Source organism: Prionailurus bengalensis, chromosome E4 (genome assembly GCF_016509475.1).
Source record: "Prionailurus bengalensis isolate Pbe53 chromosome E4, Fcat_Pben_1.1_paternal_pri, whole genome shotgun sequence".
NCBI classification, from domain to species: Eukaryota; Metazoa; Chordata; class Mammalia; order Carnivora; family Felidae; genus Prionailurus; species Prionailurus bengalensis.
The window spans coordinates 20,420,539-20,686,032 of NC_057360.1; the positions used below are offsets into that span (position 1 = coordinate 20,420,539).

The 265,494-nt window shown below is 42.8% G+C and overlaps 3 protein-coding genes, 1 long non-coding RNA gene and 1 pseudogene across 17 annotated transcripts; 2 read left to right on the top strand and 3 right to left on the bottom strand.

Annotated features, from left to right (window-relative positions):
* Nucleotides 1–40,214: 40,214 nt before the first annotated feature.
* FAM20B (FAM20B glycosaminoglycan xylosylkinase) lies at nucleotides 40,215–82,533 on the top strand. Of its 7 annotated transcripts, XM_043567605.1 has the most exons (9): nucleotides 40,215–40,339; nucleotides 43,912–44,036; nucleotides 53,718–54,219; nucleotides 59,818–59,904; nucleotides 64,077–64,186; nucleotides 77,385–77,556; nucleotides 77,779–77,970; nucleotides 79,312–79,371; nucleotides 80,643–82,533. In XM_043567605.1, the coding sequence occupies exons 3-9, from the start codon at nucleotides 53,843–53,845 to the stop codon at nucleotides 80,872–80,874; spliced, it is 1,230 nt and encodes a 409-aa protein (XP_043423540.1). In that variant the 5' UTR covers nucleotides 40,215–40,339; nucleotides 43,912–44,036; nucleotides 53,718–53,842; the 3' UTR covers nucleotides 80,875–82,533. The 7 variants fall into 7 exon arrangements, with proteins under 7 accessions (XP_043423540.1, XP_043423537.1, XP_043423536.1 ...); XM_043567602.1 differs by lacking the exon at nucleotides 43,912–44,036; XM_043567601.1 differs by lacking the exons at nucleotides 40,215–40,339; nucleotides 43,912–44,036 and adding an exon at nucleotides 40,480–40,950.
* Nucleotides 80,940–100,586, top strand: TOR3A (torsin family 3 member A). Its single transcript, XM_043568047.1, has 10 exons — nucleotides 80,940–81,015; nucleotides 81,793–81,925; nucleotides 85,210–85,331; nucleotides 85,413–85,568; nucleotides 87,282–87,956; nucleotides 88,927–89,040; nucleotides 90,122–90,387; nucleotides 91,928–92,106; nucleotides 99,194–99,318; nucleotides 99,777–100,586. Exons 1-10 carry the CDS (start codon nucleotides 80,940–80,942, stop codon nucleotides 100,025–100,027), a joined length of 2,097 nt encoding a protein of 698 aa, XP_043423982.1. The 3' UTR covers nucleotides 100,028–100,586.
* A 2,015-nt stretch (nucleotides 100,587–102,601) lies between these two features.
* ABL2 (ABL proto-oncogene 2, non-receptor tyrosine kinase) lies at nucleotides 102,602–215,731 on the bottom strand. 8 transcript variants are annotated; one of them, XM_043567597.1, is made up of 13 exons: nucleotides 215,290–215,726; nucleotides 132,940–133,002; nucleotides 131,551–131,721; nucleotides 126,747–127,042; nucleotides 123,848–124,120; nucleotides 122,668–122,752; nucleotides 120,145–120,322; nucleotides 119,335–119,519; nucleotides 117,897–118,049; nucleotides 116,069–116,158; nucleotides 112,879–113,052; nucleotides 112,094–112,327; nucleotides 102,602–111,784 (listed from the first exon to the last, which is right to left on the bottom strand). In XM_043567597.1, the coding sequence occupies exons 1-13, from the start codon at nucleotides 215,444–215,446 to the stop codon at nucleotides 110,604–110,606; spliced, it is 3,240 nt and encodes a 1,079-aa protein (XP_043423532.1). In that variant the 5' UTR covers nucleotides 215,447–215,726; the 3' UTR covers nucleotides 102,602–110,603. The 8 variants fall into 8 exon arrangements, with proteins under 8 accessions (XP_043423532.1, XP_043423533.1, XP_043423534.1 ...); XM_043567598.1 differs by lacking the exon at nucleotides 215,290–215,726 and adding an exon at nucleotides 137,963–138,164; XM_043567599.1 differs by lacking the exon at nucleotides 132,940–133,002 and having other exon boundaries at nucleotides 215,290–215,731.
* On the bottom strand, nucleotides 174,350–175,439 carry LOC122475626 (annotated as a pseudogene).
* On the bottom strand, nucleotides 190,717–210,253 carry LOC122475628. The gene is made up of 4 exons (XR_006295257.1): nucleotides 209,910–210,253; nucleotides 209,038–209,042; nucleotides 197,664–197,674; nucleotides 190,717–190,728 (listed from the first exon to the last, which is right to left on the bottom strand). It is a non-coding gene; the product is annotated as an uncharacterized LOC122475628 (long non-coding RNA).
* Nucleotides 215,732–265,494: the final 49,763 nt, after the last annotated feature.

Genomic DNA, 265,494 nt, shown 5'->3' on the forward strand with positions numbered 1-265,494 from the left:
AAGACAATTTGAGATTGAAAGTCATTTCTCCCATTATTTTGGAGGCACGATTCCTTGTCTTCGAGTTGCCAGCGCTCCTGGTGAGAAACCTCATCCCCCTCTCGTTACTGATCCTTGTATGTGGCTTTCCTCCTCTGCTGCACACACTGATAAGATCATCTCCTTATTCTTGACATTTAGACAATTCAAGATTAAGTACCTTGGTGTGGGTCTATTTTCATTCTTCTGACACACTGTGGGTCCTTTCAAACCGGCAATTTACATCCTCAGTGCTGAAGGAGACACAGAATCTGAAGCAGGCTCTGGGATCTGAACGACAGAGCCTGTCAGCACAGAGCCCAATGCGGGGCTTGAACCCATGGACCGTGAGATCCGTGAGTTCTACTGAGACAAAGTTGGACACTAACCGACTGAGTCACCCAGGTGCCCCTGTCCCTGAAACTTCATGAGTATATTTACCTTATTTTCCATCTCTTTTTCTACTTTCTGAGAGATACTCGTGAGTTTTTGTTCTATCCTTCCTACTGAATTTTTTAATGACCATTATAAATTTTCAAGAGCTGTTTCTTCCTCTCTGAGTATTCTTTTATATATGTACCACCCTCCTTTTTTATGGATCTTTCTGAAAATCATTATAATTGTTTTTTTCTTCCATACACTGTCTTGGTTTCCTAAATTTTTTTTTTGGCTCAGTCTTTAATGTTGGGGGTTGTCTGGTATGGATGAAAACTACTTAAGAAAAAAAAAGCCTCCCTTTAGAAATATAATAAAAAACATATAAGCTCCCCTGTTAAGAAAAAATACCAGGTTTTTATTCAACAAAATGCTTTGCTAGGTAAAGTCACTAGTGTAAAATTTACAATCCCAAATTAGATTGCATTTTGCTATATACTATATTTTCTCTTCTTAAAAACTCCTGACATCCAAAGAATAAAAAATAAGAAAATGAATTTGCATTAAAACTTGTTTTTAATATAAGAAATGTACAGAAAACACTTCCTACTCTTGAATCAGTCACCAGATTTGTGAAACTTTAGATAATTATTACATTAATCATACATCTCAAGCTATGTCAATAATATTAATGATTCTGTAGACCTTAAACATAAACTGTCAGCTATTTTAATAGCAATAGTCAGGAATAGCAAAGAATTGCAATCCGGGACAAGCAAGCTACAGCTAAACCATAGGTAAGTTCAGAGAACAAAGAAGAGGAATGTGCTTTCATAGAGGAAAGAGGGAAGTTGGGAAGGGCTGTTGTAAACAAAAAGTTCATTGGTGTAAACGGGGAGTTTGAAGGATAGTGGCTTCTCATGGGCTGAGCTGTTGCTGGGGCAGAAGGAAAGCCTTCCTTTCCTACTGCTAAGGCAGTACAGTCATATCAACTTACCAGGCACCTCTCCTCCCATTGGGTCTGCAATGGATGACAAGTGGTAGGGTGTGAGAGCTCCCACTTCTGGCCTCCTGACTCCATTTTAAGTGAGGCTTCCTTTCATTCTTCAAAGATCTTGAACACAAGGGGGGGGGGGGGGAATATAGGTATGCCTGGGTGGCTCAGTCAGTTAAGCATCCAACTCTTGATTTCTGCTCAGGTCATGATCTCACAGTTCGTGAGTTCAAGCCCCCACATCAAGCTCTGCGCTGATGGTGCAGAGCCTGCTTGGGATTCTCTTCCTCTCTGCCTGTGCGCCACCCCCCCCCCTCCAAAATAAATAAATCGACTTTATTTTAAAAAGGGGAAATATATATTACCCCTTTTGATCAAGATCTGTCTTTGAAAACATCACTGATCAAGACTCAGGTTTTCCGTATTTAGTAGTTTTATTTCTCGGTGCGAGGAAGGACCTTTCCTGGTTGTCATGTCCTACGTAGGAGGCCAAGTACAAGGCAGTTGGGAATCACTTAAGGCCACATTTGAGTAACAGAGAAGGTTAGGAGAGGGAAAACTCTCAGGCACTTCCCACTTACACAAGATTGTAAGCACTGGCGATCATCTCCTTGCTGGGTACGTCATCTTTGCAAAAGTGTTTTGACAGGCAATAAAACGCAAACCTTAAAATGATTATACAAGACAGAAGAAATAACAAGACAATTGCAAAGTGAATGATGGTTCTAAACCAGGACCCTAGGTCTGAAAGCAGCCAACTGAAATGTTTACTGGCACTCATTCTACCTTCGGGGAGAAAAGTTGTCCTTGTGGAGGCAAACCCAGAGTCACATAGGCCTCCTGGAAGTCCCCACTTACAAAAGCAGAATAGTGACTACTATAGGAGCACACTGAAAGAGTTAATCAAGTGCATTTGGGAAGATACAGTGCAGGTATAAACATGAAGCGATACCTGATTAACTTCTTGTTAAACAGCAAAATTCAAAGCTTTTTGAAACAGCACTGCTCCTGGAGTGCTTGGATGGCTCAGTCAGTTGAGCATCCAACTCTTGATTTCAGCTCAGGTCATGATCCTCAGGTCCATCCCAGGGATGGAGCCCTGTGTCACTCTGCACTGAGTGTGGAGCCTGCTTGAGATTCTCTCCCTCAGGGTGCCTGGGGACCTTAGTCAAGCGACTGACTGTGACTCAGGCCATGATATCGCAGTTTGTGGGTTCAAGCCCTGCATCCGGCTCTGCGCTTGACAGCTCAGAGCCTGGTGCCTGCTTTGGATTCTGTGTCTCCCTCTCTTTCTTTCTGTCCCTCCCCGGCTTGAGCTTGCGCGCGTGCTCTCTCTCTCTCTCTCAAAAATAAATGAAACTTAAAAAAAAAATTCTCGCTCCCTCTGCCCCTCTTCCCTGCTCACACATTCTCTCCCTCTCTAAAATAAAATGAAACAGTACTGTTACCTCAAAAGAACCATTTAGAACCAAATGTTACCAACAATACTGCCTACCAGGTTGCAAATTCAGTGGCCATGATTTTGGATAAGGACCCAAAGTCAGTTAATAGTTCAGATGAAGGAAAGACTTTTTTGAATTCTGAACCTTCTAACCCTTCAAAAAGTTTACAAGATCATGAAGAAGACCGTAATTCCAAAAGTTATACGGGCCTGGTCCGGACATCTTGGGAAAGCTGTCTCCTCATATGTCATCTGCTTCAATTCCAGGAAATCTTTCCTTTCAGGTCACCAGATGGTGTGCAGGTCTGGTCTGGTTTTGATGCTTTCTTTGGAGGTGTCATGTGAACCCAAGAGTCTATTCCCTGGAATTTGGAGGCACAAGGGTCGGCTAACAGTACCTGATAAGGGCCTTTCTAGCGAGGTTGAAGGGAGTCTTTCTGGGGGTGTCTCTTCCAGTAGACAAACTCTCCAGGTTGCAAAGTGAGATGCATAGGGTCTTTGTCCCCCACGGACGCAGTGTGAAAAGATTGCTCTACGAAAGCATGGTTATTTCTGATAGAAGCAATTAGGCCTTCACAATATTAAATATGTCTCCTTTTATCAACTGTGGATCAAAGGAGACAGAGGCCAGTGCATTGGATGTCCTGTGACTGTCTCAAAGCCTGACAGCCTAGGAGTTCCAAAGGGGGTGGGTCTGAGATTTAGAAGGACTAAGAGTGATGATTTCAGCCAAGGTATTTGGTAGGTCTCTACAAATCTTGCCAATTAAGTCGCACAATATATTGCCGTTACTGCATGCAACTAGCCCTGAGGCCTGAGGATCGATCGTGTGCACGATGAAAATGTTGTAAAGCCCGCAAAACAGCACAGACTCACTGAAGCACCTGAGTGGCGAAATAGGTTCCCCAATCACTAAGGAAGTGCAAGAGGGACCCCCAGATAAAGATGCTGGTTCATGAACACTATCATTCTGTCAGCAGACCGATGGTTTAATGCACGTACAGCCATAAGTGGTGGGAATTTTAGAATTTCTGAGAAGGCCAGATTGTTATTTGATCTAAGCCAGAGTTCTCTCTTTTTATTAAACCAACAACGATTAGATTTCCCATATTGTTTTTCCTTTAATGGGGCCAATTGTTGGGTGTCTCTGTTCAGTTTTCCTAATTACCTCTTGGGAGAACATCCCTTTGGAACATGACAGAGGTTTGGCTATTGGGTCCCTTGAAAGCAGGATTTTTTTTTTTTTTTTTTTGGCAGAAATATGAGGAAGGTGGTTTCCTTTGGCCTCCAGCGAGTCAAGTCTGGAATGCCCAGAGACCTTAATAATAGCCAGAGCAGCCGGCAAAACTATGGCATCTACTAAATTTTGAACATAGGAGCCATTTTAAATTGTATCCCCATTGGAGGTAAAGACATCTCGTTGTTTCCATAATCTTCCAAAGTCATGAGCTATCCCAAAGGCATACTGACTATCAGTATAAATGCTTGTGGTTTTACCCTTGGCTAAGGTACGAGCTCACGTAAGGGCATATGCCGTCTCAGCCTGTTGAGCAGGAGTAGCCAGAGGTAAACCGCTATCTCAGTGACTTCAAAAGGAGTTGCAGTAGCATCCAGCACTTACTTACCACTTTTGTTCTTTAAATAAGAACAATCGGGAAACCACAAAAAATCTGCATTGGGTAGGGGAGCTTTCGGTAAAAAATTGAATTGCCTCAGGGTGATGTGTCAGCATTCAGCAGTAGGGAGGGATTTCATCTGCATCCTTGTAGCCCTTGTTCTCAGATCAGATGTCCTAAGTACTGAACACCCATTTGAGCAAACTGCAATCTTTCTTTGGAGACTTTAGGTCCCTTTAAGGCCAAAAGTGTTAACAGATGGATGCTGTCACCTGTGAAGAGGTTTGAGAAGGGATCAGAGAAGCAAATCATCTACATATTCTAACAAAGTAGAACCTACCGAAAAACTTCTTTCATATCAACCATTTCCGGTGGGTTTTTTTTTTTTTTGAGAGAGAGAGGGCGCAAGTGAGCAAGGGGCAGAGAGAGAGAAGTGGGGCTCACCCAGGGCTCATGTTCACCTGAAGCAGGGCTCGAGCTCACGAACTTTGAGATCATGACCTGAGCCAGAGTCAGATGCTTAACGACTAAGCCACGCAGGGGTCCCCATCCGTTTCAGCCTTTAAGGTTTGTGAAAAGAGAGGACTCTGTAATCCTGGGGCATTACTGTCCAGGTGTATTTCCATTCTTCCCAAGTGAAGGCAGGAAGATATCGACCATCCTTTTCAACTGGAATACTAAACAAGCAGTGCCTAGAGCCATTACAGTGAAAAATTTGCTACCAGGGAGAATGGGTGTCCCGTAGCACATGGGGGTTACAGGAGCAACAGGATACAGAGGGGTAACAGCATTATTTATTTGTCCTGGACAGACCTCCATCCTCAGCCATTGGGTTTTCTCATGGGTAAAAGAGAGGTATTACAGGAACTAGGGCAGGGGGTAACGAGGGCCTGAGCCTTGTAATCGTCTGTTATGGGCTTGATGCCTTGAAGGGCTTCTTTATTTGGAGGGTGTTGATTAGTTCTGGGGAGAGGTTTTGAGGGACCTATTTGAATCTTGATGGACGATGCCCTGTGGATTCTGCCAACATCAGCTGGAGATTCTGCTCATAAAGCGAACTGTAGCCGATCCAACAGGGACGAACAATCCGCGTCCCCAGGATCAGCTATAGTGCTGTCAGAGACGGAGCCAATAAGAGATGTCAGAGGGTCATTTAATTCACTTGCCTGGCTATTTTGATCACTGCTATTACTGCTAGTTTGATTTCTCTTTGGGGGAGAAAAATTCCAGCATGCCCCTTTCCTAAGATATCTCAGCCAATAAGTGAATAGGGGTGGAGGAGCTAAGAAGAGAGGGTGAGTGTCTCTCAAAGGGCCTAGACAACCGGGAAAAGGTTCAGAGACAGGAATCTGCTGAGGTTTATTAGAGACTCCCACCTCTTGAACTGGTTTAGCACTTCAAGGCAGAGGCTACTTTATGCAGTCGGGCTGAGCACCAAGAGCGTAGCTCTGGTTTCAATGAAGGGAGAGGGGTTCATTCCCAGTCTGGGGAGTGGTTTCTCTGAGCCGGTTAAGAGGGAAGATTGGGAGGAGCCCCTGTAGCTCCTCAGAGCCCCATCTCTTGCGACTAGGACACTGGAAAGGCTGGCCAGAGGGCTGGAGGTGCCTGAGTGCTTAAATTTGTATGATTTTTTTTTTTTTTTTTTTTTTTTGGCCACGTCCTGGCTCTTTGCAGTAATAGAAGAAACTTTTGGTTTTGCTTAGGGACCTTTATTTGCTGGAGTTGAAAGTTGAGAATTTTAGAAGTCTTTCTTTTAGGTGAGCCATCTAGGGTGCCAAAGAGCTTGCTGGCCAAGTTAACTACATCTGGAGTGGACATGGCTTCCCATTCCATCCTGGGGTTTTCTTGGGGTGTTTTTGTTTCTGTCGTTGTTGTTGTTTTAACAGAGACAGATCCTGGTTCAGTCATTTAATAAACAGAGTCAAATGCTACCCAGGTGAATTCAATATCTAAAGGAAGACCAGAATTTTCTTTGAAGACAATTTGGAGTAATATTAGTCACGAACAGGTTCATCAGGCTTTTGTATACAAGCCTCAATTTTGATCCAATCAACAGGCTTAAGAAAAAGCTACTACAGTTGCTTGGTGGAGATTTCCAGCAAGGGTCCTAGCATCTTGCCAAAAGTTAGGGAGTCTGTTTCTCTCTATCCCTTTCAGGATGTTCCCATCAGGATCTTTTCATGCGGTGTTTGACCTGCTCCTCACCAACCATCCCATGTGGGCTAATGGATATAAATCTGAGAAACCAGGTCGTTAAATTTGAATAAGTTAAATTCTTCAGCAAACCTATGGGGATCCTCCGTTTAGGAAACTGTGGCTCAAAATTCATCCTTAATCTACAGAACATAAGAAATTTGGGGTTTACTTGAATCCTCAGTAGACTTAACTTTAAAGAGGCAGGTTTTGCCGTGCCTCGGTGGCTCAGTTGGTTGAGCATCAGACGCTTGATTTTGGCTCTGGTCATGATCCCTGGGTCACGAGATGGAGCCCAGAGTCAGTGTGGAGGCCACTAAAGATTGTCTCTCCCAGTCCCTCTGCCCCTCTCCCCTGCTTATACTCTCTCAAAAAATCAATCAATCAATCAATCAATCAATAAATAAATAAAAATAAAAATAAAGAGGCAGGTTTTAATAGATTCAGGAGAAGAGGGAGTGGGGAGAGGTTCAGAGGAAAAGGGAAATTTGGTGAAAAGAGGAGAAATGAGAAGACGGGGGTGCAAAGGGGGCAGGGATGGTGAAGAGGGAAGAGAGGAATATGGTGCCTGGAGGTGGGGCCTGAATAGAAGGCAGCGGTGCACGAGCAGACAAAGAGGACAGGAGAGGGGAAAAGAGGTCTCAGAAGCCATTTTTATTTATTTCAATTGTTTGTTTGCCTCAGATAAGTCAGAAAGGGTATTTTTGCAAAGAGGGGCACCAGGATGTCTTAGTTGGTTAAGCATTTCACTTTTGGTTTTGGGCTTAGGTCATGATTTCACCATTCGTGGGTTCGAGTCCCGTGTTGGACTCTGTGCTGGCATTGCGGAGCCTGCTTGGGATTCTCTCTCTCTCTCTCTCTCTCTCTCTCTCTCTCTCTCTCTCTCTCAAGATAAATAAACTTAAAATAGTATTTTGCAAAGAAGCAAACTTAGAATCCTAAAAACGTTTGGAAGCCTCAAGATACCAATTAAAATAGGCATCCCATTCAGTTTTTTGTTTTTGCTTTTTTGGAGCTGCGGCTTTCTAATTTACTTTTGAGTAAAACAAACTTGGAGAGATCAAAAACGTCTCATAATGGACATGAACTATGAAACTCTGAACTGCTTTTGGTTAAGTTGGTCCATTTAGTTAGAAATGTGCTTAAGCTGGAATGCAAGCTGGTGCAGCCACTCTGGAAAACAGTATGGAGGTTCCTCAAAAAATTAAAAATACAACTACCCTACGACCCAGCAATTGCACTACTAGGCATTTATCCAAGGGATACAGGTGTGCTGTTTCGAAGGGACACATGCACCCCAATGTTTATAGCAGCACTATCAACAATAGCCAGAGTATGGAAAGAGCCCAAATGTCCATCGACGGATGAACGGATAAAGAAGATGTGGTATATATATACAATGGAGCATTACTCGGCAATCAAAAAGAATGAAATCTCACCATTTGCATCTATGTGGATGGAACTGGAGGGTATCATTCTAAGTGAAATTAGAGAAAGACAAAAATCATATGACTTCACTCATATGAGGACTTTAAGACACAGAACTAATAAACACAAGGGAAGGGAGGCAAAAATAACATAAAAACATGGAGGGGACAAAACATAAAAGACTCTTAAATAAAGAGAACAAACAGGGTTACTGGAGGGGTTACGGGAGAGGGGATGGGCAAAATGGGTTAGGGGCATTAAGGAATCTACCCCTGAAATCACTGTTGCACTATATGCTAACTTGGATGTAAATTTTAAAAAATTAAATTAAAAAAAAAGATGTAGCAAAAAGCAAAACATACTAAGAGAAGTTCTATAGACTGAAAAAAATGATACTGGAAAAGAAACCTGGATATCAGAAATTAAAGAGCATTCAAAATGGTAACTATCTGGGTAAATATAATACGTTAGTCTTCTTCTACTTAGTTATTTAAAACAAAACATGTTACTTTGTCTGAAAAAAAAATGTGCTTGAGTAAGGACCACAGTTTTTACTCATAAAACCAGCCTGGACCCCAGAAGAAGGGGTGAGGGAGGGGGTATACTCTCAAAGCATTTTGATGACTGGTATCCCATTTCTTTTTTTTTTTTTTTTTAATTTTTTTTTTAACGTTTTATTTATTTTTGAGACAGAGAGAGACAGAGCATGAACGGGGGAGGGGCAGAGAGAGAGGGAGACACAGAATCGGAAGCAGGCTCCAGGCTCTGAGCCATCAGCCCAGAGCCCGACGCGGGGCTCGAACTCACGGACCGCGAGATCGTGACCTGAGCTGAAGTCGGACGCTTAACCGACTGCGCCACCCAGGCGCCCCGACTGGTATCCCATTTCTTAGGCATTTTTCTCCAGGGTAAAAAGGAAAAATTCCTAAATAGTACAGTTTCAATAGGAACGGCCTGGTCTCAAAAGGAATCAGACCAAAGGTCAAACAAGTATTCTCGGGAAGGACAAGACCTGAGACAGATTCTGAATCAAGCCTAGAGGCTCAAAACACAAAGTAGGGCTTAAAATTGAGGAGAAAACTTAACTCTCAAACCCCAGTGTTGACAAGAAGCAGTGAGCTCAACTGGCCGTAGGGGTGCGAGCAACTGTTTGTTTACCAGCCTTGAAGTTGTTGGGGGTAGGGGGGTCTTCTCTGGATCCAACTTTAGCTCACCAAGTGCTGTTAATCCTGCAAATAAAACTGTCCTGGGGGCACATGGGTAGCTCGGTCAGTTCAGCATCCAACTTTTGATTTCGGTTCAGGTCGTGGCTCCCAGGGTCATGGGTTCAAGCCCCGCATTGGACCCTGAGCTGAGTGTGGAGCCTGCTTAAGACTCTCTCTCCCTCTGCCCTCTCCCCGACTCGCAGCGGGTGCAATCTCTCTTTCAAATAACCAAACCAAACTAAAACCTCATCCATTATTTTAACAGATAAAATGGGTCTATTCAGAAATAGCAGAGAATTGCAATTTGGGACAAGCAAGCTGCGGCCAAACCAGAGGCAAGTCTGGAGAACAAAGAGGAAATGTCTTTCATAGAGGAAAGAGGGAAGCTGGGAGGGCTGTTGTAAACAAAAAAATCCACTGGAGTCACTGGGGCTTCCAAGTACAGTGGCTTCTCATTGGCTGGGCTGTTGCCGGGGGAGGAGAAAAACCTTCCTCCCCCTGGGGTAGTATAGCAATAGCTTAAGAAGTATCAATTTACAAGGCACCTCTCTTCCTGTTGGGTTCACATGTGATGACAAATACTTGGGTGTGAGAGCTCCTCCTTCTGGCCTCCTGACTTCACTTCAAATGAGGTTCCCTTTTGTTTTCACAACTCAGAGTTGATGTAAGCCTTTTTTCATAAGAAACAAAGTTTTCCAAACTCAGCACAAACCCCTAGCAGATAAGAATAATTCTCTACTTGTTCTCTTTTGCAGTAGAGGGGTGGTTGTTTTTAAAGATAGTGTTTTCTCAGCATTTTCCCTAGAAGTTGAACACAAGGCAGAGTTTGTGTGTGTGTGGCTTACCAATGATTTTCTCCCAGTCTGAAGACCCTGGGCTGTCTGTGGGTAGTTGTTTGGGGCACCTCTGGGCATGGGGACTGTAGAGCTTCTCTACAGAGGGACCAGTTTGAGACTTGCATATTTTGATGGGAGGGCCCAAATTTCAGTAACTGTAGGTCATTTCTCTTGAGCTGGTCCGTTTTTCCAGCGAAGAATCCTCCAATTGCTCATCTGGGAGGTAGCCGCCAGGCTTGCTCAGATCAGGTGGAAAAGGGCCCCCCGGGGTCTCAGGGCACGGGCTGGGACTCCCAACTCCATTGCCTCGACTTCATTGTGTGCCTTTGTCCCCCATCTGCCGGGCTTGGTGACTTAGAATCTGAGTCTGTCTGGTCTGTTTCTGCAGAGAGTGAACTTCCTATCTCCTAGCAGGGTGAGGGGAAGGAAGATGGGTTCTTACTGTCCCTGTGTCCTCTGTGCCACCTCTCCCCTGACCTTCTGAGGAAGCTCGTGTTCACTATAGCCTCCTAGGCCCTGACAGGACAATTCCAATTATTCAGTCTTCTAAGGTTGTCTATCAGGGGTACTCTTATCTTTGTCCTTGGGAATGTACATGTTTTGTATTTTTTAACAAAGCTTCTTTTAAAAAAAATGTTGGGGAGCCTGGGTGGTTCAGTCGGTGAAGCATTTGACTTTGGCTCAGGTCATGATCTCACAGCTCATGAGTTCGAGCCCATGTCGGGCTCTGTGCTGACAACTCAGAGCCTGGAGCCTGCTTCGGAATCTGTGTCTCCCTCTCCGACCCTCCCTGACTCACGCTCTCTCTCTCTCTCTTCAAAAATAAACATTCAAAAAAATTTTTTAATAAAAAAATATTTATTTTGAGAGAGAGAGAGAGAGAGAGAGAGCGCTCGAGCAGGGGAGGGGCAGAGAGAGAGAGACAGAGAATCCCAAGGAAGACTCCACACAGAGCCCAACTCAGGCTTGAACTCACAAACCCGTGAGGTCATGACCTGAGCTGAAACCAAGAGTCAGCCACTTAACCGGCTGAGCCACCTAGGTGCCCCTCTTAATTAAACTTCTTAAAGCCCCTCTTAATTAAACTTCTTAAAGCCCCTCTTAATAAAACTTCTTAAATGCAGTTTGGAGAAGGAAGAGAGAGATACAAATGTTTTGAGTCCATCTGGTTTAACTGAAAGTTTTCACTGGTCTTTTGCAATCGTAAGATTGTGCCTATTCGGTGCCAGCCTCTTCCCAAAAGCCTTCTCAACATCCCATGCATTTACTTATCTATCTGTTTATTTAACTGTTGTCTGGTTTTGGTGCCCCACCCCAGCCACAGAGCCCGGTGGAATACTCATGTAAACAGACCAGTTAGAGGCCAACTTGATAAGGCTTGTCATCGATAGATGCAGGACTCGAATCTGGGTTTTTGAATCAGACCCAGAGCTCTTTCCACACAAGAGGCCAAGTTAAAGATTCATATACTGCCTTGCAAGCCTCTGACTTGGACAGGACAAGAGAAACTTTAACTCCCCCAGAGAAAAGATGAGCACTGCCCTCTGCAGGGTAGGCACAGTGGGGACTCTGGGGGGGTCACATAAAGGAGACAGTGGGTAAATGGTCATCTGTCATGGATGGTCTACCAGTGCGAGGTCACTGGAGAACCACTCAGATGCCTTCTGATTCTCAATTCTTTAATTCTGTGCAATCCACCAACCCAAACACATATCATGCACTCAGGGCTGAGATTTTTCCCCTGGAGTGATGCGGACCAAAGAGACATCGACGTAAACCTAACAATTCCCCCACCAGTATCCTAGCCCCCCAAACTTGACCCACTCAGTCCCCTGGATCCTCCCTGAGGCTGGAATCGTGTTTCCAGAGTTTTGAACAGATGTTCCATTTTAGAATTCAGGAATAAGAAATTGGAATCCCTGGGAATTCTTGGAAATTCCCCCAATCCTAAGTTATTCTTAAAACACTTCCAACTTTCTTCATATTCTGTACTCGTTATTACATACCTCTTAAAATTTTTGTTTAACAGATAAGAAATGCTAAGTTTGGTGGTGTTCACACAGCACCACAGCCCACGGTGAATACTCAAACACTGGAAAACGCCGGTGCGTGTTGTTGGGTAACATTTGGATATGTAACATTCAGATCTTTTAGCGAAGTGAATAGCGTGACACACAATCATGTGTGGAAATTGCCAATTTAGGGATTTATTTTTGCTTTCAAATCTTGTTTTTTCTTGGAACACCACTCATAAGATTTGTAAGAGGTATACTGACCTATTAATATTTATTTTGTTGGCAACACAGCTCAGCACCAGAACAGGGCCACACACACGCACACACACAACCTATTAAAACAACTACAAGCAAGAGGGGCTATATGATGAGCACACCCCTCCTCTGTCTTCCTGTTCCTGTTCTCCAAAACGTCAGCCTTAACTTCAGCTTGGTGTCGTCGGCACTTTCCGCTCCTGGTTTCGCTTGACATCAATGGAACCCTTCAAACCAGTCACGCCTCTATGTTGATTGTTAAACTTCGATTCTCACGGGAGAACGATAGCATTTTTCCTGTTTTCCCAATGGCTTTTCCTCAGGATTCATGATTTGGAAAAACCTGCTGATCTCCCAAGGAATGTCCAGAAGAAATCCCTGCATGCAAACACCAGGCTGCAGTTGGTCTTTGCCTGATTTCCAGAGGAAGAGCCTTGTTCAACAAAATAGCGTCATAAGTGAGAGCATGCATGGAAGGAGGGAACATGGAGAGTTTGGCCACTCATGCCTGATGCAGCCTTTGTCATTCCCTCAGGGCCACCGGGGAGCAGTCAGAGCCCCCAGCCCCATTCTGCTCTTCAAATTCGGCATTCATTGACCACCAACTGTGTACCAAGAACTATGCCAGGTGCAGGAGACACAGCCTCTGCCCTCGGGAGGCCTGCTGTCATCCAGGAGATAGCTCAGGGATGGGGTCTGGTGAAGCCAAGCAGGGGAGGTGGCCACCAGTTGCTGCAGCCTCTATCCCATTGGTCCATCCAGAGCTTCAGCCCTACCTCCAGGGATAAAAGCCCCCAGGAGATCCTAACTCTGTTTTCCTTGGAAATCTGAGTACTCACTTCAGCACTCTGGCCATAGCTGCAGGTGCACCAGCACACCTGTGTGGGGCTCTGTCTCTCTGGGGCAGCCAGTGGAGAGAAGGTAAAGGCAGGCTTGAAGAATTGGCTTTATTCCTCATGTCTGTCGTCCCTAGCTGTCAAGTCACTGGAAAGCTTAGAATGGCTGTGTGTGTACTGGAAGGAAGGGAAGGCCCCAGAGAGGCTCCAGAAAGGCCGGGGACTGAGACCTGTCCTGCCTTCCACCTGGAAGGGAAACTTTCCTCCACCAGAAGCGATACCAGTTGGGTGGGGAGAGCAAAGGAGGCAGGGAGGGAGGAAAGAGTGATGGGTTCCAGACAAGGGTGAGCTTAGCAGGAAACTGACAAAGCTTAAGCTTTAGGACCCCTCACTGGTGAGGACCTCATCCAAGTTCCTGGGAGAGGCCCGTAGCAATTGCTGAAAATTGGGAAAAGTGTGGCATAGATAAACCATAATTAAGACAACAGTGCTTTCCCACTCTGACGTTCTTTGGTCACACTTCCTTTCATGTTGGGTAGTGTTTGGAGTGGCTGTGGCATTATGAGTGTAGTCTGGCTGAGGGGAAACCGAGTTAAGAGTGCATATATATACGTGATCTTCAGTCACTTCCTAGTACAGTTAAATACTTTCTACAACCCTTCCTCCAGTGTAGGAATGGCTTTAGGATGTACCTACCAGGGTGCCTGGGTGGCTCCGTTGGTTAAGTGTCCAACTTTGGCTCAGGTCATCATCTCAAGGTTTGTGAATGTGAGCCCCTTGTCGGGCTCTCTGCTGTCAGCGTATAGCCAGCTTCGAATCCTCTGTACCTCCCCACTGCCCCTCCCCTGCTTGTGTGCTCTCTCTCTCTCTCTCAAAAATAAATAAGCATTAAAAAAAAAAAAAAAAGAAGATACTCCGGAGGCAAGGGAAACAAAAACAAAAATGAACTATTGGGATTGCCTCAAGATAAAAAGCTCTGCCCAGCAAAGGAAAACAATCAGCAAAACTAAAAGGCAACCGACAGAATGGGAGAAGATATTTGCAAATGACATATCAGATAAAGGGTTAGTATCCAAAATCTGTAAAGAACTTATCAAAATCAACACCCAAAAAACAAATAATCCAGCGAACAAATGAGCAAAAGACATGAATTGACAATTTTCCAAAGAAGACATCCAGATGGCTAACAGACGCATAAAAAAATGTTCAACATCACTCATCATCAGGGAAAATACAAATCAAAACCACAATGAGACACCACCTCACATCTGTCAGAATGGCTAAAGTTAACAATTCAGGCAACAGATGTTGGCAAGGATGCGGAGAAAGAGGATCTCTTTTGCATTGTTGGTGGGAATGCAAGCTGGTGCAGCCACTCTGGAAAACAGTATGGAGGTTCCTCAAAAAACTAAAAATACAACTACCCTACAACCCAGCAATTGCACTACTAGGCATCCAAGGGATACAGGTATGCTGTTTCGAAGGGGCACATGCACCCCGATGTTTACAGCAGCACTATCAATGATAGCCAAAGTATGGAAAGAGCCCAAATGTCCATCGATGGATGAGTGGATAAAGAAGATATATATATATATACACACACACACACACAATGGAGTATAACTCGCCAATCAAAAAGAATGAAATCTTGCCATTTGCAGCGAAGTGAATAGAACTAGAGTGTATTATGCTAAGCTAAATAGGTCAGTCAGAAAAAGACAAATATCATATGAGTTCACTCATATGTGGAATTTAAGATATAAAACAGATGAACATAAGGGAAGGGAAGCAAAAATAATATAAAAACAGGGGGACAAAACATAAGAGACTCTTAAATATAGAGAACAAACAGAGAGTTGCTGGAGGGGTTATGGGTGGGGGGATGGGCTCAATGGGTAAGGGGCATTAAGGAAGACACTTGTTGGGATGAGCCCTGGGAGTTACAGGTAGGGGATGAATCCCTGGAATCCCCTCCTGAAATCATTATTGCACTGTATGCTAACGAACTGGGATGGAAATTTAAAAAGAAAAAGCAAAAACAGAAAGCCATCCTTACCATCCCCTGCACTAACTCATGACCAGAGGTCACATGGCAGTACGAATGTGACCTGTGGCACCTGGCCCCCACAGTAGTTGGGAAGGGTAAGAGAAGAAAGGCTTAACAGGCCCAGAGTCAGAAGCTAGTTTGGGGAACTCCTTTCAATCACCGTAAATGTACAAGCAGGGGCCGTGCCCATTGACGTCCCAGTTTTCTTCTGCCGGGAGGTTCTCTCCTGTCAGGGGTAGACTTCATAACGCAGCGTGTACAGTTATAAGCATAGCATATTCTCTTCTCTTTGTTGGGATTGACAAAATAGAATGTAGCAAATTCCCGAGTCTGTAAGCACAGGCCTGTAGCAATAGTACACGAAATTTTGGATGCCCATACTAGAACAGCTGACTTATCTTTCTATTCTTCCTAGAGGAAATGGTGTCACCAAATCATTGGCAAATGGTCGTCAAAGACCCTGCAGCCCGGCACACCCGGAAAAATATTCTAGAGGTGTGTCGGGTGGTTAATGAAAATGTTATTTTTCCGGGTTTTGTGATATCTGTACTATTTGTCAGCTTTTAAACATTTATTATTTGATGTGACCTATTTTCTCATTCTTAGTAAATAGTTACTTTTGTTCCAAATTTTATACAGTAAAGCCTTGGCTTGCGAGCCTAATTTGTTCTGGAAACATGCTTGTAATCCAAAGCACTTGTATATCCAAGCAAATTTCCCTGTAAGAAATAATGGAAACTGAGATGATTCATTCCACAACCCAAAAATATTCATATAAAATGATTACAGGGGCGCCTGGGTGGCTCAGTCCACTAAGCGTCCAACTTCGGCCGAGGTCGTGATCTGACCGTTCCCGAGTCCGAGCCCTGTGTCGGGCTCTGTGCTGACAGCTCAGAGCCTGGAGCCTGTTTTACATTTTGTGTCTCCCCCTCTCTCTCTGCCCCTCCCCTGCTCATGCTCTGTCTCTCTCTCTCTCAAACATAAATAAACATTAAAAAAAAATTTTACCGGTTACGATATTAAGATATAATACAAAATAACGAAGAAAATACAAAATCTAAAGAAAAATCAATTAACCTGCACTTACCTTTGAAAACCTTTGTGGCTGGAGCGAGGGAGACCAGAGAGAGGGGGGCTATTGTGTAGGACGACTTGCACTATCACTAACGGACGTTGACTACAGTGCAGTATTAATAAACTCTTGTCATCTACTGTATTTAATGTAACCGGCAATAAGGCGGCAGAGGAAAGGGTCTCTATCTGCAGGCAGCCTGACCTACCATGAAGCAAAGAATTCCTAAACTTACTCTTGTACGGAAAAGCAAGGGACTGTCCATAGGTGCTTTGAAGTGACAAAAAAATACACGAGTAACCAGTTGTGGGCACCTTCCAACGTTCTGAAAAATCACTGATTTCTGCCAAACACCGCAGCCTGAGACCGAGCATCAAAGCATGGAGACGATCACCCACAATCCTACAATCCCTCAGTGAGAGAGAGAGAGAACGAACGAGCCATTGGCTCAGTTGTGATCATGTGACACTTGGTGCCAGGTACTACTCGTATTCCAAGACCTGGCTCGTTCACCAAGTTAAAATTCATTAGAAACGTTTGCTTGTCTTGCGGAACACTCACAGAACAAGTTACTCGCAGCAATACAAGGTTTTACTGTATTTGTAATTTTATATTATTTTTCTTGAAAAGATCTTCAAATGGTATAAGCTTCAGGCCACAAAAAACCTAGATCTGGGCCTGGGTCTAGGTTTGGGGCTCAGAGGTTTATACCGGCCAGTCCTGGCCCTCAGGCTTCCCTGGGGTCCCTGGCCCACTCCCGCCCTCAAAGTCTCCATCCTGCCATTCATCTCTTAGGCCCTGGGAGCCATCAACAAGCTGAGGCCAAGGAATCCCTTTGGGGAGTGGGAAGGTACATGAGCCAGTGACACATGCATTTGCCGGATTCGATCCCTGGGGGTTTGCCCCCAGCACAACCCTGCCCTGCACGGTAGTCAGCCACCCTCCTGGTGCAGGGTGAGAATCGTGGGCCCTGTGGCCTGGCCTGAGTGTCCTGTAGTTATTAAGGGCAGGACCAGCAGAGGTGGTCTGCAGTTGATTAGATCTCCCAGTGTTCCTGAGGGGCGTGATACCCTATCTTTCTAACCTCAGGTAATTCAGACTTCGTCCCTGTTCTCGCAGATCTTCCTGCCCTCACATCAGTCCAAATGAGCACTTAATGTTCATAAATGAACACCAAGCCAGCTTGGGCCGGAATCTGGGCAGCGCCCCACCCCCACCCCACCCCACCCCACCCCTCGTCGCCTCTCAGTGAAACAATGTGACTGTGGAAATAATCTGCGGCTCTTCCTCCTCACCCAGACCATGGGGTCCCTCTAGCCTAATGGGCCACGTTGCTCCCAGCCTCGGGGAAATGTTCTCAATTAGCCAGAAGTCTGCAGAAAGACTGCAGAGAGAAGAGCTATGGTGTCCAGCGATGTCCCAGACCAGCTGCGCCAACCCAAGCATGAAAGGACACTGACCCCGTGTGGCCATTTGTGGAGGTGCAGCACCAGAAGAGAAATGATGCGGAGATTTGGCACCAATGTGGTCCTGTGGCCCTTTGACCTCAGCAGGGACCCCTTGATGCCCTCCCTGTCTCTACTCGCAGCACAGGACCCTCGAGGAGGGATCTGGCCTTCTCAGGACCCCCTGACTCTTCTCCACTGGTGACATGTCCCCACGAGGCACTCTCTTTGTGCTATTTGGGGCTGTGTTCGTGGACCACCTGAGCTCAGCATGGGGCTGGGGGGTGCCATCGAGGGGGCAGGCATGAGCCCAAAGAACTGGGAGAATTTTGACAGAGGGAGGGGAGCAGAGAGTCCTGTATCTCACATCCTCAGGCCCCAAGGACCGAGCAATGTCCCAGACATCACGAGTGCTCGCTTAGTAATGTGGAATCCACAGACGCGTGCACACCTGCATTCTAGGTGCGGGAACTGACCTGAGCTGAGGCAGGCAGGCAGGTATGGGAATGTGCTTGGAAGCCTGGCCAGTGAACTGCATCTCTGCGAAGGGCTCTGGGGGGCAAAGGGCCTGAGTTCTGCGATCTGGGTTAGGCGGGCAGAGGAGTGTAGAACCCGGCAGTTGTAGCTTCTCCGATTCCATTCTGCATCCTAATATATCCAAGTGAGGTTCTAATTCTAGGCACTCATTCTTCACTGACACCACCATCAAGGGCCCATAAAAAGAAAGTGCCATGTGTGGGACAGCCGAGGAAGGAGAGGCTCAGAAAAGTTGAATAGCTGTTCCTAAAGTCAAAGCCACTCCGTTTGTAAGCAGTCACGCTGGGGTTTGCACAATACAATAAAAAGACAACACAGGCAAAGCTGTTGGGCTCCTGGGTCCATGCCCAGCCCCCCTGCACCTTGTAGCTTCTACGAGAACAAGAACCTCACTGGTGTCCACGGCTTCTGTCGCCCCCACTCAATCCACTCTCTCCAGCCATAAAAAAAGAATGAAATCTTGCCATTTGCAATGACATGGATGGGAGCTAGAGAGTATAATGCTAAGTGAAATAAGTCAGAGAAAGACATATACCATATGATTTCACTCATACGTGGAATTTAATAAACAAAACAAGGAAGGGGAGGGAGGCAAGGCAAGAAACAGACATTTAGCAATAGAGAACAAACCGATGGTGACCAGGGGGGTGGGGGTGGGGGGGGGATGGGTAAAACAAGTGATGGGGATAAAGACATGCGCTTGTGATGAGCCCTCAGCGACATATGGAAATGTTGACCCGCTATACTGGACACGAGGAACTACCTTAACACTGTTAACTAACTGGAAATAAAATTACAACTTCAAAAAAAAAAAAATCCACTCTCTCCATTGCAGCAGAGTTGCTGTGAAACTCTCACATCACTCATGTGATCATACCACTTCTGTTGAATGGTTGGCAACGCTTCCTTGGCGTCAGGGGAGAGCTTGAGCATTTGTCTTCGTTTCTTCCCATGTCCCCTGCTCTGGCCACATCACTCCATCCTTCTTCCCAGCGGCAAGAGCCCTCAGGCAGCCCTGTAACCCACCACCTCTCAGATCTGGATGTGCAAACAAATCACCTGGGGATTTTGATTAAAATGCAGATTCCGGGAGCGCCTGGGTAGCTCAGTTGGTTAAGTGTCTGACTCTTGATGTCGGCTCAGGTCATGATCTCCAATGCATCTGACTCCATGCTCTCCCTCTCCCTCTCTCTCTCCCTCTCCCCTGCTTTTCCTCCTGATTGTGTGTGTGTATGTGTGAGCACATGCACACTCTCAAAATAAACAATTAAAAAAATTTTTTTTAATGTTGTGTTTATTTTTGAGAGAGAGAGAGAGACAGAGCATGAGCAGGGGAGGGGCAGAGAGGGAGAGGGAGACACAGAATCCGAAGCAGGCTCCAGGCTCTGAGCTGTCAGCACAGAGCCCGACGTGGGGCTCAAACTTGTGAACTGTAAGGTCATGACCTGAGCCCAAGTTAGATACTTAACCAACTGAGCCACCCAGGTGTCCCGAAAAATAAGCATTTAATAAATAAATAAAACGCAGATTCTGATTCACTAGGCCTGGGGTGGGGCTCTGGCTTCTAAATTTCAAACAAACTCCCGGGTCACGTCAATTCTGCTGGTCGATACGCCACAGCTGAGTGACAAGGTGCTGAGCACAGCGTATTCCCCTTACCTTTGACCTCTTACCTTCAACCTCTACATAAACTTTTTTTTTGGGGGGGGTGGGGGTCTCAAACCTTTCCTCCCCACTATCACTTTTACCTGGCTGCTAATCCGCCTCCTTCTCCAGGCCTCAGTTTAGATGCCACCACCTCCAGGAAGCTCTCCAGCCTCCCTTTGAGACTGGGTGAGGCGTGCCTCATGCTCTTTCAAGCTACAAACAGAAATCTGAAATAAGTGAAATGATATGATATCTGGGATTGGTTTTAAAATACTCAAGAAAAAAAGTAGGGGCAGGAGATGAAATAAGGGCAGAGTACTGGGGCGCCTGGGTGGCTCGGTTGGTTGGGTGTCCAACTGCAGCTCAGGTCACGATCTCACAGTTTGTGAGTTCCAGCCCTGCCTGGGGCTCTGGCACCGACAGTGTGGAACCTGCTTGGGATTCTCTCTCTGCCCCTCCCCCACTCTCTCTCTCCCTCTCCCCCCCAAATAAATAAATAAAATGAGAGAATACTGATAATTGTTGAAGCTGGGTGATGGATACGTGAGGGCTCATTGTACTGTCCTCTCAGCACTTGTACCTGTTTGGAAGTTCCCAAAAAGAAAAGTTTTAAAAAACAAGGCCTGGGCTAGGGGGCTCTGTCCTCTGCCTCCCCACTCCTGCCCCTGCCTGGCCACGTTCCCCAGTCCACACCCGGCCGGCTGCATTGCATTGTCAGTTGCATACTTGTTTCAAGGGCTGAGATTGGGCTGGGTTTTGTTCGCTTTTGTGCATCAATTCTCCACATATTTTTGTCAGATGACCGGAAAATCCTGCCAGTTTGTGTTAGTTGGCAGAAAGGAAGCAAATTGTTAAAAAATATATGTTGAAACAAAACAATGCATATTGTTCTGCCTAATGTAGAGCCTGCCGTCTGCTCCGGGAGGCCTCTGTGAAGGCTGAGAACAACTTAACAGCACTCGAGAGAATCCATTTAAAGGGGGAAGAAGAAAGCAAATGTGAACACTGGAGCTCTTCAGTGTGAACATGGATCTCAAAGCTGTTGGAACATGAACAGTACAGGTTCATTTATTCAATCCCAAATACTAGTTCAGTGTCAGAGTGTCTGCATGTTGATGGCACTCTTCTCCGAAGAACCGACTCACATAAGTTTATATGAATGGAAGTGTTAAAAAAAAAAATCAACTGAGGGTGCCTGGGTGGCTCAGTGGGTTAAGCGTCCGACTTTGGTGCAGGTCATGATCTCACGGTTGGTGAGTTTGAGCCTCACGTCGAGCCCCACATCAGGCTCCAGGCTGGCAGTGTGGAGCCTGCTTGGGATTCTCTCCTCTCTCTCTCTGCCCCTCCCCACTCGTGCTCTGTCTCTGTCTCAAAAATGAATAAACATTAAAAAAAAAAAGATTCTATTTCTGGGAGAGGTGAAATTGTAGTTAAGTCTCAGTTTGGTGATGTCGGGCTTGGCATACGCAACTCCATTTTGAGCCTGTTGTTTTTAACAGAAGCTTGTGTTTTGGCCGAATGAAAAAGGCAGATGTGGAGGGGCGGAGGGTGTTGGAGGCAGGAGGGGTGATGTTTTGTGCAGGGGAACCTAAAAAGAAAGAAGAGAAAATGGCGGGGGCGGGGGTGGATGGTGGGATCTCTGGGCCCCATTCTAATCAGACTAAAGGAGTAAGTTAGGGCTGGAGGTTGAAGACTTGTCTTTGTAGGACGCTGAGTTCAACACAGCTGATGAGCCATTCTCCTCCATTCCATCTCCTGTAGTCATCTGCTCAGACCCAATGCTGCTCTAATACTCTGAGGTCTCGTGGCGGCCATTAGCAGCAGGGGTCAATAGGGGAGCATTACCTCAGTTTTCTGGCTTGAACAACGGGGTGAATTATGCCACTCATTCAAAAGCACAAGAAACACAGTGGGAAGAGCAAGCTTGAAGGAAACATGGCAAGTCCACACCTGGACGCTGGGGGCGGGGGACCTAGAGAGGAGTTTACCTGGTTCCCTAACAAGGAGCAAGCTTCCACGACTCATCACCCTAAGAGGCAGGGTCAGAGGCTGGGGCTACAAACAGAGTCACAAAAGGTGGGTGGATCCAAGAGTCAGGAGAGACAGAGCTTAGGGGAATTAGGATGCATTCAACACAAGTTTAAAACTTCGGAAGTGGACAGTAAGAAAGGCACTGGACAAGGGTCTGACTTCAGCTCAGGTCATGATCTCGCAGTTCGTGGGTTCGAGCCCCACATCGGGCTCTCTGCTGTCAGCACAGCTTCGGATCCTCTGTCCCTCTCTCCCCGCTCCTCCCCTGGCATGCTCGCTCTCTCTCTCTCTCTCTCTCTCTCTCTCTCTCACAAATGAACATTAAAAATTTAAAAAAAAAAAAAAAAAAAAAGATCTTGTGTTTGGAAGCTGGTTGGCTGCCCATGCGATTTTTGAGGCCAGTCCCAACGTCTTATCCATTTCTGTACAACAAGTCCCAGCACAATGTCTACCTCAAAGTAGGTGCTGAGTCAGTGTTTGAAAAATCAGTGATTGACAGGAATGCACTTGGAATGGTATTGACTTTAGCTCCACCTCCAAGCTTGAATGATTAATCGAGCTCACTCGTATTCCTTGTCATTATTGTCCCGGTTACCATGTATATATAGCATCCAATAACTCCCCTGTTCCCCCAAACTTCAGGGACATTGAAGCTTCGGGAATGAGGGAAACCTCCACTTGATGGCTTTCTGTGGGAAGTCAGCCTCAGCTCACATCTGGTGGTCTGTGCGGAGTCCTCACTGCCAGTGGGATTTTGTATTTCTCCTTCTGCCCGCTAGGTCCAGAACTTAAAGAAACGGAGCCTCCCCGTCTTCCCATTAAGAGGAACTTTAGTCCCCTCTGGACTCTGGTTAGGACTCTGGTTTAGGGAGGCAGTGAGAGACTCCTGCTATTTGGGTCAGGCTGTGTCAGGGTGAGGGGAGACCCTGGGGCTAGAAGGAGGAGTGGGAATCGGGTGTAAACTTCACCTCGGAGACCACACCTGTCTGGGGCCTTTCCGATGTGGGCTTGGGATCTGCCTGGCCGGCTGTTCCGTTCTCTCTTCGTGCTGCCTCCTGGGGTCTTTTGTCCCGATTTGCTCTCATTCCTCTCTGGGCTTTGCTGTTCGCTCATCTGACTCCCAGCCACGTGATTTCACTCCACATCCAGGTCTATGGACTTCACGTTTAGGGGCAGTGACAGACTGGTGCCCTTAGAAAGATGTTCACTCATTCAACAAATATTTATCAAGCACTGTTCTAGGCACTGGGAGTAGAGCAGTAAGCAAGATAGACGAAATCCCCAACCTCATACAGTTTATGTTCCAGTGGGGGGAATGCTGTATTATCGCTGAACAAATGAGCATGCCCCAAACTTTCTGCAGCAGCGTGCACCGAGAGGTGCATCCCTACAAGCAGAGCGTTTACTCCAGCACCCCCCTCACCAGCGACATTAAGCAGGTAAAGCCTGATCCATGTGATCCACTGCCACAGTAACCACCATAACCATGACTAGCATTTGGCAGATCTGAGATTTGAACCTGAGCAGTCTGGAGGCAGCACTCACGTATTTGCTTTTCTGCTCCGCTTCCCAGGCACAGAAAAGGAAACTTATCTCATCAAGAGATGCTGTGCAGTGCTGAAATGGTGAAAGAAATGCTCTAGGGGGGAGGGGGGAGAGAGGGGAGTACTGATGGCCTGATTTCTTCCCCTCCATCCTAAACCACTGGTGTGTGTGTGTGTGTGTGTGTGTGTGTGTGTGTGTGTACAGAAGCACAGATGCACACATGTTCCTGGAGCTTTATACACAGAACTCATGGCCAACACCATCTCCTTCTCCACGGCCTTTGCTAATCCTTCTTCCTAAAGCTGGGAAGAGAGAAAGGCACTCAGGTGACAGGCTGATGACCATGTTGGTGGGACTAGTCTGCTTAGTGACTGTAGGGCCAGTGTCAGTTACTTGCAGCAACTATCATATCCCTTCTAGAATAATTTAAGATGCTATTTTTGCTTATGGAAACCAATACTGACCATCTCCTATGTTCAAATCGCTGTGTTGGGTCCCTTTAAATATGAATTACATGTTGTCTTTGGGAAAGGCCAACCTGACTTTAAAGACAGCCTGCCAAGCTCTGAATCCAATGTTTTTAGCTATATTACTTATAGTTGTGCTGTGTTTATATGCTTTTTTTTTTAATTTTTTTTTTCAACGTTTATTTGTTTTTGGGACAGAGAGAGACAGAGCATGAACGGGGGAGGGGCAGAGAGAGAGGGAGACACAGAATCGGAAACAGGCTCCAGGCTCTGAGCCATCAGCCCAGAGCCTGACGCGGGGCTCAAACTCACGGACCGTGAGATCGTGACCTGGCTGAAGTCGGACGCTTAACCGACTGCGCCACCCAGGCGCCCCAGTTGTGCTGTGTTTATAAATTACAATTTCAAGGCCACTGCTCATTGGTAGCTGGAATAGCTAGATGATATTTAATACAAGTGAGCCTGAACATCCCACAACTTCTGCAGAGAGAAGAGAACCAAGGAGAGGAGTACCATGGGAGTGGCTTTTGAAATAGCTCCAACTATGGGGCGCCTGGGGGCTCAGTTGGTTAAGCCAACTCTTGGTTTTGGCTCTTGGTTTTGGCTCAGGCCATGATCTCACAGTTCATGAGTTCGACGCCTGCATCGGGCTCTGTGCTGACAGTGCAGAGCCTGCTTGGGACTCTTTGTCTCCCTCTCTCTCTGCCCCTTGCTCTCTCTCAGTCTCTCCAAATAAGTAAACATTTAAAAAAAGCTCCAGCTACCTTCCTCTGAGCCCCACCTTTGTCTTCAAGAACCCTCTGTAGATGGATCTGGGTTGGTCTTCTGACCCGCCTCCACTAGTTGTCACAATTGGAATGTTTAAAAACCACGATTCCCACCAGAATAGCTAAAGTTTGGAAATTAATCATGGCAAGATGAGCAAAAGAAGTGCTCGTGAACCGCCGCTGACCGGAGGGTAAATTGGGACATTCACGTTGATGACCCTTTGGCCGTATTCATGGGGGGTGAACACACGCACACCTCATGAGCCAGCAATCTCACACCTCGGTACACCGAGGACCTACAGATCCATATGAAGTGCGTGAATATGTGTGTGAAAAGACGCATGCAGGAAGGTTCACGGCAGCGCTTTCTGTAAGAACCCAACTGGAAATAGCCCACATGTCCAGCCGCAGTAGGATAACAACTCGGGGGTGTAGTCACTCGGAGGAGTGCTCTACAGCAAGAAGAATAAATGGTCTGCAACCACATGCAAACAGGTGGATGACTTAGTCAATACAGTGTTGAGTGAAAAGGTCAGACGGAGGAGAAAGACAACGGCATGGTTCCGCTTACATATCTGCATATAAAGTTCAAAAACAGGCAAAATTCATCTATGCTGGTCATTCCGCTCACCACAAAAAGCATCATTTGCACCCGGACCAATGTCAATTTTCTTTCTGAGGTAATCACGAGCTAAGTTTAGATACTTTATACAGCTTCCCTTCTCCTACAAAGAAAGGTCAACACAGATAACTTAATTTTTTAATGTTTATTTTTGAGACAGAGACAGAGACAGAGCACGAATGGGGGAGGAGTAGAGAGAGGGAGACCCAGAATCCGAAGCAGGCTCCGGGCTTTGAGCTGTCAGCCCAGAGCCCGATGTGAGGCTCGAACCCACGAACCGTGAGATGGTGACCTGAGCCGAAGTCGGACATTTAACCAACTGAGCCACCCAGGCGCCCTATAGATAACTTAATTTTCAAAATAGACAAAAGATTTAAACAGGCATCTCACAAAAGAGGAAATCCAAATGGCTGATAAACAGATCAAGATGCTCAGCATCCCTAGTCATCAGGGTAATGAGAATTAAACCCACAATGAGATCCCACCGTCCTTCTCCCAGGATGGCTGAAACGAAGACCCAACAACGCCAATTGTCAGGACACAAGCCACTCTTCCACACTGCTGCTGGGACTGTCAATAGGTCCACCCTTCGGACAACTGTTTGGCAGTTTCTACGAATACTACACATACCCAATCATTATACTGCTGGGTATATACCCAACGGAAATGAGTGGTTGTGTCCACCAGCAACATAGAAAGGTACAGACAAGAAAATTCAGAGCAGCTTTCTTCCTACCAGCCAAAAACTGGATCACACATAAATGTCTGTCTTGGAGAGTGAGTAAATGTTTGAAGCATATTCATACAATGCAACATCACGCAGCATTGTGGAAAAGACAGATGCTGCACCACGCCTGGACCTGAGCGAATTTCAGATAATGTTCAGTGAAGAGAAGGCAGTCACAGATCATATACTGTATGATCCCATGGAAATGCAGTTCTTTTTTAAAAATGTTCATTTATTTATTTTGAAAGAGAGAGCAAGCATGAGCAGGGGAGGGGAAGAGAGAGAGGGAGAGAATCCCAAGAAGGCTCTGCACTGTCCCCGCAGAACCTACACGGGGGCTCAGTCTCACAAACCATGAAATCATGATCCGAGCCAAAATCAGGAGTCAGACCCTTAACCGACTGAGCCACCCAGGTGCCCCGTAAGTGCCATTCTAAAACAAGCCGTGCTAATCTGTGATGACAGAAGTCAGGATAGCAATTTCTTTGTGGGATCGGCGGGTATTTACAGGGAGGAAGGCTGGAAATGTTCCATATCTTGATCTGGGTGGTAGTTACAGGAATGTTACTGTGTATCTACTTTTACACCAAAGACGGCATGTAAGTTATATTTCAGGAAAAATGTGAAAGAAAGAAAAAAACAAAGGAAGGAAAGTAGAAAAGAAGGGATGAATGAAGGAAGGATCATCTAAACGCTGCCCTGTCCAATGCAAAATGGTACAGCCATTCTGGAACACAGGCAACTTCTCAAGAAGTTGAATCTTCACCTATCATGTGACCTAACAATCCACTTTTAGGTGTTTATCCTAGAGAAATGAGAATTTATTTCACACCAAACTCTATATGTGAATGTTTATAGCTGCATTATTCACAATGCCCCAAAACTGGAGACAACGAAATACCTCTGAATGACGAACGGGCAAACTGTTACATCCACACAATGAAATACTTCTCGGCAATACAAAGGGATGGGCTACGGACATATGCGACAACATGGGTGAATCTCAAGTGCGTTATGCTGAGTGAAAACCCGGTCTCAAAGGTTACATACTACATGATTCCATTTACAGAACATTCTGGAAAAGACAAAAATGTAGGAGCAGAGAACAGATCAGTAGGGGCCAGAGTTGAGGGATAGGGGAAAAGGTCCGAATACAAAAGGGGCAACGTAGGAGACATCCTTAGGGTGTTGGAAGGGAGCTGTGTCCAGTCTGAAGCAGTGGCGATGAGAATCTATATGTATGCAAAAAAGCATAAACTGTACACCAAATAAAGGTGACTTTTATTACATGTAAATAAAAAATGTTAACAGGAGCAAAACCAAAAACCAAACAAGAAAAGCCCACGATAAGGGCACCTGGGTGGCTCAGGTAAGCGTCCGACTTTGGCTCAGATCTTGATCTCACGGTTTGTGGGTTTGAACCCTGCATCAGGCTCCACAGTGACAGTGTGGAGCCTGCTTGGGACTCCCTCTCCCTTTAAAAAAAAAAGGGGGGGGAGCACCTGGGTGACTGTCGTTTAAGTGTCCAACTCTTGGTTTCATCTCAGGTCATGATCTCACAGTTTGTGAGATCGGGCCCCACGTTGGGCTCTGAGCTGACAGTGCAGAGCCTGCTTGGGATTCTCTCTCTCCTTCTCTCTCTGCCCCTCCCACTCCCTCCCTCAAAATAAATAAACTTAAAAAAAGAAAAAAAGATGGGCGGAGGCCTTCAAAGACTAACACAGGGCCTGACTTAGAGCAGACATTCATGAGCTAATTTCCTATCCTACCATTCATGTGGTTTAGAATTATCACTGTCCTGTTTCAGATTCTGTGTCTCCCTCTCTCTCTGACCCTCCCCCGTTCATGCTCTGTCTTTCTCTGTCTCAAAAATAAATAAATGTTAAAAAAAAATTTTTTTTTAATTAAAAAAAGGGGCCCCTGGGTGGCTCAGTCGGTTAAGCATCCGACTTTGGCTCAGGTCACGATCTCACTGTCCGTGGGTTCGAGCCCCACGTCGGGCTCTGTGCTGACTGCTCAGAGCCTGGAGCCTGTTTCAGATTCTGTGTCTCCCTCTCTCTCTGACCCTCCCCCATTCATGCTCTGTCTCTCTCTGTCTCAAAAAATAAATAAATGTTAGGGCGCCTGGGTGGCACAGTCAGTTAAGTGTCCGACTTCAGCCAGGTCACGATCTCGCAGTCCGTGAGATCGAGCCCCACGTCAGGCTCTGGGCTGATGGCTCAGAGCCTGGAGCCTGTTTCCGATTCTGTGTCTCCCTCTCTCTCTGCCCCTCCCCCGTTCATGCTCTGTCTCTCTCCGTCCCAAAAGTAAATAAACGTTGAAAAAATAAATAAATAAATGTTAAAAAAAATTAAAAAAAAAGAATTATCACTGTCCTTTGAAATGCCATTAGCTTACTGTCCATCCTTATGTGTCTACTTTAAAAAAAATTTTTTTTAATGTTTATTTTTGAGAGAGAGAGAGAGAGAAAGAGTGCCAGTTGGGGAGGAGTAGAGAGAGAGGGAGACAGAGACTCGAAGGCAGGCTCCAGACTCCAAGCTGTCAGCACAGAGCCCCATGTGGGGCTCGAACTCACGAACCATGAGATCATGACCTGAGCCGAAGTCAGATGCTTAACTGACTAAGTCACCCAGGTGCCCCTCTATGTGTCTGCTCTTTAGTGCTTAGACCCTACCACTCAGAAACTGCTAGGCTGCCTCCATGCCTCCCTAAGGGAGAATTTATTCTCTGAGGTCATGGCCGACACAGAGTCCTTTTGGGGACTCAGAGGAAAACGTATCTGCAGCTGGATCCATCTTGCTCATGATGCAGGCCTCCTCCCAGCTGGTGGGGTGGGGCAAGCATGAGCTGTCACTCATCCCCACGGAGAGAACCACAGGGCAGAGCCCTCATGGTCAGTCTGCCTTGGTCATACAGCGCGCCACCCTTGCCCACAAGGTTGTAGCTTATCACCCACCCCCCGAGCATGCACTTCTGTAAAGCCCAACTCCAGTACCGCCTCCCCCATGAGGTGTCCCCAGACCACCATGCCCTCCTTCCATCTCCAGGGAACATTTCCTGGATTCAACAAGAAGTTGCTGCACACCGCTTACTGGGCATTAGGACTGAACAGGCCGGACAAGGACCCCGCCCTGGAGGAGCTTCCTGGGCAAGACCGATGAGCACTGCAGTCAGGCACACTGCGGTGTCAGAGGCACGAAGGTGCCGGGCGGGACGGTGCCGGGCTGGTCTCGGAGGCCTCACCGGGAGACGCCTCAGCCGCGGGGGCCCGAAGGAGTTCCTTCCCCCTCCGTGCTCCTGAGCACTTGGCGTTCTTTCTGGCCTCTCCCAGGAAGGGCTGCCAGACTTAGCAAATCAAATTACTGCATGGGACGTACTTACACTAAAAGCATGCGCTTTGTTGATCTGAAATTCAAATGGAATTGGCCACCTGTGTTTTAGCAGGCAACCCAGTTCCTAGGTTCTCGTATCCTCAGGACTCAGCACTGTAGCTGGCTCACAGCGAGTACTCCATAAACAATGAAAGAATGATCCAGTAAATGGATTTTTTTTAAATTTTTTTTTCAATGTTTATTTATTTTTGGGACAGAGAGAGACAGAGCATGAACGGGGGAGGGGCAGAGAGAGAGGGAGACACAGAATCGGAAACAGGCTCCAGGCTCCGAGCCATCAGCCCAGAGCCTGACGCGGGGCTCGAACTCACGGACCGCGAGATCGTGACCTGGCTGAAGTCGGACGCTTAACCGACTGCGCCACCCAGGCGCCCCCAGTAAATGGATTTATGAGCAGCACTCATTACCCTGCGTTGCATCTTTTTATTTGCATGGTGACTCCCCGCCACAGGTTAACCCGTTCAGCAGCGGCAGTGGGGACAGTGTCGGATGCCATTCTTCGTTTCTAACACAGGGCCTGGCTAGAAGCAGCCCGGGGTGGCTTCGGCGGGCTTTTACTGCCTCCTACACTTTCCACCAGTGCCTCCTCTACTTCCCTGTGGAATAACAAAATAAGAAAAACATTTTTAAAGGTGGGGACATATGTAATATGGAAAACAAACATTTTTTCCATCTCAGGCCCACGAAAGCATCCTTGGAAATCTTTGCTAAGTTTATTAGTGTGTAGCTTGGGCTCTAAAAAGACACTCTTCCTTCCTGTTCCCTGGCTACCCGCTTCCAACCAAACGGGCTCCCCCAAACCCCTCCTCTGTTGAGATTGGGCACAAACGGCTCCAGGGTCAGTGTTTGTTACAGGAGCGGGCAGCATGCACAGACCGTCTTGTGATTCTGGATGTACAGGTCTCTCTCCCCACCACACTGGTGCCCTCTGTCTTTCCCAGGCCCAGCATGTGGCAGCAACTCAGGAAATGTGGGCCGAAAGCCTAACTATCAAGAGCAACAGATCAGGGCGGCCGTTAAAGCTTCCACCGCGCACCACAGGAAGGTTACTCTAGAAGCAGACCCCATATTGCCCTCTGGAGGTCAGCAATACCATCGAGGCCCAGCTAAGGCACGGGTGCACACAGCAGCCCACAAGGGAGTGAGTGGTCTAACTGCCCAGCAAGTTCTATGAATGAGCCCAGTCTTCACTCCCAGTTCATGAAAGGAGCAGTGTCCCAGAGCAGCCCCAGCCCCTGCTGGTTTCAACCCAGAGGAAGAATGTTGTTGCTTGAGCCTCTTTTGAGTTTTAAAAAGGACAAGGAAAGGCACTGTATAAAGTGTTTTACTTCTGACTTTTTTTTTTCCTTCATTACTCCAAACTGTTGGATGTTGAAAACCTTGCATTTACTTGTGAATTGCTGGTCTGTGTTTGCGTACGGAGCAGGGTAAAAACTTGAAGGAACAAACTTATTTTCATTTTCCTTGCAAGTTTCTCCATAACTTCACTTTTCACTGAGCATCCTGTATTTATTTGTGTGCAATAGTGCCATTATTTGGTGCATTTTCCAACTGGAGATGCTGAAAGTTCTCTCCCCCACATTATGTGCTGAGGTCCGATGGGCCAAGATGGCGGCCCAGGGGCCACCAGAAGTTAGAAGGGCCTAATTTATCCGTGGAAGACCACCCCGGACACGCGCACTGATTTAGCTAGGAACATTGTATGTGTTAGCGTCAAACACTAATTCAAAGACATTAAATTAATTATTCACACACTGTTTCCTTAGATGCAAGGGAAGCCAGTAATACATTTATTTCATATATTGAAGGCAAAGTTAGGAGTTCAATGAGAAATAGAGGAGAAAGGGGAGAAGGAAAAACTGAAAACAAGTTGAAAATAATGAACTTTGCCCTTTCTCAGGTAAGCTGCTGAGTAGCAGGCAGCTAGCTAAGAAGGCGCACTGGGGTGTCCTGTCCTTGGGAGCTGGATGGCCATCAAAGAAACTGCTCGTTGTTTACAGATTCTCGAGAGCCCCAGGGAGCGTAACTGTGTTGCTTACGTGAAGGGATGCCTCTATGTTGTGTCTGTCAGGGTCCTGGGTGCGTACCTCCAATCTCTGTTAGGCTCCAGGAACCTTTTAAAAATTTCTTGGCCACAAATGCAAACAGCCTAAATATCCCACAACGGGGGAGTCTGCTAAATAAATTACAGTATATCCTCAGTGGGGAATACCAAAGATCTTTTAAAATATTGTAGTAACTTAAGGAAATGTTGTAGTAAAACAATATGTAATAATGTGGGAAGCTATTCATGATACATTGTGGAGTTCAAAATAAAAAACGGTCTTCAAAAGGATATCTGCAAGGAGTCTGGGGAAAGATGACAGAATAAACACGTGTGTGCTTGTTTGGTTTCCCCCCCAACCCTATTACAATAACAACTGAAAGGATTTTTTCCTGAATAAAATAAGCTCTTTATTAGAACCTTAGCAGTGATATTGACAAACATAAACTCTGTACAAAGGATAGCAAGTAAAGTGAAAATCTGCTTTAAAGCAAGACAAAAGAAACATAAACATGGGCCTGTAAGGAAAGCCTCAGTGGGTGTTTTGAAAGACATATACCTGCAAAGACAGAGAGGAAGAAACAGACAAAATGACAAAATTTGGAAGCATGTGGCTGAGTGATCCACACACAGGGTCCAGGGAGATGGGAGATTCCCAACATGATGTTGCAGACAGACCAGATAAAAAGGGCGAAAGGTGGTGTGGGAATGAGGAAGAGAATTCTAAGGAAAGATTTCTTAAAGAAGATGAAATTTAGAATAACCAACATGTTTGTGTTTACAACGAGGAGATTGAGTATACTGGCTGAGATATTTGGATTGAAATAATAATAGTAGATAAAACCAAAGAAAATGAAAAACTATATATCATTAACTCCAAAACAAACCAACCAACCCAGAAGTGCAATCAGAGAGGGGATATATCCATCAGGGTCCAATCAGGGGTAGAAACTAGACAGGGATTTGAGCAGAGAAAGTTTAACATGAAGAATTATGAACTGTGACAGTGGGTTGGAATGAGGAGGGATTGGCTAGGAAAATGTGAACAGAACTCTACAGAATACAAGAGTACAAGAGTAGCCACCACCCTGTCCAGCTGAGCCAGAGCACCAGGGAAGCCCCTCCTCCCCCAGGGCTAAGATCCAGACTCTACTGCTGGGGTGTTGCTGTGGCTCATGAGGTAGCAGCAAAGAAGTCGTGGTGGTGCTACAATGGAGGACTTGCTAGAAATCTCTTAACTTGCTCAAAACCCACCCTCTAGGATGCTGTCATTTATGCAGGGACCACCAGGAGCTGCGCTGGGTGAAGTGGCTGACCCCGCTGCTCTACGGGAGTCTGGCCACCTGAATGGGGCACACCAGCACCGGGAAGGAAAGCCCTGCCCCCTTGAGGTGCCTCGCCGGCGCTCTCTACTGACGAGGCTGGACAGCGTGCCACCAGCAAAAGAAAAATCTTTAAAAGGTCCAGTCTGTGTTTCCCAGAGCAGGCAATGAAGGGTGGCTTGGAGCTGAGAGGCCATCCATTGTAACTGGCACAAAGATCTTCTTGAGATCGTTGTGAGAATAAAATGAGATAACGTGTGGTGCTCTTAGCCCCAGGCTTGGCAAACAACAGGAGTTCTCAGTTAACGATAGTTGCTAGGCTGGGTGGTAAGTTGGCTGTTAGCAAAGAAGCCATTCGGTATATTCTTGGGCAGCCAAATGGGATATCGGAGAAAATAATTTCAGTTGTTTCCGGATTATCCAGAAGACCTCAGAAGTCTACTGCATGTGTAGGAAGGATGGACTGGAGTGGGAGAGACTCAGAGGAGAACACCCACTAGCAGAGTTTAGGACACAAATGAGGAAGGCCTAGACAAGTGGTGGAACCGGTAACGACAATGAGGGAACCTACGCGTTGCTCCCTATGGAGAGACAAAGGCTCCGCTCCAGTGGTGGTGGGAGACCCACACGCCAGAAAATGGTTGGCCTTTAAAGGAAAGATGCCTTTCAGAGCTTAGCACCCTGACTTGCCCTTGTAGAGTGCCTTCGGAAGCTCTGGGCTGCACGTAACAGAAACTCTGACCAGTCGTCACTTAAACACTTAAGTGGGAAGTAGACAGTTCCAGGTTTGGTTAATTCAGTGGCCCAGAAAGCACTCAGGGGGCAAGAATGTGGAGCTATGCCACCACTCATGCACTGCTGATATAGGTGTAAACTGGTTCCACGTTGTGGGAAACTGGCACTTTCTACTAATGCTGAACGCAAGCATCCCCCATGACCTAGCACCTCCACTCCTAGGTAAACCCAAACATCCGTCATGGCAGAGGAATGCAACGCTATCTGTGACAGCCCAGACCTGGAAACAACTCACACGACCATTGAGAGTAGAAATGGACAAATAAATCATGACGTGGTCTCCCAAAGGAATTCTATTCATCAATACGAATCAGTGATCTATATACAACATGGATGGCTGTGACGTGCTGGCTCCTTTCTCCCTGGGTTCCTAGTTCTACTGTGTCACATGTCTTGTCCTCCCCTGTTCTGAGCCACCTCTCTGTGCCACGAACATCTGTCTTCTAGGTCAGGGTCACAAGCTGCAGGCCTGAGCACCAGATTTTCTTTATCCAAGCCTTTCATTTGGCCCGCCCTGTATTTAAACTGTACATGTGCTTAACCGTAAATGCCTTTGAAGGAGGGACCAGATGCTCTCCTTGTCACGTTCCCTCAACACTTCTGCTTGTCTCACCCTTGGCCAGCCCTGCTCGTTTCCCTCCTTGCACGGCAGCCATGGGCCTCTGAATGCTTCAGCTGCACTGGAAGAAGAGATGCAGAGGGTCTAGTCCACCCAGATGCAGCACCTTGATCACAGAGGTCATTGGCTTCCCTGCCACACCTTTCTCACCCTCATGTGCTGCAGATCAGGGGTTTGTAGAGAAACGACTGGTCTCCTGTGGAATACCTTCCAAAAGACCAATCTTTCCTCCCACTCAAAAATAAAAACCAGTTGGAGCGCCTGGGTGGCTCAGTCAGTTAAGTGCCTGACTCTTGATTTCAGCTCAGGTCATGATCTCACAGTTTGTGGGTTCAAGCCCCACATCAGGCTCCTTCTTGACAGTGCAGAGCCTGCTTGGGATTCATTTTCTCTCTCTCTCTCTCTCTCTCTCTCTCTCTCTCTCTCTCTCTCTTTCTCTCTCTCTCTCTCCCCGTCCCTTGCATGCTCTCTCTCTCTCTCAAAATAAATAAATAAACTTAAAAAAATAAAAGTAAAAACGAATTACCTGAATATTATATCGAATCACATGAAATTGCCAATATTCAACACTTTTTGCCTTACTAAGATGGCAATTACACACGGTTCAACACGATCCTGGCTTAGTCACTAGGAGAGGAGTGGTTCTCAGCCTGGGTTGCAAATTAAAATCAGCCGGGAGCTTTGTTAAAAAAAACAAAAAACCTTGCTAAGGGCACCCGGGGGGCTCGGTTGGTTAAGCGCCCAACTCTTGATTTTGGCTCAGGTCATCGTCTCACGGCACAGGTCACCATCTCATGGTTCGTGGGTTCCAGCCCCGTGTCAGGATCTGCGCTGACAGCGTGGAGTCTTCTTGAGATTCTCTGACTCCCACTCTCTCTCTCTCTCTCTCTCTCTGCCCCTCCCCAGCTTGCACTATGTTTCTCGAAAATAAATAAATATTTTAAGAGCAAGGATATTTAAGAAAACATATCCTGGCGAGGCCTTCCCCGTTAGACAATTAAACTCAAGTCTTCGAGGAGGTGGGGCAGGCGTAGGGATATTTTGAAAGGCCCTGTGCAGTCAGAGCACACCCCTGCATCAGTCCTGAGAGAGGCTCAGAGAGCCTTCCGCTTAACTTCTTGCACATTACCTGTGGGGGAGGGGAGCCGAATTTAAGGACCCCAGAACTTCCAGGTGGCTGCAATTACCACATGCAGTAATCAATGCAATTACTTCATGCGTTAAATTGAGCTAATAAAAACTAAAGAGCTTCCATCACGGCAAAAAGAAAAAAAAAATGTGTATTAAATACCCATGTGCATGTGGTACCATCCTGAGCTTATTACACAATGACTGCCTTGTGGGAATTAGCAATCTGGAATTTGCAATATTGTCTCTGCCAGAACCGCTGGAGAGCCCACTGGCATCAGAGAAAGGCACAACAAACTGGAAAATGTCCAAAGACGTGGCCCTGGCCATTCACTCCGGAGGATATACCACAACAAAGTGTACATCTTGGAGTGGCTAATTAAACGACTACAGCCATCCGTGGAAGTTAAGTGAAATGCAGCTTTGAGAGCTATAACTCCTTTGCATTCTTAGTAATTCTAGGAGTTCACTGTCCCCTTGCGGTATTTTTCTTTTTGCCTGTAATAAGCAAATGAAAAAAAAAAAAAACCAAAATGAAACAAATAGACAAACATATTTTCAGAATAAGAGAGAAAATAGACCATATTACTTTTGGGGGTGATGAAAATGCTCTATAATTAGACTATGGTGATAATTGTTCAACTCTGTAAATATACTGAAAACCACTGAATTGTACAAAGTAAACAGGTGAGTTTTATGGTATGTAAGTTATATCTCCATAAAGCTGCTTTAAAAAAAAATGAGAATGGAAAGAAATAACTGAAAGATTTCCATCACTTTCAGATACATGCATCCCGGACAATTCCTTGGCAGAGAGGCTGAGTGGGTGCTGTGTGCGGTTTATAATGCTGTCCCTGGGACTTGCAAGTTTTGTTCAGATGGCATTGCCACATGTGCCACGAGGGGGGTGAAGTGGGCATTCCCAGTGCTGGGAGCAAGGGGTGTGAGCTACTAGGAGCAGCTGTGGAGAGCCAGTGGCTAAATGAGAGAAAGAAGTTTGCCCAGCCGGGAAAGAAATGCAGAAGCGGCAGGTCGGCAGAGAGCCCCATGCAAAGAACAATCCTGCCCGGAGACGGAGGCAGCGGAGGCAGAGCTCCTGCCCCTGCCCCTGCCCCTGCCCCTGCCCCTGGCAGGGACACCTATGCTCCTTCACTCAATAATCCTTTCATCTCCCTCTCCCTGGCTCCCAGCACCTTGGAACAGCAAGAGCTCTCCTCCAGCTCCCTTCAAGTTTCTTGATGTAGAAATAACTTAATTAGTTTCAGTAGGATCGATCCATCATTGTGGGTGTATTCTCTTAAAAGGAGAGAGAGTGAGCGAGCATGTGTGTTCTGCTGGAGCTGGTGTATACAGTCACCTTAAGACAATCCTCCCCTTATACCTTCGAATTGCTGGACTGTTATTTGAGTCCTGGGGCTTGGCAAATTGGCAAGCACCTGGAAATTCTGAAACAGGTAAAGGAAAACACAATGATGAGGAGGCCAAGAAAGAGATCTCTGATTTCTCATGCCTACAGGACCTGTTCTAAAACTTCTCTTTCAAGTGTTGAGTGTTCACCATGGGCCAGGCACAGTATTAGCACTAAGGAAGATACAGATGTGAATAGAACACTGTCCTTGACCATGAAGGGTTTACAAGCCAGGGGAAGGAGTCAGACATATCCCCAAAGAGATCACTGCAAACCATACTGCAAAGGAGGTAGAAAGTTCTGGGTCTTCGAGGCCCAGGAGTACATGCACAGCTGCAGAGGTCAGGAAAGGCTTCATGAGCAAATGGTATTTGGGAGATACACAACAGTTTCACAAGTAGAGAGGGGGATGGGGCGAGGTGGGAGTCCCAGAGGAAGAATCTGTATGATCACAACCAGGGGTGCAGAAAAGGGGATGTCCTCAGAGCAAGTGAATCATTTAGGGTAGAAGGTAAGACATTAGCAGAAAATGGGCCCAGTAAGGTGGACTGGGCCTGGAAATGCCAAGCAGAGGAGTTGCTATTGAATTCTGCAGGCCGTGGACAAGCCACTGGGGGATGCTGCACTGGGCTACTAAAGACTCCTCCACTGAGGACATATGGGCACTGTCCCTGGCTAAAGGGGACGGCCAAATTTGTTCTCTGATTTAACCTCGATGCACTTCAACACGTCAATGCAGAGAAAGTACTCTCCGGGAGGCTCTCCACAGATGGAAAGAAAGATGAAATAAAGTCAGTCTGTGTCTTTAAGGGCCTTGCAGTTTGGGGACAGGGAAGAGAGAGGCAAAGGGGGAGATTAGACAGGGATGCCTAGAACGACATCACATGAGTTCTGAAAGAAGCATCACAGAAGCTTTGGCAAAGGACTCAGACCTTCCTATGGGGGTTCTGCCTGACTTTCTGTTCTATTTCTCAATACTAGACCATCAGCTTCTCAAGCATGAGAACCAGGCTTTCTTTGGCCTTTGCATGAGCTGGGTCTAGCTCAGCGCGTGGCACTTGGTAGACATTCACCGAAGGACGGACGGAAGTCTCCCACCGCGTATCATTGGCTGAGGACGTCTGTCGTTGAGTGCACACGGCAGTACCTAACTTTGGTTCATATCGTCCGTCTCTTCTCCCACCCGTATTTTGCTCACTTTAATCCTCCTTCGCTGGCCATACCGGCCCACACTATCTTCCTGGACCCTGATTCTTTCAGTGATCACAGACTCTGTGCTGCATAATTTAAGTCCCCCGTATCTCTTGCAGCTGCTTCCTGTGTGCTAGTCATGTAAACTCTTTGAAGGCAGAATCCCCTTCTTAAATGACTGCATCCCCCACAGTACCTAGAATATATTGACTGTTGATTGGGTGGGAAGCAAGGCGCACTGCAGGAAGAAGAGGGCAGATACTAACATCGTGCTGTATCAGGACAGTGCTGGTGCTGTGCATACAGTCACAAAGAGCCTGAATAATGTGGTCTAGGGAGGGGAAGATGGGGCGGCCGGGGGTGGGGGGGTCCAATTTTGCTGTCTGAAAGCATGAAGGCCCTGAACCCCTGGCTTCTCATCTCTGAAGACAGAATTAGAGAAAGCGTGTCTGTCCTGCAGCATATGGGGTGGATGGAAGGATCTGATGGATGTGAAATTAAACACTGGAGTGGATTGCCTAGAGAGGCCATGAACCCCACCCCGCCTTGTGAATGTCCTTAATGACAGAAGGGATCAGCATGAAACTGAAGCTACAGGATGTGCGCTCCTGAGCAGTGACGGACAATCTACCCTCACTATCTTTGTCAGAGTTCTAGGCACGAAAGGAAAGTCCTTTGGGGTAAAGTATCTTAGAGGAACTGTTGCTTTGCCCTTTTGTTTAATGGTCTCCTGATGTAGTAAACAAAGCTCAAGATTAGCCAATTGCAGGCAGATGGATGTCAGAGAAATTAAGTAGACCCCTGTATCTATCCAGCTCATTTTCCTAAGAGTGATGTATCCCGTGGTCAGAAAAACGACCCCAAGCCCTTTCGACTACATCCAGTAAAAAGCTGACACAACTCCTTCTGTATTTGACAGTGTGTTCCTTCTTGCAGTGATTGTTTTCTGCCTCCCTCACTAGATTGTCTGGGGCTGGTGTCCGGCATCATTATTTCTTCAGGCTCTCCTGATGGCAAGTGCTCAGTAAATACACGAATAATCATTACCATTGTACAATAATGTGAAAGCACTTTCCCCACACTTTTACTAATTTGGTCCTCACAACAATCTTGTGAAATAAGGTACCTTGATTAACTCCCATTTTCCAGATAAGGACATTTTCTAGATATTGGCACGCCCAATGTCACACAGTCAGTAAGGAGTTCTTTCCACTGCATCCTACTGCTTGAATGAACTATACAGCCTGAACAAAGCATCGGCTCAGTCTTTCCCCATCTCACACATCTTATCCCGCAAATCAACGTGCCTTATATACACAACGTGCCTTGGACATACACTAAGTCCAAGCTCAGTCTATGCTGAATAAATGAAATGGTGCATTATACAACAGATGATCTGCACGCAATCCATGGAAAAGAAGCAACTTAAGGGGAGGGAGAATCTTTCATGCAAACCATTTTCAGGCAGTCTACTGGGTGTCGGGTATTGGAAAACAGGACGCCACTGTTCTGCCCTCATGGCGCCTACAGTCCACTGCAGGAGATGGACGTTAAACAACTAATACCACAGTAAACTAAGCACAGTTTTGCTAAATGCTACTAAATGTAGCAGGGGGGGGTTGCTCTGGTCCCAAGGAAGAGCGACTGGCGCTCGATGTAGGAAGGTTGGCCTCTTTTGGGCGAGGGGGATACACTTAAGATAGAAGCATCAGTCGAGGCAAATCAAATGGGCAAAAGGCGTAGGGAAATTGCTTCTCATAAGTAGAAGTGGACCTAAAAGACCCCAACTCTCCAGTCCCACTGCCTGGCCTCCTACCTGCTTGTGAAAATCAGGAAAGAAAAAAGAGAAGGCAAGAGAGAAGTTCGAGGTCAGTTTCTGCAAGTGGGGCGGGCGGTAGGGAGGCGGAGGACAGAGGGGAGGCGGCGCCGAGGGAGTTAAGCGGGGCCGACCCGGGAAGGGAAGGGTTAAGGGGGGGCCGTCCGGAGCGAGCCCGGTAGGCCCGCCCACCGGAGGGCGGGGGCGGGGCCTCTCAGAGTGAGCCCTTGGATTGGTCGCGGGGAAGGCGTTACGCTAGGACGGTACCAACAGTCGGGGGCCGCGGAGGCGGGGGGGGGGGGGTGGGTGTGGGACCGCCGGCTTAGCGCGGGGAGAGTGGCCAGGGAATGGCCGGGCCGGGGGTGGGCGGGAGCCGCAGTGGCGGCGGCGGCTGGGGGCGGTGAGCGCGGCGTGGGGCTGCCCCTCCCGGGAGGCGGCGGGGGTGGCCGGGCCGCACCGCACCGCACCGCGCGGGCGGCCATGGAGCGAGCCTAGGGCTCGGCAGGTGAGCGGCGTGGGGGCGGGGAGGGCGCGCGACCCCCGCCCCCGGCGCGGCGGGCGGGAAAGTGCGGGCTGGCTCGCGGGCGGGGCGCGGTGCGTGGCGCGCGCCGGGCGGGGGCCGCTTGGGGGCGGGGCGCCTCCCCGAGGGGCCGGGCGCCGGTACCCGGAGCGGTCCCCGAGCGGCCGCTGGCGGGTCCCGGATCTGGCCCCATTGCTGCCTTGGAGACCGACCCGGGCCGCGCGCCCCGCCTTGCTGGCCCCCCCGGCGGACTCCTGCGGGCGGGCGCGGCTGGAGGAGCGCCCGCTCGGCCCGCCTGAGGCGCGGCCTTACCTGGGGCCGCCGGGGGTCTTTCTAATGACCACCCCTCGCGCCCCGGCGCGGTCCCTAGAGGAGACTGGTCCCAGTGCCTCCCTCGCGTCCCGCCGAGCGCCCGTTGCGGCGGCCCGGGGAGGATCGCGCGCCCGCGGGCCCACCTCGTGGCCGAGAAGCGCAAGTGACCACCAGGCCCGAGGCGGGAGGCAGGGTAACCGTGCCCGGGCTCCGCGGTCTCTCGGGATCGTGCACCCCGCACTCGCACTCGGGCACAACTTAAGGAAATGATACGGTAGTCCAAAGTGGGTTGCGCTTGAGATTTCATTTCCGGGTGTGTGGGCCCCGCGATTAGAAGCGAACCGAAACGTTGCCTTGATGGATGTGAGCAGTTGTCAAGCTGCGCCCTTGATTGTGGGATCTGATAAAGAGTTTCGTTCTAAGCAGGCTTCTGTTGTCTGCAAGTCTTCCGGTAGGAAGAGAAGGGGTGGAAGGATGCTGGAGGGAAAGTGGAGACGACAGGGCGTGATTGGTCGTTATGGAATTTTAATCCTTTAAATGGCTATATTATCACTTGGATGGGTGAGGAGTATGTGATTTAGGAAAATTAGAGATGCTTGATACTGCGACTTTGAGGCTAGGTAGGGCCAGGTATCAGTATCCTCTCCACCCAGTTTCCCTGTGGAGATTTGATTTCTCACCTTGAAAGGGGAAGAGGAATGTGGGATCTTTTAGCTTTTAAATTGTAGGACTTTATACGTTTATACATGAATCGGGTGATTAAGATTGATATTTCCTATCGTGTTATAAATTAATGCATAAATTTCATTGGGGTTGCTTTTAAAAATTGAGTTAGAGACCTCAGTGTGCTTATAATCCTTGAGTTTATGCAGAACCTTTGAGCTAAGCCTTAGAGCACTTCCACATATATTATTTATCAGCAAGACATGTCTTTGGGAAACTGAGGTACAGGTGTTAAAAATGCTAAATTATTTGCCTAGACTCAGAGCCAGCCTAAGGTAGATTTGAAATTAATGTTCTGTGTTAAATTGATAACTTTTCTGAAGTTTGCGAAGTTGTTGGACTTTGATCCCTGGAACCATACAATGGAATCAGTCAACAGGAAGGGTTTCCAGATTTCAAAGTGCTTATCAGAGGAGAATAAAAAAGCACAAGCAAGTAATTCAGATTCTCAGCCTCGCTCACGATAAAGTGCGGTGATAGAATGGTCATGGCAAAAGATGATCAGGAAATCTCGGAGCTCACAGCTTCTCTTTCAGGGTGCCTTGTGAAAATGTGTCATTGATTTGTTCTGTTGTTTCTCTGAACCTAGAGGAAAATAGCTACTATTGGGTTAAAGAGTGAAAACTTGAAAACACATGTCCTGCTTTTCTTTCTGGGTACTCTGAATTAGGGAACAAACATCACTGTTTCTATCATCTAATCTTAGATGTCTTCTCATGATTTGATGTTGAGTTCCTAGTTCTTTGACTTTTAGTCCATTCTCTTGATTTCCATCTGTAGAATCCAGCTCTCTCACATGCCCTTAAAGCTTCTTCTGTTTATCTTTTTTGAATATTGAATTTCTAAATGAAATTGTTCGTTTGTTTGTTTGTTTGCAGGGCAGACTTGAACTTCCCACACTTGGTGTGACCATCATTTCCATGGTGTAAACCCTGAAGTCAGCTACTGCAGCTCTTGAACTGATAACTTTTAAAAATAGCAGCCACAGTGGTTGTCTCTTGATGATTGGTGCAGTCTCATAATAGAAGCAGAGGCTGCTCTTTGTATTCTGTGGCCACAGTTGCAAACAATAAAAAGGAGACAGCCTTCTGAAGCTGATGTCTGGTCACCCGGGGACTAAGTGCCATGTGGTTTTGTAGATTGAGGTAGGAAGTATAGTTACAATGAGGCACTACAGTTTGTCGTAATAGTGATGATAATTGGCATACTTTTCTCTCTGCACCTAACAGCGCCCAGTAGATGTGCAAGAAATATTTGGTGGTTGAACGAATGAATGGCAAACAGTATGAAGGAAGGGGAAATACTCTAGTGTATAAATTGCTGAGTTCCTGTTTTTGTTAAGGGAAAGACAAGAGAGCGTGTTTCAGATTACTGTTGAAAATTGCCGTGAAGATGGGTATCTGTACAGGGTGTTACTTGCTGGAGCGGCCTTGAGATTTGATTCTGTGATTGTATGCTGTTCTAGCCCCCTGCAGCCTCTGGGCAGCCGTTGGTGCCCGGTCAGGTTCAGCTTCGCAGACTTGCTCCTGCAGCCTTCTCTGGCTAGACTAACTGAGCAGTTGGATTGGTAGTCAGTATTTTTGCTTTAATTGAAGAACTGGAGCTCTTGGTGATGGCCTCACCATTATCATTGATCCTGATTGTCCCATCCTTCTCATCCCTTACAGAGGGTCACGGGAAAGGAGAGCTGTCCCTCCCGGAAGTGCTTCTCCAGCAGCTCCTTATTCCAAACCTGTATTATTTCTCCCTCTTTTCCTTCCTTGAGCTGCCTCTGTGACCCCTAAGGACTAATGAATTCATTAGCACAGACCTGGGGAATGGAAGACCTTACTTTGCAACTGAAGGCAGCTTCTGACCAGCTTCTGATGTCAGCCAGACTGCTAGAGGCCTCCAGGAGAGAATATAATGCAGAGATCTGACTTGTGATTTTGTCTTTCCTACGCAAAAGCAAAAGAGGAAAGAGAGGCCTAGCACCCGGCTTGATGAGTCTTGGGGGTGCAGGTGTCATCCCAGTATGAGATAAGAAGTGGAGCCTGATGCAGAAAAGAGATAGCTTTGGTGTGTGTCTAGAGGTCTGTCCTTTCTGGCAAGGTGACAGTCCAGTGGAGGGGAGGATACTCATTTGGGTACGTGATAAAAGGAGGCGAGGGCCTATGAAATTGGGAACGTGTAACAGATCCAAGTACAGGGGTGAGTCCGTCATACCATTCTCTCCAATGCTTTCTGCCGTATGTACATAGCAGTGCCTCCCTCATCTTATTTGTTTAGGGAATAAGTCTTATCTGTGAAGATTCTTGTTTTCTACTTACTGTGGGGAAATTTTTATAATGTGTTCTGTGCTTTGTTTGCTTTTTAAACAGTATAGTTTCGTGTTTCTTTTATTGACTTGAGGTTGTGGTACTGGCATCCGTTACTGACCGTGATGGAGCCGGGCTTCGAAGCGATTGAGATACGTATGTTTGCCGTCCTCTGCTTTTTGAATTCCTGACTCTGCCTTTAATAGCCTGCCTCTTCTTTCACAGGGGGGAAGTCGTGCTTTTGCTGTTGTTCGTGTCCCTGCCGCCCTCTTTTACATTAGCGGCTTCTGGTCTTCTGTGGAGTAGCAGCCCCGGTAACTCTGCTTCCCGATGGGACATGAAGCAGCCAGGTGGGCTTTGCGAGGGTCTGCCGCGCCTCTCCGTTAGCGGATGGACTTTGGAACCACGATTTGGCTGCCCAAACACCTTTTGTGGACGCCTCGTTTCTTACCCTTGGTTTAGATAACAGACGTGCACCCTGTTGAGGTGCATTTATGTTTGTGTAGTTCTTCGGCAGAAAAGAGAAAACGATAGGAAGGTACCAGCGGTGGTTCTCATTTCGGAAAGCATCGCCAGTGACACCTGAAGATCGGGCTCCAGCCCTGTCTGGTGTCATTCTCGGGCAGTGTCTTGGGCCATCTCCAGTCTTCCTCTTAGCATTTGCAGATCGCCTTTGCTCCCAGTCCCAGCCAATGGCAGAAACAGGCTTGGCAGTAGCAATGGCCTTGAAAGGTGGAAGTAGGGCACGGGCGGCAACAATTTAAAATTGGGTGCATAATATGTATACGTATACATATGTGATATTTCTGCATTGTTTTACTGTGCTATGTATCTGAATTCATCACAGGACCTAGTTTCTCTGTGTCTGTAAAAGAGGCCATCTTTAGACCAAGGAGCTGACGACATTTTTATAACCATGCAGGTTTCCCTCCCTTGGTCTTCACTCCTTTTGTTTGGTGGGCATCTATTGAGTGGCTCTCCCGCACCCTGCACTGTGCCAGCTTATGGGGAAGTACAAAGAGTAAAATACATCCCCTTTCCTTGAGGAGCTCACAGAATAGGAGAGGAGATAGGCATGCCCAAAAATGTGTGTGTGAGTTTATATTCATATTTTAACAAAGGGATCGTGCCTGGAGCCACTCAGCCTCAATTCAGCCCAGACCTGCTTGGGGTTCTGCTGTTTCTAGAGTGATCTGTGGCCCGTCAGCTTGACACACCCAGAGCGTAAGGTTAATAATGTGAGGTGTTATTGTTGCATAAAGCTAATATACCTTTCCAGAACTGTAGCGAATGGAGCAATATAGACGGAAAACAGGAAAATCTGAAGGATAATATTATATTCTTTGAAATTCCATATTTCCACACTATTCTGGGAATTACGTTCTATAATATAGCTTTCAATGGTGGTTATATACTGACAGTTGAGCAGTGAAATAAATACCTAGAACTTGGGAAGTTTCGTTTTACCTGGCCCACTTGAAACAGAATGCAAATTCTCAGGCATTTCCAGAGTTTCTGGATCAGGGAACACTGCCTGAGTTGGTTTTTTGGAACAAACCTCACTAGCAGTATGAGCTAAAGATTTTTTTCTTTTCCTTTTTCAAGGAATAGGGTTAAAGAGTTGCCCCAGATCAAGGTTTAAATGGCACAGGTTTGCAGGAATTGAATTTTTTTCCGGAGGGCACAAACACTCTCTATTGCCTATTTCATTTTTGCTCTTACAGCCCAGAAGAAAGGCTACCTTAACATTTCCTTAACGCCTAGTGATCATTTTAGTTACCTTCCTTCATGGGACACAATCATGTAAGGGATTGTGAGTTTACAGATCTGAACAAATGTTGAAGTGAGAACAGTGGGGGGGAAAGTAATACTCAGAGTAATTTGGACTATGTGGGAATTGGATTTTCTATACCTATAGCTTTTAAGTTACTCTTAAGGCCTATCTTAAGAGCTTTAGGACATGTAAAACTATCATCCTATTTTTTTTAAGTTCATTTATTTATTTTGAGAGAGAGAGAGAGCGCGTAAGTGGGGAAGGGGTAGAGAGAGAGGGAGAGAGAGAATTCCAAGCAGGCTTCATGCTGACACAGCAAAGGGCCCAACACGGGGCTTGAACTCATGAACTGTGAGATCATGACCTGAGCCAAAATCGAGTTGTACGCTTAACCAACTGAGCCACCTAGGCTCCCCTTAATTTTTAGAGAGAGGGCATGAGTTGGGGAGAAGGGGAGAAGGAGGAGAAAGAGAGAATCTTAAGCAGGCTCCATGCTCAGCATTGAGCCTGACGCAGGGCTCGATCCCATGGCCCTGGGATCACGACCTGAGCCAAAATTAAGAGTCACATGCTCAACCGGCTGAGCCACCCGGTGCCCCCAAAGCTATCGTCTTTAAAACAGAGAGCTAATTTTCCAAATTAAAAAGGATTGTGAAGGGGTGCCTGGGTGGCTCAGTCGGTTAAGCGGCCGACTTCGGCTCAGGTCATGATCTCGAGGTCCGTGAGTTCAAGCCCCGCATCGGGCTCTGTGCTGACAGCTCAGAGCCTGGAGCCTGTTTCAGATTCTGTGTCTCCCTCTCTCTGACCCTCCCCTGTTCATGCTCTGTCTCTCCCTCTCTCAAAAATAAATAAAACATTAAAAAAAATTTTTTTTTTAAAAAAAGGATTGTGAAGGCATTTTATTTCCACCTTTTTTGTAGAATAGAATCACTTAATTCCTCCCATTGTTGAACGTGGTAGATGTGAACTTTGTAGAGAAGAGAAATAGGTGGGTCCAGTTAGTGACATGGCCTCCCAGTCTTCTATTTCACACGGTACCCACTTTGAAGATACCTACTTGCTTATAGTCTTCGCTGCTCTTCAAACTTAGGAAAGGATTTGGCTCAGAAGACAATACAATCATTGAGGATTATTTTCTTTGTCATTCTTTCTCCTTTCAGGAGGTCATCTTTGGGTTTTTGATCTTATAGTAATGACTAACAAGTGATCACTGTGGGTTGCCCAGGCACTAACTTTAACACAGTGAATGTGGTAATGTTCATTTTTAGCAACTCTGTGAGTTAGGCAATAGTGTTCTTACTTCACTTTTCATATGAAAAAACTGAGGCCCAGGGAGGTTAGGCATTAAATCGCTTTCCCAAGAGCCACAGTAGGTGGTAAAGCAGGTAGTCGGAATCCGGAGGACAAACTCTTAACCATTCTGCCTCAAAAGAGTTACGTTTAGAATAAGCAGCTATTTCCTATTTTATTTTATTTTAATTCCAGTGTAGTTAACACAGTGTTATATTAGTTTCAGATATAAAATATAGTGATTTCAACAATTCTATACATTACTCAGTGCTCCTTAAGATAAGGACTCCTAATCCCCATCACCTGTGTCACCCACCCACCCCCACCCGCCTCCCCTCTGTTAACCACCAGTTTGTTCTTTATAGTTAAGAGTCTGGGTTTTTTTGTCCCCCCTCCCCATTCATTTGTTTTCTTTTGTTTTGTTTCTTAAATTCCACATCCAAGTGAAATCATAGGGTATTTGTCTTTAAGAAGCTATTTCTTAAGCAGAGAATTAGCAGGAAAAGGAAAACTAGATATAGATACTGGTTAATATTGTTTGATATTTTTGGTTTCGTGGAAGACTGCTATTTGAAGGTGAAAAAGAAGAGTATGCTCTCGTGGTAGGCAGTGCATGGCAATGCAAGAATGGGCTGGTTTCCTGGGGGATACTCAGGATTTAGCCGGGTAATAAACACGTGATGCTCTTTGGTATTGGTGGTTTTGACTTGCTGGAAAGAAGGAAGCACACAGTGCTAGGTGGGACGATTTCTGAATGCTCTTGATTTTCCTCAGAATTGCCAGTAACCAGCAGGAGAAACTGCATTTATTTCTAGGGGGCGGGTAATAATAATGTAGCCCAATGCTCTGATGCCGCTACCCATTAAAAAACAAAAGGACATTATATCAGACTTAGCTCAGGGTGAAAGTGTGTGCGTTTCTAATACTTTTTTTTTTTTTTTTTTTAAATATTTTTTCAACGTTTATTTATTTTTGGACAGAGAGAGACAGAGCATGAACGGGGGAGGGGCAGAGAGAGAGGGAGACACAGAATCGGAAACAGGCTCCAGGCTCCGAGCCATCAGCCCAGAGCCTGACGCGGGGCTCGAACTCACGGACCGCGAGATCGTGACCTGGCTGAAGTCGGACGCTTAACCGACTGCGCCACCCAGGCGCCCCTCTAATACTTTTTGTACTAAAAGGTTGTGATTTTTGCTATTATTTGGGCTTTGGCTGAAGTATGAATGGCAGGTTTTATAAACTGGGCATGTGTAGTTGTGTGAGGGTGTGAGGTTAGTCTCCATTGTTCTAAAGTATGTAAATGGATTTTAGTAAATGATCCAGTTCAGAGTCCGTTTTTTCTTGTGCTACCTTAAAGGGACCTTAATTCTCTATCTTCCTAAGTGTCTACCATGAAGACAGAAATGGTGTGTAACATTTCATTTCACAGTGAGTTTACTGCTCTGTGGAAGGCATTAGTAATTATTTACAAATATGACCTAACAATTGATTATTCCAGTGTTTATATTTAATGGTTAATTTAATGTTTCCCTTCTTCCTGAGAGAATTGTTTTTAGTCACATGATTTATTTCCGTGTCTTCTCCCTCAATATTTTTAATGTCTCCAGAATAGTTGATAAGGGCAGACTGTATGTGAAAATGTTGTATTTTACAAACCACCCCAAAATGTAGTGGTTTAAGATAGTGATTTGTTCTTTCTCACCATTGTGTAAGTCAGCTGGGCTCAGCTGGTTGGTTGTTCTGCCCAAATGGTTTCTAGACTGGGATCACACGTGTGACCCCATTTGACTGGGACCTCTAATAGAACTGGGGTGGCTTCACTTCTGTGTCGGGTACTTGAGCTGAGGTGGCCAGAATGGGTAGGTGCTGGCCAGGCCCCTCTCCATCTCAGTCCCTCCGCATTCAGTAGTCTAGCCCAAGCTTCTTTGCATGGTGGCTGGGTCCCAATAGGAAGCTGCCAGGTCTTTTAAGGGCTGGGCCCAGACCTGGCACACAGTCATTCCATTGCATTCTGTTGGCCAAAGCAAGTTACAGAGCCAGCCCAGGTTCCGGGAGGAGAAAAAATAGATTCTACTTCGTGATGGGAGGAATTGTTGGTGTCTGTCTTTGTAGACAATCAACCAAAAACTCCTAAGTAGATTCAGGTCTTACCTCTTCTTATCCCCACCAGACCTTCAGAGCTTTGCTGAAACCCGCAGTTACTAAAGAAGTTCGTAAAATGGTCCCTGTAAGTCCTACTCAGGATCAAGGGTGGGAGGTTATGTGAGTACATATGATTATAAGGTATATAATAAATTCTTCCTACTTTGCCTGAAATCTCCTTTGTTAATAGCCTTCTGTATGAAATGTTCATACTGAACATTGTGAGCACTTTATACTCACAGGCATGTTACATTCCATTTATGTGGAAAGAATGTTATTTGACCATTGAATTGAAAAGATAAGAAAAAGTTCTTACTGAAACTTTCACTTTTAGTTACTCCGCACAAAGGTTGGGATTTCTTCTCCATGACTTGAGGAGAAATAGTATAAGGATGTCAGTTGATCCGAGGGAGATTCTAGGGTGCACAGATGCCAGTGAGACTTGGAACGTCACTGGTGGCTTGTGGGAGTTCCTCCTAAAGTAGGAAGTGAGGGGCCGGGTGTTCACAGGTTCCTCAGCAGCTGCATAAATTGAATGTTATCACACCATGAGTTAGACCTGTGCACTGCCATGTTTTTCTGCATATGTCCCTCCAGACATCAGCTAGATTCTTGAGTGGAAGACTTCATACTAAGACCTCCCTTTTTTTCTGCATTTTCTGCAGAATCTATATCTCTTCTCCCCCAAGCAACTTAATAGTCCTGAGTTTGTCCTTATAAAACAGTTTGTTACATATGTAGGATGGTGTGTGTGTGTGTGTGTGTGTGTGTGAGAGAGAGAGAGAGAGAGAGAGAGAGAATGAAAGTAAATGAGCCTCCATAGCAAGCCTCATTTAGCTGATGGAGCTGCAGATGAAACCAGGGTTCAGGAGGAAAATTTCTTATAAAGGTCTACCTTCCAGAACTCCAATTTAAGAGCTTATGCCAGCTTTTAGTGTGAAGACGACCATTTACATTGCCTTTTTTACATTTAACGTTTTTTGAGTTATGTTATTGCCTTGAGTCTGTTTGTTCTGTGAGGTAGGCTCTGTTTCACATAACAGAACCATTAAAATAAATGACCATAATATAAACTGGACAGTGTTACACTGTTGGAAGCATTTCTGAGAGGAGGTGAAGGCATAAAATAGAGCAGGCAGACTCCTCTGGGAATGCAAGTGAAGTTTTCATGAATAATTTGGAATGTAGCCAGTGAGTTTGGTTTAATTTCCTTCGAAACGGGGTATCTTCTTAGAAACCCAGTTTGCGGAGAGTATGGTAAGTGTGCCGTTGTTTCCAGCAAGAGAAGAAGATAATACGGCACGGAAACCCTGTCTTGGGTATCCTACCCTCTCAAGCATGCAGGCGTAGAGGGGAGCATCGTAAAGAGTAAGAAGTATGCCATCACTAGAGGATGGTATGATACCGTATCCTGCATCTCATACATTTTTCTGGAATAGGAGAGACTCTTTTGTAGAAGTTCCACTATGATCTCTACATTGTCGATTTCTTAAATATCTTTGGCTTACCCTGTGCGCTGAAGGAACGGCAACTTTCCAGCTAAAGAAAACCTCTTTCTGAACTGTCCATGTTTCTTCAGAAAAAGAAACAATACCCCGAAACTACCAGCTAAACCGAGCAGAGTGTCGTGTCGTTAGAGAAGTAGATTGCCCAAAGAGGATAAGCAGATAAAGGAGAGCCAGCATTAAGTGCCGCACACTCATGTGATTCTGAACGTCAAAGGAGATTAACGCCACAGTCCCAAGATCTTTGTAGTGGTTTGTTCAGCGTAGGTGAATAAAGCATCCACCTTACTGTGCGAGGTACCGTAGGGATCGCAAAGACAGGTAAGATCACCAAGGAGCCAAGTTTCGGAGAGGGCAGTTGAGAACTACGTAGCAGAAGATACTGGATGAGGCAGAGTGTGGTGAAGGCGTGCTCTAGTGGACAAAGGTTTCTGTAGGGTGTGAAGAGGGGCCGGAAATGGCCTCGGAGATGGCCCTTGAAAGATAGATTAGGCTTTAAACAGGAGAAAATGGGGACAAAGGGTAAGAGCAAGAGGTCTTTTGAGGGAGTCCCCGTGTGAGGAATGACAGGGCGGAGGTCAGCCCCACACGTGGCAGGGAGGGCAGAGCCTGGTCATGGTCCGTCTGAGTTGAAACTGAGGAACGGTGCTGCCTGGCAGAGCAGACCGCGGAAGCCCGTGCAGAGGGCGGCTCTGATGCCTGGCTAAGGAACGTGGGGAAATCAGAAGCGGTGTGTGATGAGGCGGGCGACTGTGGCGCATCATCTGGTCTGCGCTGGAGAACCTGGAGGCCTGGAACGCAGTTCTTTCCGTGATTCAGCAGAAGGGGATGAGCACTGGGTTACGTTGGTGGCTGTGGGAACGAAGGGCACCTGTCTTTCCTGCTCTGCCAGGATGTGGCTGGCGATTGATCACAAACACGGAAACTTGTTTGGCCTCTTGCACCCCGTGCTCACTCCCGATCTGCAGAGGTAAATGGTGAAATAACTTAGCAGTTGAACTCTTCCTTCGTTCACTTCACGTAAACCCCTCTCGTAGTTGAGTGGGTGAATTGTTTGCGGCCCCGAATTGCTGAACGGGTGCTTCTGAGGCCTATTCAGAAGGTAATGAGATTTCCCATTTTATTTTTAAAAAAATTTTTTTTTCAACGTTTATTTATTTTTGGGACAGAGAGAGACAGAGCATGAACGGGGGAGGGGCAGAGAGAGAGGGAGACACAGAATCGGAAGCAGGCTCCAGGCTCTGAGCCATCAGCCCAGAGCCCGACGCGGGGCTCAAACTCACGGACCGCGAGATCGTGACCTGGCTGAAGTCGGACGCTCAACCGACTGCGCCACCCAGGCGCCCCGAGATTTCCCATTTTAAAAGCGCACAAAGACTGTGGAACGGGACCGTTTGGTCTGAATTTTGGAGCTGCTGGAACTTCCTGTTGCTTTAGTGATTAAAAACAAACACACCTCAATATCCGTGGCCTTTATGCCGAATGTTTAGATATGATAGGTTTATACAGCACGAGGGAGGAACTTAGCCCAAATGAAATGAGCAGCGGCCCTGGAAGTTTGGGGGTTAACCAGAGTCAGTCCTGGCGGACAGCCGCCCCACTTGCCCCTCTGCGCCTGCCCCTCGTGCCAGTGGTGCCAGGCCCGTGGGTGGTTGCGGCTGGAGGTACTGAGGAAGCGGACGCTGACACAGCCAGATTTCCACGTTCCCTTTTGTCACTGCAGCCGAGACGGGTGCCGTTGAACAGATCACTGGAGGAGCGGAGGATCACGGAAGGAGTTGTGTGGTGCGTGGGTCGTGCTGGAACCAGCGGTCTCTGGAATCTGCTCTCAGGCTAGCGCTCGCTCTTCACCGTAATCACAGAGAACCATCTTACTGAGTTTCACACCAAACTCCGTACCATCACAGTTACATTTTGGATGCACTTGAATTGCCTTTGCCTCAGCTGACAGTGTTACGTGCTCCCTGGGAGAAGGATGCTGAAACAAAACAGGTGGCTGGAGTGAATTAGAATTAGAATTTGACTCTCCCTTTCCTCTTCGTCACCAAAACGAACCGCAAAGGGGAGGTTAATCACCAAGCATGAACTGCCTGGCGGCAGGCTCACCGCAAGGTGATGCCCTCAGAACACGCCGTTGCCCTGGTCGACTGTGTTTGGAGGGGTTTCCAGCTGTTCCTAGGAGAGCAGTCTCCAGTTTCGGCGGGAGGGTCTCAGCCCGACGTTCGCCCTTTTGTATTGGCGTGATTTCTTCGATTGATGGTTTGAGTTGTTAGATGAATCGGAGGGTGAAGCCACACCCTGCTATCTTCTTGTCACATTTGTCTTAGCCAGCGCTGTGCTGTCAGTAGGCGTCCAGCTGGCAGGCTTGCGCGTGTTTTTAAATGGCCCCGTGGAGTGGAAAGCAACCTGTCCGCATGCAAATGAGACCGCACTGTATGTTCTTGCAGAAATCTTGTGTGTGGGATCTGTTCGCTGGGGATCGACCGGAGCGTGGTCAGCCCCATGCCGGAAGCAGTGCTTGCCCATATCTGTGGCGCCCATCTCTTTGTTACATGCCCGACCGGTCCAGACTTCATAATGTTGCCATAGTACCACGTTTCATTAGTTTTCTGGTCATGTTCTACTAATAGCCAGATGGCATAGGGATATGTTTTTCCTTTACTTAATTTGTCCAGATTTCATTATCCCTCTTTTACAGGGATTTTAATTTTGAAAAATAATTAGTGGGAGACTGATGAAGCAGAGATGCGTGCCTGGGCGTTGTGTTTAACTACGTGAGCAACAGATAATGACACATCCAGGCTTGCTGGGGGTTTGGATTCGGAGGAGTTACTGCTCTCCTCTGTATCCTCTTTGGCATTTTTAGGAGTTCCTGACTTACAACATGTCATAAAACTTACATTTAGAAAAGATGAGAACTGGAAAGTTACCAAATACTGGTGGTTTTGGATGTTCAGAAATCCTTGATGGATTTTGAAAGGTAAAAATGAAAGTTAAGGAGTTACACGTATCTTAGTGTTTTACTTTTGTTGTGCTCTTTCCCATTGTTTTGGTGTTTTGGCATTTGTAGCCATTCAAATGGCTCCTAGATGGGTCTGCACCCTCTTAAGACAGGAGTATTTGCTTTAAAATTTTCATTGTACCTGGTGTTTACTTGTGAGGTCCTTCCCCAGACCAGTCGATTTGAAATTACTGGGTCTTCTCAGGCTTTAGGAATAGCAAGGATAAAAGGGTGAGTTATATATCTGAGGCTTGCAAACCATTCAGGGCTGGAAGGACAGAATTTCTGACTTAATTTTGCTTTATACTTGGGCTTACAGGAATTGTGGGAGGCGCTCCTGTGAAGAAATGGACCAGTGTGCGTAATCATGGAATCTCCTTGCTAACCTGCTCTCCTTGAGAAGTGAGAGAGAGAGTGGGTCGGGGAGAAGGAAAAGAGGTCAACATGAAGCTAAAGCAGCGAGTCGTGCTGTTAGCAATTCTTCTTGTCATCTTTATCTTCACCAAAGTTTTCCTGATTGACAACTTAGACACATCAGCGGCAAACCGAGAGGACCAGAGGGCTTTTCACAGAATGATGGCTGGCTTGCGGGTAGAGCTGGTGCCCAAGCTGGACCACACCTTGCAGTCTCCCTGGGAGATTGCAGCCCAGTGGGTGGTTCCACGGGAAGTGTACCCAGAAGAGACCCCAGAGCTGGGGGCGATCATGCATGCCATGGCCACCAAGAAGATCATTAAAGCTGATGTGGGGTATAAAGGGACACAACTGAAAGCCTTACTGATACTTGAAGGAGGACAGAAAGTCGTCTTCAAACCTAAGCGGTAAGTCTTCTTCTCAGGAGGTAGTTATATTGTGCTAGTTGGTTGATTCAAGTAACTCGAAGTTTATGGAAGACTGTTCATCACCTTCTCTTAGTCTTCTCTCCAACAACATGAGCGGAATAGACTACAAGACCTCTGAAGTATTTTCCAGCTCTTAGTGTTCTGTGATTCTCTGGGACAGATTTGTAGGAACATATTTTGGCTCTGTATAAGACTGAACGTTTTACACTTAGAGCGCTCCTTGATTTCTAAATTTATCAAATATGTTCTGTGTGCCAAATGTTAGAGATACAAAATGAATTGGTTGGGAAATAAGCGACTTGTCACCAGAAGTGTGCAGTTAGAGGCCGGATAACCAAGCACACATCAGGGGTGTGGTGGAGTAGGAGTTACCCACAGCTTGAGTGGGTTTGGACAGGTGACTAAAGTCTAAGGACTGAAGCTGTGATTCTTTCACATGGGTTTTGCTTTGATTTCATTTTAATTAATAAACTTTATTTTTTGGAGCAGTTTTAGGTTCACAGAAAAGTCGAGGGTGTAAGTTCAGAGAGTTTGTCCCCCCGCCCCCCCCGCCTCAGTTTCCCTATAATTAAGGTCTTCCACTAGTGTAGTACATTTATTGCAGTTGATGAGCCAGTAGGAATTTATTAGCTAAAGGTCACTGTTCGCAGTAGGGTTCATGCTCTGTGTGGTACATTCTGTGGATTTTGATAAACCTCTAATGACAAGTATCCACCATTACATTATCACACAGAAGGGCTTTCCCATCCTAAAAATCCCGTGCTCCACATGTTCATCCTCCCCTTCCTCCCTCAGACTCCTAGCAACCACTGATCTTTTTACTGTCTCCATAGTTTTACCTTTTCCAGAATGCCATATAATTGGAATCCTACCTTTGTAGCCTTTCAGGGTGAATTCTCTCACTTAGCAAAATGCATTTCAGTTTCCTCCATGTCTTTTTGTGGTTCGATAGCTCGTTTCTTTTTATTACTGAGTAATATTCCATCGTCCGGTTGTACCACAGTTTGTTTCTCCATTTACCTACTGGAGGACATCTTAGTTGCTTCCACATTTTGGCAATTATAGATAAAGCTGCTACAAACGTTCATGTGCAGGTTTTGTGTAGAAGTAAGTTTTCAGCTCATTTGGGTAACTACCAAGGAGCACGTTTGCTGGATCATGTGGTAAGAGGATGTTTAATTTTGCAAGAAACTGCCAAACTGCCTTCCTAAGTAGCTGTGCTATTTATATTCCCACCAGCAGTGAATGAGCGGCATTGGGTGCCTCACCAGCATTTGGTGCTGTCAGTGTTGGGGGTTTTGGCCGTTCTGATATGTGTGTAGTGATGCCTCATTGTTTTGGGTTTCGGGGTGTGTGTGTGTGTGTGTGTGTGTGTGTGTGTGTGTGTGTTTACCTGTTTTAAGGAGAGAACTGGGCCATTCTAGTTACTTCAGTCCAAAATCTGAAAAAGTGGGCTGAATTATATGTCGTTAGATGATGATCCCTTGGAGACTTCTCCAAGGCTCTACAGAGATCATTTGTTTGGCAATTCTATAGTATAATTAATATTTTTTAAAGTTTCCTGTGAGTATATGAATTCGAAATAGGTTAACATGATGGTGATTCATATTCTTTTGCCAGGAGTTAGTTACCAGTGAATTTTCTCAAAGTTTATAATGTCTAAAATTTTCTATGTACTAAACATTTTTCTCATTCCTTAATAGGGCTTTTGAGAGAATTATAACCGATACCTTTGGGTCTCTTTCCGGTGGGAGAAATGTGGGGTAAAGATGTACAAAATTCAACTGTGATAAGAGTAGTTAGCCTAGCTGTCTTCATGACCCAACCATCAATAGATAGCATACAGCCAGAGAACAAATACATTGGGATCCCAGAAATGGAAGAAATCTGTATTTGCCTGGAACTGGGAAGTGTGATGTATGGAAGATGTGGAAATTAGGAAAGGAAACATACGGCATGCCTTTGGAGAATAGAAAAGTCTGACTGGCAGGTGATATGGAAAAAAGTACGATTCCGTGGGCCCTGCGACATAATTTCCATTGAATGCACACCATTCTCCAGGCTCTACACTAAGTACTTTTGTATCTGTCAATGCTTTTAGCTTTTACCACGACTGTGGGCGGTTACACTTAAGTTTATTTATTTTGAGAGAGAGAGTGCGAGCAGGGGTGGGGCAGAGAGGAAGAGACAGAGAGGATCCCAAGCAGGCTCCGTGCTGTCAGTACAGTGCCCAACGTAGAGCTCGAACCCACAAACCATGAGATCATAAACCTGAACTGCAACCAAGGGTTGGATGCCCAACCGACTGAGCCATCCAAATGTCCCTACACTTCTTACTTCTAGAATAAGAAACTGAGGCTAAGAGAGAGTAACTGACCTGACAAGGTCACCTCGCAGTAACTGGCGTTTGGATCTGAGTAAGAGTGGCTGGTGTTCTGCCACGCACGTGTGATTCTCTTCTGTTTGCCTGCCTTCCTGAGCTCCCGTCAGCAGAAATCACTAGTTTAGTTTTGAAATGTAGTCCTCGACCTCTTGGTTTGTGGCCTGGGTGATCAGCAGTGTGAGCAGAGTAATGGAAAAAAGGCAGACTAAAAACAAATGAAATTGGTGTACAGAGGTGAGTTGTGAGCATTTCACGTCTAAATAAGAGGATGTCCCCTCTGTACCCAGCCCTCCGTTCCCACACTGGGGAATTGGGGGTAAGATGCGCCAGCAGGAAGTGGGAGGAGGCAGGTATTCCTGGTAGTGGCGCTGTTAGCGTTGGTCCAGGCGCTGTGCAGGAAGGCCCGCGGTGCTCGGTCAAGGTAGAAGTGGAGGGAGGGGCCGCCCGGCTGGTGACTGGGGGAGGTGGCAGGCGATAACCGCGCCAACTCACCTAGTCACTGTGCTTCATCCCCTGTCTCTGCCGCCACTGCAGCCTTCCCCTCACCTTCCTGAAGGCCGCTGTCATTCCTCCTTCAGACGCCCATATTGGCATGGTGTTCCCAGCTTGAAAACATTCAGGAACGTCCCATTGTTCACCGGGCAAAGCGCAGCCTCCGCAGCCTAATGGTCAACCCCTGGCCGTCCGGCCCTCCTCTCTGCACCCTGCTCTTTATTCCTGCCAAACTAGTCCCCGCCCCCCAACTGCCCATGTCCACTCGCAGCCCCCGGGGACTCTCCTCCCCCACCTGCAAGGTGCCTGGGCCCCACCTGCCCTGGGGGATCCCGCTCTCAGTCACTGCACGCACCCAACCTGTGCTGGTGACACCTGGCGCTGTCGCAGGCTGCGGAAGGTGGGTGTACGTTCAAGTGCCTGTAGAAATTGACTCTGGTCTCGAGATACCTAGCAAATTGCTGTTCTGACCCTGGGGGCCTCAGAGGCTATTTAGTCCTGGTGTAAGCGCAAATTAATGTCCTTGGTCAGACTCCGATGTCCTTCCCCAGAAGGATAGGAGTGATTTATTGGCAGTTACTCTATGAATTTTGCTGCTCTGTCAGTGACTTAAGATGGATCACTCTCTGCTGAGAGGAGGCTCTGCGCCCCTGCTGCTAAGGCGACACACGCACCTTTCTTTAACAGCCACTTGTGGTTTCCGCACTTTCGGAGCCTGGTTGGCCATGTCCTTCTGTCAGAGATAGGACACGTGTGCGGTGGATGCAATTTATGGGAAGACAGTGATGCTTTTATTTGCACATTTTGCCTTACGTTAGAAACGTGATTTTTTTTTTTTTTTTTCAGTGTAGCTCTACCCATTCTGGAAGTAAATTGGCTTTCCCCGGGCGAAGGCTGCAGTTCTGGTGGGAAAGCAACAAGGTGGCAGGAGCCTAGGAGTGGGTAGAAGTGAGTGAGTGGTCCTAGGAAGTGCTGGCAGGGACCTCGGAGAACGCCCAGTCCAACTGCTCATTTGACGGGTGAGACGCGGAGTTCTGGCTTGCTGTGTTTCGCACAGCCGACACGTGAGCCAGGGATTCAGACCTCCTGACTCTGCGGGCAGCTCTGTGATTCTTACTCCTTTCCCTTTTCTTTCCCTCCCTTCCTCTCCAGGCCACCCCCGATGTTTCTGGATTCCTCTAGGGTTTTACATTTCACTTAGAGCAGCCTTTCCATGTATTGGAAAGCTCTCTAACGTTTCACTGGGAGGAGTGGACTGCACGTACCTCCCTGCGTGTGGAGGCCCCGCTGGGGCCCCAGCAAAGAAAGTATTCCAGGACTGTGCCCCGGCTGTACGGACGGCCTGCGGCTGTCGCGGGGAGAGAAGTGCTTGAGGAGTGTCAGCTTTTACTGCAGTTCTGTTTAAAAATGGAGACTCATTTGGGAGGTAGCCGTATAATCCTAAGTAGCCTGAATAATGCTTTGACACTAGAAACGTAAGAACTACACGTGAGTATTTTGACCAGGCCAAGAAGAAACTGGCCTCCGACCACGGGGTGACGCACGGCTGTCTTCTGACGTGTATGTTCCGTACTTTGCCTGGAGAATGTGTTTTGTGGATATGGTTTCCCTTTAGATTCCAAGGTCATTTTTGTTGAAGTTCACTGCTTTTTATCGCAGTGTTTCCCACTTCCCCGATGCAAGTGTCCTCGGTGGAACAGCTCCACTCTGCTTCAGTCTCCATTCATTTCTATCTTACTATTGCCTGTAAAGCCTAATAAATAGGCCTTTTGATTCAGGAAATGCATGCAAACAGTAGAGGTTATAGGTGAATTTAGTGTCCCTTTCTTCCTAGTTAACAGTTAAATGGTATCTTTTTTTATGATTAGTCGAAAGAAATATTCTAGCTTTTATTATCCTTTGTTTATGTCATGCATGTGATGTAAAATAATCAGAATGGAATTCGAGATGAATGATATCTTGGAAATTGCCTTCTGGTCCGGCCCCTCATACATTGTAGATGAAGAATCTAAGACCCAGAGAAGAGACTGGTTTTGTTGAAGGTTACCCAGAAGGTAGTGACAGAACTGTATATGTAGCTCTCGTGCCAGGCCAGTATTCCCTCCACACGTCATCACAAACCTAAAAAGAAAAAGAGGATGGTTGTTCCAACAACGCTTTTCATAGGCACCTTTGCCTACTCCTCAACAAAAGCTGAGGCACATCCAGACCGTTTTTTTCGCCCCCAAATTTAAACTTCTCTTACAAGCCTTCCCATAGTCCTTCCGGTAAAGAGACATTTTAGTTGTACGTTTCCCTTCGTTTCTTTAGTTCAGTCTAGTAAACATTTCAGTAAACGTTTATTAAGCACCAACTATAGGCTTAACATTGTGCTAGAGATACAGAGATGGTCCTTGCCTTCCAGAAAATGACCTTGTAGTGTTACTTAAACTACACTGAAAGTATTTCAGAGGGGTAGAAATAACCTCTTCCGTGTTTTATTCATAGAATGATTGCTGAGGCAGGGAGAGAAGTCCAGTTTCCTTCTCTACTTTATCTTTACCCTACCTACCGGAGATTTGTCCTAATCCACAGCTCTCCTCAGCTTGGACTGAGAACGTGTCTGCAGAGCAGAATCAGGCCTGCTGAAGTTTCTGTTGTGCTGTCTCCTCTGGTGCTGATGTAATTCACGTCTCCATGTGTGCCTCCCACTCACTCTGCAGGTATAACCGAGACTATGTGGTAGAAGGGGAGCCGTATGCTGGCTATGATAGACACAATGCAGAGGTAGCAGCCTTTCATTTGGACAGGTACGTGCCATCATGGAGGGCTACGTTTGTTGTGTTTCCTTTTAAAAATACCTTGGAGAGGGCTCGTGGCCTCCTTCTAAAGGGAGCAACGCTAATGGCTTTGACTTGGTACCTACTTTAGATAGCTGACCGACAGAGTCTGTTAAATTTGTACGAGTCCCTCATAATCTGGGTGGTTCTAGGAATACCAGGGTAAATATCTTCACTCTATGCTTGTTAAGATCATCTCATTCTGGTATGCCTCCTGTCGTCATGAGCGCAGGTGTTCTTGGTAAATAAGAGGGCAGGATGAAAACCAGAGTTGGAACTCAAGTCCCTAAATTGAATTGATTGTTAATTAGACCTGACAGTACTGGTTTTTTGTCTTATTTTTGTTTAAAGTAGGTAATACTGACTTATCCCCATATGCTAGAAGCACACAGCATGACATACATAATGAATTTTATGGTCCTTCATACAAAAAACGTATGGCTTCAATAACCAGAATAATTCTAAAAGAAAAATAGATGTAAATTCTAAATGTATAAGCTAACTAGGAAAATTAATTTTTTTTCAGCAGGTAGCTAGTTTAGGAGTATTGTAACTGAACTGCCTGTATCTCACTTGTTCTTCTGATCAGCTCTTTCCTCAGGGCTTTTTTTTTTTTTTTTTAATATTTATTTACTTTTGAGAGAGAGAGAGAGGGACAGAGCACAAGCAGGGGAGGAGCAGAGAGAGAGGGAGACACAGAATCCAAAGCAGGCTCCAGACTCTGAGCTGTCAGCACAGAGCCCGGCACGGGGCTCAAACCCACTAACCGCGAGATCATGACTTGAGCCAAAACTGAGAGCCGGATGCTTGACTGACTGAGCTACCCAGGCGCCCCTCTTCAGGGCATATTGACAGACTTTAAAAGAAATATTCACAGTATTTTTTAAACGAACGTGTAAAGGAAACCAGAAGAAAACAAAGATGGACTTTTGTCTTTTTCTGGATTACGAAGGATTTTCTAGGCACAAAAGCAATAATTGAAAAATTGCAAAGGAAAAGCTATTCGGTAGACTCAGCTAAATAAAGTTAACTCATATGTCAGGAAACATCAAACAAAATGTAAAATCAAACTAGGAGATAATACTTGAACCTAATGTAATCCAAGCATTAATAGCCTTAATATTATAAATGTTTATACAAATCCAAATATGTGCTAAAACCCTAATAGAAAATGGTCTAAGGACACAGTTGACTGAATGGAAATGATCGGTTGCTAATAAATATGGCAGGGAGTCATCCTCACCAGTAACAGCAAATCCAGTTGAAGGGCACTGAGTGGCTTAGTCGGTTAAGCGTCCGACTCAGTCTCAGCTCAGGTCATGGTCTCGTGGCTTCATGGGTTCGAGCCCTGCATTGAGCCCTGCACTGGCCATGCAAAGCCTGCTTGGGATTCTCTCTCTTTCCCTCTTTCTCTGCCCCTCCCCAACTTGTACTGTCTCTTTCTCTCTCAAAATAAATAAATAAACTTAAAAAAAAATCCAGTTGAAACCATGGGATACTACTTTCTTCTGCTGAAAATGGCCAGTATTTTTTTTAAGAGGGTAGTACTTTATTGGCAGGAATGGATTGAGATTCATATGCAGCTTGTGGCATTGTTAAATCGGTTCAGTTTTTCTTTTTAGGAACTCTGTCATGTGTCAGAAACCTTAATGTTCCTATTCTTTGGATGAGCAACATAACTACCTTTTCACGCAATTATCTAAGATATTTCTAGGAAGGTACTTCTAGGAAGTACCATGGAGAAGTAAGGAAATTCAAAGATATATACCCACGATCTTAGCTGGAGCATTTTCAGTAGTGAAAAACTGGTAGCGATCCAAACATCCAGTGATACGGAAAAGGTTAAATAAATGTTTGTTCACAACGCCATGAATTTTCACTGCCTCTTTTAAGACCTAGCAGTAGAGAGTTAGGTAAATCCTGCTTCTCACTAAATGACATTCTGGAATCAGTCTTTCCAAGACCTCATTTGTTTCCATTTTCTTCATTCCCAAACCCCTTCCTGTTTCCCTGCTGATGGACACCAGCCGTGCGTGAAGATCATTTTCCCATATCTATACCAGTACTTCATAGCATCCAACACACTAATTTGTGTTAATCCAGTCAAATAAAGTGGTACATCATTGTTACTTATTTTTGTTTTTCCCCAGTTATTAGCAAAATTGAACGTCTCCTTACCTTTTCACAGCACAACCGCCTGTATGTTAACTTCAAGTGAAGTTGTCTTTGTGCAGAAATCACTGCCTTTGGTGTTAATTAAATACACTAATGTTCCAATTCGTGACTTGTGCTTTGGGGGCCTTGTATTTAAAAGTCCTTCCCTACCTCAAAGCTTGCAAGTTATTCTCTAGCCAGTACCCCCACCCGTTCTGTTAACTGCCGCTGTGACGTGGCCCCTCCGCGCTAAACTGGCTGCTGTTCTTTGGCCTGGCACTGGTCAGTAGGGAGGAAAAGTACTTTCCAACTCTTCTTTCCCATCCATGGCTCCCGACACGTCTCTGCTCTGGGTTGCTATTTCTCCATTACGTTTAGGATTTGACCACCTTCTCTGGCCTTGGGAGGTCCTCTCGATGTTTGTTATTTTGACACCTCAGTTGATTAACTTGCTTTTGCGGCTTTTCTAAGATTAAGACAGAGTCAGTCAGCAACCCCGAACAGTGGATTCTTTATTTACGCAGCTATTTAAGAAAATTTTTTTCAGTATTTATTTTTGAGAGAGACAGAGACAGAGTGCGAGTGGGGGAGGGGCAAAGAGGGAGGGAGACGCAGAATCCGAAACAGGCTCCAGGCTCCGAGCTGTCAGCACAGAGCCTGATGCGGGGCTTGAACCCACAAACTGTGAGATCGTGACCTGAGCTGAAGTTGGACACTTAACCGACTGAGCCACCCCAGGCTCCCCTACACAGCTGTTTTTAAAAGTTTTATAATGACATGAGAAAAGGCTCATGATATAATGATGAATGCAAAGCAGGGTACAAAATTGGGTATAGTATAATCTCCATTGTGTATATACACAAGAGTGTGTATGTTTTTATATCTATGTGTAAAGGGAAAAATGCTCATATGCCAAAAGTCCAACAGTTATTTCTGGGCTGTGGAATTATGGGTGATCTTTATTTTCTTCATCATAACGATTCTGTGTATTCCAAGTCCTGCCCCTCCAACTTTCTTCAGTGAGTGTGTATTTTTTTGCCAGTAAATTTCATTTTTTAAAAAATGATTTTGCTCAACCATAAGGTTATACTTTAGACCATTAGAGAGAGGTTATCTTCGCGTGTATCTGTATTTAAGTAGTCCTATGGGTTAATCCTTCAGATTAATCTGATAGTTTCCTGCCAGTATGCTGTTTTACCCAAAGCTTTGAACCTATGTATGGATTTAAGCCCATTTTTTATTTTTTATTTTTATTTTTATTTTTTTTCAGTATATGAAATTTATTGTCAAATTGGTTTCCATACAACACCCAGTGCTCATCCCAACAGGTGCCCTCCTCAATACCCATCACCCACCCTCCCCTCCCTCCCACCCCCCATCAACCCTCAGTTTGTTCTCAGTTTTTAAGAGTCTCCTATGCTTTGGCTCTCTCCCACTCTAACCTCTTTTTTTTTTTTTTCCTTCCGCTCCCCCATGGGTTTCTGTTAAGTTTCTCAGGATCCACATAAGAGTGAAAACATATGGTATCTGTCTTTCTCTGTATTTAAGCCCATTTTTTAACGCTTTGTTAAAATTTATTTAAAATTTTTTATTATGAAAAATTTCTAACAAATTAGAACGGTATAATGAACCCGTGTATCTATTTCCCCGATTTAGCAACTGTCCACATTTGGCCAGATTTGCCTTATCCCTTTTGCTGAAGTACATATTAAAATAAATGACCTACATCTTGATATTAAGCTCATAAATATACGTACCTTTAAAATAGACTGACCCGCAGGGGCACTGGACTGGCCCAGTCAGTAGAGCGTGCGACCCTTGATCTTGGGGTCATGAGTTCGATCCCATGTTGGGGGTAGAGATTACTTACAAATAAAATCCTCAAAATATATACATTTACCTATGAAACAACAATATCTTTTTAAGACTACTTTGTCAAATACACCCCCACAGATTTTTCTCTTCTGTTCTTCAACCTCCCAAACCAGGATCCTGGGTTTCCGCCGAGCGCCCTTAGTGGTTGGCAGATTTGTTAATCTGCGGACAGAGATCAAGCCTGTTGCCACGGAGCAGCTGTTGAGCACCTTCCTAACCGTAGGTAAGAAGATTATAGAGGACATTTAAATAGAGGAGTAGTTAATAAGTTATTAACTATCATGGCGCAAGCTGGTTTGTGACTTTCAGGAACTGAAGAACTCAAGGGAGCACAAAACCAAATCAGGTAACTTGTTCTCAGGTCACTGGGGTAAATGGATCTGACGGCAGGTGGCCAGAAAGCGAAAGTTTTCCCTGATGTGTGCTTTGTTGTGTCTGTGAAGTAGGAAGTGACATAGTTTACTGATAGTGTAAGCAGGTGATAACTTCTTTTCCTTCTGCTTGATCTCAAAGTAAATCTCAAACTTAAATTTTAGCCTGAATGTGTATTATTGACTTGGAGGTGTTTTTCCTATACATGTCCTTTCTTGGAAACTATCTCCTTAGAATTGAGGAAACCCTAAGGCAAGCCTGTAAGAGGGTCAGAAATGCCCTTGTAGGGTTGCGTGTGGGCCTGAAAGATCACCGCTGCCTTCTGCTCTGAAAGGGTCAGCCTATGACTCACTGTGCATGGAACTGGCTGTGGTCCCTCTGGTCTCCGTTCTCCGTCTTCTCACTCCAGGGTGAGGACTCTGAGCTAAATTCTCACTCTAATTCTCCTTGTGGGCACAGTGAGAACGGGAAGGATTCAGAGGTGCTGGGGGCTCTTGTTTCAGCCTCATCGTGGTGACATTTTCAATGACACAGTGCTCTGCATTATGATATGACTATCAAAACAGCATTGCGAGATGAATTTCAGCTTGCTTGGCTAGAATGAATGGATTTATATTTCCAATGAGGTGAAATTGAGTACTTAAAGGGCTTATGACAGATTCATCATTCAGAATTTAAACATAGAAGGCCAAGCTACACTGTTCTTACAAATAAGCAAAAACACACAGTGTCATGATTTGTTTCATATATTTTCTAATCATCTTTGCCTGTCCAATTTTATGCTCAGGCAAACACAAGTTCCTGCTGGATGAGAGGAGGTCAAGAATAGGCCAGAGCCTCTGCTCTCTGGAGACTCACAGAAGGTTAACTCTCAGACACGGTGCGAGGGGTGGGAGAGGGAGAGGCCAGAAAACGGTTTGTAGAGGAGGTTATTGTCACTGAGACTGAGTATTGAAGCATCGGTAGGAGCCACCCAGGCAGCGTCTTCGCTGGACATCAGGCGAAGTAACAGAAAGGAAGAATGGAGCGAGGGCATAGAGACAGGCCAGTGCGTGGGGTTGGCACACTTGGGGAATGAGCTTCTGGACGCACCCTCAGCACAGAGCAGCGTCTCAGTGGGCGCTGCCGGAAGATCTCATGGACCACGTGGCTTAAACAGTGGAGATTTATTTCTCCCAGTCGTGGAGGCTGGAAGTCCGAGATGAGGGTGCCGGCACAGTTGGGTTCTGGTGAGGACACTCTTCCTGGTTTATAGTCAGCCACCGTCTTGCTGTGTCCTCACACGGCAGAGAGAATGAGAGAGGAATCATCTCTGCTGTCTCTTCTTACGAGGGCGTGAACCCCATCATGAGGGCTCCTCCTGGAAGTCCCACCTTCAAATGCCAGCACACTGGGGATTAGGGGTTCAACATATGAACTTGGGGGTACAGAAACATTCAATCCGTAGCGGCAGGTAGACGGATTTGGCTGGAGGTAGATTTTAAATAATGAGCTGACCTTAGCACAATTTTTAAAAATATGTTATGAGATAACTTCATATAATAACAACTAAGTTCTATGTGACCCTTGCAGCTCAACAAAGCACTTACACAGTTACCTTATTTTGATCGTGTTGACAAAAGAATGCAGTAAGTAAGGGAGATGTACCTATATTTCACACCTGAGAAAGAGGCTCGAAGGAATTAGAGGACTTCCCCAAAGTCACATAGCTACTACTTGTTAGCCAGGACTCAGACCCGGATTTTCAGACTCTCAAATATTTCATCCACTTATATTCTTTTACAGTCTTCCAGGGGTGCCTGGGTGGCTCAGTCGGTTAAGCTTCTGACTTTGGCTCAGGTCATGATCTCGCAGCTTGTGACACAAGCTGTGAGCCCCGCATCGGGCTGTGTGCTGACAGCTCAGAGCCTGGAGCCTGCTTTGGATTCTGGGTCCCCCACTCTCTCTCTGCCCCTCCCCGCTGTCTCTCTTTCTCTCAAAAATAAACATTTAAAAAATGACATTCTTTCAACAAAATTCTGTTTCACTTCTCTGTGGTAGGCTCTGAACCAGGTGCTGAATATACAAAAATGAATAACACCTTCCTGTCTTCCAGGAGTTTCGTCTAACAAGGAAACCAGACACGTACAGAGGGCCTGTGAGCGTGTGGAAGGGAAGGGCAGATGTGAGGGTCAAGGTGACAGTTCGATAGCAAAGGTGGTATTTCATTCAAGTCTTATAGGGAGAATAGCAATCCTCCAGGAAGGCAGAGTGGGAAGGCACATCCTGGGTGTCCGGACTCTAACCTTTTCTGTACTATAGACTCTTGGCGTGCTAGAGAGGAGCTTTTCTCAGAATAATGTTTTTAAATACATAAATTAGGATACATAGAATTCTAAATGAAACCAGTAATATTGAAATACAGTTTTGTTATCAAAAATTAGAAAAAGCAAGTTTGTGATATACTAGTATGTGCTTTGTTATTACTTAACACACGAAATAACAAGATCATAATCATAATCTCAGACTGTGTATGAATGATACTTTGGGCTGTCTGCAACAGTGCTAATATGATACAAAAAGTCTAATTTCTTCCGTGAAAAAGTCACAGGTGATGCTAATACCACCCTGGTTTGCTCCCTGCCATCATAACTGACGGAAATGCTAAGTTTCAGATAGAAGCTAATGAAAATAAAAATGTAATTTTGTTCCCATCCGGTGCACGGGCTCCCTGAGTTAACCGTGTTCCAAGTGGCGGGCGGTGCATGGACAAGGTGACGAGAAGTGAGAGAAGCCTGTGGCAAGCTCAGGAGACTGTGTCATTTAGCTAAAGTGAAGGGGGGTGTGGTGCCGGTGAGGGGGGAAGGCAGGTGATCCGAACGATGTCACTGAAGGGCCTTGCGCACCAGGCTTAGAAGTGGCGACGTTTTGCCTAGGCAGTGGGAGGCCGTTAAAAAAGCTGGAGCACGGGAAGATCAGAATGGAATTTTGGAAACCCAACTGCGGCGGCTTCGTGGAGGATGGGGATGAGGTTGGGAAGGGGATGAGATGAGCGATGAGAGCACATAGAGGCTGTGTGCGAACCGCGTGTGTGGTACGAGCCAGAACCGGAGTAAGGACGGCAGAGGGGAAGAGCTAAGAGACACTCGAGAATTAAAATGGAACGGATTTGTGAACATTTGGGCTGAGTGGGACAGTTGAGAGAGAAGGAAAAATTCAGAATGACTCCCAAGTTCCTGGATTGGATGACTCAGGGTATAACAAAGCTGTTAGCTGTCGTAGGAATGTATGCAAAGGAGCAGACCTGGGGAGGTGAAGAGGAGGAAGACAGTGAATCAAATTTTGGACATTTCGTTTCCTTGTGTGAAATAATAAGAAATAGGTATATTTGGCTCTGCCCCCAGTGCCTGCACAGAACTCCTAAAACCCTGGTGAATTCCTAAGCAATAACAGCACAGGGGTGTCTCTTGTTCTCTTGAGGTGACTCCACGTGGGCTTCCGGATGCCTCCTGGACGGGAGCTCGTCACCAAAGAGACAAGCCACAATTGGAAACTTGGAATTTTCACCACCACCCCACCGTCCACCTCCCCTTCTCCAGGGAGGAGAGGGGTGTCGAAAATAGAGTTAATAATTGACCGTTCCTCTCTGAGAAAGCCCTCCATGAAAATGCCAGCAGTATGGGATTTGGGAGTTTCCAGATTAGTGAACCAGAATGCTTCCATATGCCACTGGCCGGGCCCCATGAGGACGGAAGCTCCTTTGTTGGAAACCTTGCCCTGTTTATCTCCATCAGGTTTTTGCTTTGTATCCTTTGTAATAAACCAGTAGTCTAGTGAGTTAACTGCTTTCCTATGAGCCTCTCCAGGAATTTTTTTTTTTATTGAGCTATAATTGGCATACAACATTTATGTTAGTTTCAGGTATACATCGCAATGGCTTCACATTTTATCACCACAATGTCTGGTTAACATCCATCGCCGTACGTAGTTACAGAATTTTTTCTTGTGGTGAGGACTTTTAAGATCTATTCGCTTAGCAAGTTTCATTGTAGTATTATTAACTATAGTCGCCATGCTGTGCTTTACACCCCCAGGAACAACCTATTTCATAACTGGAAGTTTGTACCTTTCGACCCACTTTATTCCATTTTGCCCACTGTATACCCCACCGCCTCTGGCAACTACCAGTCTGTTCTCTGTATCTGAGAACTTAGTTTTGGATTGTTTTTTGGTTTTGTTTTTAGATTCTACACGTAAGTGAGATCAGATGGTATTTGTCTTTCTCTGTCTGGCTTCTTTCATTTAGCATAATGCCCTCAAAGTCCATCCATGTTGTTGCAAATGGCAAGATTTCATTCTTATTTTTTTATGGCCAAATAATATTTCATTTTGTGTGTGTGTGTGTGTGTATGTATATGTGTGTGTGTATACACATATACATATATGTATATGTACATATATACATACATATATACATATACACATATATACATATGTATGTGTGTACATATGTATACATATATATGTATATATACATATACATATATACATACACACACACACACACACACACACACATACATACACATACAGCAGTAGTCATTCATCGGTGGACACTTAGGTTGTTTCCGTATCTTGGCTATTGTAAATAATGCCACAGGGAACGTTGAGGCACCAACCCCTCAAGTTGGTGGGGTTTTTTTTTCCAGTAAACACTCAGAATTGTTAGATCATACGTTAGTTCCATTTTTTAATTTTTTGAGAAACCTCCATAGTGTTTACCGTGGTGGCTACATCAGTTCACATTCCCACCCAGTACACAAGGGTTCCCTTTGCTCCGTATCCTCACCAACACTTTGTCTTTTGATTATACCTATTCTAACAGGTGTGAGATGATATCTCATTGTGGTTTTGATTTGCATTTCTCTCGTGATTAATGATGTGAAACACCTTTTTTCTTTTTAAAAAATTCTTTTGAGAGAGGGAGAGAACATGAATGGTGGCGGGGGTGGGTGGTGCAGAGGGAGGAGAGAGGATTGTAAGCAGGCTTTACACCCAGCATGGAGCCCAACACCAGGCTCAGTCTCACAACCATGAGATCATGACTTGAGCTGAAGTCAAGAGTCAGATGCTCAACTGACTGAGCCACCCAGGCTCCCCTTTCCAGATTTTCATTTGGATTTTAGTTAGTTAACATACAGTGCGATATTGGTTTCAGGAGTACAATTTAGTGATTCGTCACTTAGATACAACACCCCGTGCTCATCACAGGTGCCCTCCTTAGTACGCATCACTCATCTAGCCCATTCCCCACCCACCTCCCTCCATCAACCCTCAGTTTGTTCTCTATCTTTAAGAATCTCTTATGGTTTGTTTCCTCTCTCTTTTTTTCGTCCTCCCATATGTTCGTGTGTTTTGTTTCTTAAATTCCACATATGAGTGAAGTCACATGGTATTTGTCTTTCTCTGGCTGACTTCACTCTAGCTCCATCCGCATCGTTGCAAATGGCAAGATTTCATTCTTTTTGATGGCTGACTAATATTCTGTTGTGTATGTATACCACATCTTCTTTATCCATTCATCAGTTGATGGGCACTCGGGCTCTTTCCATAGTTGGGCTATTGTTGATAGCACTGCTGTAAACAATGGGGTGGTGCATGTGCCCCTTCAAATCTGTATTTTTGAATCCTTTGGGTAAATACCTGGTAGTGCAGTTGCAGGATTGTTGGGTAGTTCTACTTTAACTTTTTGAGGAACCTCCATACTGTTTTCCAGCGGGGCTGCACCAGTGTGCATTCCCACCAGCAGTGCAAAAGTGTTCCCCTTTCTCCACATCCTCACCAACATGTTGTTTCCTGAGTTGTTCTTTTTAGCCACTCTGACAGGTGTGAGGTGGTGTCTCATTGTGGTTTTGATTTGTATTTTCCTTGATGATAAGTGATGTGGAGCATCTTTTCATGTGTCTGTTAGCCATCTGGATGTCTCCGTTGGAAAAATGTCTATTCATGTCTTTTGCCCATTTCTTCACTGGATTGTTTTTTGGGTGTTGAGTTTGTTAAGTTCTTTATCAATTTGGGGTATTAACCCTTTATCAGAGGTGTCATTAGCAAATGTCTTCTCCCATTCTCTTGGTTGCATTTTAGTTTTGTTGATTGGTGAAATACCTTTCGTGTACTGTTGGCCACTTGTATGTCTTCTTTGGAAAGCTGTTGATTCAGATCTTCTCACTTTTTAAAATCGGGTTGGTTTTTTGCTATTGAATTGTAAGAGTTCTTTATTTATTTTGGATATCAGCCCCTTTTCATTTTGTTGATGGTTTCTTTTGCTGTGCAGAAGCTTTTAGTTTGATGTAGTCCCATTTGTTCATTTTCGCTTTTGTTGCTTTTGCTTTTGGTGTCAGATCCAAAAAAAATCATCACCCAGACCGATGTCGGGGAGCTTACTGCCTATATGTTCTTCTCCTCCTGTTCTTCTAGGCATTTTATGGTTTCAGGTCTTAGGTTCAAGTCTTTAATCCATTTTGAGTTAATTTTGTGTATGGTAAAAGGAAGTGGTCCAGTTTCATTCTTCTGCATGTGGCTGTCTAGTTCTCCCAACAGCATTTACGGAAGAGACTGTCCTTTCCGCAGTGTATATTCTTCTGCCCTAGCAAATTAGTCAGACCCCAGGAAGGGCTTATAGAAACCTCTTGAGTTTTAAGCCCGTCCGTGAGAAGCCCAGGTGACCACCTAGACTTACAACTGGCATCTGAATTGGAGCACAGTCTTGTGGGACTAAGACTTTTTTCCCCTTAAGTTTTTAATCTTTCTAATTTTATTTTATTTATTTTACTTTTTTGAGATTATATTTTTAAGTAATCTCTATACCCAGTATGGGGCTTGAACTTACAACCCCAAGATCAAGATGTCACATGCTGTACAAACTGAGCCAGCCAGGCTCCCTTAATCTTTCTTATTTATTTTTTTATTTCTAATTTTATTTTTTAAATTTACATCCCAATTAGTTAGCATATAGTGTAACAATGATTTCAGGAGTAGATTCCTTAATCCCTTTACCCATTTAGCCCATTCCCTCTCCCACAACCCCTCCAGTAACCCTCTGTTCTCCATATTTAAGAGTCTCTTATGTTTTGTCCCCCCCCCCGTTTCTATATTATTTTTGTTTCCCTTCCCTTGTGTTCATCTGTCTGTGTCTTAAAGTCCTCATATGAGTGAAGTCATATGATATTTGTCTTTCTCTGACTAATTTGACTTAGCATAATACTCTCTAGTTCCATCCGCGTAGTTGCAAATGGCAAGATTTCATTCTTTTTTTTTTTAAGATTTCATTCTTGATTGCCGAGTAATACTCCATTTTGTGTGTGTGTGTGTGTGTGTGTGTGTGTGTGTGTGTGTGTGTGTATACATACATACACACCACATCTTCTTTATCCATTCATCCATCGATGGACATTTGGGCTCTTTCCATACTTTGGCTATTGTTGATAGTGCTGTTATCAACATGGGGGTGCATGTGTCCCTTTGAAACAGCACAGCTGTATCCCTTGGATAAATGCCTAGAAATGCAATTTCTGGGTCGTAGGGTAGTTCTATTTTTAGTTTTTTGAGGAACCTCCATACCGTTTTCCAGAGTGGCTGCACAAGTTTGCGTTCTTGTGGGACTGAGACTTTAACTTTTGGAGTCTGGTGCTGTCTCTGGGTAGATAGTGTCAGAACTGAGTTGAATTGTAGAATACCCAGCCGGTGTCCCAAGAATTACAGTTCTGCACAGTGGAATTTGGTACAAAATCTTACCTTGACAGGAACATCCAGGGGTAAATGTTGACCTGTCATTTAGGTGCTGAAGTTTACAGCCTAGGAGAGAAGTGTGGACCAGAAGTATAGATTTGATTATTACAGGTTCATTCAAGGAGAACATGGAGACGAAGGTGATCAGAAAACCAGTTGTAAAAGCTTGATGCATCCAGGAAATAGTAAAAGATTCAGAGCCTAGGTTCATGGCAGTGAACAGGGATATTGAAGTCTGGAAAGGTAGATTGGAGGGCAGATTATTAATAACAAGTAGATGGCATTGATTGGTCTCTGACATTGTGTCAGGCTCCGTGGTGAGCATGACTGTGGGTTATCCCGTTCGCTTTTCACAACCCAGTGGAAGAGGGCTGCTCTGTCCATTTTACAGAGGAAGTTCAGAGAGGTGAGATTACATGCCCAAAGTCTCACGTCTAATGACGTCTAAGTCTCACGTCTAATTGCGGTCCATATTTTAACCCCAGAAACCTGACCCTACTTTGCACTCAGCCAGTACACCATACTCCATTCAGTTACAAAGGGTCTTAGCAAACTCAGGAGTTTGGGTTTTGTCATAGAGGCAGGCAGGCTTTGCTGCAGTGTTCTGCTTGTTTTTAAAAAAGTTTTTGAATCAGTAAGACATTCACACAACTCAGAATTTTTAAAAAGTATTAGAAAGATTATAAGAAAAGTTTCCCCCTCATCTCTCCATTCCTTCTCCTTCCTCCCAGTGGTCATCTCTGTTAGTAATTTCTTTATGTCCTTTTTTGTATCAAATACGAATGTATATTTTTATTTAACTCTGCCACTTTATAATACATATGTCATACTGTACGTACTTTTGCATCTTCTTCTCTTACCTAATATGTCTTAGAAATCTATTATCATATAAAGAGCTTCTTCATTCTTTTGTTGTTTTGCCAGCTGTACAGTGCTCTGTTGTATGGATCTGCCATGACTCATTTAAGCAGACCTTTATTGGACATACAAGTTCCGGTATTTTTTTTACAACCAGTGTTGCCCAGAATTAATATGTACACATGTATAACTTCATACATGATCAAATCAATCCAGAAGCGAAAGCGCCCGATCAAAGGGCACATGTACTTTTACACGGATGTTAACCAGTTTACGTTCCCAGTAGTGATGCGTGAGAACCCCTCTTTTCCATTAGCATCAGCAACAGCATGTGACCGAGCTTTGGCTTTTGTGTCTTTCAGATGTATCATCTTTTCATTTATTTAAGAGCCGTTTGTATTTTCTTTTACCTGTCTTTGTGTATCCTTTGCTCATTTTCAGCTCTGCCACTGCTCTTAACAAATTATTGGAGCTCATACATAGGGAAGACAGCCCTTTGTGATACGAGATATAAATATTTTTCCCAGTTCTTTTTTTTGACTTTGCTTACGGTATCATTTTGCGTTATAGAAATTTTTTGTTTGTTTTGAATGTGATCGATCCATCTTTTCTTACAGATTTTCTGATTTTGAATCATTGTTAGCCTTGCTTGCTCGAAGATGATGGGAGAATTCTGCCTGTTTAATTTTAAGTACTTTTATAGTTTTATTTTTCACATTTAACTTTTTGACATAGTTAGAATTTACCCTGGTGTGTGGATGAAGTATGGCCCCAGCTGTTTGTGTCATTTTTCTGGGTGGCTGTCACTTGTCCCAGTAGTTATCCCAGCTTACTACAGCGGTGGTCTTTTTCCCCCTGAAATAAATTTTCGTTTGTATGTGTTTCAGTTTCTGGACTTCCTGTTCTGCTCCTGTCTGTTCATGAGTTGATCTATGGTTTAATTATTGAGGTGTCATGGTATGTTTTGAGAGGGTTAGTCCTGCTCTTTGAGATTTATTTTAAGAGTTTGCTAATAGTTTTTTTCTTTTTCCTTATTACCTTAAAAATCGTTTTATCCAGTTACCCTCTAAAAGATCTGTTGGTATTTCTTTGTTTTGTTTTGTTTTGTTTGGAGAGAGAAGAGCACACAAGTGAGCATGAGCGTGCAAATGGGGGAGGGGCAGGGAGAAGGAGGGAGAGAACCCCAAGCAGGCTCCAGGCTGCCAGCACAGAGCCCAACACGGGGCTTGATCTCATGAACCGTGAGATCATGGCCTGAGCCAAAATCAAGAGTCGGACACTTAACCAGCTGAGCCACCTAGGTGCCCTGATCTGCTCGTATTTCTGATGGGATCAAGTTAAATTTATAAGTTTATATTTTTATAATTATAAACATTATATATGTGGTATATTGTTCAATTAATTCAACTATTCTTTACCTAGAAATGTTTTTAAGGTACAAGAGTGATATAATCAGCTTTGTGGGTAGGCGTGGAGTGGTTTTATTTCTATGGAGTGTGTGCTGTGCTGGGGGCTGGAATTACCAGAACGTTTGATTGCTGCCCATCTCTTTAGGGATACGTGTGCGTGAGAACATGAACAGTCATTCAAGGAGTATGTGAAGGGGTTACATGGAGGAAATTAGCTCATTTGATGGCTATATTTAATAGCGATGGAGGGCCAAGAAAACATCACTTACCTTTTAGATTTGGTTTTTTAAACTTTTTAAAAATATTTTCTTTAATGTTTACTTATTTTTGAAAGAGAGAGGGAGAGAGAGAGCGCGTGCCAGCAGGGGAGCGGCAGAGAGAGAGGGAGACACAGAATCCGAAACAGGCTCCAGGCTCTGAGCTGTCAGCGCAGAGCCCGACGCGGGGCTCAAACTCACGGACCGCGAGATCATGACCTGAGCCGAAGTCGGACGCTCAACTGACTGAGCCACCCAAGTGCCCCTAAACTTTTTATTTATTTACTTTTTAATAATTTTGTTTTAAGTTTATTTATTTTGAGAGAGAGAAGGAGAGCAAGTGGGGCAGGGTCAGAGAGAGGGAGAGAGAGACAATCCCCAGCAGGCTCTGCACTCTTAGCACAGAGCCTGATGTGGGGCTCGAACTCACAAAGCATGAGATCATGACCCGAGCTGAAGTCAAGAGTCAGACGCCTAGCCAACTGAGCCACCCCGGTGCCCTTAAACTTCTTATTTTGAAATAATTTTAGATTTATACAAAGGTTGCAGAGATGGTCCAGAGTCCCCCAGATTCCTTAAACAGTTTTCAACCATTGGAGAATAGGGTGCAGACATGAATACGCTAGTGAATGAGGACTTCAGTATTTCCCAAGCACCAGAACACCCTCCTACACAGCTGCATTCAGTCGGCAACATCAGGAGATTATTTGCCGTTGATGCGGCATCAGCGTCTAACACACAGACGTTGTTCACATTTCGCCACTTTCCCTGTAATGTCCAGAACTCCGTCTAGGATCGTGTGTTGTGTTAGTTGTCATTTTAGCTTCACTCTCCTTGTTTTTTCATGACTTTGAACATTTGGTAACAGTGCAGGCCAGTTACTTTATAGAATCTCTCTCTTTTTTTAACGTTTGCTTATTTGTTTTGAGAGGGAGCACCCACGCACACGAGCTGGAGAGGGACAGAGAAAGAGAGAGAATCTCCAACGCAGAGCCCAATGCGGGGTTTGAAGTCACGAACCCGGAGATCATGACCTGAGCTAAGATCAAGAACCAGACATTTAACTGACTGAGCCACCTAGGTGTTCCTATAGAGTATCTCTTAATTTGAGTTTGTCTGATATTTCCTCATGATTTAAAAGTTTGGGTGGGAATACCAGAGAAGTGCTATTGTGCTCTCCTCGGTACATCATATCAGGAGGCACATGATGTAGATTTGTTGCTGTGCCCCATTACAGGTGAAGTTAACTTTTTTAATGTTTATTTTTGAGAGAGCAGAGAGAGAGAACATGTGTGAGTGGGGCAGAGAGAGGGGGATAGAGGATCCCAAGCAGGCTCTGCGCTGACAGCAGAGACCCAGAGGTAGGGTTTGAACTCACGAACCGTGAGATCATGACCTAACCCAAAGTTGGACACTTAACCGACTGAACCACCCAGGCGCCCCGGTGATGTTAACTTTTATCACTTGATGGTAGGCATCTGTAAGCTTCCTCCAGTGTAAAGTTAGTATTTTATACTTATTAGCAATTATTGAATACTTTATTGTGAGGTACTCTAGAACTGTAAATATTCTATCCTCATCGAACTTTTACCCACCATTTTTGTTTGATATTCATTGATAATTCTTGCCTGAATCAGTTACTACTGATTGAGTGATAGTTGTCAAATAGTTATTTGCTAATTTTATCATTCTTTCTAGACTTAATAGTCTCCATTCTGTTAAAGGGCAGAACTCTCCCCCGGTGACCAACATTGATTTAGTTATTTGTCGATATTACTATGAACTCTCAGACTCTTAATTTACTCAGAGTTATAATTTGTTGTTACTTCTTTGATGCTCCAACTGTCCCAGATTTGACCAGTGGGTTTTGGAATGTCCCCATCATTCTCTGAGTGCTTCCTTACACCTGGCATAGCAACAGGACCCAGATCCGTCTCGTACTTTCCCTGCCCCCACCCTAGAGTCACCTGTTTCTCCAAGGAGCCCTTGCTCCTTTTAAGATAGTAGTAAAATGGTATTTAGAAACTAGTATGGGAGTGCTAAGTGTGCTCATTACTGCTTGCTTATTATCGTTTCCAGGTTTTCTCTTGAGGGGCGGAGGTTGGAAAGCTGTGTACACACACACGTCTGTGTAAATATGCATGTATACACTCACAAACATCTGTGTGTTTTTCTATACCTGTGTGTTAAAGCTCTCAAACCAGGCGTTCCGATTCTAATTCAACACCACAAGATTTATTCTGGATTTCTCCCTTTCTGTGTGTTAATCTCCCTTCTCCATCTGAGAACCCTGGTTCCCATTATCCTCAGTGTATTTATTTGTGCTACACCCCACTCCCACCCCCATGTACCCAGACTCCCAGCCCATAGCCTGACCCCGTGCAGGCCCACTCCCCCTCCCCTGGGCGCTCCGGCCAGTGTCAGCCCTGACCGAAGAGAAGAGGGCATGACTTTTCTTTACTTAAAGGGAGTTCGGAAAGATCCTTGTGACACCACTTGACTCCTGGGAGAGGGACTGGCTAGCAGGGACACAGAGGGCAAGGAACCGTTTCAGATATGTCCTTTTGTGCCTTCCGACGTTGTTTTCTCACCGTGTGCCTTTATTACCTGTATAGAAAATAAATCGATGTTGAAATATCATTCAGGATCATTGTTCTCACAGTATTTGTTCACTTAGCTGCTCCCTTTGACATCGTCGGGGAGAACTTGGAGTCTTCTTTTCTTCCTTAAGTGAATTTGGCTCCTTTCTCCGCTTTAGGAAATAATACTTGTTTCTACGGGAAGTGTTACTACTGCCGAGAAACGGAGCCAGCTTGTGCCGATGGAGACACAATGGAGGGGTCTGTCACGCTGTGGCTTCCGGATGTGTGGCCTCTGCAGAAACACCGACACCCGTGGGGCAGGACTTACCGAGAGGGCAAACTGGCCAGGTGCGTGCTCCTGTGGCCGGGCCGCCACCTCGTTCTGGCCTGTGCCCGGCCGGCCGCCGCGCCGTGTAGGAGCCGGGGCTTCCGTCCAGGACCACACAGGGCTGGGAGGTGAGGGTTGGGGGCAGCCCGCCAGGCGGGGACGTCTCTTCTCTGTGTTTGAAACGGTGCCAGGTAGAGCACGGGCACCCGGTAAATACCCCCGGCGGTGCCCCTCGCCTCCAGGTGGGAGTACGACGAGAGTTACTGCGACGCCGTGAAGAAAACGTCCCCTTACGACTCCGGCCCGCGCCTCCTGGACATCATCGACACCGCAGTCTTCGATTACCTGATCGGCAACGCTGACCGCCATCACTATGAGAGTTTTCAAGACGACGAAGGCGCTAGCATGCTCATCCTTCTCGATAATGCCAAAAGGTAGGGCCACGCGGCTATCCTCGTCAGTTCGGGGGTTCTGCGCGTACAAGGGCGCGTTCGCGGGTGCCCTGGAAAACGTCCGGAACGCGGTCGCCAGAAGGCGTCCTTCCCGTTTTCGGTCAGGGTCTTCGCCCTTGGCGCCCATCCTTCCATCTGTACGCCCTCCACCCTCGGGTCTGAGGGCTTTAAAAAGTGGAGAAGTGGGGTTTTTCCCTAGGAGGCAAAGACTGTGATTCTCAACACAGACTGCGGGACAACAGGGTCTTTGATTTTTCGCTCGCTGCTTGTGTCACTCTCCCTTGACGAGGTTTCGAGTCTTGAGAAATACATATTTAATAGAACATGAAATTTAATTACTCTTAAGTTGATTCTGTCCAAAGGGTCATGCGGTTTAAAGAATTAATTTGTTCGATAGGATGTTTTGCTTCATTTATGGCAGTCTAGGCCCAGACTTTTTATGATCATGAGAAGAGCAGTTCCTTTTTTTTTTTTTTTCCTTTTTTAATGTTTATTTTGAGGGAGAGGGAGAGAGAGAGAGCAGGAGGGGGGCAGAGAGAGAATCCCAAGCAGGCTCTGCATTGTCAGCTTAGAGCCCGATGTGGGGCTCGATCTCATGAACCATGAGATCGTGGACCTGAGCCAAAATCAAGAGTCAGACACTTAACTGACTGAGCCCCCCAGGCACTCCGTCTTCACCATTTATTATTTGAGGGCCTGCGCTGTGCTCAGGGCCGCCAGACCTTCCAGGCTGTTAGGGTGAGCTTCTAGCACAGAGTGGGTTTTTCCAGAACCACTTCTCATTCATTCTGAATTACTGCTAAGATCATTTTTACATCTGCTTGGAATCACTGTCAGCCTTCCGAGCGGCTTCTCCTGTCTGAATCTGGCCATCTGCTTTCTTGTAGGAATAGATGAGCCAGCTCTGTTCTGATTGGTGATTTGAAGTAGAGCAAGTGGGAATCATGTGACTAGCGTTTATTTCTCTTCCCGCCCTTAAAGCCTTTCTAGGTTTCGGGGTCTTCAGGCCCTCCCTTTGGTTCCCCGGGCTCCACCCTGTGTTAATGTGGTTATGCCTCAGCACCTTGCCGTAGCTGGCTTCTAGAAGAGAGGAGCCTTGTAAATGAGCGCGTTTGTTGTTAGATACTGCGGTACAGGCTGTTAGGGATCCCATGTCTAATTGGTCATGCCCTGTTTATTTTTAATTTAAGTGATTTGAGCCGTGGGAGCATGAAATTATCTAGGATCACATTTGGGTTTTCTTAGAGAATTTGCTCTTGCCCTGATGCTAAGCGGGGAACTGGTGCCACTAACTAATTCACTAAGTTTTAATTTAATTTTCAGCTTTGGGAACCCATCACTGGATGAGAGAAGCATTCTTGCCCCCCTCTATCAGTGTTGCATGTAAGTTACGCACATCAAATACATCGGCCAGTGTTGTCTTCCTTTCCAGGCTCAGGGAACAGTACAGTAGGTTCCTTGGCCTTAAGACTTCTAATACCTGACCAAGTGCTTTTTATGCTTTTCCAACCCAGAACCCCTGGAATTCAAAAGTCACTGCAAATTTTATATGAATAGAAATTTTCAGTCTGTTCAATAGTACATATTCACATTTGTTTTACTATCAGAAAATAGTCCTCTGTCCAGCAAAAATCTAGTACAGTCTGCATCCCTGGCTGCTGTATTGTTTACCTTGGGGTTTGAGGTCCTCTCACTTCCTCACTACAGACCACCTGAAGTTTGCATATCTCGATTTGGTTTTTTTTTTTTTAATGTTTATTTATTTTTGAGACAGAGCATGAACGGGGGAGGGTCAGAGAGAGAGGGAGACACAGAATCTGAAGCAGGCTCCAGGCTCCGAGCCGTCAGCCCAGAGCCCGACGCGGGGCTCGAACTCACAGACCGTGAGATCATGACCTGAGCCGAAGTCGGACGCTTAACCGGCTGAGCCACCCAGGTGCCCCTGCATATCTTGATTTGAAGTTGTGTAAACCAGAAGTAACTTTTTCATAGTCACTTAGTAATTTGTTTTTTTTTAAAGTCTGTATTAGAAAACAAAGAAATTAAAAGGTAAATCAAAATGAGAGAAAGAATCAGGCTCTCAGAGCTCCATTTCAGGTTATTATTGCTGGTATTATTTTATTATTTTATTTTATTAAGTTTATTTATTTATTTTGAGAGACAGCACACAAGCAGGGGAGGCGCAGAGACAGGGGGAGAGAGAGAGAATCCCAAGCAGGCTCCATGCTGTCAGCGCAGAGCCTGATGCGGAGCTCAATCCTACCAACGATGAGATCACGACCTGAGCCAAAATCAAGAATCCAACGCTTAACTGACTGAGCCACCCAAGTGTCTCTACATAATTTTTTTTTTTTTAATTTTTATCTATTCACCTTGAGAGGGGCAGGGGCAGAGACAGCACGAGTCGGGGAGGAGCAGAGAGAGGGAGACAAAATCCCAAGCAGGCTCCGCGCTGCCAGTGCAGAATTTGGTGCGGGGCTCGATCTCACGAAACCTCGAGATCATGACCTGAGCTGAAACCGAGAGTCGGACTCTCAACCGACGGAGCCCCCCAGGCGCCCCAGTTATTTCTTGACTTTTGCCTACCAAGCCAGCTTTAAACTCCTTTTGATAGTAAGCGGTTTTATGTAATCTGCCTTAAAACTTTCTTGCAGCATTCGGGTTTCTACCTGGAACAGACTGAACTACCTAAAGAATGGTGTGCTGAAGTCTGCCTTAAAATCCGCCATGGCCCATGACCCCATCTCCCCCGTGCTGTCTGAGCCTCACCTGGACGCCATGGACCAGCGGCTCCTGAGCGTCCTGGCCACCGTGAAGCAGTGCACTGACCAGTTTGGGGCGGACGCTGTGCTGGTGGAAGACAGGATGCCTCTTTCCCACTTGTAATTCGCCACACAAAATAAGTGAAACTACTTTTTACAAAGCTAGAGAAACAGCACAATCACTTCCAAATGGTATGCGATGGATTGGAAACGGCCGGCGGCAAGCTCTGGGTGACAGGGGACGGGGTGGCCTTGGATTCCTTTGGTGATTTCTGTAGGAGAAACTAAAGCAGAGACGACAGGTTGCAGACCCCAGGAGCCTTCCTGCCAGACCACCCGACCCCCTCGGCATCTGCGCACCCCCGCGGTGGGCCTCCTGCTTGGTCCGTCCTAACTCACGTGCCAAAGGGTGGATCGAGGTGTGGCGCCTGGATGGGTTAATGCTGGGGTTGGTTCTGGAGCGTGTAGTTCGAGTTCATCTTCTAATCCTTTCTCCACACCTGTGGATTTTCTGAGAACACTTTGTAATCTCTTGAGTCCTTTTGTAACCAGGACTAGTCCAGTTGGGAGTTTTCCTGCCTCCTGAGGAGTAGCAGCCAGTAAGACCTGGCGTTCTGTTGAGCCCAAATAGCATGCTCTCCTGGGAGGGATATGTTTTTAGGCTAGAATTAGTGGGAAAGACAAAGGCGGGAAAGACGCTCGGGCTCCTTCCTAAGTGATTGGGTGGTAGTGTTCTTCGGGATAGTTCAGAGGAGGGAAGAAGGGGCAGAACCAGAATCGGAGAAGCCCCCCTGGCAGGTGCGTAAACGCAGACGTGACTCGAACCTCAGCGAGACCCGCATTCCCACGGTGGTGTCCCAGTTAACCCGGAAGTTGTCCAAGTGTGATTCTCTCACGGAGACTTTCTTTTTCCCTTTTGCCCCAAGCAGGCACATCTTTTCTAAATTAACAAAGCGAATTGAGGTGATACCTTGAATAAGAGTGAAGTTGCCTGTGATCTCTGCCATCCTGATTTCTTTTCGGAAATGAATTTCCACCTCAGCCTTTAAGGCATTTGGTCACCGAAGCCTCTGTTCCCGAGAGAATGGCAGTGCTGTTTGTGCCTTTCTCATGAGAACGACCAGCTTGCTCCCGGAGCGGACGGTGCTCGTCCTGCTGGCGGCTGGACCTGTCCTGTGACTTGGGCCTTGCAGAAGATTGGGAACAAAAATTTTAAGCATTCTGAGCCTTAAAATTCAGGAGGTCACCAGGAAGGGCCTTAAGATTTTGATTTATATCAAGCCCTGACGTCCTCATTTCATTTCATCGGGCGTTCTGAACCGGTGGTGTGGGATCGTTTTCCCGTGTCCTCTCACTGCCCACGACCCGGGCTCAGTGCGGTCTGTGTTCCTGCAGAGCGACTCGGACCCGTAAGCAGTTGCAGTAAAGCACAGGGCCCCAGGGGGACAGGCTCGGTGCGCCCGCCCACTGGGGGACCCATCTCTCCTGCCTCTTGTCCGGGTGCCGGTCCAGCTTCTCACTTCTGTCAAGCAGAGACTAGTACTTAAAGCGTGTGGGTGAGCCGATTTAATGCCATCCATCGGAGACCGGTGTCAGGCAGCCACCCTTTCGAAAACAGCCTAGAATGTATGCCCTGATTTTCTCGCATTGAAAGGCCGCTAAGTAACCTGTCACCACTTAACAATAGCATGAGGTCAGGATGCTTTTGTGCTTTGTATGTACGTTTCGAGACATACAAGAATGGGTTGGGCTCCTTGAAAAAGGAATTTAAGAAGACAGGTATTCGCACAAAACACTGAAGTCGGGTCAACAAAAGGAGGCCTTAGATTCCGATTTTTAAGGCCATTTACACTGTGTATCAAGTGAAATTCACAGTTGAGCCTGAGAACACCTTGGGTAGTGCTGACCCAGAGTATCAGGGAGCTGGCCGGAGGCAGATGGCGGGAGGAGGCCGGCGCAGCCCGCGTGGGTGAATGTTAGTCGGACTAAATGACGGATCGGTGCTCCTGCAGACAGACACGTGGCACCGGGAGTGTGTCCCAGTGGGATGGGCGAGAATTGGTCTCGAACTGGGAACTTCATTCATAATGTTGAGGGTAGAAGATACTGCTAAGGAAAAAAGCAGGAGGGAGAGCTGCTTTGAAAATGTCACATCCTTTTTTTCAAAACATTGCAGAAATGTTTAATTTCATTCTCTTTTCTACTGTTTTAAACTTCATGATCTTAAGAGGTGTTCAGATCTATCGTGGTTGAAGTCATATGCTAATAGGGTGGTCGTGACAAGACTCTTAGAACAGATTCATGTTCTAATCAGGATTGGATTAAGCTAGGAAAGCATGTTTAGGCACATCTTGGAAAAACCAAGCATAGGCTTATAGCCCTAAAATTCAGAAAAACTAAATTCTCTTTGAAAATGGAGGTAGATATCTTTTTAAGTTCTGTGACCCTGTCCTCTTTGTGGTTTATTTAGCGCTATTATACTCCGACAAGTTGCTGGAAGTGTTCTCGGACAGCCCGAGGTTGAGCGTGCCTGGGGGAACGTGTAAAGGTAGACATGGGTACGTTTTAATACTGTCAGACAAGGAGAATCAGGACTGCCTGCCATTTCCTTACCTCCTCCCACTTCCTAAATACGTTTCTTCCAGAGTTTGGGAAAATATGGGTATGGAAGTTGCATTCTAAATTATTCTTTAATATGAGGTTACGTTGTGGGTTCGGATGTAAATAATTGTGCAAAACAAATTAATAGGACCTGATTTGCTCAGTTTTGTTCAATAATATATTAATAAGGCATTTCTCCCTGTTGCACTGAGGACTGATGTGTCAAATGAAATTTAAGGAGGAAATGGAAGAATCCAGGTACATCCATTGCATATTATTTTAGAAAAGATGAATCCTGTGTACGTGGCAATTTTCCAGTGTCACCTGAACAACGAATTCTCCCAAGGAAATTCATCTTTTCTTTTTCTTAAAAGAAAGGAAAAAAAAAAAAAAAGACTTCCGGCTTTCCCTTCCCATCCACCATATCCTTCAGCTTCCATTCTCAATGGTCCCTGTATTCTTGTTTGACCAGTGACAGGAAAACAGCATCTGTCAGGGAGCTGTCTGGTAAGAGTTACCTTATGAGCTGGAGCTTCAGGAAACATGAGTAAAGGCGTACGTATGTATATAATCGTAGATGTATTGTAGCAAGAAAAAAATGTATTTATTTTGACACAGGGAAGCACTGACTTATGTTGCTGAAGAACTTGAAGCTAGTGAAAGGTTCTCTTCTCAGTCTCTGAGAGTGGACCCCAAGTGACAAAGACCATTCACTGAGCAGGCGCCCGCTGAGCCGCTCCGCTGAGCCAGCCGTGGCTAGGCACACGAGTGAGCCACACAGACCTGACTTCGTGAAACCTATTGTCCGGGGAAGGCCAGGTTTTCTCCCTTCGATTCCTCAAGTCTGGGTTGCAAAGGCAGGGGCCGGGGACTCTACTGCCACAGGTTTCTAAGGAACCAAGGTGTTACAAGTACACAATGATTGCGGTGGGGGGGCGGGGAACTGGGAATAACTTACTGGGAAGCTAATTTATTTGCTTAAGAGGAGGTGTGGGAACCAGTACCCTCCGTTTTGATCTGCCAAGGATTTCCTCTCAGAGCTGTTGCACAAATAGAGGTGGGGCTTGGGAAGACACCAAACAAGACAGATATGCACCTAAATTTCTAATGTGTTCTATGGGTTTCAATTCTGAAGAAAAAATAAATAAAGATTTTATTAAGTATTGATGTAGCATCTTTTCCTCTGATTCCTTTTTTCCCCTTGTTTCAGGATACTTTCAGTGTTTTTCTGTTCCAGTTTCCTGTTTTGTTAGGGGACAGAAAAAAATTACATCTTCTACACCCACGTAAACTTCCGCGGGGCTGTTGCACGACATCCGACGAGTGAGACCTGTGCACTTCCTTACCAGTCTTCAAAAGGCCCATAGCAGGTTGTGACTCTACCAGAAGGTCCCATTAGATAATTCGTAGGTGCTATTTGTATACTTAGTATTTCAGTCCACTCTTGCAGCTTCTTTAGAAGTAAAGAATCACAAACCCTGAAGACTTGTCAGTATGGTACCATAGAGGCACGGAGAAGAGCCAGGGCCCCTGATTATTATTCTTAGGACACCCAGGTTTTTAACTTGGGAGATAGAAATCCAGCATCATAAACCTCAACTAGCTGAGGAGACGCTTTAAGGGTTTTTTTGCTTGCTTTGCCACAGTTTTGTGCCAGTTTTTGTCATGTGCATTTGGATAGCAGTGGGAGGCCCGGTCACTGACACCACCCCCGCACGTGATTCTCTTCCTGGTGAGATTCAGGCTTCGTTCTCAAGCGTGTCAGAAAGACTGGTATTAAAGCTTGAAAAAGACGACTGGGAGTAGGGAGGGTTTATTTGGTCTCTGGTAGACATCTGGGCTGTGGGTGACCCCTCAGAACTCACAGTCCCAACAGAAGAGAACTGAAGCACTCGAGCGTGTCGGGAACGATTGGAAATGAATTACAGGAGGAACGGGAGCGGGAACGAATCCCAGAGGGTCGGGGGCGCGGGGCGGGGGGTGAGAGGTAGGCAGAACCTACACTGCGGAAGCGGAGACAGATCCAGGCTAGCCGTGTGTGTACAACCCTGACCTCCAAAGTGCACAGCCTCCTGGGCCTGCACTGTTTTATCCCTTTCGGGGTTTCCTGTGGTTTTCATCAGGTGCACTCCGTCTCTGGAGAGGACACTCTGAGTCTGCTGTGTTGTCACGTGCTCTTCAGTATAGCCCTTAAACGGAGGAGCCACCGGTGCACAGGTGAGCTCTGAAACGATTTTATGGTTTCAGTGTTTGCTTTTTACGTGCAAGTTTAATTGGAGAGTTTTACTCAAAGATTGTCTCGGGACAGATTGTGTTCTGTCTCCAGCAGGGTCGGGAAGATGTCTATTGCAAAGCTTGGTCCCATTTCAGTGACCTCAGTAGAGGTGTTGAGTGCCCATTTTCTCTTAGACTTTGTTGAAATGCAGATTTGGGTTGAGTAGGTTTGAGTCTGTGTTTCTAACAGGCTCCTGGACGACACCAGTGCTTCTGGTCCCTGGACCACACTTGAGTTGCACAAGTAGGAGTTTGCTTACTACTTGTCGTGGCTGCCTGTAGTTTTCACAACAGCCTCTAGATGTCACCGGCAACTATGAGATCCCGTGCTCCTAGGCTGGCCCCCAAACCGCCTCCAAGCCCTGAGAAAAATGTCAGCAATTTATTTAAACTGGAAGCTTGTCTAAAAACTGGTGTTGGGATCCGTTGTTTCTACGTGGAACTGACAAAGGCGGGGGAAAAATGTTTACTTTTTAGGAAAAAAATGTCTCCTTGAAATTAAGATCTTTGTCCAGGAACTTTCCAGCTACCTGCTTTATTTACCACTAAATGCTAAACTTAAAACACTGCAGAAATTAGCAGTTAGTCCTACATGAAAGTTACAAGCAGAGACAGTTATTTTGTTTTAAAACCTGGGTTTTTTAAAAGAAACCAGTGTTAATATTAGTAATTTTGTCACCATAAATCCACTTACAAACATCACTAGTATAAATAAAATCATTCAAGCCTTCCCTATAAACCATCCACAGCTTCATCCAGGCTGGGGCATATGTAATAACAGTTAACATGTAGCTGAATGAGCTCACGAATGCTCACAGCTTCCCTGTCAAGCGACTTCTATTATGCCATTCTGTAGGTGGGGAAACTGAGGCACAGGGCAGCTAATACCCAAGCTCATACATCGAAAATGGGAGGGGCCATTCAGTTAATCCCTATACTGGGTTGCCATTCATGCCCATTTACTGAACGAGTTCACGTTTTCAATTTCCAAATAGTAAAGGTGTGTTCCTTCCACCAAAGGTTGGCTGAGCTTGACTGCACGAGGGGCAGTGCCGGTGTCCTGGCCCCGCTCTGCGGGAGGTTTGGGTTCAGTGTTGACCTCATGAGGCTAAGACATACAATATGCATACGCATAACCACTTTCCAGCTTAACCGTGGTGGTGTCCTAACAAAGGTGCTTCCCTGGTTTCTGCAGCTGTTCGAAAGGGCACATTTGGCCAGCTGTCGAGGAAGGAGAAGTGGCACTGAGTGTGATCTAAGAGACTGCCGCATTGTGAGACCCGGTGCTAGGACTCCCCTTACTGTCTGCAGAGCCCACCCTCAAAGCCAGTGAGCCTGGGCCATTAGCCAAGTCCCCGGATCTCTAGACCACACTGTCTTCCAAGGACAAGATGTCTCCCATTAGGCCAGTGGCTTCAGTCACTCCAGTGATTTTGGAAAACGCATCAAGCTCTTCCGAAATCTAACAAGCTTGTTGCATTCTCACGTCGTGGAAAAGGGGTCCCAAAGGAAAGGGGCCCTCAAGTCTTGCCAGTGGTGTCCGAGAAGCCGCTCGGTGCCACAAGCACTTGAAAGTTGCAAACGTAGCCAAGAGAGAGCCCACAGTCCTCAGCCTAACTTCCTTGTAATGAGACTTGCTCTTCCCCCGACCGGGAGTTTCCAAAAGCCAAGCATCTCCAGACTGCAGCCCTCCGGCTTCCTCTTGTTGTGGGTGTGCTCCCAGCTGTGGAAATCCGCCGTTCCTCGCGCCGTTTCACTTCCCCGGCGTCCCGGGGCCTGTCCCCGCTCAGCGGACCCGGCCGCCTCCAGCTCCCGATGAGAAGACTGCCGGGGCCTCCGTGCAGCCGGGGGCAGCGCACACGCGGGCGCCCTTCCTTGCCAGGCCTCGGAGGGGCCCCAGAGCTGCCGCCGGTACCAGCGGCGCTCTGAGACCGCGGGCTCCCCGGAACAGCGCGCGGCCGGAAGCGAGCCCCACGGTGGGCGGCGCCTGCAGGCGGCCTCGGGGTGGCCTGCGGGCGCCCGGCCTGGGCTTCGGTTCCCGCGCCGGCGCCAGTGCCCCGGACCGACGAGAGCCGGGCGAGGCCGGCGGCGGGAGGGCCATGCCTCGCCTCCGCCTGCTGCTGCCGCTGCTGCCGCTGCTGCTGCTGCTGCCGCCGCGTCCGGGCGCGAGCCACGCGGGCCCGCCGGACGGGGCGCAGGAGCCCCTCCCGGGCCTGCGGGAGCGGCTGAGGGAGGCCGCCGCCCTGTCCCGGCGCTACTGGGCGCTCCTGCGCTGCCGCGTGTGGCCCGAGGACTGCGATGGCGACGAGGAGGCTCGCGCGGGGCCCCTGGGTAAGAGGGGCCGCCGGGGCTCCGCGGGGTCGGACGAGCGCCGGCCTGGGAAGCTGGGCGCCGCCGGGGACCGAGCGGCCCGTCCCCCTGTCCCCGGCGCGGCCCCCTGATGCCCCCGGGAGGGCCTGGCTGCCCTGCCCACGCCTCCCGTCCCTGACCCCTCCAGACGGCTCACACTTCCTGGAGTCTGCCAGCCCGCCCTGGCTCATCCCGGGAGCTGCTCTTTCCCACCTCCGTCTTGGCTTTACGGAAAGCCCCCGGTCGGCCACAACCCCAGCACCTTCTCTCCTCGGCTGCCGACGGGGGCGGAGCTGGGCCTGGAGTCCTGGACCTGTGTTCTCCGTCCGGCTCCGGCCCTGACAAGTCGTGGGGCAGGGCTGTCACTTCACTGCCCTGGACGAGATGGCTTCTGAGGCCCCTTGCAGTCTATGTAGATCCTTCTGGGTCCTGTAATACGATTGTAATGGCAATCCTGCAGTGTAGCCCTAAACAGCTTTCATTTAAATCAAAAGATTTCTAAATCCCAGTGAGTGGCTTTCAGTTTGTTTTTGCTCGTGCTGGGTGTATTCAAGTTGACATTTGGCAAAGGAATTGAGAGGCCCTTGGGGTTCACATGATTTCAGATCTTGAAGCAAACAGGAGGAATGATGATCAGCAGCTACTGCTTGACTCCTTCCGAGACTGCCAGCTCCTTGTGGGCAGGTCTGGCACCCAGTGCTTAAGGCATATCTGTTGAGTGAACTGAGCCTTTGCTGGAGCGGTGTCCCCGCTGGGTGGTAATTGGGTGGATGGGGTGCCCCCTCCGGCCCATGCCCTGAAAAGGGGCAAGGAAGGCCCATGGAGGAGTGAGGGGTAGCTCCGGAGCGGGGACAGAGGACCGGAAGGACTGCTCTGCTTGGTTGCAGGGAGGCAGTGTCCGCCTTCCCCAAGCCGTAGGCCCCGTGCCCGTCTCACAGGCCCCCCTTTCCAGGCTGGAGCCTTCCCCTGCTGGGCCGGCAGTACCTGGACATCCTGACCTCCTGGTACTGCAGCTTCCAGGACTGCTGCCGCAGCGGTGACTGCAGGATCTCCAACAACCTCACAGGTCGGACCTCGCGGGGGCCGAAGGGGCTCGGATCTGTGGGGAGGAGAGGCGATTGAGGGGGGAGTGGCTAGGGCACAGGGTACCTTTCGTCATCCTGCCTGTGGCGGACAGCACACCCTCCCTGTCTCCACCCTGACTCCCGGGAGCCCCTGTCCCCAAACCCTGTAACCTCATGGCTGGAAGGAACTAAGGCCTAGCAGAGGACTTTGAACACACTCCCTGCCCTCAACAGGTGTTTGCTGAATTGAATTTATTCATTTGAGGGTGTCTCCATAAAGTATTCAGGAGGGGAGGTCCTGAAATTTCTGGGCGGAAGCAGCCTCATGGGCCTAGGGGCTGGGTTCCCTCCTCCGGACAGGACTCTGCCAACCATTCTGGGGTGTCTTCAGGGCCTTCAGAAAGGGTGATTCCTTCTCTCCCTAAATTCAATCTTGATTTCTCCAGCTCTTCAGAAAATAGCCCTTGAGCTCGTTCTCCCACCTCCTGCAGAAAATCAGCAGTTAATGTTGGTGCTCTTGGCCAGAGTTCAGCACAAGTGGGGGGACGCAGGGGGGGGATTTATAAATTTAGTTAATTTCAGCTGCTCACAAACGTTAAATGCAATTCAACTAACAGTCTATAAATCAAACTAAAATTACAGGGACGCCTGGGTGGCTCACCTTCCACTTTCCTCACCCGAAGTACGTTGAGTGTCTGACTTTGGCTCAGGTCATGATCTGACCGTGAGTTCGAGCCCCGATTCGGGCTTGCCTTTGTCAGTGCAGAGTTCTCTTGGATCCGCCGCCCCCCTCTGTCTCTGCCCCTCCTCTGCTGGCGTGCGCATGCTCTCTCCCTACCTCTCTGAACATTAAACAAACAAAGGGATCCAAGATACACATCCATAAAATATCATGCTAGTAAAGTGTTTGTAACAGAAAATAGCCCTTGAATCCCTTCGGGTGCAAGATCTTCATGGTGGTTTCTTATTTTGAGGCCAAGAAGTCTGGATAGGTGATCCCCGCTTAGAGATGTTCAGAGGCTCAGCCTCCCAGGGACTGTGCCCACGTGCACCTGACCATGACTCCCTCTGTCCTGCCCCCAGGCCTGGCATCGGACCTGAGTGTACGACTGCACGGCCAGCATCTGGCCCGGGAGCTGGTCCTGACAGCCGTGAGGGGCTACTTAGAGCCGCCGCAGCCACACAAGGCCCTGGCTCTGTCGTTCCACGGCTGGTCTGGCACAGGCAAGAACTTCGTGGCGCGGCTGCTGGCGGAGAACCTCTACCGGGATGGGCTGAGGAGCGACTGTGTCAAGGTGTTCATCGCCACCTTCCACTTTCCTCACCCGAAGTACGTGGACCTGTACCAGGTGAGGCTGGGCAGTGCTAGGGCTAGCTTCGCCAGCCGGGCAGAGGCCGGAAAGAGGCTCAGACAGCCCGAGTGGCCGGCCTCCGTGGGGGGAGGGAGGCCCTGAAGCCAGCCATCCCCTGCCGGGAAGTGGGCCTCGGAGAAGCCCAGGTGTGGGAGCAGGTGGCCGCCGTGACAGAAGCTGTAAGCCACAAAGACATCCCCCCACACACAGGTGAAGTCCTGGACACGTGGAAGGAAGGCTTCTGTCCCAAACACCACCTGTCTCGAGCTGTCTCATCAGCCAGACGCTAAGCTTGAACAGAGAACCCATGTGTTAATTGTTCTAGAAATAGTGGCAATGTAGGAAACGTGCAGCAGAGAAAAAGCAAAAGCTTTATCATAATCTCCACACCCGGACGCAACCACGGCATTTTGGTGTACTTTCTTGTAGCCTTTCCTCTGTACTGTTTTATGTCATTGTGATTAATATTGGAAAGGAAGTTGCAGATACTGTTTTTTTTTTTTTAAAGAGGCACATCACATAAGATTTTCCACATCTTCTTCAAATCGCTCATCACACACCAATAAGCAGATGGACAAAAATTGTCCGTGCCGTTCTGCTGATTTGGGTTTCTTCATTCAGACACGTAGGATTTCAGATAAGCCAGACGATGACCCAAACCGCATTGCAGCACGACAGAGATTACTAATTACTACATCTCTTTCGGCTTTTAGTTGCTATATTTGCAGTGTGTTAACCTGGGAAGATGATGTAAGCCTCTGCAGACAGAAATTGCCTGAGTCACCTGGCAGCTTCAGCTCAGTCCTGGAGGGCAGAGGTGGCGTGACGTGTCCCAAGGGCTGGCGACTGGCGGCCAGGTCTTCCCAGAAAGAGCAGAACTGCTGTGGATCTGTTTTCCGCTGTGAAAACTGACATGTGCACGCTCGCTCTCACACCATGCACACCACACACACACACACACACACACACACACACAGTGACAGGGGCCTGAAGGCAGAATCCAGGGATGTTACAGGTGGACACTGAGTGTGGGCTCTGCTGACACTCACCCCGGGCAGGAGCCGGCCCTGCTCTCCTGGTGAGCCCTGCAGGGCGGCTCCTCTGAGAGGTCAGCCTCGCCTGAGGACCAGTGAGCACTTGCTCCTGGGAGTTCAAGACCGGCGGCTGTGGCCAACACTGGGCACTTGAGCCTGCTCTGCCCATCTCTCCTATGGTAGAGCCTGCCTCCCACCCCTAGGGAGGGTGCCTGGACGTGCTGGGACGGGACCTCGTCCTGGAGCACAAGGAGCAGGACTAGGGCTGGGGCCTGGTTCCTCTTCACAAACCGTGGGTGCATGAGAATCACCTGGGAAGCTCCTTAGAGGTGTAGGCCCTCGCCCCGCCCCCGGAGGTTTGGATTGGTAGGCCTGGGATGGAAGCCGGTGATGGTGATGCGTTGCAGATGGGCTCCCTGGGGCCCTGGGGCCCTGGCGGCTGCAGGGTGGGGATGTGCTTTCCCGGCTCCCCAGCTCCCAGCAGCTCCCCGTATTCCGTGCAGGAGCAGCTAACAAGTCAGATCAGGAAGACACAGGAGCGCTGCCCCCAGACCCTGTTCATTTTCGACGAGGCCGAGAAGCTGCATCCAGGACTGCTGGAGGCCCTCCGGTCACACCTGGAAGCCCAGGCCCCCGAGAACCACAGGGTCGAGTCCCCGAGAACCGTCTTTCTCTTTCTCAGGTGAGGTGTGAGCAACAAGGGCAGGAGGGCTGGGTAAGGGCAGGGAGAGCGCTCGGCCCCGGGCTGCGCCTGCCAGGCTCCTCGAGTGGCTGGCGGGAGCGGCTTCCACGCTCTCCGAGGCTGCAGACCCTTTTCCCGCAAAGGGAAACCACACACCCCAGTGGAGAAAACAGAAGCCCAGCCTCTTGGGTGGGGGCAGGGGTGGGGAGCCCTCCATCTCCAGGGTCCTGCCCTGATCCTACCGCTGAGGAGGGATTCTGCCTCCCACCCTGACCCCCACCGCCGGCGCCGGCCACCCTTCGCTCATCTGTCCTCTCCCATGGCCGTGTTAGGGTGGGGAGGCTCCCCTCCGACCCCCCGGTTAGTACATGGCCTCCTCAGGGAGGGACCACTCACAGGGGATCCCCTCTTAGAAGGGCATTTTGGGGATTTGGTTTTCTTGACGTATAATTGACACAGAGCATTAGTTTCAGGTGCTCAGTGGGATTCGCTATTTGTATATATCCGTATTGCAAAATGGTTGCAATTAGTTAACACCCGTCACCATGCGCAATTACACTTTTTCCTGATGAGAACTTTCAAGATCTAACGTCAACACCTATCAGATATGCAGTGCAGCATTGTTAACTAATTGCCCCTGACCTCTGGCAACCACCCATCTGTTCTTGGTATTTGTGAGCTTGGTTTGTTGTTGTTCTTGTTGTTTTAAGATTCCACACGTGAGTGGGATCATACGGTATTTGTCTTTCTGTGACTTATTTCATTTAGCATGATGCCCTCAAGGTCCATCCATGTTGTTGCAAACGGCAAGATTTCATTAGGAAATTTATGGAGTTTTATGAATAATACTCCATTGTGTGTGGGGCGGAGCACATTTTTGTCATCCATCCATTGATGGACACTTAAGTTGTTTCCATATTTTGGCTGTTGTAAATAATGCTGCAGTGAACGTGGGGGCATGTATATCTTTTTGAATATTTTAATTATCTTTGGATAAATACTCAGAAGTGTAATTGCTGGATCATATGGTAATTCTACCTGTAGCTTTTTGAAGAGTCTCGTGTTTACTGGTAGCGTCTGCATCAATTTACATTCCCACCAACAGTGCACAAGGCTTCCCTTTTCTCCACATCCTCAGTAACACTTGTTATTGCCTGTCTTTTTGGTTATAGCCATTCTAACAGATGTGAAGTGACATCTCATTGTGGTTTTGATTTGCATTCTCATGATGATGAGTGATCATTCACCTTTTCATGTACCTGTTGGCTGTCTGTATATCTTCTTTTGAAAGATGTCTTTTCAGATCTTCTGCCCATTTTTAATCAGATTATTTTTGCTGTTGTATGAGCTTTTTTTTTTAATTTTTTTAATGTTTTTGTTTTTGAGACAGAAAGCATGAGCAGGGGAAGGGCCAAGAGATGGAGAGACACAGAATCTGAAGCAGGCTTCATGCTCTGAGCTGTCAGCACAGAGCCCAACACGGGGCTTGAACTCACAAACCACGAGATCATGACCTGAGCCGAGGTCAGACATTTAACCGACTGAGCCACCCAGGCGCCCCTTTAATGTTTACTTTTTGAGAGAGAGGAAGAGAGAGAGAATCCCAACAAGGCTCTGTGATGATAGTGTAGAGCCTGATATGGGGCTTGATCTTAAGAACCATGAGATCTTAAGAACCATAACCTGAGCCAAAATCAAGAGTTGGACACTTAATTGACTGAGCCATCCAGGGACTCCTGTATGAGCTTTTTGTATTTTTTGGATATTAACCCTTATCAGATATATAACTTTACAATGCTTTATCCCATTCAGTAGGTTGCTGCTTCATTTTGTTGGTTTCCTTTGCTGTGCAGAATTTTTTAGTTTGATGTAGTCCCACTTATTTTTGCTTTTGGTGTCCTATCCAAAAAAATCATTGCCAAGACTGACGTTCGAGAGCTTTTCTAAGAGTTTGATGGTTTCAGGTCTCACGCTGCATCTAATCCATTCTGAGTTAATTTTTGGCTATGGTGCAAGACAGTTATCCATTCTTCATTCTTTTGTATGTTATGTTCAGTTTTCCCAATACCATTTATTGAAGAGACTGTTCTTTCCCCGTTGTATATTCTTGCCTCCTTTGTCATAAATTAATTAACCATATATGTATGGGCTTATTTCTGGGCTCTTTTGTTCCACTGATTTATGTGTCTGTTTTTATGCCAATACCATGCTGTTTTGATTATGGCCTTGTAATATAGCTTGGAATATAATTCACACACTGCGAGTCCCTTCTTAAAAGAGCATTATGTTTTCAAATCAGCACATTTGTTGACAATTAGGTACAAACTACCTTTGAAAATTCCCAAGGTAGACCCAGGTGGAGGGTGGTTTCCCACTAAGTCCAATATGGCTAGCTCTTTCTCCAGCCTTGGAAGCTCTGGTTCTTCTGTAATCACGAGGGGAAGTCGCTGGCTTGAAATTCAGGGTATGATGTGTTGAATGAAAAGCTCACACTTTCACACCTGGTTGAGATTTGCAGCGAGGCCATGCAGGACTCTTGACCATTATACTGCACTTCCTGTTTGGTTTGCCCGTATGCTCTGGAAATGGCTTTGTAAGAAAAATTGAGAAATCAGCTTGTTCAATCCTATCTTTTTATGGTGGCTCCAGCTGGGAAAGTCCTGCCCAAGGTCTGTTAGAAGTCAGGTTTGGGTCCCTGCTGGCCCAACCCGAAATGCTTCACAAGCAGCCAATACAAGGCACAAGGTACTTCTCACCCTCAGCAGGCCAGTACATGCTTGCTAGGGGATTTTCTTCAGTTTTGGGTGCACCCTGTGAAGGTGGAGAAATAGTCTGGTTTTTCATCCTGCTTGGAGCATGTCAGGGAGCAAGGCGTGGAAGGCAGCTCTTGTTTCATTGTGGACCCGCAAGGCAAGATGGAACCAGTTGCAACTGCCGCCAGGTTGGGATTTCGGTGGTTGATGGCAAGTCCTTCCTTCCTGGTCTATAATTCAGGCTTATGGGACACTGCAGTGCCCTGGGAAGAAACGCAGCCGGGGGTGGGTGCTCCCAAGGTGATTTTAAAAGAAAAGCAGAGAGAAAAGCGGACGTTTTTCTGACCTGAGCCGCAGTGCCAGGGCACTGACTTTCCCACTCAGTTCTCTGCCTGGACAACCCTCCCCAGTGCTAGGATTTCCTCATACGACCCAAGTGACCTTGCAGTCTCTAGGCAAACATTTGTCTTCATAGTATTTTGGTCATTGACCTACCAGCGGTGCCCCAGTCCCCTCTAGCCCTGCCCTTTCCCTAGTGACCTGACCTTTACGCACCATCTGAGGCCATGCGGTCACCAGTCAATGGATGTAATGCTGGGGTGGCAGCGGGGCCTGGGGAGAGAGCCACCGGGGGAAAAGCCCCATGTGGGCCCCCACTTGCTGGGGGATGGAGAGGCCATGCCGGCCATCAAGGAACCCTCTGGGGAGGAGGGCGCACACCTGGGACAAGGGTCTCCAGCTCTAGCGGTTCTGGTGCCGGCCTGTGTCCCACCTGGGAGAGTCATTGGTCCTTGACAGGCCTGGGCGTTCACCACCCGGAGCCCTCAGGTCAGCCAGGCTGGCAGCGCAGCTCAGTGCCGTCCCCACTCCTGCCCCTGGGGGTCCAGAAAGCAGCCCTTCTGCACCCTGAAGGCTTTCAGGCACAGATCTTCCTCAGCCTGCGATGGGACTATGTCCCAATAAGCTCGTGGTAAATTGAAAACACGTTTGACACACCTGACCCGCCGGACACGGTGGCTTAGCCCAGCCTACGCCAAATGTGCTCGCAACACGCGCATTAGCCTACAGTGGGGAAAACCGTCGAAGGTGAGGCCCATGTGGCAACGAATCGTTGACCAGCTCGTGTTGTTGATGCATACTGTACTGACAGAAACAGCGTGGTTGTGTGGGTGCAGAATGGCAGTGAGGGTATCGGTCGTTGGCCCTTGTGATCACGTGGCTGGCTGGGAGCTGTGGCTGCTGCCCAGCATCCCAGCTAAGGATCGTACCGTGTGTCGCTAGCCCAGGGAAAGAGCAAAACTCAAAGTAAGATTTCTGAATGCTTGCTGCATCCGCACCATTGTAAAGTCGAAAAGTTGGAAGTCAGGGACCCTCTGTGTTCCAGGGATGGGTCGGGACAGCATGGGAGTCTCTGGAGTTGACTTCTATAGTGGCCTCACCGGTGTGCTGAGGGCTCTTGGGTTTGGCAGAAAGGCACAGCTGATTCAAACTGCTGGTGGGGACTAGTTACACTGTTTGAGGCCAGCAGCTGAATCCTGAAAAAACTCCTCAGCCTGCTGTTTGAAGCAAGGCGCCAGTGGCTTTGCAGGCTGCCCTATGGTGGCATCGGACGGCAGCAGGGAGGCGGCGGGAGCGGTGGCGGGGTGTCCTGGGTGGTAGGCTGGAGTCGGGCTGATGATTCTCACTCGCTTCTACCAAGTGGAGCTCGTGCCTTGAGTGGGGTCATGGCGCTCTAATGGGAGCTCTTGGCCTCTTCTCGGTGATGCTGTGAGGTGAAAGGGGAGTGAACGTCTGTTCTGTTCTCTTTGGGCTGTTGTCAGGGAAAGAACAGAAAGGGCTTTTTGAAGAATTAAAAGAATGTGAATTTTTCACGGAATCAAGGGCCTTGTACCAACCCAGTGCACAGAAGATGCTTGTAGAAATGTGTATTTGTTGACTGTTGAATCTAGGGTGACCTAAGGAGGCAATCTTAAATTGGTCCAATTCTCTTATTTCACAAGTGAGGAAACTAAGGCTCTGAGAGATTAATAATTGTTTATATCTATTTTTTTAGTATAAAAATTTTTCTTTAATGTTTATTTTTGAGAGAGAGCGCAAGTAGGGGAAGGGCAGAGAGAGAGAAGGAGACACAAAATCTGAAGCAGGGTCCAGGCTTCGAGGTGTCAGCACAGAACCCAACGCAGGGCTTGAACCCATGAACCACAGGATCATGACCTGAGCTGAAGTCGGCCGCTCAACTGACTAAGCCACCCAGGTGCCCCTATCTCTCGTCTTTAAGAAAGACCTATTAGCAATTAGGTTTGGTGGAATGGTCTGGAGGGGCCTTAGAGCTGGTACGAGGGCCTGTTGTCCTGCCCCTGAGCCAGCTGAGAGGACTGGCCCACTGGTGGCCTGGGAGGAGGTGGAAGAGACCTGGAGCGAGCCAGGAAGGCAGCATCTCTCTAATGGTGCAATCCTGGTGCCAGAGTGGGTCCTGAGGAGCTGAAGCCTAGAGGAGAACATGGTGCATAGAGAAGGGGCCCATGTCACGTCTTGGTGGGTGACAGAAAAGCCTGTTACACAGAGGAAGACAACACTGGCTATGGGACAAGAGAAATTCAGAAGGTAGATGGGAACAGTGTAGACAGATGTGCACAGACGTCCATGTATTTAATACACCTTTATTGAGCACCTGGTATTTCCATGCTCCAGGGGCTCCATGAGTAAATCCCACTCCTGTCCCCAGTACCTGCCCTCCAGCCTGTGCACGTGTAAACCTGCCTTCGCCTCACATGGGGAGTGCAGGATGGGGCAATCCCTTGGCAGGGAACTTGCCTTGGCTGATGCAGTCGTGATCACTTGCCTGTGTAGACGACCTGCCTGGCAGGCCTTCCTCCAGCTGGAGGGTGTGGGGCGGCAGCTTCCCTACATGAAGGGGTCAGGGGAAGTCTGGCTGTGTCTGACCTTGAGCAAGGGGTGGGGACCACCCTTGTCCCTGCCGGACCCTCCACTGCTGGGAAAAGCTGGCTGTGGGGCACACTGAGCCCTCTGAGGAAGGAGGCACTGGGCTGTCCTGGCCTACCCATGGGTGGAGGCAGGCAGGGAGAGAAGCACGCAGCTCCTCCTCTGTCGCAGAGCCTCACATGGAGCCTGGCACAGGAGCCACACTCAAATGCAAAACAAAGGGGTTAATATGGCTGCGAGCGAGAGGGGTAGAGCCACTCCCTCCCTCTGCTAGGCCTGAGCAATAAGCAGGGGCAGAGCTTGGGTTAAGGAGCTGTTGGAAGGCCTGGGAAGCTGCGGCCTAGCAAAGGGAGAGTGTGTGGGGAGGGAAGTAGGCACGGGGCTGGGGGGATCGGAGAAAGTGCTCCCAGCTCCCCTGGCAGTGGTGCTCATATCCTCTCCTCTTCCTCCCTTCCTCATCTCTCTAACCCAGTCTGCTTCAGACCCATAATTCAGTTGCCTGGTGATATCCCAACCCCTGGAGAGATCAAGGGTGAATATAAAACACTCGTGGGTGTAGAACCAGGCTTTTGTCGCCACCCTTCTCCCACGTTCACTCCACTTGTCAGCAGCTGGGGGGGTTGCAGATAGCAAGCAGCTCTCGGCAAATGCTCGTGTTCTTCGATGGCCTCCTTTCCCTCACATCCGTCAGTCACAGGGTCTTGACAGCTGGGTCTCCTAAACTAATTCTTAAACCCTTCTACTGCAAACTGCTCCCTGACCTTTCTGCGACCATCCCGTGTGTCTTCAATCCGACCTCCGTGGCCCTAGAATGATCTTATTAGGAAGGAAAGCAAATCAGGTCACTGCACCACCCTACACTCCCAAGCGCAAACCCCTTAGTGGTTCTCCTCCGCCGATGAGCGCGGTTCCGTGTGTGTGGCAGACGCCTCCTCACGCGAGCCTCCACCTACCCTCATGCCTCTGCTTCTCTGGAACCTGAAGCCCGCAAGCCCTCTGGTCCACACCTGGACACACACCTTCCCGTCTGGTCTGCTTGGGCTCAGAAGCCTCATGCTCCCTCTTAAGTGTTAGGTGCACCTCCCTCAGCACTTGCGCCGCAGTCCCGGCATCATACACGCCTCTCCTGCCTCACAGAGGTCAAGGGAAGGACCACATCACACAATCGCTTTGCTCCCTGCGCCTAGCACAGCCTCAGGGAGCGTGTGTCAAAGGGAGCAAGACAGGGAGGGTCCTCTGTTTAGACTTTGGGTTGTGACAAGATCCCTTGGAGGGGGAGACACTCCTTGACCTCCAGTCACCAGTCCCGTAGGTTTCAGTGATCAAGTTCTCCATTTGGAAGATAAATATAAAAATATTAGTATTTGTTAACAAGTCCTTGTTTCTTCCAGTAACCTTGGAGGCAGTGTCATTAATGAGGCTGTCCTGAATCTGCTTATGGCCGGGTGGTCCCGGGAAGACATTAAGCTGGACCACTTGGTGCCCCAGCTCGAGGCCGAGATTGCCAAGTCCACAGGTAACGGGCCCCCAGCCTCACACAAGCTGTATGTGTGGGAATGTGGGCTTCTGAGGTTGACAAGGCACAGAGGACACACTGTAATCATCTCATTGTCAACTCCAAGTAGGCACGAGAGGGCCTAAGAAAGCCCAGCTCCTTTTCTGAAAATGCCGTGAGGGAGAGTAATTGCCCCCCAGCCCTGGGAATCCAGGCGGTGGTAGAAGCCTGTGGACCCTGAGCAAGAGTCTGTGAGCTCAGTGGTTCATGCTTCCAGCCACCTTCTGCTTTCTGCTGTCAGATGAAACTATAAACCTGCAGTCCTAGCCCCAGGGCCCCCCTTCACCTGGGACACACTTTCCCTAAAAGAAGACGCAGCTGTGTAGATCTGGACACAGGCTTTAGGGTTGGGGACACCTTAAAACTCCAGTTGGGGTCACCCCCAGGTAGACGCCATGTAACTCTGGTCTTGATTTCAGACAGTGGCTTTGGCCAGAGCCGTCTTGTCAAAGAAAACCTGATTGACTTCTTCGTCCCCTTCCTGCCGCTGGAGTATCGCCACGTGAGGCTGTGTGCACGCGACGCCTTCCTGAGCCAGGAGCTCCCGTACACAGAAGAGACACTGGACCAAATTGCCAAGATGATGGTGTACGTCCCCAAGGAGGAGCAACTCTTCTCTTCTCAGGGCTGCAAATCTATTTCCCAGAGAATTAACTATTTCCTGCCTTGACTGCAAGAGGAAGACTTCCTGAAGCCGCCTGCCCTCCTCTAACAGGGCCCATCGGGGCAGGCTGGCCTCCCGCGGTCACTCACCCACACAAGGTGTGGGAAGAAGGCGGGCCTCAAATCAGAAGCGGAGCCAGTTCTTTCAGTCACTTGGTGCCTTAAAAAGCCACATTCTGAAACGTGGGCCAGGTGGTCGGAGAAAGCCACATGGAAGATACATCTCAGCTCTTGCTTGCAGACGCCTGTGACTGTGGGACCCTTGGTGACAGGGAATGGAACAATGGAGCTGCTCAGGTTTATGGGACGGGTGGCTTAGTTTTCAAGTTGTTCCCCAAGGGAAGCTGGGTAGCTTCTGTGAGCAGATGAGCAAAAAGCCTCAGGCTAAAGGAAAAAGTACACAGAAGAATTATATACGTATATATAGATACATATATGTATATATAAATCATGTCAGCATAGGTTATGACTAATTCTCTTGTAAATCTAAAAGAAAAATTTAAGTTAGGGGCTTTGACATGCCTGTGTCATATATATAAAAATTAAAATTCTGTATTTTTCTAGAACCCTCAGCCTGCTTTCTTACTGAGACCTAGTAATCATGCTCACCCAGCAACATTCCCAAAGCCGGGTCCTACTGATAGAGACGTGCTGGTGCTCACGGAGCTGACAGGGCGACTGCCTGGTCAGCTGAACCGGGTTACTTCAGCCTCTTACTGAAGACGCTTTCACAGCGTCTTGCTCTTGTGTATGAAAACGTCACTCCCAGGCTCCCAGCTGTAAAAAGAAAAAGTCTTTTTTGAGGTTTGAATGGCCACGTATAAACGCATACACTGTGCCTCTAGACACCCAGGGGCTGTGAGTTATGGGTCTCTTCCCTTCTCTTGGTTCCTTTGCTTTTCTGGAATCGCACACGGGTCTTTGCTCTTACATTTGTCATCACCTCAAGTAGCCCCTTATTTAAAGCCCTCTGCAACCGTCTTACCTTCAGCCCTGGAAAAACAGAAGGCTTCTGTCTCTCTCCCCTTTAACACTTTACTGCACTCATTTGCTCAAGGCTCGGGAGTACCCAGCCTGAGCCACATCACAATCTCAGTACTCAAATACGCGACTAAAGCCACTTTTTTTCACCACCTATGGGCCCGCAGTGATCTGGACCTCACTGCACAATAAAATGGGGCGGGGGGGGGGGGTCAGTTTTCGCTCCTGGCTCACTGGCTCAGTCTGGAACCTCGGGAGGAAGATGCAGGCGACCTGATGACTTGGCAGCTCAGCTCTACACTTTACAAGCCATACTCTCCAGGTTCTGGAGCCACAGAACGGATCACACTAGCCACACGTGGTGTTGTAGATACAGGCTCTGACCCTCTTCTACCTCCGGGACCACGACAGGTGGCAGAACGCGGTGGTTCTGAGCACTTCTCTGGAGCCACTGGCCGGGCCAGAGTGCGGCAGCTCAGCCACTCACCACCTTGAGACCACACAAAGCTGAGAACTGCAGTCAGACTTTGGCTTCTACTTGTGTAAAAACGAGCATAACCGGACTTACCTCACAGGGTTGCTGTCAGGATAAAACGAGTTAATCTTTATAAAGTGCTCAGGACACAGTGCTTTGCTGTTTAAGAATGATAAAGTAAAATCTAATAAACCACCATCAGCCGGCATCACACTCCAAGCCACGGCGGGGCCTTTCCCTGGTCCTAGTCCTAGTTTTAGGAAACTAACGTCTGAGAAGAGCCCACGATGCCCTATGCTAAGCACTTCGGAGCTGTTCCCTCTCGTAATCTTTAATACCACGACTTAAGTGACCGCTGTCCTCGTTTACTAAACGGGGACCGCGGGCCCTGAGAGGGCACAGAGGTGCGCCGGAGGGGCTCGGCCCAGGCGGTCCCGCTCCAGCTCCTATGCTTTCGTGACTCATCCCTAAAGCGGCTTTCCTTGGCCAATGCCACATCTTCGGCTGTGCAAAATGTGACAACTTCCACAAGAGGGAAGAATCCCAATGGAAGGTTCTCCTTGGGATTCTCAAACAAGATTTCCCAACTTGACCAAAACCGGGCAGGAGAAAAGGACTGAAGACAGAGCGTGAGGGCACGTAAGTGGAGGCTCAGCAGCTGCGGTACCCGGACCCCACACGTGCACCCCTTGAACCGAGCCTGCTCCTACCTGATCCAAACAAGGACTCGCGTTTTTAAAAACCTGAAGACCTGTGACATTCCACACGACCTGTGAAAGACGTTTTCGAATTTATTTGGAGTTGTCCTCAAAATGGACTTTGACAGAATGAGGGCTCAACTCACTTTATGGTCACCTCATGTTAGATACACGCCCGCACGGACACACGTTACCCACCTTATGAACCTGCTGGGCTCCAGATGATGCCTCTGGCCATTTCCGAAGAGTGTAATCCATCAAAGAATGAGTATTCACTCCCAGAGAGGACATGCTGAAGAATGTGCCAGAGGGAGGTTACTAAAATCGGCTTCTTTACCTTACATCTATTTTATCGTAGAGAAGGATAAACTCTGCGCAGATCCGCTCAGGTAAAATTGTGGGAGAAACACTCCAATCACAAGCCTACTTTGCCAATAAAATATTGCAACCTTTATTTAAAATAAAACACAAGTTGGCAAGCCTTGTGAGACAACAGGCAGACAGCATTCCCCTTTCAAGGGCCTCATTTATTTACATCAAGTTTAACACTGTTAGCAGTTCACAGTCAGACAACAGGGTGAGATAATTAAATTAGAAAAACAAAACACCTGAAAATATATTACAAGAACAAATACCTGACAACACTGGTAGTGTGACCCATGATTGATGTGTTTTCAATTAAATCCCATATTGTCTCACTGTGTCCCCTCAGCAACGCACACAGCGCTAGGCCCTCTGGACCTCTCTGTGCACCCACCACGCATACACCTGTAGGGCGTGACCTTTGGTATAAATGTTAAACAAGTTTTAAAGACTCTGAATCATATTTTGTAGGACAAAGTTCTGTCAACCACCGTGAAAGGTTCAAACTTATCTTTGCCAAGCGAGCATAGCACTGGGTTCCTCCACTGATAGTCATTACAGAATCAGATTGCAAAAAGGAAGTGTGGGGTCCGCCCAGGAGATGGGGGTAGGGGGAGTTCTGAGTATGCATGAACAGTTCGGTTGGCCTGTTCACGGCAAACACACCAAACCAGGGCACTGCTTCTAGTCACCACAGGGAAAGATCTGAGTAACTCCTCTTTCACCTACTCCCCTCCTTTGTCAGCACGGCAACGGGGTCTGTACATAATGTGGGCGTAACACATACCCTCTATATAGATCCGAGATACGAGGGTTTTCAAACATAGGCCCTAATGAACTCTGAGATGAGTACCTCATTGTCCTTTCTAGTGTCTGAATCCTAATTTCTCTGAAAGAGAATCACCCTAATCAAGGTGATTTCTCCAGACCTCAGAAAACTTCTCATAACGGAATCCCAAGAACAGTGGCCACAGTGAAAAACGGCTTGTCAAAGTGGAGGAAGGCTGGCTTACCTGGCCTTCATTCAACCACCAGAAACATCTCAGTCTCTTGGCATCCTTGCCACTCTCAACGCATGGAATGGTACTTGTGAACTGTGCAGAGCAGTATCTGGGACTCACCAGGGACGGCACTAAAGCACCGCAGGATCCTACAGTATCTTCTTAATCGAGAATAAACTTATCTGGCACACCTGTGTTACTGCTGTTACAGCTGATGAAAACCATCCTTATAGGTGAAAATTTTATCAGTCAGAAGTCCCGTTCTCCAACTGAAGTTCATGGTTGAACTTAATGGCTTAATTTCACGTTTAAAACTTGTATCCGGAGGCTCAGAAACAAAGCTAATCAAGCTCCAACGACACCATCCATTTCCTTTCTTAAAACCTGCTAGCTTTGGACAGTCACCTCCACCATGTCCTGAAGAGTTAACTGGAATGCTCCCAAGACCTCAAGGCCTGTGTGTACAGCTCAGTAGCCTGGAGTAACGTGCAGGACCCAGAAATTTGATCCTATGAGTAACATGATGAACAGAGAATTTCACAAAACAAACACAGAAGGATATATGGGGTGTGGTCTGAGGACAAAGTGGAGCCTGAACTTGTGACTTAAAGCAGACACCCTCTTTCCCTTAAATGGTCTGCAGGTTAGATCTGTTCGCACACCATCTGTGACCTTGGGCTGTTAACCAGGGCCTTGCTACTGTAGATTACTCGGCAATGGGAAAATTAAAGGATGTAATTTTTCTGAGAGAGGTAAACGATTTCAAATTTATAATTGTACACAGGAGCAAAGAAGTGCGCTTGGGGGCAGGAAGGGTCCAGTTACAGCAACCTTCCCCCAGCTCACCAAGCGGAACAGAGAAAGTGCAGTCCGCCACATCAGCGCCCGGTACAGAGAGAACATCTCAGGCAGGGACTCTGGCTGCTGGTGGGGCTTTCAGCCACCGCCACCCACCTACCAGTTCTAGCTCACTAATCGTGCAACATCAACCCAGCTTATGAGTCTTTCCTCCGCAAAACACACAAAACCCATCTCTGAAAGCACAATCCTCAGAGTGACCTCTCCCACTCCAAGCCAGCCTAGAGTCAAGATGACCTGCCTGGGCCTCCTCACCCAGGGAGGAGCATGCAACCTTCCCACCCTGGTTATCCCAGGGTGGAGCCCTCCCTAACTTCCTCTCCTTTGGATCTAGGACACGGAGTCAGAAATGAAGGCAGTATCATCTTACGCGTGTCATCTCACCATGAAACACACACCTCAGGTATGGCATGAAAAACAGCAGCCCCAGAGCAGAAACTCCTCTTTTTGTACATTGCATAAACTTCACATAAACTGGAGCTAAGAGAGTCACCTGGGCAGATGCTCTGCACAGTGGCCGGGTCCACAGCCCTGAAATCCACCCACACCTCCCGGTACTACTCGGCAGGGAATGGCAGTGACCTTCTGGCTTCAACAGAGCAGGTGTAACAATGATGGTTACTCCAGGCACTCACCAAAAGCAAGCCTTGCATGTGTTTTTTTCAATTCTGGTAGTTGGAAAACTGGAACTCTAGCCAAAAGATTTAAATATCCTGACTGTTAAGAGCGGGACAGGTTTTAGAACCAGCCCACGGCCTCTCCCCTGTCTAGTGAGGCTATGGCAGGCAGCAATTTCCTGGGTGGTCATGCGGAAGGTACAGATGCCACCCCTGCCTGCCTTTGTCAGAAGGGTGTATCAGCTCCCTTGGAGGTGCCTTGCCCTATTTCTTTCCTGCTCCCACACATTCCAAACCGAAGCAGACATTTACAAAAGAACTGAGCTTCTGGCTTGACAGAAGCTGAGCCCGAGATACAGACAGCTGGGGTCTATTAATTCATAAGAAACTTACATCCAGAGACTCATCTACTTAAAACAAATGCTTAGGACACAGAGATGGACCCCAAATCCAGGTAGAACAAGTTAATGCCAAACAAGATGATGAAACCCCAAAATCATTATGAATAAAAATGCAGACAACCCTGTCAACCCAATGTGAACTCTCGTGGGGGCTTATCCTGATAGTAACAATGATGTCAGTAGCAAAAATTGGAAGGGAACAGGAGAGGTCAGAATGCAGTGTGCCTATAACTCAAAAGTGGCCACCAATGGAGTTTCCTCTTGGGTATTTTATGATTTAACAGGAGAGTAGTGTTTACTCATTTTAGACAAAAAAAAAAAAAAAAAAAAGAAAAAGAAAAAAAAGAAAACGAAAAACCACACACAGATGAATATCAAGCTCATTTCTAACTGGCAGGAAATCCTAGAAAACTAATTCCCAAAGTGCACTGGTTCTACGGCCATCTGATCCCCACCCTTCCCCCACCCACCCGACCCCCACCCAGCCCCCCAAAACAACAAAACCACACTGGACGTGGGTTAAAAAAGACACTGTCAACATCAACAGGTAACGAGTCTGCTCCCACCACACTTAGGATGCTAAATGGCTGAACATGTAGTGGAGAAATGTTCAAAGATAAGAGGGCCTCAATTCTTCCTGAGTCAAGGTCCCCGGAAGAGCTGCTTTGTTCTGGAGTATACATTACTACTTTTTAATGAATATAATTAAACCAGAAAGTTGGTCCGTAGTTTTCTGAAATTATTCGGCACTGAGCTACAATTTTAGCAAAACACTCACTATACCTGCACATAATTCATTTAGCAGTTTCATATTTACAAATGCGATAAGTTATAGGGGTGATTATTTATATATTTGCATTTTCAGGTCCCCCACAGGTAAAAGCCTATTAAGTCAATCAGCATCTAACCGACTGTTTGATCTTCTAAACAGACAATACAACCTTACAGTTAAATTACATTTGATACTTTTCTCAAAGTGCTTTCATATACATTATCTCATAGTCATTAAAATGATATGGAATAAAGTTGTTTTGTTTTGAAGAAAAAGGAATGTAGGACTAGGTTTTTTGAAACTTAAGTTGGTATTTATTACAAAGTGCAGACTACTGCTGTGTTGCTGAGGTCTGTCCAAAAGAACGACCCCATATAATTTTTTAAATTACTGAGCTCTACTGAATGCCTGCTTTGCTAGTGTTGCCATTACTAAACATTCAAGCCCCTTAAGGTCAGAGAGTGCCAGGAGCGTGTGCTTTAGAACGTGTGCAGCACTGTGCAAGCTGATTGTCTATCTGAGCCACTTTTTCTGCAGTGTCTCACAAGGCAGCAGGAATGGTGGAAAGACCCCACAACCAGAAAGTCAAGAGACCTGAACCCTAGCCTAGGCTCTGTCACTAATTAATTGAGAAAATGGGCAAAGAACTTAACCATCCTCTCTTCCAATTTCTTAAGCTATGAAGAAACGGGTTGGGGTACTGATCGTGTTCAGGCAATGCTGAGACACACGGAGGGATTCTTGGAAAGCACATTTGCTGAGACCTCGCCCCACTGGGAATTCTGATCTGGGGTGAGCCAATGCATCTTTTTTAAATCCCAGGGATTTTGCCACACATCCCTGGCTAAGACTCGACTGGACTAAATGTTTGTTAATAGTAGTAGCAGTTAGCATTTATGGAGTGCTCATTATGTGCCAGGCACTCAAGCTAAGTATCTTACACACATTATCTCATTTAATCCTTACAAACAACCCTGAGGTAGTTACTATTATTATCCCTGTTTTCCAATGTGGAAACTAAGGCTCAGGAAGGTTAAATGACTTGCCTTCTAGACTGGCTTAGAGTCTCAACTCTTAATCACTATCTATACTGTATCCTTTAAAACTCAAAAGCTCCATGACTTTAGTTAAATAAACACAGACTGTGCCTTAGCAGTCAGCATGTTTTATTAACTGGGCACTATTTACTAGCCAATTTTCAATTGAATTGTAAGAAAAAATCTAATTTAACCCCCATAATTAGAGCTGGGAAAGGGTCTTACTATAATGACGTCAACATATAGCAGTCATCTGGAAAAACACTGGATGAATTTCGTAGGGCCAATCTTTTTTAAGGCTAGATCTCTGAAATTCACAATGCAAGTCTGTAGGAAAATATACACACTTTAATATTACACAAAGCCTTTTAAGAAAATACTTCATGTAAAGCACAATCAAGATGTATTCTACACAAAACACTGCATTTTAATGTAAGAAATCTAAGCTGAAATCGTATCATCTGTACATGAAAGGATCCAAGCTGTGACAGCCCAAAAGTATGCATATATATAACCACTTTAGAAAGTTTTCAACACCTTGAAGAAGGGCTCTCGCTCCCCTGCTTTGCTTTTAAACTTGATAATGTTTTTTAGTTTCTAGAAGCAGTTTTCTCTGCTGTGAACTGAAACTTTTAAATTTATGTAAGGTTATTTTTAAAACCTGGTCCTTTTCAATTAGAAAGAGGAACAAAATCTAAATTATACTTTCATAGTAAGTTGACAGTGCCTCTTTAACCTGAGCCCTGAGCCCACAACTCCTGAAGTCACACAGTTCAAGCACCGTGTGGATGGGGTGTGCTACAATAGTTAATGCTACTCCTGACAGTGTTGGGAAAAAGCAATCCATTTCATGAACTTGTCGAGCACCGACCGTAGGCAAGACAGAGCCAGGTGCTGCCCCTGAGTAAGACACAGTCCCCACCCTCAAGACTGTTCTGCGGTGAGGAAACCGGGGAGCTTACATACACTCAGTAGTGTTCCTCCAAGGCTTATCTTCAGAGCTCTCAAGGAAAGACCCCCTGCTTTAAAAAAAAAAAAATAAAATAAAAATCCCCTGAAAAAACAACTACATAATTAATCCCTCAACTTGCATCCCACAATGACGGATAAACTTAAAAAGCAGCATAATATTCTAAAGTTTTAGCTTTCCCTGCCCCACCCTTAAAAGGCTAATTGCTAAAACAATTTCAAGTTTGTGGAAATGACCGATGAAGGGGAGTGGCGATGAAAAAGGTGGGGGGACCGTGGGCCTCCATCCCGGCCACAGGGAACCCTGTCTTCACATCCAGCCACTACAAGATGAGCCAGATCACCAGTTGCCTGCGCTGCACCTGCAGGTAACACACAGAAGGGGCTCACGCAAGCCAGCCAGGGAGGCCCAGGACTGTCTCCTCCCTCCTTACCCTTCTCGTGGCCTGGGCCTCCTTTGGAGCAGCCATAGTAAAAATCAAAGTTTTCTTTCTTTCTAATGAAAACTAAACTTCCTCCTCGGTCAAAGATGACAAACTCTGTCCAAAACATGGTTTTTCCTCCTTAGTATTCTAGCCCAGTTAGCATACTCTCAGCAGTTCTAAATTTCCATTATCTGCCACTGAGCAAAGAGAATCAAAGACCATTCACCGTAACGACCCTGCACTGAAGCGGCTCTCAGGGGATAGCTATATACTTATTTGCAAAACACCCTTGAGAAGATGTATCATTACCTTCACTTAGCAGATTAAGAGATGGGGCTGTGGCCTGACAGTGGACAGATCGCATAGCTAGGAAGAGAACTCACAGTTCATCAGTGTTCAATTCCTATCTTCCTAGGTTAATAACTCCTTTAGGAGGAAAAAAATTTATTCTCCGTGGGCGGGTGGGGGGGGGGGTGGTCATAAAGCTCTAAAACAAGAATGAAATGTTAATTAAAATTAGACCTGATATCAAGAATATTAACCTCTAATCAATTAGGTTCGGTACCATATGATCCTATTAGCTTCCATGATTATAACTGAATAGGGAAGGAACAGGCCTATTTTTCAAGGGCAAAACATATTGGAGGGTTAAGTCACTAGATTTTTAGGATTTGATCAGTGTTTCCTGGGAATGACCTGCCCCTTCAATTATGCATTCTTCAAATAGAGGTGAAATGACAAAATAAATATCAAAGAATAGTCCCAATATGATATTTATAAACAAGCACAACAATGAGGGGGAGGGGGCATGTGAAAGGAGAAAAGCACGTGAGAGCGATCTGGGGTAATTCACCAGAAATCCACAGAGAGTGAGAGACTGTTTCTTCCTGCTCTCTACCTAGCCTGGCTCTAAGGTGATAAGGAAGGAGAAAGGTACAGAGAAACGGCCACTGGGACCAAGCCAACCTCTCCGTTCAGTCACACACCTCTGGCCCTGGTGGTTGAATTCCAAGAAGAGACCTCTCTCCTGGCATTTTAGCCGGAGAAGGAATACACAGCTGCTCAATCCCGTGGCGGGGGTGTCGGTGTGCAGGGACACTGTATCAGAAAAGGGTTCCCAAGAGAACCTGGTGACCGCTGTTTTCAAAACCAACTCTGGTTAATGCCCTGAATGCTGCCAGAGATGAAGGAAGACGGCCCGCCCAGCAGAGAGCAGAGAAGAAACCACTGAGAAGCCCCCTATGCCTGCTGTTGGTAGACAGACGCCAACAAGCAGAAAGCCACTCGTGGTCCATGAGGAAGTGACATACTGGACTGGGAGAAGTGACTTCTCATTGGTGTGAAGCCACGAGGAGGAGGTCTCACTCTGACCACTTCCTAGCATCTGTTACTTCCTGCCCTGACTAATGCACCAATGGAAAACAGGACCGGAGCAGGCTCCAACACCCGGGTCTGCAGCTCTTACTCCAGCAGTGACCTTGTGGAAAGAGTGGCTTCCAACAGCCTCGGCGAAACTTCTCTTGGTACATTCCCAACTTTCTCTTCTGTCCCACCCGATTCATTAGGTGAGCTGGAGCAGAATCGCCATTAGTACCTCCAGAGGCCCCAAGTCCATTCCCCTCTGTGTGGTGCAGAGCAAGAGCCAGAGCCAATCCACCGTGTTGGCGCCGTCCCGCGGCCTTGCCGGGAACAGCCCGTCACTCGCTTCTTCGTGGTGGGACCTGCACGCGTCCCCTGACGCACCAGCGCAGCTTCCACTCCCGTCTGCCGCTGCTCCGCCCCCGCCCGACTTCCCTGTCCTATGTGTCTGCTTTTTGTTATTTTTGAGATGAACCTGTAAACGTGAGAACTCAGAGATCTGAGGTACTTCACATAAACACACTCAAGTATCAGTCTTTCATTCTCTGAAAACAAGAACACAGGAAAACAAGCCCCTCTCCCTCTCCCCTCAGAAATGTGAGCACCTTCCCACTAGGCTAACAGTGGCTACCTCTGCACCACATCACTGATCTCCTGTACACATGACAATAAGTTATTAAGGACAGGGTTTGCCCCGGGCACGCCAGCAGCTGCTGAAGACACCTGCAGCTCCTGCAGGCTGAGTTCCAGTTTGCTCACAGCCTCTCGGAAGGCGAATTTGTTGCGAGTCTGGGGGATGCAGTCCACATAGCCTGAGCAGTAGTCGAGCAGCTGGTGTCCGGTGTCCACCAGCTGGCTGTTGGGCACGGGTTCCGTGATTGCACTGGACAGTAGGTCGGCACATTCCAGCAGGGCCTCCTTGCTGATTTTGTCTGCTGAGATTTTCTCAGCCGCCTGTTTGGTTTTTCTCAGAGCCACTTTAGTACCTGCTGTGCCATTAGCCATTTTGGCCGGCGAGATGGAAGAGGTGGGCAGAGGCACTTGAGGCGGAGGCATCGCTGGCCTCCCAGCTTTCCCACTGACGGGCACTGCCCCTGGAGCTGCCTTCTTCCCTCCTTCCGGTGTCTCTGACGTGGGCTGTCCTGCAGCGGGGGCGGTCGGCTCTTCCGTGGGGTCTGAGCACACGGACGGATGCTGCAGTAGTCTCATCACGGGTGGTGGGGGTGGGGCACACTTTGGTTTTACCCGTCGGGGTCGGTCCTTGTCTCCAGAGGATGTGACCTGATGCTCAGATAAGAGTTTGAATTTATTGCCCTGAGAGTCTGTGCCAATGAGCTGCACGTCAGCTGGAGTGTGCTTCAGAGTGGGTGATATGAGGACTGGCACTTTGTGGTTGTGAGTGGTCGGGAGGGCTGCTGCAGCCTTGGCCGGGGAAGACCAGCCTGTCTGCTCGCCATCCTCTGGGACTCCAGCCATGCCAAGTCGTGCTCCGCCATTCCTCTCCTTGCTCTTTGGGGCAGCTGCCACTCCAGCCACCCCCACCCCCGGAGAGTCCTTCTCTGTAATGGCTGGATCCCCAGAGGGGGTTCTGAGAGGAAGAGCTGTGGCTCCTCTAGGCAAAAGTTTGGCTTTTGGTCTCTCCCTGCTTGGAGCAGCACCTTCCTCTGATTTTTTTGGAAGCATGTCATTGGCCCTGTCCACATTCTCTTCTGGCTGAGAAGAGGTGGACACTGTCCTTTCCAGCTGGAGTTTGGACCTCTGGCAGTTCCTGGGAAGGGTCATTGCCATCCTATCCTGCTCTGGAAGCCCTGAGGACATGGAAGATGTAGAGTTTGACCTTGGAAAAGGCTTGGAAGTGTCATCACTGGCTGTGGGTTTACCCGCTCGTAAGCCCAGTGTCTTTTTGATTAAGCGTGGTGTAAAGAAGCCTGTGATGCCAGACCACCCACCCCCAGCAGTGCCGCTGCCCCCGCCCCCACCGCCATCGTCATTACACAGGTTCCTCTGTGCAAAGCTCCCCCCATAGCACTTGGGTGGCACCAGATTCGCCTCTTGCTGGGCAGGAGTGAAAGAGAACCCATCAGCATGCTGTAGAGAAGCAACAGATGAGAAGTTACCCGTGAGTTCATATTTCTTGTGGGGTTGATTCTCCATTTCTCGGAAGGAGCTGCTGCGTTTAGGGGGTGTGGGAGCATTTCTCTTTTTCATGAAGGAGCTGAAGAAGCCTCCCTTCCTATCCCTGGTGAAGCATGTCTCTTTGGCATCTTCCAAGAGGCTGCTGGGTGACTTGTCTCTTTGTTTTCGAGGCAGTGCTGGGGACCCACTGGGGGCCTGTGCACCTCTAACGAACCCTGAAGAGAAATGGCCAATCACTAACGTGAAAGACAAAAAGTGACTCCATTACACTTGAAATACTAAGGTTTAATTTAATTGCAAGAGTTCTGTCGGCATCTATTAGAAATCAGGTATTAGCAGGACTCAGAGGAAACTAATAAATACGTTACCGTTTCACATTGCTGAGTGTTCCCAATACAACATGGGAAATAAATAGGAAGCAATAACCTACTTTCTACCTCGGCATTCGTCTTTTCTCTAAATGCTATAGCACACCCTGGCCTCAACTATCAGGCTCAGGGAAGCAGTTTTTGCCAGAACTACACAGATGGTAATGGTCCGGAATTTGAGAGCTGAGAAAACGGAGGGGGAGGCAGAGCTGTATGGCGGACGGAAAGATGAGGACTAACAACGCTGGCACTGCAGAGCCCCGGACCAGAGCAGGAGCTAAAGCAGACGCCAGCCATTCTCTCCTCAGGGAACATGGACAGGAAAACGGAAATAAGGCATCACACCCCAAGGTTCTTGAAACAAGGCAGTTTAATTCTACCTGCCTAGGGATCCATACCTGGTGCTGAACTAGAGGCAGAATTTTCTGTGGCATCCTGTGTCCCTTCGATATTCTCCTTGTTCTCCACCTGTTTCTTCAGCGTTCGGGTCTTAGAAGGAAGTATAGGCAGTCGGGGCAGGTATGGAACAACAGACGAGGAGGAGGCCGCCCTCCCAAGCTCCTCAGCTACCTCTGTGAGGAAGACAAGGGGACTGATCAAAAACAATTTCATGACACAGAAAAGGAGGTTTTTGTTTCAGAAAAGGTATACAACGGAGAAAGAAGCTGGAGAAAAGAGCACTAAAATATACAAATGGAATCACAGAGCATGTACTTTTACGTCTGCCTTCTTTTGCTCAACATTGTGACAGCCGATTCCTCCATGCTGTTGCATGTAGCAGAGGCTCCCTCTCCCAAGTGTGAGCATACCAAATTAACCCATCCTTCTTCTGGTGGATATCTAGGTTGTTTCCAGTCTGGGGCTGGAAACGAATATGCTGCTACCGACACCCTGCTACATGTCTTTTGCTTCAGAATTGTATGTACATCTGCTGGGTGTATACCTAAGAGCAGGACCGGTGGGTTACAGGGCGCACATCAATTCAGCTTTGCTGGGTCCTCTCAAACTCTCTCCCAAAATGGCTGTAGCAATCTATACTCCCACTAGCCTTGTATCAAAGTTCTTTTAAATTTTTTTTTTTTTTTTCAACGTTTATTTATTTTTGGGACAGAGAGAGACAGAGCATGAATGGGGGAGGGGCAGAGAGAGAGGGAAACACAGAATCGGAAACAGGCTCCAGGCTCCGAGCCATCAGCCCAGAGCCCGACGCGGGGCTCGAACTCATGGACCACGAGATCGTGACCTGGCTGAAGTCGGACGCTTAACCGACTGCGCCACCCAGGCGCCCCGCCTTGTATCAAAGTTCTGATTACTCTGCATGCTTGCCAAAGTTTGATATTATCAGGCTTTTTGTTTTTGATTTTAGCCATTCTGGTGTAGGTATGTAGTGGCATCTTACTGTTCTATTCTGGACTTCCCTGATGATGAGTAATGATGGTAAGCATGGATTCATATGCTTTCATATTTTGGATATCCTTGTTTACTGAGTGCTTGTTCAGAGGCTTAATAAAGCACATTTCTGCACTTAGTTTTTACATTGCACCTTGCACCAAGAAGGAGGGTGGACACATTTCATGTCATGCTGCATTTCATTCATAAAACAAATGAGGCTCCTGAAAAAGCATTCACTGTATCAGTAAGCCTCGGCTCATTCAACGTGGCTATGCGTTTTTGGGGCTTCTGCTGGGGCAAAGACATACTTTACTATTCACCCCTTAACAAAAATGAAGCAAGTAGGACTGATTAAACTGTGAAATATTGTGATTTTTTTTTTATAACATTTTGGTGTAACTATTTAAAAAATCAACTCCCCCACAAGAAGGGGCACATGGCATATAACCCAAGTCATGCCAGTGAGACTTTTCTTACGCTGCTGCCTACAGCTGGGAGACAGACGTTAGCTGTGAAGATATGACCTCGAGGAGGCTAGCAACTGTGTCCCATACCTATTGGAAGATTCTGAGGATGAGATCAACCTAGAAGCAAAAGTAAAGTGATACTGGGTGGGAGAGGCTGTGAGAAGGAGGAAGTCCTGAAGCTACTTGATTCTGTGGCTTCTACTGACTCTGAGTGCTACCTCCTTTCCCATGGTTTGAGCCAATAAATCCTCCCTTTACTGCTTAAGAAAGTTTGAGTTAGGTTTCCTCCACTCACAACTAACTAATGAATACAACTTTTTAAGGTAGGAACTGTGTCTTAGCTGTGTCTTCAGTATATGCTAGCCACAGATTAAATGCTATGATTAATAAAATGTGGATTAAAAGAATCTTAAATTTCTGGTTTAGCAACTCTCAACTGCAGTTAGCTTCAAAAATTGATAATGGTTGATTTTCCATAAGGATATAACATTTTCAAAGGAAACAGAACTATTTAACTAAGGATGCAACAGAAATTAGAAGGCGACACAAAAGCACCAAAGAAATAGAGCCTATGACTTCTACCACTTCAACTCCACACGAAGGAAAGCACACAGAGGAAGAAGAGAGCTGGCCAAGGAGCTGCTCAGTGTGGCCCAAAGGGCTGCCTGTATGCTCTGTGATGTATGTGCACAAGCTTCAGCTTACAAAGGAGTAGGATGAAAATACTTTGCTTTCAACCTCAGTATTTACTTTTCCCTTTGATTTTATCTGAAATGATAACTCACTAATGGAAGAAGACAAAATTCAACTTGCCTGATTTCCTCTTCTAATATTTTGAAACCTGAACTTCAGTAGTGAGCTCTATGTTCAATTATGAAGGAAAGGAAAAATCTGAAAAACGTACAAAATTCTGGAGCTATACTGAAAAAGCTAGTAAGAACACATAACTAAGAATTCTATGTTTTTAGCTCTCTAGGAATAGCTTCACTATATAACAAGTGTTTACTGTTTGACTTTTGCATGTAATTTTAGAAGCACTGTAATACCAAAGCAGGAAACTGCCTGTATGTATGTATGTATGTACCCATACACTTGTTTTTCAGATAAGAAAAGGGCTCTGTTCATAGCTTAACATGCTCATTTTAAAGTATTCTCCATGTCAACATATTTAAAAATGTCATTTTAAACATTCAATTATAAGCATATAGTAATTAACAGCCCACTGGATTTTTAAATTGTTCTTAATTTTTCAATATTATAAACTATACATCCTTGTAGCTAAATCTTTATTCATACTCTTATTTATTTCCTTAAGATCTACTCCCAGAAAATAACTTTCTGGATATTGGCAGGTTTTTTTTGTTTGTTTATTTATTTTGAGAGAGACAGAGAGAGAGGGAGAGCACAAGCAGAGACAGAGAGAGGCAGAGAGAGAGAATGTAGAGCTTGAACTCAAGAGCCACAAGACCATAACCTACCTGAGACGAAATCAAGACTCGGACACTTAACCAAGTGAGCTACCCAGATGCCCCCAAATTTCAATATTAAAAATGAGCTAGAGACATAAAGACACATTTAAAGAAAGCAAAACAAGAATAACAGAGGCCATGAATTAATTCAGTATCCTGAAATGGAGTCCCAAACTACAGGAGTCTATAATTTTTAATGTTATTACCACCCCTACCACCACCCATGACTGGCCACCAACAGTGAATCACCAGATTCTCACCTTCAGAAATGCTGGAGTCATGGAACATGGTTTCAAAAGCCTGATGTGTTTCAGCAAAAGACGGCCTGTCGGCAGGGCTCCACTTCCAGCCTATGTAACAAAAGAAGGCACTAGTGAAAGCTCTTTATAAATTAACCATCCAGTGGCACACCTGAGAGGGAGTGCTGTGCATCATGGAAACAGCAGAGGCATAGCATGTTCACAGGTGTAGTGAGCCGACATCCTAGGGCTGGTCCTTCCATGTAGCCTTAGCTTCTGTCCTTTCTACTACAGGGATAAAGAGGAGTGGGGAGATGGTTTCTAAAATGGTAAGTTTTCTTCTACTGGAAAAATGAAAAAAGTAAAACCTGTCTTCAAACTCATTCTAACCTTAAAATCAGCTATCCATATTCAGAAATATAACAGGCCATCAGAAAGGAGGAACTTAGAGTCCACTTTGACAAAAACAGGACAGTAAGGAAAATAACAAGACTTATGCTTAAACACAAATGCAATTTAATTCATTACTCACTTTCCAGCTCTCTCATCTGTAGGAAGTCAGAGGCTTCTGTTTACTCATCAGAGGTTACTTTCAGGTATTCTCCAGAGTCTTTAGGAATCGTTTTTATCTAGTTGAAAGCAGCCTTCCTCTATCTAATCTCCAAACCCAAGTGCTTATTATCCTATTAAATATGCAAGTGGGCCATGGAAAACTATTCTCAGGATTCCAATTAAGACACAATGATTGGTGGAAATGCAAACTGGTGCAGCCACTCTGGGAAAACAGTATGGAGCTCCTCAAAAAATTAAAAATAGAACTACCCTACGACTCAGCAATTGCACTACTAGGTGTTTATCCGAGGGATACAGGTGTGCTGTTTTGAAGGGGCACATGCACCCCAATGTTTATAGCAGCACTATCGACAATAGTCAAAGTATGGAAAGAGCCCAAAAGTCCAATGACGGATGAATGGATGTGGTATATATATACACAATGGAGTATTACTCGGCAATCAAAAAGAATGGAATCTTGCCATTTGCGACTATGCGGATGGAACTGGACGGTAGTATGCTAAGTGAAATTAGTCAGAGAAAGACAAAAATCATAGGACTTCACTCATATGAGGACTTTAAGAGACAAAACAGATGAACATAAGGGAAAGGAAACAAAAATAATGTAAAAACAGGGAGGGGACAAAAACCTAAGAGACTCTCAAATAGGGAGAACAAACAGGGTTACTGGAGGGGTTGTGGGAAGGGGGATGGGCTAAATGGGGAAGGGGCATTAAGGAATCTATTCCTGAAATCATTGTTGCACTATATACTAACTAACCTGGATGTTAATTTAAAAAATAAATTAAATAAAAATTAAAAAAAAAAAAGACACAATGGTTGGGCCTTCTGGGTGGCTGAGTTGGTTAAGCATCTGACTCTTGATTTCGGATCAGGTCACGATCTCAGGGTTGTGATATCGAGCCCCACATTGATTGGGCTCTGCACTGAGCACAGAACCTGCTTGGTATTCTATCTCTCTTCTCTGCCCCTCCTCCCACACTCCCTCCCTCCCTCCCTCCCTCCCTCCAAGATAGATAGATAGATAGATAGATAGATAGATAGATAGATAGATAAATTCTCTTAAAAAAAAACCACCTCAATGGTTTGTCATATATGCCAACTAGCTGATAAATGACCAACTCTTTATATGCCATGAGGTTGGTCACTTTAACAATACTGAGAGGAAAACTATTTCTTAGTATCACTAAGAATCACTGCCTTAACCTTTAAAATCACTGCCTTAACCTTTAAAAATTAAAAAAAAAAAGAAAAAAGAAAAAAGAAAACCACTCACATGCTCTCATAAGTTCATAAACCTTAGGGGGGCATCCTTCAGGTTGTTCCATTCGATATCCTTTTTCCAGTAGATCATAGACCTGAGACAGGTCAATACCTGGATATGGTGACATTCCATACGTAGCAATTTCCCACAGCAGTACCCCAAAAGCTGCATAAGGGATAAAAGAAATAAAAAGCTGCATGTTTCTTCTCTGATTTGTTATTTATTATGTACCATCAGGTAACTTCTCTTTCAAATTCTGCATGACATTCACACTGTTACATTAGTATACTCTTCTAATTCTTCTAGCATTCTGATTCTTACAGCTGAATTTGTCCTTCTAAGATATTTGCCACAAGAATGCTTCAGGTATAACCTCAAGACTTTTATTTAGATCTCCTTTACTGCAGTGAGGGAGAATAAATTATGATCATAAAAAGCCTAGGTCATAACTGGATTAGTCTTAGAACAATTTATGATCTATTTAATGAGTTTCAGTTTTTAGATCAGCTAATATTAGGGGAGTAAAATAAAAATGGATTCATTTACAATCAGAAAAAAAATAACGCTAGAAAAAAAAAAACTGCTGGACTTGGTCACAGGTTATTTCTGAGTTTGAGATTCCTGATAAAAAGTCACTTCGTCTCGGTTGCAGATAAAAAGTGACAACTATTTCTGCTGGCCTACAACCCAAATTTCTAGACTTGTTCAGTCCACTGAGCATCCACTAAATCAGAATTCTTTTCAGTGGAACAGAAACAAGATGAGTTACAAGAGCAAATTCTAGACGCAATTCCATCACGCTTCCTTGAAAAGAGAAGGCGACTCTGCGGCACGATACTCTGGAAATAAGCAATAAAATCTAATAAGGAAAACAGGAAACTTTACAGAGAAAGGATCAGTAAAATCCAATGCAGTCCAAGATCTAGACTGTGAGCTCTTTGAAAGAACTTTTTTTTTCACTTTCTTCTTTACACTTTTTAAAAATTTATTTAATTTAAGTAGGCTCCACACCCAATGTGGGGCTCGAACCCCTTTCTCTACACTTCTTTCTATGCTAAGTACCTAGCACAATGCCTGGCAGACAGTAGAGATTTAATAAATGCTTGCTGAATGACTGATAAAGGATGGGGGTAAGGCAGAGTTTACTGGTCACATAAAAGAGAAATTCTGAAGAATTAAAGAACATTTACAAAAAAATAAAATGACAGGGGAGCCTGGTAGGCTCAGTCGTTTAAGCTTCTGGCTCTTGATTTCGGCTGAGGTCATACATGATCTCCCGGTTTGGGAGTTCAAGTCCTGTGTCAGCCTCTGTGCTGTCAGTGTGGAGTCTGCTTAGTATTCTGTCTCTCCCTCTCTTTCCGCCCCACCCCTGCATGCAACGTCTCTCAAAATAAACCTTAAAAAAAAAAAAAAAAAAGAAGACACAGAAAAAGTCCCTTCCAAACCTTACCCCAAACGTCAGATTTAATTGAGAAGGTATTGTAGGCAAGACTCTCTGGTGCTGTCCATTTAATAGGAAATTTGGCTCCCGCATGAGCAGTATAGGTGTCTCCAGTCATCAGTCTACTCAAGCCAAAGTCAGCCACTTTTACCACATGGTTTTCTCCCACTAGGCAGTTACGGGCTGCAAGATCTCTGTGGGAAAGAGAACCCTAATGTGATTCCACTCAGACAGTGAGGAAAATGGTCACGAACACATGCTCTATTCGTAGTTCTTTGTGCTACAAGCAGAGTTGATAAGTCTGTGCTGACAGATATGGTAGTATTTTATGATAGCTGCTAACATGGTAGAAAGCCACTAATTATCCACCACTTGGAGAGTAGTCATCAAGAGGCAGTTATGTGATACTAGAAGAAAGCAGACTTCAGAAAATGGGTTCCTATTTGTAAGTACACTGGGCTAGGTTTCAGAGGTGAGCAAAGATGCTTTTCTACAAGGCTTTAAGTTCTTAACTGAGACGGAAAGCTTTTTTTAAAATTAAGCCATTAGATGGAGCAAAAGGCTCTCGGATATAATCCTGGGCAAAATAAAGATCATTCTGTTTTAAGAACGGCAAAGGCTCCTCATTAATACTTTAGCCAGAATACAGTAGGTTTATAAGATGGAAATGATATTATAGTGGGTGGGTCCTGTGAAAGAGAAAATTGCTTTCTTGGGTCATCTGGAAATTCCAGGAAGGTCCTCACATTCTTCTCTTCATTTGCACATCAAGCAAGGTAGCTTCACGGTTAGAAATAGCAATGATTGGGCTTTACACACCTATGGATGAAATTCTTCTTCTCTAAATACTCCATTGCAGAAGAGATCTGAGTGGCCATATAGAGCAGTACGACTGCAGTCACTTCGTCTCGGTTGCACTCTCGGAGATAATCAAGCAAGTTGCCGTAGGGCATGTACTCCGTCACGATGTAAAATGGTGGCTCCAAAGTACACACACCTGATAGTTCAAGAACAGAGCTTGTTTTATTAGTATAGATTCAAAAATTCCACACCACTTCGTCAAGAACAGTTGACAAATTTTAAAGTCTAGTTCGGCAGTAATCTTTTCCCTTCTTGCCATCACATTCTCTGAAAGTAACACAGCAAAGGTAAGTTGCTGGTTGAGAAGGGAGTCTCACCTTCCATTACATCATTCTCTGGAAATCCACATGCATTTGAGCATTTGCCTGTTTGGGCAAAAGCAGAATTACTTACATTAATTCCATAAGGGGTCTGGAAGACCAAAATTTCTGGAGTTCTGTATGTGCCCCAGATTCTGAGCCTCACCTGCACACTAACAATGTTTATCTGAAAGTAACAGCAATTGTGTATATGTTGAAAACTGTGTGAGCTCAGCCTGTATAAAGCTTTGTAAAAAGACTGCTTGGGGCGCCTGGGTGGCTCAGTCGGTTGGGCGGCCGACTTCAGCTCAGGTCATGATCTCGCGGTCCGTGAGTTCGAGCCCCACATCGGGCTCTGGGCTGACAGCTCAGAGCCTGGAGCCTGTTTCAGATTCTGTGTCTCCCTCTCTCTGACCCTCCACCATTCATGCTCTGTCTCTCTATCTCAAAAATAAATAAACATTAAAAAAAAAAAAAAAGACTGCTTCCATAGTCAAGGATTTCACTGACCCAGGGTAGATTCCTTACAAAGGATCAACAAGAAGCTGAGGCACCTGCATGGCTCAGTTGGTTAAGCATCTGACTGTCGGTTTTGGCTCAGGTCATGATCCCACAGTTTCATGAGTTCGAGTGTCACATCAGGCTCTGTGCTGACAGCACGGAGCCTGCCTGGGATTCTCTCTCTCTCCCCACTCTCCCTCTAAATAAATAAATAAATAAATAAATAAATAAATAAATAAATAAATAAATAATAAAATACATTAATAAATAGAAATAAATATAATAAAGTAAAATAAAATACATATATATATATTTTTTTATTTAAAAAAAATTTTTTAACGTTTATTTATTTTTGAGACAGAGAGAGACAGAGCATGAACGGGGGAGGGTCAGAGAGAGAGGGAGACACAGAATCGGAAACAGGCTCCAGGCTCTGAGCCATCAGCCCAGAGCCCGACGTGGGGCTCGAACTCACGGACCGCGAGATCGTGACCTGAGCTGAAGTTGGACGCCCGACCAACTGAGCCACCCAGGCGCCCCCATATATATATATTTAAGAAAAAAAAAAAAAGAATCAACAAGAAGCTATTTCCTTTGCGACGGTTTGTCTTAACGTCAACACCCAAAGAAACTGGCCCTCCTTCAAAATGGGCAAAGAGTTCAGGCAACAGTTTCTTTGTGACCTGAATAGCCATTCTATCACAGCATAGCACATTCTGCTTAGCAAGGTAAACTGATGAGTATGGTCACAATTTTTAATTTGCTTCTTTTCAACAGCTTTTCATTTAATGTCTCTACCTTGTAAAAATATTTTGTGACAATGTTTGGTTTGGCATCATTTTGAGTGGTTCTGAACTTGAATCTGGGGCAATTACCACAAGCTGGGCAGTTTTATATATTGTAATCAATCTAGGCCACTCTCTCCTGGGCAATTAAAAAAATTAAAAAAAAAATTTTTTTTTTCCAACGTTTATTTATTTTTGGGACAGAGAGAGACAGAGCATGAACAGGGGAGGGGCAGAGAGAGAGGGAGACACAGAATCGGAAACAGGCTCCAGGCTCTGAGCCATCAGCCCAGAGCCTGACGCGGGGCTCGAACTCACGGACCGCGAGATCGTGACCTGGCTGAAGTCGGACGCTCAACTGACTGCGCCACCCAGGCGCCCCTAAAAAAATTTTTTTAATTAATGTATGTATGTATGTATGTAATCTCTACACCAAACATGGACCTCAAACTCACAACCCAAGATCAAGAGTCAGATGCTCTACTGAGTTGGCCAGCACCCTGTTCCAGGGCAAATTTTTGTTTTTTTAATGTTTATTTTTGAGAGACAGAAGGACAGAGTGTGAGTGGGCAAGGGTCAGTGAGAGAGGGAGATACTGAATCCAAAGCAGGCTGCTCCAGGCTCTGAGCTGTCAGCACAGAGCCCGACATGGGGCTCAAACCCACGAACCGTGGGATCATGACCCAAGCCAAAGTTGTACGCTTAACCAACTGAGCCACCCAGGCGCCCTGCTGGGCAATTTTTATACACAGTCTGTTGAGTAAAATGACAACTATTTACTGAAGTAGATTTGCACTTGGAGCTTCTGCCATGGTGATTCAAAAGGAGTATGTGGAGACAATGGGGTTGGGAGACGAGCATCACTAAGGAAACCCATGGCTCAGAAGCTCCCTCACCTAATAGCTGTACCAGATTAGGGTGCTTGATCTCCTTCATCACTGCAGCTTCTTTCAGGAACTCTTCCACCTCCATGGTATCTTCCTGGAAAAGGGTGGGGGGGGGGGGGGGGAGAAGAAAACAAAACAAAAAAACAGAAGAGGGACAAACCCCCATTTTAATCATTTGAGTCAACTCACAATCCTAAACCTACAGCTTTAGAAAACTTCTTTCAAAAATACTTTTGAATATTTTAGCATATTAAAGAAATTTTACCAGAACCTAAGAATAGGCTCCAGACACATCCAATTAAGAAACAAAAATGCCCCTAAAATGTATCCAGTATTTGAAACAAAAGTGAAAATTAGCAGGGCAAGCAACAGAATATCATATCCCATATCCCATCACAAGGGAAACATGGCAGACCTGGATGGTAACTCAGTTCTCAGTTTACTTCCTTACACATCTCAGCCTTTGAAACAGGAGACAGAAGGGTTAGCTGTTTACACATTTGTCTTCCTGACACATTCCTTAAGGAGCAATGCACATGTGCAAAGCCATGCATATTGTCTCACACTCACAGTAGGCTTAATAAATGCTTGCTAACCAGAATGGATTACTACTCATGGCCAGAGCAGCCCTTATAAGTGATATGCCAGAGCTATGGAGGCAAACAGGAGAACCGTCAGAGAACAGAATGAGTGACGACTGTGCAACTGGTTACTAGGATGCTTAAAGAAGACAGCAGCATGAGGGAGATTTCTGGGACTATTAGGAACGAGAAAAAAGGATTTAATCTCATAGAGATGGGAGGAGCATGAGGCAGAAAGCTGGACAGACGAGAGAGCCCATGATTCTTGTACACTGCACCAACAATTCCGTCCAGCAGGGGTCCTTCTCAGGAAGCAAAACAGCTTGTCTTGCCTTTATAACTTATAATTTGCTCCTAACCTTTCACTAAGACTTACATCAACAGCCTCCAGAGACAAACCTTCCCCACATGTGGGTTTCACTGTGTTGCAGTGAATAATCTGCCCGTGCGTTGTCAGCAATGGCACTAAAGTTAATCATCAATTTGCTGATGTGCTTGGCATCAGTGGGTGGAAAGTGCTCCAAAGCTGAAGAAGGGCATGCTCATATTTCCAAGTGATTCAGCACAAATGTAAAAATGCCTGGAAACTGTAATTCTTAGCAACCCACCTTCAATGTTTTCACAGCAACCGTAAGGCTATATTTCTTCCAGACGCCGACATAAACTTCTCCATACTGCCCACCCCCAAGTTTGTGCTTCATGGTAATATCTGTTCGTTCCATTTCCCATTTGTCATGGATGGGGGACACACCATAGACTGTTGGCTTATTGCACTTGGGCGCTGGGTAATGTAATGTTGTCACCAGCCCATCCGCCACTGTGGAGTGATGATGAACCAGCTCCGCCAGGGTGCTAAAGCGACTCTCGGCAGTTACATACACCTGAGGAGAAAGGCAGGAGAAAAGCTCTATCAACTTGAAAAGGGTCAGAAAAATTGTTTTCAAAGCCCATTATTTCACTGGTCTGAAGATATAAAGACAGGAGGCTATCTTATTGAGGTAAATTAAATGATGATGGTAAGGAGAAACAGAACTTCAATTTAATCCTCCTTAAACCATTCTTCCTAGGCTTCCTAAATAAGCTCTAGTTTTGGGGGAAAAGCTTCCAACGTATCTTTCTGAATCATCAAGATCATTGGTCTTCAAGTAGTTTTAAGCAACAAGACTGTGAAACCCAAATATGTTAGCAGCAGAGATGCTCTGATTAAAGGAGGCAAGAGGAAACTTGGCCTCCTGTAAAAGGTTATGAAATACCACATCAGAATCTTGCACAGCACCTAACTTGAGAACCACAGAGTTCAATTTTTTTGGTAGGGAGAGAGTATTTAAGTATCTTATAATTTTTACTTAATAAGGATACGTTTTTGAGTATCCAGGCCACTAAAAAAGGGCCACAATAGGGGCAACTGCGTGGCTCAGTTGGTTAAGTGACCAACTTCAGCTCAGGTCATGATCTCACAGTTCCTGAGTTCGAGCCCCACGCTGGGCTCTGTGCTGACAGCTCAGAGCCTGGAGCCTGCTTCGGATTCTGTGTCTCCCTCTCTTTCTGCCCCTCCCCCACTTGCGCTCCGTGTCTGTCTCTCTCTCCCTCTCAAAAAAAAAATAAAAATTAAAAAAAATAAGTTAAAAAAAAAGGGCCACAATTTTATTTCAGAGTGGTTAACAAAACAGTAGTTAATTTGTAATAATAAAAGTATAAAAGATGAGTAGTCTTCAAGCCCTATCTTCCAAAGGAGGTTGTTTATAGTTTTTTTTTTTAATGAAACTTTTGGTGTATATAGAATAATACACAGTATACGCAGAATTGATGATTTTTACAAGGTGAACTCACCCATGTAAACCTCTCCCACACCAAGAATTGTAACACTACCAGCACCCTCCCAAATAAGCTATTCACCCCTTCGAAGATAACCATTCTGCTGACTTCTAGAACACCTTAGATTAGCTCTGTCTGCTTCTGAACTTACACAAATGGAATCATACAACAGGTATTATTGTGTCTGCTTTCTTTCACTCAACTTCTCTTTATTGTGATATAATTTGCATACCATAAAACCCACCGTTTTCAAGGATACAATTCAGTGGTTTTAATATATTCCCAAAGTTGTCCAACCATCACCACTATCTGACTCCATAACACTCCCAACCCCCTCACGCCCATCCCTGACAGTCACTAATCCCTTTCACTCAGTTTTCCATGTGTGGCACTCAGCTACGACATAGGTCAACAAACTTTTCTGCAGAGGGCCAGAGAGTAAATATTTCAGGCTTATGGCCATAATGCCTCTGTCACAACTATTAAAAGCTGCCATAACAAGGAGAAAGCAGCCACAGACAACATATAAACAAATGGGTGTGTCTGTATTTCAATACAATTTTATTTACAAAAATAGGCAACTGGTGGGCCCACAGATTTTCTTGACAGTGTGCACAGCAGTACATTTTTTTGTTGTATAAATTCTATTTTATGAATATGCCACAATTTACTAATTCATTCTGTTGTTAGACAATGAAGTGTTTCTAGCTTGGGGCTATTATAAATAATGCAACTGTGAACATTCTTGTACATGTCTATGTCTTCTGTGTCTCCTATGTCTACAACACATGCACTCATTTCTGTAAACCAGAAGCAAAGCTGCTAGGTCTCTCCCACATTACCACTCATCTGGTTCTATTTGGTTTCATCAAGAGACAGTAGGTCTGTGCGGTGATATAAAAGAGAATCATTATTTCCTACTTTGTAACAGCCATTATGTTTTAAGGAAATTATTTCATTTAATCCTCACGATGACCCAATAAAGTGCAGTGAGAAACAGGCTTACATAAGGTCACAAAGTCAGTAGTAAATAGACATGCTGGAGTTACGCACCAAACCAGGTCTGCCTGCTCCAAAGCCTGGGCTTTCCCCTACTCTGCATATCACACAGAGGGAAAGAGCAGAACAAATGACTCCATATAAATTTACTGTTCAGCAGAACTGACACAAAGGCAGGCCTCACAGTTTATGAAGTAAAACAGTTCCACTCCTAAGACAGCCACGCTGAAACGACTGGTCTTCCCAACGTGCACTCTGCTCAATGACTGACCTATTTCTATCAACACACATTCATACTCAGTCTCCGTCTCAGAAGCCCAGATTCTTACTTTGTGAACTTTGTGGTAGAGATTATTACAATTTTCAAAGACAGAAGGCTTAATCTAGCAATTCTGTACAACACACTGGACGTATATGTATATATCCGTACACTGGTGGTGATTAGAACAGCTAACTTAAATAGCAGTTTCTTCCATTCACCTTCAAATCTCTCATTAAACTATTGATACAATAGTGTTTTTCATTTCCATTACCATATTCTTATGTGTAAGCTCTAATGTGCCAAACAGCCCAAATTCACATCAGCGATTATTTTATTTCATACGAGTCATAAAAACTTATTTTTTAGTCATTCTGAGTGTTTTTTCTAAAGAACAGCCCATCCACGCCCAAGGTGGTACCGGCCAGTCTTACCTTGCCGTCTGTGGTGGTGTTGATCCTGTAGTGATACACACGGCCCTCGTACCTGAGCGAGATGGACAGCTGCCCAGGGCTGCTCTCACTCTCCCGCACCAGGAAGCTGCCATTGATCAGACTGCTGAGCAGGTACTCCGCAGCGCTGCGCGACACGGGCCCATGGTACCAGGAGTGTTTTTCCAAGCTGTTCACTGGGGTGATGTAGTTGCTTGGCACCCAACCTTGGCCATTCTTAGAGCGAACTTCACTCCACTCACCATTCTGGTTGTAACCAAGGACGCGTAGCTTTTCACCTGGCCATGACATCATCAGAGAAGAGAAGAGAGGAGAAGAGAAGAGAAGAGAAGAGAACTTAACTTCAAATATCAGCAGTCTATTATCAAACTCTGAACTCTGTGAAAAATCAATCAGGAAATTTTACGCCAACATTTAAAAAAAATAATGAAAACAAACTTGGCTGCTCATCATATCCTGATTGATCTCTTTAGCTTGTGGCTTAAAGACAAGCAGCACAGTTAGAAATAACCTTCTGGTATTTACTAAAGGTTTTTACACCAACTAAAAAAATGCCATTAGGAAACTCCACGTGTGGTATAGTATGGTGGCATACAAACACAGAAAGGTTCCCAATCCATAAACACAGAGAATACACCGCTGATTGCCAGAGGGGAGAGGGTGGGGCATTGTGCAAAATGGGTGAAGGGGAGTGGGAGATACAGGCTTCTCTACAGAGAATAAACAAGTCACAGGGATAGATGGTACAGCACAGAGAATACAGTCAGTGGCATCGTAATAGAGTTGTGTGGTGACAGATGGTAGCTACGCTTGTGGTGAGCACAGCACAACAAATAGAGCAAATCACAGTGTTGCACACCTGGAAGTAATGCAGTATCGTGTGTCAACTATACTTGAATTTAAAAAAGACAGGTTATTCTGGAAAATGACACAGTCTCACCCTTCAAAGAAAAGTTCATTTTTCTCAAAACAATTTGTCAAGGAATGTATCTTATATATGGTTCAATGTTAACAACAATCAAGGATTAGGGATGAGAAATGTGAAATACAAAGTCACTCTGAAATTTCAGTTGGCACCAAAGCAGCAAGACCATCTACGTAAGAAACAAAAAACAACAAAACAAAATAGAAGCACAAACCACAGAGCTTTCTGTTTTCAGAAAAAAAAACTGCTTGGGGGGCAGGCGGGCAGTTAGGACTCCCAAAGCACAATCTTTTCTAGGACTCAAGTTTTACCAGTTATAGTTTCCCAACTTCCCTCCCATTCCTTATGAAGATGAGTCAGTCCTACTCATTCCTCTAAAATTAGTGTGTGGGAAGGGAAGCCGCCACTGAAGCCAGAACCCCAGACAAGTTATTCAGAATGTCTTTGCTGTCAACGTCAATGTCCTTAATTTCTCTATTAAAGTTGTGAACCTCAGCTTTAAACTCCCTAATATACATTTTGCCCCTAAACTTACAGCTCAGACAAAACAGGAAAGGTGAAAGAGAGATCATGCACATGGCCCACTAGTTATCAGGCAAAGGCCACTGAGGAAACACTCAAAATCATTATTCTGGCAGTCACTGAACATTTTCAGCAGCCCACAGAAACGTCTACCACAGGATAACTTTATTAGCTCCTATGATCTCATCTTTGACCTGGATGTGACATTCAATGACAAAAACAGGAGTATGTACTCATAAAATATACATATGTACACATGAGTAGATAGGAGCATGTGGTGTGGTGGTGGGAATGCACAGATAAATACTCACCAACCATATCTGCAGGTAAAAAACCTCAGTGCTCCTAGAAAAGCTAAATAGAACTTGTTCCTCTATAGCTGTTCTCTATTGTACCACAAGAACTAGAAACGTAAAGAATTAGCATATTACTGTTGCTTCCTTACAAATAACTGCTAACGGTGGGTCATCATTAGCAGGATACAGTCAAAAACCCTGTTTTTGTCTATTTTCCTCTCTTTTAGAAGTTAGGAGGGGAATTTTCTACTCTGGAAGTTTTGAGCACCAGGGAAATTGACGATAGGACTAGTGGGGATGTAAACATGAGCTCTACTGACAGAGGAATGCTGGGAGAACTGTTTTTTTATTTGAAGCAAAAAACAATATTCAAAGGAGGAACTATAATAAATTGTCATTATTTTTTTTAAATGTATTTTCTTCTCCTTTAAAATGTAAAATAGCTTTAGCATGACATCATTTTATATTAATAAGAACCTGATAGAAAAATCTGGCTTCTCGTGGGTTTCATGAGAAATCCCTGTTTGCCATGAGATAACAAGAATCCCACCCCCTGAGCTGCACTCTAGCAATTGCCATAACTGGTAACTGAGGAGTCAACAGACTTTCTTTATCGATGTTTCCTTGGTGACTGAACTATCTTAGAAAAACCTCACATGAAAAGTCTATCTAGAAAGAATGTTCTGAGTCACTGCTTCACCAACTTCTCCACTGAAGTATCCATAAAGGTAAAAAAAAAAAGTGTGTTGTAGCCCGAAGAGACTACTGCACAGTATAAAATTCTTTGAAATCCTTTGTTTTATCCTAAAAGTTCATGTAAAAGTTTCCCCCCATGCATAAACCTCATACACACAGAAATATTATCACCATCCCTTCCCCAAAAACTACCTAAAGTCTTCAAGTAACTTGACACTAGATCACCCGCTTTACTTTTTCTATGCCTCTAAAGCCTCCTGGCACAGATAAATATGCCCTCACACCCACTCAGGGACACATCTATACCCCAGGTTTGAGTTAAGGGTTTCTTTTGCTTTTGGTTAATCTGGCTGGATTTAAAAAACTGATGCATGTAAAAGTTTTATAAAAGGGTAACATTCCCTGAGTGGAGGTCTGCCTTAATCTGGTTTATTCACTCCCATTTAAAATTTTATTATCAACCTTACAAATAAAAACTGTATGTCTGGCAAATTATCGTTTAAATTAGTTTCATTTAAGTTAAAAATTATCCTTGGGGCATCTGGGTAGCTCAATTAAGTGTCTGACTTTGGCTCTGGTCATGATCTCGTGGTTCGTGGGTTTGAGCCTGTGCTGACAGCTCAGAGCCTGGAGCCTGCTTCAGATTCTGTGTTTCCCTCTCTCTCTGCCCCTCCCTTGCTCATGCTCTCTCTCAATAATAAACATTAAAAAAAAATTATCCTGAAATATATTTTTTCCCAGTAGGAGGCTTTCACAAATTCAGAAGAACAAGCTTAGGTAGATTAGTAATCTAATTCATGTACACAATAAGAACGTCCCATGCTTCTTTTTTTTACTTTTTTGTAATTTTTTTGTATTTTTATTATTTTTTATTTTTTAAAGTAATCTCTACACCCAACGTGGGGCTCACTCACAACTCCAAAATTAAAAGTCACATGCTCTACCCACTGAGTCCCAGGCACCTCTCTTTCTCATAGAAGGTCCATATTTTCTGTCCTTATTCAAAAAACTAATAATGAATGATTTTACTTAGTCATGTTCTTAGCGCTCCCTTTTATAAACTTTCTACTAAAATAAATGACTATTCTCTTGAGAGTATTACTGTAATAGAAATCCTGCCTACTATTCCTTTCACTAGCCCATATAAACACAAATGAGAGATTTGTCTAGGCCAGTGCTACTCAAAGCAGGTCCACAATAAGATATGACACTTGTGCTGGAATGTGAATCACTGGACTACTTCCTTCTTGTTCAAAGTCTTGCTTTGCACCTAGGTGGCTCAGTAGGTTAAGCATCCGAATTCGGCTCAGGTCATGATCTCACAGTTCGTGGGTTCGATCTCAGGTCGGGCTCTGTGCTGACAGCTCGGAGCCTGGAGCCTGCTTCAGATTCTGTGTCTTCCTCTCTCTATGCCCCTCCCTTGCTTGCACTCTGTCTCTCTTTCAAAAATAAAATAAACATGGAAAGGAAAGGGGAAGGGGAAGGGGAAAGGAAGGAAAGTCTTGCTCCAAAACCAGAAAATGTCAGCTGAACTAAATACTACATATTATTTAGTTCACTAAATATTTTACTAAATATTACTAAATTACTAATTACTAAATATTTTAGTTCACTATGTCACTAGTGACATAGTTGGCTTACATATCGGGACCAAGTTCTTAATCTTAACAATGTGGACTGGTAATGAACTATTCTCAGGTAAGCAGTCAGCCCACGGACAACACTTTGAGTAGCACCAGGCTCTGGCAACATGACTCATCTTAGCCACAGTTCAAACAGAAGAGATGTATAGTAAACCTAGTGCCACCTAAGACGAATGCTGCATACTACATATAGAACTGAATTCTGAGAATGAGATAAGTTTATGTATATACCACATGGTGCTTTTTCTTTCTTTCTTTCTTTCTTTTTTAATGTTTATTTATTTTAGAGACAGAGAGACAGAGCACAAGTGGAGGAGGGGCAGAGAGAGCCAGAGACAAAATCTGAAGAAGGCTGCAGGCTCTGACCTGTCAGCACAGAGCCCGACGCGGGGCTCGAACCCACAAACCGTGAGATCATGACCTGAGCCGAAGTCGGATGCTTAACCGACTGAGCCACCCAGGCGCCCCTACATGGTGCTTTTTCTAAAGTACCTTATCTCCGCTTCTCCTTAATAAACCCTATAAAGTAGACAAAGTGACATTATCCCATATACAGGCTTAAACAAATAAACAAGCCAGTGAACCAAAAATATCTGGGCCTAAATCACCTAATTTTAGTCAGAGGCAGAATCTAGAACAGACCCCTTTATTTCTTAAGCACTAATGAAAACTGAAGAGTGAGGAGATGTTACACAGAAGCTCACCTTTAGTGATGCTGAGTGTATTATCACCACTCGCCACAAAATCATAAAGTGCAACAAAGAGATTAGGGTCACTCTCAGTGGCTCCAAGTAAGTTCTCCTTGGAGCTCCACCTGATGGCTTCATTCAGTGCCTGGGGTTCAACATCACAACCATAGGGGCGGTGCAAGGCTTCTGAAAGACATAAAAAGAGAAAGGAATTGACACTAAGTTCAACCATTAAAAATTCATTTGAATTCAGTACATACGTAGTATTTTAGCTGCTGGCATATATGTATACTGAAAGTTCCAAGGTGGAAAAGAACTGTATAATATGGAGTCATGAAGAATGAGCAAATGGCATGGTCTCCTAAGTATGAGAAAAGTCTATTTGTTGAAAATATAACAAGACAAAAGATCACAAAATGAGCATTTAGCTGTAATTTATACATATTCACCAAAATCAGAAATAGAAAGAAAAAGCGGTTTTCTCAAAATGGAAAAAGGAAATCTCAAAAAGAAACGGCAATTCATTTCATAAAACATATCAGATATTTGGTGGTGGTGGTGGTTTTAAGAAAGTACAGTTATGTTTTATAAGTCTTCCCAAACTACCCTCCTTCTTCCCTTGCTCTCTACACATAAAACAAATTCTGGAAAAGATAACAGAGACTTTAAGAAATATGTACATATGGCATAAACCCAGATCTCCATTTACATATAGAAAAATTATAGAAACAGTGCTTCCAGAAAGAAAAAATACTAACAATATCTGTTAAACAATAGAAAAATGTTTTGGTTTAATACAAAATACTCTTGGCATTCCAAAATACCTTTGTATTACTACGCACTGTCTATAATATAATAGCAAACAATTGTTCGTTGTTTTAATGAAAAAGTTTTTATCTTATTTTCTTTTCTTAGATGGTACATTTCTGTAAGTATCTTAATCGAGAACTTAATTGAAGGCTCTAGAAAATATCACCAACAAAGGACATTTGAGTTTCTACCACGTGTAATGGTTGAAGCCTTGTAAGACCTGGTTTCTTCCTCAGGCTTGATGGTTCCTAAATTTAGTCACACTACACAAACAGGTGATCCCTACAAAGATCACCTGCTTCTCACAACCCAGGTCATTTACACAAAAAATACACTATGCCTTCAAAGGTGATTTTCTCGATCACAGAAATTATTTTTAGTGGCTGTCTGCCACTATCCAACTACCTATTGTGACATAACAACACTTTTCTATTATGTCTCTCTCTCCTTCTACTCATTTTTCATTTAAAGTTGACTTTCTTATATTTGAAGAAGAAAAATCCTGAAATCTGTGGTTTTATTTCTTTTCAAATACATTCCCTCCTCTCCATCTCTACTGCCAATGCCTCAGATCAGATCCCCATCATCTCTCACCTGGACTACTGCCTCCAGTCTTGTCTCCCTCAAAGCCATCCTCCACACAGCTGGCAAAGTGATCTATTTAAAACAAAAATTTGACCATGTCACTCTTCTTAAGATTCTTTAATAGTTCACCATCAAGCTAAAATCTTCTCAATGGCCTCCGAGGTCTTTTATGATTAGGTCTCTACCTACTTCTCCAGCTTTACCTCTCCCCACTCCATACCTCAAATTCTAAACATGAACACACACACAGATGCTTCCTGCTTCTTTGTGCCTTTACTCACAGAGTCCTGGTTACCTGGACTGTGATCTCCTCCCACCCTTCCTTTGACTGCCTGCCTTCTACTCATTTTATAGCATTCAGTTGCAGTGTATAACCTCCCCTAGGAAGCCTCACGTGCTCCCCCTCCCCGTACTCCCAAAAGCATTACACTTGCTATATTTGTACCCTTTATCTTTATGATATTCTCAATTGATTTTTATATCCCAAACTTTACAATGTATTCCTTGATATTAAAACTCTTTTTCTAGCAAGAGTTACATAGGATGTGTTCAATAACTGTTAACTGAATGAATGACCAAATTATACAAAATTATAAGTGACGGGAAATAGTGAGATGTATTTTAATCTTAGAATAGCATTAACCAATGTTTAAAAAATGGCTTCATAACTGTCTACAGAAATTCCTGTAGTAGGTTGGATCTGTAATTTTCCTGATAGCTTTAGAGTTTACTTCACTTCTTCACATTCCTTCCTCCTAAGAGGAATGTATCCTTAAAATTTCAGAGCTAATTAAATTTTGTCCCACATTAAGATTATGACAAATCTGAAGTTATGTCCAGATGTCCTGAAAAGTTAACGTGAATCGGATGTATTATTGCTCCTTGTTTACATGCAGTTACAAGGAATGGAAACAGCTGTACTAAAGTAACCAATTAGGATTACCAAACAAATAAAACACCATATTCTATGAAACATCCTTCAAACTGATCACATGTACTAGGGTTTCCTTTATTCTAATAAGAAATCATCCACTCTAGCAGAATTTCCATTGGGCTACAAAATGCCAATCCTTTATTAAAATGAAAAGAACTGCCGAAAAGTATAGAGAATATTTGTAATATTTATTAGGTTCTATAGCGAGTACCACCATGATCCACACTGATAAACGTTTCTTGCCAGTAATGGTGGTAACAAGATTAGAATGCTTTGTGATTATTACTCTATTATTCTGTTTAATTATTATCAGACAGTTCAAGTTCATTTTCTTCTTGTTGTATAGAAGTCCCCTTGCTTGAGATAAAGGGTAGAGGAACAAAATCAAGGGTAACAAGAACTTGTGTACTCTCAATGACCAACTTAGAAATAATAATTAAGCAGATATTGAAGCCAACTCTTAAACCCTAGCGAGCCAAAACCAGCAAAAACCATACAATTATACCTTACTTTGTAAAACCCAATATATGAACACTTAAGGTTTACAAAATTAATCATTTCAGTGAACATCTACCATACACCATGCTGAGCTTCAGAATATCAAGATTATAAATCACTAATAACACCATTTGGACTTACTATAAAAGACTACTCTCCGTTCTTTCCCCCAAATCTGCCTCTCCCAAAGAATTCCCTGTCTCAGTCAACAGTAATTCCTTCTTTTCAGCTGCTCAGGCCAAAAGCCTTCAAGTTTGAGTACAAACTTCCAGCTATAACATGAATAAGTTCTGGGCATCTAACATATGATTATAGTTAATAATACTGTATTATATACTTGAAAGTTGCTAAGCCAGCAGACAGTAAATGTTCTCACCACAACATAAGAAATGATAATTACATGTGATGCAGGTACAGCTAATGCTATGGCGGTAATCACTATGCCATATGTAAGCGTATCAAATCAACACACTGTACACCTTAAACTTACACAATGTTAAATGTCAATTATATCAATAAAGCTGGGGGAAGAGAACCTTGGAATCCCCATGGACTCCTTTTTGCTCTCACATACTACAACCAAACCATAAGGAAATCCTATTGGCACTGCCTTCAAAAATATACCCAGAATCTATCCACTTCTCACCCCCTCCACTATTTCCTTGTTACCACCATCATCTCTCAGCTAGATTTCCCCACACTCCTGATTTCCATGCCTCTATCCTTATTCTCTCCTGTCTATTCTCAATACACCAGCCAGTGTTTAAAGCGTAAGTCAGATTATGTGACTCCTCTGCTCCAAACTCTGTGATAGCTCCCTACCTTCGAGTGAAATGTGAAAGTCCTTACATGAGCCTGCGAGGTCCCTTGCAACTTGTCTTGCCCAATTCATCTGCCTACACCCCTCCCTAGTTAACCTCGTTTTGCATACTGGCCTCCCTGCTATTACTCGAACAAGGCAGGCACACTCCTGCCTCTGGACTTTTGTCCTGGCTGTTTCTTCTGTCTAAAACATTCCTCCCCAGACATTCACATGACACGTAACTCAAATGTGACCCTCCTGGTACAGCATTCTCTGACTATTCTATTTTAAAATGCAGCTATTCCTGACAGCACTCCCACATACCCCCCTCCCCATGTCTCCTTCCCTATTTCTCTCCAGAGCTCCTCTTACTACAAACTATACACTTATTACATTCATATATATTACTTAACTGCCCCCAACTAGAGTATCAATTTTATGAGGACAAGGATTTTTGTATGCTTTGTCCACTGATAAATTCCAAGCACCCAGAACAGTGCAGGTATGTAAGAGTCTCTCAAAAAACATTTGTTGAATTAATGAATCACGGGTACTGTTATGCTCACATACTGTACCACTATGAGAGGACAGAACAGAAAACCAAACTCTGGATCAGAAAAGGTTTCAGAGAAGAGAAAGCACTTAAATTAGGTGAACAGGAACTGTGCACTCACAGTGCACAGGCTGTCAGTGTGCAAGGACAGGTCTATGACATGTGATTCATCTGAACTGAAGAGAAGCTCCATCAAGCTTGAAAGGTTTGTTAAAGGCATGAAGTTCAGTTTCTTCAAAACCACACTATTTGAAAAATGGCAAAGAGCACAATTTGATGCAAACTTAATAAGATGTATAGAGGCCAAACAATACTGTACCTTTCTCAAATATACAAAATAACAAACACAGGATAAAAGTTATTTTTGAGGCCAAAGTACTAAAAAGAACCATGACTTGGAAAACAATCCTTTTCACTCCCCACTCCGGTTCTTCCCATCTCTACTTTTATGACTTTTTTGGTCAAGTCAAAGATCTTATTTCCTTCCTTTCTTCTTTCTTCCCCCTCACTCTTTTGTTCTCATAGAACTAATAAGGGTCAATTTCCTGTACAATCCGTCTGCACAGGATATCCATTTAAACGCCATCCTATCCGCTAAGCATCAAACAAAAGGAAAAATGTTTCAAAGACAGAAAACATCCTAACATTTTCCTGAGGCCAAGAATGAACACGTATTAAATCATAAAGAACTAAATGCAGGAGAACAAGCTAAGGAATTGTGGGGGGGGGGGGGGGAAGCCTATAGGAAGAGCAAGTAAATAACAGTGTTATCCAGTGGGTCGTAGTCTATGTCACTTTCCTCGTCAGCTTAAAAAAGACACATCTGGATGATTCAGATGTACTGAGCCTATACAAATGCAAGTGTGAAGGCTGGAAATATTTTTGAAAAATGTGAAATCACTACTATATATTAGGTATGCATTATATTACATAACGGGTTAATTTTTTGTTAATCACGGTTTTTGAGGTAGATTATGGAGCTAAGATGAGAGAACGATATAGGACCCAGGGAGCAGAAATAGGGTTGTTAAGTAAAGGTTGATTTTATTACTTTTTTCTACTGACAGACTTGCAGAAGACAATAAAAATAAGGCAAAACATAGAAATGGCAGTTTTTAAAAAGTAAATTATCAGGATTAAACTAGTTAAAATCTAGAATAAAACTCAGACTCAAATTCAGAGAAAATTCCTAAATTTAATGTTTAATTTTATTAAAAAACACTTTTCACCAATCAGTCGTTCAATAACTTTTATCAGTTCAATTAGAAATTGTCAGATAGTGGGGCACCTGGGTGGCTCAGCTGGTTAAGCGTCCAACTTCAGCTCAGGTCATGATCTCACGGTTCATGCGTTCAAGCCCCATGTCTGGCTCTGTGCTGACAGCTGGGAGCTTGGAGCCTGCTTTGGATTCTGTGTTTCCCTCTCTCTCTGCCCCTCCCCTGCTCACACTCTGTCTCTCTCTCACTCAAAAATAAATAAAACGGTAAAAAAAAATTTTAAGAAACTTGTCAGATAGTAACTGGAGAAATAAATATACAAAATTTTCAGTTGAGGCATTTCTAAGCATTTTACAAACCCTTATCTTGCCAGAATTCTACTTTACCTGACTGCATATTCTCTGAGAAGCTAATACTTTTTTTTTTTTTTTTTTTGAGAGAGCATGCGACTAGGGGAGAGGGACAGAGGGGGAGAGGGAGAGAGACAGACAGACAGAGAGAATGAGAATCTTAAGGGATCCTGAGCCGAAATCAAGAGTTAGATGATCAACAAACTGAGCCACCCAGGTGCCCCCAAAGCTAACACTTTTTAATACTGTTTATGTAAGGTGGTTGGAAAAATCATTCAACAGTTCTCAAGGTAACTTAAGTACTTCATCTCAAGCCATATGTATCTTAACACCACAAAATACTACATATCACTCATTTATTCTTTCCTTCAGTAAGTACTTACTGAGATCCTACCATGAAATACCAGAAAAAAAGCAAATCATTCCTAAATGGATGATGAAGTATAAACCTGCAGAGAAAAGTTTCCTTGGAGAAAACCTGTTTACAATAAACCACCACATACGCTTTTAAAAGAGGGAAACACCCTAAGGAGACTCATCTTTTGCATCACTTAAATTAACTTCACTGGTCGAAACTGACGACAGTAACAGGAGTAGAGAAAATTTTTTGAAATCTCCATTCATGTTTGATTATTGTGAGTATCAACCCTCCCCCAAACTATCACCTTGGAACCATACCTGTCACGTTGGGTAGAGCAGTTTCTGAGGCCTCACTACTGCACAGGCAGCAAAGCGATGAGTCCTGATCTCTGCCATAACTATTGGGTGGAAGCAGGACTGTTCCAAGGACCATTCCTCTGCCCAGAAGCACAGAAGTTAAACTGTTCTATGTAGAGGAAGTCTTAGAATTCCACTCCCTGACAAGCAATACCACATGCATGTGACATTTACTCATATACTCAGTGGCCGGAGGAAGCCAATAGAAGGGTAAGCATTTACAAGTCCCAAAGTGGGCGGAGAGTAACCCAAAGGAAAGTGTCTAGTAATCAGCAAAGACTGAGTCAGATCAAAGTTACTTCAGAAGAACCTTTGGAAATGTTTTGAGAAAATAAGTAAAAACCAACATACACATGAGTAACAAATACAAAAATATGTAGGGATTAGTATATATAGATGGGATTTCTTTCCTAAATGGATGATGCAGTAAGCCTGTAGAGAAACGTTTCCTCGGAAGAAACCTGTTTACAGTAAAACACCACATACACTTTTAAAAGAGGAAACGCCCTAAGGAGACTCATCTTTTGCATCACTTAAATTAGCTCAAGTAACCACAAATCCAAAGTGAAAGAAATAGTTACAATCTGATTCATGAACAAAGAAACCAGGAAATGACTGCCTTCACTGACATTTCGGCTCTACAGCTTAATACGGTTAAAAATACAGCATGAAAAAAATGTATGGCATGATTGCAACACGGATGGACCTAGAGGGTATTGTGGTAAGTGAAAATAGACTGAGAAAGACAAATAAATACCATGACTTTATTTATATGTGGAATCTAAAAAACAAATGAGTACACAAAAAGCAGAAACAGACCCATAAATACAGAGAACCAATGGTTGTCAGGGAGAAGGGGGTGGACAGATGGGCATTTGGATGAAGGGGAGTAGGAGACACAGGCTTCCAGTGGTGGAAGAAATAAGTCATGGGGATGGAAGACACAGCATAAGGAGAGAACACTCAATGGTATTGTGACAGCACTGTGTCAGCTGGTGACTACATTTAATGGTGAGCACAGTCAAATCACTATGTCTGTACACCTGAAACTAATACAACATTGTGCTAAGTATACTTCAATTTAAAAATAACATTTTAGGGTACCTGGGGGGCTCAGTTTAAGCGTCTGACTTCGGCTCAGGTCATGATCTCACTGTTTGTGAGTTCGAGCCCCATACTGGGCTCTGTGCTGACAGCTCAGAGCCTGGAGCCTGCTTCAGATTCTGTGTGTCCCTCTCTCTCTGCCCCTCCCCAACTAGCGCTCTGTCTCTCAAAAAATAAAATAAAAATGTTAAAAATAAAAAAATAAAAATAACATTAAAAAATAAAAAACTGACACGATAATGTTGAAAACCTCTGAGTGTTAACACTTATAAGTTTTTTTTTTCCTTAATTGTTTTAAATGTTTACTTTTGAGAGTGAGCAGGGAAGGGTCAGAGAGAGAGGGAGACACAGAATATGAAGCAGGCTCCAAGCTGTCAGCACAGAGCCTGATGCAGGGCTCGAACTCGCAAACGACCTGAGCTGAGGTCAGACGCTCAACCGACTGAGCCACCCAGGCCCCCCCAAACTTTTAAAAGTTGTAAAAGTAAAAAGCTAGTCTTTATTAATATAAGGAACAAAGTTAAGTAAAATGTAAAAATCTGAAAATAAGGGTAACTTGTTGAGAATTAAGCTAGGAAAATCTGCAAATAATACACTAAATTATTTAGTGGTGTCATCTACAAAAATAACACAAGAATTTTTGTAACTATACAGTTAAGAACACTCATTGATCAACATTTACTAAGTACCTACTATGTACCAGCCACTGTGCTAGGTTTCAGGTCAACAAAAGAAACAGGGTAAAACTGTAAGATACCAGGACTGAAATAGCCTTCCATGAAGTTGAAACAAATTATAATGTCACCTCAGAGAAAGAATGTCTCTGACATAGGTAATTATTAATAGCTTAAAAAAACAAAGCTTATACTTTCAATAAAATGACCCTTTATAAAACCAGTATTGTTAACATCACAGAAAAAGCAAGAGTTAAATGACTAATGGTTACCTCAATTAAGGACTCAGTGTTTCAAACACCAGGTTGAATTTCTCCTTCCCTAGATTATAAAAAATATAAGAGAAAGGAGCTCCATAATCCATATTCTAAACATATCTATATTCCATACCACGTAATTGACTATTCAGTTAGTAAATCTGCTCTTCAATTTACCAATAATTAATAGTTACAACTTAGGAAACTAGAAAAATTAAGAAACTACAAAAGCATAATGTAAAGAAAACGAATATTTTTGTGCTGCTATGCTGCTTCCATCTAACCCACGTAATAGCTTTTAAACGTTTTAAAGAATAAAATGAAGACTGCATACAAAACTAATCACCAAAAAATGATACATGAAAGCCTAAGAAAATTAAACTCAACAAAAGTATTAGTAAGACACGTTTTTTTTTTTTAATTTTAATGTGTTTTTATTTTTGAGGGAGAGAGGGAGGGAGGGAAGGGCAGAAAGAGAAAGAGAGAGAGAGAGAGAGAGAGAGAGAGAGAACACGAGCAGGGGAGGGGTAGAGAGAGAGGGGGACCCAAAATCTGAAGCAGGCTCCTGGCTCTGAGCTATCAGCACAGAGTCCGATATGGGGCTCAAACTCACAAACTGTGAGATCATGACCTGAGCCAAAGTCGGATGCTTAACCAACTGAGTCACCCAGGCACCCCAAGACATGTTCTCATTTTAAAAATTCTTTTTCAGTTTATAACAGTGATATATGCTCATTATAGGAGATTTGAGAACTATATATAAATAGAAAGACAACAGCACATCACCCACTTCTACATCCTCATTTGTTGAATTATTAAAGTAACATTGATACCTTTGCATTTGGCTCTTTTAATCTGCATAGTGTTTCATTCATTCAGCCAATATTTACTGAGTGCCTACTAAGTGCAAAGCACTTTACTAGACAGGAAATATCTATTAGATGCTAAGCAAGAAATAAAGTCCATGAGAGATGAAGATAACAGGCTGGGAGGGGAGGAATTTCACTACTTTAAAGAAGGTGACATTTAAGTAAATGCCAAAAGCAGAAGAAGAATCTAAGCAGAGAGAATATAGCAAGTGCAAAAACCTAAAAGTAGGAAAGAACCTATAGGAAATGAAAAGTGTGGCCTGTAACTGAGAAAGTCAGAAAAGAAGCATGAAAAGAAGTTAGTAAGGTAGACTGGCTGGATGACCAGATCAAGCCCATAAGGGTGTAGGATTCTTTTCCAAATGCAATGGTAATTCACTGAATAGTTTTATGCCAGGAGGTCGTATGTTCTGACTTCCATTTTGTAAAAGACAAACACTCTGGCTACCGGGCGGGGAAAAAAATGGATTAGATAAGAAATAACATCAGAAATAGGTAAATATGCAACAGTTCGAGAATGGACTCACACTGGCTTGGAAAAGAACGGTGTCATGAAGACAAAAGTGGAAGAATTTAAAGATCCACTTTACAGATGGAACTGACAGGGCTCACAGATCACTTAGATATGAGGTAAGACGAGGGTGAAAATAAAGAAAAGCTGCCAAGTTGCAGGCTTGAATAAGTGGGCAGATGGCTATGTAATTTACTCGAAACGAAGAGCGCTGTAAATCAAAAGTTCCACTGTAGACAAGTAAATGTGAGGGATATAACTAAGCACCTTGATCTACAAATCCGAGGCTCCGAGAAGATCTTGGGTGTCAGACATCAGCATATAGATGGTGTCTAAAACCATGAATCTGGATGAGATCACTTAGGGAATCAAGAGTTAGGTGAAAGTACAGGATCATGCTTAGAGGGGGAACGACGACTTCAATACTGCAGATTTCTGATTTGAAACACGGAGGCTACAAAGAAGGGAAAAAACATGATCTTAAGTGCTTAGAGAAAAAACTGTCAACCCAAAATTCTCTGTCCACAGAAAACATCCTTCAGAAATGAAAGTGAAATAAAGACATCCTCAGCTAAAGGGAATAACTTGTTGTCAGTAGATACGCTCTCAAAAAATTCAATTCAGACATAATGGAAATAATACCAAAAGGAAATTTTTGAATATTAGGAATAAAAAAAGAGAAACAAAAATGGTAAACAGAACACTCTTCTGCTCTTGAATTCTTAATATTTGACAGTTGGAAGCAAACAGTGTAATGCAATCTGTAGGGACTTGTCAATGCATGTGGATATATGACAACTACAACACAGGGAAAAGAGAACTCTTATGATGGTAAGGTTTCATATTTCACGTGAGGTGGCCAAATACTGAATCTAAGGAGAATGTGAAAAGTTTGGTATGTATATTGAAATCCATAAAGCAACCACTGGAAAACCTATACAAAGAGATACAACCAAAAACAACAGATAAGCGAAACATGTTAATAATCCAAGAGAAAGCAGGAAAGGGGAAACAGAAGAACAGAAAAAAATTAAATGGTAGACCTAAATAAATCCAAACAAATCAGTGATTAACATTTAATAAAAATGGTCTAAATACAATTAGAAGGCAGTTTGTCAAAATAGATAATGTCTGACCCAACTACAGGCTATCTAAAAGAAACCCACTTCAACTGTAACCACAGAAGTAGGTTAAAAATGAAAGGATGAAAACATATGTTTACACAAAAACCTGTAAATGACCATTTATAGCAATATTCATAATAGCCAAAACTGAAAACTTTAACTGAAGTGTCCATCAATTAATGTATAAATAAAAATTGTTCAGCAATAAGAAAGAAGCACTAATACACAAATGAACCTTAAAAACATCCCAAGAGAAGGAAGTCAGTCAAAATGAATACATGTTATGTGATTCCATTTAGATGAAACATCTAGAATTGGTAAATCCATAGAGAAAGAAAGCAGATTAGTGGTAGCCTAGGGTCAGGATGTGGGGAGGAATATGGAATGACTGCTACTGGCTATGGGGTTTCTTTTTGAGGTGATGAAAATATTCTAAGATTAGGTTGTACTGATGATTGAAAAACTCTGAATATACTCAAACCACTGAATCATATACTTCAAATGGGTGAATTTTATATGTGGATTTATATCTCTATAAAAGCATTAAAAACATTATGCTATGTGAAAAAGGCCAGATTTAAAGTCTACATATTGCATGATTCCATTCATATCAAATACCCAAAAGAGCACATACACAGAGACAGAAAGCAATTTAGTGGTTACCTGGGACTCGCGTAGGAATGCTGACTGACTATAAAACAGCACAAGGAACCCTTTGGGTGATGAAAATGCTCTAAAACTGGATTGTGGTGAATGTTACACAACGATGTACATTTTTAAAAATCACTGAATTGTACATCTTTTAAAACTCAAATAAAAGCTCAATAAAGCTGTTTTTCTTAAAGCACAAAGGGTAATAAAACAAAAAGCAAAATCAGACTTTTGTCTGAAAGATACTGTTAAGGGAATCAAAAGACAAGTCATAAACAGGAGAAAACATCTACAAATTACATTTTTTTTAAGTTTATTTATTTTGAGAGAAAGTACACGCATGCACCTACATGTGTACAAGTAGGGGAGAGGCGGAGAGAGAGAAGGAGAAAGAGAATCCCAAGCAGGCACCATGCTGTTGGGGCAGAGCCTAATGTGGGGGTTGAACTCACAAACTGAGATCATGACCTGAACCACAATCAAGAGTCAGACACTTAACCGACTGAGCCACTGAGGTGCCCCTGCAAATTATATTTCTAACAAAGGATACACAGCCAGAATACATCAAGAACTTTCAAACTTACAAGTACGAAAACAAATCACTCAATTAAAAAAATGGATAAAAATTCTCTTCACCAAAGATAATACAGGAATAACAAATAAGATGTTCAACATCAGCAACCATTAAAGAAATGCAAATTAAAACCACAATAAGATACCACTAAACATGTACTAGGAGTGAGTAACCTAAAAATACTAAGAATATCAAATACTAACTATGGATGCAAACCAGCTGGAACTCTCATAAATTGCTGAGTAGAATGCAAAATGGTACAGCCATTCTAGAAAGCAATTTGGCAAAGTCTTGTAAAACATCACTTATCATATGATCCAGCAATACCACTCCTAAGGATTTGTCCTGGAGAAACGAAAACTTATATTCATATCAACACCTGTTATGTGAATGCTTATGGCAGCTCTATTCCTAACTTCCCCAAACTGGAAATTAATCTAAACGTCCTTCAATGGATGGGTGGATAAACAAACTCCAGCACATCCATACAAGGGAATACTACTCAGCAAATAAAAAAGGAATGAACTGGGGCGCCTGGGTGGCGCAGTTGGTTAAGCGTCCGACTTCAGCCAGGTCACGATCTCGCGGTCCGTGAGTTTGAGCCCCGCGTCGGGCTCTGGGCTGATGGCTCAGAGCCTGGAGCCTATTTCCGATTCTGTGTCTCCCTCTCTCTCTGCCCCTCCCCCGTTCATGCTCTGTCTCTCTCTGTGCAAACATAAATAAACGTTGAAAAAAAATTTAAAAAAAAAAAAAAAAAAGGAATGAACTACTGCAAAGGGAGAGGAAGCGTCTCAAGCAGACTTCACGCCCAGTGCAGAGCCTGACGAGATGCAGGGCTCAATCTCACAACCATGAGATCACGACCTGAGCTGAAATCAAGGGCTGGGCACTTCACCAACTGAGCCACTGACACACTCCCGGAGCTGTCATTTTTATAACGGCATGTATTTCTCAGAGTGGAGAGCCATACCTATCCCCAAACAGACCACTATCCCTTTTTCCTATCAGCATGAAACAGCATCACAGAGTCCTACACACAGAAGTATTTGAAAGGGGTCTTTCAATGACTATTTCAGGATCTAACGGTAGACCTTTAAACATGTTCAATTCCATTATTATTGAGCTGAAGAAACAAAGCTAGTGTCAGAACCAGATGACCTCTAGGATGGCAGCTGCCCCAGCCCTGCCTGTTATTATTAACCCTTGCCCCTCAACCTCCCAACACAGCAGCAGACTAGAATTCTAAGACAGGAGAACACCACTCCCACACTGTGCTACTTTACTCCTACATTCACCTCTTGACCTTTCCTTTTGTGAACTCAAGGCTTTAGGAACAAAAAGGTGGCCTCTCATTACAAAAATCAATCCCTAATATTGAGGTTTTTTTAGTGTTTTTTTTAATCCAAGAGCTCAGGCTCTATATTAAGTAGCGCTGGGCTCTGCCATTCAAAAAGTGAGGGGTCACTGGTTATTTAAATATTTGAGAGTACAATTTCCATTTGTACAACAGGGGGAAAATGGTAATAAGTACTTTTATGGAGTTCTTAAACGAGATTAAATTCATGTAGAGTGCTTGGGGGAGAATCTGACACCATAACTGAACACTTTAGTTCTTTCTGTCGTCTAAAAGGGGCACCTTCCTGCTTGGAAAATAAATCTATTAAAAGGTAAGAAAAATTTGTTGGGCTCGAGTTAAAAGATCTGTAGGGCTAACAAGATGTTAAAGGTACAGAAATAAAAGTAAGCAACTGAAGGGTCTCTAAACTTTTCCAAGAGTAACTCTCTTTAGGTCAGTTAGTAATAATAGGTATAGATTATCTTCTTGGCTCCCATATAGCTCACATTTGAATACATCACAAAAAGTCACAAAAATCAAAATGGTGTTTTAATCAGGACTATGCTCAAGCTCTTCCTTTGTCTCTTCAAATCCTGTATTATCTTTCAAATTGTAGTTCAAGTTCCTAGATTCTCCCTGGACCCAACCTCTGACCATTTCTAATTAAGTAATCTCTTTCTTTGCCTAAAACAGCAACTGTCATACTATCATGGGACATCTTCTATAGTGTACTTACTATAATTTATTCATTCCTTTTTTGTGTGTCTTTTTTCCTCCAATAAGATTAAGTTTTTACAGGTACAGAACCATTATGTTTCTCTCTCCAATGAAACCCAGCAAATAAATAATGATTGGTAAAAAGGATTAACACTAAAGCCTTGCGTTCACAAAAGGAAAGGTAAAGGGGTGAATACCAAGAGTAAAGTAGTACAACGTGGAAGTGGAGTTCTGCTGTCTTAGATTTCTAGTCAGCTGCTATGTTGGGAGGCTGAGGGGAAAGGGTTAATAACAGGGTGATTAATAACAAGGGTTAATAACTCAAAATTCAATATGAGACTTGTCACAAAAATAAAATCTATTATAACAGCATCTTTTCCCTTTCTCTACACCAGTGTTTCTCAAAATTTTTTTTCATTATCACCACTCCAAGGATTAAAATTAAATTTAACTTAAATTAACTAGTTTAATTTAATTTAATTTAATTCAATTTCTCCCTAACAAGAGAAATTAAAAACTGAAAGGATAAGATTTTGTAGGGTAGCATTGAGCTTTGGAGGATTACAAACCAATGTAAATACCTAAGTTATTATCACCCCTGCTGAGAACGCATGCTCTATACCTAGACAAATCTTCCAAACACTTGGAAGGTCCCAAGAGGATTCATTTGTTCCTGTTAGAGTAGGGGCTCGTTCTAATTACAAAATCATAGATGTCAACAGACTTGGATTCAAAATTTTCTACTACAGAGAAAGGAAGAGCACATTTTCTAAGCAGCGGGAAACACACACACACACACACACTAAACAAAGTCAGAGAAGAAAAAGGATTGAATACTGTGTTTTACAAGACCAATTAAGACATGGGGGAACCTGGGTAGGCTAACAACTAATACATCTTCAAAAAAACACTCCTTAAATATGTGTTCAACATTTATTCAGCAAGAAGCCTAAAGTTAGCCCTGAGGGAGAAGGGAAAGCAGAAAGGAAGAAGTGGTCCTGAATAATTCAAGTCCTGACTCCGCAAAAGGCCCTGCAGCGAATCAGAATTACCCACCTCAGCAGGCACTTTCCCATGCCCTTTGGTGGTCTCAGGCTCTAGCCCAGACATCTTATAAAAATATTCCCCAACACCACAGATAATACTCTTTATAAGAGGCTTTTTAGAAAACAATTTCTTCACCCTGTTACATTTCCAGTGAACCTTTAGAAAGTGACACTGGAGAGGAGCCTGGCTGGCCCATTCCTTAATCCAGTTCAGTGATTTTGCCGCATGAGAAATTTGGCCTGATTACAAGAGAAGAGAAGCCTGGAAATGTATGTGTGTCATAGTCGGGTAACGTGAGATATCTGTGGGTCCAACGACAGACAACCTTGACATCCAGACAAAAGAATTCAGACTGTATTGGGATACAATAGGTAATCATTCTACATTTGTGAGAAGTAGTAACACATTGATTGTGGTATTTAAAGAAGACTGGTCTCCAATGCTCCTGATGGACCCCCCTGAAGTTAAAGAGAATAACTAAAAGTCTGATAAGCAGGGATGATAAGGGCATGGTCATGGAATGGACAATGACCATTCAAGAGATCCTTTTTTTAAAGATTTTATTTTTAAGTAACCTGTACACCCGACATGGGGCTTGAACTCATAACCCCTGAGATCATAAGTTGCATGCTCTACCAACTGGAGCCAGCCAGGTTGCCCAAGAAATCTTTTTAAATTTTTTTTAATGTTTATTTTGAGAGAGAGAAAGAGACAGCGAGCGAGTGAGCACAGGGGAGGGGCAGAGATAGGGAGAAAGAGAGAATCCCAAGCAGGCTCTGCACATTCAGCACAGAGCCCAACACAGGGTTTGAGCTCACAAACCATGAGATCATGACCTGAGCCAAAATCAAGAGTCAGACACTTAACCGACTGAGCCACCCAGGCATCCCAAGAAATCTTTTAAAGAAAAAAGTTGATAATTATCTAGGAACCAAGTAGATATAGGAAAGGAAACTAATAAGCCTCTCTTTAGTTTGGGGTAAAATGAATATAAAGTAGTAACATCCAGATTTCAAAGACAGAATTATAAGACTAGAATATCAATGAGGTATACTCACTAAAGACATTACTTTAGGAGTTATCAACCTGGTTCAATCTTTTATACAAAGAACAAAGTTCTGAGTACTCCATCAAGACATTTTTTTATCAACTGAAAAAAGTGGCAATAATTACAGGGTTTTGTATTCAGTTTCCTAAATACTCTCTAATCCAAAATCACTTCTTTCTGGATGGTACCAGATAACAGAAACTTCTATTCTCATTCCTCTTTCCTTCTTCCATGCATCCTCCCTAGGTGAAATCATTCACATCTACCACTTTTAATTATAAACTCTAGGCTACTGGCGCCTGTATTAGTTTCCTGTGGTTGCTATTAACAAACTGTGACAAATTGGATGACTTAAAACACCAGATATACACCCTGGAGGCCAGAAGTCAGAAATTGGTATCACCGGGACAAAATCAAGGTGGTGACAAGGCCTCGGCTCTCTTCAGAGCTCTAAGGGAGGATCCATCCCTCGCCTCTTCTAGTCTCTGGTTGCTACCAGCGCTCTGGGCTTGTGGACACATCACTACAGTCTTCGAGACCAGCCTCTTCAGCTCTCTCTTCACATCATCTTCTCCTGTGTGTGTGAAACCTCCCCATCTCCCTTTTATAAGGAAACATGTGATTCTACTTAGGGCTTACTGAGATACTCCAAAATAATCTCCCCATCCATCTATAAAGATATCCCCCTTGCCTGCTTTTCTGCCATGAAACATTTACACTTTCCAGGGATTAGGGCATCGGTATCTTTTGAAGGGGCACTTTTCAGCCTACCACAAGCTCCCAAATCCCACCAACCCCTAACCACTCTCCTGATCAGTTGATATATAGCCTATAGCCTATGATAAATACATGAGACAGCCTATAGCCTATCGTATATACACTTCAACACCCTGAGAGAACTGAAAACCCGCTGTTTCGACTTCTGCTTTCATTTATTTTTCAGTTTAGTGTGCACATGCATGCATGTGTGTACTCTTATAGCTGTTTATGGCATACCCATTCACCCAGGCATCCAACCCAGAAACCTCATCAGCACTCTAGGAACCTCTTCCTTCCCTGATTCCCTCTATCACTATTATTCTACAGATTCCACCTCCCAAATCTCTCTCAAATCCATGTATTCCACTCCCTTACCACTGTCTTACTTTACACCCTCTTTATCTCCTTTCCTAAGCTGCTACAATATTCATCTATCTGATCTTCCCGACTTGAGTTTCTCTGCTCCAGTCTAATACCCACACTGCCTCTAAATTGGTATTTTGAAGGGGCAAGACCACCTCAAGTTATGTTCCTACTCAAAACTTCTAAGGGTCTGGGCTCTCTACTGCACAGTTAAATTCCAAATTCCTCAGCATGGTATGAGAAAGATCTGCCATGGTATGGCACTTGTCAGCCTCTCTAGCCTCTCTTCTCCCATCTTCCTTGTATCTTATGCTTCATCTATACCTCTCCCAGTAGTTCTCTGAACATTTCACTTTGTTCCATCTTTGTACATGCTAACTCTCTCCTACAATATTCTTCCCTTCGAGGTACCTAGTGAACTCATTTAACACAATTCATACCTCTTCTGTTCAATGTTCTCAAAAGTACTCTCTCTTACCTAAAATAAAGTTTATAACTCTACACTAAGTCATAATCACACAGATTTTTGTTATTAGTAGTTATTTGTGAGGGAGAAATACTGCATAACACAGAAACATACAAAGTACTATTATTTATAATGTGTGACTCCAGCCTCACCCCACTTAAGGGCAGGGATTATGTCTTATTCATATCTATTTGCCTAAAACATGTATTCAATAAATATTTGTTGACACATCATTTTTTCTTAATTATAGAAACAATACTTGATCAGCAGAAGTGATACGTTTTTAAGAAATTTCAAAGCAAACTTCATCCCTAGGTAATTAGTTTTTATACATTTATAAAACAATTTTAATTTTCAAGGATGAACAAAATTTAAAACACACATTGTGATCCATTCCTCAAGTATTTTACCCGCTTTATGGCCAAAATACCCAAGTGCCCAAAAATATAAACCGTCCCCACAGGTTGCCAAAATTAAATTGCAGAGTTTTCTAAGTGTTTCAGAAATTTATTCTAATGAGCTTATAATTTTATTTTTAAATGGCATGCTAAATCATGTGCTGGTCTTTATAAAACAGAAATTGAAATCTCCCCACTCCGTCTCAGAGCTTCATTTCCTCACAAAGTTGAATCAGAAGTTCGGCTTTCAACTCCACCCTCAAGGAAATGGAAGGCATGTTATAATTTATTATATTCAGAGACATGAGTGAGACACATTTTTCCCGTGTCTTTTGCATTTTCCTCCTGTTTCTTATTAGAAGGTATGGTCTTTTCACGCAACTAGAGGTAAGATCTATAATTTGGTCCTAGATAATTGTATTTCTTCAATGGGGTCTGAAGCCCAAACTCTTGCTAACAGAAAGTGTTATCCTGCCTTGCTTAGTTCCATGTGCAGGTGTCATTCTTGAAAGAGGATCTTGTATGAAGGGAGTGAGATGAACGGGGGACTCAGGAATTCTCGTGTTCTAAGAGCACCTCATTAATATCATCTCTCTAAAAGCACCCTCTTCTCAGAGCGCCTGGGTGGCTCAGTCGGTTGGGCATCCGACTTCAGCTCAGGTCATGATCTCACAGTCTGTGAGTTCGAGCCCCACATCGGGCTCTGTGCTGACAGCTGGAGCCTGCTTCAGATTCTGTGTCTCCCTCTCTACCCCTCTGTCTCATGCTCTGTCTCAAAAATAAATAAAAACATTAAAAAAAATTTTTTAAAAAGCACCCACTTCTCATTTACTACATGATAATAATAATAACCCTCTTTTTGAAGGTATAAGTTGTCCTTTCTTTAAAATTTATTTATTTACTTTGAGAGAGAAAAAAAGAGAGCACAAGCTAGGGAGGGGTAGAGAGAGAATCCCAAGAAGGCTCCACGCTGTCAGTAGAGAGCCCAGTGTGGGGCTCAATCCTATATACCGTGAGATCATGACCCAAGCTGACCCCAGGAGTCCGATGCTTAACTGACAAAGCCACCCAGGCATCCCTGAATGTATAGCTGTCTTGAGGTAACATTAAGATACATGCATTTGGGAAAGAGTCATCTGGCCATTGCAGATCAGACTCTTTAAACAGATAGCTGTTTGCATTCAACAATATGATCACTAATTTTGTCTGTATTAATCCCTGTATCTTGTACATAGTAGGCACTCAATTATTTTTAAATTAATGTGCACAAATCTCTACCAACATGCAGTTTCCAGGCAAACTAAAAATGACTCAAAGTTGGGGTGCCTGGGTGGCTCAGTCAGTTAAGGGTCTGATTTCAGCTTAGGTCATGATCTCACGGCTAGTGAGTTCAAGCCCCACATTAGACTCTGTGCTGACAGCTCGGAGCCTGGAGCCTGCTTTGGATTCTGTGTCTCCCTCTCTCTCTGCCCCTCCCCTGCTTGCTCTCTCTTTCTCTCTCTCTCTCAAAAATAAATAAAACATTAAAAAAAATGTTTTTGTAAATAAATAAATAATGACTCAAAACAATTCTAGCCCTCTCTACAGGACTGTAATGAAGTTACCATTTATGGAGCACATATGTACTAGGCACTTTACAGACTTTGATGTATTATAATTTGTAATATCATTTCCTACAGCTCTGGAAGACAGGCATTACTGTCACCAACAAATGCTCAGAAATGTCAGGTAACTTACCCAAGTTCCAGAGCTGATGAAGCCAGTTATACCAACCTCTAGCTCTCATCTAACTTCAAAGCCCATGCTCCTTTCACAATTTCAGGATGCCTCACTCATTCCATAAAAAGTGACACAAAAACTGGTCCTTCTAACCTTCTGGAAGAGAATTTCAAAACAGATGCCCCAAGTGCAATGACTTTGATTCTTCTGTCCATATATAAAATGACATTTAAGGGTCAAACCTGAGAGACTAATTAGAATGCAATATACATGTGCTTACCAACCTAGTCCATTCCATCACAGAAAACTTGAAATTTCTGCCATTTATTCCAAGCAGAATAATCACAGATTTTTCCAGAATGCACAATAACTCAGGGAGGAGTTCTAAATATTTGTATAGATCATGCCAGAATCTAGAATGCATGCAAAAATACAACCTCTGCTCTGACTGGACAATTTTCATCTCTTTTTTGAACAATTTTATTGAGACCAAAATGGAATGGATGGGGTCTTTTCTTTTGATATGTCCTCAAAGAAAGGAAGAGCTGAACAAAAAGTCTTCCCTTAATATATGGCTCATCTCACAAACATCACACACAAAAAGTAACGTACATATGGGTATTCATTAGGAAATGATTCTTACAGATCTTAAAGTTCTCTAACCTGACCCTTTAGAACACCTGTCACTGCGCTGTAGATAATTCAGCGATAATCCTTTCATGTAATGATAAAAAAAAAAAAAAATCAAAAGAGCTGTTTTTCCTGTTTCATATCCATGGAGTTAGTTTTCTAATATCTATGAGGAGGATATTTATGTGCAGACACAACATACACTCCCTATTCTTGGGTCCTGGCTGTAAGCTATTTCCTCCTGAACTCAGGTATTTCTAATTGCCTTAAATGAGGGAAATAAAACTTTATTCATTATCCTTATTTTGGCAGCTATTAGCTGTCCAAAGCAATAGAATCCTCCCTACGGGATGAGTGTTAAGAGGTAAAAAGATAAAGTCATAGTTCAAATTACAAAATTATTTTGGCTTAGTGCTCATATTAATATATATTTTTTGTTCAAATAATCTAGAAAATACATGCTCAGGATTTAACCTCTGTGATTTCACTGCAAAACTCTGTATCCCCAGCTTAAAACAAGACTATCACCAAAATTACAAAAGTACTGAAAAATTTTAACCAAATATCTTTGTTGATAAAGATCTCTATTAAAGTGGTTTTTTTTTGGACATCTGTCAGTATCAAACTGTGAATCCCTAGTACTATATGAACACATGCTATTCACATTATGTATATTATATATTTACATGACTGTGTACTATGATTCATAGTAAAGTTCACTATTATCACTGGCTTAATTTATGATGTGGGATAGAAACCATTAACACGACCACAACTACCAATAATGTTTTTCTAGACCACTAGTCCAAGTATCAGGTGAGACCGATAGAGGATTTTTAAAAAGAAAGAAAAAGAATACTTCAGAGGTATCTAACGATAAAAATACAGAATCTTTTCTAAGTTTATTTATTTTGAGACAGAGAGAGAGAGATCGATCATGAGTTGGGGAGGGGCAGAGAGAGAGAGGAAGAGAGAATCCCAAGCAGGCTCTGCGCTGACAGATGTGGGGTGGGGATCAATCTCACAAACCGTGAGATCATGACCTGAGCCAAAATCAAGAGCTGGATGCTTAACTGACTGAGCCACCCAGGTGCCCCCCAAAATACAAAATCCTTAAGAACAGGAGCCAGCAAAGTTTCTTTATCAAGATAGCTGGGTCCAGGTCAAGAAACAAGTGGCTTTGTGTATTTAAACTATCCCAAAAGTATGACTAATTTCAATTTTGTTTTCAGTTTTGCTAGATTTTCACTTATTCTATCGTTATGGCAGAAGGGCAAAATGTGTCCAGTAACAACATTTAGAGGACAGACTAAGAAAGAACATAAATCAGACATCAAAACTCTTCATGAATGGTGAATGAGATTGTGAGGTAAAGGAGTAAAGGACAGAAATGAATAAATAAGAGGCAGGTGGGGAATGTTATACTAACCCCATAGGAGCAAGACTAAAGTCTGGACTTTTGATTGAGCACCATACCATCTAGTAGAGAATAGAAGTCAGAGACAGAAAATTAACATCTAACAATTGTTGAATACCTGCTTCTCTATATGCCACGGAATTTACATAAATTATCACTAATTCTCATCTTAACACTGATAGAAACTATTTTTGGGGTGTTGGGTGGCTCAGTTAAGCGTCCAACTTTGGCTCAGGTCATGATCTCCTGGTTCATGGGTTCAAGCCCCACGTTGGGCTCTGTGCTGACAGCTCAGAGCTTGGAGGCTGCTTCAGATTTTGTGTCTCCCCCTCTCTCTGCCCTTTCCCCACTCATGCTCTCATGCTCTGTCTCTGTCTCTCTCTCAAATGTAAATAACTATTATCCCATTTCTCACATGAATAGCCATGTGCTATAATGCAGACAATTTTGGAGTAAGATTTGAGATTCTGTCTCTGGTACCTTTAAGCCTTGAAATTGTGGGTAATTATACCCCAAAACAAAGGCATCCTATTACCAGCAAGGGACAATGGAACCATAATAGTCTTGCAAAAGCAGATGTACCTTATTAAATACCCTCCTATGCTAGGGATCACTTGCCTTAGACCATCACAGCCACAATGTTTTAAGGGCCCCCATAACTGCCTGATGATGTGGCTTTCTGCACTTATGTCATGAAATTGACCTCTGACCTAAGGCTAGAAATAGGTGAGTAAAGTAAGGCCTCTTCTATGATGAGGGCACAGAGAGAGGGTGGAGAATGACTTTAAGAAATAAAGCCAGACAAAGATATCACAAGAAAAGAAAAATACAGACCAGTATCTCTTATAAACATTGATGCAAAAATCCCCAATACATTATTAGCAAACCAAATCCAGGAGTATATTCAAAGGACTATTCAGAGCACCTGGGTGGCTCAGTTGGGTTATTAAGCCCCTGACTTCAGCTCAGGTCACGATCTCAAGGTTTCTGAGTTTGAGCCCTGTGTCGGGCTCTGTGCTGAACTGCTTGGGAGCCTGGAGCTTCTGTGTTTCTGTGTCTCCTTCTCTCTCTACTCCTCCCCAACTGGCGCTCTCTCTCTCTCTCTCAAAAATAAAAAAAATAAATAAAAAGACTATTCACCATACCATGTATGATATATCCCAGGAATGCAAGGTTGGTTCAAAACACGAAAATCAATGTAATATACCAAGTTAAAAAAATGAAGGGGAAAAAAGCATATGATCCTCTCAATATAACTCCTTATTATGTGGAAAAAAATTTTTAACCATGCATTTCTGATTTAGATATGTAATTTTTTAAAAGAGATGTTTAAAAGTGATGCTTTGCAATACTCTTCCTAGTTGTGTTTAACAGAAGAATATATTAATATCATCTCTTAATTATTGAGTACCTAACACATGTGAAGTGTTCGGTACATGAAATCTGATTTAGTTATAACCACCCTGCCAGGTAGCTGTTCCAGGCGTATAAACTGGAAGGACATAGTAGGTAAGAGCACAGACTCTGGAGCCAGATTCCCTGGGTTTGAATCCTAGTTCTACCACTTACTAACTGTGTGACCTTGATCAACTTAACCTATCTGCACTTTAATTTCTTAATCCAAAAAGAGTAGGACAGTACCTACTCCTCTAGAAATGATGTAAGAATTGAATGTTGATTGTATGTAAAGACCTTAAAACAGTGTCTGATATAAAGAGCTATATAAAATATTGGTTATTTAGCTGATGAAGACAAAAAGGCTGAACAGAAGGAATGTACACCAAGCCCTACTTTCAAACCTTAACAATGAAGTTTCTGCCTTTTCTAACTAACATATCGCGTGGGATGCTTGGATGAAACCTTGTTCCAATTTAATGCAGATAATATGCACACTCTTAACAACCTGATGTCCAAGATCAATTGATTTTTCAATTCATAGAGAGGGTCTATACTAATCCTTTCCTGAATGGTAAAATAGTCACAGAGCACATGAAGATTATCACATCTTGCTGCTGAAGGAGTGCTTAGTCCTAGAAAGACAGCGGCTCAAATATACTGACAGATGTTTCATAAATTATTAGCAACAACTGTTTATAATAGAATTTCTGGTTCAGGTGATTATCTTGATTTTCTGACCATGAATTTAAGAGACTAATCTGTTTAAAAATTTTTTTTAATGTTTATTTATTCTTGAGACAGAGACAGAGCATGAACAGGGGAGGGGCAGAGAGAGAAGGAGACACAGAATCGGAAGCAGGCTCCAGGCTCTGAGCCATCAGCCCAGAGCCCGACGCAGGGCTTGAACTCACGGACCGTGAGATCGTGACCTGAGCTGAAGTCGGACGCTTAACCAACTGAGCCACCCAGGCGCCCCAAGAGACTAATCTGTTGTAGAAAGTGCTAGAAAATACAGCAGGAACGATGTCTATCCCTTCAAAATTTGCTGTTATTGGTTGTTTCTGTATAATTACCTTGCAGCCTTCCTGGAAATCTGATTGAAAGCCACAGGTAGTTACACTTTTTAATACTTAGCTAACATAGAGTAACACAGAATTATATTAATCTCTCAAATTATCTAAATTGAATTGATGTAATATGTTTAAATGCAGGCTTCTTTGAAGTTGCTTTTATTGATACAAAATCACTTCTTATACAAGTATTCTACCTTCTGCACCACTCCTATATAAACATTACTTAAATATGAAAATAAATTAAATTTAATTAAATTTAAAAATCAATTATGAGGCTTTTAAACAAGTATCAGTATATATCTAATTATCATATTAATGTGTATCTAATTGATACATATCTAATTGTCAAATTCTCATAATAATCCTATCAGGTAAAGAGCCAAGATTACACAGATTTGCTCCAATTTCCTCCATCTTCCCTACATGCTATATTTCATTATAAAAATTCATCTATGAAAGATAATACTGAGATACAGGTTTTTAAAAATACTTAAATGTATTCTTAATAAAAAGTACTAGGGGGCGCCTGGGTGGCTCAGTAGGTTGAGCATCCGACTTCGGCTCAGGTCATGATCTCACAGCTCCTGAGTTCGAGCCCTGCATCAGGCTCTATGCTGACAGCTCAGAGCCTGAAGCCTGCTTCAGATTCTGTGTCTTCCTCTCTCTCTATCCCACCCCACTCGCATTTTGTCTCTGTCTCTCTCAAAAATAAACAAACAATAAAATTTAAAAAAAAAAAAGTACTAGGTACCTTATATGACAATTCACAATTTTTTAAATGTAATCACTTAATCCAGCGTTTCTCAACCATGACACTACTGACATCTGGGTCAGCTAATTCTTTGTTTTGGAAAGCTGTCCTGTGCATTGTAGAATGTTTAGCAGCATCCCTGGCCTCTACTCACTGAACATCAGTTCTACTCTATCCTCAGTTGTGACAACCAAAAATGTCTCCAAAGGTTATCAAAAGTCTCATGGAGGGCAAGTTGAGAACCACTGATTTTACCTTTACACAAAACTTTGTATGATACACAAACCTTTGACAAAAGTAGTAACTGAGTCGTATACAAACCCAAGTTTTCAGACTCTGAAGCCAATGTACCCTTCTCTATACCACATCTGCTTCCCCTTCCACAGTAAAGAAAACCACCCACCCATAACCAACAGTAAATAAGTGATAGTGTGACCCTGCATACAAACATGTACAAGTGACAGAGTCATAAAACATTTTTACTACAGGTGATGCATTTTTATGTTCGGTCTCCCTTCCCTGTCTACCTTCTCAACTGCTGGTGGCTTCCCAGTGAATTGATTTCACAACCTACAATTGGAAAACTACTATCCAAGGCAATAAATGAGCCAATCTGTTGTATTAGTGTTCTACTGTGTTTTATAAAGTTTTTCAACATTAAGAGATAGTACAATAAGGCGCTCTAGTTAATCCAAGTCCCATCTAGATGATCTATCTGAATCTTTTCTCAGATTTTGTTGCTCTGCCAACAAAAACCCAAACTGAATGATTCCCTAGAATGGGTTCTACAATGGAAGCATACACAAAAATCACCTGAAGGACAAGCTGGAAAACACAGATTATAGGGCATAACTCTTGAGTTTCTGATTCAGCTGGCCAACGGTGGGTACCTGAGAATATGCATTTCCGATACCACCCAGAAGTAATATTGATACTAATGGTCTATGAATCAAACTTTCAAACCATTTCCCAGAACTTTCTCAGAACCGGGATAAGGAGAGGCACCTGGATGGCTCAGTCAGTTGAGCATCCAACTTCAGCTCAGGTCATGATCTCACAATTCACAGGTTTGAGCCCACATTGGGCTCCGTGCTGACAGCTCAGAGCCTGAAGCCTACTTCAGATTCTGTGTGTGTATGTCTCTCTCTCTCTCTCTGTCTGCCCCTCCCCTGCTTGTGCTCTGTCTCTCTCTCTCTCTCTAATAAATAAAAACATTAAAAAAAAAAAAAAAAAGAAACGGGGATAAGGAGATAGGTGAAATTGGTGAAGGCAAATAAGAGTACACCTTCATGGTGAGCACTGAATGTACAGAATTGTTGAATCACTGTTGTACACCTGAAACTAATTTAACACTGTGTATTAATTATGCTGGAATTAAAAAAAAGAAGTGGGTATAAGGAGTCATAAACAGAATATTTTAAAAAGAGGATATGATAATCTACATAACCCAGCCTAAGATTAATATATTTTTAAATACTTATTTCAAGACTTAAAACTAAATGAATTATGTGTAGGTATATGTGTGTGTGTGTGTGTGTGTGTGTGTGTGTGTGTGTGCGTAGTTGATAAATAATGAATATTTAATATGTGCCACACTCTTTGGGATAACATGCTAAGTCAGTATTTCCTGAACCATGCTCCATCAGAGTAGGTTAAGTAGATGTCATAGGACAAGTATTTCTATAGTTAAATAAGATTGGAAAATACTAAATAAAACTAGTTCTACAAGAAATGTCTAACTTATTAGAGCAAGTAATATACTCACGTTCATAGTAGCCCTCCAAAAAGCAGCGACATCACGTAGCAGATCTCAGATTTTTCACTGAGCATCTCAAAGACTAGTATTCCAGGGAATGCACGCAGAGATGTGAATTGAGGGGGGAAAGAAAGGCATGGACATAGCTACATGTTGAGCACTTCATGCACATCAACTGAATCTTCTAATTTTCATAATAATCCTGTCAGGTAAATAACGTGTCCAAGATCACAAGGAGACCTGCAGAGTAACCCACATTTAAAACCCAGGTGCTGGTCTGTCTCCAAAGTCCTGTGACATAGTCTTTTAATGAGAAAATAAGAAAAATGATGGGAAAACAAGAAACATTACTTATGAGGTTATAAAAAGGCCCAACAAAAATGGGAGGAGACGCAAAGAAAGCAACACACTTAAAACAAAACAAAAAAAAGGAAAAAAAAAGTAAAACTTGAATACCTCAAAGAGGTTATATGAATGGCAAACAGGCACATGAAAAGATGCTCAACGATAGCAAACATTAAGGAAATACAAATTACAACCACGAGATACCACTACATGCTTATCAGAATGGCTAACATAAAAAAACACTCACAAGGATGTTGACCAACTGGAACTCCCATACTTTGCTAGGCAGAACACAAAGTGATACAGTCACTCTGGTCAACGGTTCGGCAGTTTCTTATAAAATAAAACACACAATTACCATATGACCCAGCAATCCCACTAGTGGGTATCTACCCTGGAGAAATGAAAACTTATAGTCACAAAGACCTGTACAGAAATGTTTACGGCAGGTCTATTTATAACTGTCCCAAACTGCAAACAACCGAAATGTCCTTCAATAGACGAGCGGATAAACAAACTATGGTACATCCACACAATGGAACACAAGTAGCAATAAAAAAAGAATGAACTATTAATATACACAACAACTTGCATAAGTCTCAAACATATTATATTCTTAGTTACCAAGAGAAGCCAGTCTCAAGAAGTTACATGCTGCAGGGGCACCTGGGTGGTTCAGTTGGTTGAATGAGCCGATTTCAGCTCAGGTCATGATCCCAGGGTCATGGGATCGAGCCCCGTGTCAGGCTCTGTGCTGAGAGTGGAGCCTGCCTGGGATTCTCTCTCTTCCTCTCTGCCCCTCTCCTGCTTGCACATGCATGTGTGCATGCACATGCTTTCTCTCTCTCAAAATAAGTAATTTTTAAAAAGGTGGGGAGAAGATGAGAATACAGAGGGAACGCACAATAAAGTTTGTTGGGATAATGTAATTGCTCTGCTGATTGTGAGCTTACACAAAACTACAGAAGTTAAAATGCATACAACTGTACAAACAAAAAAAAACAATTTTACTGTATGGTAATTTTAAAAGTAAAGAGAAAAAGGCAAAACATAGGTTGATACACATTTCACACCAGTTAAATGAAAACAATCATAACCATGCCATATATACATTCCCACATGTACAGAACACTAAAATTTAGCAATACCTACAGATAAGAATTTGCAGCTTAAGAACTTAAAATTTCCACACTTATTTTTAGATAAAAATACCCTTTTGTTCAGAATCGTGACACAAGTTGAGAGGAAAGGGCCTTCCTAAACACATAAAATTTGTGGAATTTAGAATTCCAAGATCTTTGCATCTTAGCAGAAACACATCATTGCCTATGTTGTTAAGGCAAAAGATAATGAAATATCTCAGGGATGAAAGGAATGTGCCAATCCTCTTTCCCTCGTGGAATTCTCAAAGTCCATGTAGCTGGCACCTGGTACAATGACTTCAGTGCAAGCTCAGAGCTGACATTCCTAGGAAGGGACTCACAAATAAACCTACATCATTCCTAAAGATCTACAATACAATCCTCTGTAATCCAAGCAGTCAGCTGTTCGAGACTAGAAGTATGCAACAACTGCTCACGCACGCATGCACACAAACACACACACACTTTTCTGTGCACGGAATGTTTATGAATGTGTCTGTGTACCCATAAAGGAACAAAATAACGCAATCCACAAGAGATTCTGAAATGCCTAACTCCGAATAATTAATAGATTGATGAATTACTATTGAAATCTTTACTGAACATCCACTTTGTACCAAGTACTAGTAACAAGAACCAGGAATAGATCAGTAAAGTGGAAAGATGAAATCTGGCTCAGATTTATACACCTCAGAAATCTGGTGCTCACGATCACCTCCAGTTTAAAGACAAGTCATTTTTATATCAACCATCTGAAGCAGGTGAAGTGAATGAGATGAAGACATTCCAAGTAAAGTGTGATTAATGATAATAAGATGCATAGTACATTCTACAAACTGAAAAAAAAGGATTATGGCCCAAGGTTTGTTTTTTTGAATGGAGGGGACATGTGCATAAAATGAAGTGCTAAGAAAATTAAAGTAGGAGAGGTAAGCAAGGACCAGATCTTAAAGAAGTTTGAATGCCACGACAAAAAATTCAGATTTATCTTGCTGGCAATTAGAAACCATTGAAGAGTAACAATTTCCAGAGTTTTTCTCTCAGACAAATAGGTGTTTTGAGTTTTCCAGATTATGGGGGAGGGGGAAAATAGTTAAACCAAGGAAATTAAAAAAAACACTACACACACTAGGTCAGAGATAATAAATAGTGCTTCTCTAGCCTCAATAAAACAATATTATCAGAGCACCTAAGGGCTCAAGTCAGTTAAGGGTCCAACTCTTGGTTTCGGCTCAGGTCATGATCTCATGGTTCGTGGGTTCAAGCCCCATGTGGTGCTCCACGCTGTCCATGCAGAGCCTGCTTGGGATATTCTCTCTCCTTCTCTATCCCTCTACCCTTCCCCCCCGCCTTTAAAAAACCCAAAATACTGTTCTTATTCAAAGAACATCCTGCATAATATTAATAATTGGGATTTGTAACTTTACTGTTTACAAATCATTTTAAATTTTATTATTTTTTTGAGAGAGCGTGGGAGGGGCAGAGGAAAAAGGAGAGAGAGAATCTTAAGCAGGCTCCATGCCCAGGCTAAGCCCAACACCCAATGTGGAAGGAACAGGAAGACCAATATGGGACTCGATCTCACAACTGTGATGAGATCATTACCCGAGCAGAAATCACGAATCGGACGCTTAACTGAGCCACCAGATGCCCCTACACATTATTTTAAACAAAAATTGCTAACATTCACTGTTTCATAAACTAAAAAATGATGACATATGTTAATTGAAACATTGCCCTTGTTCTAACATCAAAATTATATATAGATGAGAGAATGTGACCAATGTACTCACTGGCTGAAAATACTGCAAATTAGTTCTTCTATGGGTTACCATCTCTTTCCAGCCCTAACTCCACTCCTTTTGTTTAGGCCATCTGCCATTTTTCATGTAGGTCTTTGCAATGGTTTCCTCACTGGTCTCTCCACCTCTGGACTTCTCTAACATCATTATAATATGCATAAACAACCAAGATGATTTTTTTTTTCTTGAGCACAAGAAAATCTGATCACAACATACTCTGTTTAAAACATTCCAATGATTTCTCCATTGCTCAAGTTAAAGCCTAATTTCCCTCACATGGCATAAAAGGCTCTTTCACAGTGACTGAGGCCTTACCTCTCCTGCCCATTCTCTTTTTTGATAAACACCTGGCCTCTCACACTATGCTTTGGACAGACTCAACTCTAGTTTCACAGATTGTCTCTTATTTTGGCAAATACTATTCCCTTGGCCCCAAATATTTTCTGCCCATGGTCCCCACTCCCACTTTGCCTGGCTAACTTCAACTGCTTCAGATCTCAATCCAGTGTCTCGTTCCAGTAAATAACATCCACAGACACAAGAAAAAACATCTCATTAAAAAATGCACAAAAGAAGTTGATTATTGTTCCAAAATTTTCAGTTCCTCACTATTATAGAATTACAATGCATATCCTTGGCTAAAGACTTTGCGGTTACCTACCACTGGAATAGGCAAAGTAGATTTCCCTTCCCCACTGATGCTGGGCTTGGTCATATAACCATCTCTGCCCAACAGTGTGGGCAGTACGCCAATTTGGAGCTAGGACTTTAATAGCCTTCATGTGTGTTTGTTTCTCACCCTTCTTGTGTTCCTGCTGTCTGCACTAGATGACTGTGGGACATGCAGAGCAGACCTGTGGGCACAGAGCCAAATCTCACTGAACCTAGGCAAGCTCAGCTGGGATCAACAAAATCCCAGCTGACCCAGACACTGATGAGAAGGAAAAAAAGGAAATGCCGTTTTTAAGCTACTGAGATCCAGATTATTTATTATATAGCATTTTTGCAGCAATGACTGATATAATGTATTTCCAACCAAATTTTACTTTTAATTATCAAAATATATACTTACTTGTTTTGTGGTTATGTGCCAGTAGGTTAAAATCCTAAATCAATCATAAAAAGTTTTAAACAGAGAAACTAAAAAGAAAATAATTTCAATTTATGTATCTGTCGTAGGTGAAGAGAACTAGGACATGGTATTTAGGTGGTCAAAATACATTAGGATAAACTTCCATGAGGAAAGTGGAATAGAAACACAAATTCAAAGAAAAACAGGAATAATTTCCAACTTTCAGCTGTTAAAAAAGAGCCTGTTTATATACTTCATAAAATAATGCTAATAATGGATAATGGTAATGATGAATCACTACAGTATTTAGATTCCTAGATACATTTTTTAAAATGATGTTTTGCTTTAGGGGCACCTAGGTGGCTCAGTTGGTTGATAACCTGACTCTTGATTTTGGCTCAGATTGTGATCCCAAGGTTGTGGGATCGAGCCCCCCATCAGACTCAGCACTGAGCATGGAGCCTGTTTGGGATTCTCTCACTCCCTCCCTTTACCCCTCTCCCATGCACATGCTCACTCGCATGCTCTCTCTCTCTCTCTCTCTCTCTCTCTCTCTCAAACATAACTAATAAGTAATAAATAATGATATTTTAAAATGTCACTATTTATAAAATACAAAAAATTATATAATTTGCAATTATTTAAACTTATGATGAAACTGGTTTCTGATATGACCCAAAACACGTGCAAGAGAGCAGCTACTTTCTTTCTTTTGGTGTATAGTTCTATGAATCTTAATACATGTACAAATTCATGTAATCAACACCTGTTTCTATAAGATACAGAACACACACACAAGATACAGAACAATCATCCCCCTCATGCTATCCCTTCATGGCCACATCCTCTTCTCACCTAGATCTTTCATAAGTCTTTTGAGGAAATATGTGAACACCAAAGTTTGAAGAAAACCACTATGACACTAACTAGCATGACTTACTACCCCAGTTATGGAGGCTTCAAATTTTTAGCCAAATTCAAGTTCATTTAGTAATACTAATAATGCCCAAAATATCCAATAAACAATAGTAAAATCTACTCTGTGGGCCAAATAATATATTCAAGTCGATCAATCTTGAGCTGGTTAATAAACTCCTTGACTCATAGTTTACTGCAATCAAGACTTAAGTTTCTCCACAACACTCATAGAGGATGATATAGACTAAGTTCATTTCACACTGTTAGGAAGTACAACACGTACTTAATTATGCTACACCTTACCTACAATGAAAGAGAAATAAAATTCGGGAAGGAACTCTGTGAAACTTCAAAGAATGAGTTTTTATGTTCATGTTTTCATGTGCCCAGACCAGTCCTGCATAATTTATTCTCTCATTTCTAAAAAAGGAACAATAAAATCATCAGCCTAAGTACCACTGGTCACAAATGCCCCTTATTGATTGCTATGTTATTTCCCCAAGAAAAAAAATCCCAACAGAGACCACAAATACTTTTCTCCTCACTAAAACTGATCACAGAGTTAAAACTCAAAAGATTTCATGGCGAAGTGAAAAACAAATTAATTCAACTTAAAAATAATAATAGGTAATCTGCATTTTCAAATAGATGAGAATTAAAAGCTGGTATATGCTACACTTCAAGACAAGATTAACTCCTTAACCAGGTCTTATCCTAGAGAAGATTGTGAAGCAGTCCTTGACAGGCAGGTACCCTCCTTTCCCGACCTGTCTTCCCAGCTGCCAAGGACTTTAACCCCTCACGATGTAACTACTCTGTGTGCACATATACATGAATGCACATACAGACTGTCCCAAATCAGTCTTTTTCTATCTAAAGAGCTGAAGTTATTTTATCTTCGATTGGAAGGTAGTAATAGGAGGAAGAGACTAGATTCCACTTATTTTAATAAATAAAGAGCTAAAGGTGTTTACTCCTCTAAGCAAGGTCTGCCAAACAATTGTGCTCTAGAGCCTTAGAATTTAAAGATAATCTATAAAATTTAAAGATAACCTGATAAATAACATTTACAAAGAATAATGGCACTGAATCCCACCCTGCCCAAAAGCTACATACTAATATTTATGTTTTAACAGGTTACACAGTTAAAAATAAAAGAAATTTCCCCAAAGAATTTTAAGCGTTAACAAGGAGGCAGAAAAACACTGCTGGTTTTCTTCCAATCATGTCATAAAGCGTATTCTTTTCCGATTAGACAGACATACAGGCTAGCTGTTTTATTTTCTTTTTATGTTTCTTTATTTTTGAGAAAGAGAGAGAGCACAAGTGGGGGAGTGGCAGAGACAGAGAGGGAGACACAAAATTCGAAGGAGGCTCCCGGTTCTGAGCTGTCAGGACAGAGTCTGAAACAGGGCTCAAACTCACGAACAACTGAGATCATGACCTGGGTTGAAGTCGGACGCTTAACCGATTGAGCCACCCAGGTGCCCTGCTAACTCTGTTTCAACTCTAGCCATATAGCAAACAAATCTCCATTGAAGATACTAAATTAACAGGGTAGACAAATGTCTACCCAGAATATCATGAGGAAATTTGTAGTGTAAAATATGCATATAGCAAGCCCCATTTGGACATTTAGAAACTATTAAAAATCATAAATTATAAAGAAAAGTTTAAGAAAAATTTCCATGTGCATCCTTCCAAAACCATTAGGAAATACTTTGAAAGCATGTTCTAGGAAACAGCTGATATAATTAGAGTAACAAATTTTTTTTTTTAATTTTTTTTTAACGTTTATTTATTTTTGAGACAGAGAGAGACAGAGCATGAACGGGGGAGGGTCAGAGAGAGGGAGACACAGAATCCGAAACAGGCTCCAGGCTCCGGGCTGTCAGCACAGAGCCCGACGCGGGGCTTGAACTCACGGACCGTGAGATCATGACCTGAGCCGAAGTCGGCCGCTCAACCGACTGAGCCACCCAGGCGCCCCTAGAGTAACAAATTTTAAAGCTACAAAAGGCTTTAATGGCTTTTTAGAAATAATGACACTTTCCTTTGCGCAAAACAAAGAATGAAGGTAAAGAACCTACAGATCAGAGATCTGAGTTACGTATTAGTTCTATTAGACAGTTTATCATTAAATAATTATATCGATTATTAAATATATCATTGTAACAAATAGGTCTTACCTGGATATCAATCCAAATTAACTGACAAAGAATGACATTTGAACACTAAGTGAATGTGACTACATAAAAGCAAAACAAATAAATGTTTTTTTTTTTAGGTATAAACTACAATGACACTCTCAAAAAAACCCCTGAAGCATACTGTTACCTGTGAGAAAAAAAAACATACTGGCAAACAAGCATTTTTATTACAGTTTCCCCTTACTGTGTTGTACGTATGTGCATCTCAAATTTTATGTGAAGAAAAAAAAAATTCACATTCTGTACAGAATGACCTATGTATATGCCGTAAAAACAGTCGCAGAGCCTCCCTTCACCCCTAACGGTTTCTCTTCCTTTCTTTCCCTCTGACTTTCCCTCTCCCTCCCTGCATGCCCTGGCAACATAGGATTCCCTCCCCTTCTCCTACCTCCTCACCTTGGATCAGGAAAAAGTTTACCCTATCACTATACTTACAGACAGATGAGATGCAAAGCCTTTCCAATACTATAGTTCCTCTTTGATATTGTCCCCGGAAATTTCCACATCCGTATGTACACTTGAAAACTGGTCTGAAATACTTTCATATATGAATATCATTTCATTCAGTCCACAGTGCAGTCTTAAAACCTTGTCTAACTTCATACCCTTCAACTTGTCTACCAGTTCTAAGCAAAAAGGAGAAAGAAGGCTTAGAACCTTCTTAGATTATCCCTGTCATTTTAGTGCCTGAACGTTTTGTTACTCCCTATGAAATTTCTAGAGCATTTTTTATCTCAGGAAGATGAAAAAAGATAGGAGATGGATTTGTATTGGTTTGTTTTGGGCACAGACTGGCAAAGTTGAAAGCCTACGTGGCCACAGCAGCAAGAAAATGAAGGATGTCAAAGCCAGAGAGAGAAAATAAAGAGGGACAGGATGTGAGTCCAGGCTGCAAGGTGTTCACCTAGCTTCTTGACCCTATTCCCTGGACCCCCCTGAATTGGCCTCCTGTGTCCTGTTGTACTCAGAAGAAGAAAAGCCATCAGCAGTCACTTGAAGCTGGTAGAAACCAGACTTCCACTGCTAAGACTGTTTCACAATAGCAGAAACTTAATAAATATTTGGTGGCGTATTTAGAATATTAACACAGACGAGTGTGAAGCTACCTAAAAGAAATGAATTAGCTATTTGAGGAGTGGGCTAGAATGGCAGGAACTATTCTCCTTAAATGGATGTCCTAAAGGAATAAACAACTAGCTCTTAATTTTAGTCTCCTAGCAGACAGATATGCTAGGAAGTTTTACTACTGTCTGGCATGCCACGGTCTTGTAAGTCCAGTAAGTGGGAATGTGAGCTCATGCCCCAGGCAGTAACAAATACACGCTGACGAAAGGGAATGATGAAGTAAATTAATAAAGGGGATCCCAGGCTACACAAACTCCTACCACAGTCTCTACAATCAAAAGAAGTTATAACAAATTAATCAAGATCAATAATCACTCCTTTTTAATTATATGCATAAGAGTTTTTTAAAATCCTGAGAGTATTCCACTTGGGAGATGAGGGCAAGTATCTGGGAGAGTGAAGCGCTATTCAAAAAAACACAAGTAATAAGGCTGTTATTAACAGCAGCCAATTTTAATTTTTACTGTTGTTACATGTTCTTGTCCTAAGAAAAATACAAGCAGGTGAGCATTTTTTAGAAGTAAAACTCTGATTTTGATAAGCCAAGCTTAGGAGTCAGCATGCCAATAGAAAAAATAAGCTTTAATTTCACACCCTAGCCTAGCCCAGGGGAAGAGAGAGACTAGTAAGGAGATTTCTGTTCCTGACAAGAAGAAAAGGATTAAAAAACACTGTAAGAGATTAAAAATCAATCAATCAATCATACAAACAAACAAAAACACTGTAAGAGAAATGAACTCTGGTTGCAAGCCGAGCTGCCACCCTAAGCATCTTGATTATTCCAAAGATGCCCTGAGATCCAACCCAACCCTTCTGGCTTCTGCCAGAGAAGCACAGTTAACAGCCAAATCAAGTTCCAAGAATAGTCATGACATACCATCCCCTTCCAACTACAGTTAACCTCAGGGAGAATGAAGTTCTGGGGCGCCTGGCTGGCTCAGTCAGAAGAGCATGCTGACTTCATCTTGGGGTCGTGAGTTCAAACCCCTTGTTGAGTGCAGAGATTACTTAAGTAAATAAAACTTTAAATTAAAAAAAAAAAAGGAACAAAGGTCTGATACATGCTATATAACACAGTGAACCTTGAAAACACTGTGCTAGTGGAATAAACTAAACACACTTATGTGAAATATCTAGAATAGGCAAATTCTTAAAGAAGGAAAGTAAATTAGAGGTAACCAGAGACTGAGGAGAGAGGAATGGGGACACATTTTCTGTTTGAGTTGTTTAAAAAGGTTCGCAAGTAGATAGTGGTGATAGCTGCATTACACTGTAAATGTACTTGATGCCACTGAATTGTACACTTAAAAATGATTAAAATGACAGATGTTACATAAATGTTCCAACAATACAAAAATGTTTTAAAAGAGTGATCCCATAAAAACTTATCTGCTGCAGGCAGGTAGGTCTGCCATGGAAAAGTCGGCCTACAACAGGAAAAAAAATTATTGTTAGAAAGGCCTTAGGGTGCCTGGGTGGCTAAGCTGGTTAAGCGTCTCACTTCAGCTCAGGTCATGATCTCACAGTTTGTAAGTTCGAGCCCCATGTCGGGCTCTGTACTGACAGCTCAGAGCCTGGAGCCTGCTTTGGATTCTATGTCTCCATCTCTCTCTGCCCCTCCCCTGCTCGCTCGTTCTCTCTCTCTCTCAAATAAATGTTAAAAAAAATTTTTTTAATTTAATACAACCAAATAAAATGGGTGACTCAGTTGGTTTTAATTTAATACAACTAAATAAAATGGGTGACTCAGTTGGTTAAGCGTCCAACTCCTGATCTCAGCTCAGGTCTTGATTTCAGGGTTGTGAGTTCAAGCCCCACGCTGGGCTCCACATAGGGTGTGGGGCCTACTTAAAAAAAAATTTTTTTTTTTTAATTTTTTTTTTTTTCAACGTTTATTTATTTTGGGGACAGAGAGAGACAGAGCATGAACGGGGGAGGGTCAGAGAGAGAGGGAGACACAGAATCGGAAACCGGCTCCAGGCTCTGAGCCATCAGCCCAGAGCCTGACGCGGGGCTCGAACTCCCGGACCGGGAGATCGTGACCTGGCTGAAGTCGGACGCCCAACCGACTGTGCCACCCAGGCGCCCCAAAAAAAAAAATTTTTTTTTTAATTAATTTGGGGTGTCACAGTGTTTATATAATATTTTTTTTAAGTTTATTTATTTATTTTGAGAGAGACAGAGAGAAAGAAAGAGAATCCCAAGCAGGCTCCATGCTGTCAGCACAGAACCCAACATGGGACTCGATCTCACAAACTGTAAGAGAACATGACCTGAACCAAAATCAAGACTTGGATGCTTAACTGACTGAGCCACCCAGTTGCCCCTATATGATAAATCTTTATTGTACTTAGGTTAATGCCCCCAAAAAATCCAACCCATGTTTATTTAGTATGCTTATAGTCTCTTTATCTACTGTTTCACCCAAATGAGAGAGAGTAAACCTTCTGGTAAAATGATTAAGATTCTGGACTCTAAAAAGGAAGAACATTTAAAATAAAGCCTTCTCCTATAAACAAATAATGTGTCACCAACTAAGTCATTAATTCTAAGGAATGACACAACTGTTGACATTAAGATTGAGAAAGAAAAGCAACACTGATAAAAGAGTGGAAATTAGGAAACACAAATGCACTAACAATAGTTACATCTTAAGTAACAACAATTTAGTAAGTCATCAATTTAAAACGTGCAAACTCAAATGTACTGATCTAGAAGGATAAGGCTTATATAATCTTAACTATTTAAAGCGCTCAGATAATTCCTCTGCAGGAAATGAAGTGTGCAATTCTAATTTTCCTACCCAACATCCCAATCCTATAATAAGCATTATGCTAATTATGATGTATGATATACACTTGTTAAAACATTGATTAAAAAAATAAATAAAATACTGATTATTTCACAAGTTAAGCGTCCATGTAATTTTCACTGGGGAAGGCTAAGAAATGAAATTAAAAGGTCAGGAATATTGAATACATAACATTATATAATGTAAACATCAGAAAACAAAAGCAACAGTTAACTTAAAGGCTTTTAGTAACAAAAAATGAAGAATATGAATATGAAACTCTATGAAGAATAGAAGAGTTACAGGGTACTAAGGTAAATAACATATGGTCCCTGGCCCTCAAGCATCTCACATGCTAACGAGAGAAACCAAGAAGTCAATCAGCTATCATATACAGTGATGTGGCCTGAATGTTTTGACATCACAGAGCAGGAGTGCTTACTAGTATAGACAAAAGCAGAGGCCTACTGATAGAGGATTCTTGGCCTGAGTCTTAAAGAGGTAGCTGTGGAATAAAAGTTAGCATGTAAAAGAGTACAACTTATATACACCGACACACACACACACACACACACACACACACGCACGCTCACTCGTGCGTGCTCTCTCTCTCCAGAAATATTTCTGGACTATCTACTATGTGCCAGGCACAAACCGTATTTAGGGAACTGCATGTGTTTTATTTAGTATGTCTGGAACCTAGAGAACATGTATGAGATTAGGCAGGCACCAGACCATGAAAGCCTTGAATGATGCTCTGCTAATGACTTTAGACCTCACCCTGAAGATGGTTAAGAAATGAATGAAAGCTCTTAAGGAAGTCACAAGATCAGAGCTGTTACCACTCAAGCCGAAGGCTTTCCTACACATTCTCCCTGAGGAGCTGGCATGAACGCTCTAGAGTGAAAGGAAGAAAGGAACAGATACGACCCACATTTCACAGATACTGTAGGAGGGAGCATCAGCTGCGAAGGTCTACCACTTCTCCACCTCCTGTTCTGTCATGAGACTCCATTCTACTGGGGTAAAAGGTTTCAGTAGAGTAGGAGATAGAAGAGTGGTAACAGATAGGAAAGGAAAGTTCTGCTGGCCGAAGGGTGTAAGGGTCATCCGCAGGAAACTACTCCTACTTTATTTTTTTTAATTTATTTTAATTAATTAATTTATTTTTTTTAGTTACTAAATCAGGTTTCTTTTTTTTATTTTAATTTTTTATAATTTAACTTTTTTTTTAAATTTACATCCAAATTAATTAGTATACGGTGAAGCAATGATTTCAGGAGTAAATTCCTTATTCCCCCTTACCCACTTAGCCCATCCCCCCTCCCACAACCCCTCCAGCAACCCTCAGTTTGTTCTCCATATTTATGAGTCTCTTTTGTTTTGTCCCCCTCCGTTTTTATATTATTTTTGTTTCCCTTCCCTTATGTTCATCTGTTTTGTCTCTTAAAGTCCTCATATGAGTAAGGTCATAGGATTTTTGTCTCTAATTTCACTTAGCATAATATCCTCCAGTTCCATCCACGTAGTTGCAAAAAACTACTCCTACTTTAAACAGAATATTATATGAACAAAATATACCTGAGTATATTAAAGCATTATCTGAGAAGACGAGGAGTTTGATGTTGTGTATATTTTGCCACAATTGAAAACAACTTTACAAAAAAAAAAAGAAAGAAAAATTAGGAACACAAAGCATGAAAACAACATTAATCTGGGAATGCAAACTGGTGTAGCCACTCTGGAAAACAGTATGGAGGTTCCTCAAAAAATTAAAAATAGAACTACCCTACAACCCAGCAATTGCACTACTAGGTGTTTACCCAAGGGATACAGGTGTGCTGTTTTGAAGGGGCACATGCGCCCCAATGATGTGGTATATATATATACAATGGAATGTTACTCGGCAATTAAAAAAAAAAAGATATCTTGCCATTTGCAACTACGTGGATGGAACTAGAGGGTATTATGCTAAGTGAAATTAGTCAGGAAGAGAAAAATATCGTATGACTTTATTCATATGAGAAATTTAAGACACAAAACAGATGAACATAACGGTAGCGAAGCAAAAATAATATAAAAACAGGGAGGAGGAGAAAACATAAGAGACTCTTAAATATAGAGAACAGAGTTGATGGAGGGGTTGTGGGTGGGGGGATGGGCTAAATTGGGAAGGGGTATTAAGGAAGACACTTGTTGGGATGAGCACTGGGCATTATACATAGGGGATGAATCACTGGAATCTACTCCTGAAATCATTGTTGCACTATATGCTAACTTGGATGTAAATTAAAAAATAAATACATAATCTGAAATTTAGACATCCTATTTTTGTACTCTGGCAAACATTCAAAATGGTAAATATAAGTTCATATTATATTTAATTATAATTTCTTCATTCTTCCTTCACATTTGAAGAACTCTTCAAAGTCTACCACAAACATAAAGCCAAATGTATAAGGACACAAAGAAAAAGCATAATTACTATCTTACTGGGGGAGAGGAGACAATCCTATCCCAAATGGACATTATCCAATAGCCAACTATGCTTTCCTAGAGACTTGCAATGGTGCAAATTGCCACCATAAAGAATGTACATGGATTTGAGCAGACACATTTGACAGCACAGCTGTCTGTCCAGGCATGCTGCTGAAAGAATAGTACATTCCTATTTGCCCTGTCCCCCACCCACCTTCAGTCTCCTTATATACAGGATTTTAAACAAAACTGTCATATTTAAGCCTCTAGTGTGTGTGTTTGTATGTGTGTTTAATAAGGTCAGTTAGATAATAACAGAAGCAATGAACTCCTCAACATCACCCCTATCCCAAAGTCTCCAAAGATTTCTGAAGAGCAAAACAGTTTTGTTCTTGTACATTTCTTAAAAGTCTTGATTTGAGGTTGCTCTTTAGTTTCAAAGAGAGGGTAACAGGTCACTAACTTTCAGAAAATTGATATAGTATGGTATAGGAGTGAATATTGAGAATTAGAGTAATAGAGTCTGAGTCCTAGCTTTGTGATCTTGGGGCAACTGTCCAACCTCTCTGAGTTTCAGTTTTTTTCATCCATGAAACATGAATAATGATGCTTACACTATTTACATCACACAGTTGCTGTATGATCAAAGAACTAAATGAACTTCGTGAAGATCAAAGAAATAAATGTAACCCTACCCCAGCCACACACTACAATGCCCCTTTCTCAATAATCTCAATTTTATGCAACCACTGTTGAATATATGTTCTATCCTACTAGCAGCTCCTTCCTTTTCATACATGAACTTCTGCCATCACAGTTGATCCCACCAGAACCTTAAATCTACTAACCTAACAATCTTTTCACTCTCCCTCACCCCTGGAAGTCCTCTCTTCTCTCCTTACCCAGTTTAAGTTCCATGATCCATCATTATGATCACTCGCTCCTCTCTCACTTGTAGATACTCACTTTGCAAAACCACAATCCTGCTTAAATTCAATTCTCTGTCCATTCCCCTACTACTAAAGGAGAGGGCACACAACCAAGCTGACTGCCCCCACTTTTAACTCATGACCTTTAACCTCAAATGAGTCCTGAATTCGGCCTGGTATTCTATTTCCCAAGCCCATTCACTCTCCCACTTCTCTTAACAATGACACGTTCTCTCCTCTCTTCTCAAACTTCTAATGCCTTCTTCCATGCCCCTTCTCACTCTCAGCTGACGACTTGCTAGAAAATTAAAGCCATCAGAAGAGGATTTCGAGGAATTATCACATCCACCAACAGTATCAGAATCTATCTGCACCTATGTGCTCTGCCTTCCTTCCTGTTATAATAAATGAACTATCTGTTCTTTTCACCATCTAATCCCTTCCCTCGTGCACGAGCTCCAATCCCTACCACCAACTCAATGATATGAGCTCGAGAAATTCTCCTCTTCTCTACCGTATCATCAGCTTCTTTCCTTCCCTTCTCCCCGTCTCCACTACATCACTTCCTGAGCATATGAAATACATATGAAAATACTAGAACTCCTATCACAAAAACTGTACTAGCAGAAATACTGCCAGGTTGAACTAAAAAGACAGATACAATGCAAAATGAAAACTGCCCTTTGGATCCCCACATCTCTGAGCAGGAAACGGGCTTAAAAAAAAAATGATTCCACTGCAAACATAAGCTTCCTGTATGGAAGACTCAAGAAGATGGCACAAAGGAAGCTAAGAAGGGCTACATAACTTTTACAAGGTCATACAATTAAGTAAATGGCAAAATTGGGATATTAACTCAGAAAGTCTACGTTCTTGTTTTGTTTTGTTTCTTTCCAGGCTTTAATTCACTGATTTTTCTTATATAAAACTATGTGGTGGCCACAGCTGGAGCCTGGGTCATCTGCACGGAGATGCTGGTGTGGGTCCTTACAAGACAATAAATCCCTAATAGGGAGACTTGGTGAACACAGTTTCTTTCCAGAGGTCTGGGGTGAGATAGCTGCAGGTCTTGGAAATGGCATCACAAGTGGCCTTGGCCAAAAAAGAAAAAAAAAAAAGCGGGCCTTGGCAAAGTTGCCTAGGGTGGCAGTGCAACCCCTGCCCGAGGTGCAGCAGTCATCCACACCGGCCATCAGCAGCAGCTTCTTGGGCAAAGAGGCTAAGACAATGCCCTTGCCTCTAGGGGCAGGAACGAGGCACACAAGCACAGAGCTACAGCAGCTAGTCACCCCACATGGGACAGTGTGGGCCTTGCCGATCTTGCTCTCCTGGGAGCCTCGCTGCACTGGTATGATGGAATGCTTAGCCAGGATCACGGCCCCATGGATGGCAGTGGCTACCCCCTTGGAGCACGTTAACATCTGGGCCAACACATTCATCGTAATCTCCAATGACAACAAATGCCTTGAAGCTGGCTCACTGGCCAGCAGGGATCTGCTTTTGCACAGGCATAATCTTCAAAACCTCATCCTGAGGATGTCCCCAGGAAAAAGTCAATGATCTCAGATTCCCTGATGGGCAGGGAGAAAAGATCTCCTCCAGGGACTTTATCTTCATGTCCTTGACTCCTTGTCATTGGCCTTGACTGCAGGAGCCCCATGTGCCAGCTTCTACCCCAGATACCCTGTCCCGACCTTCCAATGCAGAGACCTGGGCTTTAGGGCCCTCCTGCAGCACGAGTGTCATCCACCACTTGGTGTTTTCTTGAAGAGAAAATCTACATTCTTAACCAGTATCTACCATGTGCCAAGCACTTTACACATGGTATCTTATTTAATCTTTACAACGCTGTGACCTAAGTGCTAGTATTATTCCCAATTTACAAAAGGGGAAACTGATAGATTCAGTGATTTAAAACACATGCACACACACAAAAAATGTTTTTTTCTTTCTTTTGAGAGAGGGGGTGGCAGAGAGAGAGGGAGAGAATCCCAAGCAGGCTCCTCATTGTCAGCACAGAGCCCAACTCAGAGCTCGATCTCACAAACTGTGAGATCATGACCAGAGTCAAAATCAAGAGTGGGACACTTAACCGATTGAGCCTGCCAGGTGCCCCCCAAAATGTATTTTTAAACAACTACACTAAGTTCGGAATTGAGGTAAAACTTACAAAACAAAAAGATACACAGGATATATATTACATTTATAGTTTTTGGGGGTTTGTTTTTGAGAGAGAGCGCACACACACCAGGGGGGGGAAAAGGGCAGAGAGAATCTTAAGCAGGCTCTATGAGCAGCATGGAGCCCCACTTGGGGCTCGATTTCACAACCCTCAGATCATGACCTGGCTGAAATCAAGAGTCCCGCGCTCAACCAACTGAGCCACCCAGGGGCCACTACAGTCATCTTTTTCTTAAGTATGCTTTTACAAGAAAATTTACTGCATCAAAATTTAGCCATTTTTAACAGCCTCATAACCTCAAAACTTTGGAAACTAAGTAGCTTGTTATGAATTAATAAAATTTGTGTCTACACATCTGTAAAAATTTCACTTGCTAAATAATAATGTCAACAAGATTTTAGGGATAAAGTTATATAAAATTTAAAAGTTAGTTGTAAAGCCATTTTCTCTATTTAATTTAAACTCTTAAGCAAATTAAAATGGTACTAAAAACATCCTTAGCTATATGTTAAAACCACGTGTCCCAAAGATTTTTATCAGCAAAACCATGATCATCTACTTCCAGTTATTTGTACCTCAAAAAAATATCAATGGAAGTCGTAAAATATTCCATAAATCAGATAGCCTATATAACCAAACTGGAACTTCTTACAAAAATAAGCTTTATTATTTTTTTAATGTTTGTTTTTACTTATTTTGAGAGAGAGAGAAAGAGAGAGAGAGAGAAAACACGCACACGCATGCAGGGTTGGGGCAGAGAGAAAGGGAGAGAATCTCAAGCAAACTCCTTGCTGTCAGCACACAGTCCAATATCGGTCTTACCTACCTTGAGATCATGACCTGAGGTGAAATCAAGAGCCTGGGAGCTTAACTGTGCCACCCAGGCGACCGGGTTCTATAAGCTTTTAACAGATAAATTTCCACTTACACTTTGCATACTTCACTTCTAAATAAATTTAACTATGCAAAATATGAATTCAAAACAAAATAAATAAGGAAGCAATAAACACAACCACAAGGCTGGCAATTAAGTTTGAAAAGTTTAGATAACCGGGAAATACAAATCAAAACCACACTCAGATATCACCTCAAGCCAGTCAGAGTGGCTAAAATGAACAAAACAGGAGACTATAGATGCTGGAGAGGAGGTGGAGAAACTGGAAACCTCTTGCACGGTTGGTGGGAATGCAAACTGGTGCAGCCTCTCTGGAAAACAGTGTGGAGGTTCCTCCAAAAATTAAAAATAGACCTACCCTATAACCCAGCAATAGCACTGCTAGGAATTTACCCAAGGGATACGGGAGTACTGATGCATAGGGGCACTTGTACCCCAATGCTTATAGCAGCACTCTCAACAATAGCCAAAGTATGGAAAGAGCCTAAATGTCCATCAACTGATGAATGGATAAAGAAATTGTGGTTTAAATACACAATGGAGTACTACATGGCAATGAGAAAGAATGAAATCTGGCCCTTTGTAGCAACATGGGTGGAACTGGAGAATGTGATGCTAAGTGAAATAAGCCATACAGAGAAGGACAGATTCCATATGTTTTCACTCCTATGTGGATCCTGAAAAACTTAACAGAAGACCATGGGGGAGGGGAAGAAAAAAAAATGGTTAGAGAGGGAGGGAGCCAAAACATAAGAGACTCCTAAAAACTGAGAACAAACTGAGGGTTTATGGGGGGTAGGAGGGAGGGGTGGGTGGGTGATGAGTATTGAGGAGGGCACCTGTTGGGATGAGCACTGGGTATTGTATGGAAACCAATTTGACAATAAATTTCATAAAAAAACAAAAAAAAACAAAAAAAAAAAACCACACACACACACAAACTCTGTGGACCTGAATTTGAACTAAAATAATCAACAGGAACGAATAAACATATTATTTTACCTTAAAAAAAAAAAAGAAAAGTTCAGATAACAGGTCGACTTTCACTTAGATACAGATAATCACAAGGCTGTTACCTTCTCAATATAAGGAGAAAGCATCTTTATATGAATGTGTAAAGCACTCACTCAAGTTGATTAATCACAAAACAGGAATTCAACAACAAAAAAACTGCTGTCTTTGTAATATATAATTTAAATAATCAAAAAACTACAACAAAAAACAAACCTAAGGCAAAAACACTGTGGAAGAGTACTGAACTGGAAGTCAGAAGACCTAAGTTCTAATCTTTCCTCCACCATAACTGGATAGGAGAATTTACTACTGTGCTCCCACTTCTCCAACCTGTAAAATTAAGGGGCCAGGGAAGAGATGACTCTAAAGTTATTTTCAGCTCAAAAGTCTTATGATTCCATGAATCATAACTAAAGCATATCATATTTTGTTTTCATATTTTAGGAACCCTAGACAAGCAGATCAAATTAATAGAAATTAAGAGTAAATTATTGATGCCCTTCTAGTATACAACTACACAATGTGTAAAATTGCTTTAGAACTAATTTTCAGAGTTCTTTTCGAGTACGTTAGTCATTTTAATGCACTCCCTAAACTTGACTGGATCCAGCAATTCCTTATTTAAAAGTTTTCCTAAACTCTCGGTGTGCTAGGCTTTCCTTTTATCTTTCATTTTCTATTCCTCTTCTCCTTCCAACACTATTTATATTTTAGTATGCTTTCACAGTGATCATTTTGCCTATTTCCTACACCTTTACTACGTCTGGTTTTTATGCCTTCCCTATCCATGATTTCATTTTTGATTCGAAGTGCCTCTAATCCAAAAAAAAAAAAAAAAAAAAATGTGCCTCTATTCACCTAATTAGATATTAAGAGTTCTGAGGTCCTCAAATTTCAGATTTATTTCCTATGATGCAACTCATTTCCACACTATCAGAGACACAGGACATTTGCTAGCAAATTCACACATATTATTCAGTCATTCAAAACTTAAATTTTACATGTTGACATTTTTTATATTCCATGTGTTTTCACCACTAGCAACCTGCTTGCTTAAAGTCTAAGAATTTTGACTTTTAAATACTTTTTAGAATATTGATACATGCTGGAGAAACCAAACCAGTTTCAAATTCAAAATGTCACCTAGTAAAAGTGGAGAGGAAAAAATAGCACCCAATATTTAATTTGTCAAAACTCTGCCACTCAGTCTTTTTTGGTAGGCCTAAGAAAAAAATTCATTGCATACTATAACTATAAAAGGTATTGAAGTTTCTTTTGGGATCTTACCACATTTCTTTAAGATGCAAGTGATACTTAGGGGATCTATACAAACAAATTTAAATGATTACAGAATTTAACTCTAAGTCCTCAAGTTACCATTTTTTTCTTTTCTTTTTTTTAGTTTATTTATTTTGAGAGAGCAAGGGTGCACTCAGGGGAGGGACAGATGGGGGAGGGAGGGGAGGAGGGAGAGAGGGGGAGAGAGAGAATAAATATTAATCTCAAGCAGGCTTCTGTGCTGTCAGCACAGAGCCTGATGCAGGGCTTGAACCCACAAACCATGAGATCATGACCTGAACCCAAGTCAAGAGTGGGACAATTAACCAAATGAGCCACCCAAGTGTCCCCCTAAAGTTATCTTTTAAAAATATAAATACTTGAAGTGACTGGCTAAGTAGGAAGAACATGTGACTCAATATCGGGGTCATGAGTTTGAGCCCCAGGTTGGGTATAGAGATTAATTAAAAAAATAAAATCTTAAAAAATTGTAAATGTAAGTACTCATTATCAATTCACTTTTTTACTCCTTTCTTCAGTGGTAGAAGTCAAATCCCAGAGAGAAATGATTCTTAACTAGATTTGATAAAAACTCACTGTATCTAGTACAGTGCTACATAGTCTATGGCTATTTTAGACTCATAACTTGTCTCTCTGCTTTCATCCTTGTCCCCAAGAGTTTATTCTCCACAAAGTCAGACTGAACCTTTTAAATATAACCCCCACAGTCCAAGATTCCCATCCTGCTCAGAATAAAGTCCTAATTCCTTATGATGGTATGCAAGCCTTCCATAAACTGGCCCTCAGCAGTCTCCCTCATCCCCCATGCTACTTTTACCTTCTTTTACCTTCTATATATTATCTCCCAACATTCTCCCACCAGGTCAGTCCTCTCTAGCCAGTCTAACCTCTGCCACTCCAGAAGGATACTTCTGCCTTGAAAATATTCTCCGAAACTTTGTCCTTGATGATCCTGTTCCTAGAATGCTGCTCTGAAAGCCCTAAGTCTCATTTCTTCAGATCATTCAATTCTCTGCTGAAATGTTACCCTACCAGAGGATTTCTCTGACCATTCTATCTAAAACAGCACCTCCCCTATTGGTCTGTCCTAGAAGTCATCACCATTTACAACTACATGGATGGAACTAGAGGATATTATGCTAAGTGAAATTAGAGAAAAACAAATACCATATGATTTCACTCATATGAGGAATTTAAGATACAAAGCAGATGAACATAAGGGAAAGGAAGCAAAAATAATATAAAACCAGGGTGGGAGACAAAACATAAGAGACTCTTAAACACAGAGAGCAGAGGGTTGTTGGAGGCGTTGTAGGAGGGGGGATGGGCTAAATGGGTGAGGGGCATTAAAGAAGACAGTTGTTGGGATGAGGATTGGGTATATAGGGGATCAATCACTGGAATCTACTCCTGAAATCGTTGTTGCCCTATATGCTAACTTGGGTGTAAATTTAAAAATAAACTTATTGGGGCGCCTGGGTGGCGCAGTCGGTTAAGCGTCCGACTTCAGCCAGGTCACGATCTCACGGTCCGTGAGTTCGAGCCCCGCGTCAGGCTCTGGGCTGATGGCTCGGAGCCTGGAGCCTGTTTCCGATTCTGTGTCTCCCTCTCTCTCTGCCCCTCCCCCGTTCATGCTCTGTCTCTCTCTGTCCCAAAAATAAATAAACGTTAAAAATAAACTTATTAATTAAAAAAATAAGTCCTCCCCACATGATGTAGTAAATAAATAAACACTGAGTGCCTGTCTCCACCCACTACAATGTAATCTCCACGAAGGCAGGGAGTTTCATTTGTTCACTAGCACATTCCCAGTGCCAACAAAGTGTCTGGTTGGTGCTCATTAACTGCTAAGTAAATGAAAATTCGAAATGCACGACTCTAGAAGCCATGCTGTCAACCTTAATTATTCATAAATACTAAAGAAATCCTTTAAATAATATATGTTAAAAGTGTCATTTAAACCGGGAATATCGTTTGACTCTAAGGAGGAGAAGTGGGTGGCTGAAGGGAGAGAGGTGTAGGGCAATTTAATACATACCTCTTTTAAATCTTGAGCTATATTAATGCGTTAACACTATATTAATGTGCTAATAACTTCATTAACTGTATTAACGTGCTAACTTAAATCCTGAACTGTGCTAATGTGCTTTTTCTTAATTTTAATGAAATTTTAAAATTTAATAGTAATATCACTGCTGGATTTACAAAAATGTTCCAGTCCAATCCTGCATTTTCAAGATATAGAACACTAGTAGCAAAAATATGATATTCTTTATGTTGTTCTGGGATGTTTTAATAAGATTCTTCAGGAATTTCTCAGGGCAGAAGAAGTTATATGTTCCTTCTTTAATGTTCCCATAGTCTTCTATTAAATAGCAATCACCTTGTCACTAGGAAGTTGTTAACTACATTCACTAGTTAGTTCATTCACATAAGATAAAAGAGCCAAACAGTAAGTATGATAATGCCTTTAATTAATTACAGAGTTGTGTGCCAAGCACAAGGTTATCAGAAACTTTGTTACTAACAAATATTCCAGGAGAGGCTCCAGTACATCCAGAACTTAAGGTCCCAGCTCTGGTAATGGGAATGGGTGGGAAGAGCACTGGAAAAGGAAAAGTGGAAGTAGCTTTTCAGTCACTTTCCATTATCCCTTATCATCACAGCCAATCCCCTATTTAGCCAGGAAGTCACTCCCAGTTCTCTGGAAAACAGTGCTCCTCTCAACAGGGCATGAAGGACACATGAAGAAGGTCACTTTCAAAAGTGGAAACCCAGGGGCGCCTGGCTAGCTCAGTCCATATAGCATGTGACTCCTATAGATGTCAGGGTCATGAGTTCATGCCCTACGTTGGACATAGAGCTTACTTAAAAAAAGCAGGGAGGGGGGAGCCAGCATGATAATAATGAACTCCTTCATGAACCAATACTAGACTTAAAGCCCTTCCTATTTTATACTTGTATTGTACCACAAAGGATGAGAATTATAAAACCAACTTGAAAAACTAAGCACTGATTTCTGCCAGCTGTAAGGTAACAGACTACTGTACTTCTTAATTTTCAAGTTCAGATAATGCTGCATACTTTTCCAACTCCTATATATTAAAAATATGAGACAAGCTGAATCTGCTGTATGAAATCATTTTTTTTTAATTTTTTTTTTCAACGTTCATTTATTTTGGGGACAGAGAGAGACAGAGCATGAACGGGGGAGGGGCAGAGAGAGAGGGAGACACAGAATCGGAAACAGGCTCCAGGCTCTGAGCCATCAGCCCAGAGCCTGACGCGGGGCTCGAACTCACGGACCGCGAGATCGTGACCTGGCTGAAGTCGGACGCTTAACCGACTGTGCCACCCAGGCGCCCCTGTATGAAATCATTTTAACCATATACATATATTCCCCCATCATTTAAATAATCTCTACTAGTATTAAGATTAAAAAAAAAAACCACAGGGGTGCCTGGCTGGCTCAGTCAGTAGAGCATGCAACTCTTGATCTCAGGGTCATGAGTTCGAGCCCCACACTGGGCATGGAGCCAGTGAACGAACACACGAACACACACACACGAACACACACACACACACGTACACACACACACACACACACACACACATGACTTCTCCCCTGAAATTACAATTAATTACTCCCTAAACTGAAATTAGAAAAAAAAAAAATTGACAGTCAATTGGAATCCATCATATAAAAATTAAGCTCAACTATACTTTAAGTAAGTAAATAAAATTCAGTTTGGACCTACACAAAAGCACCATAAATGGTCTTCTTTCTTTAAAAGAAAAAAATAATTTATCGCAAACAAAAAAGGTATAAAAACAAAACAGCAACTGTGATAACTCTATGGACCAGAAATTCTGCCTTTCCTCTATAGTCAAAATATAATAAAACACAAACCAGTCATCGTTCATTTATTGATTTAGTCATTGTATTGTATACAGAAGGGAACTTAACCAGACTCAGTAGTCATAGAACTAGTTATGAAAAATGGCTGAGAGGACTATTCTGGCTCTCACTACACCACAGGTATGTACAGCTAGCAGCCTAGTCATGCCAGTCCATCAATCCAGATGCACAACCAAAAAGCTAATTATCACAACACACTCTCTACTCTTTCCCCATTTTGCTAGGGAGACCGAGATAAAACAAAAAAATGTATTATTAGAATGTCAAATGGAATCTTTCCACCCAACACGGTAATCTCTATAATATCCTGTAAAGTTATCACCTAAGCGCTAATTAAAACAAATTCTGAGTTAACTCTTATGCCACGTTTATTTTCAATGGACAATAAAATACTTATTCTTATCCCAGACTGCCTGACTTTCCTTTTTCCAAATTATGTTGTCGCAATGGTACAGGATTTCAGCCATTTGTTGTATGTATAAATAGCAGAAATCAGGTGAATTGAGGAGTTAAATCTGATAAGCCAATCTGTAAGTACCTATGTGCACAGAGATATTAAATATATGCTATGCAGAAAATTCGTACATTCATATAGTAGACAAAAACTTTTTAATGAGGAATTTATCTAGAATAAAGAATACATTTTTGGTCAACCGAAGTATTTTCTGAAACATTAAGTCTGATAACCTTTTCCTAATACAAAAGACTAAATTTTTTCCTAAGACTAAATTTCTTGAAACTTGGCTATTTTAAAAATAGAACTCGGGATGCCTGGGTGGCTCAGTTGGTTGAATGTCTGACTTTGGCTCAGGTCATGATCTCACGGTGAGTTCGAGCCCCGCGTTGGGCTCTGTGCTGACAGCTCGGAGCCTGGAGCTACTTCACATTCTGTGTCTTCCTCTCTGCCCCTCCCCTGCTCGCAGTGTGTCTCTCTCTCAAAAATAAATAAATATTAAAAAAAAATTTAAAAACAGAAGTCAATTTTTTAATATATTTTTCTTTAAAGCATTATTTAATGGCACTTTGTCTACTTAAATTACCAGGAAGAAATCAAGATAATATTAAACTCTTGACTACCTTTAGTAGCAGCATGAATGATCCTGTTATGTGTACCTAAGATCATGGTTCATATTTCTAAGTTAAAGGTCTAAAAGAACACACATGATACAATGGAGAAAATTTTAACAAACTCAAACCATATATCAGCCTCTCTGACTTTCCAAGGAAAAACACAACTGAGAAAATAAATGGGAATCCTTACTTTCCCATACTAAGAAACAAAAATAACCAGTTTTTCTAACACGCTCACATAAATAAGCTTAAGGCATTACCGTCAGAAAAACTGGCCAAAAAAAATCACACTGTGAATTTCCACACTTTAAAAATGCAGCAAATCCCATGACCTCCTTTATTTGTGGAGTCTAAAATAGTCAAACTCAGAGAGAGTGTAGAATGATGGTTGTGCTGGGGAGGGAGAGGAAATGAAGAGATGCTGGTCAAACAGTACAAAGTTTCACTCAGGCAAGATGAATTCTGGAGATCTAATGAACAGCATGGTGACTACAGTTAATAATAGTGTTGTGTACCTGAAATCTGCTGAGAGTAGATCTTAAGAGTTTTTCCCCATACCAAAAAAAGAAAATGTTGATTAGCCTGATTGTATTCACTTCACAACATATACATATATCAAAACATTATGTTGCATATGTATATCAAAACATCAGGTATCTGTCAGCATACATCAAAATATAAACATACAACCTGATGTTCTAATCAACTGTATACAATTCCAATTTGTCAACTATACCTTTAAAAAGCTGAAAAAAATGCTGCAAGTTCTTCCACACGTGACTATTATTGTCAAATTAATAGATCAAACCAGACCTAAAAGTCTTTTTTTCATGTAAGCAAGTGGGAGTAATAATTTTATTTAAGTGGGAGATAATTTTAAAACTACATATAGTGGCAAGTGGATTTTCTAAGTACTGGAGTATCCCCTAGTGGACTGGTAAGGAACAGGTTTTTGTGCTTATTATGTTGAACTTTGTTAAGTCTCGGATCTTAACAGATTCACTAACAATACTAACCCAAAAAGTATGTATTTTCCAATCTTCTTTAATAATATCCTGATGATATAATTTAAAATAAGGGAAGTCATTATGGAAATTACTCAAACTACCTCACTGATCTAAATGTCAACAATGAAATTATGAATATTAAGTAGAGTGCTTCCTAAAGAGCCAGGAGCTGCCAAAAATGAATTTGAGAAACTATGAAAAGGGCCTGAAAATTATTCTTTTACATATCATGTAATTTCTTTTCTTTTCTTTTTTTGTTTATTTTGAAAGAAAGCACATGCACACACAAGCAGAAGAGAGGCAGACGGAGAGGGAGGGAGAATCCCAAGCAGGTCCCACAATGTCAGCACAGCCCGAACCCACGAACTGTGCGATCATGACCTGAGCCGAAACCAGGAGTTGAACACTTAACTGAGCCACCCAGGTGCCCCAAAAATACCATATAATTTCTGACAACATGTGGAATATGAAGAATGACTAAAAAACAATTTTTAAGGCATCAACACCCTATACACAAATGAAAACAAAATGATGGCTATTTCATATTTTGCAATCAAGCAAAATCTACTGAAGAATACAAAGTATACAAAATCTTCTCAATCATACTTGAACACATTGAAAACAATGCTACCCTGTTTCTTCCAACCACACCATCTGAACAGAACACCTTCTGTTCCCCCTATCTAAAACACTCTTTGCACTCCTATCCACTGACCCATTTAATTTCTCCCCATCCTTCAAATCTCAACTAAATCAACACTAACTTCCCCAACTAGGTACAATTCTACTATTCTGCTTCTAATGGCATTATGTACCTCAATTTTTACTGATTTATTTAAGAAATGTTGGGGCGCCTGGGTGGCGCAGTCGGTTAGGCGTCCGACTTCAGCCAGGTCACGATCTCGCGGTCCGGGAGTTCGAGCCCCGCGTCGGGCTCTGAGCTGATGGCTCAGAGCCTGGAGCCTGTTTCCGATTCTGTGTCTCCCTCTCTCTCTGCCCCTCCCCCGTTCATGCTCTGTCTCTCTCTGTCCCAAAAATAAATAAACGTTGAAAAAAAAAATTAAAAAAAAAAAAAAAAAAGAAAAAAAGAAATGTCTGCTCATTTTATTACCGGGTTATTTACAGAGTTCTATGATCTTACCGGGTTGTTGTGACAAATAAGTGATACCTGTATAAACCACCTTTTAATAATACCAGCCACCATGTAAATGCTATTAGTGGCCCCATTAAACTGGTCCAAGATAGTGCTTCTGCCATCTAAGATTATTCTTCAGTTTTGTTTCATTGTTAAAAATCCCTTTATTATCAGCATTAACACAGTACTAGAGTAGTTCTACTTTATTGTCAAATTCTTTGATATCCCTCCCTTCAAGCGGTAGAGCTTAATTCCCTACCCTGTGAGTAGAATTAGCGACTTGCTTCTCACAAAAAGAATAAGGTGGAAGAAAACTTGTGTGACTTAGGGATTAGGTCCTAAAAGGTACTGTGGCATTCTGTTCACTCTCTCTCTAGAATTATTTGCTCTGGGGGAAGCCAGCTGCCATATTGTGAGGGTACTCAAACAGTGCTATCAGAGGGATCCATGTGACAAGGAACTGAGACCTCCCACTGGCAACCATCCTGAAAACAGATCTTCCATCCCCAGACAAGCCTTCAGATGACTGCAGCTCCAGTTGGCAGGTTCAGTGGAACCTCCCAAGCCACCCTGAGCCACAATCACTGAGATAAGAAACTTCCGGATTTCATTTTTTTTTCATGTTTATTTATTTTTGAGAGAGAGAGAGAGAGCACGTGCGCACAAACATGGAGGAGGGGCAGAGAGAGAAAGAGCGAGAGAATCTCAAGCAGACTCCGTACTGCCAGTGCAGAGCCCGAGATGGAGCTCAAACTCATGGACCATGAGATCATGACCTAGCTGAAATCAGTCAAAGGCTTAACTGACTGACCCACCCAGGCACCCTGAAACTTCCAGATTTCTTACACTGAGAAATCATGTGAGATTATGAATACCGGTTATTTTAAGCTGTTAAACTTCAGGGTAACTAGTTACTCACCAATAAATATATTGTATTTAATATGTTTAAAGAAAAAAGAGAGGGGCACCTGGGTGGCTCAGTGGGTTAGCACCTGACTCTTGATTTTGGCTCAGGTCGTGGTCTTACAGTCTGTGGCATCAAGCCCCTCTCACAGTACAGAGCCTGTCTGGGATTCCCTCTCTCTGCCCCTCCCCGTCATGCTCATTCTCATTCTCTCTCAAAATAAACTCTAAAAAAAAAGAAAAAAAAGGGAATGATAGTAAATGAAACAGATACTACTAAAAAAGACCACCAACAACAAAATAAATCCAATTCAAAAATGGGCAAGGGATTTGAATAGACATTTCTCCAAACTGGATGTACAAATGGCCAACAAGCATAAGAGATGCTCAATATCACTAGTCATCAGGGAAATGGAAATCAATCCCACAATCAGATACCACCTCCCACCCACCAAGCTACCATCAAAAAAACAAAAAATAAGTGTTAATGAGGATGTGGTAAAATTGGAATCCTTGTGCACTAATGGTAGGAATGTAAAATGGTGCAGCCACTATAGAAAAAAGTATGGCAGTTCCTCAAAAGATTTAAAAGAGAATTGCCATATGACCCAATAATTCCACTTCTGGATATATACCCCAAAGAAATTAAAGCAGGGCTCAAAGAGATATCTGTGTAACGTAAGTTCATAGCAACATTATTCACAATAGTCAAAATGTGGAAGTAACCCAAACGGTCCATTGACAGATGAGTAAATAAAATGTGGTACACACATACAATGAAATATCATTCAGCCTTAAAAAGGAAGGAGGGGCGCCTGGGTGGCGCAGTCGGTTAAGCGTCCGACTTCAGCCGGGTCACGATCTCGCGGTCCGTGAGTTCGAGCCCCGCGTCAGGTTCTGGGCTGATGGCTCGGAGCCTGGAGCCTGTTTCTGATTCTGTGTCTCCCTCTCTCTCTGCCCCTCCCCCATTCATGCTCTGTCTCTCTCTGTCCCAAAAAATAAGTAAAAAACGTTGGAAAAAAAATTTAAAAAAAAAAAAGGAAGGAAATTCTGTCATAAGCTACAACATAGATGAACCTTGAGGTCATCATGTTAAATGGAATAAGCCAATCATAAATAGACAAATACTCTAGAATTCCACTTATATGAGGTACTTAGTGTCGTCAAATTCGTAGAGACAGAAAGTAGAATGATGGTTGCCAGGGGAAGGGGAAATGGGGAACTAGTTTGTTTAATAGGTACAGGGTTTCAGTTTTACAAGACAAAAAGTTCTGGGGATGGATGGTGGTGATGGATATACAATGTGAATACACTAATGCCACTCAAGTATATATTTTTATTTATTTTTAATGTTTATTTTTGAGAGAGAGAGAGAGAGAGAGAGAGAGAAAGAGCATAGAAGCGGGGTAGGGGTAGAGAGAAAGAGAAACACACAGAATCCAAAGCAGGCTCCATTCTCCAAGCTGTCATCACAGAGCCTGATGCAGGGCTCAAACTCACAAACCAAGAGATCATGACCTGAGCCAAAGTCAGACACTTAACTGAGTCACCCGGGCACCCTCAACTGTCTATTTTTAAATGGTTAAAATGTTAAATTTTATATTCTGTGTATTTCACAATTTTTTTAAAAAAGACCAGACATTTTAAAGAGAATCAAATGGAACATGCAGAAATGAAAAATATAGCAACTGAAATTAGAAGTTAAATTGATAGATTAAACAGCAGATTAGACCAGCTAAAGACCACACTAAAGAAACACACAAAATGTAGCACAGTCATACAGCAAATGAAAACACGGGACAGCAGTTAAGCAACATGAGGACAGAACAAAAGGTCCAACATATGTCTAAACAATGTTCAAGAAAAGAGCAGAGAAAATGGGAAAGAGGCAATATTTGAAGATGTAATTGTTGAGACTTTTCCAGAACTGAAGTTTCAGGAAGCACAAATAATCACTACTGGCTAAACAGGAAGAAATCTACACCTAGATACTTTGTAGTGAAAATGCAGAGTACTAAAGACAAAAAGATTGGTAAAACCAGTACATAGAAATGACAGACCGTGTGCAAGAAGGATAATTACACTGACAACTAAGTTCTCAATAGCAATAATGAAACCCAGAGGATAATAAAATAATGTACTGAAAAGGCTGACCACTAAATCAGATAGACCTCACAGCTGTGCAATTGAGCCTACTATGACTCTAAGGGCCCCTATGCGCTCACGAAAAGAGAATAAACTCTCCTCATGTTATAATGAACTACACCTCTTCTCAACTGCAATGGGGTTACGTCCCAATAAACCCACTGTTAAGTAGAAATATTGTAAAATGAAAATGCACTTAATACACTTAACCTACTGAACATCATAGCCTAGCCTAGCCTACCTTAAAGGTGCTCAGAACACTTACTTTACTTTAGCTACAGTTAGAAAAAATCATCAAACACAAATCCTATTTTATAATAAAGTACTGAATAACTCATGTAATTCATTGAATAACATACTGAAAGTGAAAAACAGACTGGTTGTATGGGTACAGATGGCTGTGTATCAACTGCTTACCCTTGTGCCATATCGCTGATAGAACCCTGTGGCTCACTGCCACTGCCCAGCATCACAAAAGTATCATATTGCGTATCGAATTCAAAATTCACACTATGGTTTCTATTGAATGGTATCGCTTTTGCACCATGGTGAAGTTGAAAAATTCTAAGTCAAACCATCATAAGTCAGAGACCATCTGTAATTCTTCACCTGATGTGCATATCGAAATCCCAAGGGAGGATGTTTTTTTCTTCAGAATATACCTATTTGGTTCAGTAGCAACATTTTTTTTTTTTTAATGTTCTAGAGATGATTTTGATGCACACTCTGGTTAAGGAGAGAAGGAGAGGTGGAGGGAGAAAAGGAGAGGAAGGAAATATGATAAAACAAATGAGGCAAAATATTACCAATGGGGGAATCTGGGCAAAGAGCAAATGAGATTCTTTTTTTTTTTTTTTTTTAATTTTTTTTTTTTTAACGTTTATTTATTTTGGGGACAGAGAGAGACAGAGCATGAACAGGGGAGGGGCAGAGAGAGAGGGAGACACAGAATTGGAAGCAGGGTCCAGGCTCTGAGCCATCAGCCCAGAGCCTGACGCGGGGCTCGAACTCACGGACCGCGAGATCGTGACCTGAGCTGAAGTCGGATGCTTAACCGACTGAGCCACCCAGGCGCCCCAAGATTCTTAATGTTTTTCTTGCAACCGTTCTATAATCTTGAAACTTTCAAAATAAAAGACATTTTATTTTTAATTATTTTTTTTAGAGTTTATTTTGAGAGAGACAGAGACAGTGTGAGTAGGGGAGGGGCAGAGAGGGAGAGAGAGAGAATCCCAAGCTGGCTCTGTCCTGTCAGCACAGAGCCCGATGCAGGGTTCGAACTCACGAAATCATGAAAAAGACCTGAGCCAAAACCAAGAGTCAGACGCTTAACCGACTGAGCCACACAGGTGCCATTTTTAAATTATTTTTAAAGTAAACTCTACACCCACTAACATGGGGCTTGAGCTCACAACCCTGATATCAATAGTCACATGCTCTACTGAGCCAGCAAGGCACCTCTAAAAATTATTTTTAAACACACACACACACACACACACACACACACACACACACACACACACCAGAATTACACAATTCTGTTTTAAAATGCCATTATACTGGGCATGCGTGGGTGGCTCAGTCAGTTAGGTGCCCAACTCCTGATTTCGACTCAGATCATGATCTCAAAGTTCATGGGATTGAGCCCTGTGTTGGGTTCTGCACTGACAGTACAGAGCCTGCTTAGGAATCTCTCTTTCCCTCTTTCTCTCTGTCCTTCCTCTGCTCTTACGTGTGTGTATGCGTGTGTGTGTGTGTGCGTGTGTGTGTGTGTGAGACAGAGAGAGACATGCTCTCTCAAAATAAGTAAACATTAAAAATAAAAATAAAATCCACTATCTTTCTAAACACTGATTCTAAAAATTCTAATTAGATAAAATGCCCATAAATTAATTCAAGTTGTCCATTACCTGGAAGTATTCATGATAAAAGAATAGATGTTAGATGTGGTCAGTTACCAAAACACAAAACTGTCAGCTAATTCATGACAACCTCACCAGAAGGTATGGAAAACATTCATAAAGGTTCTATACCCCGCACCTCCTTCTTCATTTTGTTCTTTCAATATTCTTAGGGCTTTTTTTTAAGTTTTTATTTTAATTTCACTTAGTTAACATACAGTATTATATTAGTTTTATGTGTATAATACGGTAATTTCATAGTTTAATACATTACCTGGTGCTCATCACCCAGTATTCTTAGTTAAAATATTCATAGCTCTTAAAATAAATCAGCAAAAGTTCCGCTGGGCAATTTTAGAGATAAATTTAAAATTCCATTTTCCAAAACTTAATGCTCTAACCTTTAAACTTCTAAACGTCTAAAACTTCCTCTTCTTTCCTAACCTTCCTACACAATCTCACGTCAAACCAATAAAAAGAGAAACACAAACTTCACCTTCTTTTTCCCCTTTAAACTTCTCCAATCTCTTTATATCTTGAAGAGCAGAAAAAGAAATACTAATAATTTTTTAGTCATCAAGAGTAAGACATAATGGCAGAAACTTTATATATATTATCTTATTTAATTCTCAAATTACCCTATACAGCAGGTATTATCCTCATTTTATAATGAGGAAATAAGCTCAATCACAGTTAAACCAGAATTCTTTTTTTCTTAATGTTTATTATTTATTTTTGAGAGAGACAGAGAGACAAGAGTGCAAGTGGGGGAGGGGCAGACAGAGAGGGAGACACAGAATCTGAAGCAGGCTCCAGGCTCTGAGCTGTCAGCACAGAGACTGACTCAGGGCTTGAATTCATATACTGTGAGATCATGACCTGAGCTGAAGTTGGACACTTAACCGACTAAGCCACCCAGGTGCCCCAAAACCAGAATTCTAACCCAAATCTGCCTAAGTTCCAAAACCGTGTCCTTCCCCATCACAGTGCATTCTGGAGTCCCATCTGTACCATTTTCAGTTCTCCGCTCAGCATAATGTAGTTCCATACAGTACAGAACCTTAGCACACTGCCCGACACCAAGATCCAGTTTCACAAAAACAGAACCTTAGAGAGAAGTTTCTCAGTCACAAATTCAGAGTTTTTGTCCCTTTCCTACAGACCCCAAACTCACTTTTAGTTTCACTTGTTCAATCTACTATCCAATTTAGACACGACTTAAACTAAAAAATGTCATCTACTTATTGGGTACTTCTGCGTCTACCGGCTTTATAGGAGCATGGTGACTCCAGTTATAAATTTATCCAATCCACTGTTGTGTTGAGGAGGGGTGGTCCCATTCCACCCCCAGCTTCGATGATTCACTAGGCAGATTCGGAGGACTCTCTACATTGTCATACTCATTATTAAGGCAAAAGGATACAAAGCAAAAGCAGCAAAAAGAAAAGGCAGATGGGGCAAAGTCTAGAGGAAATCAGACATACGCTTCCAAAAAGTCTTTTCCCAGGGTAGTCACACAGGACACACTTAATTCCTCTAGCAATGAATTAAAACAACATGCGTAAAATGTTGTATACAAGTAAGCTCATTAGAGATTTGGCAAGGTTTTTCTCAGGAGCTGGTTAGGCCGGTACCCTCTGCCTACCATGTACCAAAATTCCAGATTGCTAGATGGAAAGCAGGTGTTTCACATAAACCACATTGTACAAACAGTTTAGGCACAGTGAGCCACTGTTGTGGGAATGGTGGGAACCCTCCTAAAACCCAAGTTCCTAAATATCAGCCAAGAGCCAACCCCATTGAGCAGGCCATTCTAAGGTAACAGTCTCAAGCCCACTAGGTAACTCTTTTCTGCACAACTGAGATGCTCCCTTTAGAAATAACATTTTGTTTTTAGCAATCTGTATTTGCTATACAAAATGGGTCCCCATTTCTCATCATTTTAATCAAGATTTCCTTTTCTGAGATTTTACGTTTTTTCTAACTTATCAGCTACTTATGCCCAAGTTTTAAAAGCCACATGCTATGGTATGCTTAAATTCTATCCTTTGGGAGAATACCTGTGGGGGGGGGGGGGGAATCCTTTTAATATTTAAAGACAACAAAAAATAATCTTAGCACAATGGCATATACATCATTTGATGCAATTTAATACATATTATTGATCATCTATACTGTAACAGAATCAGTAACTGTTAATATCTTTTAAAAAAGTTTTAAGTAGGCCTCAGTCCCCTAAGATTTCTACGTATTACCAGTTAATACGCACATTTACAAATTAGCTGTTAACATTGTGGGAAGATAGTCTTTTTTAAATCACCACCTAAAAACTAGCAGTAAACCCACTCTTCCTTCTTCTTAAAAGAAATTAAACAACTCATGACATTTAAAAGGAACGGAATATAACCTTGCTGTCCTCCTCCACATTTCATTTTCAAAAGAGTTAATGCTTCAGACTAAGTATGTTCTGTTCAAAGGGTCATGTAAAACACTGTAATCACAGGAATATTTTACTCCGGCTTAAAAAAAAAAAAGGAAAGGATTTTAAATATATGTAGACAAATTTGTACTTATTTGGTTATGTCAGCAAATTGAACAATGCTGGACTCTAAGTGAATTAGTGATTGATCTTTACCCCGCAATAATTGCTGAAATGTCTTCTACTTGTTTCCCTACAATCTCTTCTATTAATGTACGTCCTGTCCTTAAATAAAAATATGAGCTCAGCAGAATGAAGAATACAGAAGCCTCCAAGGAACTTAACTGAGGAAACAGGAAAAAACAATAAAAATTGTACGACAAAAGTGTGGATGTTAAATAGAGAAGTAAATACAAAAGTCCTAAAAAGAGGGCCCAAAAAACCCTTTCTCCTTTAAGATTTATAAGGTTCAAAATATATACAGTTGACCCTTGAACCACATGGGATTGAACTGCATAGATGCACTTATATGTGGATTCTTTCCAATAAATACAGAACAGTACTATAAATATATTTTCCTTAATTTTTTGAGTATAGTTGGAGCACAGTGTTAGTCTCAGGTGCACAACACAGTGATCTTACAAGTCTACACATTATGCTGCGCTCACAAGTGCAGCTACCACTTGTCACCATGTAATGCTATTACACTATCACTGACCATATTCTCTATGCTGTGCCTTCTATTCCAGCAATTATTCATTCCATAGCTGAGAGCAGTACCTCCCACTCCCCCTCACCCATTCTGACAATCCTCCCATCTCCCCTCCGCTCTGGCAACCATGAGATTGTTCTCTGTATTTATAGGTCTGATTCTGCTTCTTGTCTGTTCATTTCTTTTGGTTTTTAGATTCCACATGAGTCAAATAATATGATATTTATCTTTCTCAGTCTGACTTATTTCACTTAGCACAACACCCTCTAGGTCCATCAGTGTTATCTCAAATCAGTAAGGCTTCCGGTCAACAGTAGGCTATTAAAAGTTAAGTTTTGGGGAAGTCAAAAGTTATACATGGATTTTCAACTGTAGGGCGATTGGTACCCCTAACCCCCACATTGTTCAAGGGTCAAACGTAAAGTGAAGAAAGTAACAAAAAATTGCATGTAAGCTTTGTATACGTTTTGGTTAAGAATATAAACTATATGCATAAAAGAGGGTTTAAAAGGATATACACCAAAACTTTAATGATTCTCCAAAGAGGAAGGTGGCTTTTGGGGTTTGTTTGTTTTTTTACTTTTTTAATGTTCTTTTTTTACCTGTAATGAAATATATGCTTTGTAATAACAAAAAATTATTTTTCCTTTCCTTTTGAAGAAATAAAGGAAGGAGTACTAAATATACAGCTTTTTTTCCTTTTTTCTAGTTTAAAAGATGAAGGAAGGGATTTATTTTTAATAAACATGCTATACTTGGACAAATAATAATATAAAATACAAACATATTACACTTGGTCAGTCTCCTGTGGCTTTGTAAGCTGTCCCTTAAAAGTCAGTCAAAAATAAATAAAGCTAAATATTCCAGGAAAGATCTTCAAGTGAGAAACCAGTTTTGTCACACTATTATCCTATTAGTAGAGATCACACAGCTTCTCACTGAGGTCCTTAAGGTAACTTTTAGGTCATTCTTCATTTCTGTTATTTTCCCAAAGATCATCCTCTTCAAAGTAAAGTTTGTTTTTTTTTTAATGTTCATTGCAAATAACAAAAAACTACACTTACACTGTTTTTAGAAAGCTATACACAGAAACCCCTGCATTAAAAGAAGCATCTTGGTATACTAGAAAGCACAGTCTTAAGTTACATTCCAGGTCGGGCCATACCACTTAATATACATGATTTAATTATTATCAATTTGAAATAAGAGAATCCTTTTACGGTAGGTTGTGTTAACATCTCTCTACAAAATACATGCTCACTGTAAAAAAGAAATTCAAATAATATAGACAGTGTGTAGTGTTAAAAGCACAAGTTCCCTTTACATTTCCACTCATACCACCCACCAAGGAGCCTGAGAAAATATTAATAGGATGCTTTTAATAGGCCAGCTAATTGACCTGTTTCACTCACAGCTGTCTGGACCAAGATGAATCTCTTCTGAATTGAACAGACTCTGAACATCACTCAGAGATTCTAGAATTTGAACTCAACACAGTTACTAGAAAGAAATTTGGGCTAAGGGTGGGCACAGGGGATGGGGGGGATTAGTGTGTTACACAGAACACAGAATTAATATATAGCAAAACAGTAGAGCCAACCATTGTAGTCATTACTGCTCTCCATCAAATATTCCTAGCTGCCTTTCTAGGCGCATGGCAAAACTGCACCTTTCCCATCCCCTTGTCATGATTTGAGGCCATGCAACTTTCTTTGGCCAATAAAAAATAAGCAGAAGTGATGTATGTCTCTTCCAACTTTTAAAGTTTCCACTAGTACTTGATTTCTCATTCCCTTTCCCCCTGCAATGGCATCTGCCAACATTATATAGTCAAAGACTATCAGTTTTGGGTTCCTGATGACAAAAGATGGGCACAGCCCCTCTCGCACCTCCTGCCAAGCCCCTCCAACATACACACAAATGATCCACTCTGAACATGTAGTGTGAGTGACAAACCTTTAATGTGTTATTCCACTGAGATGGGGAGGGGGCTATTGTTACCAACCCATAACCTACTCTACCCTAACCAGACAGACCAACTGACCGTAAAGTTAATGTAAAAAAATAGGCAAGCAAGAATAGCCAGGAATATTCTGAAAATAAAGAATAATGAAGAACTAGCCCTACTGGATAGCAGCAACAATAAACTCATACAACAACTATAACATTAATTAAACATTAAACACTGTTCTAAACACTTTATATAAATAAACTCACTTAATCTTAACAACTTTATTTGATAGGTGTTATCATCATCTCCAATTTACAAATGAGGACACTAAATTACAGACATTTTAAGCAACTTGGCAAAGGTCATACGGCTGAGAAAGTGGTACAGAAAAGATTTCAAAGCAAGGCAGTTTAGCACAAGTCCATATTCTTAACCACCATGCTATCCTGCACATTATAAAAAGTACCAAAATTAAAACAGCATGATACCAGCGCATACTTAGGCAAATCAGCAGAAAAACTCAAATAGAATTAAACATACACAAGATTTTAGTATACAAACAGGTGAATAAAAGATATTTATTCAACAAATAGTTATTTGAAATCCCTATATCCTTTCTTGTCATCCAGTCCAATTTAGGGCATTTATCCTATACTACATATATGTTTGAATACGAATGAAACGTTTGAAATGAAACATAAGGTTTTTCACTGTTTGAAAACAACCTAATTATAGAATTCATCCCTACAATGAAATGCTATGCATTTAAAAAAAAAAAAATGGGGCGCCTGGGTCGCTCAGTCGGTTAAGCAAATGACTTCGGCTCAGGTCATGATCTCACGGTCTGAGAGTTTAAGCCCCGAGTCGGGCTCTGTGCTGACAGATCAGAGCCTGGAGCCTGCTTCGGATTCTGTATCTCCCTCTCTCTCTCTGCTTCTGCCCTGCTCATGCTCTGTCCCTCTCTGTCTCAAAAATAAATAAAATAAATAAAATAAAATAAAAAATAAATAAAATTTTTTAAAAGGCAAGTTCTTTATTTACTAACATGAGGAATTTCCAAGCTAAATTAAGTGAAAAAGGCAAGGTGAAAAAACAGTGCATATAATATGCTTCGATGGGTCTTAAAAAAAAAAAAAAAAAAACCAGGACTGGGGAGATATACAGCGCATGCGCATGCACACACACTCTATGTATCTCTTAAGTAGACACAAGAACCTGGTGAATGGATTGCCAAAATCTGAGTGGCCAGGGGAAAGGAAATGGCAGAAACACTTCTGTACCATATGAATTTTAAACTATGTAAAGTTACTGACCATTCAATAAATAGACAAATGATTTAAATTTTAAGAGAGAAAGACTGAGCCATTTAGCAACAAGGATATATACCAAAAGAATATACTGACTTTTCATGATAAAGAGGAGCTGAACAGCCATTATGTTCCATATACAAGCTAAAACTGAGAAAGCCAGCTGGAAGAAAGGAAAACCGAACAGATGTACACAGCAAAAAAAGATGCCAAAACCTTGCAGCCTCTGAAAGAGAAAGACGGAGCATGCAGTCTTAATTTCTAATTGCTTACCAGCTCCAGTTTCCCTAAGGCCCAGCTGTACGATGATTCCTATCTATGGAGTGTCATGATCACCAGCATACACACATACAACGCTCCTTTCCACCACCTTATGGAGTTAGCTCCATCGGTTCGCCATTTCTTTTTTTCTTACAGCACCTTCAGCTAGCTTTTCTATCTACATAGTAGATCAACAGGAAAGTAGTTTGATTTCCAAGTGCCTTTGTGAAAGAGGAAAGATTATGATTTACCTAAGTGTTAGAAATATCCAATCAGAAAAAAAAAAGTCCAGTCAGAATGTAAGTAATAATTGTATCAAAACAGAATAAAACTACACATTATGCTTATCTATATATCCAGAAGCAATGAAATCTGATAATTGAAGCTAGGCACAGAACAAGCATAAATATATTTAAATACTAAATATATTTAGAACTTTCAAAACTTAAATATATTAACCAAGAAAAATGTTCTCTATTTTTTTTAAGTTGCTTTTCTATCACTTTTTTCTATCGCTCTGTTACTTATCAATCACTTTTTGAACACTTTTATCATCCACTATACACTCTCTGGGAATTTTACATGTAATAATTAATTTTCACAACTCTTTAAGGTATGTACCGTTAGCATGACTATCTCACAGATGAAGAAACACACAGAAAAGAAGTAACTTGCCCAGAAATACTTAATTTCTAAGGTCTCTTACAGTTCTAAATTTTTCATACCTATGCCAAGATACTAAAATCACAAATTTAATCTAGGCTCTAAACCCACAGTGTTTAACACCAGAATCCTATGCTCTTAACTGCATACTTATAAATGGTTGCAGCTCTGACGGATGTTTAAAATTGAAAACACTCAACTAGAAAACCCAAATGCTTCAAGAATTCCAAGTATAAAAAAACTGTTTACATCAAGATGAGAGAGCAAACACAATCTCATTCTTGGTAGATCAATATCTCATATAACTTTAACATATTTATTTTAAGTAATCTCTACACCCAACGTGGGGCTCAAACTCATAACTCTGAGACCAAGAGTCACATGCTCTTCCAACTGAGCCAGCCAGGTACCCTTCTTAAATATAAACTTTTTAAAGAAATATTTTCCTGCTAATAGTAATTATCTAGCTTTCTTGTTATTTCTTTCAAATTCAATTCCAAAAAATACCTGAGAAATAAAAACAGTACATAAAGGTTAGTCACAAAATGAGCAAAATAATAATATTTATTAATATTTATTAAAGTGAATTATACTTATTATATTTTCTTTTTCTTTTTATTACATTATCATGAGGGCTTTAGGAAGACAGTGGAGCATGAGTATAGGATATCTCCTGCTAGGTGCAACAGAGAATTGGGAAAACCATAAAACTTAACCCAAGCTCTGCTTCCTACTAGCTCTGTGGTCTTAAAGGAGACTTAACGTCTCTAACTCAACTAAATATCTTCATCATAGCTAAAACTATTAAGTATGTATAGCTCTCAGGGTTTTTTTTCCATGCATTGCATACTTATTTTTTATTGTTTTTCAATTCCAGTATACATAATTCCAGCTAACATACAGTGTTAGTTATATTACTTCCAGATGTACAATATAGTGATTCCACAACTCTACACATTACTCAGGGCCCATCATGATAAGTGTACTCTTTAATCCCGATCACTCAATTCACCATCCCCCCTACCAATGCCCCTCTGGTAACCATCAGTTTGTTCTCTATAGTTAAGAGTCTGTTTCTTGATTTGTCTTTTTTTTTCCCCCCTCTGTTCATTTGTTAATCTTAAAGTCCACTTATGTGTGACATCATATGCTATTTGTCTTTGTCTGACTGACTTATTTCACTTAGCATAATACTCTCTAGCTCCATCTCTGTGGTTGCAAATGGCAAGACTTCGTTTCTTTTTTTATGGCTGAATAATATTCCATTCTGTGTGTGTGTGCAAACACAACCCACACCTTTTTTATCCATTCATCTATTGATGGACACTTGGGCTGCTTCCACAATTTGGCTATTGTAAATAATGCTTCAATAAGCATAGGAGTGTATATTCCTTTGAATTAGTGCTTTTGTATTCTTTGGGTAAATACCTGGTAATGCAATTACTGGATCATTGGGTAGTTCTAGTTTTACCTTTCTGAGGAACTTCCATGCAGTTTTCCACAGTAGCTGCACCAGTTTGTATTCCCACAATTAGTGCATGAGAATTTTTTTTTCTCCACATCTTCACCAACACTTGTTTCTTGTGTTTTTGATTTTAGCCACTCTGACAGTGTGAGGTGATATCTAATTGTGGTCTTGATTTGTATCTCCCTGATGAGTGATGTTGAGCATCTTTTCACATGTCTGTTGGCCATCTGGATGTCTTTGGAGAAATGTCTGTTCATGTCTTCTGCCCATTTTTAATTGGATTATTTTTTTTTTCCTCAGGGTTGTTTGAGGATTAAGTGAGACAGAATACAGTGTCTGGCACACAAGCACCTGATTCTCTCCCAATGCTACTATGCTAGTATTAAGGCAAAACGGTTAAGAGCATAACTTTTCGGGTTAGACATGCCTTATTTTGAGACCTGTTTTCATGATTTACTGGATTAAGATTAAATGAGATACTTACAGCAGAGTTTGGCATACAAATGCTAAATATTATATAAGTAATAATACCAAAAGCAAAAACTAAGTGCCAACAAAAGATAACTAGAAATTAAACCTAGAAAAATAAGTTAGACCTGAATCTTTCTGTGCTCTACTGCTAAGCTATGTGTCCACAATCAACTTGTTTCATCTCTCGAAGCATAGTTTACCCACCTGTAAACCAAGTGTATTAGAATACAGGATTTCTAAGGTCTCTCCCAGTTCTAAATTTTTTTTTTAAAGTTTATTTATTTTTGACAGAGAGAGAGAGAGAGAGACAGAGCTTGAGTGGGGGAGGGGCAGAGAGAGAGGGAGACACAGAATCCAAAGCAGGCTCCAGGCTCTGAGCTGTCAGCACAGAGCCCGACGCGGGGCCTGAACTCATGGACCATGACATCATGACCTGAGCCGAAGCCAGATGCTCAACCTACTGAGCCACCCAGGTGCCCAGGTCTCTCCCAGTTCTAAATTTTCATACCTATGTCTGTCTGGCTACCAAAATCATAAATTTTATCTTGTAACAACCAACACCCTCATACATATACACACACTCTCACGGAAAAGAAAAACATATCAGCAGGAGATTGAGAAATTGAGATTCAGAGAAATGGCCAAAAATGGCAAGTTCTACAACTCCAGTTGAAGATTTACTTTTTTATTATTTTGCGAGAGAGAAAGGGAAAGAAAGCGAGAGAGAGATCATGAGTGGGGTAGGGGCAGAAAGAGAGGGGGAGAGAGAGAATCCCAAACAGGCTCTGCATTGTCAGCACAGAGACTGCCTCAAGGCTCAAACTCACAAACTCACAGGATCGTGACCTGAGCCGAAGCCAAAAGTCAGAGAGACACTTAACCAACTGAGCCACCCAGGTGTCCCCCAATTGAAGATTTTTTTTTTTTAATTTTTTTTTCAACGTTTATTTATTTTGGGGACAGAGAGAGACAGAGCGTGAACGGGGGAGGGGCAGAGAGAGAGGGAGACACAGAATCGGAAACAGGCTCCAGGCTCTGAGCCATCAGCCCAGAGCCTGACGCGGGGCTCGAACTCACGGACCGCAAGATCGTGACCTGGCTGAAGTCGGACGCTTAACCGACTGAGCCACCCAGGTGCCCCCCCAATTGAAGATTTTAACAAGAAACATGTTCATGCCAAGTACTTTAAAAATATTTTTAAAAGGAATGCCTAACAATAATGGAAAATAGCACTTAATTTAAAATTACTACCAAAAAAAAACATAAAAATATTTATCAGGAGTCTTGAGTACCTATCTAGCTCACAATGCCTCTCCTAAAAAGTCCTTCTCACACAATGGTATGCCCCGAACAGCCAAACACATTCTAGGTCACTGGTTCTCAACCAGGGGTAATTCTACCCCCAAGAAGAAACTGGCACTATCTACAGACATTTTTTGGTTGTCACAACTAGTTAGTTTTTTGGTTGTCACCATTTAGTTAGTAGGAGCAAGAAATGCCCCTAAACATCCTACAAGGCACATACCAGCCCCACAACAAAAAAAAATCCAGCCTAAAATGTCAATATTATGGAGCCTGAGAAACCCTGTTATAGGTGATCTGAGCATCAATCACAATGACTGTCCTGAGAATTTGGAACTAAGAAATGAAAGTTTACTATAAACCATTCTCTTGATCAGAAAAGACATTAAAAAATGGGAAGTATGGGGCGCCTGGGTGGCGCAGTCGGTTAAGCGTCCGACTTCAGCCAGGTCACGATCTCGCGGTCTGTGAGTTCGAGCCCCGCATCAGGCTCTGGGCTGATGGCTCAGAGCCTGGAGCCTGTTTCCGATTCTGTGTCTCCCTCTCTCTCTGCCCCTCCCCCGTTCATGCTCTGTCTCTCTCTGTCCCAAAAATAAATAAACGTTCAAAAAAATATATATAAAAAAAAATGGGAAGTATGATATGAATTGAATGTCTAAGAGAGAAGAATCACGTGAGCAAACAGCCAAAACAAAAGACAAAAAATATTTCCTGAGTTTCTAGCAACCTTCCCTGTCTTTTGTCTAGGCCAGCCTAGCTGCATTCCTGTCCTTGAGCCTCCACTATCCCCATAAATATTTTCTATAGATTACATAATCTGGAGTCTCTAATTACTTTTAACCAAGAGTCCTACTCATACATATCACTAAAACTGCTAATGTAAAAGATTCAACTACAGTAATGTAATAGTTCAACACTATTAAATCTGAAATAAATTAGTAAATAAATCAGAAATTCAGTGAAATTTTATAATAAAAATGGTGAGGTAAAGAAAAAAGATCAATGAATGCTAATACGTAAATATAAGGACATCAGAGGAAATACAGAAGACAAATAATGGGAAAGCCAGGAAAATAGTCAAAACTTCCTAAACTAGCAAGAAAACCAAAATCCAAAGATATAAGTGGTACATTATGAAAAAATTCAGAAATAATCCTTTAAGACAGACTTCTTAAAGACCTATCAAGTTCTTTAGCTTTAAGAAGAATTTTATACAAACCAATAGTACAAAAAATTCTATTAAAAAATGGGCAGGGAGCACATGCGTGGCTGGGATGGTTAAGCATCCAACTCCTGATTTCAGCTTGGGTCATGATCTCGTGGTTAGGGAGTTTGAGCCCCACGTTGGGCTCTGCTTTGACAGCACAAAGCCTGCTTGGGATTCTGTCTCTCCCTCTCTCTGTACCCCCCCCATCAAAATTAAAAAAACTTTACGGGGCGCCCAGGTGGCTCAGTTGGTTAAGTGTCCGACCCTCGGTTTCGGCTGAGGTCATGATTTCACGGTTTTGGGAGATTGAGCCCTGCTTCCGGCTCTGTGCTGACGGTGCAGAGGCTGCTTGGGATTCTTTCTCTTTCTTTCCCTCTCTCGCTCGCTCTCTCTCTCTCTCTCTCTCCCTCCCCCCCACCTCTACCCTTCCCCTGCTCATGCTCTCTCTCAAAATAAATAAATAAACTTAAAAAAATTTTTAAATAAGCTTAAAAAAAATTTTTAAGAGAATAAAAATGTTGGTAGAAAGATACTAATGTAAAAATTATAACTGCCTACCTAGAAGAGAATTAAAGGAAAAATTACTGGGGCGCCTGAGTGGCTAAGTCAGTTGAGCATCCGACTCTTGATTTTGGCTCAGGTCATAATCCCAGGGTCGTGAGAACAAGCCTCACCTTGGGCTCCACAATGGAAAATTAAATTGGTTCCAACCATCAGTGAATGAATGAATGAATATTTCACATAGGTTCAATTTGGTAATAGGGAAAAAATACCAAAAGAAAAAAGGAAATCTTTGATAATCTTGTAAACAAATATTCCTCAATAAAAAAAATGGTTAATATCCAAATGAAATGCTTAATAGATATATCTGAAGCATGAAACACAATAGAGCTGTTGAAAAGAATGAGAAAGGGGTGCCTAGGTGGTTCAGTCGATTAAGTGCCCGACTCTTGATTTCAGCTCAGGCCACGATCTCACAGTTCGGGAGTTCGAGCCTCACCATCAGGTTCTGCACCAACAGCAAACACAGAGTCTGCTTGGGACTCTCTATCCCTCTTCTCTGTCTGCCCCTCCTCTGCTCACTCTCTCTCTCTGTCTCAAAATAAATAAATAAATAAATAAATAAACAAACAAACTTAAAAAAATTTTAAAAAGCATTTAAAAACAACAGAAAAGAATGAGAAATCTATACATTTGGTATAGAAGGGTCTTCCAGATACACTAAGTACAAAAAACAAATTTGGGAGAAAAAAATTCACAAAGTACAATGTTATTTATAATAACAAGAGAACTATTAATACATATACTCATATATATGTAAATATATACAAAGTTCTGGGAAAATACACATCAAACCATAAACATTAGTTACCTCCAACAAGGGAATATAGGATCATGGGCAGGAATATCAAAGGGGACTTTCACATCTTGTCTATATGCTTCTGTACTTTTTTTTTTTTTTTTTACATTGAGATATCTCTTCATAAATTTTTATACAATTAAAAAATACAAATTTCAAAATTAATAAAAGAAAGCTTGTGTGTTTTGTTATACACATACAAAAGCCTTCATGTATCCTTTCTTTCCTTTAAGAAACAGATGGGTGATACTAACTGTGCCTGTTAGTACTGCTAGTTTTAGGAAAATGTTGTCTCAGTAATTACCTAGAACCACAAAATGCTAAGTAGCAATCTTTAGTCCTGGCTCAATATTGTTATTTTAATTTGCTGGAATTAGCGTAGAGAGAGGAACATGTTAACAAATTGTATGTGTACATACTGCATAATATATTAAGCCACAGATCATTTTCTTTGACCTTGACCACATCAAGTGAAAGGTTTCTAAACCCTCCCTCTCCTTGGAAAGCAAACCAGGAAATATAAATCGCCTGGGCCTGCTGAGCTTTGTGTTCTGCTGGATCAAAAACCAATACTGGCAGAGTTCACTGTGGAGAAGCCAGCAGTCCCACCACCAGAGACTCAGCACATTCACAACATGAAGCAAAGGGGCGGGGGAGAGCTTAATATAGGTTCCTAGGTTTTTAGCAACCAATATTAAACTTGGCATAGTATTATATTTAATGTGTATCAACCTATGAATTTGAGTGGAAGTTCAAGCAAAACAATATGGAGAAACTGTTCTAATTAGTGTTATAACCATAAATTTATATACTGAAATCATGCACCCAATCCCAAAAGGCAGTGATTAGTAGCCAAGAGTTATTGTGCAAAATATCACACTTCCGTACATGCAGACACACAAAACTAGTTTCATAGTTTTTTTTTCATTAGGATGTTCATCAACATCTATTTAAGCAACATCATTCTTTTGGGCAGCAGTTCTAAATAATACCTAACAATTGAGTCATTAACATAGGCAATTACCATAGAATAATTGAGTAAAGAAACAGAAAGTACTCTGGAGGATTAAATTTTTTTTGTAATTCTGCCATATTACCTACAAAGGAAAAAAAAAGTCTCCTTATAAATTGCATATTCCAACTATAAACGAAATATATGACTTTAGGGGTGCCTAGGTGGCTCAGTCTGTTGAGCATCCGACTTTGGCTCAGGTCATGATCTCACAGTACATAACTTCAAGCCCTGCATTGGGCTCTGCGCTAACAAACTCGGAGTCTGGAGTTGCTTCAGATTCTGTGTGTCCCTCTCTCTCTCTGCCCCTTCCCTGCTCACACTCTGTATCTCTCTCAAAAATAATAAACATTAAAAAAAAATTTTAAATATATGACTTTAAGTGGCTATATATATTCCAATACCACAACACTGGAGTACTTCATTTTTAACATTAACATTTTGTAAGATAATACACCTCTAAAATTATTTGTTTACACTCTAACACCCTAGCGTATTAGCTCTTACATATGGATATTCTATATATCTAGGGGTATATCTGGATACAGAGAAAAAAATAGTTACCTACATAGTTTTATCAGTAAAATCATTACTAATTAGACATACTGTCATTTGAAATGTTTTTCATTGACAATGACTGTTATAAAAATATATAAAAGAATGTAGAATAAGAAAAATTATTCCACAATTACTCAAGGATATCTACTATGTGGCAGAAGAATTAATTCTTACAACCTAGTATCTTAGAACCTAAGAGTCATCTACACAAATATTTATGCAATTGGTATACAATATTGTCAGTTGGTAGTTTTTTTAAAGAACTTCTACCAGTATGGTTTAATTAAATCCACTATAAATATCAGAGTATATGTGACTAATATTTTATACTCTTTTCCACATTCATAGAGAAACAGGGCTTAATGCATTCATCCTTTAATAGGCTACCACTGATACCTGTTAAATCTTCTTCATTTCTAAGAAGCCAAGAGAAGAGAGCTGTAATCTATCAGAGGGTGAAAGTATAAAATTATACAAATATATAAGACATGTATTTATTAATATACTTATATGTTAAATTATATAAAATATAAATTTTAAGGACGAAATATTAATAACACTAAGTCTAGAAGTTAGGACAGTAGTTCAACATTGCCATGAGTTTCCAAATAGCATGAGTGCCTACTGCTCCCTTTGTTAAACAATATCCAAGTCTCAATCCAAAGCCACAGAGTATACAGATCAACTCTTGCCTACCATTCTGAAAACCACATCACTGGTCTCAAGAGAGATTTAAAAGCCTAAAAATCTCTGTATGCGCGCGTGCGCGCACACACACACACACACACACACACACAATTTCTTTGGTCTCTAATATTTTTCAATTGGGCAAGTAGGGTTTTATGGGTTTAAATGAAAAAACAGATATTAAGTGCCTAGAACATGCCTGGCACACCTCACTCAATAGATGGCAACTATTTCTTCACCACTTCTTCCAGTAACTGAGGCCTGCCCTATATCTGTCAGCAAAACCCTAGCCCTACCTCTCTTTTCCCTCACACACTAGGTTCTTTCAAAAGTGCATCTCTTAGCAGACCTCTAAACTATGAACTCTCAGAGATTAAAAAAAGTTAAGGCCAAAGCAAAAAGACTTCTCTTCCTGCCACCAAAAGATGGTAAAAGACAGTGGACACCTGCATGTGGACACTCGACTTGGAACAAATGGTCTTTTGAACCAGTTTTAAGTAAAACAGAGTCAATACATTATGTTTTCTGACTCAACTGACAATCTTTGAATAACGCTGATCCATTACTCTTCTTAATCTCACATTACCCAAAGTGTTCTCACAGTTCTTAAAGTGTGGCCCTCAACCAGCAGCGTCAGCAACAACTGGAAATTTGTCAGAAATGCAAATTCTTAAACCCCACCTCAGACCTGAATCAGAACCAGTGGGGATGGGACCCAGCAACCTGTGTTTTAACAAACTCTGCAAACTAAAGTTTGTGAACATCTGTTCTATATAATTTGGTGAAGAATCTACAGTGAAACTCCAAATTTACCTATTCCAGAAGAAACCTATTAATATTAATGAGGTTAACATTCTTAAGTATTTTGAAATTTCATGTATATGACAAAAAGCCCATATGACTCACAAAATCAATATAAAAGTCCTACTAAAACATGCTTTTAATAAGAAACTTTATAACCAGAGGTAAAAATAATACAGAGAGGCACAAAAAAGTCTCAAAGGATATCAGATGAAGGAGGCTGCATTATGATAAGTCATTAAATATTAACCAGCAAACAACTGTGCCAGCTTAGGAGAGGTCTACCTAAACGTTACATTTGCATTGGCCTGTGTTTCTGGTTCAATTTCTCTGAAGAAAAAACGTCAACCCTATGAAAAGAGTGAGTGAAAAAGAACCATGGACTGTGGGTCCTCTGAGAACCAGCCTCTAAGACAAATCATTCTAAGAGGGTAACATTTAAAACACTAATTCAAAAATATATATGCACCCCTATGTTTACTGCAGCATTATTTACAATAGCCAAGAAATAGAAGCAATATAAGTGTCCATCAATAAACTAATGGATAAATATGTGGGGTGTATACAGATGTACACATATATACATTACACACACATACACAAACAACAGAATATTATTCGGCCATAAAAAAAAAGAGGAGATCTTGTCATTTGCGACAACAAGGACAGACCTAGCAGGTATTATGCTAAGTGAAAGAAGTCAAACAAATACCATATGATTTCACTTATATGTGGAATCTAAAAAACAAAAAAATGAACAAAAAGTAGAATCACACCTATAAACAGAGAACTGATATTGCCAGAACAGAGGGAAGTAGGAGGAGGGATGAGCAAAATGAGTGAGGGACAGTGGGAGAGCCAGACTTCCAGTTTGCAGTGAGTAAGTCACAGGAATAAAAAACACAGCATAGGGAATATATTCACTGGTATCACAATAGTACTGCATGGTGACAGATGGTAGCTAGACTTGTGGTGAGCAGAGCATAATGTTTAAAATTGTTGAATCACTATGTTGTACACCTGAAACTAATTCAAAGTTGTGTGTGAACTACATTCAAATGGGGGGGGGGGGCGGTGTGGAGGGGAAGAGGATAACATTTATTTTCAGAAAAAGGAAGGCCTAATGTGACTTCAGGTCCCCAAAATTTCCCTTTTTGATGCTTTCTGAAAGTTCTTTAATAATCAAAAAACATTGGGGGGGTGGGGAAGGAACTTACAGAGAGAACACAGAGACTTAAGATATAAATGGTAAGACAATTCTATACTTTAGCATACCCTCAAGATGACAAGAGCAAAAAAAAAAAAAAAAAAAAAAGACAAGAGCAGTGTTTTACATGGGTTACAAAAGAAACATTTTCACACACAACTCATATAATCTCTACAACCATCTCCAGGTAAATAACCCCACTGCTACTTAGTGAGTACTTAGTATATAATTTTATAGGTTGGGAGCTGTAAACACTTTACTAATGTCAGACATAAAACTAATCCAATTCTAATTCTAAAACACATGTTCTCTAAATCTCCACACTAGAACAAAGATTTGGAGGCAAAAGCTTGAGTTTCAATCCCATAACTTCACTGCTACTTGACCTTAGGAAGTCATTTAATTCTTTTAACTCTTCATCATCTGTAAAATGGGAAGATCAATACCTGCTCCCACCTATTTCAGAGTAGCTGTAAAGTTCAAATGAGAGAAAGGACATAAAATGTCTTCATAAACTCTAAAACTATGCAAAGATAATTATCATCATTCCCGATTAAAGAATGAACATGAGGAAAAAAAAAAAAAACACTGAAAGGAGGTTAGAGGGGGCAAGACGCTGGTTTTTCTGTTGTTTGGCTTTTGCCTTCTTTTTAAGCATGCTGAAGACGTTTAAGAAGGAACTTCAGACTGGGGAGCCTGGTGGCTCACTCGGTTAGGCGTCTGACTTCAGCTCAGGTCATGATCCCGCAGTTTGTGAGTTTGAGCCCCAGGTCGGGATCTGTACTGACAACTCAGAGCCTGGAGCCTGCTTCAGGTTCTGTCTCTGTCTCTCTCTCTCTACCAGCCCTGCTTGTATCCTTTTTCTTTCAAAAATAAACTTAAAAAATAAATAAATAAAATAAGGAACTTCAGACTTCATAATTTACCTGGGACCTTACTGTCAATTGGGCTGTGAGAAGAGAATCTGTACCACAACTTATTTTGTCATTTTGCTATAAGAGTCACAGTTATGCATCTGTAACTTCTGCAGATTTGGAGATTAACAAAAATGTAACAGTTTATTTCTTTTGAAAAGTTTAGTTCCCTTAAGAATCAGTGGCCACAACAGTGGGCACCTGGCTGGCTCAGTCAGAAGAGCATGCAACTCTTTTTTCAAAATGTTTATTTATTTTGAGAGAGAGAGGGCAAGTCAGGGTGAGGCAGAAAAAGAGTCAGATGCTTGCTTAACCAACTGAGCCACCCAGGCACCTGAAGCATGCAACTCTTAATCTGAGGGTCATGACTTTGAGCCTCAGGAAGAGTATAGGCCCCCCCCCGCCCACCACCACCACACACATACACAAGCAATCAGTGACTAGGCCACTATAATTAAAATTCCCTTTTAACAGCCCTCCTATTCTTTCTACAGTATCATTTTCAACCTGGGGTGCCTAATCTTTCATTCTGCAAACATTAAAACATGAAGTACAGATCCAAAATAAATAAGCAAATCAGCTCACTTAAACTGATGAGTTTAAGGGAAAATTTTTATTATTCAAAATGTCACAATTTAAGGTTAATTTTTGACATGCTCCGTTCCCGACCTGGGCCGGTTCACCCCTCCTTAGGCAACCTGGTGGTCCCCCGCTCCCGGGAGGTCACCATATTGATGCCGAACTTAGTGCGGACACCCGATCGGCATAGCGCACTATAGCCCAGAACTCCTGGGCTCAAGCGATCCTCCTGCCTCAGCCTCCTGAGTAGCTGGGACTACAGGCGCGCGCCACCGCGCCCGGCTTAAGGTTAATTTTTAATAGTATTTTCAGCAAATGAGAAAAGTAAAGCTAAAGTGAAATCCTCAACTATTGCAAGGTCTGTCAGATATTAAAAAGACAATAAGTGGCACAAAAACAGACACTCAGATCAATGGAACAGAATAGAGAACCCAGAAATGGACCCACAAACATATGGCCAACTAATCTATGACAAAGCAGGAAAGAAAGAATATCCAATGGAGAAAAGACAGTCTCTTCAGCAAGTGGTGCTGGGAAAACTGGACAGCGACATGCAGAAAAATGAACTTGGACCACTTTCTTACACCATACACAAAAATAAACTCAAAATGGATGAAAGACCTAAATGTAATAAGATAGGAAGCCATCAAAATCCTCAAGGAGAAAAGCAGGCAAAAACCTTTGACCTTGGCCGCGGCAACTTCTTACTCAACATGTCTCCGGAGGCAAGGGAAACCAAAGCAAAAATGAACTATTGGGACCTCATCAAAATAAAAAGCTTCCGCACAGCAAAAGAAACAAGTGTTGCCTTGTAGCAACACTACAAGGCAACCGACAGAATGGGAGAAGATATTTGCAAACAACCTATCAGATAAAGGGTTAGTAACCAAAATCTACAAAGAACTTTTCAAACTCAACATCCAAAAAACAAATAATCCAGCGAAGAAATGGGCAAAAGACATGAATAGACACTTCTTCAAAGAAGACATCCAGATGGCCAACCAACGTATGAAAAATTGCTCCACATCACTCATCATCAGGGAAATACAAATCAAAACCACAGTGAGCTACCACCTCACCCCCGTCAGAATGGCTAACACTAACAACTCAGGCAACAACAGATATTGGTGAGGACGCAGAGAAAGAGGATCTCTTTTGCACTGTTGGTGGGAATGAGAGCTGGTGCGGCCACTCTGGAAAACAGTATGGAGGTTCCTCAAAAAATTAAAAACAGAACTACCCTATGACCCAGCAATTGCACTACTAGGTATTTATCCAAGGGTACAGGGATGCTGTTTCGAAGGGACACATGCACCCAATGTTTATAGCAGCACTATCAACAATAGCCAAAATGTGGAAAGAGCCCAAATGTCCATCAACAGATGAATGGATAAAGAAGATGTGGTATATATATACAACGGAGTATTACTCGGCAATCAAAAACAATGAGATCTTGCCATTTTCAACTACATGGGTGGAATTATGCTAAGTGAAATTAGTCAGAGAAAGACAAATATGACTTCACTCATATGAGGACTTTAGGAGACAAAACAGATGAACATAAGGGAAGGGAAACAAAAATAATATAAAAACAGGGAGGGGGACAAAACATAAGAGACTCTTAAATATGGAGAACAAAGAGAGGATTACTGGAGGGGTTGTGGGCTAAATGGGTAAGGGGCATTAAGGAATCTACTCCTGAAATCATTGTTGCACTATATGCTACCTTGGATGTAAATTTAAAAAATAAATGGAGAATATACCAAAAAAAAAAAAAAAAAAAGGACAAGTATCCAACCCCATATCGCTAGTCACAAAACATCAGCTCACCAAAAAGGTCCGATAGCAGAGTTCAGGAAAGTCATATATAACTCACCCCTTTCACACCAAAAACAGCCCTATTATTTTTATTCCTTCTAAATTATTTTCATAAAAATCACTTTTGACAAGTTATAACAACTTACCAATACATTAATAAAAAAAGAAAAAACAATAAAAATACCATTCTCATTTTAAACGAGAAAATATTTCTTCCTACAGAAGAAAAATCATGGACTCCGATTAAGCCATTTCTATAACGTCTGTACATTTTTACTGATTAACTACAAAACATTTGATCTACCTTTAAACCTACATGTAAACTCAATAGCCTGCCAGACTTCAACTCCATAGATGAAGTGATGTGCTAATATCTCGTGAAACTATTTGTATACTCGTTCCAGGATCCAAATTTTTTGTGTAAATGTCAAATGATAGATTGAGGAGCTTTTGAATCTGATTCATTCATTCATTCAATTCAGAATGTGTCATGTATTTCTAAGCAGTTCTTAACTAGGAGCAATTTTACCCCTTGCCCCAGGGGCCATTTAGTAATGTCTGTAAACCTTTCTGGTTGTCCCAACTGGAAGCCAGGGTTGCTACTGGCATCTAGTGAGTAGAGGCCAGTGTGCTGCCAAATGTCTTCAAAGCACATGACAGCCCCCTACAACAAAGAACCATCCACCCCAAAATGTTGACAGTGCCAAGGCTGAGAAACTCTGATCTACAGAAAAGTTTATAAACATTGATCTGTCTAGAAACAGTACTCACTTCACCTTTGTTTCCTGTATTATTTGCTAATGACATTCTTTTCATACTAGACTTTGGCAACAAACTTACCCTATTCCCATCCTTTCAATTAGCTTCTCACTTCCAAACTTGTCAATAATCATCATCTCAGCCAATTTCAAAACCTTACAGTCTTTGACTCACCCCTATTTTTATAATAGTAGTAATGGCAGCAGCTGACACAAATTTAGCTCTTATCATGCACTACATATATTAACTAATTTAATCTACATACTATTATTATTAGGTGCTCTTATCATTTTTACAAAAGGAGAATCCAAGGCACAAAAACGTTAAATAACTTGCCCAGGGGTCACACATATAATAAGCATCTGAGCCAGGTTTCAAATCCAGGTAGAATGGCCCCAGAGTTAATGCCCTCTATAAATATTCCAAAGTGATCTCTTGTTCATCCTCCATATTGAATCATGAAGTCCTCTAAGTTTTACAAGGGCAGAGACTCTTGTTATGCTCACAGCAAGATCCCCAGAGCCCAGTTACATAATAGGTACTCAAAAAAATTTTTGTTTATTCAATGAATGAAATATCCCTCAAACTTACCCACCCTCACCGCCCCCCCCCCCCATTTCCATTGCCTCCACTTAAGGCCAACTGTTCAGCATTTCACACTTGGGCTTGATGATATATTCTATGAATTAGCCAATCAGGTAAACTGATATCAACTCCTCTGCCACATTTTCCATTACCCAGGCCCAATCAAATATATTCAAAGCTTTCTTCCCACTGCTTCCATTAGAATCATAAAATCTTAGAGTCAGAAGGTACCTTAGCAATCATCCAATCCAACATCTTGCAGATAGAGAACCCCAAAGATGATAAGTGACTAAATCACACAGCCAGGTGGAGCCAGGGCCAGAATTTGATTCTTGCCATTTTTGCTCTAAGATTTACTCCTGGAGGACTTGCTTCACTCCAAACAGGTGTCTCCTCACTATCCCATCAGCAAATTATGTTAATTCCCATTGTTCATGCTCAAGTCTTTTCTCCTGCCCAGCCTGTCCTCTTTTTCTTGATCCATAGATCCAAGTCCTATCCATCCTTCAAAATCTTTTCCCATTCCATTCTTCATGACATTCCTCCTTCTCTGAAAAGTTTCTGTCCTCAGTAAGATGCTAGAGGAAGAGAATCACTGCTGCTCTACTGGGCCAAGTTTAATGCCTACTAACACTTCCCACAAAGTGAGGCTACTTGAATGATCTTCCTTGAAAACTATTCATCCATCATTCTTTCCTCCTGTGTTTTAGAAAGTGATTTCAATAAAAACTAACTCATATATAGCACTTTCATAAAAATGTTCATATACCTGGAAGAGAAGCCGACTCACATCTTTAATAGTAGACATGTAACACTTGAATGGCCCAAAATAATTTATATCTCCTCCACTGAGAAACAACTCGGCATGCTCACAAAGTCCAAACCCAGAGCTCTGTGATACAACTCAGCTAGCAGCCACAGCTCCCCAGGTTCATCTCTTTTCTTTGCATAATGCTATGCATACAATCATTATTTCCTCCAAAACTCCATTTCTAACAGTCATACTTCCTTTCCTTCCTTCTCCTCCCTATATTGTTCAATTTAGACACCCTGTATCTTTTATCCTTTATTATTTTCTATATGCCTCCTTAGTGAAATTCCAACCTCTCATCCAACCTCAACTATGCAGTCCTCGTCACATCTATCCATGTGACATCTATCTCTTCAGCCTAAGGTCTTGTGATATCTCATGATAACCCATGAAGCTCAATTGTTTTTCCCCCTTCGCCACTTTTCCTTCCTCTAGAAAAGTGGTCTCAAAAGTGGTGTGGGTGTAGCTCAGAGGAAGTGCAAATGGATCCAGTGGGCTGCAGGGTAGAAAAATATCAGAATTCTCATTATACTTGTTTTTTCATCTCATCCTTTCTTAAATTCTATTTCTGTGTGCATTTACAAGTTACATAACATATCGGTACAGCAGAACAAGTACATATATAATTAACAGATACATAAGTTCCTGGAGTATATGCTCTTTTACTGATAAGAGGGTATGATCAAAAGAGTTGGGAGACAACCATTCTAAAAATACCTGGATAATGAGGCCAAAGCAATAGGTTCCAGACGAGCGCAGGATACATGTTACACATGTGCATATGAACAAGGAAGAAAACTCTTGTTCACATCCAAAGTCCTAACCATGACCACCAACCTCTAACCCCTACCAGCTTCTCAGAAGTGTATCCGACTCAAAAAAAAAAAAGCAGAACATAGGACGGTCTAGCAAAGCCCTTCATGTGCAGTTTGGGGCGGGGGTGGGGAGGGTGGGGACGTCAAAAGTACGGAGACACTACCCTTATCTTTGCCACGGAATAGTATTTCAGGTCACAGCTCACTATTCTGACACTGCTCTTAGTCTGACTTATACGTACATATACACTTTATACGCCACTATCTCCTGAGATTCAGTTCCTATTTCCAAACCCCTTGAGGCACAACCCGTTCCCTTCGCTAACGACCGATTTACACTAACACCTACTGGATCGAGCCCACACCTCCCAGCATCCTTCCCTCCCCTGGGGATACTATCCACCGTCTTCACCGAGCTACACAGTGTCCCAAGATACAGCACAGTCCATCCACGGTCCCTAAGACCACTTCTCTTTCCTTCTCCGCCCCCAGGAGCTGCCAGCCAGGCTGGAGACGGGAGGGGGGGAGGGGTGTGACTCGCCTCCCGTGACTGGCCCAGATGGCAGCGGATTCCGCCCCCAGTCTCAGGCACCCCGCCACCCCTCGACCCCCTAGAGCTGCCTGTCTGCCTCCCACCCCGCCCCAACCCCACCCCCAGCCTCCCCCACGCCCTCACGCCGGCTCCCGGATACTCACCATGCTGGGTGAAGATATTGAAGCCGGCCTCTGTGGTGCGCCCCGCCAGGTCCCGCCTGCGGCCGGAGGGCCTGGCTGCACTGCTGCCCCGGATCCCGCGAGGCTGCGGCTGCTGAAGCCCCGGAGCCTCCCCGACGCGGCCCACCTGCTGCCCCATCCCTGCGCTCGCGTACTCCCGCGCCCCCGCCGACCCCAGGTCACATTCCTCCTCGGCTCCGGCCTCAGGCTCCCGGCGCTGCTCCGGCCTCTCCTTCCCAGACCAGTCCCCGGCCCCGAGCGGTCGGGCCGCCGGCGGCTCCGCACGCGGACTCCTCACAGCAGCCGCTGCGCTGCCTCTGGGCGACTCACAGATTCTCCTCCCTCCTCCTCCCGCGGCTCCGCGCCCCCAACGCCGCCGTCGCCGCCGCCGCCATCTTTAAACCACCGAGCACTGGGCGAGCGTGGGACAGAGCGTCTCCCGCCCCCAGCCCGACCAGTCACCTCCGCTACTCGGAGGGAGGGCTTCCCGGCGGCCCCGCCCCGCCCGCCCCGCCCCCGCCTCCTCAAGGGGTGGGTCCCCCCAGAGCCCACCTCGTTGGCACGCCTACAGCTCCTTCGGGTCTTTTGGTGGGCCTCCGCGCCACCTGGGCCTCCCAGGTCTGAATCCGCCTTAGCGATCCCTCCCACGTTCGTCTCTACATGCTACCTCCTTCGGAGGATGGACGGTCTAAAGCCATCCCTGTCCCACCTCCACCTGTCAAATCAATCAGTTGCGGTGAGCGCCCCAGGTGCATGGCTCTTTCGCAGGCACAGTTGGGACAGAAACGCACGAGGCTTTTGCTGCTTGCCATCCAGGTGAGGCTCCCTAAAACGCCCAGGAGATTCCCTTTCAACACCATTGTCCGCAGCAGGCCTAGAGTCTAAGATTATACAAAATTTACGTGAAGATACTAAAAAAGGTACATTATTATTTTATTGTAGTGTTTTGAAATTATTTCATGATGTTAAGTTGCACTCGCCTCGGTTGTCTGCACTTTGAAGTCTCACTGGAGAAGCAGTTGTGGCCCCACTCCTCATATTACCATGAATTCCTCTTGAGCTCCTTTACCGTCTAACCACATGTGTGTTCCTGTTACCCTTACAATGCTTGACAGTAAAGCTAATCTTCCCACCGGTATGCTTTATATACCGTGCACGTGGTCAGGTCTCCTTTTGATGACAAAGGGAGGAAAAAATGTTTCTCTTTGACCCTGTTTCTGAGTCAGAACTTACTCATCATTAGCTTATATTGTCTAAAGAGGGTGACGCAAGACAGCAGTGTTTTTTATCCATGCACACACATACATATGTATAAATATCCACTAATCATTCTGCCCCTGCACATTCTTGCGTCTTAATATTGATCCAGTTTTTTAAATTCTCTAACTATCCTCTTACCATTCCCTTCACCTCCTTATTTCCTTGATAAAAAGTATCAGTGATAGCAGGTAACACCCTGAAATTTTTCTTAAAATTAAAACAGACAGGATGGGAGGCATTGCAAAGAAGCAACAGAACAACCACTGGGAAGATAGGTTTGGAGGGAAAGGTGGATGCAGCTTTCCTTATTGCATCTTTCGGAGAACCAGGATGACCTCAGATGAACCATCCCCTGATACTGATACCACTATAAAAGCAGTATGGAATTATCCCATTGCCATCCAGGGTGTAACCAGAAATAACTGAAATTGCTCCCCTAAATGGGAACAGAAGCACTGTGCTTTAGCACTGGATAGAATGTGAATTTTCCATTTGTATCAAAGTTTTCCTGTGTTTAAAATACTTTTTTTTCTTTTAATTCCCAAAGTGTTTGTAACTACAGGGGGAAAAAATCATTGACACAGGATAAAGGTTATCATAGAGTAGAATTTGGTTTGTTTGGATTTTGCTTTCTGAGAGAATTTTAATTTGATAATGGTATGGCCTCTCTGCTAATTCATGCATGTTCCATAATAGATGAGTACAGTATAGTACAGTGGTTAAGGGCAGGGACTCTGAAGCCAGACTGAGTTCAAAACTGGACTCTGATACTTATTAATTATTTAATCTTGGGCAAATACTTCACCTTTTGTGCACCAGTTCCTCATCGGTGAAGTGATGATAATAATACCTATCTTACAGGGATGTGGTTAGAATTAAATTGGTTGACATAAAACACTTAAAACAGTATTTGACATTTATTGTCATATAAGCGTTTACTATTTGTACAAAAAAAAAAGAATATTTTCAGAAGTCCATAAGATTTTCCCAAACCTAATTTTTTCAAGTTGTATAACTTAGGTTATGAAACAAATTCTACAGTATTCAGATGAGACCCCCACACCCCCACTTGCCACCAGCCACAAAAACACACACAAACCCCTCCCCAAAAAGCATGTAGAATCATATCACTGTATTAGTCATTCCTACGTGGTTTTGCACATGTGCACTGTTATGTAATACCTTTGTTTTGCATATGAAGATTCCTCTACCATTGATTCTTAAGATCCTATCTAAAGTATCCTGTAAGTAGAGACTTAGGATATGTGCATTTATTTTGTGGATAGTTGCCTTTCTTTAATTTTCAAAGTGAAATGGGAATTTTAAGAATGCGGGATGGTGATAAGACTAGGGAGAACCCTAAGTTCATCAGGTGTGGGAAATTATTTCATCTCAATATAACAAAAGCCAAGTGACTTGACTGACAATTACATTTAAACATTTAAAACATTTGTGGACTGCCTGGGTAGCTCAGTCGGTTGAGCCATGACTTCCGCTCGGGTCATGATCTCACTGTTTGTGGGTTTGAGCCCTGCGTCGGGCTCTGTGCTGACCGCTCAGAGCCTGGAGCCTGCTTTGGAGTCTGGCTCTCCCTCTGTCTCTACGCCTCTCCTGCTCACTCTCTGTCTCTCTCAAAAATAAATAAACATTAAAAACAATCCCAAGTAGTACTGTAATACCGTCTCAAACCGAACTGAGGGCAGATGGGAGCTCCAGGTGGGGGCAATAACCAGGTGAAAAAAAGGAGCAGGGCTGGTACATAGTAGCACAGGGCCAGCCTCAACCAGCCGATAGCCAGGGGCTGGCACGAAAGATCAGACAGACATATCACCAAGGCACACCGAAGACAGATGCTTATCATCTTTACCTTCCCTGTAATAGGAGCAATACCACTATTTCCAGAAGCTAGGGACTCGGGAGCAACGCTTCACTGATCCCGGTCTTTACCAGTCTGCATTTCCAGGCCATTGCTACATTCTCACATTGTCTTTCATATCTACTTCTTTCTCTACATCTGTATGAACCCGGTGTTCCTTTCGACTCAGGTCATGTCTGCTGGATTCTCCTGCTGCTAGCCTTTCTTGCCTAGCTTCCTCACGTTCAGCACCAAGCAACTCACTAAAACAAAAACGTTTCTTCCTCTCATCACTTTGCCAACTGTGCTTCGCCCTCCCCTTCATTGTGTACAATGTTAACGTTTTTCACCTAATGTTTCAAAATTATTTTTCCAGGACACCCTGGATTATAATTGCTTAATGGGCATCATCTCTTGTTCCTCAAACCCCCACCGCTCCTATCATAGGCATGTATGTTTTATCCAATTAGCCTAATTCGCGGTGTATTCTTTCTTAGCTATGACTTTTGCAATAATCATATTCTCCCCAATATGGCTCCCAAGTGACGCCTCTTACAGTACTCAGGACTACTCAGATCCTGCCTCCTTCATAAGAAAATCTCACACTCATCCACAGAGATTTAGCAGTTTCCCTGGACCCTTCGCAGTCCCTACCCAAAACAACCACAGCTGGTAACAATTCTGTGCCTATAACATTCAATTGCCTTCCTCTAAGGTAATCAGAAGGGGCGGGGGGCGGGTGTTGCAATGCTCCACTGATCCCTGTGTTTACCAGTGTGCATTTCCAGGCTGATAAATGTGTTTAATTTTGACATGTGGCTCAGCATCACAGGGTTTGGGAAAGAACCTTAGAAGTCACCTAGGTTAATCTGGCATTCCCTCTACAATAACTCCAGTGAGGGAACTCATTTATTTTGAGGAGTTCTAATTGTTGAAAAGTTCATCCGAAAGTTAAACTGACACATGCCTCCTTGAACTTCTACCTGTTTCACCCCGGTCCTAATTCTACGCAGTAGCTGAACAGAATAAATCTTTCTTCTTCTCCATAACCGCCCTTCAAATATTTGAGAGCTGTCACGTTTCCCCCAATTTTTCTTTTACCACTTGTATACATGTATATGCTTGTATAGTTATGTTTATCTCTATTGGTTTTATCTACGTGGGCGGAAAATGTTTATGTAGGTAAAGTGGAAGAAAAAAAATGTCATTTTATATGTAGCATTTTTTTTCCTTTTTTCCCCAGCTTTATTGAGATGTAATTGACATACAACATACTTTAAGTTGTACAAGGTGTTGATTTGAGACACGTATATTGCAGAATGATGACCAACATAGATTTAGTTAACACTTCCATCAAGTCACACGATAACCATTTCTTTTTTGTGTTGAGAACATTTAAGATCTACTCTTTCAGCAACTTTGAAGTATATAGTACAGTATTATTAGGTATAATCACCATGCTATGTATTAGATCCCAGAGCTTATCCCCAAACTAGATATGTACCTTTGGTCAAACATCTCCCCATTTTCCCCACCCCTGCCCCTGCTGACCACCATTCTAGACTATTTCTTTTTTTTCTTTTTAAGTTTATTTATTTATTTTGAGAGAGACAGAGAGCAAGCAGGGAAGGGGCAGAGAGAGGGGAGAGAGAGAGAGAGAGAGAGAGAGAGAGAGAGAGAGAGAGAGAATCCCAAGCAGGCTCTGCACTGTCAGCACAGAGCCTGATGTGGGACTTGAGCTCACAAACCGTGAGATCATGATCTGAGCCGAAACCAAGTGTAGGACACTTAACCGACTGAGCCACCCAGGTGCACCTCTCATCTCTGTTTCTGTGAGTTTGGCTTTTTTAGATTTCACATTTAAGTGACATACAGTATTTGTCTTTCTCTGTCTGACTTATTTCACTTTAACAATGCCCTCAAGAAAAAAATAATAATAATAATTCCCTCAGGTCAATTTATGTTGTTGCAAATGGCAGGATTTTATTCTTTCTCATGGCTGAATAATATTCGTGTGTGTGTGTATGTGTGTGTCATATCTTTACCCATTATTTTTAAGCTGTATGTGCACACAGTACTTAGGATTTGTTTATGTGTCGTTTGTCTCTGCCTCATTCTTGTATTAAATTTTTAAAGGGCTATAGAGTGCCAAATACAGTTCCATTTATAGATCCACACTTTAAGAGTTTTTTTGGATGATGATGAAGAGGAGGAGTATTCTTATCTAGATGGGATAAAGTCATTCTCTTTGAAGGTAAGGAGTTGGATTAAATGACCTCTTGGGTTTTTTTAGCCCCAAGGGTCTATGATTCAATGTTTCTTTGATTAAAAAACTTTATAAATTATTAAGAAACTATTTCAAACAATTAGCAAAGTGCTATATAAATGTTATGAGAAGCAATAATAACATCCATTCGTTGTAAATTAATATATTAGTATTTACTCCTTTTCTGTGGTAATAATGAAATCACTGACTAAGCAATCCACTTAACATGTAGCCTATCAGTAACTATAGTGTAGAGAAATTGAGCCTGGTTTAGAATTCACGTGTACTGGGGTTGTTTCCATTGCATAATATACCACCCCCAAACCTACTCCTTAAAACAATAGTCATTTACTACTTCTTGCAATTCTATGGCTTGCTGGACGGTTCTGCTCCTGATGGCACCTAGGCTCACTCATGTGACAGAGGGAGGGGCAGCTGAGCTGGAAGGTTCACAATGGCCTCATTCACATATCTGGCAGTTGGTGCTGTCGTCCGTTAGTGTCTCTGTTCTCCTCCGTGCAGCCTCTTGTGGGCTGAACTATGTCCTCCCCCAACTTCATATGTTGAAGCTCATGGCTGTATTCAAAGGTATGATCTTTAAAGAGGTGATTAGGTTAAAATGAGGTTATTAGCATCAACCCTATTCTGACACGACCTTATAAGGTGTCCTTATAAGAAGAGAAAGTTTGGACAAAAACCACACAGAGGAAGATCATGTGAAGACATAGGGAGAAGACAGCCATCTACAAACCAAGGACCCAACCTTGCTGATACCTTGATCTCATATTTCCAGCCTTCCATACCTTAGGGAAATTAACATCTGTTGTTTACTCACCCAGTCTTCTGTACTTTGTTATGGCAACACTAGCAAACTAATACAATCTAATCTATTGGAGAATAAGAGATGTATTCAACACGCCACAGCCAGGTGACTTACACAACAGAAATTCATTTGCTCACAGTTCTTGAGGCTAGAACTCCAAGGTCACAGTGTCAGCAGGGTTGAATCTTTCTGAAGGCTGTGAGGAAGAATCTGTTCTCTGCCTCTCTCCTAGCTTCTGGCGGTTTGCTGGTAATCTTTGGTGTTTCAACATCCCAGTTCTGCCTGCAACTTCGCGAGGTGTTCTTTCTGTGTGTGTCTACATCTACATTTCCCCCCTTTTTAAGGATGTGAGTCATATTGGGCTAGGGCCTACCCTAATGACCTAATTTTAACCTGATTACCTCCCTAAAAACCCTGTTTCCAAATAAGTTCACATTCTGAGGTACTGGGAATTAAGACTTCAACATAAGGACCGTGGGAAACATTCAACCCATAATGTTGAACTTCCTCATGGCACGGTGGTCTCAAGATTTTAAGACAGCAAGAGTAGAAGGGGCAAGATCTCTTGAGGCTGAGGCTCCAAGACTCACAGCATCATTTCCACCGCATTTCATATGAGGTTAATAATAACATCTGTGGGGCGCCTGGGTGGCTCAGTCGGTTAAGTGTCCAACTTCGGCTCAGGTCATGATCTCACGGTCCGTGAGTTCAAGCCCCGCGTCGGGCTCTGTGCTGACAGCTCAGAGCCTGGAGCCTGTTTCAGATTCTGTGTCTCCCTCTCTCTCTGACCCTCCCCCATTCATGCTGTCTCTCCCTGTCTCAAAAATAAATAAACGTTAAAAAAAATTTTTTTAAAAATAATATCTACTCTCAAGGGTTGTATGAGGAGTTAGTTAATACATGTGAAGCTCTTAGAACAGCCATAAGAGATTGGTCTAGGGGTGGCCAGATGACCCAAGTTTGACAAATTACAGTCCTTCCCTCCCTAAACATTTTGGCATTGATATTGAGAGGGGCCAGCCCCTCTTCAAGAACTCAGACCATGAGATGTAGAGAAGAAAATCTTTCGGCAGCCATGTTTCCCCTCCTTTGGAGTAGAGAAAAAGGGGGAACTGGTATGCAGGGAGAAAACCAAGTATTTATATTTGCGATCTATTTTTTGCTTCAGCTAGCTGGAGCTGACTTTCATAATCCTTACTGATACAATCGATACAATCAATGTAAATGCTCTGCTATAACCATGTTTACTTAATGCAAATTACTCATGCATGACCGGTAACTTGGAGAAGGTTATCAGTAGAGCAAATAAGCTGTGCAACCTCATTCGGACCTTTCCCAGCATGTTAAATGTTTTGAAGTGATCAGAATAACCTTCCTCACAGTTAAAGAGAAAGCTTTACCAATAAATGAAGACTTAAAAAAAAAAAACAAAAAACCTGATAATCCCGCAGTCTTTTATTGTAACTCTAAGTACCTTTCTTTGTAAATGCTTTCCTTTAGTGAGCAAGTGACTAGTGGCTTTAAGAACTGGTATATTTCCCACCGAGCTACCTAGAAAAGCTTCAAGAGCTGATGAAGGGACAGCAAAGACATTTTCCTAGGTTTTCCTTAAGAGGATTTGCCAGACCTTCCTCAGCTTCCTTGCTTCTTCTCTCACTTCATCACTATGTCTCTTGAGACTCTGCTCTCTCCAAAAGAAGCAAGCTGAATTTATTTCTCAATGTTCCTTCCCTCTGCTTAAAATGCCTTTCCCTTTTCAGGTTGCCTGGCTAATTCCTACTTAGCTTTTAGCCTTAGTCCTTGGGAGGACTTTCCAACCCCTAGCCTAGGTTAGATTGCCTCATCTTCACAGAGCTCTGTGCTTCCATAGCAACCCATTATCCCCTACCAATGTCCCACATTCCTGTAATTCCTTGTTGAGTATCTGTCTTCCTCACTAGATTCTAAGCTCTATGAGGGCAGGGCGAGGGTCTGTCTCATTCACCAGTGTAACGCCAGCAATGAGTACAATGTCTAGCATGCGCGAAGTGCTCATTAAATATTTATTAAATAATATAGAACATTAGGAATCTCTACTTTCTACCTTTCCTACAAATAATTTTTCAAATATATTTCTTTTGCAAATTTAAGTGGAAAGCGATCACAGTAATACATTCTCATTTTAGGAGATTTCAAAAATGCAGAAAATTACCCAGAAGAATGATAATGTTGTCTATAATCTCACCATTCAGCCATAAATATTTCTGGTGGTTTGCCTCTCAGTTTTTTTCTTTTATGCATATATACGCATGCATTTATTTGAGTTTTTGTTATTAAAAAAAATATTACACAACTTACTCTGTCTTAAGAATTAAAGTAACATAAGACATAATCAGAAAGTGAAAGTTGTCCTTTAACTCTCCTCCCAATTGTTAAAAGTGATGATTTGATGATATATGTATATATTGTGAAATGATTGGGACAGTAAGTTAACACATCTGTCACCTCACATAGGTCCGTTGGGGGGGAGGGGTGTGGGTGTGTGTTCCTTTCTTAAAAGCAACATTGGGGCGCCTGGGTGGCTCAGTCAGTTGGGCATCCGACTTCAGCTCAGGTCACGATCTTGCAGTTTGTGAGTTCAAGCCTGGAACCTGCTTCGGATTCTGTGTCTCTCTCTCTCTCTCTCTCTCTCTCTCTCTCTCTCTCTCTCTTTGCCCCTCCCCTGCTCACACTCTGTCCCTCTCTCTCAAAAGTAATAATGATAATAATAATTTTACAAATTAAAAAAAAAAATTCAAGATGGTTGGGGCGCCTGGTTGTCTCAGTCAGTTAAGTATCCAACTTCGGCTCAGGTCATGATCTCATGGTTCGTGGGTTCAAGCCCTGCGTTGGGCTCTGTGCTGACAGCCCAGAGCCTGGAGCCTGCTTCAGATGCGGTGTTTCTCCCCCTCTTTCTGCCCTTCCCTCGCTAGTGCTCTGTCTCTCTCTGTCTCTCAAAAATGAATAAAAACATTAAAAAAATAAAAAAGAATTTCAAGATGGTCATCCTTAGCAACATAATTGTGGATATGTCTCCTCAGGCAAAGGAAACAAAAGTAAGCATAAACTATTGGGACTACATCAACTACACCAAAATAAAAAGCTTTTCCACAGTGAAAGAAATCATCCACAAAACTAAAAGGTAACCTACTGAATGACAGAAGATATTTGCAAATGATATATCTTATATGGGGTTAATATCCAAAATGTATAAGGAACTTCTACAACTCAACTCCAAAATAAGAATCACCATCATCATCATCATCTGATTTAAAATGGGCAAAGGACATAAATAGATATTTTTCCAAAGAAGACATACAGATGGCCAGCAGACACATGAAAAAATGCTCAACATCACTCATCATCAGGGAAATGCAAATCAAAACCACCCAATGAGTTATCACCTCACACCTGTCGGAATCAAAATGATAAGAAATGACAAGTGTTGGCGAGGATGTGGAGAAAAGGGAACCCTTGCGCCTGTTGATGGGAATGTAAATGGGTGTAGCACTGTGAAAAACAGTGTGGAATTACCTCAAAAAAAAAAAAAATAGAGGGATGCCCGGTGGCTCAGTCAATTAATGGTCTGACTCTTGTTTTTGGCTCAGGTCGTGATCCCAGGGTCATGGGATTGAGCCCCATGTCAGGCTCTGTGCTGAGCATGGAGACTGCTTGGGATTCTCTCTTTCCCTCTGCCCCTCTCCTCCTCTTGTGCTCTCTCCCTCTTAAAAAAAATTTTTTTTTAAATAGAAATACCATACAATCCAGTAATTCCACTGCTGGGTATTTACCCACAGAAGATGAAAACACTAATTCAAAGAGACACATGCACATTAGCATTATTTACAATAGCCAAGATATGGAAGCAACCTAAGTGTCCATTGATAGATGAATGGATAAAAAAGTGGCAACATGTATGTGTGTGTACACACACAACAGAGAAAGACAAATACTGTATGATTTCACTTATCTGTGGAATCTAAAAAACAAATCAATTGAGCAAACAAGCAAGCAGAAACAGACCCTTATATACAGAGAACAAACTTATGGTTGCCGGAGGGGAAGGGGGTGAGGGAATGGACACAATGGGTGAAGGGGAGTGGGAGGTACAGGCTTCCAGTTATTGAATGAATGAGTCACAGGGATGAAAGGTACAACACAGGGAATAAGTCAGTGCTATTGCAATAACATTGTATGGTGACTTGTGGTGAGCACGGCATAATGTAGAGTTGTTGAATCAGTATGTTATACACCTGGAACTAATGTAACATTGTCAGTTTAAAAAGTCTAGGGGCGCCCGGGGGTGTCTCAGTTGGTTGAACGTCCGACTCTTAGAAAGCAGGAGTTGGAGACTCACCGATGAAGAGGGTCGCTCAATGGATTGCCTTGTTCCTTTGTGACTGCCAAAAAGATGTTGCTAAGTGAACCAGGAAGATCCCGGGCCCTGGAGCCTCTTCCCAGACAGACCCAAAGGAGTCACTGAAGGTTCTTGTTTTTGTCACGAGAAGAAATTCAAGGAAAGACAGGCAGCACAATAGAAGAGTAACAAGTGGGAAAGTTTATTAAAGCAAAAAATACACCCTCAAGATCTGAGAATGGGTGAGCTCAAGAAGAGAGAGAGCTGTACACCCTGGGGGGTGGGTTTCTATCTTTCATTGACAGTTGTTAACTAAGAGGCAGAATATTTATTATTTGGGTTGGAGGTGAACTTTAGTGCTTTTTCTTTAAATTACAAAATTTTTTTCAATGTTTATTTTTGAGAGACAGAGACAGCGCGAGCAGGGGAGGAACAGAGAGAGAGAGAGAGGGAGACACAGAATCCAAAGCAGGCTCCAGGCTCCAGGCTCCGAGGCTTGAACTCATGAACCATGAGATCATGACCTGAGCCAAAGTCGGACACTTAACTGACTGAGCCACTCAGGCACCCCTGGTGCTTTTTCTCTAAATCCAAATTGAATCCAGTATATTAGAAGATAGCCCAAGAGGGAATCCTCTGGGATTGATGAAACTGATCCCATAGTTAATGCCTACAAAATGAGGAGAGTACATTAACTAACTGGGAGTCCGTTACCAAAATCCCCTTCAGCTTCTGAATGGTGTCCCATCAGGAATATTGCCCGAGCTTCCTGGGGCTCAGAGGGAGGCGTCCCTCTTCTCAACTGCTCCGACACCTTTGTACTACCTGGGAAGGGACGCGACCTCCCTCAGCTTCCCTCATGCATTCCAGATTACCATAGGAGCTGGTGAATGGACTGAATCATGGCAGAGATTGGGGCTGTCTCTTTACACTTTGAGGGAGTTGATGTATTTGACGACCCATAACAAAACCCTTTGTAAGCCTCTGTACCTCATAGTAATGGATGGGGCCGAGGTCCTGGCCTTTGTTAAGAAGGGGCAGCTCTTTTATATCGTATTAAGTGTCATATATCTAAACCAGAAGTGCTTTCAATCTGAGAGCAAGACCAGGAATGCCAAAAATAGCCCACATGGGTAAGGACAAATGAGAGACATGGAAAATGAAGTATGGAGCTCCTATCCAATCCGGGCAAGTTTCTCCTGAGCTTTGTCCATGATCCAGTCCCAAGGGAGCAGTCCCCCGTTGGGTGAGTGCCCCGACGGGGTAATAGTCCCCCCCCCCCCCACCTCCTCAGTCCCTTTCAGGAAGCACGTTGTCAGACCTATCTTGGATTCTATGTTCATTGAAGGATCACACTGGGTTATTTAGAAGGAAACCTTACATAGGAGTCTTAAGATCAGTGGCTGTCCTAAAGACATATGGACATATGTGGCCATCCTGTGCCTGACAAGAATATACACCTTTAAAGAACAGTAAAATTAAGGAAAGTCTGATTTCTGAGCCTAATGCTGCTTGGGCCAAGGTAACAGTGGTGTAACCATGTGGCAGGAATCAATCCCTCCCATAGTGTACCCACGGAAAAGAAGTTCTCTCCTGAGCACTCAGGCAAGATATGTCTGAAGGATCATACTATTCAGGACATCTCCAGAAAAGAACAAGTAAGAAATAGAGGCTGAGGAAATAAAAGAGACTTACCAAGTCACACCAAGGCTCTTGGATTCACTCTGTAATCCCCCTGTGGGGTCACCAAAAATGTCTTCAGGTTGTTGAATGCAATGGTCAAGAAAGAATAGAGGTTACAGACTTAGTACCTCTATTTAAGTAGCAAAGAGCCAGGACCCATGGGTAGAAAGCGCTGCACTTTTGCTCTATGAAGCTGGTGGGTTATATGCTTAGTGCTCACGGGGGAGATGTGCATTTATGATGTGGTCATAAATGTTCCTTCAAATTTCTACTCATAAAACTACTTTTGCAGGGTGCCTGGCTGGCTCAGTAGAGCATGTAGCTCTTGGTCTTGGGGTAATGAGTTCTAGTCCCACATGGGGGGCAGAGATTCCTTTAAATAAACAAACAAACAAATAAATAACTGTGTCCACTGTGGGGGGGGTGCCTGGGTGACTCAGTAAGTTGAGCAACAGACTCAATTTTGTCTCAGCTTGTGATCCCAGGGGCGAGAGATCGAGGCCTCGTCAAGCCCTGTGTTGAGCCCCGCTTCCAACCCCCACATTGAGCCATGCATAGGGCTCTGTGCTGAGTGTGGAGCCTGCTTAGGATTCTCTGTCCCTCTGCCCCTCTCCTCTGCTGGTGGACTCTCTCTCTCTCTCTCTCTCTCTCTCTCTCTATATATATATATATATATAAACTACTTTTGCAAGATTTCTCTGGTGCTTATCATTCAGCTTGATATTAACTACGGGTGACACATACAGGCAGTCATGAGACCCTTTAAGAATGTAGCAACCAGCATGTATTTGATCCTTATCGAAACTGCTCAGGCTATAGTTTAGCCTTCTGGGCTAAAGGTGAACATTTTTTTGCTTCCATCCCTCATCATGATTTTCGTGGCTACTAAAGACTGTATATATACTGTATATATAAACACACATATGTATATTGACAGTTTATTAATTAGCTTTTGGTCGGGGATTGAGATATCAGTCTCCAAGGGACATATTTCTAAAAATTTATCATTGCCAGTCCCTGCTTATGTCTCTGATATTTTAGAGATTGCTGCCGGTGCTACAGAGATCAACCTTCCCGGTTTGCTGGGGAATGTCCTGATTCTAGCACTGAAAGTCCCACTTTATGAGAAACCCCTCACGGACACATGAAAAGTCCGGTTGTTCCCCACTCTTGCAGTAGGTTTGGGGAGAGGTGCAAAAGCCATGAGGCAGCCCACAAACGTAGAGGCTGAAAGCAACAGTGTTTTTAGTGTCTAAGGGCTCGGACACAAGTTATCCACTTTCTGGAGCGCTGGTTGCTGTTTTTTCCCTGAGGCTGGTGTTGGCAACCTTGATTAGCTATTCACAGTAACAGATCATCCATTGTTGCCTTATTCCTAGTAATTCAATTTAAATGGAAAATTTAAATGCCTTGTAACAATCTGGTTTTGGTTTTGCTATGGATTAACTATTGTGCTTTGTATCAATATAGCGCTAGTTTGATTTTCAACATTGTGAATACTGTGACTATATTTTCTAAGAATTCAGATAGTGAAAAAGAACAGTTATAGTACCTACACCAGCAAGACCTACACATCGCTGAAAAAGAAAGCTCACCACCTGTACTATTTTAAGGAGAAGCAGATAGGAAAACCCATTACAATAGGATTAAGGAGGTGAAGAACCAAATCAGGGCTACTGCACAATTTGCAGAAAAGAATTTGGGATTGAACCTGGAGAAGAGCAAGTGAAAGTAATGGCTCGGAGAATCTCACAGACCCAGGATAAGAAAGGCAAGTATTTCTAAATCTAACAGTTTTTCATCTCCTCAAAAGACACCATTATTCAGTGTAAAATAGTTGATGTTTAATTAGCCTTGGTACCCCAAACCAACTTGGATTAGCATGCATTACTCTATCTTTCTTTGATTGTTTCATGAAACTGAATAAATACATATTTCCTATTTAGAGGTTACAACTAAAATGTCTTGTTGGCAAACCAAGGGGAAATTTTGATGACAAATATGTTGGAACCTTTCAGTGTACAGCTAATTCTGACAGGTCCTACCAACAGTCATGCTTTCTCCAGGGTTATCAAGTGATGCCTCAAATCAGAGCAACAACAAAAATGTTCTCTCTAGCTCTTAGGCATCTTGAGTTTTTAAAATACTTATTTGCTTAAGTCATCTCTACCCCCCATGTGGGACTTGAACCAATGACCCTGAGATCAAGAGTCGCATGCTCTTCCGACTAAGCCAGCCAGGCACCGCTAGGCATTTTGGTTGGTAGCAAGGAGTTTCAAAAGATCATCCCGATTTGGATGAAGATTTTAATGAAGCAGTGTAATACATAAAATCAAAGATTGTTTATATCTTGTCTAAATGCAAACTACACTTTGGTCATGTATCTGCATCTTCAGCAGACAGTGTAAATGCAAATGTTGGCAAATACCATTTCGTTTATATATATATATATATATATATATATATATATATATATATTTTTTTTTTTTTTTTTTTTTTTTGAGAGAGAGAGGACATAAGTGAATCAGGGGCAGAGAGAGAGAGAAGTGGGGCTCTCCCAGGGCTCATTGTTTACCCGAAGTGGGGCTCACACTCACCTGAAGCAGGGCTTGTGCTCACCAGATGTGAGACTCAAATTCACAAACTGTGAGATCATGACCAGAGCTGAAGTCAGGTACTTAATGACTGAATCACCCAGGCACCCCAGTTTATAAACTTCTTACCAAAGAAAATGAAGAGAAGTTCACCTGCTAAATGTCCTCATTGCATACTTTGTACCCAACACACACACACAAAAAAGGTGATTTGTTTTCATGTGTTGTTGAGGCTTTTGTTGTAAAAGTGGTGACTTTTCAGTTTCTTTAAAACATGCAGAAGCACTTAATGAGATATATGAGATGTTTGCTTCACAGAAATGTAAAGAGATAGTGTCCTTGAACAAATGCCTTCAAGATGACTATCATTGTGGGACACCTGGGTGGCTCAGTTGGTTAAGCATCAGACTCAGGTCATGATCTTGTGGTTCGTGAGCTTGAGCCCCACTTTGAGGGAGCCCTGGTTCTCTCTCTCTCTCTCTCTCTCTCTCTGCCCCTCGTGGGATTCTCTCTCTGCCCCTTGCTGACTTGCATTCTCTCTCTCAAAAAAAATTTTTTTAAAAAGAAGATGACTATCATTGTTGCTTGCCATTGAAAAGATTGTGGCCTGTTACCATGTTTTCAAAGTGTGGGACAAGAGGAATGTCCTCCTGTAATTTGCAAATATATTAAGGATGAGAATGGAGAAAGGGATTATAATAAAACAGATTTATATGCTGTTTCTCCAAAACTGATGATTTTTTTTTTTTGAGAGAGATCGAGAGAGGGAAACAGAATTTTAAGCAGGTTCCACGTTCAGCACAGACCGCCATGCAGGGTTCCACCTCACAACCATGAGATAATGACCTGAACCGAAATTAAGTCACCCAGGCACCTCTGTTTGATGATTTTTAAAGAGGCCATAGGAGCCTTAAAAAAAAAAAAAAAGATAATAAATGGACTATTCTGAGTTGTTCACTGTTACGTGTTAAGTTGCAATGACAACAAGAATGAAAAAACTCATTTTTGGAAATAAGACTGCTTCAGAACAACAACAACAAAAGCCACCAGAAAAGGATAGCCAAGTTAAACAAGACTGTCAATTTCACTACTAAAACTGTAACCCATTTGAAATCCAACTTTGATTTGACATGTTCAAAGTACCTCTGTACTTGGGGCTCCTGGGTGGCTCAGTCAGTTATGCGTCTGACTTGGGCTCAGGTCATGATTTCATGGTTTGTGAGTTCAAGCCCCACATCAGGCTCTGCGCTGACAGTTCAGAGCCTGCTTCAGATTCTCTGTCTCCCTCTCCCTCTGCCCCTCCCCTGCTCATGCTCTGTCTCTCTCTGTCTCAAAAATAGATAAAAAACATTAAAAAATTTTTTTAAAAACCAGACAAGGTCAATTGTAAAACTTAGGAAGGGAAAATTGGACATCAGTTTCACAATTATTTCCTTAAGTAATTACTACGATTAGCATAATAACCTACATTAAAATATGGAAATCTCATATCGAAATATAAGATAGAATGAAGACAATGATAAGGAAATAAATGCCATATCCTAAAAAGTTAGGTAAGTTAGACAGCAAAGAAAAAGGTATTACTGAATGCTAATCATTTTATTTTCTTGATTCCAATTACAGATTTAAAGCTAGAATCATTTAGTTTTTCTGACATGTCAATTAACTTGACTGTGGGAACTATTTTGTAATGCAAACATATGTCAAAACATCATGTTGTACACCTTAAATATATATAATTTTTATTTGTTAATTATAGCTCAGTAAAGCTGGAAAAAATTATGCATACATTCTTCCACCAAATAAAAGGAAGGTGATGTGAAATTGTATGACCTGTTAGATGTCAGCCTCGCTGGGACTCAGTTTCTTGCACTATAGATGAGATGGGTTAGACAGCTAGAATATATATACGATTGGAACATTTAACTACAATCCTGATTATCAATACCAAAAAGTACCTTTCCAAGTATGGGAACAGGAAATACAAGATCATCAGCTTTAGGGAAAAGAACGACATAAGCTGAGGATTTAGAGACTGATAAAGCTGCCCGGCCTGTATGCCACGGGCAAAGTCTTTGCCTATGCCCAAGGTTTGTGTATGTCACTTTAAAAGACCATTCTTCTGGATAATGTAATAGGAAAATGGAATGGCGTAAATATTGGGAAACTGATTATTTGCACCTATAATTATAACCTTAGAAAACCTAAGGTGTTCCATGAAAGAGTTTTAGAATTGATGCAGTAAGTTAAAATGGCTACGTATAAGTAGGGGTTTACAGACTTAGCAACTTGCCTTAACAGGAGTGACAACAAGTTCAAAATAGAATTGCAGACAAATAGAGAAATATATACATTCACATATATATGTGTATGAAATACGTTGATTAAAAATGTGTGAAGTGGGAAATAAGTGGAGAACTATAATTAAGAATATAATTTTGTAGCAATGTGGATGGAACTGGAGAGTGTTATGCTAAGTGAAATAAGTCATGCAGAGAAAGACAGATACCATATGTCTTCACTCTTATGTGGATCCTGAGAAACTTAACAGAAGACCATGGGGGAGGGGAAGGAAAAAGAAAAGAGATTAGAGAGGGAGGGAGCCAAAACATAAGAGACTCTTAAAAACTGAGAATAAACTGAGGGTTGATGGGGGGTGGGAGGGAGGGGACGGTGGGTGATGGGCATTAAGGAGGGCACCTGTTGGGATGAGCACTGGGTGTTGTATGGAAACCAATTTGACAATAAATTTCATATTAAAAAACAAAAAGAATATAAAGGGGTGGCTGGTGTTTCAGTCAGTAAAGCATGTGACTCCTGATCTTAGAGTCATGAGTTCAAGACCCGCATTGGGCATAGAGTTACTTAAAAATTTTTTTCTTTAAAAATGAAAAGGATATAAATATTATAAACAATAAAGGATTCTCTATAATGGATTAATATAAAAAGATTAATTATAAAAAAGATTAATACATAGATTAATATGTAGAGAGTTCTTCCTGGGGAGAAAGAATATTACAAAATTATAACTTCTAAGAAATTGGTTTACCACAATCCTAACAAAAATCCTTTGATATAAAATAAACACCTATTTTTCATATTTTATATCTAACAGCATGTGTATATATATATAATTTTTAAGTATGTATTATATATATACATATATCTGGGGACAGGGGGAGTCTGGTATGGCCATATTCCAGTTTGGCTCTCTAAAAATTCGGTCACCCTTGGGGCACCTGGGTGGCTCAGTCGGTTAAGTGTCTGACTTCACCTCAGGTCATGATCTCATGGTTCGTGAGTTCAAGCCCTGTGTCAGGCTCTGTGCTGACAGGTAGGAGCCTGGAGCCTGCTTCAGATTCTGTGTCTCCCTCTCTCTCTGCCCCCCCCCCAACTTGTGCTCTGTCTCTCTTTCTCTCTCAAAAATAAATAAACGTTAAAAAAAAAGTTGGTCACCCCAGTACTGGGCATTCATTCACTAAATATTTGTTAAGTTCTTATCTGTGCCAGAGACTATATCAAGGACTAAGTTTACAGCTATAAAAAGGAGAAGAAAACTCCCTTCTCAAGAAAACTCTATAGTCTCATGGGGTATTCAGTTGAGATAACAGATATTACAATACACTGTGTGGTAAGTGTTAAGGCAGGGGAAATGATCTAAGAGCACAGAGGCAGGTCAAGGAAGGCCTCTCCTAGGATGGGAAGCTGGAAGATGAATATGAGTCAGCCAGGGGAAGCTGGGGGTTGGGGAAAGGGCTCAAGGAAACATCCTTCAGGCCCTGAGTAAGGCCAGTGAGATCACGGCACAACCAGGGAGCTACAAAGCTTGCTATCATTTTTTTTTTTTTAACCTAGCATCAGCAAATATTTGTGTTCACTGTGTGCCCCATGAGAAATGCAAAGAGGAGAAAATACTCATGGGAGGGATTACAACATGGCGGGAATGTAAGGTACAAAAAGTTACATTTTGGGGCGACTGCGTGGCTCAGTCAGTTGAGCGTCCGACTTCAGCTCAGGTCATGATCTCATGGTCCGTGGATTCAAGCCCGCGACGGGCTCTGTGCTGACAGCTTGGAGCCTGGGGCCTGCTTTCAATTCTGTATCTCCCTGTCCCTCTCTGCCCCTTCCCAGCTCACTCTCTGTCTCTGTCTGTCTGTCTGTCTCTCTCAAACATAAATAAAATCACTTATATATAAAAAAAAGTTACATTTCAGCTAACAACATCACAGCACAAGAGACATCACAACGGTTGAGATACAAATTCAGTTAAGGTTATGCATGACTTGGTTTAATGCTTTCACGTTCTAACTTGTTTATTTAAAAAAAATTTATATTCCTCCCCACCTAGATGCACCCACTGTTAACATCTTACTTGTCTCTCTCCATATGTATACACACTTTCCTTTTGCCAGAACATCGTCCTATATATATATCACCCTTATATGTTAGCCTGAATCTCCTACACAAGCACAATGCCTTAACACCTAAGAAAATCAACACAAACTCAGTCACATCAAACAACATTTGATCAACACTCAAATGTCCCCAACTGTCCCCAAAATGTCCTTTGTGAATGTTCCACCCACCTATCACATTTAAAATTTCTCCTGTACTGGGGCGCCTGGGTGGCTTATTCGGTTGAGTGTCCGACCTTGGCTCAGGTCATGATCTTGTGGTTCGCGAGTTTGAGGCCCACATCAGGCTCTGTGCTGACAGCTCAGAGCCTGGAGCCTTCTTCAGATTCTGTGTCTCCCTGTCTCTCTGCCCCTTCCCTGCTCATGCTCTCTCTCTCTCTCTCAAAAATGAGTAAACATTAAAGAAAATCTTTTAAAGTTCTCCTGTATTCATGATGTACTTCTGTGCCTAGAAAATGAACATAACCTCTGTAGGTCTGTTTCCTCTCCTTAGTGATTAGCCATACATTAACATTTATTCTACTTGAACTTCGGGATCTGTAATTTATGATAGGATCTGTGAAGAAAACAATTTGGAAAGTATGTCAGGGTAGGCTACCACATCGCAGGTAGCCTCTAGGTGTCCTCGTTGGACAGAGGAAAACTGTAGCTAGTTTCTACAGAAGACTTTTCCGGAGCAGCCACTATTTGAAAAGATACCTTGGTCTCTAGTCAATGTAGATCAGCGAGTCTCATAAATGTGTCAGAATTCTAAACAGCACATAAATAAACTCACTTCATCTGGTTCTCACGACATTGGCACACCTGAACTGGGTAGCAAACTGGGAGAGTGAGGTTAATAAAGTGACAGAGTAAAAATAAACCAGGTTAAGTAGTGACAGACATGTTTTCCCTACTTCCATGTCTTTTCAATTTTTTTTGTTTATTTTTGAGAGAGAGAGAGACAGAGAGACAGAGTTTGAGCAGGGGAGGGGCAGAGAGAGAAGGAGACCCAGAACCCAAAGCAGGCTCCAGGCTCTGAGCTGTCAGCACAGAGCCGGAAACAGGGCTCGAACTCATGAACGGCAAGATCATGACTTGAGCTGAAGTCAGAGGCCCAACGGACTGAGCCACTCAGGCGCCCCCATGCCTTTTTTTAAAAGGACCTTTTTATTGCTCAGTATTGTGCCTTTGTTATACTCCTCAGTTAGATGGGTAGAGAAATAGAACAGAATGGGTCTAAATAAGAAGCCATAGGAGAGGGGCACCTGGCTGGCTCAGTGAGAAGAGCTCGCAACTCTTGATCCCTGGGTCATGAGTTCAAGGCTCACGTTGGGTGTAGAGATTACTTAAAAATAAAAATCTTAAAAAAAACAACCAAACAAAAAAGAGCCATAGGGGAGATGACCGTCAGGAGTGATTAAGGAGGAGAAGAGAAAGGACCAAGAAAAGGTGGGAGTTTCTGAAGAGATAGAAAGAGTAACTTGAGGGGTAGCTGCTATGATGAGTAAGACTTTGGGGAGAACTTTGTATGGTATTGTAATGTGTTTTGTTATGTGCCAGATGGTGTAATTCCACTTTCACATCTTGCTCAGATTTATTGCATTTATTATAATAAGAGTTACTTATTATAATATTACTTAGTTAATGAAAACCAAATACTGTGTGTCGGGCACATGCCAAACATTTGGGACACATTATCTCACATAATCCTAGTAACAAACTTGTGAACTATTATTACCCCAATTTACAGATAAGAGCACTGACGCTTAAGGAAGTTAAGCAAATCATCCAAGTTCCTGTAGTTAGTCAACGGCAGAGTGAACAGAGCCAGGATTCTGGGCTTTTCTAACTGCAGAACCCGTGTTCTTCTGTGTTCTGCTACAACATGGATCGTTTGTCACTGCTGTGTGCATATGCACGCGCGAAAGCATGAAGTAGCCATGCAGCCCGCTTCTAGCATCTGGGTCCCTGCTTGCCAAAATTCTATTTGTCTCAGGAGCTGCCACTGTGACTTCCATGCCATCAAGTCCATAACATTTGCAGGATTTTAGGAAGTCCTTACATGTTCTTAGAAGATGGCCATTCCTGTCACCCCTTCCTCATTCATATAAGACAGACAGTATACTCCCCGCCCCCCCCCCCCCCCAGCAATCTCTCTTCCTCCCTTTCCTTCCCTCTCCCTCCCTCTCCTCTCCACCCTCTCTCAAAAGCAAGGCACTTTAGATTGCCCACTGTTTTTTTCTGGGAAAAAGCATCAGTGTGAAAATGGCCTACATCTCCATGTATGATTCAGAGAAATGTGCTCACCACAAAAGGAATAAATTCCTTGCTCAGCATGGTAAGCAAATAATCCCTACCCCTCTCCAAAGATGGCCATGTCATAGTCCCTGGAACCTGTGAATATGTTACCTCACACAGCAAAAAGGATTTTGCAGATGTGATTAAATTAAGGGTACTGAGGTGGGCAATTTTCCTAGATTATCCAAAAGGGCCCCAAATAATCACAAAGGTCTTCTAAGGGAGCAGCAGGAGAGTCAGAGATGTGATGATGGAAGCAGAGGTTGGAAAATGCAGAGCTACAAGCAAAGAATTTGGGTAGCCTCTAGAAGATGGAAAAGACCAGAACAGATTCTCCCCCATGGCCTCTAAAATTTGTTTCGACAGTGAAGGGAAACTAACAGGCCCAGTGTAGGGATGCATGAAATCCATGAGCGAAATCCATGAAATCAGAGTGAAGTTGACTCTTTGGTCATCACAAACCCAGGTCAAGCCCAAGTCTGCCTGACTGAGGGCAGAGTCCTCAAGTAGGCCAGCCCCTCTACAAGAACAGAAACAAGAGCCTCCCAGATCTTTAATAATGATAAAAATGCACACTGTTCCTGCCCCGTGCCAGGCACTGTTCTAGGAGGTTGTGCTTATTACATCCTGTAATTCCCACAACAGATTAGCAAATTGAAGCCCAGAGAGATCAAGCTGTCTGTATCCCCGCACCCCTGCTTTATTTTTCTCTGTGGCCCTGATTTTACCCTGGGATCCCTGGAAAGCAGTCAAAGGGAAGGAATAAGCGCCCATGCTCTCCCTGGGAAAAGGAAAGCCGGGGCAGCCAAGGACAGAAGAAGAGAAAGTGAAAATGTGAGGAAATGTGAGATAATGCATTACATGCTGGCTACCAGATGTAGGAGGCCACTTGGCCCAAGATGAGACAACTGGGCAGTGCTGGAGCTGAGATGTGAGCTGAGGTCTGGCTCTGGAGACCTTACAGATGATTATTTTGTGCTACCCCATCTCTCTTGAAAAAGCATCCTTTATCACTTTTTCTTTTTTGGTTGCTCTCAGCATCCTTGAATTCTCGTGTTCTATCTGCTCTGTTACCTCTCTATTCGAGGCTCCCTGGTCCTTGGGGAAAGGAAGAGACTTTGGACAAGGAGAGGAGTACCCGTCACCCAGTGTTACTACCTGTTTCCCTCATTTCTATTGGCTGAAGAAGCACACATTTTTCTTTTCTGTTAATTATATGCCAATAATCAGTCATTGGAAGTATTATAAATTTCTTTTAAAAGTTTCATTTATTTATTTTGAGAGAGATAGAGAGCAAGTAGGAGGGCCAGAGAGAAAGGGAGAGAGAAAATCCCAAGCAGGTTCCACGTTGGGAGCGTGGAGCCCAATTGGAGGCTTGATCTCACAAACCATGAGATCATGACCCGAGATGAAATCTAGAGTCAGACACTTAACTGACTGAGCCACCCACATGCCCAGAAGTATTATACATTTTTAAGAATGATTTTTATTGACAATCTCCCTCTACCTAATGGTTATGCGTAAAAAATGTTTTGAGTTCTTTTTCTCTTAAGATTTTACTTATTGATTTATTTTGATTTATTTTGAGAGAGACAGAGACAGAGACAGAGAATCCCAAGCAGGCTCCACACTGGAAGTGCAGAGCCCTAGCAGGGCTCAAATTCGTGAACGATGAGATCATGACCTGAACCAAAATCAAGAGTCAGATGCTCAACGACTGATCCCCCCAGGGGACCCAACAAAGTTTTGAGTTCTTTAGCTATAGATGCCTTTACAAGTGTGGGATGGTCATGGAACAGAACCACAAGTTGTAAGAGAACTCCTGAGGTGATAGAGTGACTCCTGACCTTCCTGTACCCATCCCCTCCTCCATGATCTCTCTCATCTAAATTATTAGGAACTTAAGGTTTTCTATCCTGCTTCTAAAAATACTCACAAAAGGGTATTTAATCCACTTTAGTGATTTTAATTTTTAGCTTTGTCATTTAATAAGAATTTATATAGGGCTTACTAGCTGCCAGGCAGTGTTCAGTCTTTTACAAATATTAATTTATTTAATCTTTGTCATAAACCTGCAAGGTAGTACTATTATTATCCCTATTTTACAGATAAGGAAATGGAGGCACAGAGAGATTAAATTACTTGCTCAAAGGTCATACACCTAGTAAGTAGCAGAGCTGAGATTTGAACACACTACTTTGGCTCTAGAGTCCATGGACTTGACCAGTTTGTAATGATGCTTACCAGGCCATTACAAACTGAGGAACTCACCTTCAAATGGCATCATTTTTTTTTTTTTTTCTGTAAAGGTATGCTTAGAATAACAGAGTCATAATACAGGAATAGAATGGTGTGGGAGGTCACTAAATCTTTAAGTGGTGGATAAATCCAATCCATTTGAGTGCCTCTTTTTTTTTTTTTTTTTAAGTAGACTTCATGCCCAGTGCATAGCCCAACATGGAACTTGAACTCACAATCCTGAGATTAAGACCTGAGCCAGGATCAAGAGTCGGACACTTAACCAACTGACCCACCCAGGCACCTTTCAGAATTTCCTTTCTTAAATTGGTAAAATGTCATGTCACTATATGTAAACTTGGACATTAAGATTCTTCTTTGAAGTATAGGTGATCCCCAAATCTGAAGCTCATTTGGAAACCAGCCCCAGCTTTTTAATGAGTTTGAAGAAGATAGGATCTAAGACCCAGTCAGTGCTCTGTACTAGCTCACTAAGGGGGAGGACTCCAGAGAAGTAGGAAGGAAGGGGCTTGCAATGAGACAGAGTTGGTTGAACTGTCATTTACCTGCCTGAATTCTTTCCCTTGCTGATGAAACTATTCTAAAGTCCCAAAGTAAAAGTTACATTTATTTTCCTTAAAATCACAGTAAAACAAATTACTTTGATCTCTATTTGTGTTTTAGAGAAAAAGAGGATAGGTACCCTCCAGGATTGGATCAGTTCTAATAGATGATGGTCCTTTTGGTTTGTTTCTAGAACATCTGAACATGACACAAAATCATCTTTTTCTTGGAGAAAGAATGTCTGTGTCCATTATTTACAGGGAAGTATGTAGTCATATGGACATTTTTATCCCACACCTAACACTACCAATGCTTTCATTCAGTCATTCTGAATGAACAAATATTTATTGTTTGGTTACTACATGCCAGGCAGTGTTCAAGGTAACTGGGATATGACAGTAAACAAAACAAAGATCCCTGCCTTCCCAGAATCTATATGTTGTTTCATGGGCTCTAGTTACATTCTTGAGTCTCTAACATTCAATTTTTCTCTGGTTGTTTATTTAGAATGCAGATGGAAAATACGTCTTTCTTTCTTTTTTTAAAGTTTATTTATTGGGGCACCTGGGTGGCTCAGTCAGTTAAGTGTCTGACTTTGGCTCAGGTCATGATCTTGCAGGTTTTGAGTTCAAGTCCTGCGTCGGGCTCACTGCTGTCAACACAGAGCCCACTTGAGATCCTCTGTCTCCTTCTCTCTCTGCCCCTCCTCTGCTCATGTGTGTATGCACTCTATTTCTCTCTTTCTCTCAAAAATAAACATAAAAAAATAAAGTTTATTTTTGAGACAGAGAGAGAGAGAGAACGCACAAAAAGGGGAGAGGCAGAGAAAAAGAGAGAGAGAGAGAGAGAGAGAGAGAGAGAGAATGAATCCCAAGCAGGCTCCACGCTGTCAGTGCAGAGGCCAAGATGGGGCTCGATCCCATGAACCATGAAACCATGACCTGAGCCAAAATCAAGAGTTTGATGCTGAACCGACTGTGCCACCCGGGTGCCCCAAGGGAAATGTGTCTTTCTTAAAGCCTGTGTCTAAAATGTGTCTCTGGTGAGGTGATATTAAATTGTACTTGGTTTCATTTTTACGTGTGGCTTTCATAACCATTTCCAGCCTTGTTCCAATGTAGTGCTCCTTTGCTAGGACAAATACGGTCTTCCAGGTAGGGTTGCCAGATTTAGCAATAGGAATACAGGCTGTCCAGTTCATTTTGATTTCAGGCAAATCAAGATTTTCTTTAGTAGAAGTACGCCCCGCACCCTGCATGCGTCCTACATGTTGTAGTTTTTCTGGCAACCTTACCTCCACATTTTATAATGCCTGGAGACATTTTTGGCTGTCATCACTTTGGGGGGGAGGGGTGTGCTCTTGGCATCCGGTGGGTAGAGGCCAGGGATGCTGCTAAACATCCTACAACACACCGATTAGCCCCCCAAACACAGAATTATTGGGCCTGAAATGTCAACAGTGCTGAGGTTGAGAAACCCTGCTCTGAAATGATGGTTTCCGAAAGAAAAGGCTCAAAATCACCTGAGAGGTTTTTTTCAAAATATACATCATCACCCCTCCCCCACCCAGGATATATCAATGGGAGATTTATACCTCAAAAAACAAATAGTCTGCCCACTTTAGATAGGCACCCCAGGCCCACCTTTGAAAATCTCTCTGAAGGAGTCCTAAGGAAATTAAGGAAAGAAGAAATCCTTCTCTTTCCTTTTCCTGAACTTTTACTGTGTATTATTCATACCAAGGGTAACATTTTATTTAGCCTTAAATACGTAAATGTTTAACTAGAAAATGTGGGCCTCTGGCCCTTTTCCCTTCCTTTACTGAAGTAAGTGCTAGAAAATTACCTCGGTCACCTTTATCCATTGATCCTGAAAGTGACCTCCCTCACCCTCCATCCTATGTCCATAAAAGGGAAGACACCAGGAGGCAATCAGGGCATCTGGCTTCAAAGGTGAGTAGGTCAATTATCTGGAATAGATATTGTAATCAGGACTTTTGTGTTTGGGAGTTGGGAATAAAAAGTTGCCTAACCCGTTGAGCTGTGGATTACCCTTGTGAGAGAAAAGGTCACAAGTGATGAACATTTCAACCCACACTAAGTTGACCAAATGTCTCAGACTGGCCTGGGACTAGGAAGAGGGACTTTCAGTGCTAAAACTAGGAAAGTCCCGGACAGACTGAGACAAGTAGATTATCTCAACTGACACAGTGCTCCCGTGGTGTCTGGTGACATGATGGATCTGATAAAACCAGGCACCAACAAAACCCCTTGGAAAAGCAACCTCATATGAGCTTATCACTAAGTGAAAAGGGTTATCCACCCTCAAGGTTCTAACATGGCCTGTGTGGAGATCAGGGTCAGGAGTCTGTTGGTATCTTCTGTTGGTAGAATTAGACCAGAGGTCAACAGCATCACCTTTTATCAGTAAAAAACAATAGGAACGGTAAACTGGTCAACTTTAGGGGCTCCCCCACTCAATTGTTTTATTAGTTCCGTTAACACCAGCTGTTTCCTTAGATCAGTGGTTCTCAAACTTTACTATGTGTCTGGATCACCCAGAGGGCTTGCTGGGCCCCACTCTCAGAGTTCTGATCTGGGGTAGAGACTGAAAATTTGGATTTCTAACAAGTTGCCGGGTGATACTGATGCTGCTGCTCTGGGGCCACACTTTGAGAACCACTGTCTTATATGAACCCTCAAAACCTCTGTGGTTTGACGTAATCAGCATTCACCCAACGTCCAAAGCGTATGTTTGTGGTTAGTGCTTCTCTTAGGCAGCTCTTCTCTGAGTGGTGATTCACGTACCCAGCTTCCATCATGTTGGTTCTGCCATCTTCAATAAGTGTCCCCAAGGTGGCTATGGGAATCATCATCATCTAGTCATTCAAAAGGGGGAGAAGTATAAAGGGTCACTCCTGGGAAGTTTTTATGGACCAGGTCTAGAAGTCACTATATCACTCAGACACGTGGCCAGACCTAACGACAAAGGAGGCTAGAAAATGCCGTTCGGCCATGTGCCCAGGAAAAAGAGAACATGGGCTTGTTCTCTGCCATAGCCCACTCTCCTGGTCATCAGATACACATCTCATCCTTTTTACCACACATAGAACACAATACTCTTTCTCCACCAAAAGAAACACCCTGCAATCTTTTTCAGTCGTCACATCAAGCTCAAAACCTAGGATCTCTGGGCGGCATAGTCTTCTTCATTAGGTCTGGAGATAGCCCCTCGTGGTCTGATCACTTTGGAGTTAGGAAAAAATGTTTTCTGTAAATTGTCCATCTCCCCTCTTGCACATACAATGGTAGAGCTAGGATGCACTATCGACAACGAAACAAACAAAACTCCCTGTTAGGAAAAGGGAGAACAAGAGAAATACACAGTTGCTAGTCCGTAGCAATTGTGAAAAACAGCTGGGCAGGCATTGTGATGACCTCTGTCTTGAGATGGGAGAATCTCCTTTATTAGACCCTGTCCCACCCTTTGGGAAGAATTCCTGTTACCGTTGTCTCTGGAGACCCTGGCTCCAACTTCTCGGACGCTCTTCCTTTTTCATTATCCTTCATGGCCTCATCTGAAGTTGGCATTGTAGAGCATGTCTTCTTTGGTGACTTTCCGTAGTGTGCTTCCTGCCCACGCAAATTTGGAGGATTGAGGTTTGTTTTGTTTTGTTTTTAATGTTTATTTATTTTTGAGAGAGACAGAGACAGAATGCGAGTGGTTTAGGGGCAGAGAGAGAGCGAGACACAGAATGGGAAGCAGGCTCCAGGCTCCGGGCTGTCAGCACAGAGCCTGATGTGGGGCTCGAACCCACAAACCGTGAGATCGTGACCTGAGCCGAAGTCGGACGCTTAACTGACTGAGCCACCCAGGCGCCCCATATTTTTTGTGTTTTTGTTTTGTTTTGTTTTGGTTTGGTTTGGGTTTTTTTTTTGTTTTGTTTTGTTTTGTTTGTTTGTTTTGTTTTTAAGTTTTCATTTAATGGGCACCTGGGTGGCTCAGTCGGTTAAGTGTCCAACTTCGGCTCAGGTCATGATCTCACAGCGAGTGAGTTTGAGCCCCATGTCAGGCTCTCTGCTGCCAGCACAGAGCCTGCTTCATATCCTCTGTCCTTCTCTTTCTATGTCCCTCCCCCGCTTGCACTCTCTCTCTCAAAAATAAACATTAAAAAAATAAATAAAATATAATAAAGTTTTTATTTAAATTCCAGTTGTTAACATACAGTGTAACATTAGCTTCAGGTGTGTAATATAGTGATTCAACACTTCTATACAACACCCAGTGCTCATCACAGCTTCACAGCTTGACGGTTGTTTTTTTGTTCCCTGGACACGCAAAAGTTTGTACAAACTAGGCTCGTGGCTTCTTTGTCAATGCCATTCCCTTGAAAAAACTCAGATGCTTCTCACCTATTTGTTTTCTTTCAACAGATTCAAGTGCCAGGAATTACTGCCAAAAATATATGCATTTTTACATTTATTTTGAGAGAGAGAAAAAGAGAGAGAGAGAGAAAGAGAATGGATGCAATCATGGGAGGGGCAGAGAGAGAGGGAGGGAGAGAATCCCAAGCAAGCTCTGTGTTGTTAGCAGAGTCCCACTAGGGGCTCCAACTCATGAACCATGAGATCATGACCTGAGCTGAGATCAAGAGTCAAAATGCTTAACCTACTTAAGCTACCCAAGCGCCCCCCCACCCCAAAATATTTTCACCTAAAATTACCAGATAAAATATTGAGTGTTCCATATTTTTATTTGCTAAACTTGATAATCATGTCTAGTTCTGGTTCTCAAGACTGTCTTACTTCTTTGCTTCTTGACCCCATGATTTACTCTTTCACCTAAAAGATGGTTACTTTAAGGCTTGGCAGAGAAGGGAATATCCTTAATCTAATTGCCACATAGCTATGATTTTGTTTACTTAGTAGTCTTAATGAGCCTTTGTCACTCAAGGCCTTTTCTGTCTAATGGTTTAATTTGGAATCTAGAAGCAGTAGGATTTTCCAGCCCTATAAAGCTCATGATCTCTGGGTTTTCTTCATCCCTTCTAATCTCTGCTTCAATTGAGTCCAGCTCAACTGTAGCCTACATTTATCTTTCTCTTAATAATAACTTGCTAAAAGCAGAAATTTAAACCTCAAGCACACTAGCACTGAAACTCTTTCCAACTACTTCCCCTAGAACAGGGATTCTTTCTGTTTTTTATTTTAGAGAGAGACGGAATCCTAAGCGTGTTCCATGCTTAGTACAGAGCCTAACGTGGGTCTCAATCCCATGACCTGAGCCAAAATCAAGAGTCAGATACTCAACCAACTAAGCTACCAGGGTGCCCCTAGCACGGGGAGTTTTGATGAAAGGGTTCTATAACTTGCAGCATGGATTAAGTCAAGTTTTCTGGAAAAAGACTCTGAAATGCGGACTCCTGTGCAAGTGATTTATCAAGGAGTAACCAGGAATAAGGGATAAGCAGAATAACGATAGGACGCAATTTTAGGCGAATTCCTAAGCTCGGCCTCATTCCAAGGCAAAGAAGCTGGGTTTTCATACATGCTCACCAGTCAGTCGTTGGCTATGGGCTGCCCTCTGAGGACCTAAACACCCATGCTTTTCAAACTTTCTTATCAGTAGACAAAGAGCTACAGTAGCCCAGGGGCAGGCCTCTGAAGTAAGTCTCAGGTGAGAGCTGGTAAAGAAATGGTAATAGAAGCCATACGATTGGCACATGAACCCCTAGAAAGGATCAGACAGGATCAGGCAGACTACCAACAGTGAGGATGAATTACATCTTTATTTTTACTAACCCCCAGCTGAAACTTAGCATTTACTTCATTCAGTTTTGAGTGTAGGCAGCAAATCATAGTAGTACCAGCAGTTCCTGTGAATTACAAGTCACAGATATTTTTGCATACTATAAAATGATTCCACTCAATTTTGCATATTATAGTTGCACACATATTGCAACATATCTCAAGATATCATTTATGCTCATACCCACATCACTACTTTGGGATTATGATAATCCCAAGGTCTGTAATCAGCAAACTGGAGAGCCAGGAGAGCTGATGGTTTAGTTCTAGTCTCAGTTTGATGGCCTGAGACCCAGAAGAGCCAGTGACCTAAAGTTCCAGTCTTGGTCTGAGTCCCAGATCAGAAGATCCAATGTTCCAGCTTGAAGACAGGTAGAAATTTTCATCATTAAAACAAAAAAAATTTAACGTTTATTTTTGAGAGAGAGAGAGAGAGTATGAGCAAGGGAGGGGCAGAGAGAGAAGGAGACACAGGATTGGAAGCAGGCTCCAGGCTCCGAGCTGACAGCACAGAGCCTGACGTGGGGCTCACACCCATGAACTGCGAGATCATGACCTGAGCTGAAGTCAGATGCTTATCCAACTGAGCCACCCAGGTGCCCTTATTTATTTATTTTTTTAATGTTTATTTTTGAGAGAGAGAGAGAGAGAGAGAGACGGAGCATGAGTAGGAAAGGGGTAGAGACAGAGGGAGACACAGAATCTGAAGCAGGCTCCAGGCTTCAAGCTGTCAGCACAGGGCCTGACGTGGGGCTCAAACTCATGAACTGAGAGATCATGACCCCAGCTGAAGTCGGATGCTTAACCGACTGAGCCACCCAGGCGCCCCTCATGTGTTTGCTTTTTAAAAGTATATTGCTAAGTATTTGTTGATACAGTTGTTTCCCTTGTAGTCTTATATATTTTATTTTATACATTTAAGCACATTACTCTGAAATGGGGTCCATACACTTCATCAAACTGCCAAAGGGGTACATGGCACCAAAAAGAAAGAAAAGAAAGGAAGAAAGAAAAGTTTAACCTGTCTGCCCTAGAACTATAAATTCATTTAGGCACATTATCATCCTTCTAAGTTATTTCAGGTGACATCTTATCAAGTGTTTTGCATACTACGTGTCTCCATTTCTCTAGGTTTGGAGATCTGTTTCCTTACCTCCCCCTGCTGATCCACTAAGCTGATGTCACAAATTTTAGGTTTTTGTCAGGTAGCTGCTATCCACTGAATATTTGTGTCCCTCCCACAATTCATATGTTGAAATCTAATCTCCAATGTGATGGTATTTGGAGATCAGACCCTCGAGAGGTGATTAAGTCATGAGAGTGGAGCCTTCATGGAAGAGATTTGTCCCCCTACCAAGAGTCCCCAGAGAAATCCCTTGTCCCTTCTGCTCTTTGAAGACACAGCAAAAAAGATGGCCATCTATGCACCTGGAAGCAGCCCCTCACCATTGTATCTGCTAGAGGCTTGACCTTGGACTTCCCAGCCTCCGGAATTGTGAGAAATAAATTTTTGTTGTTTGTCATCCACCCAGGCCCTGGTACTCTGTTATAGCAGCCCAAATGGACTAAGGCACTCTATTTCAAGATATTAATGTTCTGTATTGGTTAAGGCAAAGCTACCTGCCAGAACAAATAAACCCCTAACCTAGTGACTTGCCACAATGAAATCTTATTTCTTATTCAAATAAGTTTATGCAGGGTTCATGGTACATGGCTCTCACGGGTTATCTCCTGGGCAGTCCCACTCAGGTGGTAATCTAGGTATCCAGGTTCCTTCCATCTTGTGACTCCATCATCCTTAGCACACAGATTCCCTAGCTGGCTAGCAAGAAAAAGTACAAGGAAGAATGTGTTTGAGAGATTTTTATGGCTAGAACTCAGTCACGTGATTCCACTCAATTGTAAGAGGAGCTGGGAAGTATAGTACAGCTGTATGCCCAGAGAGAAGAAATGAGTTTGATGTGGGAGCTGCCAGACAAAATATAAGACACCAGTTAAATTTAAGTCTCAGACAAACAACAACGCATCTTGCAGTATAAGTATGTCCCATATAATATTTGGATATCCTGTGTTTTCATATGCTAACTCTAGCAATCCTACTTTGCTGATCAGCTAAGAGTCTCTGTCACTGACTGACCCTTTGGAGTTGTTTAAGGCCTTCAGTTGATTGCAAATTCAGGGGGAGAAGGAAGCCTGTAGGGGGATATTCTAGATTTCCTGATGAGGGGGATTGGGACTAGAGCAATTTATTCAGGAAGATAAAGAGATGGGACAATATCTGTATCATGCATTCATGGAGGTGATACGTTACATGACCAGGGGTCTTATTTATGATATGCATAAATTTCCATTTAACACATCCTTGTATTATGGACCAGTCAAACTGCCCAGATGGGAAGTATTTGATATTTTTTAGACAAAGGCTATGATGCTGTAGACAGGCTAGAACACACGGGTGGTTGTAGATACTCAAAAGTCTCTGCTAATGCAGGGGCTAGACACTAGCGGTCTCTGGTGAGCTTGAGTTTGAAGGATTCTACGCTATGCTTTAAAACCAGGTAGATAGAGAGTTGTTGGAAGAAGATGCAGGAGAGAAGACATGACAATATTAACTTCTTTTTTGTAAGCCCTATCCCTGGAGAATTTTGTATAAGGTAGATCTAGAGAAGATAGTTTCCAAAATTACTAACTCAGACTCTAGAAGTTTCTAAAAACACCAGCACTCTTCTTAAAACATGGACTGCAGCAAGTCTTGGTGCACAAGGAAATCCTAATTATCTCAATCCTGGACAAGCCCATCAGAGAGAGACATGCCCAACATGTAATATTGCAATAGTCTGTGGGAAAGGCCATTCAGCCTCTGATGGAAATAATGTTTTCCTGAACCTGAGGGTATTATCTGGAATGACCTTCTCATCCCCAGGAAAGAAACAAATAACATTTTAATTGGGACGTATTGTTGAAGTCCTATAAAAGAGGCAGATAATAGAAGATAATAGAAGTTCAGACAAATTGTGGAAGTCCTGCAAAAGAGGCAGATATCGACATAGTGCTCTAGTGGTGGTGACCTAAAGGTTATCAATGACTCTTTGATAGAAAATACCTTTATGAAGTGTTTGTAGGTCCTTAAAAGGGTTGGGGCAAAATAGTTTTTTCCAATTTTTTTTTTAAGTAGGTGTCACGCCCAGCATGGAGCCCAGCATGGGGCTTGAGGTCAAGACTTGAGCTGAGATCAAGAGTCGGGCATTTAACCGACTGAGCCACTGAGGTGCCCCATATTTTCCATTTTTTAAAAACTATGATTACATATAGTCCCCCTTTACTAAAAGTCCCCCTTTACTAAAATTATACGTTAAATATAGTTCTTTGAGTTTTGAGTCATTTAAAAATCAAAATCAAGACATGAAACAGTTCCATCTCCCCGAAAAACTACCCTGTCCCTTTGTAATCACCCCCTCCCCCCAAACCAAGTCTCTGGCATCCACTGATATGTTTTCAGTCCCTCTGGCGTTGCCTTTTTCAGAATGTCACATTGATGGAATCATATAGTATGGAATGTTGTGAGTGTGACTTGTTCCACTTAGAGAATGTTTTTGAGATTCTTTCATGTTGTTGCATGTATTAGGACTTGGGGCCTTAACTTAAATTTTTTTCTCAGAGTACAGAGAATCATCAGACCTCTAGTCAAAAATGTTAAGGGGTGCCTGCATGGCTCAGTCGGTTAAGCGGCCGACTTCGGCTCAGGGCATGATTTCACCGTTCATAACTTCAAGCCCCGCATCGGGCTCTGTGCTGATGGCTCAGAGCCTGGAGCCTGCTTCAGATTCTGTGTCCCCCTCTCTGTCTGCCCCTCTCCTGTTCATGCTCTGTCTCTCTCTCTCTCTCTCTCTCAAAATAAATTAACTTTTTTTTTTTAATTTAAGACTAGACTCCAGAGAAAGGAGAATTCCCAAATTAAAGCATATTAAGACAATACTCACATTTAGAGGTTTGCTCCCAAAGCTTATCCTCAATGGATGTCATAGAAAAATCGTCATTATAGACACTGCTCTCAATGAAGGACAAAGATGAAGGTTAAAGCTATAAAAACTGCCTCTAAGATTTCTGGAATTAAGGAGTCTAATTCTAAAAGAGGAAAAGAAGAGCTAATCCTTTTGAAAGAGCCTTCAAGGCCCACCCTAGGGTCTTAGCAGCTAATTAGGAACAGTTAAATACAACTCAGAACTTTGAGAGTAAGCATCAAAGACTCTTAAGGCCAGAAGGAACTTTCCAGCTATGTCCATGTGTTTATTCACTCTGGATAAGATGGGTCTTTATAGGGGGCTGCACAAAGAAGAACATGGAAGCGAAGGGTATGTTATGGAGTTTTCAGAAAACAAGGGTAAACCCAGAGAAAAGAGGATTGCAAGGCTGATACCAGCTCTCCCTCCCTTCATGGGTAGCAAAGGATCCAAGACAGAGAAGACAGAGGCTGGAATGTTCACAAAACAATAGAAAATATGGGGACTGGCCATATCCAAGCTAGACCCCCTCCCATTTGGCTGCCTGAGAGGTAGTTATTGTCCATTTTTTGAATCCCATGGCAGGAACCAAGGAAATTATGGGAAGGAGGGCCCATAAGTATAAATAAGGAGCTGTTTCTTTCCTTCTGTGGAGCTCAGAGACTTAGGGGATGATCATAACTGAGGATGAAGAAGACTTGGCTGGATATTGAGGCTAGAAAATCATCGTGTCTTTTTGTTTAGAGCTGAATTTGAAAGTAATGTGCCAGGTCCCCAAAGAGGAAAAGAGAAAAATTAACCAGAGCTTTGGGTCCATGAGGTGGCAAATACCTAAACACATCCTGATTCTGGGTCCAGGGCCAGGTTATGGTCCATAAGGCAGCAGTGCATATGGTTGGAGGAGATTTTTAATAACAGGCATCCTACCAGTGCCTTGGCAGAAGCCGGAACAAAGCCCAGCACTCTGTAAAGGCCAGCTGCCTTTGTCTGTCTGTGTGTGTGTGTGTGTGTGTGTGTGTGTGTGTGTGTGTCTTAAGTTTATTTATTTTGAGAGAGAGAGCGAGAGAGAGAGCGAGAGAGAGAGAGAGAGAGAGAGAAAATGAGAGGGGGAGGGGCAGAGAGAGAGAGGGAGGGAGAGAGAGAATCCCAAGCAGGGTCCACAATAAATTCTGTGTACTGAGTGCCCTGGATTCTCCAAGAGTCCTAGACTACAGGGATCCAGTGTGTATACTCTGAGGAAAGAGTAGGGCATGAGTCAACCCCAATCTTGGGGACTAGGGGAGTGGAGCCTCTGGTTACATCTATCTTTATAAAAGTTTGTCATATATAGCTCTGTATCCCTCACAATGCTTTTAAAATTTTTTCATTTAATTAAATCGTTACTGAATGCCTATTATGTACAAAGCACTGTTGGGGGAGGTCAAGTTCACACATTAATCCCTTTTATCCTAGTAACTCCGAACACCGATACTATTGGTAGATCCACTCATTGAAGTACTAATCACAATGATCTGTCCAAATAATCATTCCATAATTTCTTTAAGAATTATTCAAAACAGATGGGACACCTGGCCGGCTCAGTCAGAAGAGCACAGGGCTCTTGGTTTCAGGGTCATGAGTTCGAGCCCCATGTTAGGTGTACAGATTACTTAAATTAACACAACTTAAAAAAATTACTCAAAAAAGATTTAACAAGATTCTATGTACTAAATGCCAGGCATTGGAGCAGTTCAGAGACTCAGAGGGTAGAAAAGTGAACAGGTAGTTTTTTCCTCAAGGCGTACAGTCTAATGGATATATATCATACAACCATTTTATCTATATTTACATACATGAAATTTAGAGTTTTGATTATGAATCCTGTAAACACTGGATTGGCTTCATAAGAAGGAGAAATGGGTACAGTAAGAATAAGGAAATATGCTCATACACATTTGAAACTACATAGTACAGTATTGGACACATAGTAAGTACTCAGTTAATATCCATGCATTTACCAAATGATTGTATTTGAAGATATTCTGGTAAAAATATATGTGGCTTATTTTAAAAAAGGAAAACTCAACAGATTTCAACATGCTATGGTCCAGCTCTCACACTGAAGGGATTTGTTTTATGCTATTTCATTCTTGACCTATAAAAAGGTCTTATGTTATGAGAAAGGGGAATTCTCACTTACCTCTATTATTACGGGGAAATTTTTCATAGGGGCAATTAAGTGTCTGTGTGGTAAGAGTTCTTTGAGAACCGTCGTGTCTAAAATACCCCGATCCCAGATCTGCCAATGTCCTTGGAGTCACTTCTAGGAGAATCTTGACTCCGGATAAGGTAATGTTTCAAAAAGTTCCCAGAGCGAAATTCTACTAGGGAACATTTTGATAAATCCAGACGTGTTAAAACATTAGCAATGATTGGTTTATCAGGTCAATTTGCAAGCCAGCTAAATATCTCTGAAGTGCTGGGTTAGGAGAATGAGGGACTCTTGGGGAAGCTTTTGCTTCTTAGGAGGAGGAACCCAGACAGGTGAGAGGAGATTCTAAAGACAAATCAATCACATCTACTTCACGGTTTGGTTTGGGGATGTTCCATTACAGAAGAGGCAAAGGCGCTCTGTAAACCTTACAAAGAATTAGTTCCTTAAATGGTCTTTTTTTGCAATGAAGCAGTATTTTAAACTTGGGTTGATTTTTCCCCCCCTGGTCTGTAAGGGCTTTGAGTGAATGGAAAAATACATCTTTTGCCCTTACTTCTCTTTTCTAAATAACTCTAGCCAAAAGATATTTTAAGCCCTGAATGAACGGATGGGTTAAAATGTGGTTTAAGTGAATTATTGACATTAAGAAGATTACTTTTTCTTTTGTACTTGACTGCCCGCGAGTTTGAAGTCAAATTTGATTTTCAGGGATGGTAACTACACTGGCTACTACAATGTATACGTGTTCGTTGTTTTGATCTTGACTTTCTACTTCCATTTGTATATATTATTACTGTTAATTAATATGTTTTTGGTATAAATTACCATAAATTCTTCACTTAATAGCATGAATGAATGAATAAGAATAAATGTATAAAACAAACAAAGCATTTGCTGGGACAACTGGACGGGCACAAGCAAAAAAATGAAGTTGGACCTTTTACCTCATGCCACAGGAAAAAAAAAATGAACTCAGAATGGATCAAAGACCTAAATATACCAGCTAAAACTATAAACTCTTAGAAAAAACATAGAAGTACATCTTCGTGACCATGCATTTGGCAATGGCTTCTTAGATTTGACACCACATGCGGCAAAAGAAAAGAAATAGATAAATTGGATTTCGTCAAAATTAGAAACATTTGTGTATCAAAGGATACTATCGAAAAGAGTGAAAAGACAATCCAGAAAAGGGTAGAAAATATTTTCTTTTTTCTTTTAATGTGTATTTACTTATTTTTTGAGAGAGAGAGAGAGTAGGCACAGAGAAAGAGATGAGAGAGAATGCCAAGTAGGATCTGTGCTGTCAGCATGGAGCCCAAATATAAGATCATGACCTGAGCTGGAATCAGGAGTTAGATGCTTGACCAATTGAGCCACCCAGGTGCCCTCTTTTTTGTTGTGGTTGTTTTAAAAGATTTTATTTATTTTTTTATTAAAAATCTTTAATGTTTATTTATTTTTGAAGGAGAGAGAGAGAGACAGAGCATGAGTGGGGGAGGGGCAGAGAAAAAGGGAGACACAGAATCTGAAGTGGGCTCCAGGCTCTAAGCTATCAGCACGGACCCCGACATAGGGCTTGAACCCACAAACTGTGGGATCATGACTGAGCCACCCAGTCTCCCTTAAAGATTTTATTTTCAAGTAATCTCCACACCCAATGTGGGACTCAAACTCACAGCCCTGAGATCAAGAGTTGCATGCTCTATCCACTGAGCCAGCCAGGTACCCCAAGGAAAGCGTTTCGAATCACACACCTTGTAAAGAATTTGTTTGTATTCAGGATACGTAAAGAACACTCACAACTCCAAAACAAAGAGAAACAGCTCAGCTTAAAGCTGAGCGAGACTTGAATAGATATTTTCCTAAAGAAGATACACAAATGGCTAATAAGCACGCGGAAAGATTCTCAATGTCCTCGATGTCATTAGGAAAACACAAACCACGACCACATTGACATACTACTTTAGACCACTAGGATCACTTGAAGACAACGATGACAACACCAAAACAAGGGAAAATAAGAAGTGTTGGTGAGGATGTGGAGAAATCTTCACACATTCCTGGTGGGAAGGTAAAATGGTGCAACTTCTGTGGAAAACAGTTTGGCAATTCCTCAATAAGCCGAACACTGAATTACACATGATACGCCCATCCCATCCCAGTAATTTATTGAAAAGAATTGAAACCAGGTGTTCCAACAAAAGCCGACATAAGAACATTCATCGTAGCACCATTCACAGTAGTCAAAAGGGGGAAATAATCAAGGGTCTGTCACCTGATGAATAGATAAACTAAATAAGATATCTCCATATAACGGAATATTATTTAGCCATAAAAAAGGAATGAAGTAATGACACATGCTACAACATAGACCTTGAAAATTATACCAAGTGAAATAACCCACACACAAGAAGCCACATAATGTATGATTTCGTTTATGTAAAATATCAAAAACAGGCAAATTCATGGAAACACTAGGCAGATTAGTGATTATGAGGGGCTAAGTAGAGCAAGGAATGGGGAGTGATTGCTTAATGATAGAGGGTTTCCTTCTGCGGTGATGAAAATACTCTGGAAATAGAGAGTAGTGATTGTTGCACGGCATTGTGAATGTGTTAAGTGGCACTGAATGCACACTTATTTTTTTTTAATTTTTATTTTCGAGAGACAGAGAGACCACACGCAAGGGAGGGGCAGAGAGAGAGGGGGACAGAGGATCTGAAGCAGGTTCTGTGCTGACCACAGAAAGCCTGATGCGGGGCTCAAGCTCACAAACTGCTGCTAGATCGTGACCTGAACCAAAGTCAGACGTGTAACTGACTGAGCCACCCAGGGCCCTTGAATGGTACACTTTAAAATGGTTAAGGGGCACCTGGGTGGCTCAGTTGGTTACGTGTCTGACTTCGGCTCGGGTCACGATCTCACGGTTCATGAGTTCAAGCCCCATGTAGGGCTCTGTGCTGACAGTTCGGAGTCTGGAGTCTGCTTCAGATTCTGTGTCTCCCTCTCTCTCTGCCCCTCCCCTGCTCACACTCTGTCTCTCTCTCAAAAATAAATAAACATTAAGAAAAGGTTAAATATGTAAATAAATAAAATGGTTAAAGGGGTGCCTGGGTGGATCAGTCAATTAAGCATCCAACTCTTGATTTTGGCTTAGGTCATGATCTCACAGTTCATGGGTTTGAGCATTGGGCTCAGTGCTGACATCGCGGAATCTGCTTGGGAGTCTCACCTCATCCCCTGCTCGCGTTCTTGCCCGTGCATGCTCTCTCTTTCTCTCAAAATAAATAAACATTAAAAAAAATAAAATGGTCAAAATTTCATGTTACGTATATTTACCACAATAAAAAAAAAAAAAGAGTAATCTATCAACCTGTAAATGGTTAAACTGGGACATATTTGCACAAAAAAATACATACTGGGCAATAAAATGGAATGAACTGATGTATGAAACAATATAGGTTAATCTCAAGAGTATTTTATAATGTTAAAAAAAAAAAAGCCATGTCATTTATAAGGCATTCTAGAGAAAGGGAAACTATAGATAAAGACATCAGACCAGCAACGGCCAGGGCTTGGGGCAGGAGATTGACTGCAAAAGAGAACGAGGGACCTTTTTGAAGTCGTAGGGCTGTTTTCAATTTTTTTTTTAAGTTTTATTTTATTTTCGAGGGAGAGAGCACGAGCAGGGAAGGGGCTGAAAGAGAGGGAGAGAGAGAGAACCCCAAGTAGGCTCTGTGCTGCCAACCCAGAGCCTGATGCAAGGCTCCATCTCACGCACGGTGAGATCATGACCTGAGCTGAAATCAAGAATCAAACACTTAAGCGACCGAGCCACCCAGGTGCCCCTGTTGAACTCTTTTGTATTTCTATTGTCGTGGTGATTATCCTTTGTATTTATTGTGGCTCATCAAGCTGTATACCCCAAAAGGGTCAGTTTTGCTGTATATAAATTAAATCTCAATAAAACTGACTTAAAATTTCAATATAGAGAAATGATACCCAAACTTTCGCAGAGATTCGGAAAGTTATAAAATATGTTTTCTTGAGCTAGGAAGAGAAAAAGCAAGCTTAAAAAAAAAAAAACAACAAAAAGAACATTACTCTGGGTTTACTGAATGCCCTTCCTCTGAAAAAATGAATGTACCTGGGGCGCCTGGGTGGCTCAGTTGGTTGAGTGAACGACTTCGGCTCAGGTCATGATCTCACAGTTTGTGAGTTCGAGCCCCGCGTCAGGCTCCATGCTGACAGCTTAGAGCCTGGACCCTGCTTCAAATTCTGTGTCTCCCCCTCTCTCTGCCCCTTCCCTGCTCATGCTCTGTGTGTCTCTCTCTCAATAATAAGTAAACGTTAAAAAAATTTTTACAAAAATGAATTACGTATTTCTATTATTCCAACTCATCAGCCTCTAAGGTAATCTATCTAAAAATATGCAATTCAAACATAAATCCTAAAGACATTATAAATTACCATCTGGAAGTATCCCAAATAAAATTCCATTGAATAAGGTACTGAAAAGAAAGTCCTGTTGGTATAGCATAAACCTCACTATTATATTTGAGTAACTCCTGTAAAAAGGTACATTGTCTTCAGAAAAGAACACCTAATATTTCACGTTCACCTTATAGGTGAACTGTAGTGAACTCTGTGCTTGATTACCCAAGAACTAACCTTCAGGTACAGGTACTTGGTTTATATCCAAACCTTGCAAGAAATAGGTACATGAGAATGTCACCAACATCAAGTGGCTGTATTCTTTAATTTTTACTTTGGCATGGCTTTATCCATATGATCTGATTTCCCAATATTTTATTCCCATGAACATTGATATCACAAACAAAATAGTTAAATATATCCAGAAAACAAATACCATAACTTAAGAAAGACTGATTTTCTCTTTTCTCTTTACTGGGACTCTTCAGTTTAGATGTTATTTAGAAACTAGCTTCTTACATCACTTACATGCACAATCATAACCCCTGCTCTCTAACTGGCTTTTCTGGTCTCTTTTTGGAGTTGTCAAAAGTCAGTAGTTCTTTAATGCCTGGCTATACCATATCTGTATTAAATTAACCAGGTTTTTTTTAAATGTTTATTTATTTTTGAGAGAGAGACAGACAGAGAGACAGAGAGGCAGAGCGCTAGTGGGGGGAGGGGCAGAGAGAGAGGGAGACACAGAATCCCAAGCAGGCTCCAGACTCTGAGCTGTCAGCACAGAGCCCAATGCAGGACTCGAATCCATGAACCACAAGATCATAACCTGAACCAAAGTCGGACACCTAACCGACTGAGCCACCTAGGCGCCCCTAAATTAACCAGTTTTAAGTGATGGTGTTACAATATTGACCTTTACTCTCTGGTCATTTTACAGTAAAACTTCCGGGCTTATTAACATACTATGGATATTCTCTAGAAGAGAATGGGAAAAAAATCTATTCTCTATTTACATATGTATTCTACAATATATTTGTTTCACATTTAGCAAGAAATGTAACATAAAGATCATGCATGATCATGGCTCATTATAGGATTTGTTCCTTGACCTTGAGGGGGTAGCAGGAAGGCTGGAACATTTCTCTTCCAGTCGTTTCTCATTATTCAGTAGCCAGCTTAAGCTTCTTTCCATGGCAGTCTTGATCCAGGAGAATGAAGGCAGAAGCAGCAAGCATCTAAAGGCAGAGGCTTCAGAATGCACAAGTCACTTCCAGCATGTTCTGTTGGTCAGAGCAAGTCACAAGACGTATTCCAATTCTAGAGGGTAGAATGATCGACTCTGTGTTTTGATGGAAGGAGAGGTAACAATGCATTGCAAAAGACTGTGAAAACAGGGACTCGTGACACTCTTGGTTGTCGTTCTTATAATGCTCTACACGGTTGGGAGCACAAATTATTTTGCTACATAGAGATTTGATTAAATAAAGAGAAAGTAATCTTTAGAAATTAGCAACTCTTTTTTTTTCCTTTTCAACCATTCAGGAAAATTTTATAATAAATCCCTTTTCTTCAGTCTGCACAAAATATATTCCTGAGCCAACCTGAACTGTTTTTCAATGTACCTGGAAAGCAAAACTGAATGTGCATCCAGAAATTGCCAAAAACCCTGCATTTTTCTTTTCCATCTGAACTCTGTCTGAAGTATAGGATTCCTGGGGATTTAACTCTCTGAACTATAAACACTGTTTAAACACTAATTAAGGGGTGCCTGGGTGGCTCAGTTGGTTGAGTGTCCCACTTCGGCTCAGGTCATGATCTCGTGGTTTGTGAGTTTGAGCCCCGCGCCGGGCTCTGTGCTGACAGCTCAGAGCCTGGAGCCTGCTTCCGATTCTGTGTCTCCCTCTCTCTCTGCCCCTCCCCTGCTCATGCTCTGTCTCTCTCTGTCTCAAAAATAAATAAAACACTAAAAAAAATTTTTTAACACTAATTACAGGGATCCCTTATCATAATAAATAAATACCATTTATTTCATTAATGGTAGGACATTAAGTACACAAGAACATAAGGGTTAACTTTATCATCTATAAAAAAGTTTATACTAGGTAATCTCTATGATTCTATGATTTTGCCATCATGGAAACATTTCTGACTCATTTAGGCTGGCTTTGATTCTAATATTGACACCAAAGGATGTTTTGTGAGCAGATTTCTTTCCTAGCTTCAACTACAAGAAGGTAATGAGATTCTAATTGTGAGATTCTAATTATCTTAACAAGTCTTTAAAGTATCACGAAGTAAATTTTCTTTTAAGTTAGTCAAGAAAATTCTTTATAATAGATCCAATTTCTTTAATCAACATAAAATATCTCCCTGAGCCAACTTGAACCGTTTTCATCATACCTAGAAAGCAAAACTGAAAGTTTACCTGGAAATTGGCAAGAATTCTGCATTTTTCTTTTCCATTTGAACCCTGTGTCTGAAGTAGAGGATTCCTGGGGGTTGGACTCTCTGAACTATAAGCACTATTTGAAAGCTAATTAAAGGGAGAAAGCTAATCAAAGAGAGAAAAGAAGTGACAGATTTTCCTAAGGACACGAAGTGACAAATCTGTGAAATGATAAATCTTCCTAAGATTTCTATAACTGTAATGCCAGCATAGTCTGTCTCCACCCAATGTGATTTCAGGGGTTCCGGAAAGCTTTTCTGTTAAAACAATGCTTTCTTGCCCTAAACCAATGGCAGCAACGGGTAAGACTGAAGACCTCACCTTTTGCTCACTCTTACTCAGAGCAGCACCGAGGTGTAAGATCCCAATTGTTTTAGAAAATGCAGTAAGTTGGGGTAAACTTCATGTGGGAGTGTAAAAGTCTGATTATCGTAATGTCTTTTTGATAAGAGGGAATATGGAAGGTAACATATTAGTTTGTGTCCTTTCTGGGAGTAAATTTCACTGTTTGACAACCTTCGTGGTGAAGTGGTATTACCTTTCATTTGTTTAGTGTTTACCTTCCAAATGTTTCCAGGTGTGAACATTTCTGGTCAAGTAGGCCAAACGGGTAGGTGGAGTGATGTCAGAGGTCAGGACTCGCAGGTTATCTCGTTTGGCTCTAACTTCTGTTTCACGTCTACCTTTGGCTGTTCAAATCCAGATATGGAGTATGTGTATAGCAGGTGGGGAATCTTCAGCAGAAAACTGGGCTTATTTTCAGGACAGGAAAGTAGGTTTTATGGTTTTCTCAAAAGGAGGGCTCTTGGCACCATGGAATATGTTCAGAAAATAAACAGATTTATCTCAGTTGGGATACATTGAATAAATAGAATAAATAGAAATTGACAATTGATGGGGCGCCTGGGTGGCGCAGTCGGTTAATCGTCCGACTCCAGCTCAGGTCACGATCTCGCGGTCCGTGAGTTCGAGCCCCGCGTCGGGCTCTGGGCTGATGGCTCAGAGCCTGGAGCCTGCTTCCGATTCTGTGTCTCCTTCTCTCTCTGCCCCTCCCCCCTTCATGTTCTGTCTCTCTCTGTCTCAAAAATAAAAATAAAAACGTTAAAAAAATTAAAAAAAAAGAAATTGACAATTGATAAATTGAATAAATAGAATTGAAAAATAGAATGGATTGTATGGGTTTCCTAGAAATGAAAACAGACCCCATTTTTTAAAAATGGAGCCAAGGTTTCTTGATTCTTTCTTGATTTGTGTCAAGAAACAAGCAAGAAGGAAAGGAAGAGAAAAAATGAAAGACAAATGAAAAAGTAAAGAAAGAAGGAAGTTAGTCAGAATTAATTGAAGTGTTAAATACAAGATCATTAAACACAAAAATGCATCTTGACATTAAAAAACAGAACTTAACTGAAATTAAAATGTGAAGCTGTTAGGGTCACCTGGGTGGCTCAGGTCATGATCTCGTGGTTTGTGAGTTTGAGCCCCGTGTCGTGCTCTGTGCTGACAGCTAAGAGCCTGGAGCCTGCTGCCGATTCTGTGTCTCCCTCTCTCTCTGCCCCTCCCCTGCTTGTGCTCTGTCTTTCTCTCTCAAAAATAAATAACGATTAAAAATTTTTTTTTTCTTTTTTAATGTGAAGCCGTTAGGGAAAGAGTTTTCAACTCTTACATAGTATTATAGAAAGCGCTTGATTGAGAAACAAAAATCCTGGTATTCAAAACCAGGCTCTTTCATTAGCAACCTGAATGAAATTGAGCAATCTAATTAAACCTGCTAGTTTTCAGTTTCCCCCTAGAATAAAAGGTCTGAGTGATCTCTGACTCATTTAAGCACGATTATCCTGGGATGTCAGTCACACGTCATACCTTTTGCTCTAAATTCTACCCCAGAATCTTTGATATTGATTCAAGACCTTTCCGACAGTCTCAGCCGGCGTGGGCATTTACCGAAACGACTCCTTGCATGTCACCGCATTCACAAATTAAGAAGTGACCACGAATCGTACTGACCTATACACACTATCTTTCTATGAAGAGTAAGGATTAGATTTATGGACTGTATTAGGATCAAGTTTCCTCAGACTGGCCTGAGGGAGGTGGGGCTTTTAAAACCATGGGGTTTGTTCAGGGTAGCCTCTCGCCTCTTTCTTCACCTCCTCCTACTCCTAATGTTGCCTTTGGTCTGATCCCAGCTGTCCCTGCTTTCTCAATACCCCGCAGCTGCCCAACGCCTACCTCACCTCCTTTTCCTAACCTTCTCATGCCCCAGGCTTTGTGTTCATCCTTTGATAGGGTCCCTCATTGTAAAACTTCTGTCATGCTTACAAAAACCGATGTCTCTTCTTAAAGTTCCCAATTCAGCAGATACATTGAGGAAAGCTGTAGGATTGAAAGGGTCAATATTAAGTTATAAACAAATCTGCAGCTCGTTTCAGAAAAGGACAGTTGGTGACATTTCAGATTCAGCGGCAAAGTAAGAGTTTTAGGGAATGGAGGGAAATTTCAGAAAGTACAAGCGGAGCAGGGACCTTCTTACTCGAAGTACGATCCTAGGACTAGCAGCAATAGAATCCACCGGGAGTTTGTTGGAAACGTAGAATCTCAGGCCCTCTCAGCCCTACTAGTCAGAACCTGCGTTTTTAACAAGAGAAGGGGACTTGTTCAGATGCATAGCGCTGTTTGAGAAACACCGGTTTACAGGATTCCACATAGGTGAATACCTTCTCCCCTCTGTAGTTTAAAGCCGGCCACCTGTTGCTTATGAGAATCAGTGTTCCAAAGGAGATCCATTTTATGCTTCTAAGCAGCCTTCCTTCAGATTGTTGACCCAGAGACATTATCGCCACAAATAATTTTCCACCGCGACTGAATACATTTGGAGAGGAGTAGGCATTACAAAAAGCTCTCATTTCATACAGCTTCGGAGGGAGGTATAGCAACCAGAAATCAGGAAACCACGTAGGATTTCCAAATAGGATTTCCAAATAGGATTTCCACGTAGGATACTCCAAACTCAAGTTGGAGTAGCAAAAGTGGAAGCCAGTGGCTGACTGAAAGGTTTTGATCCCTGTGACAATCAAAACAAAGTATTCACAAGAAAACAGTCACTACACGATTGCTGGAACTCCTATTGTCTACAGTGGAGAAGAGGGTTAGCTCTATTTGTGCTACAGGTGTTAATTTATGAGGGTAGCCAATCCAACCCAACTAACTTTACAGGGTCCTTTTCCACTTTCGTCTCTCGTTCTCTACGAGGCCTTCTCTGACTCGTCCTACGACATTGCCTTTGTTAAGGTGACCAACTGTCCTGTTCGCCCAGCACTATCCTGTTTTCTCTCTGAGGGTTCGGCATCCCAGGAAGCCCCCCGGCTTCCAGCAAAGCAGGACCGTTGGTCACCCTGCCCCCACTCCACGCTAGCTGTTTGGTTCCCTGCTTTGAACTTCTTTAGCTTGCTCAAGTCTCACCATTTATGTGGCACCTGCCATGTTTTGCTTTTCACAGTTAATTTTTTGTGTACAAGAATTGTTTCCCAGAGCTCCTTATGAATTACCTAAGGGCAAAACTTGTCTTTTATAATTTCTTTCACTCTACTCACAGCATGAAACTAGTGTCAGATGCACAGGAACCACTTAACATTTTGAGTGAAAGAAACTATTTGAAACAACAACAACAACAACAACAACAATAACAATATCAACAACTATTGCCACTTCGAAGCACAGCTGGCAGTGAATTTCAATCTATGGAATCACAAAAGTGACAATTTAGAAGGGCAAATATTCTTACGTCTGCATTTAAGACTGCTTTAAATGTGACTGCAGCTTAACTTTTAAATCTTATCTTTCACTCCTCTGTGTTCTTTCATCCATGATTGATGCAAGAATGTCCAGGGGTAAATGAAATCACAGAATGAATATGGTACATTTTCCCAGAGACGTGTTTATTTAAAGTGTTTTTCTTCTCTTTTCTTTTCTTTTCTTTTCTTTCTTTCTTTTCTTTTTTTTTTTAAGAATGGGGGTGGAAGGGGGAGTGTGAACTTGTGGACAAATAGGTTTTGTCAGATTTTTCATATTGGGTGTTATGGTGGATTAAGTGTCTAGACAAATCCTCTAGGTATAGAATATCTAAAAATGCTAAAACACACACACACGCATACACACATAGAGACATATGTGCATAAATGCATGGATGTGTGTGTGTGTGTGTGTGTGTGGGTGGGTGGGTGTGTGTGTCTGTGTATGTATAGCTTTCAAATGCATGGCTGGGCCACCTGGGTGGCTCGGTCAGTTGAGCATCCAACCCTTGATTTTGGCTCAGGTCATGATCCCAGGGTTGTGGGATCAAGTCTGTGTTGGGCCCTGTACCGAGTGTGGAGCCTGCTTAAGATTCTCCGACTCTCAGAGGGGAGGAATTAAGATGGCAGAGACGTAGGGGGACCCTGGGATTTCCTTGTCCCCTACACAGCTGTATTGAGGTCAGGTCACTTGGAACACCCAAAAATCAATCTGCAGAATGACAGAAGGATCTCCACAGTTTGAGGGAGACCGCATGGCAGCTATGAGGCTAACTTCAACCACAAATCAAAGCACGCCTAGTTAACGGTCCAAACGCTCCCTCACTGCAGGCAAGGAGGAGCTCTGCAGAGGCCTGACCAGTGGGAAAGAGTAGCTAAAAGACAACAGCAGAGTTCACATAGCATATAGCAGAAACACTTCCTCGAGTGCCAGGCCCTGGACCGTGTATGACCTCTTTTTAACATAGCATTACTCTCAGGTACAAGAAACATAACAAGCTTTTAAAACACGCAAAAGATAGAAACTGAACCAAAACGACAAGACAGAGGAATTTTCCCCAAAGGAAAAGTCAAGAAGAAATCACAACCAAGGACTTGCTCAAAACAGATGTAAGCAGGGGCACCTGGGTGGCTCAGTCGGTTGAGCGTCCGACTTCAGCTCAGGTCACGATCTCGTGGTCCGTGAGTTTGAGCCCTGCGTCGGGCTGTGGGCTGACGGCTCAGAGCCTGGAGCCTGCTTCTGATTCTGTGTCTCCCTCTCTCTCTGCCCCTTCCCCATTCATGCTCTGTCTCTTTCTGTCTCAAAAATAAATAAACGTGAAAAAAAATTATAAAAAAAAAACACAAATGTAAGCAATGTATCTGAATAGGAATTTAAAACAACAGTCATAAGGCTGCTAGCCGGGCTTGAAAAAAAACCTAGAAGAAACGCTTGCTGTAGAGATCAAAGACCTAAAACTTAATCAGGCTGAAATAAAAAATGCTACAACTGAAATGCAAAACTGACCAGATACAGTCACAATGAGGATTGGAGAAGGATAAGAGATAATAAGGGATATGGAAGATAAAACTATGGAAAATAATGAAGGTGAAAAGAAGAAGGAAAGGAAAATATTAGATCATGAGGGGAGACTTAGAGAGCTTAGTAATTCCATAAAATGAAATAATATCCATATCATAGAAGTCCAAGAAGGAGAAGAGCAGAAAAAAAGGGCAGAAGGTTTATTTGAACAAATTATAGTGGAGAACTTCCCTAATATGGGGAAGGAAACAGGCATCCAAGTCTAAGAGGCACAGAGAACTCCCATCAAAATCATCAAAAACAGGTCAATACCATGACATATAGTGAAACTGGCAAAATGCAAAGATAAAGAGAATTCTGAAAGCAGCTAGGGACAAAAGGTCATTAACCTACAAGGCTAGACACCTAAGGTTAGTAGCAGACCTAGCCACTGAAACTTGGCAGGTCAGAAGAGAGTGGCAGGAACTATTCAATGTGCTGAATGGGAAAAATCTGCAGCCAAGAATCCTTTATCCAGCAAGACTGCCATTCAGAATAGAAGGAGAGATAAAGCATTACCTGGACAAACAAAAACTGCAGGAGTTCATGACCTCTAAACCAGCCCAGCAAGAAATTTTAAGGAGGACTCTCTGAGTAGAGGAAATTAACAAACAAGACCAAAGCAACTGAGACTACAAAGGACCAAAGAACATCACCAGAAACACCAAGTCTACACACAATGGCATTAAATTCATATTTTTCAATAACCACTCTGAATATAAATGGACTAAATGCTCCAGTCAAGAGACGTAGGGTATCTGGATGCATAAAAAGACCAAGATCCATCTATATGCTACCTACGAAAGACTCGTTTTAGGCCTAAAGACACCTGCAGATTGAAAGTGAAGGGGTGGGAATTATCTATCATGCTAATGGAGGTCAAAAGAAAGCTGGAATATCTGTACTTATATCCAACAAACTAGATTTTATTTTTTTTTTAATATTTATGTTTTAAAGTTTATTTTTGAGAGAGAGAGAGAGGGACAACATGAGTTAGCAGGGGTAGAGACAGAGAGCGAGAAAGAGAGAGGATCCCAGGCAGGCTCTTCACCATCAACGAGAGCCCGATGCAGGGCTCAAACCCACTAACAACAGCAAGATCATGATCTGAACCGAAATCAAGAGCCGGATGTTTGACTGACTGAGCCACCCAGGCACCCCAGACGAACTAGATTTTAAAACACAGACCGTAACAAAAGACGAAGAAGGGCATTATATCATAATTAAGGGGTGTACCCATCAAGAATATCTAACAATTATAAATATTTATGTCCCCAATGTGGAAACACCCAAATATATAAATCAATTAAAAACAAACATAAAGAAACTCATTGGTAATAATATCATAATAGTAGGGGACTTTAATACTCCACTTATAGCAATGACCAATCATGTAAGCAGAATATCAACAAGGAAACAATGGCTCTGCATGACCCACTGGACCAGTTGGACTTAACAGATATATTCAGAACATTTCATCCTAAAGCAGCAGAATACACATTCTTCTCAAGTGCACACGGAACATTCTCCAGAATAGATCACATACTGGGTCACAAATCAGCCCTCAATAGGGACAAAAAGATTGAGATCATGCCATGCA

What these genes read in the sequence shown, in the direction of transcription:
- FAM20B (XM_043567605.1), top strand. Translation starts at nt 53,843, where the DNA reads ATGAAGCTAAAGCAGCGAGTCGTGCTGTTAGCAATTCTTCTTGTCATC. An exon ending in GCAGCCTTTCATTTGGACAG is followed by an intron (nt 59,905 to 64,076) that starts GTACGTGCCATC and finishes CTCCCAAACCAG; the next exon opens with GATCCTGGGTTTCCGCCGAG. An exon ending in CGAGAGGGCAAACTGGCCAG is followed by an intron (nt 77,557 to 77,778) that starts GTGCGTGCTCCT and finishes CCTCGCCTCCAG; the next exon opens with GTGGGAGTACGACGAGAGTT.
- TOR3A (XM_043568047.1), top strand. Translation starts at nt 80,940, where the DNA reads ATGGTATGCGATGGATTGGAAACGGCCGGCGGCAAGCTCTGGGTGACA. An exon ending in GGTGGCCTTGGATTCCTTTG is followed by an intron (nt 81,016 to 81,792) that starts GTGATTTCTGTA and finishes TTTCCACCTCAG; the next exon opens with CCTTTAAGGCATTTGGTCAC. An exon ending in AGTACGTGGACCTGTACCAG is followed by an intron (nt 90,388 to 91,927) that starts GTGAGGCTGGGC and finishes TATTCCGTGCAG; the next exon opens with GAGCAGCTAACAAGTCAGAT.
- ABL2 (XM_043567592.1), bottom strand. Translation starts at nt 215,446, where the DNA reads ATGGGGCAGCAGGTGGGCCGCGTCGGGGAGGCTCCGGGGCTTCAGCAG. An exon ending in AATTAAATCTGACGTTTGGG is followed by an intron (nt 118,050 to 119,334) that starts GTAAGGTTTGGA and finishes TCCCTTATGCAG; the next exon opens with CTTTTGGGGTACTGCTGTGG. An exon ending in TTATGAACTTATGAGAGCAT is followed by an intron (nt 116,159 to 117,896) that starts GTGAGTGGTTTT and finishes TTTGTTACATAG; the next exon opens with GCTGGAAGTGGAGCCCTGCC.